The 253,420-nt window shown below is 42.4% G+C and overlaps 1 protein-coding gene and 1 non-coding gene across 5 annotated transcripts; one reads left to right on the top strand and one right to left on the bottom strand.

Moving 5' to 3' along the window:
* Nucleotides 1-64,636: 64,636 nt before the first annotated feature.
* On the bottom strand, nucleotides 64,637-248,225 carry PARN (poly(A)-specific ribonuclease). 4 transcript variants are annotated; one of them, XM_060172943.1, is made up of 25 exons: nucleotides 248,058-248,205; nucleotides 247,553-247,630; nucleotides 245,384-245,427; nucleotides 244,863-244,942; nucleotides 243,459-243,526; nucleotides 243,279-243,360; nucleotides 237,987-238,047; nucleotides 233,262-233,427; nucleotides 232,057-232,122; nucleotides 231,049-231,087; nucleotides 227,238-227,280; nucleotides 223,535-223,615; nucleotides 221,203-221,259; nucleotides 220,146-220,223; nucleotides 215,435-215,478; nucleotides 208,275-208,317; nucleotides 207,022-207,097; nucleotides 203,401-203,511; nucleotides 203,043-203,112; nucleotides 180,140-180,195; nucleotides 178,260-178,346; nucleotides 175,738-175,812; nucleotides 105,257-105,446; nucleotides 76,475-76,668; nucleotides 64,637-65,564 (listed from the first exon to the last, which is right to left on the bottom strand). In XM_060172943.1, the coding sequence occupies exons 5-25, from the start codon at nucleotides 243,518-243,520 to the stop codon at nucleotides 65,521-65,523; spliced, it is 1,725 nt and encodes a 574-aa protein (XP_060028926.1). In that variant the 5' UTR covers nucleotides 243,521-243,526; nucleotides 244,863-244,942; nucleotides 245,384-245,427; nucleotides 247,553-247,630; nucleotides 248,058-248,205; the 3' UTR covers nucleotides 64,637-65,520. The 4 variants fall into 4 exon arrangements, with proteins under 4 accessions (XP_060028926.1, XP_060028925.1, XP_016046530.1 ...); XM_060172942.1 differs by having other exon boundaries at nucleotides 245,388-245,427; XM_016191044.2 differs by lacking the exon at nucleotides 245,384-245,427 and having other exon boundaries at nucleotides 248,058-248,222.
* LOC132533218 (U6 spliceosomal RNA) lies at nucleotides 117,885-117,992 on the top strand. Its single transcript, XR_009545124.1, has one exon. It is a non-coding gene; the product is annotated as a U6 spliceosomal RNA (small nuclear RNA).
* Nucleotides 248,226-253,420: the final 5,195 nt, after the last annotated feature.

The following is a 253,420-nucleotide window of genomic DNA, read 5'->3' as shown; positions in this document are numbered from 1 at the left end:
GGACCTAGTGGGGGTTGAACTGTTATGTGAAAACTGGGAAAACTGGGAAATGTTATGTATGTACAAACAATTGTATTTTACTGTCAATGGTAAATCATTAATCCCCCAATAAAGAAAAAAAATTTTTTTTAAGTATGCTGCTAGCAAACTCTAAGACTTGTGAGAACTATGGTGGTTCTCTGGGAGGTAGGAGGGTGGCTACAGAGAACTCTGGTGGTGGGTGTGGTGTGGAACCAGACACTGTGATCTTAATATGCTGTGACCCACTATTAATCACAGATAAAAGATGGAGGGATTAAAAGATAAAAATAAAAGCATGCTGCTGAGTTGTGTGTTGAACGATGAGCGACTGAGCCCAGGGGTGCCCAGAATCTCTCCTGCCTCCTCTGGAAGCTTCCAAGAGTCCTGTCAGCCACAGCAGTGAGCAACCCCTCAGCCCCTGGAGAGAACCCAGGCGTGTGCACTACCAGGTGAGCTATCTCCTGCTGCCACACCCCATCAACCACTGTCACCACCCTTGTACCTCCTGCTGTTCTGTACCCCCAGAGCTGGGACTCTAGGTGGAGGGCTGGTAGGTTTTGAACTGAGCCCCAGAGGCTCTTCCACATAAACTGCTTCTCCCAGTCACCGGGATACCCCTTGCCATCCAGTCTCCTGGTGACTCTCCTGAAAGCAACTTCCTCTTGGCCACCCCAAACCTCTCCAGACCACCACCTTAGCACCCCATCTATCCTGTATGCAAGCACCAAGCCCCTATCCCACCCTGGGCTGCTCTACCTGTCCCTGCATCTTTGTCTTTTCACTGACAGCCGCCCTCCCACACACACTCCCAGAGGCCGTCCCTGTCATTTTGCACCCTGTCAGTACAGTGACCTCTAGGCTTGTCCCTTTGCCACACCATGTGGTCTGTGCTGACTGTCCCCCAGGGGACTCTGAGCCCCAAGAGCACAGGGACTTGCCTGGCCTTTTCACTCGCTGTCCCTGAGCTTGGCACAGAGCCTGGCACGCATCTGCTCGCCATTTGCTGTAACCCACAGATGGCTAGAGTAGGCCTGGGGCTCTGGTCAGCGGGTCAGTGACAACACTCCCCCCACCAAGCACATCGAAGAGTGGGGTGCCTCTCTGCCCAGCCCCAGCACTAAGAGGACAGCTGAGCCCTGAGAAGAGCTGCACCACAGGGGAGGGACACAAGGAACCAAGGACATGTGGGCTCACGGGACACTGGGCGCCTCAGAGAGGTCAAGCATAGCCTCTGCCCAGGCCAGCTTCTCCAGGGTCACTGCCCACACCCACATGTAGCGCTCCAGCCCAGCAGAGAGATGGTAGGAGGACGGTGTGGGAAGGCTTAGCAGTGGTGCACCTGGTTGAGCACATACATCGCTGAGTGCAAGGACTCAGGTTTGAGCCCCTGCTGCTCACCTGCAGGGGTAACGCTTCATGAGTTGTGATGCAGGTCTGTAGGTGTCTCTCTTTTTATTTCCCTCCCCTCCTGTCTCAATTTCTCTCTGTCCTATCAAATAGAAGGAAAAAAAGGAGGGGGGCCCAGGAGCAGTGGATTTGTAGTGCCAGCACTGAGCCCCAGTGATAACCCGGGTGGCAATAAAAGAGTAATGAGAGTGAGTGAGAGACAGAGAGAGATCTGATTTCTGCCTTCTCAGGCCTCACACCAGTGATCCATTCACACATGATCCCTCAGTCATTCATCCACCCCTCCCCCCCCCGTCAACCCACCCACTCAACTACCATCATCTACTTCATCCCCACCCAGCACCTTCCTGTCCATCTATCTGTCCATCCATCCATCAGCCAGTCTATTTTTAAAAAATGTTTTATTTGGGAGTCAGGCAATAACACAGCGGGTTAAGCGCACGTGGCGCAAAGCACAAGGACCGGCATAAGGATCCCAATTCTAGCCCCCGGCTCCCCACCTGCAGGGGAGTCGCTTCACAGGCGGTGAAGCAGGTCTGCAGGTGTCTATCTTTCTCTCACCCTCTCTGTCTTCCCCACCCTCTCCATTTCTCTCTGTCCTATCCAACAACAATGACATCAATAACAACAACAACAATAATAACTACAACAATAAAAAAACCAAGGGCAACAAAAGGGAAAATAAATTTTTTAAATGTTTTATTTAATTTACTTTAATGAAAGAGAAAGATACAGAGAAACACACAGAGAGACCAGAGCACTAATCAGCTCTGGCTTATGGTACTTGGAATTGAACCTGGAACCTCAGAGCCTCAGAGCCTCAGGCATGAAAGTTTTTTTTTTTCCTCCTCCAGGGTTATTGCTGGGGCTCAGTGGCTGCAGTACAAATCCACTACTCCTAAAGGCTCTTTTTTCCCTTTGTTGCCTTTGTTTTATTGTTGTTGTTATTGCTGTCATTGTTGGGTAGGACAGAGAGAAATTGAGAGAGGAGGGGGAAGAGAGGGAGAGAAAGATAAGACACCTGCAGACCTGCTTCACTGCTTGGGAAGCGATCCCCCTGCAGGTGGGAAGCCAGGGACTTGAACCAGGATCCTTAGGCCGGTCCTTGAGCTTTGTGCCATGTGCGCTTAACCCATTGCGTTACCGCCCACTCCCCTGAAAGTCTTTTGTAAAAGCACTACGCTGTCTCCCCAGCCCTCAGTGTGTATATATATCATCATCATCACTGGGGCTTCAACTTTTTTCAGATAGTCACAGATAAGATGAAAGACACCACAGCACCAAAGCTTCCTCTAGTGCACTGGGCACCTGTCTTGAACCGTGGTCATGAGCATAGCAAAGTAGGCATACTATCCAGGTGAGCTATTTGCCTGGCCCACTCAACATCTCTTGAGCATCTACTATAAGTCAGATATTTTGGGAATCAAAGGGGTACAGTGATCTGCCTTCCCAGGTGGGGTAGATTTAATCGTAGAATCTCAACCAGTGCATACTAAACTCTACAGACTTAGAAGATTTTGCAGAGACTGGGAGTATGGATCGACCAGTTAACGTCCATGTTCAGTGGGGAAGCAATTACAGAAGCCAGACCTTCCACCTTCTGCAACCCACAACGAACCCTGAGTCCATACTCCCAGAGGGATAGAGAATGGGAAAGCTATCAGGGGAAGGGATGGGATATGGAGATTGGGTGGTGGGAACTGTGTGGAGTTGTACCCCTCCTATCCTATGGTTTTCTTAATGTCTCCTTTCCTAAATAAAAAATTTTTAAAAAAGAAGAAGATTTTGCAGAGACCTTGAGATGTGAAGAGTCTCTGAACGATCCAGGCAGACCCGGTTAAATCACAAGTCCTGCTAGGAGAGAGATGAGACATCGGGTGCATTGGCTCGACCTTCTCGTGGTGCATCCCGTGAGTACCCATTCATTGGGGAAACTGACGATCCTTCCTAGCCGACTGAATCCACATGGATCCCAGTCACTTTCAAAGCCATTTAACTGACTACGGAAGAAGGGCAAACGCTAGAAGAAGAAGAAGAAGAAGGAGAAGGAGGAGGAGGAGGAGAAGGAGGAGGAGGAGGAGGAGGAGGAGGAGAAGGAGGAGAAGGAGAAGGAGAAGAAGAAGAAGAAGAAGAAGAAGAAGAAGAAGAAGAAGAAGAAGAAGAAGAAGAAGAAGAAGAAGAAGAAGAAGAAGAAGAAGTAGTCAGAAAGAGAAGCTGTAACAGTGAAGCAGCAGGTAGAGAGGAAGGAAAGTACTCCACTGCTGACTCTGAGGCTACAGGAAGGGGACACAAGCCAAAGCACGCAAGCAACTCCTGGAAAAGGGAGAGAAAAGGACTCTTCCAAGAGCTTCTAGAGGAAATGCAAACTCAAGGCCACAGTTAGCTTCCAGACCTCCAGGACTCCCAATAATAGTATGTGCTGTCTTCAGCACCTAATGTGTTAGAGTAAACCTGGAAAACCAGTGTAGTGCTAATGTGTCTGTTTGTCTCAAATAAAAATGAAATCAGCCTAGGAGTGGTGAAATTGTATATACTTAAGGACCCGGTGCTTAAAAAAAAAAAAGTCCAAAACGGTGGCAGCAAAGTATTAGACAATGTGGGAGCCCCTCACAAGCCTGTGGGTATAGTGACTATACAGATTATATAGCTAAAAAGTTAGCCCTGGTTGAAGCAAAGACCCAGCTCATTGCAATGGTGACATCTGGCCCAGAAGTGAAAGGATGCCAGTCTCAGTATGTGATAGAGAATGGCTTCCAGTGTGTGTGTGTGTGTGTGTGTGTGTGTGTGTGTGTGTGTGTGTGTGTGTGTGTGTGTGTGTGTGTGTGTTTGGGGGCGGGTGTCAGGGGAGCCCTTTGGGGGAGCACTGCTGTGGGTCAAAGGAAAGGGCAGTGGGTAAGTTTCTGGGTTGGGCACAGCAGCAAGGAGGAAAGAAAGGCTTTGCTCCAAGTTCTTTCCCCAGAGACATCTGGTCCCTCTGTGAGGACATGTCTCCTTTCTCCTCTAAGACTCAGTGGGAGCCTCCCTCTCCAGGACTCTGCTCCTTCATTTCCAAGCTCAATTCAGCAATTCTTCTCCTGATATTTTAATTCGAGCCCAGAGTCACAAACATGCACTTACTACTGAATAATATCCTCAGCCTCCCCCCCCCACCAAGAGTGAAGTAAAAACCAAACTACCACTCCACCATTCACAGAGTTGTTCACTTGTTTTGTCCTTGGGGTTCTCATGTGGTACTGGGGACTGAATTCAGGGCCTCACACATGCAGGGCAGGCACTCCACTGCCGAGCTGCCGCCTCCCCAGCCCCCTCTTCCTGGATTAATGGTAGAATGTATATTTTACAGTTGTTCTTGAAAATAATTGACAGGGATGAGGAGACAGCATAATCACTCTGCAAAAAGTCATTTCATGTTTGAGGCTCTGAGGTCTTGGGTCCAATATCTGGCACCATCATAGGCCAAAGCTAAGTAGTGCTCTGGCAAAACAAATACTGACAAGTCTTTCTATAAATTCAGTTACATCAGTGAACTCTGCAGGACTGCTCAGTTGCTGAGAATAGGACTCACAAGTAAAGCTGCAGAGCAAATGCTTTCTGTTCCCATCCATTTGAGTGCTCATAAACTTTTCATTGGGGACATTTTCTGGACTTACAAAAGAGCTGCACAGATAACACAGAGCTCCTGGCCCAGAGGATGGTAGAGCCAGGGATATTCTGACCACTCTGAGCAGCTGAGGTTGGTAGAGCTGATAACTTCATCTGCCCTCCCCCTGGCTTCATGTAGACTCCCCCCACTTTCCCACGGGGGGGGGGGCTTCTTTCTCATTCCAAGACACCTGGGCACTATGAGAATCCAGACCCCACACCCAGTACTCCACTGTACTCAGTCTCACTGAATTCTCACAAACACCACTGGCCCCACTCTGCAAATGGGGAAACTGAGGCCCCGCTGAGCTTCAAGCAGCACCAGCCTTCCTGTCCCTTGAAAATGTGGTTTCTAGGGAGTTGGGAGGTAGCGCAGTGGGTTAAACGCACGTGGCACAAAGCGTAAGGACCAGAGGAAGGATCCTGGTTCGAGCTCAGCTCCCCACCTGCAAGGGAGTCGCTTCACAGGCAGTGAAGCAGGTCTGCAGGTGTCTATCTTTCTCTCTCCCTCTCTGTCTTCCCCTCCTCTCTCCACTTCTCTCTGTCCTATCTAACAATGATGACATCAATAACAACAACAATAATAACAACAAAGGGCAACAAAAGGGAAAGTAAATAAATATACAAAAATTAAAAAAAAAAAAAAAAGAAAATGTGGTTTCTGTCTCACCATCCCAAATCCCACTCCATGTGAGCCTGACATGCTGTCTGCTCTACTCCAGGACTTTCCAAAGACCAGCCTGGCCAGGCAGGAGGGCTCAGTGTGCTTGGGGCCAGCATTAGCTTGGGATGCTCACCAAAGAGCTTTCAAACATCTGCTGACCCTGGCCGCACCAAGCACAGGTAGCTTTAGGCCAATTAACATAGGGAAATGGGTCCCCCCATCCAAGGTAAATGAGGCAGTGAGATTTGACTTCCAAAAACCCTCCCAGTGAGCCCAACATTCTAGGATGAATATATGATCTGCTTTGCTTTCTTTCCTTTTCTTCTTCCTCTTCCTTTTCCATATGGTTGTATTTCTTCCACAAGATGTAGACAGAGTGAGAGAGAAGCCAGACCACTACTCTGGTACATGCAGCTCCACAGACTGAACTAGAATCCTTAGACCTGCAAGTCCTGGGCTCTGCCAGTTGAGTTTTCTCCCTGGCCTGTCATGTGTGGCTTTGGGGACTGAGCTTAGGGTTGGGTCTCTAATCTGTGCAATACTGCTGAAAAATCTCAGGTCTAACTTTTCCATTATTTATTTAAAGAGACAGGAGAAAGGAAGACACACAGAGAGAAAACACAGCACTGCTCCACCATTCGTGGAGCTGGGACTCAAAGCCAGCCCTCGAGCATGGCAAAGGTATGCACTCTCCCCACTGAGTGTTTCCTGGCTCCACCATCTGCTTGTCAATCCTCTGGAGATCTCCTTTTCCTTCTTTTTAAGCAGGCTGCCCCTGCCCCTGTCTTCAAGAGGCAGGATACTTTTTGGACCTCTGTGGCTTGGACCTCTAAAGTACTAACTGGGGGCAATCAAACGCAGCCCACCGCCTGTTAGTTTGTATGTGTTAAAAAGAAAATGTATATATATGTATAATAACAGTCCACATGAGATTGTCCCTATATATATATATATATATATATATATATAATAACAGTCCACATGAAATTGTCCATATATATATATATATAATAACAGTCCACATGAGATTGTCCCTATATATATATATATATATATAAAATAATAGTCCACATGAGATTGTCCATATATATATATATATATATATATATATATATATATATATATATAATAACAGTCCACATGAGATTGTCCCTATATATATATATAATAACAGTCCACATGAGATTGTCCCTATATATATATATAATAACAGTCCACATGAGATTGTCCCTATATATATATATATATTAACAGTCCACATGAGATTGTCCCTATATATATGTATAATAACAGTCCACATGAGATTGTCCCTATATATATATATATATATAAAATAACAGTCCACATGAGATTTTCCATATATATATATATATATATATATATAAAATAACAGTCCACATGAGACTGTCCCTAACACTCATTCAAGTCATGCGCAGTGCTATTAACTGTACCCCCGTTGGACAGCAGATCTCAAGAACTTCATCTTGTATGACTGACATGCTACACCCGGAACAGGCTGTTCTTTTTCTTGGCTGCTGTGAAGGGTTCTACAAGGAACCCAGGATGCAGAGAGCTCATTTTCATCAGATATGGGCCCAGAAGTGGAATTGCTGAGTAGTTCTATTTTCTCTCTCCTTTTCTCTCTCTCTCTCCCTCCCTCTTCCTTTCTGTGCACATATGTGTGTGTGTGTGTGTGTGTGTGTGTGTAGCTGGGATCTTGTAAAAATGTGATTGCACTGTTCCCTGGATACGTTTTCACTCAGATGGAGAGATCATAGCACTAGAGCTTCCTCTGTTGCCACAGTATCCCCCATGTGGTGCTGGGGCTCAAACCTGGGCCATGCGGATGGCAAGGCACATGCCCTACCCAGTTCCCTCTCCGACTCTAGTTTTGAGGAAACTCCCTACAGTTTTCCATAGTGGCTACACTGATTTATGTTCCCACCAACAGTGAAAGGGATCTGCTTTCTCCATGCTCTTGTCAAACATTTGTTTGCTTATATACATATTGAAGCCACTCCCAACAGTAACATCTCCTGGATCTGATTTCTATTTCACTGATGACTGCTGAGGTGGTGCATGTACTGGCCATTTGTAATTCTTCTCTGGAAAAAATGTCTACTTGAGCCATCTGTCCATTTTATTTTTTAATTTAAAAATTTTTTTTAAATTATTTATTTCCCCTTTTGTTGCCCTTGTTGGTTTTTTATTGTTGTTGTTGTAGTTATTATTATTGTTATTGATGTCATTGTTGTTAGATAGGACAGAGAAAAATGGAGAGAGGAGGGGAAGACAGAGAGGGGGAGAGAAAGACACCTGCAGACCTGCTTCACATCCTGTGAAGCGACTCCCCTGCAGGTGGGGAGCTGGGGCTCGAACCCAGATCCTTACACCAGTCCTTGCACTTCACGCCACGTGACTCCTTCCATTTTATTTTTTTTAATCAGGTGTCTTTGGGAGCCAGGCGGCAGCACACCTGGTTAAGCACACATACTACCACGTGCAAGGACCTGGGTTTGAGCCCCCACTCTGCACCTGCAAGAGGTCCGCTTCATGAGTGGCGAAGTAGGTATGCACCTGTCTTTCTCTCTTTCTCCTAGTCCGCTCTCAATTTCTTTCTGCCTTAATAAAGCAGGGAAAGAAGAAAAAAAAAAGGGGGGGGGAGATGAGGTGTTTGCTACTGGGCTGCTGAATTGTAGATTTTCATATATGTCAGTTAGTGACCCCTTACCAGACATGTGGTTTGCAAATGTTCCTCCCTTTCTGTAAGTTGCCCTTCCACTCTGTTTCTTCTGCTTTGCTGTGCTGTTTTTGTAAATAAAGTTTTATTGACACAGAGCAGTGCCCATTGACTGATGTCTGTCTATGGCTGCTTTTGATTTACATGGGGCCGCACTGGGGTCTTGCGACAGAAACTGTAAGGTCTGCAGAGCTTAAACTACTATCTGACACTTCATGGGAAGTCTGCCAAGGCCTGTCCTGTCCTCAGGAGCCACTGGGAATTGGGGGCAGGGAACATACTAGAAGAAATAAGGCAAGGATCACTCTGAGTAGGAAGAATGGGAGAAAGGGGACACCCACTGGTTTCTTAGTGACACATCACCATCACGAGAGAGGACAGGTATGATGGCCACAGAGTCCTATCCCGAACACCCCCAGGTCACCTACTCACGGAGGAGTGGAGGGAGGGAGGGGAGACAGAAAGAGAGACTCCAAACTGCTCCAACAACATGGAGGCCTACAGAGGAATTAGATGAAGTGGCCCAGGAGGTCCTGCACTGGTAGAGAATAGGACTTGAGGTTCCCAGTTCAATTCCTATACCAGAGTGGTGACTCTAGTTCTCTTTCTGGCCATTTAGTTCCCCATGTTAATGAGTCTCTCTCATTTTAAAGAATTTAAATGAAGTGCTACAAAACTCCAATTCCAACATACTCATGTCTTATACACCCACGATTGTCCTTCTGATTCTTTCTTTCTTTCTTTTTTTTTTTTTTTGCCTCCAGGGTTATCTTTGGTGCACAGTGCCTGCAATACAGATCCACTGCTCCTGACGGCCATCTTTTTTTATCTGTTGTTGTTTTTGCCGTTGCTGCTCTAGTTGTTGGACAGAACAGAAAGAAAATGAGAGAGGAGGAGAAGACAGAGAGGGGAAGAGAAAGATAGACACCTGCAGACCTGCTTCACTGCCTGTGAAACAAGCCCCCTACAGGAGGGGAGCCGGGGGCTCAAACAAGCATTGGTCATTGTGCTTTGCACTGTGTGCGCTTAAGCTGGTACGCTACCACCTGGTCCTCTATCCTCTTAATTCTTTTAAAAAAATATTTATTTACTTATTCTCTTTTGTTGCCCTTGTTTTTTTTTTTTTTTTTTTTTTTTTTTTGCTGTTGTTATTGATGTCGTCGTTGTTAGATAGGACAGAGAGAAAGAGAAGATAGAGGGGGAGAGAAAGACACCTGCAGACCTGCTTCACCACTTGTGAAGTGACTCCCCTACAGGTGGGGAGCCAGGGGCTTGAACCAGGATCCTTATGCTGGTCCTTGTGCTTTGTGCCACCTGTGCTTAACCCACTGTGCTACCACCTGACTTCCTATCCTCCTAATTCTAACGAGTAGTCACACAACAGAAGGCATGCCAATTTGCATTTCAGAAGTGTCTGCGCAGGGGAAAGGCAGGCACACAACTGAGCCCACAGATTCTCTGGTCTCTGCTCCCTCCAAAGCAACTCCATTTCTTCTCATCTCATCCTCACAAGGAGGCAGCAGAAGTTGCCATGATTCCCTAATGAATGGTCCCCAGTTCCTTCAGTGAAACCAGACCCCAAGCTATGCTGGGTACAGGCTTCCAGAGGAAGCCTGCAAGGGACAGGAATGGAGGAGGACCCACTGTCTCTTCATGCACAGCTCAGCTCCCATTGGACAGTGCCCCTGAGGCAGAGGACAGAGACAGGAGAAAGGGCTCACACCAGTAGTGTGTCCAAACCACTGTGTTTTCTGGAAGGCCACTAGCCACAACTCTTTTTTTTTTTTCTTCCCTGCCACCAAGGTAATCACTGGGTCTCTGTGCTTGTATCACTCAACCATTTCCCATGGCTATTTCCTTCCTTCTTTCTTTCTTTCTTTCTTTTTTTTTTTTTGATAGAGGGTAAGAGACAGAGGAAGAGAGAGACAGAGAAGAGAGACATTTATAACACTGCTCCACTGCTTTACTGCCTGTAAGGCTTCTTCCCTACAGGTGGGGGATGAAGGCTTGGACTCAGGCCCTTACACATGGCTATGTGTGCTCTACTGGGTATACTGCCACCTGACCCTCCCCACTCACTACCACCACCACTGATTATTATTATTACTACTACCGTTTTAAATAGAGACAAAAAGGCAGAAAGGCAGAGATAGAAAGAAACCACAGCACCAAAGCTCCCTTCAGAACTGTGGGGGCTGGGCTTGAACTTGGGCCCAAGTCACTCTGTTGAGTGTCTATGCATGTCAGTCTCTGGGCAATCTCCCTATGGCCTAAAGCGGGAACTGTCATTACCCCCAATTCACCCACAGAGGAAGGGAAACAGAAAGGTTGTATTAATTTGCCCAAGGTCACACAGTTATGAGGAGCTGAAGTGAGACTCTGAAACTCAAGGCAAAGCTGCAGTTTCAAGCATACTGTGTGGGTCCTGGGGGTTTAGGTTGTTTCCAACCTTTCCCTCCGCAAACAGCACTGCAAAGAACAACCTTGTGCTCCAGTAATGTCCTGCTAAGTCCCCATTTATCTGTAGGATTACTGCTCGGCAGCCGTCCAGCTGGGGCAGAGGGTTTCTGCGCTGTAATTTGGATAGATAATTGCCAAAGGAAACCAGGTTCCAAACCTGGCACAGCTTGGATTCTAAAGCCCTGGGGCTCCAGAAACCAGGTGAAGCCCCGCCTCCTGAGTGGGCGGGGCCTATGGGTGGAAAGAAAACACTCCCCCCCCCCTCCGCCCACATCTCCTCCACCTGCTGCCTGTAAATCTTCCTGTGGTACCTACTTAACATGACAGCACATGGCCTTAACCCACACGATGAAATAACACACAACCACAACAGGTGAGGGAGACTGCGGGTGTGGGGGGTAGGGGCTAGAGGGTAGAGACGGGAAGAACATCAAGATTTGTTAAATGAGGGGGCCGGGTGGTAGCACAAGGAGCAGGGACTGGCGTAGGGATCCGGGTTTGAGCCTCTGGCTCCCCACCTGCGGGGGGTGTGGGGGGGGTTGCTTCACAGGTTGTGAAGCTGGTCTGCAGGTGTCTATCTTTCTCTCCCCCTCTCTGTCTTCCCCTCCTCTCTCCATTTCTCTCTGTCCTATCCAACAACAATGACGACAATAACAACAACAATAAACAACAAGGGCAACAAAAGGGAAAAAAGATGGCCTCCAGGAGCAGTGGATTCGTAGTGCAGGCACTGAGCCCCAATGATAACCCTGGAGGCCAAAAAAAAAATTGTTAAATGAGGGGCCAGGTGGTGGTGCACCGGGGTAAGCACAAATAGTACAAAGCACAAGGATCCCGGTTCGAGCCCCCAGCTCCCCAGCTCCATACCTGGAGGGAGGTTGCTTCAGAAGCAGTGAAGCAGGTCTGCAGGTGTCTTTATCTCCCCCTCCTCCCATCTTCCTCTCCTCTCTTGATTTCTCTCTGTCCTATCCAACAACAACAAAGAAAGGTGGAAAAAATGGCCACCAGGAGCAGTGGTTCATAGTACAGGCACTGAGCCCCAACAATAACCCTGGAGGCCAAAAACAAAAAAAAAAAGTTAAATGAGAGCAAAATGTGCTGAGGCAGGGCAGACCCCACCACCCCTGCCTCCTGCCTCCTGCCTGGCACTGAGCAAGATCTCACTGTCTACACTTTCCCCCCAAGCTGAACCACTCATCTAGGATGCTCAGATGCCTGCCTCATGCTCTGGGCACTTACTAATCAGGCAGGCATTGCTGGTCGCCTACTTCTGAGCAGAGGGCTTCCTTCATGTGCAGTTTTCCCAGTTAAGTCACTTCTATTATTACCCCTTTCCTCTAGAAGGGGACACAGGTGACAGCCTAGCCATGCACTCTGCAAAAAGTCTGTTGGGATGGTGGTGACCACAGATGATTAGCAGGACATTGGAAGAGCGGGAGAAGGGGCAGCCCACGAAGTCAGCTTTGGTCCACCCTGCTGTTAACCCTGTCTTGTTCAAGGCACAGATAGCAGCCCTAGGGCAGCAGCAGGAGCAGATTCTCCAGCCAGAGTCAGCAGTGGCTCTGCTCTCATCTTAGGTTCATTGTGTCAAGTGTGTGTGTATCCAACCTGCAGTCTGAAAGTGAGGTTTTCTCTCTGCCATGTGGGGGACATGCCCAGGGCCTCAGCAGATAGCCTATTAGTAGAGTTGGCTTAGTAAACTGGAGCTCAACATGCCCAAAAACTATGGAGTAAGCTGCAGCATTTCTTCTTTCAGCTGTTTTAAACACATATATAAATAACAATAATAATAACACATATATAAATTGTATTGTGATCTTTTAAAAGCCAAGTTACAACTACATTGTGTGTAACTTACCACCAAATACACTTTAAGTCTCCCTCCACCCCCTAAAAAAGAATAGGGATGAAATCCTGACTGACACCTATAGATGTGATCTTATTTGGAAGTTGGGTCTTTATTGATATGACCGAAGCAATCTGGAGTCTTGCAGGGTTAGAGAAAGTCAGTGGTGACTGGGCTTCTCAGAGGATGGGGAAGATGGAGGAGAGACCAGAAAAATGCAGCTGTAAGCCCAGAATACTAAGAACCTGACGACAGATGCAGCAACACATCCTCACCACCCACCCTCAGCCCTGCTGACACCCTAGTTTCACACTTATGGCACCCTGAGCTCAGGAACAATCCATTTCACTCATTTTAAGTCACCCAGTTCCTGGCAATCTGTTGAGGCAGTGTGAGATGAACGATAACCTGTGTGCACTTTAATTGTTTTTCTGGTTACGAAAGTCACTTGACTTCACCCCTCACCTGGACACCTGTGCCAGTTCCCAGAGTGACCTGGGAAGGTCACCTTAAAACGCAGTGACTGGGGATCGGGCAGTAGCGCAGCAGGTTAAGCCCACGTGGCGCAAAGCACAAGGACCAGCGTAAGGATCTCCTCCTGCAGGGGAGTCGCTTCACAGGTGGTGGAATAAGTCTGCAGGTGTCTCTCTTTCTCTCCCCATCTTCTCTTCCTCTCTCCATTTCTCTCTGTCCTATCTAATAACAATGGCAACAATAACAATAATAACAACAACAAGAGCAACAAGGACAACAAAAATGGGGGAAAAATAGCCTCCAGGAGCAGTGGATTCACAGTGCCCGCACCGCGTCCCAGCAATAACCCCGGAGGCGAAAAGCAAAGCAAAACAAAACAAAACAAAACACAGTGACCATTGCAAGCATGTTGGGTAGTGTCATCCCAAAAGTACTATTGGCACCTCCCCTACTCTCAGGATTCCTGTGGTCTGTCTCCCACAACCTCTAGCTCCTTCTCAGACCTCGTTCTCTGTCCACCCCGCTCTTTCCATGAGGCCACGGGGCCTTAGCACATGTGATTCCCTTGGCCATGTCGACCCAGATATCTGTCCTGCAGTCCTCAGATCCAATCTGTCCTTGCCTCATGCCCTGGTGTCCAGTGAGCTCAGGGTCTCACCTGGTATTTGAGGAAAGGGCATACAGGCAACTGCCAATGATCTGACTCTGCTTCCTAAGTTTCATCCACCAGGGTTCACAGGGCACTAGGGGGTCCTATTTGATGTCTCCACCCCTCACCCCTCCTCACTGCTCACAGTCCCCACTGTAATATCACCCCAGCCATTCGCTCTCCATGCTTAGCCGAGTACCCTCCCTGAGTAAATTCCCTTCTGAAGTATCCTATTTCCACCAGGCTATTTTTATATTTATGTTTATAAGAGAGAGCATCACTCTGGCATGCGCAATGATGGGGATCAAACTCAGGACCTCACAGGCACAAGTCCTGCTCTCTACCCACCAGGCTACCTCTCAGGCAGCCAGCGTCAACTAAATCCAGTGTCTCAAGTCCCCCCACATAAGACCACCTTGGTCCAGTCTCAAGTAAGATCTTACTCACCAGCCTCTGCTCAGCCCCACCTCATGCCAGCTCACCTCCTCCCCCTGTACCCAACAGGCTGGGGGCCAAGAAGCCTCAGTGCTGTCTCCCCTGCAACCCCTGTCCCCTTTCTGCTTTGAGTTTGCCCTGGCTTAATGCTCCCTTCAACCTTCAGAACTCCCACTGAACAGCCACCTCCTTTAGGAAGCCTTCTCTCTTCTCCTCCTTCCAGGTTGCATTTGCTCTGAGGTCAGCATGGTGCTTGACTGATCTGTGGAGCTCCAAAGAAGGAGATAAGGGGCATACAATGAGCATTTCTGAGAAACCACCTGCTAAGGACAAGGCCTGGAGAACAGAGTCAGGTTTCACTCACTCACCCAGGCTCTAATGACTGCCAGAAGCCTCCAAGCTGCCAGTTCCCACTGTCCCTGTGTCCAGCCTCTGCCCACCACAGGCAGCACTCTGCCCAGAGCCCTCAGGCCCATCTTCAAAGTAACTCAGTCTCTCTGAACCCACCACCGTCTCAAACTAGCTGCTGCAACCACCCAAGATCCAGGTCCCATCTATATCCCCAAAGTTTAGGAAGTTACTTCTCCCCTGCTCGGAGGCCCCCCTGCATGCCTAGGCCCAGGCCAGGGTTCCTCCTAGGCTTAAGGCCGGGCATGCTCATCCCCTCCCCCATCACACTGGCACTGACAAGACCAGGCAGCCATGGATGGGGAGGGCCACCCAGGGCAAGTCTGTGCCTGCTGTGAGCAAGGCCCCACCAAGGAGGAGAGCCAGCCCCAGCCCACATCTGCTCATCTGCTGCCCTGAGTCTCCTGGAGGAGGCTGTGCCCGCAGGGCCTGGCACCTCATCCACACCCAATAAACACATGTTGGATCATTGCTTGCTGAATGGATGGATGACTAGATGGGTAAATGAGTGGGTGGATGGATGGACGTTTATGGACGGAAGGACAGATGAATAGGGAAGTACATAAATGGACAGACAGATGGGTGCAAGAATGAATGGATGGGTAGACTGCATACACAGACAGATGGGTGGATATATGCATAGGTGGAGTAAATGGATGAATGGATAGGCGGATGGATGGATGGATGGATGGATGGATGGATGGATGGATGGATGGATAAATTGATGGGACATTCACTTTACAATGTGTGAGGACTCAAGATCAAGCCTCCATGAGAGAACCATGCATGAGGAACTTCACAAGTGGTGGAGTGGTGCTGTGGTGTCTCTCCTCTTCATCTCTCTATCCCTCTCCCTCTCTGTTTCTGAGATTGAAAGGGATAAAGGGGAGGGGAGCCTACTGGAAGTGACAGAATCTGGCAGGCACAAAGCTCCCATTGCAAAGAAGAACAAAGGATGTGTGGATGGATGACCGAATAGATGGAAGTGGTTGAATGGATGGCTGGTTGCTTATATGAATGAAGGGATGGAGTTAGTGTCTGAGTAGTGCACCGAGTTAAGCACACATAGTGAGGCACAAGGACACACACAAGGATCCCCATTCAAGCCCCCGGCTCCCCACCTGCAGGGGGGGAAGCTTCACAAGTGGCAAAGAAGGTCTGCAGGTGTCTATCTTTCTCTCCCTCTCTGTCAATTTCTCTTTTTCCTATCCAACAACAACAGCAGCAGTAACAGCAACAATGGATAAAAGATGGCCGCCAGGAGCAGTGGATTCATAGTGCAGCACTGAGCCCCAGCAATAACTCTGGAGGCAAAAAAAAGTCTCTGAGTAGAGTAGGGGGCACTATGCAGTCTCCAAGTACAAGGCAGGGCATAACCACCTCAGCACCCAGCAGAAAAAGTGCTATAGAGGTGACAGTGGCTAGTCAGAGCACCTGGAGAAGGTGGAGTGTGGCTGCACTCGGGCTGGGTGTCTCAGAGGAGCCTCCCATGGGCCTCTTCCTCCTAGTCTGGCAGGGTGGGTTCTGGGTACCCATCCCTACAGTGCCCCCAAGGCCACAGCCCACTCCACCTTATCATTATGGCCTATTCAATCTTACAGCTGACTCATCCCCCCACTCCCTCCGTGCATTATAGATGCTGGGGGCAGACACCACACCTGCTCCCCACTGTCCCCAGAGGCTCTGAAAATGTCACTGAACCAGAGCTAAGTGCCCCCAGGAGGGTGCTTTGCTCCCCACTCCACCCCCCCACTGCCCCCACCGCACAGACTCTGATTTGATCTGAAATCAGCTTACTCAATTCAGCTTTGCAAAGCGAAACCAGAGCATCGATAACCCCAGTGCTTGGGTGTGACCAGGCGGGGCAGAAAAGCTCCAGGCTCTGCAGTGCATTGAGGCCTCCAAAGACCTGTCCCAGGAGTCAGCTCAGCCACCACAGGCTTCTTGGCTAAATGGACATAGGGGCCCAGAACTAAAGCCACTTGTCCAGGGTGACACCTTGTGCTGGGGTCCCCACGCCGAGGCCTTTGCAGGTTAAGAACTTGCTAATGAGATGTAAGGAGGCTCAGAGAGCCCAAGTAACACAGAGTGAAGGCAAGAACAGCCAGCTGGGCAAAGGGGCAGGCCTGGAACCTGGGGCAGGGAGAGACCTCATCTAAGATCCCCTTCTGTGTGACCTGGACCCCCCAAGAGCCTCTGGCCAGGCAGATGGGCATCCCAGGCCATGTATGCCTATCTCAGAGTCCAGGCTACCCTTCTCTTGGGCAAGAAGACCAGCCATCTTCAGCAGAGTTGGCAGAAAGCCCTCTTGAGTCAGTCAGAAGACAAGTATGAGTGTCAACATGCCCATCATGGGAAGCCAGCGTCAAGCACCAGCCAGTGCCCCTGAACTGAGGTTTGGTGGTGACACTAAGGAATCCACTGTTTCTAGTGGCCATTTGTCCCCCCCCCCCCCCCCCGCTTCAATTTACTGATAGGACAGAGAAAAATTAAGAGGGGAGGGAGAGGTAAAGAGGTAGACAGAAAAACAGGCACCAGCAGCCTTGCTTCACTGATTATGAACTGTCCCCTCGGCAGGTGGGAGCAAAGGGGGTTCGAACTAGGGTCCTAGCACCTAGTAATGTGTGTTCTCAACTGGGTGAGCAACTGCACAGCCCCTTCATTTCTCTTTTTTAATGTAGCATCAGGAAATGAATGAACCAGGGCCCCTTGCTTGTGGAGAGAGGAGGGAGAGTCACCACAGCACTACTCTACCACCCATGGCACTCTTCTGGAGTGCCAGGGCTTGAACCCAGGGCCTTATGCATCACAGGGCACCAAGTGAGCTACCTACCAGCCCCAAGCTCTTGTCCGTCTCATAAACACTAAACATGAACTGAGACTCTAGGACCATCTCACTCCTGGGTGGAAATCTTCCACCAGAGATGTGAAGGCTTAAATGCACACAAGAAGCTGTAGCAGCTTTACTCCTAGGAGCCTGGGACAGGAAACAGTCCCAAGGAGCCTCCAGAAGCAAATGGTTAAGCAGACTGTGGTACATCCATTCAGGGGACTCAGCCGCAAAACCCGGCACAGCTTGGGGTCACTGTACCCCGTGAAGGAGGCTGTACGTGAACTTAACAGATCAGAGAGGGAGACACAGTTACTGCAAGGGGTCAGGGTGGGGGTGTGTGTGACTACAGTCATGTCACCCAGTGACATTTCAGTGAAGGCTTGTGCAGTCTCCCACCCCTGCCCGCACACTCCCTGACATCTGCACCATGATAAAAGCACCGATCACACTCTCTGAAGGTGACCTCTGACTGTATGGGGACATCACAGTGGTGACAGGTTCATCCTCTGCTTCACTGCAGTGGGAAGGCCCATCTGCACACATTCTACCAGGATTCACTCAGGGCTCTCGCTTGTTTGTTTGTCTGCTGTTATTGTTTTCACTGGGGATCAGCAGCTGCATGATTATACTGTTCCCTGGGAACTTTTATTTTATTTTATTTTATTGCTTCTAGGGTTATCACTGGGGCTCGGTGCCTACACTATGAATCCACTGCTCCTGGTGGCCACTTTTTCCATTTTTGTGGCTGTTGTTGGATAGGAAAGAGAAAAATTGAGCAGGGGAGGGAAAGACACACACCTATAGGCCTGCTTCACTGCTTGTGAAGTGACACCCCTGCAGGTGGGGAGCCCGGGTTTCAAACCTGGATCCTTGTGTGGGTCCTTGCACTTCATACTATGTGCACTTAATCCAGTGTGTTACTGCCCCGTCCCTTTTATTTTTTAAATAGAGGGTGGCGGAGGTTGGGAGAGAAATAGGGAAAGGGAGATAGAAAGAGGAGAGACGGTTAAGTGCAAGTGGCACAAAACGCAAGGACCAGCCTAAGGATCCTGGTTCGAGTCCCCGGTTCCCCACCTGCAGGGGAGTTGCTTCACAGGCGGTGAAGCAGGTCTACAGTTGTCTATCATTCTTTCTCCCTCTCTTCTTCCTCTCCTCTCTCCATTTCTCTCTGTCCTATCCAACAATGACAACAACAATAATAATAACTACAACAATAAAACAACAAGGGCAACAAAAGGGAATAAATAAATAAGTAAAAAAAAAAAAAGTCAAGTAAAGAAAGAGGAGAGACACTGCAGCATTGTTCCACTGCTTGTGAAGACATCCCTGTGTAGGTGCTCCCCACATGGTGTTCAGGGGTTCAAACCTGGGTCCTCATGCATGGTCAAGTGTGTGCTCTACTGAGTGAGCTATTCCCAGCCTTATTTGTTCTTTTCTTTTCTTTCCATTCTTTCTTTTTCTTTCTTTCTTATGAGAGCAGAAGACCACTCCATCATCTATGATGCTCCATACGTTTTCATCTTTCTTCTTGCTATGCAGCACCAGGAATCGAACCCAGGGTCACACAAACTCTGAGGATGCGCGTGACAGCTGGGCCACCTCCCAGCCCAGCTTTTGGACTTTGTAGATAAGCATGTGAGGCAAGTGGGTAGGAGGACATGGCAGTGGAGGGTAGAGAACCACTATCTTTGCAATTTCCAGTGACTCTGACTTCAGACTTTAGTTTTTAATTTTAATTGGTTTTGCTTGTTTTTTTTTTTTACCAGGTCAGCTCTGGCTTTTGGTGGTGCTGGGGAGTGAACCTGGGACCCTTAGTGATTCAGGAGTGAAAGTCTTTCTGCATAACCATTATGCTGTCCCCCCAGCCCATTTATTTTCTTTATTTTTTTCAAGCATGTGTGACTTGGTCTCTGCAGTCTGCTTTCAGATATCCTGCCCCCCACCCCAGAGGGGCAAACAGCAGAAGTGGGGAGCCCACTAGGTGATAAGACAGGAAATGTAAAAGACAGTGGGGAGGGATGCCCTCATCATGGGATGAGCTTCCTTGGTGGAGTGCTGAGTGGACATGCTGGAGAGGATGGGCGTACCCCAGACCCAGACAGGCACTGAGGACACTGACTCACCCACTCTCAGCCCGGGGATCTCCCAGACATCTGTATGTGTGTACATGTGCATTACAGAAAACAAATAGGGCCTTACCACTGCGTGGGAACCGGCTGTGCCAGGGTGCACGTTTGTCAGGCTACCTGCGGGGCGGGGCCAGAGGCTTCTAGGCCTGTTTCCAGGATTGTCTGAACTCCTGGAGAGAACTTTCTGGAAACTGGGGTAGACTCCCAAGAAGAGGTAGGAGCTACAGCACCATCTGCCAGGAAGCCCTAGAGTCTGGGAACTGGGTGTGGGACACACTCCTTAGGGGAGGGGAGCATAGCACGGTGTGAGGTGGGGGAGTGACCCCTCAGTGGAGTGGAGTGTCAGGTGGGCCAGTCCACCTGCTCGCTCTTTGATGGCACTATCCCAGGGTGTGTGTGTGTCCAGGGTTTCACTGCTACCAGTCACGTTTTTTCAGAGAAAGGAGAGAGAAGGAGAGAGGGAGGGAGGGAGGGAGAGAGATAGAGAGAGAGAAGAGAGAATCCAAATTTTCTCCAGTGCAGTGGAGACCAGGCCCAAACATGGGTCGTGATCATGGCAAAGCAGGCACACTATCCAGGTGAGCTATCTATAAAACCTGATTTTATTTGTGGTCTGGGAGGTGGCACAGTGGATAAAGCATTGGATTCTCAAGCATAAGGTTCTGAGTTCAATCCCCGGCAGCACATGTATGATGTATGATGTCTGGTTCTTTCTCTCCTCCTAACTTTCTCTAAATAAATAAATTCTGAAAAAAAAAAGAACTGAATTTATTTTATTTTATTGCCACCAGAGTTACTGCTGAGGCTTGATACCTGCAGAGTGAGTCTAGCACCCCCAGCAGCCTTCCTCCTCACCTTTTCCCCCTTTCTATCGGGATAGAGCCTAAGAAACTGAGAGGGAATAGGGAGACAGAGAAAAGGAGATGCCTGCATCCCTGCTTCACTGTTTGTGAAACTTCCCCCCCTGCAGGAGGGGGGTCAGGAGCTTAAGCCTCAGTCCTTGACATAGTGACCTCTGAGCTCTGCCAAGGTGCCTAGTCACCACACCTCACGCCGAGCACCCCATGATGCTAGACACTTTGATACAGCGCACGGCACTTGCATTTGCCAGATGAGAAACTCCAGCACAGAAAGGTTATGTAACTTGCCCCAAGTCACACAGCCTATGAGGAGCTGTGATACAAACCTGCAGTTCAGATACAAACTCTGCACTCCGACCATGTGCAGGACTCTGAACTCAAACCTGGAGACCGCATGAGGGCACCATGGACAGCCTGGGGGAGCCCCACGGGTGGTGCAGCTTTGCTGTGGTGTGTCTCCTCTCTGTTTCACTCTCCCTTTCTCCTTCCTCCCGAAAACAGAAGAATGAGAACATTGTTCCTGGGGTGAGGCTGCTTAGCTGTAGTACCTAGCACTGCATTCATAACCAAACAACAAGCCCGCCAGCCAGACACTGAGTTCCAGGCCCACAGCTAGTGGTACGGTGGTGGTGGTGCATGTTAAAGGCACGTTCATCACAGAAGCACTCAGGAAGGGAACTCCCCCAGCAGACCTGCCACAGACTGGCCCAGGCTGGAAGGATGGAGACCAACAGGGCCAGCTGGGCCAGTCCTCACCAGAAGGGCCCCCAAAGATGCGGTCAAGGGGGCTGCTCCCTGCCTGACCCACCATCGCGCCCAGCCTCCCAGCCTCCCTACCTCACCTCTCCCCAGGGAGCAAGGAGTGGATGACATCTCACTCATCTTGAGGCTACTGAGCCTCAGTTTCCCCTATGAACAATGGGGCTGGTCAAACCTACACTCTGGAGCCTGGAGCCTGGAGCCTGGAGCCCAATTTCCTAGACAGCCTCCACTCTCTCCCTTCCTAAAACTCTTCTTCCTCATACAGGACGAGGCAAAAGCCACGTCTCACAAGAGCCACAGGGCTCTGCCCCGGAGAGAGATCAGCTGGAAGTGACCCTAAGTGCCCACTGTAGGCCTGGCACTTGAGGGACCCTACACAGTGCTGGGCTGAGCTCCACCTGTGATCCTTCCCTGTTCAACACCCACAGGCTACACTGCTTTTGTCTGCACAGAGCTACCCCTTGCTTCCCACCACACCCCCAGCCCCCACAGCTCAGGGTGCTGAGTCACTGAGTCGGTGCCTGGGGTCAGCACAAGGGCCGCCCCACCACCCACACATCCGGGAATGAGGCTCCCAAGGGCAAGGGGTGTCCTGGGTGGGGTGGAAAGCTTTCAATTACCTCTGATGACACCCTCCCTGAGCCTTTTATGAGAAGCCTGATCCAGACTTGAAGAGGCTCCTTGTGGGATGAAAGGAACAAGAAGGAACGGAGTGGGGTGGCAGCCTGGGGGAAAGAGACGTGGTCATGGGGTGTCATCAGGAGAGACGCCGTAAGACCAGACTGGGCCGAGAGCTGATGTGCACCCTCCTTCCAGCCCATACCCACTGCTGTGGTCAAGCCATGCACCCGGGGGTGGGGTGACTGAAAAGCCCGGACTTCTGGCTCACCCCAACCCCTCTGAGTCCCCACTCCACCTGCTGCATCCTGTGTTACTCCAGCTGTCTCCAGTGGGTCTGTGCTCTGGCTGTCCTCAGGGGGCCTGGGAGTCAAGGAGGGTAGCGTAGGCAAGAGGGAGTGGTGGTGACTGCAGCCAGTGAGTGGCTCCCAACACCGGGCACTTGTCCCTCAGCCGACATGGGCATGTGGGGCTAGCAAGTCAGGGCTTTAAAATGTTGGCTTGTTTGTTTTATGAGAGAAATCAAAGCACAGCTGCATCATTTTTTTCTTCTTAATGGTGCTATACATTTATTTTTCTTTGCTGCTTTTCATGCCTCTATGCTGTACCAGGAATGAAACCCGTGGCTCAAGCATCATGCAAGGCAGGCCCTCCACCACTTAACCACCTTCCAGGTCCCAGTGACAAACTACATTTGGAGTGCTGGGGATTGAACCCAGGCCATCACACATGTGAGCCCCATCCTCAGCAACCCCCTACAGGTGTTTCCTTTGCTCAAGCAAGTCGACATGTTACATATGTGTTGGGGGGGAGTGCTGTGGCCTTGCACATATGTGGTTCACAGGTATCAAAACCATCGTACATATCACTCTGATGCCAAGAACCACTGCACATTTTGAAAGTATGGGAGCCCCATTCTATCCAACTTCTGAGAAGGGGGTTCTTGGTATCTCCATCTTCAACTCCCCAGACCTAGGAGAACTCAGGCTTAAAAAAAAAAGGAAAAGGAAGAGCCAGGTGGTAACACACCTGGTAGCATGCACCCATTACTATGCACAAGACCTGGGTTCAAGCCCCAAGGTGGCGGAGCGGTGCTATAGATTGTCTCATGTCTCTGCCCCCGCTACCCCCCACTCAATCTCTATCAAAGGAAAATGAAAAATTCATAAATAAATGGCCACTGGGAATGGTGGGGTCATACAGGCATCATGCCCTGGTGCTAAATACATAAATAAGTAATAGTGGGGAGTTCTGGCACAATGCTTAGACCCCAGAGAATGGCTGGCTGCTGTGAAGCCTAAAAGGGTTCACTGCTTGGTGCCACAGAAAGCCAAATGTAGTCACATGAAGGGAAAAGATTCCTGAGGGTCTGGGAGACAGAACAGAGATTATACAAAAGGCTTTCATGCCTGAGGCTCCAAGGTCCCAGGTTCATTTCCCATCACCACCGTAAACCAGGGGCTAGGGAGATAGCTTAATGGATATGCAAAAAGACTATCATGCCTGGGGCAAAGGAACTCTGCTGCACCACTGGTGGGAATGCAAACTAGTAAGCCCTTTCTGGAAGACCGTATAGATAGTCCTTAAATAAAAATGGAATTACCTTATGATGCAGCAATATCACTCTTAGCCATTTATCCAATGGATACTCAAACACTAATTAGAAAGGACATATGTACCCCTATGTTCATAGCTGCATTATTCACAATTGCCAGAGTGGAAGCAGCCTACATGCCCATGAACAGATAAGTAGCTAATGATATATATATTCCATGGAATATTACTCTGCAATAAAAAAGATGATATTGTGTTCTTTAGGACAAAATGGATAGAAGTGAAGGTGGTTATGTTTAATGAAATAAGTAAAGAGATGAAAGACAACTACCAGATGGTTTTATTCATACATAGAATCTCGAGATCTGATACACATGAAATTGGGGGAAAAAAAACAACAGAAACCAGTAAACTGTTTCTAAGACTTGTGAGAATTCTGGTGGTTATCTCTGGGAGATGGGAGGGAAGGGACCCAGAACTTTAGTGGTGGGTGTGGTGTGGAACTATACACTGTGATCTTACAATCTTGAAACATATTATTAGTAATTTTTTAAAAATTTAAAAAGACTAGGACTCAGGTGATAGTGCAGCGGGTTAAGCGCAGGTGGCACAAAGCACAAGAAACAGCATAAGGATCCCGGTTTGAGCACCTGGCTCCCCACCTGCAGGTGAGTCACTTCACAAGCAGTGAAGTAGGTCTGCAGGTATCTCTCTTTCTCTCCCCCTCCTCTCTCCATTTCTCTCTGTCCTATCCAATGACATATAACACATAACTCAGCTGGCCCAAGCTGAGTAGAGACTCCCATGGGGAGGCTGGCAGGAGGCTGAGGGCCTGGCAGAGACCCAGGTTTGACATATAACAATGACATCAATAATAACTAGAACAAGGGCAACAAAAATGAATAAAAAAGTAAATATTAAAAAAATTAAAAGACTATCATGCCTGAGGCACCAAAGGTCTCAGGTTCAATCCCAGACACCACCAGAACTCAGAGCTGAGCAGGGCTCTGATAGAACACAGACCAAACCAAAACAAACAAACAAAAAACTCACATACACCTTAAACTAGAGTTGAGCAGTGCTCTAGTAAGAATATATATATATATATATATATATATATATATATATATATATATATATATATATATATCTTTCTGTTGTTGGAACACGCGATGGAGGCTGGGAGCAATCCTCAAATCAGCCTGTCGGTGCTTCTCCCTTAACTCAGGAAACCTACACGCAGGTGGAAGGGGAGAGGCTGGAAAACCAAGAGGTGGGTTCCCAGCAAGCTGCCTCTTAGACCAGACTGCCCCAGATTGTGGTGGTGCTTTTGTGAATTTCTTCCAGATCAAAGCTTGTGACAGGTATTAGCTCTTCACTACTTTGAAGGGCAACACACCACAGCCCCGCTCCACCATCCATGAAGCTCCCCTGGTGCTGTCCATGGGGCACCCAGGTGGTGCTGGGGCTCAAGTCTAGGGTCTCGCAGATGGGAACGTGGTTAGGTGCATGCTCTACCAGTTCAGTCATTGTGAAGCAAGCTAGGGACCTCCCCACCCAGGAGTGTGACTATATTCAGCTGCCCCAAGCTGAGTAGAGACTCCCATGGGGAGGCTGGCAGGAGGCCGAGGGCCTAGCAGAGACCCAGGTTTGAGTAATCAGCCCTGGGGATGCAGCCTGACTTGAAAGGCATGAACCCACAGGGGGCCAACTGAGGCAAAAGGCACAGGGTAGGGGGGAGGCTGATAAGGGGAAGAAAGCCTCAGACCTCCACCACAGGTCCTCTGCAAAGGGGAACCCTATGCCTTGAAATGCCAATGGGCAGAGTAGCTCTGGCAGAGCAGGCTGGCAGCAGCAAACAGACCCTGGGTATCCACAGCCAGGGCTCAGATCCCAGCCAAGATACACTGTAGTGGTTGTCTCATCACTTCTCAATGTCTAGAATTTCCTGTCCCAGAGATGGCCTGAATCACAACAGTGCCCACCCTAGTCAGTGGGTAAAAGCCATGGATGTGGAGCTGTCTGGAGTGCTATCATCTTTCTTTTAGTCATTATTTATTTATTTTTGTCATCATTGAGGCTTCCTTGCTCTAGGTCAACTTTTTCAGATAAAGACAGAGACAGAAAGAAAGACACCACAGTACCAAAGCTTCCTGAGTATAGTGGGGGTCTGGCTCACACTGGGTTGTGTAGACGACTAAGCAAGCACACTCTCCAAGTGAGCTATCGTGCTGGCCCCATCAACCTATCCCTCTCCCCACCCACTTCCTTCCCTTTCCTTCCCTTCCTTCCCCCTCCCTTCCCCTCTGGATATAGGAGCTGGCTGAGAAAGTAGGGGGGGAGGGGGGAGTAGGGAGGAGCTAAGGTGCCTGAATAAGGCTTTAGATTGGATGGGGGGGGGGTTCTTTTTATTCAATATGTCTAAAGAGAGTAGAGAGACACCACAGCACTGCACCACTGTCTATGGTGCTCCCCTATGATGCTGGGCACAAACTTGGGGCTTTGCATATGCTAAGACATGCTCTACTGAATGAACCATCTCCAGGTGTATTTTTCCCCCTCTGGGGTTATTGCTGGGGTTCAGTGCCTGCACTACAAATCCACTTCTCCTGGAGGCTATTTTTTCCTTTTTATTGCCCTTGTTGTTTTATTGTTGTAGTTATTACTGTTATTGATGTAATTGTTGTTGGATAGGACAGAGAGAAATGGAGAGAGGAGGGGAAGACCGAGAGGGGGAGAGAAAGATAGACACCTGCTGACCTGCTTCACTGCTTGTGAAGCAACAACCCCCCCCCCCACAGGTGGGGAGCTGGGGGCTCAAACCAGGATTCTTGTGCCTGTCCTTGTGCTTTGCGCAAAGTATACTTAACTCACTGCCCACTATGCTACCAGCCAACCCCCATAGGTCCTTTTTTATATGTGGTGTAAGGGACTGAATCTGGGGCTTTACATGTGCAAATCTTGTGCTCTACCCACTAAGCCACCTCCCCAGCCACTGTCTTTTTTTTTTAGTGCAGTGCCAGAGAATGAACCAAGGGGTTCATACTACTGGGTTGTTGGAGAAGTCAGACATATTTCTTCTGTGCAAAATTGCATCATGGCTTTTCTGACAACTCAATATGTTTATGATACCAATGAGTGGACTTCTCAGCACTGTTTTTTGTTTTTGTTTTTTAATTTTGTCCATAGAGAGAAAGAAAAAGACACCACAACACTGCTTCACCATTCATGATGCTCCTCCTGCCTCCTGCTGTTGCCATGTGGCTCCAGGACTCAAGCACTGGGCCCCATGCATAGTGAAGCATGTGCTCTACCAGCTGAGCTATTTTAAAATCCTCACAGGGGAGTGAGTGCAGAGCACATGATGTGGACCCCCTGGGTGAAATGGTCCAGCAGCTGTGAGATGGCCCCCAACACCTTAACAGAGTGACCCTGGGAGCAGCTGGCCCACCCTGGGTCTGCACCCATAAGAATGGAAAGGGTGTCCACAGGAAAAGCGTCCAAAGAAGTACATGGCAGACCAGGTTTCTACAAACAAGAAAGCAGAAGAGCACTAGGCCGCATGAGGCATTTTACCAGAAGGAGCCCTGCTCTGACAGGCTACAGTACAGCTGAGCCTGGAAGACACACAGACCCAAAGGCCACCACCTAGTCGGAGAACATGCACATTTCTCCAAGTAGTAAAACCCAGAGATGGGAGCGGGAGGGGCAGCAGGAGGGGTGGGGAGCTGTGGACAGGTACCAAGGGGCCTTTACATAAACTGCAGACTGGCTGTGGAACAGTGAAGCAGTGAAGCCCTGGCAAAAACAGGGCTCGGACGTGGTTGTAGTGGCTGTGAGTAGGCAGAAAATTGACCATTTTGGCAGCAGCAAAGCCCCACTCATGCCTGATTCCTCTGCTCCCCAGCTGATTTCATTCATGAGACACAGCAGCCACACTCCACTGCTCATGGAGTTTCCCCTGGGGCTGTCCAGGGAGACCCCGTGTGGTACTGGAGCTTGAACTTGGGTCCTTGGTAAGATGTGTGCTTTATTGGGTGACTTAGTTCCCAGCCCCTTGATTGCCTTAAATGGCAGGTGAGGGAACAGGTGCCGAGCAGTAGCACACCAGGTTCAGCACACATAGTGCAGAACACAAGGACCTATGCAAGGATCCAGGTTCAAGCTCCCTGCACCCCACCTGCAGGGGGGTTGCCTCACAGGTCTGCTGGTGTCTCTCTTTCTCTCCCTAACTTCCCCTCCCCTCTCAATTTCTCTCTGTCCTATCCAAAAAAATTGAAAAAATGGCCACAAGAGAGAAAAAAAAAAAGCCGAGGTGACTGGCATATGAATTTATCTGAATACAACTGTTCCTAAAAAAAAAAGAAAAGAAAAGAATTTAGAGTCGGGCGGTAGCGCAGCAGGTTAAGCGCACATGGTGCAAAGCACAAGAACCAGCATAGGGATCCTGGTTCGAGCCCCCGGCTCCCCACCTGCAGGCAAGTTGCTTCACAAGCGGTGAAGCAGGTCTGCAGGTGTCTCTCTTTCTCTCCCCCTCTCTGTCTTCCCCTCCTCTCTCCATTTCTCTCTGTCCTATCCAACAACAACATCAACAACAATGACATCAGTAACAACAACAATAATAACTACAATAAGGGCAACAAAAGGAATAAATAAATATTACCAAAAAAATCCTTTAAAAAAGGAAAGAATGCTGGTGGCCAGGGTGGGGGCTTACTGGTAGAGAACATAGTTTGCATGCATAGGTTCTGGGCTTGATCCCTGATAGCACATTAAAAATAAGACCAAAGCAAACAGAACACTCTAAATAGGGGAGCAGTGCTCTGGTCTTTCTCTCTCTCAATATGTAAATTAAAAAAATGTTTTTCTTTCTGGTGCCAAGTCTTGCACAGTTATGATCCCATTACTTCCAAACCAAGTCACCCTCCCTCTTTCTGTTCCTCCCTCCTCCCCTTCCTCCCTTGCTCCCTTCCTTCCTTCCTTCCTTCCTTCCTTCCTTCCTTCCTTCCTTCCTTCCGTCTAGCTTCACTGGGGCTTCACTGTGCCAAGCTGATACCCCCTCCCACCGAGAGAGAGACAGAGACAGAGACAGAGATAAAGAGACCGAGACCAGAGCACCAAAGCTTCCATCAGTGGGAATGAAGCTGGGCATGAACTGGGTCATGGATGTGACAAAGTGTGTGCTCTATCCAATGTGCTCTCTTGCTGACCCTCCAGAACAACAATATATATATTTGGTTGTTTCCCGGGCTTCAACAATTCAGGCTGACTTTTTCAGATGGAAGGAGACAGAGACAGAGAGAAAACAGAGCACCAAAATCTCTCTCAGTGAGATAGGGACCAGATTCAAGCCTGAATTGCATGTGTGTATGGCAAAGCAGACGCTATACCAGGCGAGCTATTTTGCCAGCCTTTATATATTAAAAAAAAACACTGTAATTTGATTTATTTGTTTTGGATAGAGACAGAGAGAAAGTGAGAGGGAAGGGGGAGACAGAGGTGGAGAGAAAAAGAGAGACACCTTGCAGCACTGCTTCACCACTCACAAAGCTTCCCCCTGCAGGTGGGGACCAGGAGTTTAAACCGAATCTTTGTACATGGTAACATGTACTCAACCAGGTGCACCACCACCTGGCCCACCTCACTTTTTTTTAAATATAAATTTTGAGGCTGGGGAGATGGCATAATGGTTATGCAAAAGACTTTTATGCCTGAGGCTCTGAACTCCCAGGTTCAATCCCCAGTGCCTCTGTAAGCCAGAGCTGAGCAGTGCCCTGGTCTTTCTCTGTGTGTCTTCCTCTCTGTGTCTATCTCATTAAAACAAAATAAAAATACTTAAAAAAATAATAAAATATAAATTCCAGATACAGACAGACAAAAAGTGAGAGAGACAGAGAGAGGGGATCAACTGTAGCACTGTTCCATTATTTGTGGATTTTCCCCTGGGGCTGCCATGTGTGGCTGAGATTTGAAGTCTGGGGTCCTCACTCAAGGACTATCAGATGAGCTAACTCCCAGTCCCTATAAAACAAATTTTTAATAGTAATAATAAAAGGGGCCAGGTGGTGGTGCACCTAATTGAGAGCATACGTTATCATGCGCCTCTTGCTCCCACCCGCAGGGGGAGGCTTCATGAGTGACAAAGTAGGTCTGCAGGGGTCTCTCTTTTCTTCTCCTTCTATCTCCTCTTCCCTCGCAATTTCTCTCTATCCTATCAAGTTAAAAAGCAATTAAGAAGTAAATATTTTAAAATAATAATAAAAAAAATAAAATCTGGGTGGAGAGATAGTACAGTAGTAACAACACATCAGACATGTATGCCTGAGGTTTCAAAGGCCCTGGGTTCAGTCCCCGGCACCACCATATGCCAGAGCTGAGCAGTGCTCTGTTGTCTGCCTCACTGAAAAGAAATGTGTTTTACAAATATTTTGAGCCTGGAAGGTGGCACAGTCATCAAGAGCAGAGCTTTCAAGTCGAAGTTCCTATGTTACCCCAGCACTTTCTGTGCCGGAGTTCTGCGGGTTCTCTTCTCATTACAAATCAGTAAATCTAGTTGGTCTGAGAGTTGTGGTTTAGTGTTAAGCAAAAAATAAATAAATAAAAGAAAAAGAAAAAAGAAGAAAGAAAAGAAAAAACAATCAGTACATCTTATTGCTGTTTTTGCCAGGGCTTCACTGCTCCAAGATAACTTTTTCAGACAGAGACAGAGAAGCAGAGAGATAGAGAGAAAGTGGAAAGAGACCACAGCACTGAGGCTTCCCTCCAGTGGCAGGGGTCAGGCTTGAACCTGGGCTGCACACAGGGCGAAGCAGATGCACTATCCAGGTGAGCTATTTTGATTGCCCAGTAAATCTTTTTTTCAACCATAAAGTAACTAGAATAATGTGCTGGCTTGTAGGGACTCTGCCTTTGAGCTCACATCTCCTTAGTCATTGGCAGTGGCTTTGCCCTTTGTCCTGGCAGGGGCTCTGGGGTGCCTGGGGTCAGAGTGGGGGGGAGGCATGTCCTGAGGGAACCTACAGAAGTCACCCACCCAGAGAACATGTGCTATGGTTCCTTCCAAAGGTTGGGGAGGGCCCACTGGGCATCGGAGGGCCTAAGAGTCAAGGGAGGCAGAGTCCCTTCTCTGCATTGACTGGCTGTGGCCCCAGTAACTGATCTGCAGACTGTTCAAGACATGTACTTGGCACTCTCCTAGTATTTTTTTAAATTTATTTTTTATTTTATTTATTTATTTATTTCCTTTTGTTGCCCTTGTTGTTTTATTGTTGTAGTCGTTGTTGGATAGGACAGAGAGAAATGGAGAGAGGAGGGGAAGACGGAGAGGGGGAGAGAAAGATAAGACACCTACAGACCTGCTTCACCGCCTGTGAAGGGACTCCCTTGCAGATGGGGAGCCGGGGGCTTGAACCGGGATCCTTACAATGGTCCTTGTGTTTTGCGCCATGTGTGCTTAATCCACTGTGCTACCGCCCGACTCCCTTATTTAATTTTTTAAAAATACTTATTTGCTTTTGTTGCCCTGGTTGTTTTATTATAGTTATTATTGTTATTGATGTTGTTGTTGGGTATTTTAAATTTTTTATTAATGTTTCTGTGAGTGGGGAGGAGAGAAAGGAAGTGAGAGAGGAAGAGAGAGGGCGAGAAGGAGGGAAGGGGGAAGGAAGGGTGGAAGAGACCATAGCAGCGTTCTGATATATGCAGTACTGGTGATTGAACCCAGGGCCTAAAGGTGTGCAAGGCATAAGCTCTATTGTTGAGTTGCTTACCTGGTCAGAGTTGAGAGGCTGAGTGGACAGTGATTCCCATGAGCTTCAGGAAGGGGCGTGGGCCTCACCCTGATTCACAGATGAGGGAGCTGAGGCTCAGTGCTGTGTGCCCACATGGAGTCAGACTGGGCGCCGCCTCTCTCTTCTCTCCTGCTGGATTCATGGGGTGATGGGGCAGAAGAGGGACCTTGGGGGCAGAGAAGCCTACAGGGGCTCTAGTCTGTCACAGTTTTCTACCCCCTTTAAAAAAATTTTTTTTTTGTCGGCTTCTACATAAATGAAAAAGGCAGACAGGACTGGGCGTGGCAGTGGTCAGCTTCATTCGACAAATTCTGGCCTTCCCCTGCCCTACTCGCAGTGCTCAGCCGTGGAAAGGTATGTATATATTGCAGTCAGAACATGGTTTCACAGAAAGCTTTCCAACAGCTATTACCAGCAAAACTAGCAAGCTACCTGGGAAGAGACTCCCTGGGGTGCCACTGGACGGAGGGTAAGAGAATGAGGGGATCCTGGGGGCAGACTAGGGGAGGCATTCTGAATGGAGAACTGGAGATGACAATCAGTAACCACCCCCCACTACCCCACCCCCGCCAAACCCAGCCCACTTCCCCTTTCTATAAATAAAGTTTTATTGGCAAGTGGTCACACACATTCATTTACATATCCTGTTGGCCCTGCTTTCCTGCAATGGCAGCAAAGACTGAGAGGGTCTGGCTCTCTGTGGAGAAAGCACTGTAGAGAGGTTGCAGGAGACTAAGGCTTAGCTCTGTGTCTGCCCTGGGCAGCTTGACAGCACTTCCACTTCTGCTAAGGAGGCATTTCCAAGCACTTCTTCAGAAACTTTGTCTTCCAGACAAGGCTGAGGAATCAACCCTTCTTGGAACAATGAAGAACAAGGAGGGGACCCAGCCTGGTGGCCTTCCTGTCCCCTGGTGTGGCTGAGCCCCTGCCCTGCCCTACACGGCCTGGAGCTGCCCCACTAGGGCTGTGACTCATGCAGGCCTGACTCACCCTCTAAAAATACAAATGGTCTCATCCTGGCAGCCACCGCTTTGATGGCCCTCACACCCCACAGGTCTTCTCCCGCTGAACTCTGAGACCTTTGCAGGGAAGGACTGGGGTTACTCACAGCCCCGGGTTCCCAGGGTTCAGCATGGACACTCATTTGCTGTGTGACCCTGGGCAGATGGCTCAGCCTCTCTGAGCATTCCATTTCCTCATCAATGAAAGAACAGGTAGCACTTCTGGTGCTTTGTGCTCCTGTGTGGGGGGGGAGGGGAGGTGGGGTGTGCATCTGCCCACTGACCCCTGGATGAGGATTTTCTCTGCTGAAATCATTAAACATCATCTGGACATCCAAGCAGTAAGGAACCCGAGCTGAATCCTGCTCTCAGAGCCAAGCTTCAGGGAGCTCTGGTTACAGAAAACAAGTGCAAACCAAGGCTCAGCCAGAGGCTGAACGTGGAACTAATTTGGGAGGTTGCAAGGAAAGCTGAGCCTGACCTGGAGCCCAGGAGGCAGAGCTGCTCCAGTCAGGCCACCGACCAGGGGGCCCTGGGCCTCCCTGAGTTCTCTAGCTCCTGTTTCTGGAGGGGCCACGAAGGGGAGCCTCACTGGGGTGGCTGGAGATTCAGAGCCTGGACCTCATGCAGGATTGGAGCAACTTCAATCTGGCCACTTTCCCACTTCATGCTGTGTGCTGGGGCCTGTGACTGCACCTCTCTGGTGAACCTCAGCCACCCCATCTGTGAACTGTGGGAACCAGGCACCTCCCTCATAGGGTTAGAGGCTCAGCATGGGGCCTGGCGCCAAGGAACCTGAGCGGGGGGGGGGGGGGGGGGGGGGGGGGGGGGAGAGCCAGGGGCTTGTAGTCCCTTCCCCCTTCTGTATTCATTCAACAAACACTGAGCCCAAAGAGAAGGTTCAGCAGGGAACAAGAGAGACCCAGTCCTGTATTTCCCCCACCTCCTCCAATAAACCAGCTAGTGAGGTACACATGCTTGTAACTGTCCTGTGAATGGGAATAACAGGCTGCGGGGGGGGGGGGGGAGTTAAGGGGTCAGTGATCTACCTGGGGGGGTGGACATTCAAAAGTCATCTTGAGCACTGGAGAAGGCAGAAGGAGGGATGAGGTCAGGTAGCTCCAGAACAAGGATACAGCACTGCAGAGACCAGGAAGAGCCTGGGAAGAGGGGGCATGCAAAGGGGCTGGGGGTCCCCAAGGCCAGACCCCAAGAGTCTATGCCAGTTGCCCTGAGGAGGAGGCAGAGGGCTGGCTCAGGGGCCCCACACATCCAGGGCAGATGCAGGGTCTCCAGGCTTCCTCTGGAAAGTAGAGCTCTGTAGTGGCCACCAACCATCCCAGAGCCTCCAGAGACCAAAGGACAGTGGTTATTCGGGCAGAAGAGTCCACTTAGGACAGGAGATGGACACAACCATGAGGAGCCTGACAGGAACAGGCACAGGAAAGCCAGGAACACCCCAGCAAACCCACTTGCAGGGATGAACCTGGAGGGACATGTGCACCAGAGGACAGATATGTGAAAGGACAATGACACAGGCCTTGTCACAGTGCTGTGACCTTCCAGGCCTGTCACCAAGTGAAGTTATACGTGGTCTGATGACATGGCACACCAGAGTAAGCGACTCCACAGAGACAGAGATCAGGTCGGCGGCTATCAAGAGCAGCTATCATTGCTTTGTGGATACAAGGTCTCTTTGGGGGGTGACAGGAATGTTCTGGATCTAGACAGAGGTGATGGCTGCATGTTATGAATGGACTCAATCTCACTGGGCTTTTCCATTTCAAATGGTTCGTTTTGTTTTGTGAAGCTTCACCTTAGAAAACGAAGGAAGCAACATGTCACAGAACTTCATCTCTCTTAGGGAAAGATAGAAACAGGCTGGGGGTAAGGATCCATTCACTCCCACTGACACATGAAAACAAAAACCAAGGGCAAAATATGTCCTGGAACCTCACCTCTCCAGGGCCCTACCCCACTAGAGAAAGACAGAAACAGGGTAGGGGGTATGGAGCCACCTGCCAAGACCCAAGCCCAGTGGAGAAGCAATTACAGAAGCCAGAACTCCCACCTTCTGCACTCCAGAAAGAATTCTGATCCATATTCTCAGAGGGGGAAGTGTCAGGGGACTCTAAACTCCAGTTCCACTAGGACCCGGAACTTGTGTGACAAGGAATCTTAGCTTTTACAACATCACTGAGAGGGAAGAGATTCTAGAGAACACCTGAGAAAGTCAGGTGCTATTTATCACAAAGGAAAAACTATGGGATTCACTCATAAGTAGAAAATAGAGGACTGAAACACATAAATTGAAAAAAATATATAGTCAATCCATAACTGTGTTCTTGGGAGAAACATGGTGATTTCCATGGGGAGGGGGGGATGAAGGTCACAGAACTTTAGTGAAAGTGGTGTAGAATTATACCCCTATTGTCTTATAATCTTTTAAATCACTAATAACTTATTAATTATAAAAAGAAGATTAATTATAAAAGAAGAATGAAAAGAAAGAATGCTATAGTGTAGAAGGACCTGGGTTCAAGTCCCTGGTCCCCATCTGCATGGGGGTAGCTTCACAAGTGGTGAAACAGTGCTGCAGGTGTCTATTTATCTATCTCCTCCTTTCCTCTCAACCTCTGCCTCTATCCAAAATAAATGTTATTTATTTATTCATTCCCTTTTATTGTCCTTGTTTTATTGCTGTAGTTATTATTGATGTTGTTGTTGTCGTTGTTGGATAGGACAGAGAGAAATGGAGAGAGGAGGGGAACACAGAGAGGGAGAGAGAAAGATAAGACACCTGCAGACCTGCTTCACTGCTTGTGAAACGACTACCTTGCAGGTGGGGAGCCGGGGGCTTGAACCAGAATCCTTCCGTCAGTCCTTGCTTTGCAGTCCTTGCGCTTAACCTGCGGCGCTACCACCCGACTCCCATAAATAAATATTTTAAGATAAAAAAGAAAGGGTGCAAGTCTGGCAAAACAGCTCCCCTGGACAGTGTGTCCACTTTGCCATATGTGAGACCCATTTCCCACCACACGGAGGAGAAGGTTCGGTGCTGTGGTATCTGTCCTTCTCTGCCTCTCTCCTAGCTGAATTAGTTGTACTAGAGCAGTAAAATTGCTGTGATGACAAAAATTAAATTAAACAGATAAAAGAAATGTATGTGGCCAAAAGACAGCCCACATGTGAGTTCAACACAGCAAGGCCTTGAGTTCAAATCTGGGCACCACATAGGAGCACCATGGATCCAGAGAAGGTCCACAGATGGTGATGCAATGCTATAGTATCCTTCCCTCTCTAGTTCTCTCCCTGTATCTCTGAAATAAAATTTAAAAAGAACAAAAAGTTCAGAGGATAGTAAACGTGTGCATGTTCTATGCCACAACACCATGCAAAAAATAAATAAAGGGGGGGGGGGTTCGGGAGGTAGCACAGCGGGTTAAGTGCATGTGGACCGGCGTTCAAGCCTCCGGCTCCCCACCTGCAGGGGAGTCGCTTCACGGGCGGTGAATCAGATCTGCAGGTGTCTGTCTTTCTCTCCCCTTCTCTGTCTTCCCCTCCTCTCTCCATTTCTCTCTGTCCTATCCAACAATGAATGACATAGTAATAATAACAACAACAAGGCTACAACAACAAGGGCAACAGAAGGGGGAGAAAATGGCCTCCAGGAGCGGTGGATTCATGGTGCAGGCACTGAGCCCCAGCAATAACCCTGGAGACTAAATAAATAAATAAATAAATAAATAAATAAATAAATGGTGCTCAGTTAAAACACTGAGGAGGAGGGACTGGGTGGTGGTGCACCTGATTGAGTGCACATGTTACAGAGCTCAAGGATCTGGGTTCAAGCCCCCAGTCCCCACCTGCATGGAGAAGCTTCACCAGCAGTGAAGTAGTGCTATAGGTGCCTCTCCTCCATCTCCCTTTTCCCTCTCATTTTCTTACTGTTCTATCAATAAACAGATATTTTAAAATATTAAAAATAAACAAGCAAACAAACAAAAAAACACAGACTCGCTGAGGGGCCCAAGTGTGCCTGGAGGGTAGAAGGGCAGGGTTTGCAGGAAGAGAGTGAAAGGAGCCTCCCTCCCCCCAGACTGGAGGTTTGCAGCCTGACCCCTGGACCTGGCTATCTCCTTATACTCCAGGCTCACCCACCAGCTTCAGGCTGGCCCAGGGAAACAGCCACTCCAAGATCAGCAGCAAGCATGCAAACCTGTTCTTGATTAGTTTACAGGTGAATAGGATCCAGTGTCTGGGATTTGTTTAAAATCCTGCAGGGAAAAAAGATAGGAGCAGGGAAGGGTGAGGAAACGAGCCCTGGTGTACCCCATGGGATAAATACAGTATTCAGAAAGACTCTCTCTCTCTCTCTCTCTCTCTCTCACTTTTTCTCTCTGTCGCTGGGATTTCACTGTTTTAGGTTGCCATTTTCAGACAGAGAAAGGGAGAGACTACAACACCAAAGCTTCATCCAGTGCTATGGTGGGGGTCAGAGGGGTTAACCTGGGTTGTGCACATGGCAAGGCAGGCACCCTCCCAGGTGAGTTATCTTGCCAGTTCTTCTTTTCCTATTTGCAAAATTCAGTCCAGAGAAATGAAGCCCTAGTAACAACAAAAACAGGGGGCATGGAGGGTGATGGTGGTACTTGAGGGAGAACAGAAAAGTGAAATATATACGTGTGTGTATGTGTATATAGATTTAAATTTATGTATTAATGAGAGAGACGGGGGGGAGAGAGAGAGATGAAGAGTGAGAGAGAACCAGAGCATCACTCGGGCATATGTGTCACTGGGGACTGAACTCAGGCTCTCATGCTTGCAAGTCCAGTGTTCCACCTCCCAGGCAGCCCCAGAAGTATTTTAAAAGACAAAAGCAAGAAGACTGTGGTGGCCCTCATTCTTTGCCAGACACCTTCTCATGCTTGCAGCTCCCATGTCAGTCCTGCCTCAGGGAGACCAGACTCGCCCAGTGGCTGCCACCCTCTCAGAGCCTGGTGTCCTCACAGAGACGGGACATACCTGCACATGGCAGGTACACAGGAAAGTTGTCGCTGACTCTCCCGATCTAAGGCCCTGTCAATTCTGAGGGGGATTCTTCAGAAACCAGCATGTCCTGAGGTCACGGGTCCAATAAACAGAATGTGTGTCAGGTCCCGTGCTGTGTGACACTGAACCCAAAAGGTGCCTTTGAGGAAGCCCCTCCAGAGACAGACCCCAAAGGCCTGGCTCAGAGCAAAGTCTGCCAGGACCACCCTGGAGAGAGGCTGACTTGGAACGGGGCCACAGAAGGCAAGCAGGGCCTGTGCACGGGAAGATCCTGGAGTTGGGGGCCTGGGCCCCTCCCTGACCCCACAGCCCCTTCCACCTCATCTGTGCTCTGGCCCCAGAGGGAGAAAAGCCCCTCAGAAGGGCTGCAGCAGTCTCAGGGGTAGGCTGGGAGAGGATGACTGTGCTCAGATCGCAGGCCCCAAGGAAACACTGGCTGCCGACTCCTGGAAGCCAGGTTGTGGCACCCTTTCACAAGCTCAGAATCAGAAGCCCTGGGGGCAGCCTGCCTCACATGGAGGTCCCACTCCATGCTCCCCAACCGCACCCCCAACATACCTGCCTTCTTCCCATTGAGCGCCTGGGAGAGGCATCTAGATGTAGGGGTGCTCAGAGGGGAGTAATGGAAGTCTGGAGGTCTACAGCTTCACCAAGGTCACAAGAAATTTTTCCCGTTCTGTTCCAGCAGAACCAGTCCTTGGTCGCTGGCTCCATTCAACCAAGGTCAACAGCAACTATGACAACAATACTTGGAGCCACTTCACCTCTGTCACCCCATATCAGCTCCACAAGGCCGAGTGAGCCAGCATTCAACAACAAAGACACTGAGAATAATAATAGCAATGGCGGCTGCGGCCGTGACCACCACCACAACAACAAAAATGAGACTAACTGTTTTACTTACGATTCTGGAGCGTGAGGTCTAAGGGACCAGGTAGGGCTGTGCTCCTTTGGGGGGTTTCTTGCAGCTCCTAGAGGTCGCCAGCATCCTCCGAGGGAACTGCTCCTCCCTCCTCTCCTGCCGGCTCTATAAGAGAGACCACGGGGCTCATAGGGACAGGCCAGGTGTTCGCCCTTATCTCCAGATCCCTCCACACAGGCACAAAAATGCCCCTTTGGCTGTGTACACTGGTCTAGTCACAGGTTGTAGGGATTGGGGCGAGGCCTCCACGGGCCCACGTGTTAGCCACTGCCGCAGGTGCTAGCTGACCAGTTATTCCCACGTGCCAGGCCCCTGCACCTTGTGTTTGCACGCTGCCTTTCAGAGCAGCACAGCTCACATTTTGGGGTCCCCAGACACCCTCAGGGGGCCTGGACAGTGGGGTGGCTATGCCCCATAAAACTTTACTTGTGGAGGCTTGAATTTGAAACTGGGTTTCACATGTTTTGAGATTTTATTATTGATTAATTAATTAATTTACAAAAATACTGTTCATCTCTTGCTTATGGTCATGTGGGGGATTGAACCAGAGACCAAAGAGCCTCAGGCCCGAGAGTGAGAGTCTTTTGCATAACCATTAAGTTATCTCCCACACCCTACTCATCTTCTCTTGATTATATTTTCGATCATTTTTTAAAAAAGCAATACCAACACATACAAATCCCAGTGGCTAAGGTGGTTCAGAGTCACAGCACAGGATTTGCATGCACGAAACCCTGGGTTCAAGCCCCAGCACTGTATGTGCTGGAGCAGACTGGTGCTCTGGACTTTTTCTCTCATGAAATAGATAGCCCCCCCTTTTTTTTGCCTCCAGGGTTATCGCTGGGGGTTGGTGCCTGCACTACGAATCCACTGCTCCTGGAGGCCATTTTTTCACTTTTGTTGCCCTTGTTGTTATTTTTGTTAGAAAAGACAGAGAAATGGAGAGAGGAGGGGAAGACAGAGAGAGGGAGAGAAAGACAGACACCTGCAGACCTGCTTCCCCGCTTGTGAAGCGACTCCTCTGCAGTTGGGGAGCCGGGGGCTCGAACAGGGATCCTTATGGCCGCTCCTTGCGCTTCGTGCCATGTGCGCTTAACCCGCTGTGTTGCCACCCAGCCCCCAATAAACCCCTTTTAAAAAATAACTAAAACCAAATTAAAATGCAACTAGGGTTGAGAGTTAGCTCAGCAGGAGCAGCGCCATTTTGGACAGCACAGGGGAGCACCACAGATGGTGGAGTGGTACTATGGTGTTTCTCTCTCTCCTCCTCCATCTTTGTCTTCTTAGTTGTTTTTATTAATGTTTTTGTTTGTTGGAGAGATTACAAAGAGAAGACCTGTGGGAATGGGGAGGTGTGTCTGGTTAAGCATACATACTATCATGTGGAAGGACCCAGGTTCGAGCCCATGCTCCCCACCTGCAGGATGGGATGCTTCACAAGTGGTGAAGCAGGTCTTTCTCTCTCCCTCTCCATCTCCCCAACCCTTTCAATTTCTCTCTGTCCTGTCAGATAAAACAAGAAAGGGGGGGGGGGGAAATGGCTGCCAGCAGCAGTAGATTAAGCCCAAGCAGTAACCCTGGTGGCCATAAAATAAGCAAAAAAAAAAAAAAAAAAAAGTCACTTAAAGGAAGGGGAAGATAAAGAGGGAGGAAGAGAGACATCTGTAGCACTGCTTCACTGCTCAAGAAGCTTTCCCCCTGCAGGTGGGGACCAGGGGCTTGAACCTGGGTCCTTGCACATTAGGACATGTATACAACTGGGTATACCATTGCCTGGCCCCTCACCTTTATCTTTCTCTGAGTGTAAGAATAGGGACTAGAAGCATTGGCTCAAGGAGGCTGGTCAGTGATTTCAAGCATGCACAGGAGAGGGTAGATAGCATAATGGTCATGCAAACAGACTCTCATTCCTGAGGCTCCAGAGTTCCCAGGTTCAATCCCCTAATCCTCTGCACCACCATAAGTCAGAGCTGAACAGTGCTCTGGTGTTAAAAAAAAAAAAAAAAGTAAGTAAATCCTCCAGCATGCACAGGGCTCTCAGCTCACTCCTCAGCACTATGTAAATAAGTGGAGCTGGGAGATAGCTCATCTTGTAGAGCACACACTTTACCATAAACTAGGACACAGGGTCAAGCCCCCAGCATGACATGGGAGCACCATACAAAAGGGAAGCTTGTGAGTGGTGAAAATGGTGCTATGGTGTCTCTATTTTTCTCTGTCACTCTCTCTGTACGTCTCTTATCCTCTATCTAAAAAAGGGGAAAGAAAAAATGTCAGTCCAGGGACCAGGTGGTGGTGCACCTGGTTGAGTGCACATGTTACAGTGTGCAAGGACCTAGGTTCGAGCCCCCAGTCCCCACCTGCAGGGGGAAAGCTTTGCAAGTGGTGAAGCAGGGTTGCAGGTGTCTCTCTGTCTCTCACTCTCTCTATCCCTCCCTTCCCTCTTGATTTCTGACTGTCTCTATCCAATAAATAAATTTTTTTTTAAGTCAGTCCAGAGTGATGGAACAGTGCAGGAGAAAAGCTCTAGCAAAAACTTGGCAGTAAAGAAATAACTCAAAATCCAAGGGGCCAGGGTGTATCTGGCTGAGTACACATAGTATAATACGCAAGGATCTAGGTTCAAGCCCCTGGTCCCTACCTGGAATAAACAGCAGACTCAATAGCAAAGTCACCTCCTGCCCAAGCTCCAAGCACTGAGCCTGAGTTCTGTCCATTTTACAGAGGGGAGACTGAGGCCTGAGAAGTCAAGTATGCACACAGACCTGAGGGGGCAGCCCCAGGACTTGGCTTTCTGGCCACTTTCTGCCATCCAGCCTTTTTGCTGGGCTTTTAGCAGAAGAGCTCCCAGCTCCACCTTCTCAACCTCACCCACCACTGGTCCTTTGGCAAACTTGGGAACACTTCAAAATGTGGACAGTGAGGGGGTCGGGCGGTGGCGCAGTGGGTTAAGTGCATGTGGCGCAAAGCGCAGGGACCGGCGTAAGGATCCCGGTTCGAGCTCCCGGCTCCCCACCTGCAGGGGAGTCACTTCACAGGCGGTGAAGCAGGTCTCCAGGTGTCTATCTTTCTCTCCCCTTCTCTGTCTTCCCCTCCTCTCTCCATTTCTCTCTGTCCTATCCAACAACGAATTGTGTCAACAAGGGCAATAATAATAACCACAACGAAGCTACAACAAGGGAAACAAAAGGGGGAAAAAATGGCCTCCAGGAGCGGTGGATTCATGGTGCAGGCACCGAGCCCAGCAATAACCCTGGAGGAGGAAAAAAAAAATGTGGACAGTGAGACTGTTGAATGAGAAAAAATGGTGGGAACTTTGCCCCAAGTTTTATTGAGTGACTGTACCAGGAACCAGGATGAAACCCAGGACCTCATACATGGAAGCCTGCACTCTGCTACACTCCCAGTCATTTGCCCAAAGTTCATTTTTCTTTCATTTTTTAAATTTTCTGATAGAGACAGAGATAAATAGAGGGGAAGAAAAAAAGAGGGGAAGAGAGAGACACCTGCAGCACTGTTCCACCATTTGTAAAGCTTCTCCCCTGCAGGTAGGGACTGGAGGCTTGAACCCAGATCCTTGAACATGGTAATGTGTGTACTCTACCACCCAACCCCTATGTCAACACTTCAAACTACAGCAAGTTGTCAGTAAACATCAACATCACCAGCAGGCTCTTGGAAACTTGACTTTCAGCTAAACTACCTTTAATGAAACCAGTTTGATCACAGGCTAAAAGGCAGAAACAAGACTTAAGGGGCCAGGCAGTGGTGCACCTGGGTGAACACATGCTAATGCATGTGCTAATGCAGTGTACAAGGACCCCAGTTCAAGGCGCTGGTCCCTACCTTCAGGAGGGAAACTTCATTATTGGTGAAACAGTGCTACAGATATCTCTCTCTGACCCCACTGTATCTCCCCCTTCCATCTCAATTTCTCTATCTCTATCCAAAATGAGTGAGTAAATGAATGAGTGGATGGATGAATGAATGAATAACGAGAGTTAAATCCCTAAGATATATTTCTGATCATAAAACCATCTCCAGAAGCTGTGGAGGTGGCTCAGTGAGTGGAGCACAGAACTTGCATGTGTAAGGTCCTGGGTTCATTCCCCTATACTGTGTATGCCAGAGCTTAGCAGTGTTCTGGTCCTCTCTCATAAGGAAGTAAATATTGGGGCCAGGCAGTGGCATACCTGGTTAAGCACATACAATACAGTGTGCAAGGACCTGGGTTCAAGCCCCTGGTCCCCACTTGCAAGTTTAAAGCTTCATGAGTGGTCAAACTGTGCTGCAAATGTCTCTCTGTCTCCTTCCCTCTCTATCTTCCACACCCCTCTTAATTTCTTTCTGTCACTATATATTCAATAACAATAAAAGTAATAAGAAAAAAGAAGGTAAATATATATATATATTTAAACATCAAACATTTCAATAAAAGCCTACTTTTAATATGCATTGGTCATTTGTATTTGTATTCATTCATTTGTTCATTCATTCATTTATTTCCAACCCACTTACTCCAGTTCAGGGTTGTGGGTGGCCAGTGTCATCTTAGCAGCTCAGAGCAGGATGTGCCCTGGACAGGATACCCTTCCAGGGTAGGCCACATGCAAAGTGCCAGGGTCCTTCCCAGCTGCTGCTGAAGGAGGCACTAAGAGACCCAGCGCTAGTGAGGGGATGGGGTAGGGGACAGTCCACCTGACTAGCTCAGAAACAAGGGGCTCTGGGATGTAGGACATCCAGAGCTCACTCCAGATAGTCTCAGGCACACAAGAGACTAGTTGGTCCCCTGAGCCACAGTTGCCCAAGGTCACCATCTGGGCAGAGCCCTGTCTGGGCTCTCAGTCTACTGTGAGCATGCAGCAATGGGGAGGGCTCCGAGGAGGACTGTGCTGGTCACTATGTCCCCTGGCAGATGAGACACTGGGCCTCATACTGGGGAGAGGCCTTCCCTTTGAAGTGGCCCCAACTGTAAACAGAATATGGCCTTCTCTTCTCAAGTCTTTTATCAGCTGAGAATGTCTTCTTTTCCTGGCATGAGGCCAGTTTCCCATCCCAAGGCCAGTGGGATGGAGCCAGAACTATGTTAGCCCTGGAAGGCCCTGGATTGATTCCACTCCTAGGGCTGCTGTTACAAAGTAGCACAGACTGGGTGGCTTAAAACAACAAGAAATGGGGGGGGGGGCTGGCAGCGGATGGTGGCAGACCCAGTTAAGCACACATAGTACCAAGCACAAGGACCTGGGTTCAAGCCCTTGCTCCCCACCTGCAGTGGGGATGCTTCATGAGTAGTGAAGCGGTTCTGCAGTTCTTTCTCCCTCTCTGTTTCCCCTTTCCTGTCCTATCAAATAAAATTAACAAAACAAAACAAAACCAAAAATGAATACTATCCCAACTTTGGAGGCTCCCAGGCCAAGATCAAGGTGCTGGGAAGGTTGTGCTCCCTCTTCCTTGCTCTTACAGCTTCTGGTGGTTTGTAGGCATTTCTTGGCTTATGGCCACATCATTCCCAACCTGACCACCTCCAACATGTGGAGAGTCTCTGTGTGTGTGTGTCATCGTCCAAATGCCCTTCTACTGAAGATACTACTGGGTTTACAGAAAGGAAGAAAATGAATGCAGTAAGATCTCCAGTCTGGGCAAAAAAAAAATAGAGCCAGAAGGCTGTTGTGGGTGAGGTTCCAGTTAAGTCCAAGAGTACCTGGAATGTCCAAATCTGCCCACATGTGCCAGCTGCTGAGATAAAAGCATCTGGGGAGCCCCGGCATCCTTCCCCCTCATCCCAGCAACAGGGTGCAGAATTTCCTCTGAAGACTTGCCACTCCCCTCTCTGGACTCACAAAGCTTGTAGAAGTGATGTCCTTTCTGGTTCAAGATGGTGATGGGTCCCTGGTTCAGTCCTAGCCAATCAAAGCAGTGCAATCCACTTTGATTCAGCAAGTGGTCCAGGACTGAGTAAGTGACCCAATCGACACTGATAACCAAGCTGGGATTTTGTAGCCACTAAGCCTTGAGCAGCCATATGACCACCATGAGAAGAGAACTTACATTTGAATGAAACTACCAACAAAAACTGGATTCAAGAGACATGGAGGGAGTCAGGCTGTAGCACAGCGGGTTAAGCGCAGGTGGCGCAAAGCACAAGGACCGGCATAAGGATCCCGGTTCGAACCCCGGCTCCCCACCTGCAGGGGAGTCGCTTCACAGGCGGTGAAGCAGGTCTGCAGGTGTCTATCTTTCTCTCCTCCTCTCTGTCTTCCCCTCCTCTCTCCGTTTCTCTCTGTCCTATCCAATGACAACAATAATAATAACTACAACAATAAAACAACAAGGGCAACAAAAGGGAATAAATATTAAAAAAAAAAAAAAAAAGAGAGAGAAACATGGAAAGGGATTCCTGACACTACATTTGAGTACTTGGCTCCAGCTATTTCTGAAAAGACAGCTGAATCATATATTTCAATATCTTGGGTCAACCTGTACTTTTTATTGTTAAGCCACTTTGAGCTGCTTTTCTGCCAGAGACAACTAGAGAAGAACCAACATGTGGCATGAGAGCACATGAACCTCCTTACTGACATGGGAACTGAGTTATCATGTGATTGAGTAGGTTTCCCTTAGGCCATCCTTCTGACATTGCAGTGGGCCTGGGTTAGACCCCAAAAGCTTGGCTTCTGCTTCATGGAAGGTAAGGGATAACTCATGTCAAGGGACAAGCCCCTTGGAGCATGTCAATGCTCAAGCATATCTAGGAAGGTGAGGATCAAGAAAAGAAACTCAACAAGGCTGACTTCAGCTGGATAGATGGACGGGGGCTGGGGTGGTGGGGAGGGTTGAGATCAGTCATCCAAGACAGGGAGGGTTCTGGGTCTTGGCAGAGCCCCCTGCAAGAGGGAGTAGTTAGCCTTCAATACTGGGAACAGAGCTATTTCTGGTTGCGGGTAAAGGTGCTGGTCCCCAAGGCTGAGTCACAAGCAGTGGAGCTGCCATCCTTCAGGCTTCTTCTGGTGCTTGAAGTCTGAGCACAGTGAACACTGGTATCAGAGGGCCTTTCCCTGCATGTTCTGACCCTGTCTGCTGCTGAGTCTTTCTCCCAAATGCAAGGAATGAGGGCGGGGAGTTCCAGTACCACAGGGATAGACGCTCACAGCACACCACATTCCATCACATGGAAATAAATAAAAGGGAATAAACGATGGTGACATCTGGTTCATACCATCCATACTATGCCATCTATAGATTCAATGTAACCCCTTTCACAATTCCGAGGGTATTTTTCATAGTAATAGAAGAAACAATCCTAAAATTATATGGAGCAAAAAACAAGCAACCAAACAAAAAATGCTGAAGTAATCTTGAGAAAAAAAAATCTGATAAAAGCATCACACTCCCTGATTTCAAGTTATACCATAAAGTTTAAGGAATCCAAAATAACATGGTCTAGCACTGAAAACTCACCTAAGAACCCAAGAGATGTTACTGTGGTGGAGCACAGCCATTCCATGAGCACAGCCCTGGGTCTGATCCCCTGAACCCCTAAGTGCATTATGGATAGTACCAAGGACATTTTATTTTAACAACAAATGGCGCCCACGTGGACCTGACCTGCGCATCTCTCAGATAAGTAAAGACAATTTGGCTACCTATGCACTATGGCCTTCTCTTCTGCTTGTGAAGAGATCTCCAAAGGCCTCTGCTCTTTCTTCACGAGACTGTTTTGCTGTTTCTGGAACATTTATCTCTGGACCACTCTGTGTGCTGTGAGCGTCTATCCCTGTGGTACTGGAACTCCCCGCCCTCATTCCTTGCATTTGGGAGAAAGACTCAGCAGCAGACAGGGTCAGAACATGCAGGGAAAGGCCCTCTGATACCATTTGTGAAGCTAGCCCCTTGCAGGTGGGGAGCTGGGGGCTTAAACCCAGATCGTTGAGCTGGTCCTTATGCTTTGCTCTATGCACGCTTAACCCAGTGTGCTACTGCCTGCTCCCAGCACTTAAAAAAAAAAAAAAAAACTTTAAATGGGAAGATGAACATTTTTCCAGAGAAGACACATTGGGACAATACATGAAAAGATATCCAGCTTCATCAATCATCAAGGAACTGCAAAGCAAAGCCATCTTTGATATTTTTTTTTTTGTTACCCTGTTGAAATACTATATTATCTTGTTCAGCTAATTGTGTTCTTAGTTCAGCTATTTCAGCTTTCAGCTCTCTAATAACCTTGAGATAATTAGTATTTTTCTTCTAGAGTCTCATTTGTTGCTTCTACATTTCTTTTTTTTTTTTTTACATGTGTGCTCCACCGGGTGTGCATCTATTTCTTTTTTTTTTTTATTTAAGAAAGGATTAATTAACAATAAAGATATAGAATAGAGAATAGATATAGATAGAGATAGAGAATATATATAGATAGAGATAGAGAATAGGAAAGCTATCAGGGGAGGGGGTGGGATATGGAGATTGGGTGGTGGGAATTGTGTGGAGTTGTACCCCTCCTACCCTATGGTTTTGTTAATTAATCCCATCTTTGATATTTTTATTACACCTATTAGACTGCTATTTATAAAAAAATAACCAAGGGGCACCAGGTGGTGGCTTATCTGTTAAAGCATACATGTTACCTTGTATGAGGACCCTTCATTAGTGGTTGAGCAGTGCTGATAATGTTTCTCATTCTGTCTCCCCCTCTTCATCTCTCATTCTCTATTTTTTTTAAAGCGGCAATTGGGAATGGTGGAGTCTTATAGGCACTGAGCCCCAATGAAAACCTTGGTGTAGAAAAAAAAAAAAAGACAAGGCAGTTGGGGACATGGAGAAAAGAGAGCTCTCAGGCACTTCTAGTAAGGATATAAATTGGTGCAGTCACTGTGAATAGTACAGAAGTGACCTCCAAGAATTAAAATAAGAGGGGGCCAGGAGATAGCTTACATGGCACATACTTTTACCATGCACAAGGACCAGAGTGCAAGCCCCCTGTCCTAACCCTAACACCACACATCAGCAGCTTCACAGGGGAAAGCTTCATGAGCAGAGGAACACTGCAGTGGTGTCTCTCCTTCTCTGTAGCTCTCCCCTTTCCTATCTGTGTCTCACCTACCATTAAAAAAAAAAAAACTAGTAAAGCCATGGGCCCCTTGGAATATACCTAAAATAGACCTACTAGCCTTTTCCAAAACAGAGACCCCAAATCTCATCTGCTATATTCTTGCCTTTGGGTTCATGATTAGTTAACAATTTGTTCTGCTTGATAGCTTAATTCTTTTTTAGCCACCAGGTTCCAGATGATACCATGATGCCAACCTGACTTTCCTAGGCAGACGACCCAACCAATGTGTCCTAGAGCAATGCCTCCCCATAGCCCTGCCCCACCAGGGGAAGAGAGAGACAGGCTGGGAGTATGGATCAACCTGCCAACACCCATGTTCAGTGGGGAAGCAATTACAGAACCAGACTTTTCCACCTTCTGCATCCCATAATGACCTTGGGTCCATACTCCCAGAGGGATAAAGAATAGGAAAGCTATCAAGGGAGGGGGTGGGATAGGGAGTTCTGGTGGTGGGAATTATCCCACCTCTTATCCTGTGGTTCTGTCAATATTTCCATTTTATAAATAAAAATAAAGAAAAAGAAAAGGAATATCTGCCAAAAGTAGAAGAATCATGCAAGCTCCAGCAAAACCCCTGGTGATAAAACTAACTAAAATAAAATGTAGAGCTGTCATATGTTCAGAATCCCTCTTCTGGGCATTTTATCCAAAGGAAATGAAATTAATGTCTCATAGGGAGGTCTTCACTCCCACATTCACTGCAGCATTATGCACAACAGCTAAAATTTAGAAATGGGCCAGGCAGTGGCGCACCTGGTGAAGCACACACACTACAGTGAGCGAGGACCCAGGTTCAAGCCCCTGGCCCCCACCTGCAGGGGAAAACTTCAAAAGTGGGGAAGCAGGGCTGCTGGTCTCTCTCCCTCTTCCCCTCTCTATCTCCTCCTCCCTCCTCAATTTCTCTCTATCCCTATTCAATAATAAATAAAGTAAAATTAAAAAAATTTTAAAACAAAGATGTAGAAATGACCTGAATGTCTGTCAGCAGGTGAGTGGATGAAGCAGATGGGATACAGAGGCCTATGTATAGAAATACACAATGACATTATTCAGCCATGAGAAAACAGGAAATCCTGTCTTTCTGGGCAACACGGATGTCCCCCAAGGGCATTATGCTGAGTGAAATGAGTCAGAACAGAAAAAGGCAAAGTAATACTACATGATATCACTTATTTGTGGAATATAAAATAAAGGAGAACTTTATTTTATATAAACAGAGAGTGTGTGGTGTTGCCAGGGGCTGGGGTGTGGAGGAAATGAAGTGATATGGGTCAAAGGGTACAAACTTCCATCGAGAAGATGAGTAAGTTCTAGGGATCCAACACACAGCATGGTGATTTTAGTTAATAACGCTGCTTAACAATAATAATACAACGCTATATATAATAATAACACTGCTAATACTACACAATATGTTCCACTGTGCTATATTTTACAGTGTATTATATACTTGGGAGCTGCTGAGACAACAGATCTTAAATGTTCTCAGCAGGAGAATGAAGTGGTAACTATGGGACGTGATGCAGGTGGTGGCTAACTCTGGTGGAGATCATTTTGTCATACAGAAGTGTTTCATATCATTATCGCTCTGTAGACCTCAAGCTTACACGATGTGCTACGTCAATGACATTTCAACGAAGCTGGAGGTTTTTATCTATTTATGTGACGCTGGGCCTGTACATACTCACCATATCACCACCGAATAGCCTTTTCCAGCCAATTTTCTCATTCTCTTATTTTTTAGAGTGGGAGAAAGACAGGAGAGACATCACAGCACCACCACCCAGGGAGCTCCCCCTTGCTATCCATGGTGCTCCCATGTGGTGCCAGGGTTTAAACACAGGGCTCCATACACAGCAAGGCCTATGCCCTACTGGGTGATTTATTTCCTAGCCCCTGGACATTTTTTAAATTAAAAGCAAACTTGGGAAGAAAAAAAAAAACATTGAGGTAGGTGGTATGCACCTAGTTGAGCACACATGTTATAGTGCATAGGGAACCAGATTCAAGCCCTTGACCCCACCTGCAGGGGGAAAGCTTCTTGATGGTAAAGCAGTGTTACAGGTGTCTCTTTTTCTCCCTCCCTCTATATCTCCACCTTATCTCTTCATTTCTCTCTATATCTACCCAATCAATAAATAAATAAATAAATAAATAAAATATTTTAAAAACTCAAGTCCTTAAGGATTGTGAGCTTTTAAAAAAAATACACATGTTGGGCCACAGGCAGTCATGCATCTGGTTGAACACACTCAACCGTGTGAGAGCGGAAGCTTCACGGGTGGTGAAACAGGGCTGCAGGCATCTGTTTTTCTCCCTTCCTTTCTTCCTCCCTCTTCCCTCTCAATTTCTGTCTCTAACCAAAGTTAATGAATTAAAAAAATATAAAAATCATGCTTGTGGAATGGTACTAGTTGGTTCACTAGTGTGTAAGGAGGAAATCCCACTAGGAAGGCAGCACGTTTCTCCCTGCCCAGCCTCTGGACACTCCTGTGGGCCTGTTCTCATCCAGGAGTCTGCACCAAACACACAGGGCTTAGAAAAGGGTCCCAGGGGAGTCGGGCGGTAGCGCAGCGGGTTAAGTGCAGGTGGCGCAAAGCGCAAGGACCGGCATAAGGATCCCGGTTTGAGTCCCCAGCTCCCTGCCTGCAGGAGAGTCGCTTCACAAGTGGTGAAGCAGGTCTGCAGGTGTCTGTCTTTCTCTCCCCCTCTATCTTCCCCTCCTCCCTCTATTTCTCTCTGTCCTATCCAACAACGGCGACATCAATAATAATAATAACTACAACAATAAAACAACAAGGGCAACAAAAGGGAATAAATAAATAAATATTTTTTAAAAAGAAAAGAAAAGAAGAGAAAAAAAAAGAAAAGAAGAGAAAAGAAAAGAAAAGAAAAGGGTCCCAGATGCACAACATGGCAGCTCAGATGCTGCCCTTCATGTAACTGCCAGCTTTTCATGCTGTATTTTACAAACTTCAGGACACATGACAGCATGTCTTCCTGGGAATAAAAAAAAAAAATCATTAAAAAGTCTGAAAAGAGAGCGGGGGTGAGAGAGAAGAGAGTTCATTGGTTAGAGCACATGCTTTAGCATGTACAAGGACTTAGGTTCAGGTCTCGGCCATCACATGCCTGGGGAAGGTTTCACAAATAATGGAACAATGCTGTGTTGTCTCTCTTCTGTCTGTCTCACTTCTTAATAAATAAATATGCCACTGGGAGCAGTGGAATCACGCAGATGTAAAGCCCAGCAGTAACCCTAGTAGCAAAGAAAAAAATTAAAATGGTAATATGATATTTTTTTAAATAAATATGGGGCCAGGCAGTAGCATACTGACTGAGTGTACATGTTAAAGTGCTTAAGGATCAGGCTCCAAGCTCCCAGTCTCCCCTGCAGGGGGAAGAAGCTTCACAAGCAATGAAACAGTGCTGTGGGTGTCTCTCTGTCTTTCTGTGTCTCTCCCTCTCTATCTCCCCCTCCCCTCTCAATTTATCTGTCTTTATCCAATAAATAAACAAATAAATAAATAGGGAGTTGGGCAGTTGTGCAGTGGGTTAAGTACAGGTGGTACAAAGCACAAGGACCTGCACAGGGATCCTGGTTCAAGCCCCCGGCTTCCCACATGCAGGGGGGTTGCTTCACAAGCGGTGAAGCAGGTCTGCAGGTGTCTGTCTTTCTCTCTCCCTCTCTGACTTTCCCTCCTCTCTTGATTTCTCTCTGTAAAAATAAATAAATAAATAAATCACAAAATTAAAAAAAGTCAATACATTTTCTTCCAAACATATATATTTTGCCTCCAGGGTTATTGCTGGGGCTCAGTGCCTGCACCATGCACCACTGCTCCTGGAGGCTATTTTTCCCCCTTTTGTTGCCTTTGTTGTTGTAGCCTTGCCGTGGTTATTATTGTTATTGTTGATGTCATTCATTGTTAGATAGGAGAGAGAGAAATGGAGAGAAAAGGGAAAGACAGAGAGGGGGAGAGAAAGACAGACACCTGCAGATCTGTTTCACTGCCTGTGAAGTGACTCCCCTGCAGGTGGGGAGCCGGGGGCTCGAACCAGGATCCTTACGCCGTTCCTTACGCTTGGCGCCACATGCGCTTAACACACTGCGCTACGGCCCGACCCTCTTCTTCCAAATATTTAAGGAGGAAGCAGTAAATCTGGCTTGAAGAATTCCAGAAACATGCCTTTTGGGGTCACTGACTTGAGGACTAAACATTCCACTCTTGCAACTCCTCACTTCTTGCATGCCATTGCTTGTAAGTACCCCCATGCAGCAGCCACACCCATCTCCTGTTGGCATCTTCTCTGAAAAAAACCTCTTCAGGGGTGCAGGCAATGCCTCCAGCTTCACACAGGGAGTGGGTGAACCAACCCACAAAGCAGGGGTCGCCCACTCTGAACTCCTATACTTGGATCCTCCCTTCCCAATTCAGCCCAGACAGCTGACCCCTCTGAGTCCTGCTACCTTCTGGGTAAGGGTGACTCACATTTAGAAACCAAGAGAGTAGAGAACAGTCATGGAGGGTGGGGATAGGTAGTATAATTATGCAGTTATGCAGATAATCTCATGCTTGAGGCTCCAAGATGCCCAGTTCAATCCCCTGCACCACCACAAATGAGAGCTGAGCAGTGCGCTGGAAAGGGGCAGGGGTGGGGTGGGGTGGGGTGGGGAGAATAATAATGGCTGCTTGGAAACATATGATTACTGCCTAGATCTAAAGACTAGCATGCACCATGATGGGTGAGGGAACTCAGCTGAGTGGGGGAACCACCCCCAAAGGAGTCCTGGTGTGCACCCCACTGACACACTCTGTCCAGAAACCTCTGTGCATGGAGCATCAGTCCCTGGGTTACCAAGTCACCTCCTGAGGTCTGCTCACCACCAGCTAGATTCTTGTGCTAAGGCCATATCCATCCTCCCCCATCCTGTTTCCTGTGGATGACACAGTCTGAAAGAGGCCCATTGTTAGAGAACAGCCACCTTGCTCTTTCAAGCTAATGAGATTGCTAATAGAAGGCAACAGTACCATTGTTGATCCAATTCTCTGAAGGAAGGCTGGACAACATACTCTACCACCTGAGGAAGATAGATCCTAAAATTGGGGTAGCCTGGAACGCCCCGCCTCATGACCACAGAATGCAAGCTCAGATCTACAGGGATGCAGAGGTCACATAGGTATCTAAGCTGAATATGGGCCCCAGATCAAATCAATGGGGTTTACAGTCAACAATATTTATACACCTTTCCCATATTTGGGAGCTACTCTTTTCCCTGATCCAGCTTTCTAGTCCTTTTTCCAGCCATGACATCATCTCCCCAGACAATAACTTGGGTCCACCTACATATCAGATGTCAGGTTCAGGAAAAAAAAAAAAAAAAAAAACCTAGTATAGTCATGGGCCCTTTGGAATATAACTAAAAAAGGCCTACTAACTATAAAACAGAGACTCCCAAATCTTCATCTGCAATATTCCAGCCTTTAGGTTCAAAATTAGTCAACAATTTGTTTAGCTTTATATGTTAACTCTTCTTTCAGCCACCAGGTTCCAGATGCTACCATGATGCCAACCGGACTTCCCTGGGCAGATGACCCCACCCACAAATGTGTCTTGGAGCTCTGCTTCCTCAGAGCCCCGCCCCACTAGGGAAAGGGAGAGACAGGTTGGGAGTATGGATCGACCTGCCAACACTCATGTTCAGTGGGGAAGCAGTTACAGAAGCCAGACCTTCCACTTTCTGCATCCCACGATGACCTTGAGTCCATACTCCCAGAGGGATAAAGAATAGGAAAGCTATCAGGGGAGGGGACAGGATACAGAGTTCTGGTGGTGGGAATTGTGTGGAGTTGTACCCCTCTTATTCTATGATTTTTGTCAGTGTTTCCTTTTTATAAATAAAAATTAAAAGAGAGAGAAAAACATACATAAATAAAAAGAAAGGGGGGAATATGGCAATAGTAGCAGAAAGTGGCACAGAGAAACAGTCACCCAAGCACCTTCCCTGACTCTGGTGCTCAGCTAAACAGCTATCCCATGACTCATCGCAAAGCCTCAAGTCAGACGCATACCTCTGCTCTCCCTAAATGCTTAATCAACATTCTTTATAGGTATCAGATATCAGTATTCTCCTTAGCATTTTCCTCCTTGTTCTTGGCAACTTTAGAGTGACCAGGAGTTGGAAATATAACACACCATCAGAGGACTCGCACATGTGACTCTATGGTGATGTCAAGAGCCCATGTGAAGCTGAAGAGGGAGCTTATTGGATAGGGGTGTTCCTTGCCATGGGCACAACCCAGGTTCAAGTCTTAGTACCCCACAGGAACACTATGGGAAGCTCCGGTGAAAAGGTGGGGAGCAGTGAACTTGAGCATGTGTGAGGCAGGTGTCAGCCTTTCCAAAAACAGAGTCCATTGATAGTCACAGTCAGTTGTCACTGTTCCCTCAGTGCTGCAGAAACAGCAGGGCAACACTTAAGAGCAGCCACCAACATGCAGTACTCCAACATGCAGATGACAGCAGCAGAGTTAGGACCAGTCACGCCACAGTCCCCCAGCAGGCTGTCCATGTGCAGCCTTCCCAATGCCCTGGTGGAGCCACTGTGTCTGCAATCACTCTCAAGGTCTAGTCACACTCTCCTGCTGCACATGACACCCTGCTTTCCTCTGTGAGTAAGAGATGCCACAGCACCCTCCACCATCCTTAGGGCCCCATCCCTTTTCATCCTGGGTGCCGTCTATGGTGTTCCCACGCAGTGCCTGGGATCGAATCCAGGGCCTCACACATGCAAGACCCAATGCTGGCCACCTCCCTGGGCCTCACACATGCAAGACCCAATGCTGGCCACCTCCCTGGCCATGTATTCTGTGTCACCACACCCATTTGGAGGTGATGGGGAGAAAAAAAACGCAATGAGGTCCTGCCAGACACAGGAAAAGACTGAGGCCTGTTCCATTTCCAGGCTTTGCCTCCGGTCTGACCTTTCACCTTGTTTATGACAGTAGAGTCCTGACTATGTTCGAGGGCTTTTAAATTTTATTTTTTTCTTTATTATAATCATTTTGCTATGAGAGAGCAAGATCAAAGTATCGCTCTGCCATTTTTTATGATGCTCTATTTATTCCTGGCTCTCCTGTCATGCAGTGCCTGTGACTGAACAAGGCACTGTGCTAGGCAAGGCATGTGCCCTATAGCTGAGTCATTTCCCTGGCCCTCCAAGGGTTCACTTAAAAATGTTTAAATTTTTTTTTGAAAGTTCACTAAAATGCTCAACTTTCTTTCCTCTACCGGCATGGGGGCAGAGAGATGGGGCAGAGCTTTCGAATGCTGTCTTGCTCAAGCCCTCTTATTCTGCAGAGAGACAGTTGCTTCCAGAATTGAGCCATTTCTTGACACATTGGGCTATTTTTTGCAGTGGAACTGGCTGCCCCATGCCAAGGTTCCTTGCCACAAATAGAATTTCTGGAAGGCCAACTGGTTTCCTCTGGGCTTTCAGACACTTCTTCACATTTCACTTGGCTTCCCTTCCCTAGCCCCAGAAGGGAGCCTCTTCTGTTTCACTGTGAATGCAGGTCCCTCTGAGGCTCAGGGGAGAGGGATGGTGGGGGGTTGCTTTCTTGAGCTGTGGCCCCCAGCCAACCCAGTCAACAATCTCTGAAACTAAGCTGTGAAGCACCAGGGACCAGGGGAGGCCTGATACTCTTGTGAGTCTCAAACCATATGAAGGCTCACCTCTTAGCAAGTTGGTAAAATTGACCAGTCTCCAGTGCCCACCTGCAGTATTCCTGTCCCCTCTAACTCCCCTTCAAATTTCTCTGTCCAAGCATCATTTGAAGTCATTCTTTTTCATACCTTTTTTTTTTTTTGAGAGAATGGTGAGACAGAGAGAGGAGAGGAGAGAGGAGAGAGCCCCACAGCACTACTCCACGACTCATAGAGCTTTCACAGTGCTCCCATATGATTCTGGGAGCAAACCTAGGGCCTCATGCATTTGTTGGATGAGTTATCTCCCACCCACCCACACCCCCAACCTATTATTTTAGACAGGACTCTAGGACTCATCAAACCCCATGTTTTGGTCATGTGATCACACCTGGAACCTTTAGCTACAAGGGGGAGCCTGGAATCCAGATGCTCTAGGACTCTTTCTATATTGTACACTTACAATGCATGCAATATAATGATTCCATTGTTACTTTTTTTTTTCCTCCAGGGTTATTGCTGGGCTTGGTGCCTGCACCATGAATCCACCGCTCCTAGAGGCCATTTTTCCCCCTTTTGTTGCCCTTGTTGTTGTAGCCTCATTGTGGTTATCATTATTGCCATTGTTGATGTTCGTTGTTGGATAGGACAGAGAGAAATGGAGAGAGGAGGGGAAGACAGAGAGGGGGAAGAGAAAGATAGACACCTGCAGACCTGCTTCACCGCCTGTGAAGCGACTCCCCTGCAGGTGGGGATCCGGGGGCTCGAACCAGGATCCTTACACCAGTCCCTGTGCTTTGCGCCACATGCGCTTAACCCACTGCGCCACCGCCCAACCCCCATTGTTACTTATTAAACCATTTGAAATTAACTGAAACAGGGGAGAGGTGGGGAGAAAGGAAAGATCAACCCACTAACCTGCTGGGGACTGTTCACCAGGTAAGAGCTACGTATGCCTAGACCAACTCTGGTGTGTCAGGGTCCGAACAGGAAATGCAGGGCAAAGTCACTTCTTTGGGCTATTAAGACAGAGCTGCAGAAGGTTCTAGAACAAACCAATAAAGCCCATCATTTGAAAGTATGTAATTATATAAGTATTACATAAGTATCCCAAACGTCTCTTAGTGTGGTTGTATAGAGCCCCATTTAGGCAGATGAACTGGGTTCAGGACTCAGTTCTGCCACTTACTGTGTGAGCCTTGGGGTGTTTCTAAAATGCTGCAAGTCTCTCAGTATGAATAAAAGTGCTGGTCAGAACTGTAGCCCTAGCAGAAGAAGAGAACATTTTCCACTTGGAGCAATTATCCAAACTAAGATATTCTTAGTGTGAACTCAAGGTGCATGTGGCATTTACTTTGAGTTAGCTCCAGCCACCCCAGCTCTGCTCTATAAACACGTGTGCCTTTCCCTTGCCCTGGACCTGCCTTTTTCCCGAGAGCAGCTGCCTCCACACCTGAACAGGCACTAGATTCACCTGCAGGGTTTGCTTCCAGACTCCCAACTCCACCCCTGGAGTTTCTGACTCAGTAGGACTTGGGTGAGGCTCCAGAACTGGCATTTCTAGTAGGTTTTCTTGGTGATGCCGCCCAGCTGGGAACAGGGAGTTTCAAAGAGTTGGGCATGTCTCTTCACCTCTGTGGCCTCCGTGTCAATGAATGACTAGCTGGTGTGCAAGGTGGGGGTTTTGGACAACGTGATTCAGGATTTACAGTTCCTTAGCAGGAGCACTCAGTGGGAAACATTCTGGCAGTGTACACAAAGCATTTTCATATGCTTTCTGCTCCCTGCTGCTGTAATCCCACTTCTGGAAGGCTCACCCTTCAGAAGCAGTCTAAGAAGTGGACAAAGCTGTCAGATGGGAGGGTGCTAAATACATGTGGGACTCTCTTATTCTGAGAGTGGGAGGCAGAGAGTGCCAAGAGGCACTGACTCCTGCTCTATGGAGGGCACACGAGAGACTCAGATTGAAAAGGGCCTTGCACTGCCACCGTTCCACATGACATTTTTCTTTTTAAAAATATATTTCATTCACAACAACAATAAAACAAGGGCAACAAAAGGGAATAAATAAATAAAATAAATATTTAAAAAAAAATTTAAAATATATATATTTCATTCATTGGTTATTTATTGGATAGAGACAGAGAGAAATCAAGAGGGTGAGACAGAGAGGGAGGGAGGGACACCTGCAGCACTGCTTTGTTATTCCTGAAGCTTTCCCCTTACAAGTGGCAACTGGGGGCTTGAACCCAAGTCCTCTGTGCTTTGTAACATGTGTGTTCAACCAGGCATGCCACCGCCTAATCCTCCATGTGACATCTTTCACAGGGACATTGGGCAGCCTTTAAATCTTGGTTAAGCAAGTGGGTATTAGAGTCAGATCTCTGGGGGCTTTCATGTCATCCCTGACACCGATCATGATCAGGAAAATTACTGAACCTGCCTGGGTACTTCATTTAGATTTCAAGTGCAGACAGGTGTAGTTATGTTCGTTTGTTCTATCTATCTATCTATCTATCTATCTATCATCTATCTCCAGAATATGAACACTGGACCTAGGACATGGGTGATACTGCTAAGCAATTTCCCTGCTCCAATTGTTTACTCATCTTTCAGAGAGAGAGAGAGAGCAGACTGGACTGCAACATTGCTCCACCATTCAGGAAACTCCCTTGGTGCTATTCACAGTAAACAAATGTGGTGCTAAGATTTGAACCTAGGGCCTCATAGCACTACAAAGTATGCACTCTACCAGGTGTGCTTCTAGTTCCCCTATGTTTTTTTAAAAGGGTTCAGTCCCCTGCACCACTATAAGCAACAGCTGAGCAGTGCTCTGGAAAATAAATAAACTACTAAAAAACAGTGTTTAGAATAGAGTACATTTTTGACATACATTTCCTCTTACTATTACAGAAAAAAAGTGGAAAAGAAAATGGATGTTTAAAAAGCCAGAGTTGGGGTTGGTGGTGCACCTGGTTGAGCACATGTTACAGTGCACACAGACCTGGGGTTGAGTCCCTGGTCTCCACCTGTAGGGGAGAAAGCTTTGCAAGCAGTGAAGCAGTGTTGCAGGTGTCTCTCTGTCTCTCTCCCTATTTTCCCCTTCCCTCTTGATTTCTGACTGTCTCTATCCAATAAATAAATAAAGACAATTTAAAAAAGTCAGAGTTAATTACTTAAGGGAGACTTCACTTCAAAGTGTAACATTATACAAGAAACTTATAGGGGAACTTGAAACCTTGAAAGACATTTGCTCTCCTAAAACATGTTGATAGACAGAAATATTTAGCTGTGAACCAATTCCAATGTGTGCACTTGCTTTTGAAAGCAATAGAATGCATAGCCGACAAGAATAATGGTTTTCCCCCTTTGCATCATTCATTGTATTCTCACATTTCTAACATTCCTAAAATGTTTCAGTGTCTGTAATTCAGTGTCTGTAATAATTCTCAGCTATAGATTCAATTTATTTTTAAAGTGACAAACTGTAAAAAATGCATGCAGCCAACCAATCCTTAAAATGCAATGTTTGTAGAACTTCCAAAATCATGTATTTGGAGTGCACTTTTTGCAAGTAAAAACAAAAAAAGGACATTCTAGAGATTAAGGGTTATGTGTCTTCAACAGGTTTCCTCACATCTAACTGAACAGTAGTAGAGAAAGCTCACCTGAGGTGTTTTTTTTCCCTTTCCCCCTTTTTTTTTTTTTGTTGTTGTTAATCTCCAGAAGCTGTGACCCATGACGAGGGTTAGCCATGATCTAGTTTGGTTGGCAAGGAAACTGAAATGTACTAGTGTCCTGGTGAACAGAGAAGCAAAGGTCTGAGCTCAGAAGCTGGGAGTCACCTTGTCCAGAAACTGTGCAGAGCACGATGCCACTCATGTGTGGGTTCCACACCCCTGTTATTCATGGAAACACTCTTAAGAAGCTGGAGCGAGGATGAGAAAATGGAAAAGAAAGACAATGAGGGCTCTGAGGCCTCACAGGTGGGTGTGCCTATCACACTACCCATCAGGATATGCCAAGAGCTTGCTGAATCAAACATACGCTGGAAGTTGAGGTCGACTGGACAATGTGAAGTGATGGGGCTCATAAAAAAGACACCCCTTCAGCTCCATCACTCAAGTGAGACCTTTCCTTTCATAGTATTCTCTAATTCCATTCCAGGTGGTCCACCCCCAATAAAGTCCCCAAACCTAGATATAGACCAGGTACCCTGAGATGGAACATATGTTCACATGTGCCCATAAACTAGGGGAAAATATATACCTGAAAGCAGAAGTACACAAGAACCTGCAGGGAATACCCCCCAACACTTCATCTGCACTATTCCAGCCTTTAGGTCCATGACTGGTCAACAATTTGTTTGGCTTTGTATGTTAACTCTCTTTGCAGCCACCAGGTTCCAGATGCTACCATGATGCCAACCAGACTTCCCTGGACAGACAACCCACCAATGTGCCTTGGAGCTCTGCCTCCCCAGAGTCCTTCCCCACTAGGGAAAGAGAGAGACAGGCTGAGAATATGGACTGAACTGTCAACGCCCATGTTCAGCGAGGAAGCAATTGCAGAAGCCAGACCTTTCACCTTCCGCAACTCACAATGACCCTGGGTCCATACTCCCAGAGGGATAGAGAATGGGAAAGCTATCAGGGATATCAGGGTGGGATATGGAGATCGGGTGGTGGGAATTGTGTGAAACTCTACCCCTCTTATCTTATGGTTTTGTTAATGTCTCCTTTCTTAAATAAAAAAAAAAAATAAAAAAGAGGAAAAAAAAGACACCCACAGGACCCTCCCCACCACTCCAAAACTTAGGTCCACTCTCCAGATGGGGTAAAAGCTCAAGCATCTGAGCCACCATCACTTCATCAGGGCAACTTGCAGGCACACTCGTCAGAAATGCTGTTTAATTTTTGCCTTGCTTCACAAAGGATTATATGTAGGGGGAAAATAATTTTTCAGTTAAATGAACTTGACTGGATACCCAGGTTCTGGATGTTGAAAATAAGAGGTTGGGCCAATTGGACCACAGTCCCATAGGGGAGATGTGGAAAGAGCAGTCCCTTCCTCATGATCAGCTTGAAAGCAGCAGAGACACAATGCATTCTATGAGTCTATGTGCTTCTGAGAGGCTGACAGTAAAGATTTCACCATGTGGGCTTGGAGGACCTGTAGGGGTAACTGGAAGGAGGGTTTCTATCCCCCATGCGTCCAGGTCTGGAAGGAACAAGTGTTCCATGTAGAAACAAGTTTGCTAGCTATTCTCAGAAATACGTAACCAGGGACTAGGTGGTGGCATATTCAGTTTAGCATACATGTTACCATGCACACATGGTTAAGGGCTTAGGTTCAAGCCCCTGGTCTCTACCTGAAGAGGGGAAGCTTCATGAGTGGTGAAGCAATACTGCAAGTGTCTCTCTTTCTCCCTCCCTCTCAGTTTCTATTTTATCAAGGAAAAGAAAGGAAGGGAGGGAGGGAGGGAGGGAGGGAGGGAGGGAGGAAGGAAGGAAGGAAGGAAGGAAGGAAGGAAGGGAGGGAGGGAGGAGCGAGCCGCCCAGAGTGGTGAATTTGTCATGCAGGCACCATGTCCCAGTGATAACCATGACGGGGGGAGGGGAAAAGAGGAGGAAGAAATAGAGGAAGAGGAAACAGAAAAAGAAATTAGAAGAGGAGGAAGGCAGGCCATCCCACCCATATTTCCGTGGGTCAGTTACATGAGCTGGGTATGGCGCAAGAGGCTTCCCTGCACACATGCTCATGATTTACATACCCAGGAGACAGGTACTCTGACTTCAAGTTTTCTAATAGTTCCCTATGTTCACAGCTTTTTTTCTTTCTTTTCCTTTTCTTTTAATGGAGAAATTTGGTGACCAAGAAAATGGCACAGTGGCTTAAAAGAAAACAGGGCTTAAGCCATTGCACTACCACCTGGCCCTCCACCTGAAAACAGGGCTTAAAAGCATGAGACCCTGAGTTCTTTTTTTTTTTTTTTAAAGAATTTATTTATTCATGAGAAAGAACTCTGGTACATGTGCTGCCAGAGATTGAACTCAGGACCTCATGCTTGAGAGTCTCATGCCTTAGCCACTGCGCCACCTCCCGAGACCCTGAGTTCTATCCTCGGCATCTAATGTGTCAGACTGATGTTCTGGTTCTCTCTCATGTAATAAATAAGCAAATCATTTTTTCCCCTTTAAATTAAGTATGGAGATTTTAATTTTTTTTATGAAGTACATATTAAATTCCCTCCTTCCTTCCACAAAAAGAATACTTTTTTTTTCTTTATTGGGAGGATATTTTACAGTAAAATACAGTAGTTTGTATATGTGGAAGAATACTTTTTTTGTTGTTGTCGGCATTTTTTTTTTTGCCTCCAGGGTTATTGCTGGAGCTTGGTGCCTACACCACGAATCCACTGCTCCTAGAGGCTATTTTCCCGCCTTTTGTTGCCCTTGTTGTGGTTATTATTGTTATTGTTGATGTCGTTCGTTGTTGGATAGGACAGAGAGAAATGGAGAGAGGAGAGGAAGACAGAGAAGGAGAGAGAAAGACAGACACCTGCAGACCTGCCTGTGAAGTGACTCCCCTGCAGGTGGGGAGCCAGGGGCTCCAACCGGGGGGATCTTTACTCTGGTCCTTGCACCTAACCTGCTGGGCTACCGCCCAACCCCCGAGGCTATTTTTTCCTCTTTTGTTTCTCTCCCCCCCTTTCATCGTTGTTGGGGTTATTATTGTTATCAGTGTTGTTGTTGTTGGATAGGACACAGAGAAATGGAGAGAGGAGGGGAAGACAGAGGGGAAAGATAGATACCTTCAGAGCCCGGCCTTGCTTTTTAAATGGTATTATCTTGTATATTTGTGTTATTTCATTTTTTTTCAAGGTATTTTTCACACCAGGGAGCAAGAGAGAGAAAAGTGCCAAAAGAGACTGAGAGAATGGGTGCTGTTCAGGCATGTGAAGTAGGGACAGAAGCCAAGTTCTCTCTTGTGCAAGCCAGGGGCTTTAGCACCTCCCTAGCTAGCAAAATATTTCATTTTATTAATTTGAAAGACTTTTTATCTATCTCACTTGAGTGTGTGTTTCACATGAGATAGAGAAGCCAGAACACCACACTGGGGGCCTTGGGTTCACAAACCCTGAGCTCTACCAGCTGAGCTGCTCTCCAGCAGCTAAAGTATTTTAATTTTGAAAGATTCTCTCAACATACGTTCTCATCAGGTTCAGCTGCGCCAAGTGCTGTCTTGAATCAGGCTCCCCACATGACTAGAAAACACAGGCAGCTGAGACAGAAGCAGGCAGGTGGTTGGAGACAGCTGATCTGCTGTTGGCAGAGTCCAGGCCGGCTGGAGGCCGGGGGACAGCTCACCACCAGCAAACACACTCACTAGCTGCCAGGGATTCTATTTCCCTGCCTTGATACCCACTTACTCCAGAATTCATTTTGGGGGACAAATATTTCTACTGGGGGACAAATATTTCTACTGAAGTAATGAAACTTAAGGCATGAGATTTAAAAAAAAATCACTTAGAATGAACGCACTATTTTTTTTTTAAATACTCAATGGTTTCCCAAGTTGGCAGAGTGACCTGAGCAGTAACCAAAGGTCACAGCATTTTCCTTTCCAGATTAAGGATTTTTCGCAATATTGCCCAACTGAGGACTGGGTTCCTCTCTGTGCTGCTAAGGCCACTCTTATTACTAGGTCCACAGTTTTGAGCAAGGCACCAAAGCAACCTATTAGAAAGGACTCACAAATGGTGCTGGATTAAATGGATATGCACATGGAATGAAGCAAGCTGGGGAGACAGCACAGTGGCAACACACATGACTTCCATGCATGAGGTCCCAGGATCAACTCCCAGAGGCAATAGAGCTGAGCAGTGCTCTGACCTAAACAAACAAAACATGCCAAAGGGCCCTCAACCCATGTCATTGCATCCTCCCCCACCCCCCCAGAAAATCAAAGCAAGATAGATGGCAGGCATAACTGTGAGCACTGTAAAGCTGCTAGAAGAAACATGAAAATATATTTAAAACTTGGCAGGCCTCTTCAAAAATAGCATTGAAAGAGGAAAAAAAAAAAAAAAAAGACGAGACAGACTTCATCCAATTTTATCTTCTCATTTAATCCTTGCAACACCCTACAAGGTTGGGCATTATCCTGATCCTGTGATGAAGAACAGGCTCACAAAGGGCAGATAATGAGTGAGAATACACAGTAGCCTCTGAATTATACACTCAAGTCCAGGTTCTTTCTGGAAAGCACTCCTACCTTAAGTTCCTCTCTGGACCACAAACGAAGAGTGACTTTTGTATTTTTGTAAAACTTTCTGAGGAAGGAACCAGGGATTCAGTGCACAAGATTTTCTTACATCAGGACAAGAGGTCTTCTCTCTCTCCCTCTAGAGATGCCCCCACAAAGGTGAGACACCACACATTCTGTGGCTAATTAAGTTCATCAAGCCTTTGGCTGGCTTCCTTCTTATTCATTAAGCTAGTTTCAGGGACCACCTGCTTCTACCTATACTTTTGACTTGCTCTTACCTGAGTTCCATCCCTGGAGCCTCCTGTAAGTTTTAAAGACTGGGCAGAGTTCAGCATCTCTCTGTAAACTCCTCCCTATTGATCTTGACCTGTATAACAACTTGCTTTTGTTTGTTCCCTACATGTTTCCCTGCCTGGCAGTGACAGCTTTATAAGGGGTGGTTATAGAAGGGCTCCTTCTAGTCAGGTCTCATATATGCAAAACCACCGATGAGTAGCCTTCCCAAGACAATTTTTTCATTAATTTTTAGAGATGCAACAGTACCACTTCATCATGGTGCTCTTCTGTGGGGTCTGGGATCAAATCCAGGGCCTGATGCATGGGAAGGTGTCTCATCTCCTGGCACCAAATGTAATGGTGTCTGTGTGTCTCTGTGTGTTTGTGTGTGTATTCACCCCCTTCCAGGGTTTAAGTCCATAATTCCATCACTCTTTGGACTTTTTTCCTCCATCCCTTTATTTATTTTTTAATATTTTGTTTATTTATTATTGGATAGACAGAGAGAAATCAGGAGGGAAGAGGGAAATAGACAGAGACACACCTACAGCACTGCTTCACCACTTGTGAAGCTTTCCTCCTGCAGGTGGGGACCAGGGTCTTGAACCTGGGTCCCTTGCACACTGTAACATGTACACTCAATCAGGTTCACCACCATTCGGCCCCCCATCCTCTTGTTCCAGAGAAAAGGTGATAAATAAAAAGGGTTAGAGCAGAGACAGACCACCTCAGTTTTACCAGTCATGAAGCTTCTCTTCTGCACGATGCTCTTGTAAAGTGGCTGGAGGCTCTTGGCCCTTGTGCATGGTAAAATGTGTGCTATCAGGTAAGCTATATCCTGGCCAGGAATGAAGTTTATAGAAACAAATACCCATGGACAGAATGAATATTCCATTCATTTAAGGGGTGTTGAGGGTAAAAGAAAAGAGAAGACAAATATCCTAGGAAAATTTTTTAATTTTCATCTTTTGGAAATACACTTTTTATTTAGTTCCATGATACAAAAATGTTAAATATCTAACAATGATGAATAGGGAGCAGACCTGCTGAAGTAGACCCATAGATTCTGTTGCTGGGGTGAGCTGTCCCCACAGAGAAGGGTTGGCAGAGGTCTGGATCTGTCACGATGTCACACACATATGGACATTCATGTGCACACACCACCTAATGTCTGGCTGGTCACCCAAAAAGGAGATGATGGTCAGGCTAAGACAGGGAAAGGTGATCACAGCACTGCACATGAAAACAAATTAGCTCCTATCCTTGCACACTTTGCTAAGAGGAATCATATATTGGGGGGAAAAACAGCTCCAAATCAATATGCCCCAAAGGCCTAGGCATATGGTAAGCTCTTTCACGGGTTGACATCAGTAGCCATTTTCCTGTTGGATGAACAAGCTGAGAGTAGTTGAGGCAGACACTGAGGTGGGAAGCAGGCTGGCACCGTCCATTTGTCTGCTGGGGAGATTGTAATCACGTACAGAGACTGCCCCAAATCTGAGTTCTTGCAGATGGATGAAAACCTCTTCAAGGAGCATAGTTCAACCCCAAATTCATGCTCAAGACACTCCATCAGGTGGGGTCTCTGACTGAACTAGTTCATGACAGGAAAGGCTTCACACGAGCAAGAGACAATAAACTAACAGTTCACATTCATCACGACAGCCTACAACTGTGCTAGGTTCCAGTGGGCACTTGACAATAAAAGGGAGAAAAAGAAACAGACACAAAAATAAAAACTGGTGTTTCCCCGCCTCCCCACCCCCCAGGAGACAGACTCAGTTTTAAGCCCCCCCACCACACTTTGTTAAATTAAATACAGTATGGCTTCCAAATGTGTCAGCTGGCTCCTTCTTGGTGACAGCACCAGCAATCCATTTCCTTGGGTCTTGGTTACCACGTGTCAGGAACTTCAAAGAGGTTGGCAGAGATACTTCCTGATGAGAAAGGACAAAACAAGATGAATAGGAGCATGGACTTGGGGAGAACAGATGGGCCAGCAAGGAGTTGGCTGACTGCAAGACAGAAGGAGCAAGGGCACATCCACAAGCAGAAATGGCCCCAGGCAGGGCCTGTCTATGGAGAGCAGTGCCTTGAACCTGAGGTGAAGCCACTGAGGCAGCACTAAAAGAGTTAACAAAACCCCACACAGAAATGGGGCTTGGCTCCTTGCTTATTATAGTTCCAGGGAACTGGCTTTCCCTGTGCTGTGGAGAGAAGCTAACTGGTGGGAGTACAGAGACCCTGGAAAGGGGCAAAAACAAGCTTGCAGACTTCTTCCAGTTTCACATCAGCCAGGGTCCTCTTGATGGACTGATGGGTGTCTTCATTCTGAGCAGTTTCATCCCTAAGTGAGAAGTCCTTCGTTCACGATAGGATCTGGGTCTGCAGTGGCAAAGCTATGTTAAGGCCTGACTGCCGGTGTCTAGGTGAATTCAGCAGGGCAAAGTGTGTCCACAAGGGAAAGTGTGATGGCCAGGGCTACTGTAGCAGCAGGGTTTTCCACTATTCAAGGTGGGAAGCAGGTAGGCAGGAAAAGCCTGCAGAGTCAATTCCAGCTGCCAGCACCGAGATTCCAAAAGCGGAGAGAAAATGCCAATGATGCCTTAGATGGAGAGGACTTCCAGAAAAGGAGGGGGTGCACTGTCCCCTCCCCCAACTAGGAAACCATGCTGAGAGAGACTACTGTCAGTAACAGGCCTGCCAAGAGGGAAGTTGTTTGAAATACACAAAATAACATGAGGATTTAGGCTAGTATGAGAGTCCCCTCCAATTCTGATAATTTACTAAGATGAAATCAAAAGAGAAAGAGATAAGAAAGTCAGGAGAAGAATAATTTTTAAAGCTTTCTGTCCCAGGTCTTCTGGCTGGATTGAACACACATATCTTGAGACTCTTTGTTTGAAGCTGATCTTCTCATTTAATTAATTTTTGAAAGAGAATACAGAGCACAGTTCAGCTCTGGCACAGGTGGTACCTGGGACTGAACTTGGATCTCTGGGGTTTCTAGCAAGCTGAGCTCTTTCTCTCCATCCCTTCAAACTGTTAATAAGACTGCAAGACTTCCCTGAGAGGTGAAGATGGGCAGCAGATGGTTGTTGTAAAACATCTACAGAATTCAGTTAGGAAGGAATAATGACTGGAAACACTCCTTCCCGAAAGCAACAGCACTGCAGGCTGCCCATGCTAAGACATAAGGAGTGTGACTTCAGAGTCACACGGCACAGAACTGTGGGAAGGAAATCAACATCCACAGGGACGTTTTTATCATTCCTGTATTACAGAAGCACAACAGCAATTGACTAGCCAATCTCTAGGTAAAAATGCACACAGTCAAATCTATGTACGTGTGTGTGTGTGTGTGTGTGTGTGTGTGTGTGTTGGGGGGAGAAACTGATGAAAAGTGAAAAAGATATGAAGCTAAAAGATATGTCACAGCCACATTCGTGAGGGCATCTGCTATTAGCTGGATAGGAGTGTGTGAACTCAAGGGCATGCCATATGCACAGGAAGTGACTCAGTGGGTATGAGAAACAACAGGAAGAAGTACACACTTTGGAGTAAGCTAATCTGGTCTGACCATTTACCAGATGGATGACCCTGAACAACTCTTACTGCACTACCTATAAAATAAACTGAGGGGGGTCAGGCGGCAGCACAGCGGGTTAAGCGCACATGGTGCGAAGCGCAATGACCGGCGTGAGGATGCCGGTTTGAGCCCCCGGCTCCCCACCTGCAGGGGAGTTGCTTCACAGGCAGTGAAGCTGGTCTGCAGGTGTCTATCTTTCTCTCCTCCTCTCTGTCTTCTCCTCTTCTCTCCATTTCTCTCTGTCCTATCCAATAACGAACAACATCAACAATAACAATAACCACCACGACTAGGCTACAACAAGGGCAACAAAAGGGGGGGAAATGGCCTCCAGGAGCAGTAGATTCATGGTGCAGGCACTGAGCCCCAGCAATAACCCTGGAGGCTAAATAAATAAATAATAAATTGAAAGCAACTTTATACCACCAAAGGACATCTATGATTTAGCAAAGTTCTGGCACAGGTCAAGTCTTCCATGCACAGCAGACCCATTCCCCTTATTGATATGGTGGTCAAAAAACAAACATTATTTTCCAGGAAGCCAATGGCCTATAATCGAAGATGCCTGTTTTCACACCTACAATGTGCAGTTATTGACCCAGAATGCTATGGACAGAGGAACCGGAACTTCAGGAACTAGCAAAGGCAAACTCAGGCCAGAGGAAAGTTGGGGGTCACCACTGAAGCTCTTTGGTATGTTCTAGAAAGGGAGCGATGTGGATTGGCGAAGGATCAATCTCAAAAGAGGCAATGAGCTGTGGCCAGTTTGCCTGGGAATTCCTTTTAACAATTCTGTTTCATTAGAGTGTAAAGCATTATTCAGGAATACTTTTTTCTTTTTTTAATAAAACACACCTAAGAATACTACCTCTTGTTATAATGGACCTTAATTCCTACCCTGCATCATATATAATCAATTCCAAATGGATTGCATACCTACATGTAGAGCTTAAAACCTAAAATCTCTAGAAGAAGACAGAAAAAGCCTTGCCAGTCCTGGGTCAGACCAAGATTTCTCAGGTATGACACTAAAGGCATAATCCACTGATAAAATGGGTTTCATTAAAATTTAAAATTTTCTACTACTAGAAAGAGACACTACAAGAGAAAGAAAAGTAGAGCCTAGAAGAATATAGTTGTAAAACACTCAAAAGAGACACAGAAAGAATTCTCAAAACTCACTAAAAAAAAAAAAAAAAAAAGCCCAATTGGGGGAGGGGAACAGATATTTCATCAAAAAGAGGTTTGGATGACCAAAAAAACCCACCAGATACTTAACACTGTTTGTCATTTGGGAAACTCAAACCAAAGTCATAGTAATGTAACATTCATTACAGAATACCAGTCACTAGAATGGCTAAAAATGGGCAAAACCAAAGGGGAAAGTGAGCTGAGCTACTTGGAGTGTCGGACCCTGCTGGTGGGAATGCAATATGATGAAGCCACTTTGGACCAGCACTTGCACTTTTAGGTATTTACCCCCATTCCCCAAATAAAACTGTAGCTCATAATAACTGTGGACAAATGTTTATAGTGGCTTCTTAGTTGCTAAAAATTAAGTGGCCTTCAACAGGCAAATGGATAAACACTGATGTATCCATAGTTAAAACTAGGAGTTTTTTTTTTTAATAAGAAAAAAGGACGATAATTTGCATATAGTGAATACCAACACTGCATAAAAATCGAAATCAGCATAGAGCAGAATAAGCTATGGATGCATGGAACAACATGGATAAATCTCAGCTGCGTCATGCTAAATGAAAACCACTAAATGGAAGGCTCAGGACACCTGCTGAATGACCCCATTATATGATCCTCTAGAAAAAACAAAGCCAGGGGCCAGGCAGTGGTGTACCTGGCTAAGCACTCATATTACAGCGTTCGAGAGTTCGGGTTCAAGCCTCTGGTCCCTACCTGCAGGGGAAAAGCTCCACAAGTGGTGAAGCAGGTGAGGTTTTTCTCCCTCTCTACCTCTCCAACCCCTCTCAATTTCTCTGTCTCTACCCAATAATAAAAATATTTTTAAAAAAATTTAAAAAGATCAAATTAAAAGAAGAGAAAAAGAAAGAAAATGCAAAGTCACAATGATAAAAAGCAGACCCGCAATTGCCAGGATCTAAGACTGGAACTGATGATAGGACATGAGGAATCTTCTGGAATGATATCTTGACCGCAGCGGTGGCTGCATGACTTACACACTTATTAAAACTCATTAAATCTAATTATATCAACAAGAGAGGGCTTTGGTGGCAAGGAGATGCTATCTTTTTAATAAATATTATTTATTCCCTTTTGTTGCCTTGTGTTTTTTTTTTTATTGTTGTAGTAATTATTGTTGTCATTGTTGTTGGATAGGACAGAGAGAAATGGAGAGAGATGGGGAAGACAGAGACGGGGAGTGAAAGGTAGACACCTGCAGACCTGCTTCACCACTTGTGAAGCGACTCCTCTGCAGGTGGAGCCAGGGGCTCAAACCGGGATCCTTACGCTGGCCCTTGTGCTTTGCGCCACCTGTGCTTAACCCGCTGCACTACCGCCCGACTCCCAGGAAATGATATCTTAACAAAGCAGACACTGCAAAAGACATTGGAAAAAAGTTGCTTAAAAAAAAAAAATCTAGCAGCTGGGGAAATAGCTCAACTGAGAGAGCACTAACCTTTCATGCCTGACATTCTTAATTCGATCACCAAATGTACCACAGTGCTCTGGCTTTTGTCTCTCTTTCTGTCATAATGTAACATATTTTTTAAATTCAATACAACTTTAACATAAAACATTATGCTGATATAATTAAAAGAATGTAAATATTAGTCCTTTTTTTCTTGTCTTTTTTTGGGGTTTGGTGTCTGCATGACCAATCTACTGCTCCCAGAGGATTTTTTTTTTTTTCCTTTTAATTTGATATGACTGAGAGAAATTGAGAAGGATGGGGAAAACCGGGAGGGATAAAGACACCTGCAGACCTGCTTCACCACTTGGGAAGCTTCCCTCCCTCCTGCAGATGGGAGGCAGGAATTTGAACCCAGGTCCTTTTACTTGGTAACATGTGTACTCAAGTGGGTGCACCACCACCTGGCCCCTAAGTAATAGTCTTTAACAAGGGGGAAAAAAAAGGATAAAAAGTTGCATGAAGACCATGATGACCATGTGTAAAAATGATGGGCAGAAGAAGAACAACTGCTTACAGTATAAAGCATGACAATACAGGGCTTGATTTTCTTCGTTTTACAGATCTTCAAAATGAGCACCATTTTTTTTTTTATTAACAACGAAAGAAATTAAAAAGAAGTACAAAAGGTGATTGTTTCTGCTTATTTATTCTCTCAACTAGCTAGGGTGATGATCCTTTGGGTGCCTTGCAAAGGGTTTATATGGCAGGCAGAGCTCCCCCTGGGTGGTTAATGGGGCACCAGGAGAATGAGGAGGAATGGTGCCACAGTTAGTGCAATGAGCGCCTTCTCCGAGCACAGTGCACTTGTCAAGGTTTCACTGGCTCTAAACCACAGCTTAATCGAGTAATTAAACAGCTGCCTGGGAGGTCTCGAGACTGCACTAGCCTGCTGGCTCAGGTGACCAACAGCAGCAACTGAGGATCTTAAATAGAACGAATCTTAAATGGCACGAAGTGAACTACAGCTTTTAGTAGATCCTAAATTTTTGTACTGTGACCCAGGGTTTAAGCTTGAAAAAGCTGGCAGATTAGTCAAGACTCCAATAAAACTCACAGGTCTTGGCAAACATTTAAAGGTCGCAAGTGCTGTGTTTTAAATGTAAAACAGACAAAGTCTCCAGACAATTTCTGTATTACATGACAGGAAATCAGCAAGAGCAGTCAATGTGTCCTCTTTTGACATTCCTCTGCGGATGCTGTCTAGCAGGGAGCAGAGGACCCTTCAGCTATTGGACCATCCGTCAGTGTTTTGACAATAGCCAGATTGGTTAGTGTCAGACCACTCTGTTGGTTCTGCACTATTTCTGGAGAAGTGAGGGACAAGGCTGGGGCTGGGGTTTATCTGGGCCCCTGGAAGACTACTCGCTTGCTCAGCAAAAACAAATGTGTTATGGAGACCCTATTCATTAAACACTGTCTGGGGAGCATTTCTTTTTTGGTTTTTTTTTCATCTTCTTTGAAGATTTATTTATTATTTTTTATTAGTGACTTATATTGATTTACAAAGTTACAAGATAACAGGGCTACAGTTCCACACTGCTCCCATCACTAGAATTCTATGTCCCTGCTCCCTCCCTTGGAAACTGCAGGGGTTCTCCCAAGGTCACAGATATAGGTTGACTATTATTTCTATAGCTATCTGTCTATCCATATATATATTTGCCCATTTTTTTTCTATGGTGCTACCGTCTTTTCCTTTCTAAGTTATATCTACAATCTATCACTCCTTTGAATGTCTTTCCTTTGTTCATTTTCTCTCTCTGCACCTTGATGGAGTTGGGTTCCAGTGCCTTCTAGTCATCTTTCTGGGGAGCATTTCTTGGAGATAGTCCCAGTCAGAATAAATGACATGCAGAATTGTTTGTTTTTGTGTACCAAATGAGACTGTACCTTGAATCCCCCAGAGGTTAAGCAGATAGCATGTCAACCTACATGAATCTTAATGAATATAAAAGGAGGGGACTTCCATTACAAACTTGCTGCATGAAACTAGGGTAGAAACAATAACCCATGGGGCGGGGCGGGGCAATTCACTAAGTACATAATATGCATAGAAGATAGAAGCTCCAAAGCAGAATGGTCTCTTGGATTTCTACTATAAAACTTCATAATTTGAAAGAGGTCAGTGATTGTTTCCGATTTAGAACAACTTCCAGAAATACTCACCTTGGTGAAGAACCCTCTGGAGTTTGGCTAAATTTCACTGTCGAGTGGTGTAGGGTGGCTGAGCTCTGGTCAGACAGAAAACCCCCTCTCCCTTATACCTATATTTGATTTTGCAAATTTGTAACTGAGTCTTGGTGTTCTTCTTCCTCTTTTTTTTTTTTTTTTTAAGATTTCATTTATTATTAATGAGAAAGATAGGAAAGAAAGAACCAGGCATCACTATGGTACATGTGTTGCTGGGGATTGAACTCAGGACCTCATGCTTGAGAGTCCAGTGCTTTATTCACTGTGCCACCTCCCAGACCACTCTTGGTCTTCTTTATAAAAAGACTATTTTTAAATTTTTTTAAAATTATCTTTATTTACTTATTTGAATAGAGACAGCCAGAAATCAAGAGGGAAGGGGGTGATAGGGAGAGAGATAGAAAGACACCTGCAGCCCTGTTTTACCACTTATGAAACTTTCCCCCTGCAAGTGGGGGTGGGGGGCTAGAACCCAGGTCCTTGTGCATTGTAGCATATGTGCTCAACCAGGTGCACCACTACCCGTCCCCAAAAAGAAAGATTCTATCCCTCACTATTTTTTAAGTCAAACATTGTTAGAGAGAGAGAGAGAGAGAGAGAGAGAGAGAGAATGAACATTAGCATATTGCTCTAGCACATGCAATGCTGGGGGGGATTGAACTCAGGACCTTATGTCTAAGAGTCCAATGCTTTATCCACTATGCCACCTACTGGGTGGCAGTCCTTACTGTATTTATTTATTAATTATTTTTAAATATAGAGACAGAGAAGGAAAGAGAGCGAGAGAGAGAGAGAGAACACAGCACAGAATCTTCTTTCAATGCAATGAGGGCTGGGCTTGACTGTGGGTCATACACATGACAATGCAACACACTATTCAAATGAGCTATCTTTTTGGTCCTCTCACTGAATTTTTAACAAGGTAAAAAAGAACACCTCTGATATAAGAATATAAATTCAATAAACAGTAATTTAGGTTACTCTTGTCTGGAAAGTGATCTCAAGTGTAGCTGAGATAACAAAATATATTAATGATGAAAAATGAAACTATTTTAGGAAACATTTACTGAGCATCAGTTGCTACAGTACATGATATTCCATGGTCCTCCTTGTTACTTCCTCCTTGAAAATAGAACATTCCCTACAGAATTTTGAGAGAACAGTCTGAAACTACTCTTGCCAACACCCTAACTGGTCTTCTTAGCTCTGGGTACACGATGAACCTTTACGAGCCTAATACGGTCCCTTCACAGGGGCTGAACTTGGTTTTCTTTTTAAAGATTTATTTCATTTATCTCATATGAGATAGAGTTCCACAAGTTAGTCCATGTGGCATATGTGGAGGCACTAGGGATCAAATTGGGAGTGCAAGTCCTCTGAGCTCTATCAGTTGAGCTATTTCATGATGCTGAACTTGATGTTTTCACTTACTGCAGGACTTTATTAAAGTAACTGAGTGATCAAAGCTGGGTGACACAACACTGACTTCTTGACCTAAACCCTGCTGGTCCTATTAGGACTAAACATGTAATCCCTGCAGAAAAGGATCCATTGAGCTTGCAACCTTGCACTGTGGGGAGCACTCGCAGAGAGGATGGTGCGCCAGAAGAAAACTCAGTCTCTCTCAAGTGACCTGATTCAATTAAAAGCTGTCAAGATATTTCTCTCTTTCTCTCTCTTTTTGGCAGGGCTGACAAGGAAGCATAAAATCTATAATTTTTTTTAGCTCAAATTTTATGGAGGTGACAGTTTCACTGTCAATGGGCGGGGAAAATGATTTTAATGAAGATATTATAAATTCAAAACCCCAAATAACTCATAGAAAGTTTTCACTTAAAATGACGAAAGTTATAAAGGGAACTAATCTGTTAATGTAGCTTATTAATAGGCATTTTAATATCTTTTAAAATTATGCTTTAAAATAAAATCATGCTTATAGAAAGCAAAAAAACCCACTAAAATCATATCCCTGAAAAATAATAGATAAGTAGAAAAATTCAAGAGAATGAGATAGGAAGGAAAGGAATATATCCCCTCACCGCCCCCAACATGCTCAGTGCTGTCTCTAAAAGTCGTGCTAATATTTAGTATTTGTTGATCAGGTATGGTTATTGTAGTGTTAACAAGGTATCGGAGATGAAGACAGGGCTGGGAGATGGCTCAATGGGTACAGCATATGCCTCATCAAGCATGGGGCCCTATGTTTGAGACCCAACACCATATGGGCGCTCCACAGGGGCCAAAAGGAGTTTCCATAGTGAAGAGGTACTGCAATGTCTTTTCCTCTCTCTTTCTTTCTCTCTCTAGGTGTACAGAATTAAAAACAAAAAAAATCAAACTGGGGAGATTGCTCCATGGTGTTCTACATAAACTAGGCTCTTGGTTCATTCCCCAGACTGCATCAAAAAAAGAAAATAAGAAGGAAAAAAAGAGGAAGGGGGAGATGAAGACAAATAAAATACAGATTAAAAATTCCTCCACTATGACAGTAATAATAATAATAATAATAACAACAACAACAAAAGTAACAAAATGGGGAAAAGGGCCTCCAGGAGCAGTGGTGCAGGCATCAAGCCCCAGCAATAACCCTGGAGGCAAAAAAAAAAAAAAAAAAAAAAAAAAAAATCCTCCACTACTTAATTTAGGGAAAAGAAGGGAGACTAAAAGAGACATCAGATTCAAGGAGATAGCTAAACTGTTTAAGTTTCAACCCTTTTCCAAGCAACTGGGAACATGGCAGACATCATTCAGACAGAGTGTGCCTACTAAGAGCAGTTGACCTTCTTTCAAATTAAAAATAAGGTCCTGCTTAGAGGAACTGGCAAGGAGAAGCTCCCAAGATACTATAAGAACATTAGTCTTGGCTTCAGGACATCCAAGGAGGCTACTGGGGACACCTACAATGACAAGAAATACGCTTTGAGCAGTAAAACCTTCTTTTGAAGACAGATGCTGTCTAGTGTGGTGAACAAAATGAAAATGCAGAGGACTAATGTCAACCACTGGGACTGTTTCCAATAAACCAGAAGTGCAGCTGCTTTGAGAAGTGCCAAAAACCATGTCCATTCACCTATCCCCCTGCTTCAGGGGTGTCCAGTTCAGTGACATGGCCACAGTGGGCAAACAGCCAGCCTGTGGGCAAGCCCACGCATTTCAATGAAGTCAAGGTGGAAAAGGCTGCCAGCAACGAGCAGCAGTTCCAGAAGTTCTGAGACTAGGCACCAGTCCTCTCACCCAAACTAAATTAAAGCTATTTTCCACTGGGGGTGGGGGGGGGGGTACAAGTTTAGAACCAGAAAAGGTTTTCAGTTAAAGTTAAGTTTCAAGTACATCTTCGTTGCTTCTTTGATTTCATTAATGTCAAAAAGACTCAGAAAATTTTCTATTATCAGATCAAGCCACAGGTTTTTTTTTTTTTAAGGAGTCAATTAAAACACAATGAATTCTTAGTTTAGGTATGAATAATTCCCACTGCTTTTCTACCTTGCTTTGATTTGATTGTTGGTTCTGGCAACCAGGGAAACTGTCTGGATGTGAGATAAGTAAAATAAAAAATCATCTGAAGTACAGAGTACTCAAATTGTGTTTCAAAGCACCAGCTTTCTGGGGCTGGGATATAGAACACTTGGTAGGACATGCACCTTGCCATGTGCATAGTTGAGGTTTGAGACCCAGCACCACGTGGTAGCATGACAGCACTGAGGGAAGCTCCAGTGGTATTTTAATCCCTCTCGGCATTAAAGAAATTTTTTTTTTTAAGTGTGACCTGGGAACAGTGGAGTCAAACATGCTTCAAACATTTGTTCTGCAAAGAGAATTTAAAAAATTATAATAATCTTTTAGGCTTCTAACCATACTCTCTCTCTCTCTCTCTCTTTTTTCCTCCCCAGCTCTAAGAAGTGAGTCCCAGAGAAAGAGGTTGGGAGGCTGGGGTTCTACTATAGTATTCAGCACATAGTAGGTTCTCAGCATGCATTCATTTGCGATTTCCTCTGTTCCTTATATAATTCTGCCTGTGAGGGAAACTCACACTACCTGAGTTTTGCTGGGAACAGTGAAATCTGCGACTGAAAATATCACGTGTAGGAGTAGGCATCTGTGCCAATTGAAATGCACATTTGAAATGCTGGCTACAGTAAGCATATCAGCAATACCTCTACACCACGGGTGGGGGGGGGGCAGAGGCAAAATGGAGTAACCATCTTCAACTCCATCAAACTTTACTCCATCAAGAACCACAACTTTTCTGGGATTCTGCAAATCAAATCAAATGATCCTAGTAACATCTGGTTCCATGAAAGACTCCACAGGCTTTGCTTAGAATCTCTTTCCAAATAGGAGTTTCTAGAGTATTGATGGGAACATAATACCAGTCTTTATTAAGAGCCAATACAAACCTGCTGGAGAAAGGTCCTTCTTCATTCTTTTTAGATTCTTGGCCTTCTTCCTTCCCTCTGAGAGGGATTCTGCATAAGAGTCAGTCTGCTCAAGTTCTGTTTCAGAAATCTCTCCCGATATGCTGCTCTCCAAGCCAGTTTCTGCTGAACGGGGACTCAGGTTTCTCTTTCCTCCTGTGCTGGTAGGTGTGAGACTGAAATGCAAACAGTGGAACAACATGAAAGGTGTTAGGAATAACACAAGACCAGCCTATACAAATATTTTAATACTCTTAATTCTATTAACACTTATCTAGCAAAAAAAAAACAAAAAAAACAGGCAGCTGCCTGTCTTAGACACTTAAAGGCTTTATTATGAACCTAAGTTTGAAAATTTATCCAGCTAGTTCAGGAGAAAGTTATAAATTATGCTTGTGTAAGCAGAGTTGTTCTTACAGCACACAAGATAAAAATTTAAAGGAAAATTCACAGTACCCATTTTGGTAGGGCGACTATATATAACAGAAGAGTGGGGGTGGGGGTAGATAGCATAATGGTTACGCAAAGAGACTGTCGTGACTGAGGCTCCGAAGTCCCAGGTTCAATCCCCTGCACCACCATAAACCAGAGCTGAGCAGTGCTCTGGTTTAAAAAAAAAAAAAAAAAAAGTGGAACAGAACAGCAAAGCCACAATAACTAGATAATGGTCCTGATTACATTAAAACAAAAGATAGCATTGTCTCTATGACTGTCTAATGGATGCAGAGCAGAAAGATCCTTAAGTTTGTCTGTGATCACTATTCCTGCTTTTAAATACACTTAGAGGGTACATGCCATAAAGTAAATAAATAAAATAAAATTATACAAAATTCCTTTCTATTTCCAAAAGGTGACTTAGTAAATCTATAATTAAAACCTGGCTTTGTTTTTAAAGCTTTATAGGGTCTGACATGTTGAATTAAATCAGATTACATGTCCTGGTTTTCCATAAGAAAATATGTTCCTTGAAATATAACTTGATAAAAACAGAGACCACATAGCCAGTGTGAGGCCTACCTACTCTAAACGGGTCTGGTAGGATTTTGTTTTATTATAGCCCCCAAGTTATGAAAAGCATTAAAAAAATCATTCTATTTAAGGAAGGTCATTCTAAAAAGGGAGAGATGGAACAGAGGGATGGGGGGGGGGGAGAATTTGAACATACTCCTATTTAAATCTTCCCTAGGAAGCAAAGTACTTTAAAATGTTACACATAAAAAACCCGGCTACCCAACAATTCAAATTCCTTCCAGTTTCTTCTGTGCTCTCCTGTGTCTTCTCTGTACTTGACACCCGCTCACCCATGTGAAGAGAGGGAATAAACTCCTTCCCTGATGGTGCTGAGAAAGTAAACAGAGTTGAGAGCACACAGCCTCTTAAGGCTGTTGGTCTTCCAGTGAGTCTATTATATGCAGCACTCTCTTTTATTGACAGTATATGGAGAGAAAAAAACAGAATACTCATGATAATTTTGGGGGTGGTGTTATAATATATGCACTTAAGCAGGCATGCCACCATATGGCTCCTTGGGGGTGGTGTTATTAAAAATTCATGTTAAAGTTTACTGTTTAGAAACTGGCGATATCAGGCTGGGAAGACAGTGCAGTGGTGCACACAACAGACTTTCATGTCTAAGTCTTAGAGGTACCAGATTCAATCCCTACCACCAACATAAACCAGAGCTGAGAAGTGATCTCACAGAAAAGGAAGAAGGATGGAAGGAAGAAATGAATGAGAGAGGGAAGAAAGGGAGGAATAGGAGAAGAAAAAGAAAAAGCTACTTTCACAAAACCTGAACACTTTAGAAAGAATAAGAAAGCAGCAAGATTATGAAAGTTGTGACACACAGCCCATGGAATACTATTCAGCTGTTTAAAATGATGAGATCAACTCCTTTACTTCATTTTGGATGGAACTTGAATCATGCTATATGAGATCAGTAGAAGGAGAAAGATGATTGATTACTAGATGATATTACTTATAGGTAGAAAGTAAGAAACAAGGACGGAAAGGCAACACACAGGTAAAGCTTGGACTGTACATGGCCAATAGCAGCAAGGCCAAGAGACCAGGTGGGGCACTGAGTAGGTGCTGGGGACCCAATGCCCAGTGGTGGAGAATTGGTGGTAAGATTCAGGTACACATACAGCTATCAAGAACAATGAACCCACCTTCTCTGACCCATCTGGGACAGAGCTAGAAGGAATTATGTTAAGTGAGCTAAGTCAGAAAGATAAAGATGAGTATGGGATGAACCCACTCATCAACAGAAGTTGAGAAAGAAGATCTGAAAGGGAAACTAAAAGCAGGATCTGACTAAATTGAAAGTAGGGCACCAAAGTAAAAACCCTGTGGTGAGGGGTAGACATGCAGCTTCCTGGGCCGGTGGGGGGTGGGAGTGGGTGGGTGGGATGGGACACAGTCTTTTGGTGGTGGGAATGGTTATTTATATACACTCCTAGTAAAGTGTAGCCATATAAATCACTAGTTAATTAATATGAGAGGGGGAAAATTAATTGTATGTCTTGAAGTTTTAAAAACACAGACTGAGTCTTTTTAATATATAGGCTGTGTATTCGATATGCAGACTCTCTCAAAAGCCTAGACCAAGTAGATCAGAAGAAACCAATGGCACAGCTATAGACAAGATACTGGGTACTGTACAGCAAACCCTAACAAAAGGACTTTTCAAAGTTAACCCAATTACCAAATAATGTGATGATAACATTAACTATCCATTGGCTTTTTGAACCCTAAGACAGCAGGAACCTCACATCTCCACTATAGAGCCTATATTTCCCCCAGTCCTGGAACCTTAGGATAGGGCCCACTTTCCCGCATGCCTCTCCCAATCCATATCAAATAATATTGCATCAGCCGATCGCAACCTTATCAACGCAACGATTGCCACCTCAACATGCTTCAGCTCAGACTGTGTCCACAGACTTCACGTGTGGAATGACAACCCTTCAGCTTCATTACTCGGGTGAGACCTTTCCTTTCATAGTATTCCCTAATTACATCCCAGGTGGTTCACTTTCTAACAAAGTCCCAAAACCTAGATATACACCAGGTTCTGTGAGAGAGAGCATATGTTCACACGTATCCATAAACTAGTGCAAAATATATGCCTGAAAGCAGAAGTACACTAGAGTTTGCAGTGAGTACCCTCCAACACATCCTCTCCACTATTCCAACCTCTGGGTCCATGACTGCTCAACAATTTGTTTGGCTTTGTATGTTAACTCTCTTTTCAGCCACCAGGTTCCAGATGTCATCAGGATGTCGGCCAGGCTTCCCTGGACTGAAGACCCCACCAATGTGTCCTGGAGCTCTACTTCCCCAGAGACACACCCTACTAGGGAAACAGAGAGGCAGACTGGGAGTATGGACCAACCAGTCAACGTCCATGTTCAGTGGGGAAGCAATTACAGAAGCCAGACCTTCCACCTTCTGCAACCCACAACAACCCTGGGTCCATGCTCCCAGAGGGATAGAGAATGGGAAAGCTATCAGGGGAGGGGATGGGATATGGAGATTGGGTGGTGGGAATTGTGTGGAGTTGTATCCCTCCTACCCTATGGTTTTGTTAATTTATACTTTCTTAAATAAAAAATAAATTTAATAAATAAAAAAATAAATAAATAAATAAAAGATTCAGGTACACAGACACCTATCAGTGAAGGATGGGAAACTGCACCTATGTGATAACTGTTCTGTAATTATTTCCCTAATAGAATGTTAATATAGGAAAGTGACATGGACATTACAAAAGAGGAAGAGATCTCAAAGTCCTTTTGTGTTGTAAGTCCCAGAACCTAGGAGTCTCTGGCACTTAGACATTTAAGGAAAATTCAGCTGGAACTATCACCATTTGAAATATTTGAAATATTTCAAGAAATACAAAGTCTAGAAATAACCCAAAGCACAAAGAAATCAAGTGCATGACAAGAGTGGTACCTCACATTACTGGGACAAAGATGGACTTGAAGCAGACATGCTAGCTCATCTTGTACAGCACTCAGCTTGCTGTGTGTGACACAGCACTGTGAACAGCACCAGGGGAACTCTATAAATGACAGTGTACTATGGTGCCCCTCCCTTCCTTTCTCTCAAAGAAATAAAATAATTAAAAGAAAACTGGGTTAGGGAGGGAACTCAGTAGTGGCATTGCATATTCCTGAGGCCACGGCTCTGACCCTATAACACACTATCTAAATGTAAATTATTAAATTATATGGTATTAGAAAAGAACATGGGTGAATTCTTCTAAAACTTAAAGTATAAAAAAAGAACTTCTTACTCTGATGCACAATCCAAATGCAGTGAAAAATTTATACTGCTGACCTCATAAAAGTAACTGTCTTTTGCAAGGGAATAAACAACATGAGCAAAGTCAAAAGACAAATAAACCAAGAGAAAATAATCTGTAACATGTATCACAGAAAAAGAGCTAATGTCCCTAATATAGGAATAACTCAAAACTGGAGAGTAGAAAAGAACAAGAATCCTATAGAAAAATGGACAGAGGGGCCAGGCAGTGGTGAATCCAGTAGAGCAAGGACCTGAATTCAAGCTCCCACTACCCACCTGCACCTCTCTATCTCCCCCTTCTCCTCTCAGTCTTTCTCTGTCCTAGCAAATAAAATCGAAAGGGAGGAAGAAAAAAAAAAAAAGAAAAAGAAAAAATGAAAATGGCCACTGGGAGCAGTGGTTCATAGTATTGGCACCAAGCCCCAGCAATAACCCTGAAAGAGAAAGAGAGAGAGAGAGAAGAAGGAGGAGGAGGAGGAGGAAGAGGAGGAGGAGGAGGAGGGGGAGAAGAAGAAGAAGAAGAAAAAGAAGAAGAAGAAGAGGAGGAAGAAGAAGAAGAGGAAGAAGAAGAAGAAGAAGAAGAAGAAGAAGAAGAAGAAGAAGAAGTAGTAGTAGTAGTAGTAGAAGGGAAAGAAGAAGAAGAAGTAGTAGTAGTAGTAGAAGGGAAAGAAGAAGAATGAAGGGAGGGAGGAAATGGGGTAGAGGATAAACAAACAACTTACTACTGTATCATCATCATCATCATCATCCTCCTCCAGGGCTATCAATGGGGCTCGGTGCCAGCACTACGAATCCACTGCTCCTGGAGGCTATTTTTCCCATTTTGTTGCTCTTGTTGTGGTTGTTATTGTTGTTACAGCTATTGTTGTTGTTGGATAGGACAGAGAGAAATCGAGAGAAGGGAAGACAGAGAGGAGGAGAGAAAAGATAGACACCGTCAGACCTGCTTCACTGCTTGTGAAGCAAACCCCCTGCAGGTGGGGAGCTGGGGGCTCAAACCGGGACTATTACTACTACTATATGCACGCGCACGCACACGCACGAGCCATGAAAAGAAATGTCCTATTTCACCCATGAGATTCACAAAAATATCTCAAAGCTTGATGAAATGTTCTGTTGGTGAGACTGGGAGAATTATACACTGGTGATGAGAATGCAAAATGGTATGACCCTTATGGAAAGGAAGAGACAATTCCAAACAAATCTACATATGTATTTGCTGTCTGAGCCAACAATACCATTCAGAGGAATTTGAAAGTTAAACTTACAACAAAGTAAAATTACTTAAGTACAAGGCTACTAACTGCAGCTTCGTTTGTAGTTGTTTAACACTGCAAAGTACCTGGGTGTCTAAATACAGAAAATCAGTTAAATAAACCGTGGTACACGTGATCAACAAAACACTAAGTAGTTAGAAGTAAGAAGCTCTCACAGAACTGATTTTCAGTGGTGAGTGGGAAAAACAAATAACAACTATGAACTTGATATTCCTAAATTGAATTGGACACAGGGGAGGATCCCAATCTCGTCAACCTTCTTCCAAAGTACAGATATTATCTACATAAACCCCAAAATGTCTCTTGCTCTTTGCCACAAACCTGAATTGAAACTGCTTGGCATAGCATCCAGGACCCTTTGTTATCTGGGTTCCAAACTGCTTTTCTAGCCTTATCTTCCATTAAGTATGAGTTACAAAGACAATATATGTTTGCCTTAATGAATTCCATCACACACACTCCCAATTATCCATCCTCCCATAAAGAGGGCTTATCGGCCCAAGTAAACTCTCCATTTCCTGTTTCAATGTTGCTGTTGGTGCCAAGACTTTACTGCACATCTCCTCCTGCTCAAGCATCTCTGTTCTCCAAGAATGTTCCCCACTCTCTGTGTTTATTAGTTCCTTCCCAGCTTTTTCTGCTAGTCTGTCTCAAGGGAACTTTAAGTCATCCAGCCATGTTATTTATAATAGACAAAGATGGGGAACAGTGCAGGTGCCATCAGCAGGAGAATGGATAAGCAGACTGCTAATGCACGCAATGAGATACAACTTGGCAACAGAGCAATGAAGAACTAGAGACACAAGTGAGAGCATGGGTGGATCTCAAAACAGTCGACCTGTATAAAACTGTCACATAAAGGAGTATTTCACAAGTCATTTATAGGAAATTTTAGAATAGTATGGGAGAATATTTTAGAAAACAAAGGGGAAAATTGAGGATGCTGTGGGTGGAGGAACACAGGCAGGAATGACTGAGGGACAGGAAGGAATTTTCTGGGGGTGATGTTAATGCTAGCTATCTTTACAGGAGCATGCTTTGTCAAATGCTCAGTGGACAGTCTGTAAACACAGGAACCGACCGCTTAACCTTAACATTAATTGCAAATGATGATGTAGTAGGCAATTGATGGACACATTATTTTTATCGTAGTTATAGGCTACTGGATTATTTTTTATTTATAAGGTCTATGAATGCTCTGGGGGTCAGTGGTGGTGCACCAGGTTAAGTGCACATAGTACGAAGTTCAAGAGCCCTTGAAATGACCCCAGTTCTCCATCTGCAAGGGGGATGCTTCACAAGTGAAGCAGGTCTGTAGGTGCATATCTCTCGCTCTCTATCTTCCCTTCCCCTCTCAATTTCTGTCCTATCCAATAAAACGAATACACACACACACACACACACACACACACACACACACACACACACACACACTAGGAGCAGTGGATTCGTAGCGTCAGTGTGGAGACCCAACAATAACCTTAGAGGAAAAAAAAAAGAAAAGAAAAAAGAAATCTGTAATGCTCCTCTCTACAAACATCTGAGAGTCTACCTTACAGCAAGAACTAGGCCAAAACCTTGTCTCAGGTAGATCTTATTTTGTATTCCTTCCTGTTTTCTTACACACACACACACACACACACACACTTTCCCTAACACAATAGCCACTCCCGTGTAGTGCCAGCACTCAAAGTTGAGCCATATGTACGGCAAGACACACATCCTAGCCGGTGAACTATCTCTCAGTCACCCCATAATTTTCAAATTTACAAAGTACTTCCTAAACTTTTTTTTCAAATGTCCATTTCATAATTAATTTACAACATGCTTCTTAGTTCCTAATGTCTAGCTTCTGCTTTCAATTAAGAATCCTTTGTTTCCTACAAGTACTTATTATTGTACATTCTGTCTGAGAAATACTCTCAGGTATGTGTGAGATTAACACACTTCATCTGATCATAGATATAAAGGTTATTATTTCTGGGCTCTGTTTCAGCTCATCAGTGGACTTGTCTGTCTTTATGCCAGAATCACACTGTCACAAATTACATTATTTCAAAGTCATGTTTAAAAAAAAAACAAAACTCTGTTATAGACCTTTGTTAGTAGAAAATATTAGAAGTAGGGGCCAGGCAGTGGCACATCTGGTTGAGCACACAGACCACAGTGTTCAAGGACCTGGGCTCAAGCCCCTGGTCTTCACCCGCAGGGGAAAAGCTTCGCAAGTTGTGAGGCAAGGCTGTAGGTATCTCTCTCTTTCCCTCTTTATCTCCCCTTTCTCTCTCAATTTCTGTCACTATCCAACAATAAATAACAAAATAAAAGAAAATAATAAGAATAAAATATTAGCTCCAAATAGATGCCCAGTAAGTAGCATTTAACATTTAAAAGGTGAGGCAGAGGGAGTCGGGCTGTAGTGCAGCGGGCTAAGCGCAGGTGGCGCAAAGCACAAGGACCGGCATAAGGATCCCGGTTCGAACCCCGGCTCCCCACCTGCAGGGGAGTCGCTTCACAGGCGGTGAAGCAGGTCTGCAGGTGTCTATGTTTCTCTCCTCCTCTCTGTCTTCCCTTCCCTCTCTCCATTTCTCCGTCCTATCCAACAACAACAACAATAATAATAACTACAACAATAAAACAACAATGGCAACAAAAGGGAATAAATACATAAAATAAATATAAAAAAAAGATTTTAAAAAAAAAAAGGTGAGGCAGAAGGTAGGTAGCATAAAGGTTACGCAAACAGAGTCTTATGCCTGAGACTCTAAAGTCCCAGGTTCAATCCCTCACAACACCATATGCCAGAGGTGACTAGTGCTCTGGTAAAAAAAAAAAAAAATTTAAAAGGTGTCATAAATGTAATACTTTACTTAACTTTAATACATTAAGTAATCTTTTTTTAAATTATTATATTTTATTTATTAGCTAGAGACAACCAGAAACTGAGAGAGAAGGGGTGATAAAGACAGAGAGACACCTGCAGCCCTGCACTCATGAAGCTTTCCCCCTGCAGGTGGGGACCAGGCTTGAGCCTGAATCCTTGCACACTGTGATGTGTGTGCTTAACCAGGTGCGCCACCACCTGGCCCCACATAAAGTAATCTTAAAAGTGATTAAAAATCACACAAGCAGTAATTGCTAATATTTACCTTGTACAAACATTCCTGCTGTAGAAGAACTGCATGTCATGTTCATATTGGTAAAGACTGTTTAGTGTGTTCAAAGCAAAGCTAGTTTTCATAAAAGCAACAATCTCATATAAACAAAAAGAAGTTTCTTCTCTTAGGGATGAAAATATTTTGTCTGCTTGAGGGTTTTTTTTTTCTGTTAAAACTGATTTTCTGGGGAGTTGGGCAGTAGCACAACGGGTTAAGCTCACGTGGCAATAAGCACAAGGACCTGCATAAGGATCCAGGTTTGAGTCCCCGGCTCCCCACCTGCAGGGGAGTCACTTCACAGGCTGGTGAAGCAGGTCTGCAGGTGTCTCTCTTTCTCTCCCCCTCTGTTGTCCCCTCCTCTCTCCATTTCTCTCTGTCCTTTCCAGCAATGACAACATCAATAACAACAACAATAACTACAACAATAAAACAACAAGGGCCACAAAAGGGAACAAATAAATATTTTTTAAAAAAAACTGATTTTTCTGATCTTAATTCAGATTTTGGATTTACATCTTGGCTTTGCATTTCTCCTGTAAAAGTATTTAATGATAAGTGAAGCCTAGAGCAACACTGCTGGGTTCTATTAAAATAACATGACATTCAGATATACTAGAAAGACTAACAGAAACTACTACTATAAGAAATATGTTTCAAGAAGCTAACTGAAGAACTTCTTTTAAAACTTACCTCTTTGAAAAAGACTAGCAGGAATTTCAATTTAAAATTTTTTATACTTATCTACTTTCCCTTTTGTTGCCCTTGTTTTGTATTGTTGTTGTAGTTATTATTGTTGTTGTTAATGATGGTGTCATTGTTGGCTAGTACAGAGAGAAATGGAGAGAGATGGGAAAGACAGAGAGAGGGAGAGAAAAATAGACACTTGCAGACCTGTTTCACCACTTGTGAAGTGACCCCCCAGCAGGTAGAGAGCTGGGGGCTCGAACCAGGATCCTTACGCTGGTCCTTGAGCTTCGCACTATGTGCACTTAACCTGCTGTGCTACTGCCCAACTCCCTCAGGAATTTCACAAAGTGTTACTAATGTAAGCAAACTTGTTAATGTATTTTCATTTATATGTCTGACTCACTGTAGCAGCAGATGGGGCAACACACACACACACAACATGGCAACGGCAGTGGATGGATTGTGAACCCTTCTCTCCTACATGCTCCTATCCTGCTTTTAAAAATGTTGACCTAAACCCTGGGCACTTTCGACTTCACATCGTGGACTCCTTTGAACTAGCAAAGTCTATGTGGATGGTTAAATTTCAATCCCCAGAGTTTTGGTTGTTGTTGTTGCTTTCCTCCCCTTTATTCTGATTTCCAAGCTGATTTCTTCCCTGTGATTTGGAATAGCATATAAATGTCTCTAACCACATCAGCAAGGAATTCACGCAAGGAGACAGGATTGTGTTAAAACTGCCATGAAATGCATGGTTTTATCTCCACAGTCTCTATTCTGTTTCATTACTTATAGGTTTTCCTTGAGCAAGAACCAGTCTTTATCTCTGTAGCTTTTTACTGAATCTTAAAGACAGTTGGGGGAGGGAGGGTCTCTTTTGCTTAAAATAAATAACAGCTTTGTGGTCCCTGAGGTCAAACTGGAGTTTCACCTATGCATGTCTTAAGTTCTACCACTGAGCCACCTGTTCAAGCTGCAATCTGTCCTTTTCAGGGCTGCTCACTTTAAAGAATGTTTTCTCTATGTTGAAACTAACATGAGGCACACCTGGTTGAGTGCACACATTACCATGTGCAAGGGACCTGGGTTCAGCTTCATAAGTGAATCAGAGCTAGGTGTCTCTCCCTCTCTAGCTCACCCTTCCCTCTCAATTTCTCTGTCCTATCAAATTAAAAAACAATTTTGTTAAAAAAAAAAAAAAAAACTAACATGTATTCCACAGAAAAGAAACCTAACCATCAGAATAAGTGATTCTCCCTTCAAGTCATGCAGCTACACAGGCAAACCTGAGATGAGACTGCCCGCTACATGAGTGTCTACACTAACAATCCTCCCCCCCCCCCCCCCGTTTGCTGAGTTCTTCCTACCTTACAGGCCTCAAATATGTAAGGGTCCTTCAAAAAAGCTTCCCATGACCTATCTCTCCCCTGGAACCCAAGCAGTTCCAGACCCTGTAGCGCTCACCCTCTGCCTTGTTCTGTTTGCCTCTGACTGCTCTTCTCTGCCTGTTTGTGCCTATTGCTTTGTTTATTCTCTCTGCCACTCATATTTGAGATCCTAGAGAGCAGGCTCCCACAGGCTGCTGACCAAAGTACTCTCAGCACTGGGCACGGAACTACAGAGGAAATCTCTACAGTCAGTCAAGGTTTGTTGAATAAATGAAAATCAGTGGGTGCTCCCCACACAAACAGCAGTAAGGCAAGTGACAGGCACACAACTGTTTATTACCGAGATTTACATTTTAGTAAGACAGTCAACTTCCACAGTCTGTCTGGGGCAAGGCATATGCTACTAAACGCTGCTAAGGAAAGAAGGAATGTCCCTCTGCATAAACCACCTCAGCAGCAAAAAAAAAAAAAAAAAAAAAAGAGAAATCTGGAGAAGTGGGAGTTAGAAAAGGCATTTTTATTATTTTCAAAACTCTCACACTGAATTCAAATTCCATGAGCATGACTGTTTCTGTTCTTTGGTTATGACTGGGGGGGAGGGGAAGAAAGTTGGACAGCCTATGCTCAGTTCAGAAAGCAATCCTCTGGAGGCTGCTGATCAGCTAGGACTTTTATTTCTAATATAGAATTAAAGCTTGAAAAGCAAAGCTACTATTAAATAAGGCATGAATGTGAGATAGCCACTCTGGAATAAAAGGCATCTGTGCAGTGAGAGTATGAGGGTAACAAGGGGGCAGAAACAGAGAAAGCAAGTATATAAATGCGCTGTGGGTGTTCGTGCTTAGTCCCAGATTAAAAGTTTATTTGCAAATATGAGACTAGCACAGTCAGGAAAATGGCTCAGCAGGAGAGTGCAAAGTAAATAAATAAATGAGATTGGCCAAAATGAGAAAAAACTTGGTTCCAGTTTACAAGTGATCAGTAGTATCAGTTAGAAATACTTTTTAGAAGAACCTAATTCAAATATATTTAGCAAAAACCCTACTATTAAGAACAGGAGACCAAGTAGAGTTCAGATTTCACCATGATGGGGGCCTGGATTCGTCACCACATGGGAGCACCTGCATGAAGGGAGAGCAGTGCTGTGGCATTTCTACTTTCAGTCTCTCTCTACACTCTACCTTGAGGAAGGAAGGAAGGAAGGAAGGAAGGAAGGAAGGAAGGAAGGAAGGAAGGAAGGAAGGAAGGAAGGAAGGGAGGATAGGGGTGGAGGAAGGAAGGAAGGCAGGAAGGAAGGAAGGCAGGAAGGAAGGAAGGCAGAGAAGGAAGATGGGGTGGAGGAAGGAAGGGAAGGAAAGTCTTCTAGGAGTAGAGGAATCATGTAGGTGCAAAGCTTCAATGATAAACCCAGTAACAAAAAGGGGGGGGTCTTGAACTTAACATATAATGAATTAGAGCTAATTTTCAGGGCAGGGGTACATAGAACAATGGCTATGCAAAGAGACTCTCATGCCTGAGGTTCTGAAGTCCCAGGTTCAATTCCCAGCACCACCATTACCCAGAGCTAAGCAGTGCTCTGGTAAGGGAGAGACAGAGAGACACAGAGAGAGACAGAGAAAGACAGAGAGAGAGAAGAGAGGAGAGGAGAGAAGAGAAGAGTAAAGGGAAGAGAAGAGAAGAGAAGAGAAAGGAAGGGAAGGGAAGGGAAGGGAAGGGAAGGGAAGGGAAGGGAAGGGAAGGGAAGGGAAGGGAAGGGAAGGGAAGGGAAGGGAAGGGAAGGGAAGGGAAGGGAAGGGAAGGGAAGGGAAGGGAAGGGAAGGGAAGGGAAGGGAAGGGAAGGGAAGGGAAGGGAAGGGAAGGGAAGGGAAGGGAAGGGAAGGGAAGGGAAGGGAAGAGAAGAGAAGAGAAGAGAAGAGAAGAGAAGAGAAGAGAAGAGAAGAGAAGAGAAGAGAAAAATTTTCAGGGACTAGGACAAAGCTAAGTTATACTAAAATTCACTTTTGACTCTGACAAAAGGATTTGCTGACCAAATCAGTAATTTAACCAAAGTCACAGGAGGGAAAATGAGAAATGAGAATCCTCCTACACCAAAAGTCCAACTAGTTCAGAAAAGAAACATATGAAAAAATTTCCAGAAAGTTAAATTAAACATGACCAAGTGAACACACATTATTTATCTGTAGAGAGATATAAATAACTTCACAGGGGTGCAGAGAACAGAGAGGCAACTTCAGAAGATGACTGTCCCCTCACTCTGGAACACTCTCTTTGGAGATAACAGAGAAAAGAGGGCCAAAGAACTTTGCACAGAGGAGAAAACAAAAATCAAAGTGTTGTATAAAAGACCGATTCACCGCTCGTCTGGCAGAGCCCTGCAAAGCCTCAGCAAATAACAGGCAGCAGATTGCTGCAAGGAGTAGGTGATAAGGACTCAGGCTGTGTTGGCAGAGGGGAAGGCTGTGCTGGGATCCCGCCCCCAGCCCTTGGAAGCCAGAAGACTAGCACTATCTCAGACCTTCTGGTACTGAACAGGAGGGATGGGACACAGTCTTTTGGTGGTGGGAATGGTGTTTATGTACACTGGTATTAACTTGTAGTTATATAAATCACTATTTAATTAATATGAGAGGGGTAAAAATTGACTGAATGTCTCAAACTTTTTAATGCACAGACCATAGGCCTAGTCATTGAAATGTTGACTCTCTTAAAAGCTTAGACCAGAGAGAACAGAAGCAACTGGTGGCAGTCCTCTATAAGATACAGGTATATACAAATAATGTCAAGGTGGGTGATGGGGATGGGACACAGTCTTTTGGTGGTGGGAGCGGTGTTTATGTACAATCCTATTAAAGTGTAAACATTATATAAACCACTATTTTATTAATATGAGAGGCGAAAAACTGATGATATGTCTAGAACTTCTTAAAACACAGACTGAAAAAAAATAAATTATGGTGATGTTGTATATGATACAACAAATCCTAACAAAGGGATTTTCATATCAAATTGATGGGGTTTACAGTCAACAATATTTATACACCTTTCCCATATTTGGGAGCTACTCTCTTCCCTGATGCAGCTTCCTGGTCCTTTTTCCAGCCATGATATTATCTTCCCAAACAATAACTTAGTTCCATCTGCATGTCAGATGTCAGGCTTGGGGGGTGGGGAGGTGGGGAAACAGTATTGCCATGGGCTCTTTAGAATATAACTAAAAAAGGCCTACTAACTATCTACAAAATGGAGAGCCCCCAGCTAGCTCTTCATATGAACTTTTCCAGCCTTTAGATTCATGATTAGTCAATAATTTTTTTTTGGCTCTATATGTCAACTCTCTTTTCAGCTACCAGGTTCCAGAGGCTACCATGATGCCAACCGGACTTCCCTGGGCAGACAATCCCACCAACGTGTCCTGGAGCCCTACTTCCCCAGGACCCCACCCCACTAGGAAAAGAGAGAGTAGGCTGGGGGTATGGATCGACCTGTCAACGCCCATGTTCAGCGGGGAAGCAATTACAGAAGCCAGACCTTCCACCTTCTGCATCCCACAATGACCTTGGGTCCATACTCCCAGAGCGTTAAAGAATAGGAAAGTTATCAAAGGAGGGGATGGGATACTGAGTTCTGGTGGTAGAAATCGTGTGGAGTTGTACCCCTCTTATCCTATGGTTTATCAGTGTTTCCTTTTTATAAGTAAATTAAAATTTAAAAAAATATGCTATATAAAAAAAAAAGAAAACTACAGTGGCAGGGTGGTGGTGCATCTGTTTGAGCACATGTTATCATGCACAAAGACCTAGGTTCAATCCCCCAACCCCCACCTACAGGGGGAAAGATTTATGAGTGGTGAAGCAGTGCTGCAGGTGTCTCATTCTCCCTATCACTCCTCTTGATTTCTATCAAATAAATAATAAAATATTTAAAAATAGTAAGTTAAAAAATTAAATTGGGGAGTCAAGTAGTAGCGCAGTGGGTTAAGTGCGCGTGGTGCAAAGCGCAAGGACCAGCCAAGGATCCTGGTTCGAGTCCCCAGCTCCCCACCTACAGGGGAGTTGCTTCACAGGTATTGAAGCAGGTCTGCAGGTGTCTTTCTCTCCTCCTCTCTGTCTTCCCCTCCTCTATTTCTCTCTGTCCTATCCAACAACAATGACATCAATAACAACATCAACAATAACTATAAAAATAAAACAACAAGGGCAACAAAAGGGAATAAATAAATATTTTAAGAAAAATTAAATTGCATTTTGAATTGCCCATAACTTTTAAAATCTATGAACAGGGGGCCAGGCAGTGATGCATGTAGTACAAAGCATAAGGACCCGCACGAGGGTCCTGGTTCAAGCCCCCTGGCTCCTCACCTGTGTGTGTGTGGGGGGTGTCACTTCACAAGCAGTGAAGCAGGTCTGCAGGTGTCTTTCTCTCCCCTTCTGTCTTCCCCCCCTCAATTTCTCTCTGTCCTATCCAGCAACAACAATAGAAATAAGATGGCCTCCAGGAACAGTGGATTTGTAGTGTAGCCACCGAGCCCCAGCAATAACCTTGGAGGCAATAAAATAAAATCTATGTACTTATATGTATTTTTTAATGCACTCTGGGTAATAAACTCAAAGTCTCATGCATATATGGTACTTCTGAGTAGCCTCCCAGGTCCAATTTTTCTTCTTCCTGGGGAGGGAGGGGTAAAAAAATTAACGTGAGAGAAACAGAGAAAGAGGAAGGGCCCCACAGCACCACTCCACCATTCCTGGAGCCTCTACCCACCCCTGCTGTCCACAGCACTACCATGTGACACAGGGACTCAAACCTGAGACTTCTCACATGGTAAGAAGTGTGCTCCACTAAGTAAGCTATCTCCTTGCCCCTTAAATATGTGTAGTGGTGGAAACTATTCCTAACACAAAATTTATCACCTTAACCATTTTTAAGTATACAGTTCAGTAGTGTTAGTTGTTTATATTATTACACACCCAATCACCAATCTCCACAATTCATCTTGAAAAAACTAAACTGTACACCAAATTACATAACCCCCTTCTCAAGGGGGCCGGGTGGTGGCACACCTGGTGGTGCACATGTTACATAACCCCCTTCTCCATGGAGCACCCTCCTTTCTACTTTCTTAAAATAAAAATCGTGGGAGTCAGGCGGTAGCGCAGCGGGTTAAGTGCGCGTGGTGCAAAGCACAAGGACCAGAGTGAGGATCCTGGTTCGAGCCCCTGGCTCCCCACCTGCAGGGGAGTCACTTCACAGGTGGTGAAGCAGGTCTGCAGGTGTCTGTCTTTCTCTCCCCCTCTGTCTTCCCCTCCTCTCTCCATTTCTCTCTGTCCTAGCCAACAACAATGACATCAATAATAATTACAAAAATAAAACAACAAAGGCAACAAAAGGGGATAAATAAATATTTTTTTAAAAAATCGTGTGTATACTACACACAGGGAAGACTGAGCTTCACATGGCATAAGAAACTAAGGCAAGCCAAGGCACCACTCTGATACCTGAGTGCTAGATACTAGGGAGTAAACCAGGTACCTCCGGCATGCAAGCCCAATGTTCTCCATTTGCTGAACCATTTTCCCTGGCTATTCCATTCTATTTTCTGTCTCTAGACAGCTGACTACTCTAGAGACCTAGTAAACTGGAACTATACTGAATTTGTCTTTTCATGTTAGTTTCTTTCATTTAACATAATGCCCTCAAGGTTTATTCATGTTGTAGCATGTATAAGAACTTTCTAAAGTTGAATGGTATTCCACTGTCTCTACTACATGGTGTTTATTCAAGTAACCCGCATCTCTTTACACTATTCTCAGGGATCCTGCTGAAATACTGCTTCTATAAGAAAGCAAAAATGTACTATACAGCAAACCCTAACAAAAGGACTTTTCAAAGTTAACCCAATTACCAAATAATGTGATGATAACTATCCATTGGCTTTTTGAACCCTAAGACAGCAGGAACCTCACATCTCCACTATAGAGCCTATATTTCCCCCAGTCCTGGAACCTTAGGATAGGGCCCACTTTCCCGCATGCCTTTCCCAACCCATATCAAATAATATTGCATCTGCCAATCGCAACCTAATCAACACAACGATTGCCACCTCAACATGCTTCAGCTCAGACTGTGTCCAGAGACTTCACGTATGGAACGACAACCCTCCAGTTTCATTACTCGGGTGAGACCTTTCCTTTCATAGTATTCTCTTTTTTTCTTTCTTTATTGGGGAATTAATGTTTTACATTCAACAGTAAATACAATAGTTTGTACATGCATAACATTCCCCAGTTTCTCATTTAACAATACAACCCCCACTATGTCATTTATCATCCTTCATGGACCTGTATTCTCCCCACCCACCCACCCCAGAGTCTCTTACTTTGGTGCGATATGCCAATTCCATTTCAGGTTCTACTTGTGTTTTCTTTTCTGATCTTGTTTTTCAACTTCTGCCTGAGAGTGAGATCATCCCATATTCATCCTTCTGTTTCTGACTTATTTCACTCAACATGATGTTTTCAAGGTCCATCCAAGATCGGCTGAAAACGGTGAAGTCACCATTTTTTACAGCTGAGTAGTATTCCATTGTGTATATATACCACAACTTGCTCAGCCACTCATCTGTTGTTGGACACCTGGGTTGCTTCCAGGTTTTAGCTATTACAAATTGTGCTGCCAAGAACATATGTGTACACAGATCTTTTTGGATGGATATGTTGGGTTCCTGAGGATATATCCCCAGGAGAGGAATTGCAGGGTCATAGGGTAGGTCCATTTCTAGCCTTCTGAGAGTTCTCCAGACTGTTCTCCACAGAGGTTGGACCAATTGACATTCCCACCAGCAGTGCAGGAGGGTTCCTTTGACCCCACACCCTCTCCAGCATTTGCTGCTGTTACCTTTTCTGATGTATGACATTCTCACAGGAGTGAAGTGATATCTCATTGTTGTCTTGATTTGCATTTCTCTGACAATCAGAGACTTGGAGCATTTTTCATGTGTTTCTCGGCCTTTTGGATCTCTTCTGTGGTGAATATTCTGTCCATGTCCTCCCCCCATTTTTGGATGGGGTTATTTGTTATCTTGTTGTTGAGTCTGGCAAGCTCTTTATATATGTTGGCTATTAAACTCTTATCTGATGTATGGCATGTAAAGATCTTCTCCCATTCTGTGAGGGGTCTCTTGATTTGGGTAGTGGTTTCTTTTGCTGTGAAGAAACTTTTTAATTTGATGTAGTCCCATAGGTTTATACTTGCCTTAGTCTTCTTTGTAATTGGATTCGTTTCATTGAAAATGTCTTTAAAATTTATGCGGAAAAGAGTTCTGCCAATATTTTCCTCTAAGTATCTGATAGTTTGTGGTCTAACATCCAAGTCCTTGATACACTTGGAATTTACTTTTGTATTTGGTGAAATACAGTGATTCAGTTTCATTCTTCTGCATGTTTCCAACACCATTTGTTGAAGAGACTCTGCTTTCCCCATGTAATAGTCTGGGCCCCTTTGTCAAAGATTAGATGTCCATAGGTGTGGGGCCATAGTATTCTCTAATTACATCCCAGGTGGTTCACTTTCTAACAAAGTCCCAAAACCTAGATATAGACCAGGTTCTGTGAGAGAGAGCATATGTTCACACGTATCCATAAACTAGTGCAAAATATACACCTGAAAGCAGAAGTACACTAGAGTTTGCAGTGACCCCCCCTAACACTTCCTCTCCACTATTCCAACCTTTGGGTCCATGACTGCTCAACAATTTGTTTGGCTTTGTATGTTAACTCTCTTTTCAGCCACCAGGTGCCAGATGCCATTAGGATGTCGGCCAGGCTTCCCTGGACTGAAGACCCCACCAATATGTCCTGGAGCTCCACTTCCTCAGAGTCCCACCCTACTAGGGAAAGAGAGAGGCAGACTGAGAGTATGGACCGACCAGTCAAAGTCCATGTTCAGCGGGGAAGCAATTACAGAAGCCAGACCTTCCATCTTCTGCAACCCACAACGACCCTGGGTCCATGCTCCCAGAGGGATAGAGAATGGGAAAGCTATCAGGGGAGGGGATGGGATATGAAGATTGGGTGGTGGGAATTGTGTGGAGTTGTACCCCTCCTACCCTATTTTTTTTTGTTGTTAATTTATCCTTTCTTATAAAAAATAAAAATTAAAAAAAAAAAGAAAGAAAGCAAAAATGTCCCAATCTCCTGGTCCAGGAGAATGCCAGAATGAGATGGCACTTTTCTACATGCCTACTGGTCCAGGTGGGAGGAATAGAAGGGAAATTGTTAAGAGCTGCTACTACAACTTGATTTAAAAGCACCTGGGGTGGGGGTCGGGTGGTGGTGCACTGAGTTAAGCACACATAGTGTGAAGCACAAGGATCCCAGTTCAAGCTCCCAGCTCCCTACGTGGGGGGGGGGGGGGAGATTTCATAAGTAGTGAAACAGATCTGTAGGTGTCTTTCTCTCCCCCTCAGTTTTCATCTTTCCTATCTAATAGCAACTGCAACAACAAAAATAACAATAACAGCATCAACAATGGAAAAAAAAGATGACCACCAGGAGCAGTGGATTCATAGTGCAGGCACCGAGCCCCATCAATAAGCCTGGAGGCAAAAAAAGGTTTTTTGTTTTAGGGACGCATCATGGTAAAACCAATTTACCTGGTTAATTATCCTATTTTATTAGTAACTACATACTTCAGAGTTCTTCATTTTACATTAAATGGACTCTAGTGTTAATACTAGAGTTTGTGCTGGGTTTTGTTGTTGTTGTTGTTTGTTTTAACCAGAACACTGCTCAGCTCTGGCTTATGGTGGTGCAGGGGATTGAACCTGGGACTTTAGAGCCTCAGGCATGAGAGTTCTTTGCATAACCATTATGCTAGCTACCCCCATCTTAATATTAGAGTTTGTTTGAATTTCTTCAAACATTTCCTTCAGGACAGACTAAGCCTCTCCTTCAGTTGTTCAAATGTGAAGGTAGAACAGGGCAAGTCTCTACTAACTTTCTAGTATGAAATTAATATACCCTTAGAAGATAATCAAACCTAGCCAAAAAGTGGAGGAGAGGTGGTGGCTCTGCAGTAAGGCTTCTATCTACCCTGCATGCTCTCAAGTTTGGAGCAAGCCAAACTAGAAGAGCCAGCCTTCTTCTGCTATAAGACAACTAATAAAGCTACTTAGGTACTCTCAGTCTTCCAGGAGGATTAAAAAAAGAGATTATTTCCTCCAAATGGCCTTCTATAAACTGAACATGGTTTCTACTGTTCTTTTCCACCAGCTACTGTTCTAGGCTGTACAGCCAGAAAATCCCCCCTTCCTTTTACAGCTGTTGTTTTTCTTCTAGACTCTGGCTAGTCCACTTAAAAGTTGTTGACCAATCACTCCATCAAAGGTTGGATTCTAAGCAGATGACAGATACTGAGCATACCAGAGAGATGACACTTTAATATTTTTACAGACTTGTATATTGCAAGGACATTTCTGTCTCCCCCCCTTCATGAATGACTTCATGAATGCAACACTCCCTCAGAATTTTTCATTTATAGAGAAAGACAGAAAAACAAAGACACCACAGCACTAGAACTTGTTTCAATGTCATGGTGCTCTCATGTGGATCTGGGACTTGAACCTAGACCAAGGTATGCACCTAACTAGCTGAGCTATCACTATGTTCCTTAAATCTTAAAATAATAATAATAGTTTTACACTAATAATCCATGGACTAGACATTTAAAACTCTCCCTCCAAAGGAAAATTCAAAGGTCTGGAGGGTGGTGAAATAGCACAGAGGTAGAATACAGGAATTGCATGTAAAACTCAAGCATTTTAACACTAGGGCTTGTTTGTTTATTTATTTGTTTATTTATTGCTTCCAGGGTTATCACTGGGGCTTGGTGCCTGCACTATGAATTCACTGCTCCTGGAGGCCATTTTTCCCCATTTTTGTTGCCCTCGTTGTTATTGTTGTTGTCATTGCTGTTGTTGTTGGATAGGACAGAGAGAAATGGAGGGAGGAGGGGAAGACAGAGAGGGGGGGAGAAAGACAGACACCTGCAGACCTGCTTCACCAGGTTTGGGGGCTCGAATTGGGATCCTTACGCCGGTCCTTGTGCTTTACGCCATGTGCATTTAACTCGCTGCACTACCACCCAGCCCCCACACAAGTTATCTTTAACACAAGTTATCTTTTTCTAATATTTTATTTATTTAGTATAAAGACAGAGAGAAATTGAGAGGAGAAAGATAACCTACAGCACTGCTTCATAATTACCCAAATCTGCTACTGTAATTCAAAGCAGACATAGGCAATGTGTAAATTCCATAGGCATGGCTGTGTTCCGGTGAAACTTTATAAAAACATGTGGCAGAATCTGGTCTTGAGCTAGTTTGCCAACCACCAACACTGGAACAATGACTAGTAAAATAACACAGCAGGTGGAAGCAAGAAGTTAATAGAAAAGATTAAATAGAATGCTAAATAACAGTAAATACTAAATGATACAAAATTTGGGGCGAGGGGAAGATGGGCAGGGGTAGATAACATAAAGGTTATGCCAAAAGAATCTCATGCCTGAAGCTCCAAAGTCCCAGATTCAATCCCCCCAAGCCACTATATCCCAGAGCCAAGCAGTGTTCTGGTAAAATAAGCAAACAAACAAATAAACCCACAAACAAGAGTGACACAGAACTAAAAGGATAACCAGGAAACAAATACCAAGATGAGAGACAGAAGATCTGTCTCGTACCTGAAATTAAATATAAAAGACCATGTTTCTTAGAGTGAACTTTTTTTAAATGCAAGCTGACAATAAAAGGCTAAACAAAAATATACTATGCCAACATGAAGCATGAGAAACAGAGGTGGCTATATTAATGATAGAAAAATAAATATTGAGAAAAGATGGTTACCAAAAATAAAAGAGGCATATTTCATAATGACAGAAGAGGCATAAGATAAAAGTAGCGATAAAAAAATACTTCAAGTGGAGGGTAGAGAGCATAATGGTTAAACAGAGACTCTCATGCCTGAGGTTCCAAAAGTCCCAGGTTCAATCCATCGCACCACCATAAGCCAAAGATGAACAGTGTAAAAAAATATATATATATATAATATTAAAAAATACTTCAAAATACAGGGGGGAAGATATAATTAAATAGGGATAATAAGCAAGTTGACAGCTAAATTTGGTGATTTCACCAAAACTTATTTTATTGGGGTGTAGGGAGACACAAGAGTTTCATTCAGTCTGGTACATGTACTGTCAGGGATCAAACTCAATACCTCATATTTCTAAGTTCAGAATTCTACCACTGTGCCATTTTCTAGGCTGCCATACTTGGTGATTTCAATGCTCCTCTCAATAGTTGAAAGAACAAATAGGCAAGTAGACAAAAACATAAAAAATCTGCAAGGGTGTGAGCTTTGAATAACACACTTAACCGGTATAGCCTAAACTATTATTCATGGAACATTACACTCATTCTTTTAATAAAAGTATGTAAGGGAGGGGACATTCATAGTCACCAATAGACCATGACCTGGCCATAAAACAACTCTCAGTAATTATCAAATTAGTTCTAAATAACTCATGGGATATTAGAAACTCACTAACTCGTAACTCATCAATAACTCATTAGAATCTCATTGCTCAAGAGACATTAGGAAAAACTGTAATAAGACTGTGGCAAAAAGGCATAGGATACAGCTAACCAGAATCTAAAGGAAAGTTTAAATATTTAAATGCTTTTTCTAGGAAAGAAAAAAAAGTTATAAAATCAGTGAATTATGCCCACAAGCTGAAGAGAATGCACAAGGGATAACAAATTCAAAATAAGCAGTAAAAATAAAAACAGTATAAATAGATGAAAAATAAGAAAACAACAGAAGGGAAAAAAATGAAATACAATGTGACCATACCAGGTATTCTTAAAAGGACATGCCTTTAGATCCTACAGATATTAAAATTATAATAATGGAATATTTGGGCCTATTAACTTTGTGTTAATGATTTGGACAACTTCAAACAGAATACTGATCAAAGAACACAGTTTACTAAAACTATAGAAGTCAAAGAAAACATAAACAAGCAAAGCTAAGTAGCCCCATATCTATTAAGGCAATTGAATCATAATAAAAAATATTTCCATAAAAAATTTATGCCCAGATTTCATCACTAGTATACCAAAAAATCAAGGAAAAAACATATGCATCATTTCAGAAAGGGACAACAACAACAAAAAAGGAGCCTCCTACCTAGTTTTATGAGGTAAACAAAAATCCAATACCAAAATTTGACAAAGATACCAAATAAATGAAAAGTACAATGTAATATTCCTCCATGAACAGAGGAATAACAATACTTAGGAAATGTTAGCAAACCAAATCAGCATATAAAAAGAATGATATATCATGATCAAGCAGGATTTCTCTTAGGAATGCAAATCTGATTAAGCATCCAAAAATCAATGCAATTTACAGTAGTTTAAAAGATACAGGGTATGTGAGGGGAAAGCATCTGAAAATTTTTAATGTTTATCAGTGACACAATCTCTTAGAAAACTAGAAATGGAAGGGGACTTCTTCAACCTGGTAATAGGCTTTTATGGACAATATAAAGACTAAATTGTATAGGCTAGGGAGACAGCATAATGATTATATATATATATATATATATATATATATATATATATATATATAACTATCATGCCTGAGGCTCTGAAATCCCAGGTTCAATCCTCAGCACCACTATAAGCCAGAGTTGAGCAGTGCTGGTCTATCTCTCTCTCCCACACATACACACAATCTTTTTGGCAGATCATACAATAAGGCAGGAAACAGCCTGCCTTCCCTGGGTAGATGACCTCACCAATGTGTCCTGGAACCCCACTTCCCCAAAGCCCTACCCCACTATGGAATGGTAGAGTTCAGCCTTGGGAGTATGGATCGACCTGTCAACCTCCCATGTCCAGTGGAGAAGCAATTACAGAAGCCAGACCTCCTGCCTTCTGTATTGCATAAAGATCTTTGGTCTATACTCCCAGAGGGATAAAGAATGGGGAAGCTTCCAGTGGAGGGGATGAAATGTGGCACACTGGTAGTGGGAGTTGTATTAATTGTGCTTCTCTTATCCCACAATTTTGTCTATCAGTATCAAATCAATAATAATAATAATAATAATATTATTAATGATAATGATGAGAGAGAAGCTGAAAAGTAAGAAAACAAAGCAAAACTTGGACTGGGTTTGGTTTATTACACCAAAGTAAAAGACTCCGGGGTGGGGGGTTGGGGGTTCAGGTCCTGGAACATGATGGCAGAGGAGGACCTACAGGGGGGTGAATTGTTATGGGGAAAACTGAGAAATGTTACACATGTACAAACTACTGGGTTTTTTTAGTGTTGACTGTAAACCATTAATCCCCCCATAAAGAAAAAAAATATTAAGGCAGGAAAAAAAAGAGGAATGAAACTTAGAAAAAAAGAAAGCCCCTGGTAGTAACATGATCACATTTATAAACTATTAAAAAAAAAATCAATGAGACCAGAGAAACAGAACACTGGCTAGGATGCCTGCTATGAAGGGTACATGAACCACATTTAAGCCTCAGTACACGAAGGGACTTTATGGTCTCTCTCTCTCTCTCTCCATCTCCCTCCCCATTTCTCTCCCCCTCCTTCTTCCTCAATGAATGAAAAGTCAGTTGAGTCTACGGCCATATCACCCTGAACACGCCCGATCTCGTCTGAAATGTCAGTTGGAGCATGCATAAGGCCCCAGTACCACACACACACAAAAAAAGTTAATAAATAAGAGAATGCCTAGGAGGTGGCATAGTGGCTAGAGTGCTAAATATGTAAGCACAAGATCTCAAGTCCCCAGCGTCCCATAAGCCAGAGTGATGCTCTGGTTCTCTCTCCCACTCTAGCCCCATACCCCCCTCATCTCTTCTCTCTTTGGCTCCTAAATAAATATTTAAAAAATTTTAAATGTGAATGTTAAAAGGTTACAGGATATAACGTCAATATGAAACACTTTTATGTCTATAAAAGTAGCAAACAATTTTATAATTAATAAGCTTAAGAAATAATTTCATCTATAACAACATATAACATATATTATTTAGGAAGAAAATTAACATATAGGACCATCACAGCAGAGTGAAGAAATAGGTAATATGATAATAAATTATAAATTATAATAAATAATAAATAATAAAAATTAGAAAATTTTTTGTGTGAAATACACAGGATCTAGTATAGCCAAAACTATCTGAAAAAGAAAAAAGCAATGCTGAAAGATTTATACATGCAACCTGATTTTAAGGCTTACTATAAAGTTACAGAAATAAGGAAGTACAGTATTGGCAAAAGAAAAGACATAAAAATGAGTTGAAAAGATCATAAATAGGCCTATAAATACAGTTTATTTTTTGACAAAAGTGCCAAGTCAATCCAGTGAAAAATGAAAGTCTTTTGAACAAGTGGACAACCATATGGAAAAAGCTGAGTTGGATCCTATCTCATTCCATATGAAATTAATTTGAAAGGGATTGCGACCTAAATGTAAAAGTCAAAATAATAATATTCTAGGGGGGGGAGGGGAAAGAACATCACTGAAACCTTAGTGTAAACAAAGTGTTTTTATTATGGAAAATATCCACTATTGTTCAAAGAAAAGGAATTATAAAGTTGTTTGTCAAAATTAAAAATATTTACCACCTAACAACATCACTAATAATAGACTGGCAATAGATAGGCAGTTCCAGACTAGGAAAAAAGGTATCATATCTATAGCACATTTATCTGACAAGCGGTGTACATATAAAAGAACTAGTAATTAACAAGAAAAAGACAACCCAGTTATAAAATGGGCAAGACGGATAGTGTGCTGCTTTGTCATGTGCACAAGCCAGGTTAGAGCCTGCCCTCACTAAACTGAAGGAAGATTCAGTGCTGTGGTCTCGACCTCTACCTCTCTCCCTCTCACCCTCTTGTTTTTCCTCCCTCCCTCCCTCTCGCTTCTATCTAGGAGGATGAGGAGAAGTAGAAACATGAATGCCCAACAAACACCCTAAGGGGTGGGTGGTAGGGCGGTAAGTTGGAAACATCACCCCTCACCAGAGAAGTCAAATTAAAACCACTGTGCATATCATACTATCCTCTAGATGGCTAAAGTGACAAAGGGTGACAGCATCAAGTGGGAACAACTGAAACTTTCATACTAGTGGAGTATAAAATAGCATATATCCAGTTTGGAGAACTCTCATATTGCTCTTATCAAGTTCAGCACACACCCTAGCCTAAGGGCCAACAATTCTAGTCTTACATATTTGCCGAGGGTTAATGGAGTATATGCCTATACGCCTATAAACTTTTACTTTTTTTTTAACAGAAACAGAGCAGTTTCATTTTGTAATAGTCTTAACTAAATGCACACTAACAAGAGAACAAGTATATGTTCTATAGCTATCAATATTTACACTACTGATAATGCTGCATAATAAAACATTTCCAGCTACTGATACCAACACTATCAAGTATGGATTTCAAAGGGATTAGTCGCCATTTTTTACAGTAATCAGATATCAGAGACATGTCTTTCGTGAGTGTTTCCTTGAGGATGTCGAACTTGGATGCCTGAGTTGCACAGCAGATGTCATTGGCGTAGATGAACTTCCTTGAAGAAGTTTCTGGAAGGTAATTGATGTAAATATTAAATAGCATAGGAGCCAGAACAGAGCCCTGGGGGAGGCCACTTGAGACAAGTCTCCATCTGCTAGACATGTCTTTGATATCTGATTACTGTAAAAAATGGCGACTAATCCCTAGCACTGCAAAACCGGTATCATCTGTTTTCCATCTACACCATGCCTCGGCCTCGCGTGAGCTTAATGTGCAGCTTGGCGATACGAGAATCCAGCATAAAGCCCAGCCAGTCTATCTTGGCGTTACTCTCAATCGCACCCTGTCATTTCACGAACATCTCATAAAAACTGCGGCAAAGGTGGGTGCGAGGAATCACATCATTGCAAGACTGGCCAGCTCCTCATGGGGCGCGAGCGCTTCCACACTACGATCATCATCTCAGGCATTATGCTATTCCACTGCAGAATACTGTGCCCCAGTATGGTTCCCATAGCCCCCATGTCCACTTGGTCGATTCCAAATTATATTCCTTCATGAGGATAATTTCTGGAACCATCCATTCCACCCTGGTTCCATGGCTGCCAGTTCTTAGCAACATTGCCCCGCCAGATATTCGTCGGGATGCGGCATCATCTAAGTTCATTTCCCACATCTACGCTCGACCGGACCTGCCAATATACGCGGATATCTTCGCCCACCCTGTCCAACGCTTGACGTCTCATCATACAATCTGGTCCCCTACGCCTACACTGAACTTCTCTGTTCCAGACTCTTGGAAACAGAGTTGGCAGTCAGCTGAGGTAAAGAACAAACACCTCATCACAGACCCCTGCAAGCGTCAACCCGGCTTTGACCTAGCACGTTATGATTGGGCCCTCCTCAATCGCTATCGAACAGGCCATGGCCGGTGTGCCACTATGTTCCATCGCTGGGGAGCCAGAGACGACCCGAACTGCCCCTGCGGCTACAGACAGACTATGACCCACATAGTCAACGACTGCCACCTCTCCAGATTCAAAGGAGGTCTCGAAACTTTACATCAGGCTCAACCTGACACTGTTGACTGGCTACAGAAGAAGGGCAAACGCTAGAAGTAGAAGAAGATGGATTTCAAAAACATTTATTGTAAGAGAAATCAAACACAATGTTTCCAGTTTTTATAAGTTTCAAAATAATAAGTAATCCATAGTGACATTCAAAATAGCTGTGTAGTGCAGTGGGAGTTTGGAGTTGCCTATAAAACAGAAAGGAACTTTTAGGGGAAAGAAAACTTTCATATCTTGCTTTGAGTGATGATTAAATGTAAAAATTCTTTGAGCTAAGCATCTGATATTGGTACATCTTATTTCATATTCATTATACCTCACTTTTAAAAAAACCTCTATTTTTTTTTTTTAATGTGGAGGGTAATCCAAAATAGTTAACAGTGAGTGCTTCTGGGTAGTGGAGTTATGGCTAATTTTTTTTTGCTAATTTATATTTTTCTAAACTTTGCAATTTTTTATAGTAAACTCTTTTTCTTCTTTCCTATAGTCATGTTTTGTAATTTCACAAAGAAACTGAAGTGTTACCAGTATTTATCTTCTGAAGGCAGGGCTATAATATGGGAGTGGGACATATGTCAACTTATAGAATGGGACCTATATTTGGGTACTGGCACCATATAGGAGCACTACAGGTGGCTTGGGGATGGGGAATGGCTTCCATAAATGATGGAGTGGTGCTATGATTCCTCTCCTTTCTTTCTCCTGTCTTTAAATGAAAAAATGAAGAAAAAAAAAAAGACAGCTTATGAAACACTCATCAGTATTACACAGACACAAAGCACTGAGATCATACCATGGTATAAAACAAACAACAAAAAAAGAGGGGTATGCCAAGTTATCTCTCCCCAGCAAGCAAGTGGCTTCAGGGTCCTACATCAGACCCAAAAGATGTTCTGCTCAGGAAGAGGCAAAATCATAAACTGAGAAGAGGAAAGGATCAGATACAAGACAGTAGTCCTAACTCTGGTTCTCTTAGTGAGGTAGTGGGCAAATCACAGTTTCTGTTTCTTCTCCCCAGGACCAAGCTGCATCCTGTCTGCCTCAGGGGAGCTTGTGAGTGTTAACCAGAAGAGCTGGGCTCTATATGGCAAAGAAGGAATGAACATAGTACATGAAAAGTGAGAAAAGTCTCTCTCAAGTCAGATGTATTCAGTATAGTTGGATAAAAAGCAACAGTTATAGCGATAGAAGGCTAGAAAGAAGAAAAGTTATTGCTAGAAAAGTTCTGCTCTTTTAAATCAATAACCAAGAAGTCTTACCTGTTGGCACAGTAGTAGTGGCTCTGCAGAGCATAGGATATGCACTGAGTGTTTAGTCGCTTCCTCTCAACCTCCTTCCAACCATCTTCTGTCCACTTCCTCTTGACCTGCTTATCCTCATGCTTCTTTCCCATATATTCAGCATATGTCTGGATCCGATAGCTTTCTGCATATTTGCTGGTATTCACAGCTATGAGAAAAAATAAAAAAAAAAATCCTTACAAAAAAGTCTAGCCTCGACCCAGACATATTGCTTTTGAAAGGTGACCTGAAGGAATCCAAGGTTTAGATCTGAGTTCTAACCCTGGACCTGCCACTTAGAAAGACAGGAAGCCTTAGGATATACCAAAGATTCTAAGTTTGAGCTTCCTCTCATATGGTAGGAAAAAAGAGTCACTGCTTCTCACCCAGTGTCCCCTAAGTGTGAAAAGGCTCTGCAATATGTAAGGACTGCAATGGTGGAAGTAGAATACTAGGTTCAGTTCACATAGTGTGGAGCGCAAGGACTAGTGCAATGATCCCAGTTCGAGCCCCTCACTCCCCACCTGCAGGAGGGTCACTTTGCAAGTGGTGAAGTGGGTCTGCAGATGTCTATCTTTCTCTCCCCATCTCTATTTTTCTCTCCTCTCCCAAGTTCTCTCTGTCCTATCCAACAACAGCAGCAACACAACAACAATGGAAAAAAAAATTAGCTACCAGGAGCAGTGGACTCATAGTACAGGCACTGAGCCCCAGTGATAACACTGGAGGCAAAAACAAAAAAATGTAGGTAACATTACTGACTGAAAATCATTCTATTTCAGAGTGAGAAGAGGGGAAAAAACAAAACTATGAAGTTAAAACTGTAGACTTTCACTTTTTTTAACTGAAGTGGCAGTAATGGAAACAATGACACCAATAGTGTTAATCACTGTGTCAAATACCGAAGCTCTCAATATGCCTGTGCCCAGTGCTATACACACGATATTTAGTCATCATCACACACTTGCAAGGGAGGAACTGTTCTTGCTAATGTAAGACTAGATGCACAGAGCTTGAGCGAATGCAAAGGCCACACTGAGGATGAGAAGCCAAGCTGGGCGGCAAAACCAAGCTACTTTGACCCCACTGTCAGGGTCTTCCTGCTGCTCTGTACCTTGCTTTGGACTCTGCAATTCAAGATGTCCCCATGAAACTTGAGATATGCCTCTTCCTCTTGGCTTTTTTGAAGACTGCTAATTCCCTGTAATGTGCCTCTGGCTGGGAGAGATTGAAAGCTGGAGCTTATTCCCTTCTTGGTGCTAACTCCTGGCTAAGGCCAGCTCAGTTTTGTCATTACCCCCTGGACTACTCCAGTTTTGCTGTAATCCCTGCTTCCTCTTCCTTAGACGGTGATAGTATGGAGCTGTAACCCTATTCAAGACCTGTTGGTAGAGGGACATCCACTTTCTGATTCTGACTTTATGCTTTTTAAGCAGAAACTGTCCCAGGCCACTCTCCCTGCCAATAGTTGTCCTCGCAGACAGTGAGACACAGTACAGCAAGTTTGGTTCCAGAGCAGCAGCAAAAACAGCACGATGACGCAAATGGAATCTGTCTCCCCAACTGTAGCAAAGTTCCCAGTTCTCAAGAAATCTACTGTGAATGAACGCAGAGCAGAAGGCAGCAAGTGGTAAGGACATGCTGCCTGGGAGTACATGGGGACTGAACAAGGGACTCAAGTATGTCAGGGACAGACCTCAAATTAAAGACAACTGTCTGAGCAGCAGATGCTCCACATTATCTGGCAACCGGAGCTTTCAATCTGGTTCTATCTCACATTAGCTTTTTACTCCAAGTGAACCAGATTTACCTAGGTGTATCTGTATGACAGCGTTTTATAGAATGCCATACCCTGACTGCTCAGTCATCTAAAGAGCAAAACAAAAGAGAAGAAAGAAAGAAAGAAAGAAAGAAAGAAAGAAAGAAAGAAAGAAAGAACAAACTTGTGTAAGAGACACACCATTTTCACTATAAAAAAACTTACTAACAAAAACACTGCTTTTCAAATATAATTCTAGAGTTAAAGATAACGCAAAAATGGAGGGGACATTCTTTTTTTTTTTTTTTATGAAAGCTAGTGTGATACTTCATGCTAGGCATTCATGCTTGAGAATCAAAGTTTTTCTCCATTGTGCCACCCCTTGAGCCAGAGGGACCCTTAAAAAAAATAATTAAAATTGGGGACAAGTTTCTGACTAAAAGCCTTATTTCTTGGGAAAGTTACTTTTCCTGCTTTTAATATGCTGCATTTCTAACTTTTTTGACTCAGTTATCTAACTACTCAACAATCATCATCATCCATACAAGTAATTTTTCACTGAGTTCCTGTCCCTGGAACTATGGTAGGTATCTGGCAAAGTACAAACCACCAATCTCCACCTTCTTCAGCTCATGCTGTTACATGCAGGCTTTATTCAGAGTTGATTTCCCCAGTAATCAGGAAACTATATACTGAGAGGCTGATACAGCCATGTGATAGATAATGAGACCCACAAGATTTGCCACCACTGTTGCTGGTAAATGAGCATCTCCTGGATTTTCCTTTTTGAATTTCATTCTTCTATCAGGCAGGTTTATTTACAAGTGTGCACCAAAGGGAAGACATCTGCAATAATTCCTCTCTCAAATTTACCTCGGACTATACCTAGAGGAGGCTTGAGTCAATAGTCCCGATGAAAGCAAAGGTAATAAGAAAATCATAAAAGAGCTGAGATGCTCTATTTAATAGTGTCCAGCTGTTTCTGAATAATTGAGTGTTCAGTCCCATGAACAAATGTTACAAATAACTCCCTTGCCACCCGACTGTGGGGGGATTTATCTGACCACATCTGGAATTAGAATCTCTTGAAGGGGAAAACAAATAACAATCTACTTTTCACTGCTGGCCTTCACATGGTAATCATTTACCAGCATTCCTTCAAGTCCTAGCAGCTCTGCAGCTCTCAGCCTTTAATCTAGAAGCCAAGCTCTGGCTCTGAGCGCCCCCCCCTTCCCCGCCCCCTCTAGTGGATGAATCAGCAAAATGAATTGGCTGTCAGCTGCGTTCTCCAGTCATTCCAGCTCGCCTGTCAGAAGCAGCATGTAGCAGGCTGCTGGGTAACACTAACCTTTTCCAAATTTGTCAAGGAAATGATTCAGGGCCATCTTTTGGCTGCACGGCTTTGTGAAAGGCACTGGGGGAACAGGCACGTGGCGGACCCTCCCTGTTGCTGTGGAAGTGAGAGCAGCTCTCCTCCCTTAAAGAGTCTCATCCACACACAGCTCTCCTGTGCCTGCTCTGCTCTCTCCTGACACTGTGTGCATTACCACATTTAATCTTCACGACAGTCCATGAGGAAAGGGTGTTCTGTCATCTTACAGACAGAGAGTGGTGCATCCAGAAAGCTAAACAGTCTGCAACAAAGCTGGGATGGAACCCAGACATGACTGTTTCTTAACATAAGGTTGCTATGTATCTAATAAAAGTCTTCCTTTACTGGGGGTTTTTAAAGGAAGAATTAAAATGTTTAGATATTCTTCTAAAGATGAAGAACTAGGCTGGAGAGACAAGTCACTGTGTAGGGCACCTGTCTTGTCAATATGAACAGTCCAGGTTGGAGTCCTGACACCATATGATAGGTGACAAGGCACTGGGGGAAGTGGCAGTGCTTTGGTGTCTGAATGAAAAAGCGGCCCAGGGCACTGGCCCCGACTGCAGGAAGTAAAAAAAATAAAAAGATAAATAAATCATGAGCCAGGCAGTGGTGCACCAGGTTAAGGGCACATAGTACAAAGCACAAGGACCCGTGCAAGGATGCTAGTTTGAGCCCCCGCTCCCCACCTGCAGCAGAGGGGTCACTTCGCAAGCAGTGAAGCATGTGTCTCTCTGTCTCTCTCCCCTCTCAATTTCTCTCTGCCCTGTCCAATAAAAATGGAAAAAATAGCCACCAGGAGCAGTGGATTCGTAGTACAGGCACCCAGCCCCTAGCATTAACATTGGAGGCAAAAATTAAATAAATTAATCAATAGATAAATAGTAGGGACTTCTCATTACTATCAAGAAATTTCTCTTAGCTGTAGGATTCTTTCTAATGAGTTTATAGATCCAATGAAACTCTAATAAAATGTTCAATACTTTACTAAGTCATTAAAAACATACAATGGGGGGGAATCTTAACAGAAAAGTTGGCAAGTGGGCAAGGCATGGTATATAAAGGTGTCACAGTGTGAACCGGACACCTAGAGCTGATGCAACACTATTTCAAACAAAAACAAAAGCTAGAGCAGAGGTAGCCAGGGGCTGTGGGGAGAAATCAGCTACAAAGAGGCAAAGGAATTGGAGTTGACCTTGATTGTGGTAGTGGTTATGTGTCTGTGCATTTGTTGAAATAAGAACTGAACAACAAAGAGGTCCATTTTATTGTATAATACATTATCCCTCAAGTATTCTGTGGAATTTGAAAAGCTGATCTGAACATTTTAATGCAAGGACAAATGGTCCAACAGTTGTCACTATGTGTCTGAATAAGAAAAAGGAAGATAGCCAAGCCTTGCTAGCCAAAAAAAAAAAAAAAAAAGAATAGTTAACTGTAAAGTTACAGTTAAGATGGTAGGTGTAGTAATACGATAGAGATACCAACAAACTGACGAATAGCATGAAAGCTTCACGACAGAAGTTAGCATTTGTGAAACTCTTATTTTTGAGAAAGACAGCACAACAATTAGCAATGGGAAAATTAGAAAAAAATATTTATCCATAGGGGAGAAAAATGAAGTCAGAGTCTTACTCATACCATGCAGAAAAATCAACTCCAGATGGATAAAGAACTTAAGTATCAAAAGCCAACTTTGAAAACTTGAAAATATAAGTATCTTTCTGAGCTTGCAGGAGAAAATAATTTATGAAGATTCAACAAAAAAAATGTGAAGTATAAATATGATAAGCTTGGCTACAATGGTATTACAGTTCTTGTCTTTCATGAGACATGTTAAAGACAGTGAAGACAATCTGCAAACTGGGAAAAGATCATCGTAACACACATTAACTGATGAAGGGTCAGCATCAGAACACTGGTAGGAACCTACAAGTCAGTATGAACCACCCATAGGAAAAAGAGCAAAACTTGCCTCGATTTTCCTTAGCTGAAGTCCCAAATGGGACTAGCCCTCTATTCCCAAACATGATTTTAAAATTTCATTTATTTTATATGTATATATACATATTATTATTAATTTAACATTAATTTACAAAATTATGAGATAACAGGGGTATAATTCCACACTGTTCCCACCAACAGAGTTCTGTGTCCCCATTCCTTCCATTGGAAACTGCAGTAGATCTTTCCAAGTTCATAGATATGGGTTGACTATTATTTCTATAACTATCTATATTTACATATATTTGTCCATTTTTTCTCTATGGTCCTGCCTTCATTTCCTTTCTAAGTCACACCTATAACTATTGCTACTTCCAAACATCCTTTCTTTTTCCCTCTTCCCTCTCTATGTCCTTATAGAATTGGAGTTCAGAGCCCTCTGGTCATCTTCCACTAACGTTTTCCCCCCTCTTGCAGGGGTAGATAGCATAATGATTATGCAAAGAGACTCTCATGCCTAAGGCTCAAAGTCCCGGTTCAACCCCCTGCACCACCATAAACTAGAGATGAGCAGGTTAAAAAAAAGGGGGGGTCAGGCAGTAGCACAGTGGGTTAAGTGCACGTGACTCGAAGTGCCACGACCGGCTTAAGGATCCTGGTTTGAGCCCCCAGTTCCCCACCTGCAGGGGAGTCACTTCACAGGTAGTGAAGAAGGTCTGCAGGTGTCTATCCTTCTCTCCTCTTCCTCTCTCTATTTCCCTCTGTCCTACCCAACAATGATGACATCAATAACAGCAACAATAATAACTACAACAGTAATGGCAACAAAAAGGGGGGGGAAAGCAAGCAAACAAACAAACAAAAAAACACCAAACAAACAAAAAAAGTACATTTCTCCCACTCTGGGAGTATGGATCAAAATCCTTTTTGGGATGCAGAAGGTGGGAGTTCTGGCTTCTGTAATTGCTTCTCTGCTGGACATGGGTATTAGTAGTCTGATCCATACCCCCAGCCCCAAATATCATTTTCTTAATTTTTAAAATAAGTTTTTCTTAAAGCTGGAAGGTGGCTCAGCAGGTAAAGCTTATGACTTACTTATGTGAGGCTCGGGGTTCAATCCATGGCAGCACCTATGAACAAGCTATGCTTTGGTGTTTCTATCTCTCCTCCCTTCATGAAATCAATCTTTCTCTCATTTTTTAAATGTTTACTCTTTCAAAAAACAAAAATGGAGAGAAGACATGAAAGCCATGCATGGTTGTTTCATAAAAAATAAAACATCCCATCTCAGGGGAGTCGCTTCACAGGCAGTGAGGCAGGTCTGCAGGTGTCTATCTTTCCCTCCCCCTCTGTCTTCCCCTCCTCTCTCCGTTTCTCTCTGTCCTATCCAACAACGATGACATCAATAACAACAATAATAACTACAACAATAAAACAACAAGGGCAACAAAAGGAAAAAAAATAATAAAACATAACAATCATATTAAGAGATGCTCTACCTCAAGCAAAGGCAAATTGTGAGCAGAGTAAGATGTGACTTTGGACCCACTTTGTTGTCAAAGAATAAAAAGACTGATAATATCAATTACTAGGAATATATGAAACAAATAATTGTTTGTCCCCACTGGTACAATCACTCTGAAAAAACAATTTAGTATTTACATTTAAAGTTGATAGTTCACACATTTATGACCCAACAATTACACTCCTAGATATCTATAAACATATGAGCATGAAGAGTAGCTATAAGAACTTTGTGAGATCTATGGTGGATTATTGATTGGGGGTAGGGAGCACACTGAACTTGGCTGGTGGGTGCAATGTGGAACAATACCACTGTTAGAATCTTGTAAACCACTATTAACTCACTAGCAAAAAATTTAAGAAATGGAAAAAAAAACATTTTAAAAAAGAGAGATAACTATAAGACACCCTCCAAAGGCACTGTTCATAAAAGTCAATAAAGAAGAGAGAAATTGGACCAGGTGGTGGCTCATCTGGTAGAATGTTTCCATTACAAGGACACAGGTTCATGCCCTGATCCCCACCTGTAGAGGCGAAGCTTCACAAGTAGTACAGCAGTATCTCTTCTCCTCTTTCTGTTCCCTTTCTCCTATCTTTCGAACTTTTATTTAAAAAAAAAAAAAAAAAAAAAAAAAAAGGCCACTGGCAATGGTTGAGTCACTGTGCAGGCACTAAGCCCCAGCAATAATCCTGGTGGCAGGTGGTGTGTGGTGTGTGTGGGGTGTGTGTGTGTGTGTGTGTGTGTGTGTGTGTGTGTGTGTGTGTGTGTGTGTGTGTGTGTGTCACACGGGGGGGGGATGGGGGAGATAAGCAGGGAAGGAAGGAAGGAAGGAAGGAAGGAAGGAAGGGAGGAAAAATAAAGGTGGGTGAGTGAAGCAATCCCATCTCCACCAACAAGTAAATGGATAAGCTGTGATCTATTCATACAACTGAATACAGCATATCAAGACAAAGATGAACTATGGCTATATACAATGGCATGGATGAGTCTTAAAACAGCTGTGGTTAATGAAAAAGACATGTTCCTGAAGTGGATCTATGGTATGACAGCCTTTTCATAGGGTTCCAAAAGAATAATATATTCAGAGGTGCAACTATGGTGTAACATGGTGACGGGAGATGGGAGGAGGGAAAGAAAGGGGGGAAAAATTATCTTTCTGCACAATTTTTAGGAGTGGTTGCCCCTGGCAGGGGATCAAACCAATTTATTACAGTAACTGTTGGGGTGGGCTAGGGGAACATTAAGGAACTTCCAAATCAGCTACACCTCATTAATTTTGCATTTGCAATGGCTATTCTTGGTCAACATCAAGTTCTTAATTGCTAAAAAAAAATTACCTATACTTAATTTATTACTCTAATACAGCAGTTACAAGTCAGAAAAATCATTTTAGAGACAATATATATTATATATAGTTATTTACTTACTCTGCCAAGCACAGAAAATCCTCTTATCCTGACTTTAGAGATAAGGAAACTGAGGTTTGGATGAAGTGGCTAGTCCAAGGTCCCAAAGATTACACTGGGCTGGGCTCCAACCTAAAGTCTGCATTATTTTCATGACACCACATGCCCTGGAAAGGCCCCAGATCATGTCATTTAGAGCTAACAAAGGCATATACATCTGTCTGCAAGAGATTTACAATCTGTCCATGAATCCATACAATAGCTTTGTGTACATAGCAGAAAGAATCTCGGTGTGATAACATGGAATACTAGCATGCCACCAGAAGTAGCATATCTATAGTGTGGCCTCTGCCAGCTTTGAGGGCCCAAACCTGTGTATGTGTCTGAATGTTCAACACTGCCTAACTCTGACACCCTTGAAAAGATGGCCTCTCCTTACTCCTCCCTGGGGAACCTGCTGTCAGTCTGGGATTTCACTCTTCACTAGAATGACACCAAAGGTTGCTCTATGTTTGCTTGCTTATTTAAATAAAAACATACTGGCAACAAAAGTTTTTCTCATATTCCATGTAATTTTTATTAGGATCACAACAGACTACTGCTCTACTTTCACCAGAGCATAGAGGGCTTTATCTTAGATGGTATGGGCCAGCAAATATTAAAATCTTCAAAGAAAAAGACCCTGAAACAAAAACACCCAATTCTAATGATCACTATGAACATTTTCTTCTGCTCAAAAACAAAATCTTCATATATTTTCTCTCAACCCACCAGAAACAAGGAAGATAATAAGGTGTAAGAGATTGTGATCATGTCCCTGGGAGATGACTTCACCAATGTGTCCCAGGACCTCCCCTCTCCAGAGCCCTACCCCACTAGGGAAAGATAGAAACAGTCTGCAGGTATGGATGAACTACCAACATCCGTGACCAGCAAGGAAGCAACTACAGAAGCCACCCTCTACACCCCAAAGAGAATTCTGAACCATACTCTCAGAGGGGAAGATGACCAGAAGGCTCTGAATCCCAATTCCACCAGGGCCATTTGTCACCAGGAATCTTGTTTTTATACCATCACTGAAAGGGAGGCAAATCTGAAAAACACCAGAGGAAGCCAGATACTGTTTCACTAGAGGGGGAAAAAAAGAAGGATGTTCAGAAGTAGTAATATGTATAAGTGTGACTTAGAAAGGAAGTGAAAGCAAGACTGTAGGGGAAAGAAATGGGGAGGGGGAGAGAAAAAAAAGGTAATAGATAGTGACAGATACGAAATCAACCCATATCTGTGACCTTGAGAGAACCTCTGCAGTTTCCAATGGCAAGAACGGGAATACAGAACTCTAGTGGTGGGAATTACAGCCCTATTATCTTATAATCTTAGAAATCAAGACTGAATCACGAGGGGGGCAGTTTAATTAGGTATGAGGGGAAGGTTGTGGGGGAGTTTAGTGGGTGGAATACATGCCACTGATGGTGGAGCAGTGCCGTGGTTCATTCGTCCCCTCTCTGAAAACATGAAATAACAAAGTAGGTCGGGGACAGCACAGGGGTATCACACATAAGCAAATCCCTGAATTAATTCTCAAACACCATCTGAACAGGAGAAAGAGAGTTAATGATGAACAGAAACATCTGAAAAACAGCTACTTCCAGAGTACCCAAACAACCAAGAACACAGAGCCCTCTGCCCTTTGGCTGACAGCCCATCCTTTCTGACTGACATGATCTCTTCTCTAACGCCCTAAGTCTCCAAGATAAAGTCTGAATTTGCTAGTGCTTCATGTAGGAGCCTGAATAACCATCTCCCTCAACCTCTACTCTTTCCCACCTTTCCCCTCTACTCCCACTAGAGGAGAGAGACCAAACATTCTTCATCCCCACTGCACCTGATTCCACCAGGGCTCTACTTCAGGGTTATGAAAATAAAGGAGGGAGGTGATAGAGCTCTAACAGTGGAAGGCAACCTGCTTCTGCTCAAAAGAAAAAAGCTAGAACCAAAATATGTATGTACACAATTTTCAGACAAAAGTTCCCTGTTGAAGTCTGACACTATGGACTCAGAAGCCTGGAAAGCTGTCTAACTTCATCTTGTGATCTCCACTATGTCTTTACCACTAAAGTCTTTTGTTAGTTTCAGTCAAAACTGTGTGTTTGCTCACTCACAAATTGGTCACTTGATGTTTCAATTCTGCCTGAGTCTCAATCCCACTCCAACCCACCCCCAATAGTTTTTGTACTGTCTACACATTCTCAACCTACCAATCTAATAAAAGTCCTGGGTGTCTTTTCCATGAGGAAGTAGTTCCTGTGCCTTAGGCATGATCAGTGCCCCACTGGATAGGCCAAAGAACTCCTTTTCTGAAGCCCAGCACACATGTGAGGGGTTTCTACACTGGCTTTATTTTCCAGTTATGAATACACTGTGTCTCTGATTCACCCCCACAGCCCCAGTTGCCCAGTCTTCAAAGAGGGTGTGTTTGTTTCCAAATAAATGGATAGATGAATAAATGAACAAATAGAGTTAAATACATCAGTGTCTGTATTCATAAACATAGATGGATGAATAAATGAACAGGCAAGACTCAGTACATTTGCTCATAAAGCTGTTAGCAGCTCTCTTGATATATAGTTAAGTATTCAGTAAATGGTTGCTTTATTTCTCATTGGCTTTTCAGCTAAGAACCAATGGCAGAAAGAGGAAGAAAAGAAACACCATCAGGCTGGTTAGTAGAATCAATGTTTCTTAGTGACATCACTCATTAAATGCTAAAGCAGTTTGTACAGATCTTGTAAACTTAGAACTGAAATAGCATTCTCTTACCTGTCAACTGAAATAGCATTTTTTTCTCTCTCTTTTTCCTAAACTTAGTATCACTTTATGGAGAAAACGCTGATTTACAGGATTACTGTCATAGGGGTATAGTCCCACATTTTCCCAAGAGAGGAAATCTCACTAATCCCTCTGCTGTTCCCCATGGATGGCCCTTGTCAGGTTATTTTCACTTAGATTCTTGATTGTCAGGTGTCCCTACTGATCTATTTCTCTCATCTTACTCAGAATCATGGGCGTCCCCAGGTGGGAGAATATCTCTTCCCTTCTTCACTAGTGCCAAGTGCAGTTTTTGTCACCAGTGTTTGTTGAACGTGAAGCTTCCTTCTCTGTCTCTTCCCCTCTATCTCTCCCACCCCTCTCAATTTCTCTCTCTATATATATATCCAATAATAAATAAAAAGGTAAATAATTAGAAAAGAAAAACCATGATTTCACTTTGATGAAGTTGTTTTCACAAAACACATGGTGGCCCAGGAGGTCATACAGTGGTACAACACAGAAATTGTAAATGTAAGGTCCCAAGTTCAAAGCCTGGCACATGTGCCACAGTGATGCTCTAATTCTGTGTTACTAATAAATCACCACCAGCTCCTCTCAAGGGAACATGGTGACTTTATCTTCACAGACATAAAAACAGAGACTGAGAGGTTGAGTAACCTAACAAGAGCCACTACAGCTCACTAGCAGAGCTGAATCTGAATTCTTATCTCCGACTCTAGTGCCACACTTTTCATGACCTCCTAATTTACAAAACCTCAAAGTTATCAACAACACAGCTGTTCCACACCATCCCAAGCCAAGCCAAAAAAAAAAAAAAAAGGTTTTCCTAACAGTTCCTCAAAAGCTTGGGTTCAGGTCCTGAGCATGATGGTAGAGGAGGAACTAGGGGTTTTTATTGAGTATTTTGCAGACAACTGAGAATTTTTACACATATATGATCATCTATTTTTATTTACTGTTGACTGTAAATCACTAATCCCCTGAACAACAACAACAAAAAAGTTGGAGTTATAATGTACAGAAGGAAGAAGAAATTTATGGTGGAGTCAAACTGGAACAGAGTTCTAAAAATGTTTAAAATTGAGAGTTACTTTGTAGAAAACCTTAAAAAAAAAAGAGATGAAACACAACTTAAAAAAAGAGTTGGAACCAACTTCATACATAACAATCTTGATGAACTTGACAGACAGCTGAAAGACCTAAGCAATTTACAACATTCTTCACACTTCAAGGAAGAAAATTAAGATTGATGTCTCAACTATACAAGAATAATTTAAAATAAAATCAAAAGATCTTAGGTCTTGTGAAATAGCAGCTCTGAAATGGCAGTTACAAAGTGCTAAGATCACTGCATAAATCTTACTGTAGGGAAGACTAAATAACATCTTTTATTTACACCATTTTATACCAATTTCTTTAAAGTCTGCTTATACACATATGAGGGAAAGATCAAAGTCATATTTATTGGGATATTACCACATACAAGGTACTGTACTGACACTAATCCAAACACATTCATCTGTATGCTACTGTAACCTAATATTTTTTAGACTTTTATTTTCATTCATTTTTCATTAACAAGATAGAGAACCAGAACACCACTCTGGCATAAGCAATTCTGGGGATAAAACTCTAGAACTGATACACACAAGTCCTGTGCTCTATCACTGAGTGATCTCCCCAGCCACTTGATATATTAATGTTAACCCATTTGCTTTCATCTTAAATTCTACTTCTAAAAAAGTCCTACTATGAATATAAAAACAAAAGTGCTTGCTTCAGCAGCACATACATTAAAATTGGAATGATACAGGGAAGATTAGCATGACCCCTGCACAAGGATGGCAACGCCAATTCGTGAAGCTTTCCACAAATTTTTAAACAAATAAACTGGAGGTCGGGCGGTGGCGCAGTGGGTTAAGCGCATGTTAAGCGCATGTTAAGCACAGGGACTGGCATAAGGATCCTGGTTTGAGCCCCCGGATCCCCACCTGCAGGGGAGTCGCTTCACAGGCGGTGAAGCAGGTCTGCAGGTGTCTTTCTCTCCCCCCCTCTGTCTTCCCCTCCTCTCTCCATTTCTCTCTGTCTATCCAACAATGAACAACATCAACAATGGCAATAATAATAACCACAATGAGGCTACAACAACAAGGGCAACAAAAGGGGGGGGGGGAAATGGCCTCCAGGAGCGGTGGATTCATGGTGCAGGCACCGAGCCCAGCAATAACCCTGGAGGAAAAAAAATGAATAAATAAAATAAAATAAACTGGGGTTCAGGCTGGTGAAGTCAACTACCGGGTTCTACAGAACTAAGTAGAGGTGAGTAGCCAGAGTTAACCTCTTCCCAGTGAAACTTCACCTACATGATGCCTTTCATGGGACAATGGCTGCCTACTGTGTACAAAAGGCTTCAGAATGCAACAGTATCACCAAACAATGCCTGCCTGTACTGTAAGCAATCTGCTCACTATTGTCTATTCTGCTTTTTTCTCCCCTCTTTATTTATACTGGTGTCAACCAGCATTGATTTCCTGACCCACTAAAGGGCTCTGACCCCAAGTTAGAAACACACCACAGCTCAATGACATTCACCATTCAAAGCAGCCTTTCTAGGTGACAATGAAGTTTTGTGTTCAAAAAGGTTAATCAACAAAAGAACTTCTAGGACACAACCTATTCACCAACTGGAGCCTTCGTGTAACTGAAGTGCTGGCTGGAGGGAGAGCTGGGGCCCCAGGCAGATTTAAGAAGGGTTGTTTACCTGGATGAGCTGCCACTAATGAAATTTCGGATGCCAGAAATAAAAGATACACCACACACACAACCAAGACAACTACTTACTTTGCAGCTGCTTTTGCTATTATGAAGCTGTACACCTGCCACAATATGTGTGCTACATGATCTCCCCACCCACAGCCATACATGCTAAATCAGACAGAAATAGCATGTTTTTAAGATCCAAAGAATTTTCAACAGTGGAAAATTTCAAATCTATTTACAAGCCTACCAGATCTAAGAAATGCTGTGCTACAATATGTACACTTTCATTCAATGTTTCTATGAAGACGGTTTGATGGGCTTTCATTCAATAAAGGAATTTACTTACACCTCATGACTCAGCTTATTGCTAACCAAGGGGAACCCAGGAGTGTAGAAAGGGAACAGGGGAAAGAGAGAATGACAGGCTTTTATCAGCTCTGCAGGACTGAGCTCTCTCACCTGCAAGGTGAGTCATTCATTACCCCCAGAAGGGGAGTCACCAAAAATTCAGTCACCAAAAAAGACCTCTCCCTACTTGAGAAAGGGGAGCTAGAAGTCCATATAAACAGCACAAGGGACAACAGTGGACCCCCGGAACCACTCAGTCCCTCCATGACAGCCGTGATGTCGCTTCACTGAACAAGAGCCCTCTTCCACGTCCTGTCTTCTGTCTCCTCCCTGCTCTCCACCCCTGCAGTCAGGTTGGGAACATCCTAAAAATCTACATCAAATGACTCTGGCATCCTCAGTGTCTCCAGGACACACCACCTCAGATCTGTCATCACCAAAAGGTCTTGAAAAACTGCCAGCAGGACCTGATTTCACACTCAGGCCAGCAATTTTGATGAGGCCTTCGCTGGTGCTGCGCCCACACATTGTGCAGAGTGCAGCAATAAGATGAATGAGATCTGCTCCTCAGACTACAGCTCGCCTTGGAACAGTGTAAAGTGTTTATAATCACTGGCAAGGTTTGGTCAGAAAAGAAGCATGCAGCAAGAAGCACACTGCTTCAAAGGGGTAGTAAACAGTGACAGAGTGAGTTTTATTTTTCCACATCAATTTTGCTCTTTTCCTTTACTGAGACAATGTGCCCAATGACTAATTTACTTCAATGGTGCATTCCACCTGTAAACTGCACCCTAAAGGCCCCAAGAGGGAAGCACAAAATAAAAAGTAAAATATTTTTACTTTGAAACCTCATCTTGGCAGTTAAAACACTCATTCTACACCCGTGTTATTCTTCTCCTTTTCTCCCCTCTTCCCACTTCCCCTTTGCTTTCCTGCTTTGCAGAGCCATGGCCTCACACATGCACAATTTCACTGCTCCCAGGCTGACATACTCAGTCAGAGACAGAGGGAGAGACATCACAGCACAGGAGGTTCCCCATGCAATGTAAGGGCTCAAACCTGGGTCATGCATGTGGCAAAGCATGCACCCTACCAAGTAAGCCATCTCTCAGGTTCTCATTTTTCCATTCATTAGAGGGAGAGGAGAGACAGACCAAGATAAGAGACACCAAAGCACCACTCTACCATCCCAGGAGCTGCCCCCCCTCCTCCTGGTACTGTCCGTGGTGCTGCCAGGACTCGAATCTCTGCCCTTGAGAATGGGAAGGAGAGTGTTTTGCTTGATGAACTATCTCCAGGTCCTGTTTTTCTACTTTTAAATGACTAAATCACTTCCCTGTATGTCTAATGATTTTAAGAAAACTGTTCTACCTCTTTATTTTCATCTTCTGAAAGACTGATAAAAACATCTGTGGGGAGTCAGGCAGTAGTGCAGCGGGTTAAGCGTAGGTGGTGCAAAACACAAGGACCAACATAAGGATCCTGGTTCAAGCCCCCGGCTCCCCACCTGTTGGGGAGTCACTTCACAAGCGTTGAAGCAGGTCTGCAGGTGTCTATTTTTTTCTCCCCCTCTCTGTCTTCCCCTCCTCTCTCCATTTCTCTCTGTCCTGTCCAACAATGATGACAACAATAATAACTACAACAACAAAATAAGGGCAACAAAAGGGAATAAATAAATAAAATATTTAAAAAATCATCTGTGGTCTGACTTAGAGGGAACATAAAGATCCAGATATGAGAGCACAGCTTAAGCATATTCTGCAACATTTCTCACATTCAGTGACATTTCCTTGAGTCAAACACATGCAAGCACAAAAGTTCAAGAAGGAATGGAGGTGGGGGGGGCATGCCCAATAGGAGTCAGAAAGAGTCAAGAGTGAGCATTTCCTCCTACTGGGGAGAAAGTGCTTTTAGAAGGTGACCATTCTCCAAATTCAGAAGTAACAAGTTCTTTGTCATTCCTACACATTGAAAGGACCTCTGAAATTCTTTGCCAGATATATTTTTTAAATTTTTATGTATTTATTATTGGATAGAGACAGAGAGAAATTGAGAGGAGAGAGGGAGACAGAGAGGGAGAGAGACAAAGACAACTGCAGCCCTATTTTACCACTCGTGAAGCTTTCCCCCTGCAGGTGGGGACCAGGGTCCTGAACCAGGGTCCTTACACACTTTAATATGAGCACCTGACCGGGTCAGCCACTGCCTGGTCCCAGGAAAGTATTTTTTAAAGGGTCATAGCTTTGTTCAGTTTTAAGTTATTAATATATCTTTTTAGTGTATTTTATCTATTTATTACTCATTGGATCGACACAGAGAAATTGGGAGGGAAGGAGAAGACAGAGAGAAAAAGAACAGCACTGCCTCACTGCTCATGAAGCTTTCCTCCTGCAGTTGTGGACCAGAGGCTTGAACCCAGGTTTTTCCTTGTACATTGTAACGTGTACTCAACTGGGTGTGCCACAGCCCGGACCCCAAGTTGAGTTGTTACTATTTTTCTGATCATTCATTTCCTATGTCCTAATGAGAAATTAATGTAGAACTCTTGTCTATATAAAGACCAATGCAAAATTAAATTGAAAAAGAGAGCCAATTAAGTCTTACATTTAAATGTAATTTCAATGCCAAAATAGTCAACACAAATTAGGAAACTGAAGAACTATTCTGAAAGGCATTTATCGATAAAGCAGCATACACAACGCTTACTGGTTGATAACAGCACATTTGTGGATTTTTTTTTAAAAAAAAATACTCCCTACATTTATTCTTTTTCTAAAAAACACTGCCATCCTTCAAATTTAATACTGAAGTTGCCCCATCAAACACCTTTAAGACTCAATTTAAAAGCATGCAGTACAGTTTCTAGCCTCATAAATGTTTGCTTGGTGTGTGAATTTTGTGATTTTAATGAAGAAAACTCTGAGTATCTGATAACTTTCCTGAAGCCTAGGTGTAAAGCTCCACAAATCACATTTTCCAGAATTTACAATGCTGATGCCGTCTGCCAGGTTAGGGCAGCAGCTAGAGACCATCATCAAGATGAGGATGAGGTGGACTAGCTTCTTAGTACAGCTTAGACTTGCTCTCTCCAAACCAAATCAGCAGCGAGGAGACCAACGGCTGCTCAGTAACACTGTCCAGAGGTCTGAATCTCAATGAAATAATCTACTTTATAAATCTGTCACAAATACCCCTCAGGACTTGATGGAGAGTCAAACTGCCCAGTTTCTTCTGTCTTTAAGTGAGACTGAAATGAGTCAGAAGAGATGGCTAATGTTAAGATGCAGACAAAGGCAGAACAAATAAAGAAAGTCACTTTGCACAGCCAGGTTTATCTCCACTCTGAGTGGTCAGCCAAGAGCTGATGGAGGGCTTTTGTGTGAAGTAGAAGGAAACAAGTCCCACCAACTCAAAAGATGCCAGGCAATATACCACCTCTTATTACAGCAGGAGCAGGGAGAATGTTCAGGGGCTGTAACACCTCCTCCAAGCCACTACTAGCCTCCCCTACTGCAGTCTCTCTACCCTCCAAAGTGCTCTGGGGGCATGATGGCATCAGGAAGCAGCTGCCCAGTCAGACAAGATGTAAAAGACATATCAACAAGACACATTCTTACACCAACCAAGTCAGGCCAGAGTATAGTAACAAGATCACTCCTGTTGTCAAAAGATATACAATGACCCTGTAATGAAAACCAGACCATCAAGGGCCAGGTGGTGGTGCACTTGGTAGAACGCATGTTGCCACACTCAAGGACCTGGGTTCAAGTCCTGGGTTCCCACCTTCAGGTGGAGAAACTTCAAAAGAAATGAAGCAGAGCTGTGTCAATTTTTCTCTGTGTGTCTCTGTCTCTCTCTATGTCCCTCTCCCCTCTCAATTTCTCTCTGTCCTATAAATATAATAAAAATAAAATTAAAATAATTAAGTCAATTAAAAAAATAAAATAAAGCCAGACCATCACCATGCCATACGTAATCGCATGGGTTCACACTCAGGAACTCACTACTGCAAGTCAGTTGCTCTGCCCACTATAGCACCTGCCAGGTCCCTTATTTGTATTATTAATTTTCATATTTTAAAACTGCTTCATGATTTAAAAAGAGTTAAGCAGACAATTGAATAGAGTGAGGTAGTTGAGACGAGAATGTGCTGTGGGATGGGCCAGTTCTACTGCTGGACAGTCAGTTGATCCCTCTGGTCAGCATCTTATTTCTGAGTGAAAGTACTTCCCATAGTTTATTGCAGAGAAAACACCCAGTCTATGGAGCTACATTTGGTGTTTACATGAGAGGTGGGGAAAGTTGAGGTGAAAACAGCTTTTGGTTGAAATTACCCTCAAAGTTCCCTGTGGAGGTGCCACACTCAAGTGTCCCCTCCAGGGTCAAAAGTGCACTTCTCTTGCTCTGAGCACACATATGTGCAGGCACATGGTTTCTGATCAGACAGAATGTGAGGCCTGCCATTCACATGAGAGGAGCAGGTGCATCTCCCCTGTTTCATCACTTGCAGGCATATTTCTGAGTGGAGTGACAAGCAAAACCAGCCTCACAAGCAAAAACTGAATTCTCCCCCCAAACAAACACTGGTGAATGCACACAAGCTAAAATTTTATCATGCACAATACAGCTCCTGTCTTTGTGCCTGTCATCTCATTACAGGCACCCCAAGCTCACCCTTTGAAGACACAGAGGGTTTTTAGTCATGTTGTATCACTAGTAGTGCTTCCCCAGGAAAGCATAACAACAGCTACTTTTTCTGCTTCCAAATACACCCATGCCAGCAATTCTTGCAAGTCACTGAACAGCCACATCTGAACTTCTGCAGCATGGATTTTACTGGTGATCAGGAAGGAAAAGATAAATAATTGATCGAGTCATTTAACACATTTTAATATTAAAATAAAATGGATACATAATGGAGTAGAATTTTTCAAATTTGTGAGAATCGTTTAAATAAAACATGAGACTTACAGAAAAATTCCAACTCTTAATCCTCCCTTCCCTCCCCAACCCCATGTCCTTGAGTATTCCTGTCTGCTCTTTTTTGGTGTGAGGGGTACTGAGTGGAAATTGAAGAATAACCTCTCTTCACATAAAGGCCCATAGTAGTAAACATCAGCTCAAACAATGGGCAAGTCTCTTTTCTGGTAGCATTAGGACATCACATAGGAGAAGAAACCTTTTCCTTGCTAGGTGGTGAATGTGATGTCCACACTGCATTTACACTGGACCATTTATATTCTAGACTCACAAGTGACATTCATAGAGCTGCTGAGAGTTCTTTGTGGTTTGGCAAAATCCAGGAAAAGGCTGGGCTGGCTGGTATGAGGAAGGGTAGTAAAATATCTTTTTTTTTTTAAGCAAAGGTGACAGCAATATATGTATGAACCAGAAGACATGAGTACAGTCTAAGCTGAGGGGGCATGGATTCACGTTTCCAAAAAGTCTGTCTAGAAGGGGTTAAAACCAGCTGGGGCCCTAATCTGGGAGTCCTGAGATTCCCAAACAGACATGTTGAGCCTAGACCTCGAATAAATTCTCTTCTCTCCATTGTTATCGGTCATTTCTATCAGGAACAACAAAATAGACCCCTTTGTAGGTCCCTATAGGACCTTGCCTTCATTGGATCAACAACAGTAGAGAATGTTCCATCCTCCGAAGGGAGGCTGGACAACATACTCTATGCTACATCTGAGGAAGATGGGTCAATATTGGGGCAGCTTGGAATGTTCCTACTCATGACCACAGAATGTGAGCTCAGATCTACAGGGATGCAGAGGTCACATGGGCTTCTAAGCTGAATATGGACCCTAGAACACATCAAATCGACGGGGTTGACAGTCAACAATATTTATACACCTTTCCCATATTTGGGAGCTACTCTCTTCCCTGATCCAGCTTTCTAGTCCTTCTGCCAGCCATGACATCATCTCCCCAGACAATAATTAGGATCCACCTGCATATCAAATTTCAGACTCAGGCCAAAAAAAAAAAAAAATAGTATAGCCACAGGCCCTTTGGAATATAATTAAAATATGCCTATTAGCTACCTACAAAGAGAGGAACCCCCCCCCACACACACACACACACACCTCAACTCTTCATCTGCACTATTCCAGCCTTTAGGTCCATGACTGGTCAACAATTTGTTTGGCTTTGTATGTTAACTCTCTTTGCAGCCACCAGGTTCCAGATGCTACCATGATGCCAACCAGACTTCCCTGGACAGACAACCCCACCAATGTGCCTTGGAGCTCCGCCTCCCCAGAGCCCTTCCCCACTAGGGAAAGAGAGAGACAGGCTGGGAATATGGACTGACCCGTCAACGCCCATGTTCAGTGGGGAAGCAATTACAGAAGCCAGACCTTCAACCTTCTGCACCCCACAATGACCTTGGGTCCATACTCCCAGAAGGTTAAAGAATAGGAAAGCTATCATGGGAGGGGATGGGATACGGAGTTCTGGTGGTGGGAATTGTTTGAAATTGTACCCCTTTATCCTATGGTGTAGTCAGTATTTCCTTTTCATAAATAAAAAATTAAGTAAAAAAAGAAGGGCTAAAACTATTTTTCCTTCCCCTATAGCTATGACTACACTGGGAAGATGGGATGCTGGCCTTCATTCACCTGACAATATCTCTGGGTGAAGTGGTCACCTGGACAGTCTCATCTATCAAAACTGTCTGGGCTAGGGACTGGGGAGCTCTGAGCAGCAGGCTGGTCTGCACCAGAATCTGGGAGCATTTCCTGAGTCTATACTGCACATAGTACACACTGCCAAGGTGTACAATGCACGGGGCAGAGGCTCCGAATCTGTTCAATGACTTGCCCAAAGTTAACAACTAGGACAAGAAGAGGAAATGATACCAACCCCAAGCATTTCGTTCATTTTACTCCCTGAGGAGACTGATGTCAAGGAAAACTACCATGCACTGGCCACTCAATGCTCTACTTACTGTTTTCCCAGGCAGGGAACACAGGGCGGTGGTGGCAAATCTTCCTGTGTGCCTTCTTATGCAGACAGGTCCACTGGCTGTCAGTGAATGCTCTGTCTACAGGAAGGGCTTAGTAAAACTCATACCCCTTTGATTTGGTAATTTCTTTTAGGAAACCATTCTATAAAATAAGCTAGAAGGAAAACTGTTAATACACAAAGATGTCTGGAGATTAAAAAGCATATATGTGTCTATACATTTTGAAAATCAGCAGCCTATACAGACCTAAATGTTCAACAGTAGGGAAACAGCTAAAGACTGATAATTATACCATTCATTTCCATTAAAGATAAAGCTTTGGGGGCTGGGCGGTGGTATATGCACAGTAGAGCACACACACATCACTATGTATGAGGACCTGGTTCAAGCACCTACTTCCCACCTGCAAGGGGGAAGCTTCACTAGCTAGCAAAGGTGAAGCAGTGATATATATATATCTTTTGTCTCTATCAGAAAAGAAAGAAGAAAAAAATGGCCACTGGGAGCACTGGAGTCATCATGTAGGCACTAAGCTGTAGCAATAACCCTTGTGGCAAATAATAATAATCTGCCTGATTTGTTTTAAAAAAAGTAACTTGAATTCCTGTCTCGCCAGTTTCATTACTGACTCGATCAACAAATACTTAATAACCACCACCTATGTCAGCTACTACTATAGGCACTGAGAATCTTTGCCCTCCTGGATGGTAGTTATATGGGTGTGTTCATTTACAGACAACTCACTGATGTCATGTACACACCAGGCTAAGAACCCAGGCCACACCACACTAAAGGATGCTTCACTGCTGTGTTTTTCTCTCTGTCTCCAGTCTCTGTCTTCCTATCTGAAAAAGTTAGCCTGACGTGGTAAAGCCCCAGTGTTGATTTTTTGGGGGAAGGTGGGATTGAAAAAGAAACAAATTATCAAATAACAGTACAGTTAGGATACATGTACTTTTTCTAAGTCCCGGTTTAAAGCTTTCCTTAGAGAAGTCTACCTTCATAAGAGTTTAAATTTCAGCAGAACACAGATTACAAACACAAAAAGTAAAAGAAAACAGACAGGCAGGCATAGATATAAGAAGAAAAAGAAAAGTAGGGATAGAAGTGACAAGAATAGTCTGACTGACAGAGTTGCCAAAATATTTTCCATACAATATTCGGAGCATAATCACTATAAGCAACATTTGTGGAAATTCTATTTAATAAAGTAGCATTTGAACAAAGCTTATTACTAATGAAGACAACACTTAATGCTTCTAAATAGAACATTAAAGACTGAAATTATCAAAGAATAAGGTAATATTTGTTATCATAAATATATATAAAGCCTTAGAGGGTAGAAAGATCATCTATATTTGGGATGAGTACAGGCATATCAAGTTGAGTACACATGGTACCGTGCACAAGGACCTGGGTTCAAGCCCGTGGCTCCCACCTATAGGAAGGGGAAACTTCATGAGCCGTAAGGCAGTGCTACAGGTGTCTCTCCTTCTCTTTCCCTTCTTATCTCACTGCCCCCCAATTTCTCTGTGTCCTATCAAGTAAAGAAGGGGGGGAAAATGGCTGCCAGGGGTAGTGGATTTGTTTTGCAGGCACCAAGCCCCAGCAATAACCCTGTTGACAATGAAAATAAATAAAATACATGATACAACAAATTGGGAAAAATACTTGCTAAATGCAAAGTACAGAAGTAATCTCTTCTGAATTTCAGATTCTTCCTTAAAATGAGGAAGACAGCTGTATTTCACACAGATTTTATAAAGATTTCAGGACAGGGTCTACTGTCTAATTAATAGCTCATTAAATGTTAGAAATGAGTAACAACTACAATAAAAGTGTACTCAGAAAGCAGTAAGGAGGGGCCGGGCAGGTGGCACACTTGCTTAAATGCACGCTAGTATGTGCAAGAACTTGGGTTCAAGCCCCTGGTTCCCGTCTGCAGGGGAAAAGCTTCAGGGGTAGTGTGGTAGCACACCTGGTTGTATGCACATGTTACAATGTGCAAGGACCCGGGCTTGAGCCCCTGGTCCCAACCTAAAGGGGAGAAGCTTTGTGAGTGTTGAAGCAGTGCTGCAGGAGTCTCTCTGTCACCTCCATCTCTGCTCGCCCCCCCCCCCACTTCCCTCTTGATTTCTGTCTGTCTCTATCCAATTAATAAAGTTATTTTTTTCCTCCAGGGTTATCCCTGGGCTCATTACCTGCACTATGAATCCACTGCTCCAGGAGGCCATCTTTTTTCTTTTTTTTATATTTATTTATTTATTCCCTTTTGTTGCCCTTGTTTTATTGTTGTAGTTATTATTGTCATCATTGTTGGATAGGACAGAGAGAAATGGAGAGAGGAGGGGAGACACAGAGGAGGAGAGAAAGATAGACACCTGCAGACCTGCTTCACCGCCTGTGAAATGACTCCCCTTCAGCCAGGGGTTCGAACCGAGATCCTTATGCCAGTCCTTGTGCTTTGCGCCACCTGGGCTTAACCCACTGCACTACAGCCCGACTCCTGGCCATCTTTTTTCAATTGTTGTTGTTGGATAGGACAGAGAGAAACTGAGAGAGGAGGGGAAGGCAAAGAAGGAGAGGAAGACAGACACCTGCTTCACCACTTGTGAAGTGACTCCCTGCAGGTAGGCAGCTAGAGACTCAAACCAAGATCCTTGCACTAGTTCTTACACTTTAAGTCATGTGTTCTTAACCTGCTGCACTAGTGCCTGTCTCCAAATAAAGATAATTTTAAAAGAAAAAGGCTTCATGAGTGGTGAAGCATCACTACTGCAGGTGTTTTTGCCTGTCTCTTCTATCTCCTTCTTTCCTCTCAATTTATTTATGGTCTATCAAAATAAATAAACACAATAAAGTTTAAATAAATCAGAAGACTGCTCACCAGCAGAGAGTGTGCTTTACCATGCAAATGAACTGGGTTCCAGATCCAGCACCATAGAGCAGTGCCCCAGCACAGAAGTTTCAGTACTGTAGTTTTTTTCTTTTTTTTAATGATTTTTAAAAATGTTTTAATTATCTTTATTTATTTACTTGATAGAGACAGTCAAATTGAGAAGGAAGGGGGAAGGGAGAGAAGAAGAGAGACAGACACCTGCAGCACTGCTTCACCAACTGTGAAGCTTTCCCTCTGCAGGTGGGGACCAGGGGCTTGAACCTGGGTCCTTGTACATTGTAACTGCTACGATCAATTAGGTGTGCCACCACCCGGCCCCTGTGGTTTGCTATCTCACTGGGATTTAAAAAAAAAAAAAAAAAAAGAGTAAATCAGCCTAGAAATGGTAAAAGTGCTTATGTGTGAGGTTCTAGTGTCATATAAAAAAGGGGTGTGTGTGAAAGTGGGAGTCAAGTAAAGTGCCGGAAAACAACTCACCTGCACAGAGTTCTACGCGAGCCCAGCCCCACAGCATTAAAGGGAGATAGTTCTGTGGTATGACTCTCCCCCCTCCCCATTAGCCTTTTTCTGGCTATATTTTAAAGTTAGCCCAGAGAGGAAAAGCCAAAAAGAAAAGAAAAAAGCACACAATTCACAAAATAAGGAAAAATCGAATCTTTCAAAGTAATTCTAGTACTCTCTTTGATAACAAAAACTGAAATCTGAATGATAATTTTTGCACAAGTACTGCCCATAGAGTAATTATTACTACAAAAGGGAAAGAGCTACAGTGGACAAATCTGAGGTCACCAGTGAACTAAATCATCAAACAAAACTCAGTACAAAATGAAACAAACTGCCATCATATGTCTTTTGTTAGGAGTGACGGTGGAGAAGAATACCTCATCTGCATCCTGCATCGGACTCCTGCCAAAAGTGCTTACTCTAATTTGATCAGGAAACAAACAAATCCAAAGTGAAGGACACTATAAAACAAGTGGTCTGAATGCTTTAAAACATGTCAGTGTGTTTACCAAAAAAATAAATAAATAAATAAATACGGGGAGGCAATTACAGAAGCCAGACCTCCCACCTTCTGCACCTCATAATGACCCTTGGTCCATACTCCCAGAGGGTTAAAGAACAGAAAAGCTATCAGGGGAGGGGAATGGGATATGGAGTTCTGGTGGTGGGAACTGTGTGGAATTGTACCCTTTATTCTATGTGTTTTTTTGTCAGTGTTTCCTTTTTATAAACAAAAATTAAAAGAATAATAAATTAAATAAAAGGTGGGGGAGTCTGGAGAATTATTTTAGATTAAAGGAGACTAAACACAATATGATTTTGATTGAATCTTGAATCAGAAATTAAAAAATGGACAGGTGTGGAACAGGAGGTGGCGCAGTCGATGAAACATTGGACTCCTGGGCATGAGGTCCTGAGTTCAATCCCCAGCAGCATATGTACCAGAGTGATGCTCCTTTTCTCTCTCCTCCTATCTTTCTCATGAATAAATAAATAAAATCTTCTTTAAAAATGGACTGGGGAGATAGCATATGAGTAATGAAAAAAATGTCATGCCTGAGGTCCAAGATTTAATGCACAGCAGCACCATAAACCAGAGCGAAGCAGTACTTAAGGAAACAAAAACTATGAGACATTTGAGAACAGCTTCAACATCAGGTCACGTCAAGGTAACAAATCTTCTTTAATAAAAAACACTAAGACATGCATGCATGTTCATATCCGTATACACTGTGAATGTATGCATGTGAAGAGCAGGGGATATAAAAATTATTGACAACTTATCATTGGCTTAATTTTTTCTCAGAATAAAATGGTAGAAAAATAACAATTAGTAAACAAAATGCATGAAGTCCCACTGCAAAAAAAAAAAAAAAAAAAGAGAGAGATTCTCAGTAACCAGACATGTTGATAAGAATGGCTTTGAAAAGATAAATAACCTAATTTCAAATCAATTATGGGGCAGGGGAGATAGCATAATGGTTATGCAACAAAGGACTTTCATGCCTGAGGCACCAATGATCCCAGGTTCAATTCCCAACACCACTAAAAGCCAGAACTAAGCAGTGTTCTGGTTTAAAATAATAAATAAATCATCATCATCATCATCGTCAAGTTAATCATGCCTGACAGAACCTTTAGTGCAATCTGATAACATCTGAGAAACTCTGACTTTTAGATCTCAGGCTCTTAACATGTTATAAAGTGAAATTCTAAAACTTAACAAAATTTCGTCTGAATTTCCTTATTTCACTTAAAATTCTTGTGTCCAAAAAGGATTGATATACATACATATATATGTATATAATTAAATATGAAAAATAACTTATAATTCCATATAAGAGCACTGTTGAGTGAATTATAAGATTCACTTAATGGTTTATTTAATTAATTCAGCCAGCAAAATGTTTTCAGAGTACAAAGAACTTAAGAAATTTTCTTAGAACTATAGTATGATTTATCCATAGAAAATAAAGAAACAAAATATGAAAGCAAACATGCCAGAATATCTCAATTACCAAATTTAGTTCTGGGTAATTTTAATTTATTCTGTGTGTGGGGGGGGGGAGATCTACATGCACAATTATTTGTGATTCTCTCAAAAATTCTATGTTGAGAATGTATTTGGATTATTTTTTTTAATATTTATTTTATTTATTTATTGCCTTTTGTTGCCCTTGTTGTTTTATTGTTGTAGTTATTATTGTTGTTGTCATTGTTGGATAGGACAGAGAGAAATGGAGAGAGGAGGAGAGAAAGATAGACACCCGAAGACCTGCTTCACCGCCTGTGAAGCGACTTCCCTGCAGGTGGGGAGCCGGGGTTCGAACCAGGATCCTTATGCCGGTCCTTGTGCTTTGCGCCACCTGCGCTTAACCCGCTGCGCTACAGCCCGACTCCCTGGATTATTTTTTTAAATAATTATTTATTTATTCCCTTTTGTTGCCCTTGTTGTTTTATTGCTGTAGTTATTGATGTCCTTGTTGTCGGATAGGACAGAGAAATGGAGAGAGATGGGGAAGACAGAGAGGAGGAAAGAAGACCTGCTTCACCACTTGTGAAGCGACTCCCCTGCAGGTGGGGGAGCCAGGGGCTAAAACCAGGATCCTTAAGCCGGTCCTTGAGCTTCGTGCCATGTGCACTTAACCCGCTACGCTAACGCCCAACTCCCATATTTGGTTCATTTTTAAAAATACAATACATATATATATATATATATATATATATATATATATATGTATATATATACATACATATATATATATATATGCTATTCTTGAATTCAGAACACAGTGGAGTTTTTTGTTATAGTTGCTATTACGAAATTAAATGATCTGACAGCTGAGTAAAGAGGACACAGGCTAACAGTTCCACAGAGCCGTACTCTGTGATAACTAGATTTGTAGTTAAAAAAAAAAAAAGATAAGAAAAATAAAAAACTTTTTAACTGATTTGACCTTAGTACAGCAGAATTTTTGAAAATTATAGAGGAACGTTATGAGTTATGAATATGTTTACACATATTACTAAGTTGAAATGGTATACGCAAAAAGATTGATTCAATATCAACAAAGACTAAATTTTTCTTTGCAAAGGAGCAGTCTCAATATTTTATTTAATTAATTTGGTGTTTGGCTGCAGCTAAACCTCAAAAATCCTAGTCTAGGCTAAACTAAATTTCCACAATTCATTTCATTTATGACTATAGGCTTAAAAAGAACAGAGTATTTATAAACAACCAGACCACCATATATCAAAACTCTCTAAAACTCTTCAAGAATGGCGTTAAAATATCTTCAATCTTTGATATCAATAAATTTCAATGGCCTGAATTCACCTATTAAAAGACACAGAGTAGGAAGATGGATCAGAAAGCACAACCCAACAATATGTTGTCTACAGGAAACTCACCTAACTCAACAAGACAAACACAGACTTAAAGTGAAAGGATGGAAAACTATCATACAAGCCAATGGCCCACAAAAAAGGGCAAGAACAGCTATTCTCATATCTGACATGATAGACTTTAAAATAGATAAGATTAAAAAAGATAGGAATGGACACTAAATGCTCAGAGGATCAGTCAATCAAGAGGACTTAACAATTATTAATATCTATGCACCCAATGAGAAGCCATCTAAATACATCAAACTTCTACTGAAAGAGATAAAGCAATATATTAACAGTAACACAATCATAGTAGGAGACTTCAACACCCCACTATCTCAACTTGACAGATCATCCAGGAAGAAAATCAGTAAAGACATAAGGGAGCTAAATGAAGAGATAGATAAACTAGAACTATTGGACATTTTCAGAGTCATTCATCCCAAGAAACTGCAATACACATTGTACTCAAATCCACATGGGTCATTCTCAAGGATAGACCACAAAGACAGCATCAGCCAATTCAAGAGCATTGAAATCATCCCAAGCATCTTCTCAGACCACAGTGGAATTAAACTAACACTTAACAAGCAACAAAAGATTAGTAACAGTGCCAAAATGTGGAAGCTCAACAGTACACTTCTTAACAACTTCTGGGTCAAAGAGGAAATCAAGGAAGAAATCAAAATGTTTCGAGACTTCAATGAAAATGAAGACACAGCTATCAAAATATATGGGACACAGCTAAAGCAGTCCTAAGAGGGAAGTTCAGAGCTATACAAGCACAGATTAGGAAACAAGAAAAGGCACAAATAAACAGCCTGGTTGCACATCTTAAAGACCTAGAAGAAGAACAACAAAGGAATCCTAAAGCAACCAGAAGGACAGAAATTACTAAAGTTAGGGCAGAAATAAATAACATTGAGAATAGGAAAACCATACAAAAGATCAATGAAAGTAAATGTTGGTTCTTCGAAAGAGTAAACAAAATCGACAAACCTTTAGCCAGACTCACAAAACAAAAAAGGGAGAAGACCCAAATAAATCGGATAGTAAATGAAAGAGGAGAAATCACAACATACACTGCAGAAATTCAACATATCATGCGAGGCTTCTATGAACAACTATATGCCACCAAGCTAGAGAACCTGGAAGAAATGAATGATTTCCTAGATACCTACCAACTTCCAAAACTAAGTAAAGAGGAAGTGGCTAACATGAACAGGCCCATCACAGCTAATGAAATTGAAACAGTTATCAAAAATCTTCTCAAAAATAAAAGTCCTGGACCAGATGGTTTTACAAATGAATTCTACAAAACTTTCAAAGAAGAACTAATACCTCTACTTTTAAAAGTCTTCCAGAAGATTGAAGACCCTGGAATACTCCCTGCCAGCTTCTATGAAGCCAACATCACCCTGATACCAAAAGCAGACAGGGACACAACCAAAAAAGAAAACTACAGACCACTATCTCTGATGAACATAGATGTGAAAATATTGAACAAAATTCTAGCCAACCGGATACAGCAGTATATCAAAAAGATTGTCCATCATGACCAAGTGGGGTTTATCCCAGGCATGCAAGGTTGGTTTAATATACGTAAATCAATCAATGTGATCCACCACATCAACAAAAGCAACACCCAAAACCACATGGTCATATCAATAGATGCAGAGAAAGCCTTTGACAAAATACAACATCCCTTTATGATCAAAACACTACAAAAAATGGGAATAGATGGAAAATTCCTGAAGATAGTGGAGTCTATATATAGCAAACCTACAGCCAACATCATACTCAATGGTGAAAAACTGGAAGCATTTCCCCTCAGATCAGGTACTAGACAGGGATACCCACTATCACCATTACTATTCAACATAGTGTTGGAAGTTCTTGCCATAGCAATCAGGCAGGAGCAAGGAATTAAAGGCATACAGATTGGAAGAGAAGAAGTCAAACTCTCCTTATTTGCAGATGACATGATAGTATACATGGAAAAACCTAAGGAATCCAGCAAGAAGCTTTTGGAAATCATCAGGCAATACAGTAATGTGTCAGGCTATAAAATTAACATTCAAAAGTCAGTGGCATTCCTCTATGCAAACACTAAGTTAGAAGAAATTGAAATCCAGAAATCAGTTCCTTTTTCTATAGCAACAAAAACAATAAAATATCTAGGAATAAACCTAACCAAAGAAGTGAAAGACTTGTATACTGAAAATTATGAGTCACTACTCAAAGAAATTGAAAAAGACACAAAGAAGTGGAAAGATATTCCATGTTCATGGGTTGGAAGAATTAACATCATCAAAATGAATATATTACCCAGAGCCATCTACAAATTTAATGCTATCCCCATCAAGATCCCAAGCACATTTTTTAGGAGAATAGAAAAAATGCTACAAATGTTTATCTGGAACCAGAAAAGACCTAGAATTGCCAAAACAATCTTGAGAAAAAAAAACATAACCGGAGGCATCACACTCCCAGATCTCAAACTGTATTATAGGGCCACTGTCATCAAAACTGCTTGGTACTGGAACATGAACAGACACACTGACCAGTGGAATAGAATTGAGAGCCCAGAAATGAGGCCCCACACGTATGGACATCTAATCTTTGACAAAGGGACCCAGACTATTACATGGGGAAAGCAGAGTCTCTTCAACAAATGGTGTTGGAAACAATGGGTTGAAACATGCAGAAGAATGAAACTGAATCACTGTATTTCACCAAATACAAAAGTAAATTCCAAGTGGATCAAGGACTTGGATGTTAGACCAGAAACTATCAGATACTTAGAGGAAAATAGTGGAAGAACTTTTTTCCGCATAAATTTTAAAGACATTTTCAATGAAACGAATCCAATTACAAGGAAGACTAAGGCAAGTATAAACCTATGAGACTACATCAAATTAAAAAGCTTCTTCACAGCAAAAGAAACCACTACCCAAACCAAGAGACCCCTCACAGAATGGGAGAAGATCTTTACATGCCATACATCAGATAAGAGTTTAATAACCAACATATATAAAGAGCTTGCCAGACTCAACAACAAGACAACAAATAACCCCATCCAAAAATGGGGGGAGGACATGGACAGAATATTCACCACAGAAGAGACCCAAAAGGCCGAGAAACACATGAAAAAATGCTCCAAGTCTCTGATTGTCAGAGAAATGCAAATCAAGACAACAATGAGATATCACTTCACTCCTGTGAGAATGTCACACATCAGAAAAGATAACAGCAGCAAATGCTGGAGAGGGTGTGGGGTCAAAGGAACCCTCCTGCACTGCTGGTGGGAATGTCAATTGGTCCAACCTCTGTGGAGAACAGTCTGGAGAACTCTCAGAAGGCTAGAAATAGACCTACCCTATGACCCTACAATTCCCCTCCTGGGGATATATCCTAAGGAACCCAACACATCCATCCAAAAAGATCTGTGTACACATATGTTCTTGGCAGCACAATTTGTAATAGCCAAAACCTGGAAGCAACCCAGGTGTCCAACAACAGATGAGTGGCTGAGCAAGTTGTGGTCTATATACACAATGGAATACTACTCAGCTGTAAAAAATGGTGACTTCACCATTTTCAGCCGATCTTGGATGGACCTTGAAAAAATCATGTTGAGTGAAATAAGTCAGAAACAGAAGGATGAATATAGGATGATCTCACTCTCAGGTCGAAGTTGAAAAACAAGATTAGAAAAGAAAACACAAGTCGAACCTAAAATGGAATTGGAGTATTACACCAAAGTAAAAGACACTGGGGTGGGTGGGTTGGTGGGGAGAATACAGGTCCATGAAAGATGATGAAAAAAAAAAAAAAAGAAAGATGATGAAAGACATAGTGGGGGTTGTATTGTTAAATGGGAATCTGAGGAATGTTATGCATGTACAAACTATTGTATTAACTGTTGAATGTAAAGCATTAATTCCCCAATAAAGAAATAAATTATTTAAAAAAAAAAAGAACAGAGTATCATACATGTACGAGTAGAAATCCCTATAAAATTTCTGAATGTAGACAAATCAACATCTTAAGACAACAATTTCCAACAGCTGGTAGGTTTTTTCAATTATGTTCTTGGGTGTAAACTGTCCTGAAAACAATAAAATTATTCTGAAAAACCAAAAGGGAAAACATTTTAAAGGTACAATTTTCAAAAAAAAAAAAATCTATTTATTATTCTGAGAAATAAAATAAATGACATTGGGGCTTAACCTACTTCACCTGACCTCTCCAGAAAGCAATGCCCATGTAGAAAGCAACTCTCTTACAAGATTAAAGTAGATGAGATTTATAGCAAACTGCCTGTCTGAAAAACTGCCAAAGAAAAGATGTAAACAATGTGTCAACCTTTTTGTGGACCTTGCTGATCAGCTCCTGGTGTGTCATCCAGACAAGGACACCACCCCACATAGGGGGTGTTCTGATTGCCAGCCTGCATCTGGGGGATGTCATCACTAAATACCCAACAGGGGATGCTACTAAACTGGGGGTGATACTCAGCTGTAAAAAATGGTGACTTCACGGTTTTCAGCCGATCTTGGATGGACCTTGAAAAAATTATGTTGAGTGAAATAAGTCAGAAACAGAAGGATGAATATGGGATGATCTCACTCTTAAGCAGAAGTTGAATAACAAGATCAGAAAAGAAAACACAAGTAGAACCTGAAATGGAATTGGCGTATCGCACCAAAGTAAAAGACTCTGGGTGGGGAAAATACAGGTCCAAGAAGGATTCAGAGGACCTAGTGGGGGTTGTATTGTTATATGGGAAACTGGGGAATGTTATGCATGCACAAACCAATGTACTTACTGTTGAATGTAAAACATTAATTCCTCAATTAAAAAATAAATAAATAAATAAAATTAAAAAAACGGGGGGTGAAAAGAAAGGGGGGAAATGTTTTATTCAATCAATATGATTCACATGATTAGTACATTTTTTCTTCAATTATAAACAACAGATTATTTTATTTTATCACTAGAACACTGCTCAGTTCTGCTTTATGGTGGGGAGGACTGAAACTGGGACTTTGAAGCCTCAGGCATGAGAGTCTCTTTACATAATCATTATGCTATCTTCCCGCCCCAATAACAGATTATTTTAAAATGTTGCCAGGGTCGAGAAACAACTTACCTGGTAATGTCCACACTGTATACCATGTCTGACTAACTGGGTGTAGCCCCTGGTCACCACATGGGAGCACCAAGCACAAGGCATGGGGAAGTCCCGTGAATAGTGGAGTGGTGCTATGGTGCCTCTCTTCCATCTCTCTGTGTGGAACTGAAGATTTTTTTAAGTCTCCCATGAGCAGAGGAGTTGTGCAGATGCAAGAGGCTAGCACTAGTAAAAATAAATAAAATTTTGCTGCAAATGTTAAAGATCCATTTTCATGTGAATGGACACCTAGAGGATAAAAATTTGTAACTCTAAACCTCACTTGACAAGTCAGAGAGCTATCACATGGGTATCAAATTACAAAGTCATATCACCATTACTATTTAAAGTCCACAAATACAAGGCTCTGATATCATCTCATAGTGAGTAACTAATACTCAAATGTTACCAATGTTCAGAATACCAGCAGACAGCACCTGACTTTCAGGCATAATAAGGTCCTAAGTTTGATTCCCAGAACATCATGTGCCGTAATGGTCCTCTCATCATCCTTCAGCCGCAAGGACCGGCTGAAGGATCCCAGTTCAAGCCCCCGGCTTCCCACCTGCAAGGGAGTCGCTTCACAAGCTGTGAAGCAGGTCTGCAAGTGTCTATCTTTCTCTCGCCCTCTCTGTCTTCCTCTCCTCTCTCCATTTCTCTCTGTCCTATCAAACAATGGCAACATCACAACAACAACAATAATAATAACTACTACAACAAGGGCAACAAAAGGGAAAAATAAATAATAATAAAAAATTTGGGGGGTTTGACTTCTGGAGGCGGAGCTACAAGCAGCAACAGATCACTTTCTCTCCTCTCCTCTCCCAGATCAACTAGGAATACCAAAGGAGACCACCCGGGACCGAAACAAGACAGGACTAGAATGACCACAGGAACCCAGTAAATCACCGGTGAGTACAAACACGTGTGGCTGGTGACAGAGAGGTTAGAGAAGCATATGGAGAGATAAGGTGACTGCTAACAGTCCAGCAGTTTATCAGTTGAGACACCACCTCCAGTCTGCTCCACCAACAAGGGGAGAGCTGAAGGGAGGAGAGGACTCCCCAGAGACTCACCAAGTGCAACTCTGAGTCTCTATTGCTACTGCCCTCAGAATCTGGAGCAGCGAAAGGGAGGGACACCAGGGGACAGAGATCTAACCAGGAAACTCAGGAGAAGACCTATACCTTGGTGGCATAGCTGAGGGGCTGTGAAAGTCTCTTTGCATAACCACTGGATGATCTCTGCCACACCCTGCTTTATCTCTTGGTCAGGAGTCAGTGATTAAGCTAAACAGCCTATTGATAGTTTAAAAGCCCTCAGGCTCCCATAGCCGAAAGGGAAGAAAAAAAAAGAGGCTTTTACACCACTGAGCTCCAACTCAGGGATTAAAATACTATTGAAACAACTGTTAACTTCCACCACTGTGAACCCCTTTATTAACTTACTTAGACACAAGTCAATCCATGCAATATTGATCAGTAATTTGAAAAGTACTGATAAAGGGAACTCATAACATAATACATAAAATGGTTAAAACAACAAGAAAAAATATTGGAGAATCGAACCAGGACAAGAGTCCAGCTAAAAGTCCTCCAGAGGGTGAAACACAAAATAACGAGTCCAACATCCAAACATTAGCTAAGGAAATAATAACAGGAGTGAGTAAAGAATCTGAAAAAAATGTAATCAGAAATACAGGAACAACAAATGAGACTATGGAAGAAAATACTAATTATCTCATGGTTATCAGAGAGCTGAAAGCTGAAATCACTGAGCTAAGAACGCAACTAGCTGAATAAGCTAAAACAGTATCAGAACAGGGCAACAAAATAGATGAACTCCAGAAAACAGTAGAGGGCAGAGAGAATAGAATCAATGGGCTGAAGACAGAATTAGCAAGAACGAGGATGAATTAGAGACAACTAAAAAAGAAGTAAGAGATCTCAAAAAGAGATTAAGAGATGCTGAAAACAACAACAGAGTCCTATGGGATGACTTCAAAAGAAACAATATACGCATTATTGGCATACCAGAGGAAGAAAGAGAAGGAGAGGAAGAAAGCATTCTCCAGGCCGTAATAGCTGAAAACTTCTCTAGTCTAGACAACATCAAAGACATAAAGATTCAAGAAGCCCAGAGGGTCCCAAACAGAATTAACACAGACCTAAAGACACCAAGACATAGCATACTTAGAATGGAAAGGAATAAGGATAAAGAAAGGATCCTGAAGGCTGCAAGAGAAAAACAAAGAGTCACCTACAAAGGAAAACCCATAAGATTAGCAGCAGACTTCTCCATACAAACACTACAGGCCAGAAGAGAATGGCAAGATATCTATCGAGTGCTCAATGAGAAAGGCTTTCAACCAAGAATGCTATATCCTGCTAGACTGTCATTCAGACTAGATGGAGGCATCAAAACCTTCTCAGACAAGCAACAGTTGAAGGAATCAACTATCACCAAGACTGCCCTGAAAGAAGTTCTGAAAGGTCTCCTATAAACAATCAGACCACCACAAATAGGACATATATCAAAACACTCTAAAACTCTACAAGAATGGCGTTAAAATATCTTCAATCTTTGATATCAGTAAATGTCAATGGCCTGAATTCACCTATTAAAAGACACAGAGTAGGAAGATGGATCAGAAAGCACAACCCAACAATATGCTGTCTACAGGAAACCCACATAACTCAACAAGACAAACACAAACTTAAAGTGAAAGGATGGAAAACTATCATACAAGCCAATGGCCCACAAAAGGGCAGGAACAGTTATTCTCATATCTGACACGATAGACTTTAAAATAGATAAGATTAAAAAGATAGGAGTGGACACTACTTAATGCTCAGAGGATCAGTCAATCAAGAGGACTTAACAATTATTAACATCTATGCACCCAATGAGAAGCCATCTAAATATATCAAACTTCTACTGAAAGAGCTACAGCAATATATTAACAGTAACACAAACAGTAAAGACATAAGGGAGCTAAATGAAGAGATAGATAAACTAGAACTATTGGACATTTTCAGAGTCATTCATCCCAAGAAACTGCAATACACATTGTACTCAAATCCACATGGGTCATTCTCAAGGATAGACCATATATTAGGCCACAAAGACAGCATCAGCCAATTAAAGAGCATTGAAATCATCCCAAGCATCTTCTTAGACCACAGTGGAATTTAACACTTAACAAGCAACAAAAGATTAGTAACAGTCCCAAAATGTGGAAGCTCAACAGTACACTTCTTAACAACTTCTGGGTCAAAGAGGAAATCAAGGAAGAAATCAAAATGTTTCGAGAATTCAATGAAAATTCAAAAAGAAACAAGCTATCAAAATATTTATGACTCAGCTAAAGCAGTACTAAGAGGGAAGTTCATAGCTATACAAGCACACATTAGGAAACAAGAAAAAGCACAAATAAACAGCCTGATTGCACATCTTAAAGACCTAGAAGAACAACAACAAAAGAACCCTAAAGCAACCAGAAGGGCAGAAATCACTAAAGTTAGGGCAGAAATAAATAACACTGAGAATAAGAAAACCATACAAAAGATCAACGAAAGTAAATGTTGGTTCTTCGAAAGAGTAAACAAAATCGACAAGCCTTTAGCCAGACTCACAAAACAAAAAAGGGAGAAGACCCAAATAAATCGGATAGTAAATGAAAGAGGAGATATCACAACAGACACTGCAGAAATTCAACATACCATGCAAGGCTTCTATGAACAACTATATGCCACCAAGCTAGAGAACCTGGAAGAAACAGACGATTTCATGGATACCTACCAACTTCCAAAACTAAGTAAAGAGGAAGTGGTTAACATGAACAGGCCCATCACAGCTAATGAAATTGAAACAGTTATCAAAAATCTCCCCAAAAATAAAAGTCCTGGACCAGATGGTTTTACAAATGAATTCTACAAAACCTTCCAAGAAGAAGTAAGTCTTCCAGAAGATTGAAGACCCTGGAATACTCCCTGCCAGCTTCTATGAAGCCAACATCACCCTGATACCAAAAGCAGACAGGGACACAACCAAAAAAGAAAACTACAGACCACTATCTCTGATGAACATAGATGTGAAAATATTGAACAAAATTCTAGCCAACCGGATACAGCAGTATATCAAAAAGATTGTCCATCATGACCAAGTGGGGTTTATCCCAGGCATGCAAGGTTGGTTTAATATACGTAAATCAATCAATGTGATCCACCACATCAACAAAAGCAACACCCAAAACCACATGGTCATATCAATAGATGCAGAGAAAGCCTTTGACAAAATACAACATCCCTTTATGATCAAAACACTACAAAAAATGGGAATAGATGGAAAATTCCTGAAGATAGTGGAGTCTATATATAGCAAACCTACAGCCAACATCATACTCAATGGTGAAAAACTGGAAGCATTTCCCCTCAGATCAGGTACTAGACAGGGATACCCACTATCACCATTACTATTCAACATAGTGTTGGAAGTTCTTGCCATAGCAATCAGGCAGGAGCAAGGAATTAAAGGCATACAGATTGGAAGAGAAGAAGTCAAACTCTCCTTATTTGCAGATGACATGATAGTATACATGGAAAAACCTAAGGAATCCAGCAAGAAGCTTTTGGAAATCATCAGGCAATACAGTAAGGTGTCAGGCTATAAAATTAATGTTCAAAAGTCAGTGGCATTCCTCTATGCAAACACTAAGTTAGAAGATACTGAAATTCAGAAATCAATTCCTTTTACTATAGCAACAGAAACAATAAAATATCTAGGAGTAAATCTAACCAAAGAAGTGAAAGACTTGTATACTGAAAATTATGAGTCACTACTCAAAGAAATTGAAAAAGACACAAAGAAGTGGAAAGATATTCCATGTTCATGGGTGGGAAGAATTAACATCATCAAAATGAATATATTACCCAGAGCCATCTACAAATTTAATGCTGTCCCCATCAAGATCCCAAGTACATTTTTTAGGAGAATAGAACAAAAGCTACAAATGTTTATCTGGAACCAGAAAAGACCTAGAATTGCCAGAACAATCTTGAGAAAAAAGAACAGAACCAGAGGCATCACACTCCCAGATTTCAAACTGTATTGTAGGGCCACTGTCATCAAAACTGCTTGGTACTGGAACATGAATAGACACACTGACCAGTGGAATAGAATTGAGAGCCCAGAAATGAGGCCCCACACGTATGGACATCTAATCTTTGACAAAGGTGCCCAGACTATTAAATGGGGAAAGCAGAGTCTCTTCAACAAATGGTGTTGGAAACAATGGGTTGAAACATGCAGAAGAATGAAACTGAATCACTGTATTTCACCAAATACAAAAGTAAATTCCAAGTGGATCAAGGACTTGGATGTTAGACCACAAACTATCAAATACTTAGAGGAAAATATTGGCAGAACTCTTTTCCACATAAATTTTAAAGACATTTTCAATGAAACGAATCCAATTACAAAGAAGACTAAGGCAAGTATAAACCTATGGGACTACATCAAATTAAAAAGCTTCTTCACCATAGGTGTGGGGATTTATTTCTGGGCTTTCAATTCTGTTCCACTGATCTGTGCCTATTTTTGTTCCAGTACCATGCTGTTTTGATGATGATGGCTTTATAATATAGTTTAAGGTCTGGGAGTGTGATGCCTCAATTTCTGTTTCTTTTCCTCAAGATGGTTTTGGCAATTCTAGGTGTTTTCAGGTTCCAGATAAATGATTGTAGTGTTTGTTCTAATCTCTTAAAGAAACTTGGTGGAACTTTGATGGGTATTGCATTAAATTTGTATATGGCTCTGGGGAGAATATTCAATTTGATGATATTTATTCTTCCAATCCATGAGCATGGGATATCTTTCCATTTCTTGGTATCAGTTTCTATTTCCTTGAGTAGCGACTCATAGTTTTCAGCATACAAGTCTTTCACTTCTTTGGTCAACTTTATTCCTAGGTATTTGATTGATTTTGCTGAAACAGTAAATGGGAGTGATTTCTGGATGTCTTCTTCAGATTTAGTGTTTGCATAAAGAAATGCCACTGATTTTTGTACATTGATTTTGTAGCCTGATACCTTGCTATATTGCCTAATAACTTCCAGTAATTTTCTGCTGGATTCTTTACGTTTTTCTATGTATACTATCATATCATCTGCAAATAGTGAGAGCTTGACTTCTTCCCTTCCAGTCAATGCCCATGTTCAGTGGGGAAGCAATTACAGAAGCCAGACCTTCTACCTTCTGCAACCCACAATGACCCTGGGTCCATGCTCCCAGAGGGATGGAGAATGGGAAAGCTATCAGGGGAGGGGGTGGGATATGGAGACTGGGTGGTGGGAATTGTGTGGAGTTGTACCCCTCCTACCCTATGGTTTTGTTAATTAATCCTTTCTTAAATAAAAAAAATTTTTTTAAAAAAGCTTCTTCACAGCAAAAGAAACCACTACCCAAACCAAGAGACCCCTCACAGAATGGGAGAAGATCTTTACATGCCATACATCAGGTAAGAGTTTAATAACCAACATATATAAAGAGCTTGCCAGACTCAACAACAAGACAACAAATAACCCCATCCAAAAATGGGGGGAGGACATGGACAGAATATTCACCACAGAAGAGACCCAAAAGGCCGAGAAACACATGAAAAAATGCTCCAAGTCTCTGATTGTCAGAGAAATGCAAATCAAGACAACAATGAGATATCACTTCACTCCTGTGAGAATGTCACACATCAGAAAAGATAACAGCAGCAAATGCTGGAGAGGGTGTGGGGTCAAAGGAACCCTCCTGCACTGCTGGTGGGAATGTCAATTGGTCCAACCTCTGTGGAGAACAGTCTGGAGAACTCTCAGAAGGCTAGAAATGGACCTACCCTATGACCCTGCAATTCCTCTCCTGGGGATATATCCTCAGGAACCCAACATATCCATCCAAAAAGATCTGTGTACACATATGTACTTGGCAGCACAATTTGTAATAGCTAAAACCTGGAAGCAACCCAGGTGTCCAACAACAGATGAGTGGCTGAGCAAGTTGTGGTCTATATACACAATGGAATACTACTCAGCTGTAAAAATTGGTGACTTCACCGTTTTCAGCCGATCTTGGATGGACCTTGAAAAATTCATGTTATGTGAAATAAGTCAGAAACAGAAGGATGAATATGGGATGATCTCACTCTCAGGCAGAAGTTGAAAAACAAGATCAGAAGAGAAAACACAAGTAGAACCTGAAATGTAATTGGCATATCACACCAAAGTAAAAGACTCTGGGGTGGGTGAGTGGGGAGAATACAGGTCCATAAAGGATAATAAACGACATAGTGGGGGTTGTATTGTTAAATGGGAAACTGGAGAATGTTATACATGTACAAACTATTGTATTTACTGTTGAATGTAAAACATTAATTCCCCAATAAAAAATTTTTTTAAAAAAATTTAAGTATCTCTGCAGAATCACAAATTATGACAGGCTTTCTAACAATTTAGTTCTGAATGCACAAGGGAAGAAGATTAATCTGCATGATTTGAAGAGAAAGAAAAAGGAGAGGAGAAATTAAAGGAAAAAGGAGAGACTCTTGTCTTAAGTTTAAAAAAAAAAAAAGGCTTATTTAAACCATACAAGGAAACTTCAGCCTTCAGTTTCTTATCATTTTATCTTTTCCAAGACCACACACCAGGTCACTGTGTTTTATGCCCAGATTTCTAATAACTAACAACCTCAGAAGCACAGAACAGACATCCAGCTACCCCTATTCTGTGGCAGAGTGTTCTGACTTAGCTGTGCAGACAATGTTTATCATCTAGCCAAACCCTGCTGTTATGCTTACCCAGGAAGACAGACAGAGAAAAGAAGAAATCTACAGAGACAGCAAAAATGTAAAAAAAAATAACTGAATTACAGAGAAAAGAAAATATTCACCAATGTCAAAAGTTCTGCATGCCACCCACTCACGAGTCTGCTCAATAAAGGTAGCTGAATCATTTCCTTTGAAAGAAAGAGGCCCAAGAGTATATAAAAATCAGATCACAAGTTCTTACTCTTCTGTTATTTCCAAACTATATAAGGATTTTCCTTAAACTGTACAGTTTTCTATTAAAAAAAAAAAAATCACTGCTCATCAAAACCCTAAAGTACACAACTTACTCATCTTCATGAGTTGGCGTGGAGTGATAAATCCAAGGGCCCTTTATCTTTTAAAGGTCAAAGATGAAACAGCCTGGTCTACTCTTGGGACAGCATCTATACACTGCACCCCTAACACCCTGCTCAGAAATGAATGCTATTGGTCACAAAGGAAAGGAAAAGGAAGTCTAGACAGATGAACACAAATCAATCCCACTGCTGAGATAACCCCAAACCACATCCTATTTGATGGCTTGTTTAAAAGAAAATTACTCAGGAAGTATTCAAGCAGCAAATTCCAACACTAGTCAGAGAAACTGGATAATAAACACTATCATACATATCATAAGCTTGAATCAATGTGCTGAAATCATAACAAAAATATGAAACTGAGAGCTCTTTGGCCGTCTGCTGCCTGAACATTGCATATTTAAATTAAGGTCCGTGTAGCTAGAGGGCTAATAAAATGCACCTAAAAAATAATTCTGGGGAGTCGGGTGGTAGTGCAGCGGGTTAAGTGTACGTGGCACAAAGCGCAGGGACTGGCATAAGGATCCTGATTTGAGCCCCCAAATCCCCACCTGCAGAGGAGTTGTTTCACAAGCGGTGAAGCAGGTCTGCAGGTGTCTATCTTTCTCTCCCCTCTCTGCCTTCCCCTCCTCTCTCAATTTCTCTCTGTCCTATCGAACAACAACATCAATAACAACAATAATAACTACAACAATAAAAAATAAGGGCAACAAAAGGAAATAAATTTTTTAAAAATTTCAAAAAAATAATAATTCTGTAGAATTTTAAGAGATCTAAAAATAAGTGACTTTCTTTCCTTCTTCTGGAAGGCATAGATCACAAAACCCAGGAAGACAAATTATTTTATCTTTCATTCTGTAGTAAGTGCCATTTACAGTCTAGCTTATCTTGTGGTAAAGTAGCATGATTCTTCATTGCTCCTGGGAAGACAGAGACAATGAAGCTACTGCAACAGAATCTCTCACTGCAAGGAGGAAGCTCACTAACGGAGAGAGCTGGAAAGTATACTGTTTTGGTTCTATTTTACACAGGCAGAAACCTGGACTCAGAAAGCCTGGATAAGTAACTTGTCGAGATCACAAAGTTTATATTAACTAGGTCTAGAAATCAAAGCAAAGCCTGTGAACTCCAAGAAGACCTGCTCTATCCTTCCTGTCACACTTTTTGTTCTCTGTACATATCTATAAACCATGATCTTTCCAGGAGAAATCAGCAATGTATCTTACATATCTCAAAGGTGTCTTATATTTATTTTTCTCATTGCTAGAACTTCACCACTCCAGGCCAACTTTCTCAAATATACAGAGATAGGGATAGAGAGGAGGAGGAAAGATACCACAGTCCTGAAGTTTCCTCCAATGTAGTAGAGGCCATTCCATTTTCAGTCTCAGAACTAAAGTAAATGTTTCTCATCTAAGAGGACTTACTATCTAGCTAGGGTGGTATTTCAGGGGGTAGAGTGCAGGACCTGCATGCCTAAGGTCCCAAGTTGAATTCCTGGCAGAGAATATGCTGAAGTGATGCTCTGGTTCTCTTGCTAAGTAAATAAATAGTAATTTTTAGAACCTCAGTAAATGAAGTGTAATATTAGAAACAAACAAATTCAGTACCATAACCCTGACAATATGTCATACATACATGTACAATTCAATAATTAATAACTTTAATTTTAATTCCCCAATAAAGAAATAAATAATAAAAATTAAAATAAATAGATAAATAACTTTAATTTTATAAAAGGCATCTCAAAATAACTGAGGTAATGTAGACATTTCAACCATCACAATGGGTGGCCCTTATATGAATGTGACTTGAATGGAAAAATAAAAACTCAGAAAACCTAGTAAGATAACTGGACATTTTTAACAGTAAATATTTGGTATTAAGATACTAGGAACTATTTCTGACAGTGATAATAATATTGTGACTATATTTGCATAAAGAATGTCTTTGGGAGAAAGATATTAAAATATTTACCCATGAATGTGATATGCTATCTAGAATATACTTCAAAATAAAACAGAAAAGGGAGAAATAAAACAGAGCTGATCACTTTAGTGGTTGAATGGGGGGGGGAGCACCCAGAGGAATTCATCATATTCTTCTGTCTGTTTTGTACGTCTTTCAAACTTTCCACAATAAAAAATTCAACCAAACCAACAATGGACTACAGCAGCCCACCTCCTCACTCCCCTCACAAGCCTCCAAAGTTTTCCATGAGCCACCACAGTATTTGCCTCTTGTGACCATGCCACAGTGGTCAGCATTCTGTGTTCTCATCTAGTTTTCCAATAGCTTAACAAAGGTTAAAAAAAAAAAAAGTTGTCAGAAAAATCATTATTTTCACTTTCACTGCTTTTCAACTCTATCAAGAGCTGCTTGCTGGAACAAAACACTTTGGCAAGCCATAATATTCCCTTTTCTTTTCATATGACTGAAGTACAACAGAGTATGTGACATACAGTAGATAATATATATAGCCCCCCCCCCCCTTTAAGATGAGGCTTCAGTGTCAGCTAAGCCATCTCCATCAGAACCTGGCTTCCTTGGAACCTCACAATGATGGGGGTTAGGAGTTCAAGAAAAAAAAAGCAGAGTAAACATTTCCTCTGAAAGTAAACCAGGGTTACTTAAAATTTATTGACCTGCAGTCCCCTCCCCACCCCCATCCTCCCACCTGGCAAGAAGTGTGATAAAATCAAGACAGAGTCACACAGCAGTAAGAGTACAAGGAAGCACTGAACATCAATTCATAACAACAGAGAATTGTTGCTGTTTTCCATTTGGAATTATTTGTTTGCAGAAGGGCTAAGCCAAAGATAAAAGCAGCCTAACAGGTTAAAAAAAAAAAAAAAAAAAAAGGAAACCACCAACCGTAAAAAAGATCATCATACACACCATATTAAGACACAGACAGAACTGGGGTACAGGTAAGGAAGTGAAATGCTCAGCACCCACTAAAGGGGTCTGTCCTACAAGAAACACAAAGACTAGAGAAAGGAAAATTAACATTTTTTTCTTTCAAAAAAAAAAAAAAACAGAGCTTAAAGGAAATAAAAATAAATCCTCAGGTGTCAGAAATAAACTTAAAGCTGTTCTCCCAGTAAGAGCTGAGCTGGGGAAGCCAGGGAGGTAGTACAGTTATAATGTGCTGGGCCTGGATGTGTGAGGTCCCAGGTTTAACCCCTAGCATTGAATATGCCAGAGCAAAGCTCTGGTTCTCTGTCATTAAATAAGAGTGGTTCAGACAGCCCTACAGCATATGACCAGGTACAGACCCCAACATTTAGAGGCCACACAGAGACCCAGCCATGGGGTCAGGTCTTTGTGGGGCAGGAAGCTGGAAAAAAAAAACTTCTCCATGAAGCATGCACATGGAAGAGGACTAGGAACTCACCAACTTGGTCTGTCCCTGCCTAAGAGTTGTGGGTAGGAAGAAAGTCTGTAAGAGAAATCACACTGCAAGTTGACTCCACAAGTGGGGTTAAGAAAGAAAAAGCATATTAAGTAGTGAAGATGAATTAACCAAATTCGTCATTTATAAGAGGTTGTGTGATTGAAGTAAAGCACATTAGCATTTGCAGACTCTTCATAACTAAAACAACTCAGAAAGGCCGAATGTAAGAGGATGGAAAACATATTGGGGGCATATACTAACCAAAAAACTTGGTATAATTACGTTATATCAGACAAAACTGAGTTCAGAGCAAGACAAAACAATCAGTAATTAAATCAATCGCATTAAACTATCCAAAGAAAAGGCTAACAGAATTATAAGGGGGAAAATTCAGCAATTTTAAAACCACGTCAGGTTTTTTTTTTTTAATCCTAATAAACTTTGAGTGAGCAAACAAAAATTACTTGTAAACAAAAAATTGCCATATATTTATATTTAACAAGCTTGATCTGGACATATGGAAACAAATACTTCACAATTAGACAATGTGCTTTGTTTTCAAATATACTTGAAGCATTTATAAAAACAGACTAGGTCATAAAACAAGACTCAACAAATACCATTGACTATCTTAACCACATCCTCTAATATGATGCCATAAAATGGAAACTAGTGAGGATCAAAGATCAAATTAGAATAATCTCTAATTTCTGTCACATTTCTTTCTCTTTTTTTAAAGATTTATTTTTATCAAGAAGAAAGTTAAAAAGGGAGAGGGACTCTACATCCGTCTAGATCTAAGCTCACATTCTGTGGTCATGAGTAGGAACATTCCATGCTGCACCAGTATAGACCCATCTTCCTCAGGTGTAGAATAGAGTATGTTGTCCATCCTCCCTTCGGAGGATGAAACATTCTCTACCATTGTTGATCCAAGTTGAGGGCAAGGTCCTATGAGGGCCCACAAAGGGGTCTATTTTGTTGTTCCCGATAGGAATGACCAATAACAATGGAGAGAGGGATTTATTCGAGTTCCAGGCCCAACAAGTCTGTCTGGGAATCTCAGGACTCCCTGATTAGCTGGTGGAATGGCCTGATAGTGACTAAAGAGTCATAGTTAAAAGTACGCCAGTCTCTTGTCCTTATTCAGCTTTTTCAGTCCTTGCTTTGCTAAGGTTAGCTTTGGAGTGAGTAAGAGAACTGTAATAGGAAATAGGTGAGGAGGGTATCTAAGTCTACCTAAGTGGACACTATTTCATTATGAACTTGATACTGACTCACTACAGACTATTATGTATTTTTGCTTTCAGGTATATATTTTTCTCTAATTTATGGATAAATGTGAACATAAGCTGTATCTTACGGGACCTGGCCTATATCTAGGTGTCGTATGCTTTACATTGGTTTGTTCTAGCCCTCCCCCGCCAAGAGAATTGGATCAGTCCAGTTAATTTCGCGGCCCGCTTGGCCCCGCCCCAAGGAACCCCGAGAGAGGGTTCCTGAGTCTGAGAGTTGCTGAGTTTCAGAGTTCCAGGGTTCCTGAGTTCGAGAGTGGCAGAGTAAGAGAGTGCTTGTGCCGCCGCAAAGAGACAGCAGAGTTCTGTTTGGTGATTAGTTTGTCTTAGTTTATGAATGGTTGTTCCTGAATAAAGAAATACAGCTTCCCTGCCCAGCCGTTGTCTCCGCGTCTCTGTTACCCGCCCGTGAAGCTAGCCCAGCCAGCTGGAGCCTAAGAATTTTAACAACATCTAGGTTTTGGGATTTTGTTAGGAAGTGAACCTCCTGGAATAGAATTAGAGAATACCATGAAAGGAAAGGTCTTACCCAAGTGATGAGGGTGACAGGTTAGCATTCCATGCCTGACGTTTCTGTACACAGTCTGAGGTGAAGCATGTTGAGATGGTACTCGTTGCATTGATAAGGTTGGCTCCTATACACATAGGCTCCTAAGCTAATTATGGGCCCCAGATCACATCAAATTGAGGGGGTTTACAGTCAACAATATTTATACCCCTTTCCCATACTAGGGAGCTACTCTCTTCCCTGATCCAGCTTTCTGGTCCTTCTGCCAGCCATGACATCATCTCCCCAGACAATAATTAGGATCCACCTGCATATCAGATTTCAGGCTCAGGCCAAAAAAAAAAAAAAAAAAGTATAGCTACAGGCCCTTTGAAATATAACTAAAATATGCCTACTAGCTATCTACAAAAAGAAGGACCCCCCCATCCCCAACACTTCATCTGCACTATTCCAGCCTTTAGGCCCATGATTATTCAACAATTTGTTTGGCTTTGTATGTTAACTCTCTTTTCAGCTACCAGGTTCCAGATGCTAACAGGATGTGACCAGACTTCCTTGAAAGACAAACAACCAATGTGCCTTGGAGCTCCGCCTCCCCAGAGCCCTTCCCCACTAGGGAAAGAGAGAGACAGGCTGGGAGTATGGATCCACCTGTCAACGCCCATGTTCAGCGGGGAAGCAATTACAGAAGCCAGACCTTCAACCTTCTGCATCCCACAATGACCCTGGGTCCATACTCCCAGAAGGTTAAAGAATAGGAAAGCTATCATGGGAGGGGGTGGGATATGGAGTTCTGGTGGTGGGAATTGTGCAAAGCTGTACCCCTCTTATCCTATGGTTTTGTCAGTGTTTCCTCTTTATAAATAAAAAATTTAAAAAAGAAAAGAAAAGAAAAAAAGGGAGAGGGAGAGAGGAAGGGGAGGATAGAGGAAAGAGGGAGGGAGGACACACATGCTCAAGCACAGCAATCATCAATTCAGCTCTGGTACAGCTGATGGGATTGAACACAGCTCTGGGATTGAACCTGGGACATCGGGGGCCCCATTTCTCCAAGCACAGACAAACTATTCAGTTTAAGCTTCCCACAAACTTAAAATTAATTCTGCATATATGTATAGAGTGAACTCAGGGGGGCCAAGTGGTGGCACAACTGATTTAACACATTACAGTGTACAAAGACCCAGGTTCAAGCCCGATCCCACCTGCAAGAGGAAAGCTTCATGAGTGGTAAAGCAGGGCTGCAGATTGCTCTCTGTCTCTAGCCCTCTCTATCTTCCCCATCCCCTCTCAATTTCTCTCCATCTCTATCCAATAATAAATAAATTAAAATTAAAAGAGAGTGAACTGATACAGGAAGGGCTATCTGTATACATACATGTATCTGTATAGAACATGGAATGATGATGAAATTTACTATCAAAAAAAGCAGCTGGATGCATGAGAAGGCTAGGAAAATAAAGGGCACAGTCATTCAGGGGAGTAGGGAAGTCCAAAACAAAGTAACTGATTCCAACCTTTGAGCTTGATGTAAAATCCTTTTCCTTAGTCTAGGACATTTAAAATACCTCCTCTGCTGTTGTTTTCCCAAGGCAAACACCTAGTTATGAGCTGTTTTGCTTTTCCTTATCAGTAAGCTCTCAAAGAAGAGCTCGGGCCTGAAGGCAAACCAGTACATTAACATGCCCTTGGCCCATCACAGGCAGTTTAGATAATCAAGATTCATTACCATGTACACTTTCCTGTCCAAACATGAATTATGAAAAAAGATCTTTAGTCCTGGAGGCATCTGTTTACTGCTGCTGCTAAACTGCTGCATTAAGAATATTCAATTTATCAAGATAAGAAGACAAAGATCAAGCTCTAACATAATCACTTTTCAAAATGCTTTCAAGCATTTAAAAGAGGGAAGGGTTAGAAGGGGAAAAGTCTTCACTCAAATTAGAAATCTAACAAAAATTTAGGCTTTAAATTTACTTAAACTAACTTGCTGAAAACATGTTGTCTCCACTTATGTATCATTTCCCAAATATTATTCAGTTAAAATGTCTCTGAAACATTAGAATTGAGTATCAACTGCTTGTAAAAAAAAAAAAACTCAAAATAGAGACATGGATGTATATCATTCAGAGCCTGTCCCATGATTATGCTGTGTAACTTTCCTTATTCAGTCCTTCAAATGAAACTCTTATTTCATCTGTACATAAAAATGTATTCCACCTTAAATATATCCCAAAATAGAATATGAAATGGAGAAAAGAGAAGGTCTAATTTCATGAGGAAAAAAATAATTTTAAAAAATGACATATTTGAAAAACAGTTCTAGCTAAGTATTCCAGAATACTATTACTACTGGTAAAATAAATAACAGTAAAGATGAATGTCTTGGACTGGGAAAACACACAGAGGCTGCACACTGGACTTGTACATCTCAGGCCCTAGAAGTACCCAAAGTCAATCTCCCAGTACACCATATGCCAGAGATGAGGTAGGTGGGTGGGTAAATATATAGATAAATCTTTAAGAAACATGAAAGTCTTAAATGAAGAATTGCCTTGTTTGTTTGCCTGAAGTTAGCCAGAATCGTGCAAATAATCTCACTACTGAATTTCAATTTGAAGACCTCTGATCTCTGAGAATAAAGTCCAGATTACATTCCTATGCCACTCTTACTTAAAAGTGACTCTCTACAGACAAGGAAGTAAAGCACCAAATGATAAAGACTGTTTTCTGCCAAGAAACTAAACACAGAATCCCCTCCAACCTGAAAGATAAGGCCGAGTCTAGAAATCACAGGCAGCCTGTTCTGATATTGTTTGAGAATCATCAGTTTCAGCATATAACAAGGCTACAGTCCCTTCAAAGGGACAAGCCTCTAAGCCTGCAAGGTCAGGCACACCCTTGTCTGACTGAGAAAGGGCGCAAATGCCCTGTCTGAATAGAAGTCAGTGTGGTTATGTCTAAGGACCAAGCGTCCTGGGCATGAGAAGAGGCAGCAGTAGGCCCATTGTGCCACCTGGCAGGCCCAGGCCTGTCCATCTAGGCAAGTCCGCCATAGTGTCCACATTCTCTCTTCATTACTACCCACCTGCAAAGAGGCCCTGCATACCAAATGATAGGTCAGAGCTGCTCAGTAAGCCAAGGATTCGATTAGCTCAACAGATCTAAAACCAACACTTCCCTTAAGTGTAGACTCCATTTAGAAGAAGGCAGAGGAGGTAGAGGAGGAAAAGGAGAAAGAGGTGGAGAAGGGAAGAAGCAGTATATGTCAAATGTGAAAAGAAAGCCTACAAAATGTGGAATATGGACCCCAGATCACATCAATAGGGTTTATAGTTAACAATATTTATATACTTTCCCCATATTTATGAGCTAATCTCTTCCCTGATCCAGCATTCTAGTGCTTTTTCCAACTATGACACCATCTACCTGCATATTAGCTGTCAGGCTCAGGCAAAAACTAGTAGTCATGGGCCCCTTGGAATATACCTAAAATAGGCCCACAAGCTTTTTCCAAAACAGAGACCCCAAAACCTCACCTGAAATATTCTTGCCTTAAGGTTCATAAGTAGTCAACAATTTGTTCTGCTTTATATCTTAACTATTTTTTAAATATTTTATTTATTTATTCCCCTTTTGTTGCCCTTGTTTCATTGTTGTAGTTATTATTGTTGTTGTTGATGTTGTTGTCATTGGATAGGACAGAGAGAAATGGAGAGAGGAGGGGAAGACAGAGAGAGGGAGAGAAAGACAGACACCTGCAGAACTGCTTCACTGCCTGTGAAGCGATTCCCCTGCAGGTGGGGAGCCAGGGGCTTGAACTGCGATCCTTACACCAGTCCTTGTGCTTTGCGCCATGTACGCTTAACCCACTGTGCTACCGCCTGACTCCCCATATCTTAACTATTTTTCAGCCACGAGGTTCCAGATGATAACATGATGCCAACCTGACTTCCCTAGGCAGATGGCCCTACCATGTGTCCTGGAGTCCCACCTACCCAGAGCCCTGCCCCAGTAGGGAAAGAGAAAGGCTGGGAGTATGGATTGACCTGCCAATGCCCATGTTCAGCAGAGAAGCAATTACAGAAGCCAGACCTTCCACCTTTTGCACCCCATAATGATCCTGGGTCCATATTCCCAGAGGGAAAAAGAATGGGAAAGCTATCAAGGGAGAGGATTGGATAGAGTTCTGGGAGTGGGAACTGTGTGTATACCTCCTATCCTATAGTCTTGTCAATATTTCCATTTTATAAATAAAAAGGAAAGAAGGGAGGAAGGAAGGAAGGGAGGAAGAAAGGAAGGAAGGAAGGAAGGAAGGAAGGATGGATGGAATCCTACATCATGAGAGTGTCCTCACTTCTATTTCAACCAAATTTGCTCTGGGTTACTTTTTCTAAGCACCTGACAAAAGAATGAAGTGGATCTTCTACTGCTTTTTCACTTTTTTTTTTTTTTAAAACCAGAGCACTACTCAGCTCTGGCTTATAGTGAAAAATTGGTGCAGGGGTTTGAATCAGGGACTTTGGAGCCTCAGGCAAGACAGTATCTTTGCATAACCATTAAGCTACCTACCCCTAACCATTCCCTCTCCTTTCTAAAGGGGTCACAATGTAAGTTAAAATGTGGCTGAAATGAAGAGGTGGGCAGTAGGCCCTAATTTTCTCCAGGCTCAACACAAGAGAAAAGGTAAAATGAAAATCCACAGAGTGGCTTTATCTGTAGGAGTTCAGGTATCAAGAGGGAGAAGAAATGAAGACAGTTATCACCTTCAGTTAAAGTCAAATTTAATAGATTTAGCAGTTATAGGCACAGAACAGATGTCCAATACACACCAAAATTTAGCTAGCCCCCATCCTTTAGCTATATAGCCATAATAAAAAGACCAAAGGCACAATAACCAAAGGGTAAGGCTTCTCCTCATCTCACTGGATAAAGACCCTCTGTCTCCATACACCTAGCTGCCTAGCACCTGTGGTCACTGTTCCAGTTAGTGTGGATTCACTTGGTGGGACTGGCAAGAGATTTTGTCTACTAAGAGTTCCCTGGGAAAAGCCAAACAACTTTCTTAAAGTCCTGTCATAGGTACCTTTCCTTGGAAAGAAAAAGTCAGTAGCATCAAAACTGCTATCCCTAAGAGTCTGTCTTCCATGAAGGAAAATAAAGCCTAGAAAGCCTCCACTGCACCACTGCTTATAGGGAAAAGTCAGGGTTAGGTTCCTACAAGCCTTTGTTACACTTTCGTTAATCGATTCCTATGCTTCTGACTAAAGATGCCATGTCTAATATATGTTGCTGAGTTACTAATTTGTTAATATTTAAATATTTAATTTATTTATTTAATGAGAGAGACACACAGAGAAAGAAACAGAGAGAGACCGAAGCTGTGGTTGATGGTGGTGTTAAGAAATGAACCTGGAACCTCAGAGCCTCATGATGAAAGCCTTCAGGGATGAAAGTCTTTTGCAAAGCCATTATCCTGTCTCCCTAGCTCACTGAGTCACTACTTTTTTTGCTTTATTTTTTTGTTTTTGTTTGTTTGGTTGGTTGGTTTTGTTTTTCTTTTTTTTTTTTTTGCCTCAGGCACAGTGCCTGCACTATGAATTCACTGCTCTTGGAAGTTTTTTTTTTTCCTTTTGTTGTCCTTGTTGTTTATTATTGTTGTTGTCATTGCTATCGTTGTTGGATAGGACAAGAGAGAAATCGAGAGAGGAGGGGAAAACAGAGAGGGGAAGAGAAAGACACCTGCAGATCTGCTTCACCACCTGTGAAGCGACCCCCTGCAGGAGGGAAACCAGGGGCTCAAACCGAGAACCATAAGCAGGTCCACTGTGCTTTGTGCCATGTGTGCTTAACCTGCTATGCTACCGCCTGGCCCCAGAGTCACTAGTTTTAAACTCATGAATAACAGCACTAAACTTATGCCCCATGAAACTTATGCATGTACTTTCTCCAAAAGGCACGTCACTGCTGGCACTTTGGGAATACCAAATAGCACTTTGACACTCTGGGTGGAGCTCATTTTCCATCAGCAAAATCACCAACATAAAGCACTAAAAATGTGGCTCTGTGCAGAGTGTGCAAAGGGAACTTGATTATAGTAGGAGAGTTTTAACAGGAAGACAGGGTATCACCTTGTTCATCCTCTACTGGAGAGCGTGTGTCAGGGAACTCAAATTCATGTCCCTCTGTGCAGGCTGCTGAAGAGCCACAAGCACCCCATGAGCACTGACACTGAGGTTACAAAAAATGTTAATGAGTAGGTGAGTTCACAAACACAGAATCTGTACATAATGAGGACTGGCAGTACTCTTCAGGCTGTGCCCAAACTCGTCTGAGAATAAATCTGCAGAGCTACCTTCCAACAATCTCAAAAACTTCCTCTGTGTCTGGAGAAGCCTCAGACTATCTACCCCAAAGCTAACCTGGATAACAGAAAGCTGCTCCAGCACCTAGGGAAGTGGGATCCCGAGCACATTCTGAGGAAGATCCGTAAGTGAGTCCAGGAGAGATCAGCTAGAATGGTGACAGAGCTTTAGGAAACCATGGGGAAGAAAAGAACTGACTACTGAAAATGACTTTGCAACAATCTGGTCTTCTGTTCAATAAACATAGAGGGGAGAAGAGTTTAACAGGAGGTCACTGACAGCAACACACTAGGCCATACCTAAGAATGTGCTACCATTCTGCAAGCTGAGTATACAAACACCCAGAGCTATATACTCAACGTCTCCAAGAAAAAGGCATACTTTTTAAAAAAATATTTATTTATTTATTCCCTTTTGTTGCCCTTGTTGTTTTATTGTTGTGGTCATTATTATTGTTGTTGTTGGATAGGACAGAGAGAAATGGAGAGAGGAGGGGAAGACAGAGAGGGGCAGAGAGAGATGGACACCTGCAGACCTGCTTCACCACTTGTGAAGCGACTCCCCTGCAGGTGGGGAGCCAGAGGCTCAAACCGGGGTCCTTATGCCAGTCCTTGCACTTTGTGCCACCTGTGCTTAACCCACTGAACTACTGCCAGACTCCCAGGCATACTTTTTTTAAATAATAAAATTAATTTGGTGGGGTTGGGGAGATAGCTCGATTTACTAAAGCATCAACTTGTATGCTGCAGGCCCTAGAGCCCTATGCCAACGCCGAGCAGTGTTCTGGTCCCTATCTCTTTATTTTCTCTCTCACTCATAATAGACAAGTAAAGCCTTGAAAAAAATTCTGCATGATAATATTGTATTAATTTCTAGATTTCATAGTATGGGTTGAAAAAGGGAAGAAGTGAAGGTTCTGAGCAGCTGCAGAACCTTCACTACCTCAACTGAGTCCCCAAACCTGAGGGTTCAGACAGGTTAGTCAAATACCCAAGATTACTCAACAAAATCTGCCCCATGTCTATTATACCATCTGGATTTCTTCGTCTAAGTGATTAAAATAAATTGACAGATTGCTTAAGTCTTTTGACTAGTTGAGTAATCAATTAATCACTGAATTGTTCATATTATTCCTTAGAAACTTAATCCATGAGTTTTCCTCTATATCCTCAAATCTTTTCCAAAAAGAGAAGAGAAAAAATATTTCCTCTCTTCTAAAACTCTACTCATAAATCTTTAAAGCAAATGATGGAAGACTGCTCACAGGTCAAACAACAACTAACAGATGTCTTCATCCTGACTCCTACAAGTCTGTCTCTTGACCAACGTCAAGTGCAGAAGTGGTCCTGAGTAAACACCTCTCCAAGGCTGCCTAAGACTGCAATATTGAGCCCACAAATGTTCCCTATTGCCTATTTTCTGCCACTCTGCACTACAGAAACCACATGCCAATCTGTCCATGTCACTTAGCATGAACAAGCATTTAGATAACTTGGAAAGGTGGATTGGTCGCTAGCCCAACAGCACCATCTTCTGGTTGGTGGGGTGGAATTAAAATGTCACCTCTAGAGTTAAAAGCACTTGACAGTTTGATAACCCAGAAGGGTGGCAAAATAGAAAATCCTGCTTCTGCAAAAGCTAAACAATGTCAGAAGTATACACTCGAGCAATCCAACTATGGAAGTGGTAAAAGTATTCTTGGATGATCACTCAGATGTTCACTCCACTTTAGGAAACACTACAGCCAGGCCTAGCCTCTCTGCTCTCCCATACTGCAGAGTTGATCATGCCACAGGAAAAAAAAAAATTCCTTATCATGTCATCAGTCACATGACTGATAAGGAAAGGCTCTCTGATGCTCCTATACAGAGCTGAAATTTGATGTAGGCAATGGCCTGGGAGATAGGGCAGTGGATAAAGTGTTTGAATCTCAGTCATCATGTCCCAAGTTCAATCCCCAGTGCTACATATTCCAGACTGATGCTTGGGTTTCCCCCCCACCCCCCACCCCTTCCTCCCCAGCTGCTCTCTCACTAACAAATCTTAAAAAAAAAAGAATGAGGCAGCAATCAAGGCCCTTAGAAGTTTGCAGTTCATAGTCCTATCTCCAGCTAGTACTGCTAGGGAGCATTAGATGCCCCAGTGATGTCTAACAAGTGAAGGGACAGATGGTGGAGCTAGTCATGATTCAGCATTGCCTCTACTCTCCCCCAAAGTACAAGACTTCTTCGTAGATTGGGCTATAGATAGATCTTGGGTCTGAGGTTCTACTGTCTGCCCTTCCTTACAAAAATACACATCAGGGACTGGGCAGGTGGTACACCTGATTGAGCACACACATTACCATGTGCAAGGACCCAGGTTCAAGCCCCCAGCTCCCACCTGCAAGGGGGAAGCCTCACAAATGGTGAAGCAGGTCTGCAGGTGTCTGTCTCTCTCCCTCTCAAACCCCTTTCCCCTCTCGATTTCTCTCTGTTCTGTCCTAATAAAACAGGAAAGGAAAAAAAAAAAGAAGGGAAAATGGCTGCCAGAAGTGATGGACTTGCAGTGCAGGCACTGAGGTGCAGAGATAGTGGCAAATATATGTGTATATATGTATATGTATATATATACACACACACATATTTAAGTTACATACCAGTTAGCATTAAAAATATTGTGAAAATATTGATCTGAACAGAGTCAAACCACTGTAATGAAACACCAACCAAAATATTACTAGTATTCATGTCTAGATGTGAGACCACAGTTGAATCTTCCTTCTGTTTTCAAATATCTTTCACACTTTGATTTGTCTCTTAAGCTGGGGAAGTGAGAGCATTACAAAGGCCAAATTTTGCAAAGTGACATTAAAATTAAATTTGAAAGGTTTTCTGAATATTCTAAGACTGTATCACAAAACTAACATTCTTAGATCCAGAGAACATTATTGGCCCCTAAAACACAAATTTCAAACTCAATGCTTTAGACAAGAAGTGATTTAGCAGAACATGAAGATTCATTCTCTAGAGCATAAACACTACATTTCTCTTGATTAGATTCTAAGTGCCACAGGATTCATTTTCTCGTTCTTGCTTTAAACTGGTAATTATATTAAGAGCTCAAGAAGCCTTATCTGGCAGTCAGGAAGCTTTTTGCCCATATACTCATACCAGCTAATACCTTAAAGAATACTAAGTACTGAGAGTCCAAGTAATTGTCATGCCCTTATATAAATCTGCCTGTTACAGATTTCATATCAGAGAAGTACAGGACTGCTAATGCTAAATCACAGGCGCACATGGGGAACAGGAACAAAAAATTGTTTTAAAAATATTATTTAAAAAATTTAGTGCTTTCTCGTGGATTAAGTGATGAGGGAGGGCCAACTGTTCTGACAAGTTTTCAAACCCAGAAGATAACTACACAGAAAAAAACATACAGATATTCACTCTTCTTACAAGTAATGATTTCTCTTTTTCTAAATTGAAGTACTTGTCAACAAGTCATTGTTATAAAAATCTTGCCTATATGTATAAAAAGAAAAATTGTTTTCAGGACCAGTGTTTATAGTATAAAAATCATGTATCATACATTCAATGAAATATCACTGTGCAATTAAAAAATATGATATTGTATTTTTGGGAACAAAAAGGGGAACTAGATGAAATTATGCATAGTAAAGTAAATACGGTAAAGAAAAAAAAACTACCAGGTAGTCTCATTTATTTGTAGGCTACAAATAACTGAAATATACAAACTTGCCCCCAAAAGGCAAAGCCAAACTGTGTCCAAGACTTTGTGAGGACTATAGGAATCATTTGGAGTGTAAGGAACACAGTACTTAGATGGTGGATGTGGTGTGGAACTATATTCCTAGAATTTTATAGTCCTGTGAGCCATTATTAAATCACTAATAAAAAATAATTATAAATATTATTTTCAAAAGTTATATTATAGTTGAATCAACTACCTACTGCTTGCTATGTTTATAATTTAAGATAATAAACGTAAATCAATGCTGCATGGAGTTTAAGATTAGGGAAATTAACATGCACGGGGAAAATTCAATTTTTGGTTTTTTTCTTGCATATTTTATATTATATGCTTTGGTAAGTATAAATACAAAGAAGTAGAGGAGCCAACTATGAAAAGCATCAGAAAGAGAAACAAAGATGACAACTAATCTGTGTTTTGCCCATTAGTGTAAATATTAATTGAAACGAACTGAACCTAGGTCACTTTGAATCTGCTAAAGGAAGGAAATAGCAGGTTTCTATATGCATCAACATGAGATTTTCTTAAAAGTGTTATTAAACAAAGAGAAAGACAAACTTAGCAGGAAGCTTGGCATTAAAAGCAAATACAACAAGAGCAACAAATAAAAAGCAAGGTAAGGGCATTCCACCACTAGAATGGAGGAATAAGCTTCTAACAAATCAATTTTTCAGCTGACACTACTATCAACTCTGGGAAAAAGTGCAAATACCAAGTATCTGGGGACTCCGGAACACAACTAGAAATATGCAAACTTTGGAGGAAACAAACTGGCTCAGAACAAGTGGGGAAAAGGGACAAACTATTGTATGTAGGTAAAGGCATCCAAAAGTCTGAATACCCTTTTCTAGTAGGAGAAACTAGGGTCAGTAGAGTGAAGAAAGAATCCTAATGAAAGGCATCCACTCAATCGGGGACGGGGGTGCATGACTTGGTCGAGGTGGTTAGCTGACCCTGGACTAAACATATGACAGAGAATGAGATCTGAGCCAATACCCACAAGCATGAAAGGGTCTGTAGTTTCAGTTTACTTATTTTAATTGCCTGCTAGAACTAACATGGAAATGCCAACACACTCCTGAGAAATATAAGCGAATCTGGAATCTCCATAAGAGAATATCCACAATGCTCAGGAAAATTTCCAAATAACTCAACACTAAAGATCTTGCCAGGAAAAACATACTCAGTCTCAAAGGGAAGGTACCAACACCTATGTGACACATGCTGAAATTATTAGACAATTAAACAAGCTACTCTAAGACAGGAAATTTTTTTAATATTTATTTTCCTTTTTTTTGTCCTTGTTTTTTTATAGTTGTTGTAGTTATTATTGTTGCTGCCAATGATGTTGTCATTCTTAGATAGGACAGAGAAATGGAGAGAGGAGGGGAAGACAGAGGGGGAGAGAAAGACAGACACCTGCAGACCTGCTGCACCACTTGTGAAGTGACTCCCCTACAGGTAGGGAGCTGGATGAACCAGGATCCTTACACCGGTCCTTGTGGTTAAGCCACGTGCGCTTAAATGCTACACTACCGCCCAACTCCCGAAAGACAGGAAATCTTAACAAAGAAATGGAAAAGATGAAAGGAAACTGAATATAAACACAGAATTAAAAATACAACAGTGTCGACAAGAAAGCTCACGTGCATAGTGTACCTATTTTGCCATGTGTGTAAACAGTATCTAAAAAAAGAAAGGAAAGAAAGGGAGGGAGGGAGGAAGAGAGAGAAAAAAGGGAAAAATTCATTCAATAGGATTAATAGCTACTTAAAAAAAATTGACCGAGTCAGTGAGTTTGTTTAAGAGAAATATTCAATCTGAAGGGACACAGAGTAGTAAAAAAAAAAAAAAAAAAAAGTACCAGAAACCAATGAAATAACATCAAAACTTAGTCCAAGAAAGAGAATATAGAACAGAAGAAATGTGAATAATAACTAAAGTTTTCCAAAATATGATTTTAAAAAAGGCACCAGGGCTTCACTCTGGCTATGTAATGCCAAGATCAAACTTGGGACCTCATGCCGGTAAGCCCATCACTTGAGTCACTCCGCCTCGCAAGCTGCGTAATTTATAGGTTTCACGAAGCTCAGTCAACCCCAGCAATATAGTTAAAAACTCTGTACCTCATATTTAAGGGTTGAAAAAACTATGGTAAAGAGAAAATCATGAAAGCACTCAGAGGAAAACAAGGTATAGTGTAACATGACTACAAACTTTCCATCAGAAACCATGGTGCCACAAGACAGCAACTTTAAAATGGTTAAAGAAAACCCAGTATCCAACTAAAACATCTTGCAAGACTAAAGACATTTCAGATAAAGGAAAACTCGAGAATGAATACCAACAACTGTAAGAAAAACTACAGGAAGTTCTTCAGACTAAAGTGAAATGATGTACCAAGATACTTTCAGCTTCAGGAATGAATAAAAATAAGTGTAACTGTAAATAGCAGGGTAAATAAAAAGAATCTATGGTCTTAATTCCTTAAAATACATGACTATCAAAACCAAAATTAAAGCATGACTTTTTTTTATTTATTGGGGGATTTATAGTTTACAGTCAACAGTAAAATACAGTAGTTGGTACATGAGGAACATTTCTCAGTTTTCCATAATACTCTAACCCCGCCACCCCACCTAGGTCCTCCTCCACCATCATGTTCAGGACCTTATCACTCCCTCCCCATCCCTCATGCTCCAGTCCTTTACTTTGGTGCAATACAACAAAAATCACAACTCTATATGGGATTTACAATGACTGCAGTGAATACAGGTGGAATGCATATGACCACTACTGCATGAAAGACAACAGAAAGGGAAGCAAATGGAGCTACATAAATGTAATTCACATGTCACATAAGTGGAGTGCTATGGCACTGTGGGAAGCTTCGGTGCTGTGGTGTCTCTCCCTCTCTCTAGCTAAAAAAGTTGGCCCGGAGCAGTGAAACCCCTGTGGTGACAAAAACAAATAAACAATAAATAAATGTAAGGACTGAAATATGGAAACAAAACAGAATTATTTCAGAAATTACTTATAAGGAATCTAGGAAAATTCTAAGAACTTGTAAATTAAACAATACAGTTCTACATAATCTAGGGTAAAAGGAGAAACTGGGGAAAATGTTCATATTGATCAAGAAAATACTGCATGTAATTTGTGTGATATACCTACAGCCATGCTTACAGAATAACTTATAGCTTTAAATGCCATATTAAAATTTTTTTTTCAAAGGTCAAAGTTAATGATTAAGAGAGAATCTTAGTTACTAGGCTGTCAGAAAAGTCATGATGCATTTTTTGCATAGAAAAACATGTTTTCCAACAACCCAATGTACACACTGATCTAGCTGGGTATAATATGGTCTTACGCACCCACAAAGGACTTGAAAAGTTCCAGGTGAAAGTGAAAATTGGGGTACCCTGTGCACTACTTGGAATATTAAATGCTGGCAAAAGTTTACTAGCTGGAAGTGTTTAAACACAGCAACTGGCCAATCATTCGCTGGCTAGCAAACTTAAGTGACTGAGTGGTAACTTCCAGGAACTAAGGTTTAAATATTCCTTAAGAATTTTTAAAAATTCATAAGGTTCTACTTTCAGGAGCTAAAAAAAAGAGAGAGAGAGAGGGAGAGAAAGAGAGCACAGTAAAGTCAAAGAAAGTAAAGGAGAGGAGAAAGGGGTGGGGAGGAAGTGGAGGGAGGAGAGAAAATAGGAAGAAAGAAAATAGGCGGAACAATAGGAAGAACAAGAGGAAAAAAAGAAAAATGAGAAGAAAAAATAGAAATTAACAAAACAGACAATAATATGGAAAGACAAATTAAGCCAAAGCTGGGTTCTTTGAAAAGATCACTTAAACTAGAAACACTTAGCCAAAGGATAAATAAGAAGCAAAGATACCCAGTATTACAAATGAAGACTAGATATAACTATAGACTCTGCAAACATTAAAAAGATTATCAAAAACCACAATGTATAGTTATAAATACTGCTGAATAATCACCTCAAAGAGTCATATTCTTAAGTCTAATGTTTATCACTCAGCAAAATCAAAAGCTGTGCTTTTAAAAGTATGATTCAATATAAGCATAGCTAGACTTTGGACTGAAGTGACACCAAGTATTACCCCAGTCCAACAAATCATTCTGAACAAGTCCCTACAGCAGTATATCAGGGATTATATCACTACCTGAATCTGGGATGGATATGCAAAAATAATTGTTAAATATTTCTACCTCTCTAAAGTGCTTTTATCAATTTTTACTTGTTAAAATATACTGTAGTATCTACAGTGTTCCAAACTCTAGCTCTCAAACAAAAATATTTTTCTCAAGATATTTCTAAAAATAAAATCACAAGCAGACAATGTCATAAAATGTATTTAAGGAAAAGTAAAACAGTATCTAAATGGTGAGATTAAGACTAGAAAATTCTACTAGATTTGAAATACTATTGAGCTCTTTCCCCTATTATAGAAAAACTATACTAGAAACAGGAAAAGTTTTACTGAGTTTCTCAGACACTACCATTTTTCTTTTAAGAGAGAGAGAGGGAGGGGAGGGGAGGGGAGGAAGAGAGGGATGGGAAAGGGAGGGGGAGGGGAGAGAGGGAGGGGGAAAGGGAAGGGGAAAGGGAAGGGAGGGCAGAGGGGAAGGGAGGGCAGAGGGGAGGGGAGGAGAGGGGAGAGGAGGGATAAGGGAGCGATAAGGAGGGGAGGGCAGAGAGGAGGGGAAGAGTAGGGTGGGGAGGACAGAGGGGAGGGGAGGGGAGGGCAGAGGGGAGGGGAGGAGGGGGAGAAGAGGGATACAGGGATACGGGAGCAGTAAGGAGGGGAGGGTGGAGGGGAGGGCAGAGGGGAAGGGAGAGGGGGAGGAGGAGGGGAGGGAGAGGGGGAGGGAGAGGGGAGGGAGGAGGAGGGAGAGGGGGAGGAGAGGGGGAAAGGGGAGAGAGGGGGAGGGGAGGGAGGGGGGAGAGGGGGAGGGGAGGGAGAGGGGGAAAGGGGGAGAGGGGGAGGGGAGGGAGAGGGGGGAAAGGGGGAGAGGGGGAGGGGAGGGAGAGGGGGAGAGGGGGAAAGGGGGAGGGAGAGGGGGAAAGGGGAAAGAGGGAGGGACAGGGGGAGAAAGGGGAGGGGGAGGGGGAGGGGGAGGGGGAGGGGGAGGGGGAGAGGGAGAGGGAGAGGGAGAGGGAGAGGGAGAGGGAGAGGGAGAGGGAGAGGGAGAGGGAGAGGGAGAGGCAACTCTGGCACACAGGATACCAGGAATCAAACTCAAGACCTCATGCTTTAGATTCTAACTATCCCCTACACCACCTCCTGGGTCCTCAAGGTGATTTCTTACTCAACTACTTGGAGAAAAAAATCCCAATTGATGAGGCTAGGGTATCTTGTCCATGGCATCAAATCCTGTACTGGCCACTGTAGCTTGTAGGATATCAACTATCTCAACACTGACAGTTACCAGGGATCCTTTACCTTCATGGCAACAGCAACAGCAGCAAGTAAAAAGCAACAGGAGTCAAACCAAATGGCCATAGTAGGAGTTTTATTAGTATCATAAAAGTTACTAGCGGGAGTTGGGCAGTAGCACAGCGGGTTAAGCGCACAGGGCGCCAAGCACAAGGACTGGCTTAAGGATCCCGGTTCAAGCCCCTGGCTCCCCACCTGCAGGGGAGTGGATTCACAGGCAGTGAAGCAGGTCTGCAGGTGTCTATCTTTCTCTCCTCCCTCTGTCTTCCCCTCTTCTCTCCATTTCTCTCTGTCCTAACAATGACTACATCAACAACAGTAACTACAACAATAAAACAAGGGCAACAAAAGGGAATAAATACATAAATATTTTTTAAAAGAGTTACTAGCAAAAGAGATCTTTCATATACAAGATGCTGAATCTGCCTTGAAAAAAATCTTGATTGGCAGTTGGGTGGTAGCGCAGTGGGTTAAGCGCAGGTGGCACAAAGCACAAGGACCTGCGTAAGGATCCTGGTTCAAGCCCCCAGCTACCCACCTGCAGGGAGTCACTTCACAAGCGGTGAAGCAGGTCTGCAGGTGTCTATCTTTCTCTCCACCTCTCAGTCTTCCCCTCCTCTCTCCATTTCTCTCTGTCCTAGCCAACAATGATGACATCAATAACAATAATAACAACAATAAAACAAGGGCAACAAAAGAGAATAAATTAATTAATTTTAAAACATCTTGATGATACTTAGTTTTATTAAAAGGAAAAAACAGGTGTCAATTAAAAAGCAACTCCTTAAACATGAATCGAAAATAGTTTGTAACAGAGCCAAAGAAGCCATTACAAACTGCTATATAAATAGGCATTTAATGATTGATCTAACAGACCCTCTGTTTCCGCTCAAATGAGTAAGTAATTTGTTTAAGGTAATAGGATTTGCAGCGTATTAGCTGTCCTGGGTCTCATCATTAAAATTACCACTATGAAGACATATTTTAGAGTGTCCTTTAATGAAACATTTGTATAAATCATGGTCAGAGGCATTAGAGGTATCCAAAATGTACAAAAGGCATTTATAAATATATAATGTTTGAATATCATGTACTCCGCTCAATAAAAATAAAAACATATATTTAGTAAGGTCAGGGACTACTCTAATCACTGAAAAACACATAGTAAACTAGAGCAGGGCCCCTACTCGAAAAGTGGGTATGGCCTACAAACAAGGGTTACTGCTGGGGCTGGCACCAGGAATCCACTGCTCCTGGCAGCAATCCTTTCCATTGTTGTTGTTGCTGTTATGGTTGCTATTATTGCTGCTATCGTTGTTGCTGCTGCTGCTGTTGTTGGACAGGACAGAGAAATCAAGAGAGGAAAGGAAGACAGAGGGGGAGAGAGAGACAGACACCTGCAGACCTGCTTCACTGCGTGTGAAGCGACCCCCTTGTAGGTGGGGAGCCGGAGGCTTAAAGCAGGATTCCCGCACCGGCCCTTGTGCTTCGCACAAATTCTTACTGTAACCAGAGATACCAAGCCTGAGAAATCAGCCTTGCAACTCTTCAAATCTGGTGATATCTTTCCTAACACATGGGACCACCTACATCCACATCATCTAACTAAATAACAGATACCAGATATACACTAGGGTTTAGGATACTGGGTACAGGTGTACATGTATCAAAATTAGCAAGGGGCAATTATATAACTCAAAATTAAAGTGCTCACTAATAGCTGAAATGCCTAAATTCTCTAATTGATTTGACTTAGACCAAATTAGCTGGGCAATCTAGCAGGAAGACCCAAGGAAGACAGATCCCAAAAACCTAATTCTGGTTGGGTTCAACAAGTGACACTCAATGCTTAACCTGGAGAAAAGTCTATAGTCACGAGATAAAGGACTACAAAAGTTGGATAAGGGCAAGAGAGACCTACTAACTTTTTCCAAAATGGAGACCTCAAATCTCACCTGCTATATTCACGCCTTCAGGTTCTTGATTATTAACCAATTTGTTCTTCTTACGCTTTTTCAGACAGCAAGTTACAGATGCTACCATGCTGCCAACCTGACTTCCCGGGGCAGAGAACCTCACCAATGTACCCTGGAACCCCATCTCTCTGGAGCCCTGCCCCACTAAGAAAAGATAGAAACAGGCTAGGAGTACAGATCGATCTGCCAACGCCCATGTCCAGCAGAGAAGCAATTATAGTCTACTTTCTGCACCCCATAATGAACCTGGGTCCATACTCCCAGAGGGATAAAGAATAGGAAAGCTTCCAGTGGATGGGGATGGTATATGGAACCCTGGTGGTGAGAAATGTGTGGAATTTTGCCCTTCTTATCCTGTGGTTCTGTTAATATTTTCTATTTATTATTTTATAAATAAATTTAATTAAAAAATAGTAATGACCACCTCATCATCTGAGGCCCTACCTTGGACTACCCAGAGATATAATGGGCCTAGATCTCTAATAGATCCCTCTCTCCCCACCACCACTGGTCACTTACATCAGGAATGTGATCATAAGCCCTCTTGTGGGCCCTCCCATGACCTTGCCCTCATCATAAAGCAGTGATGGTAGGGACTGCCCTACTCTCTGAAGGGAGGCAGGGTCATCCTACTCTGTCACTCAAGGAAGACTAGACCTGAAATGAGTGCAGCCTGCAATGTTCCCAGATGTGACCATGAACTGTGAGCTCAGACCCATAGGGACTCAGAGGTTACACAGGCTCTGGTGCTAAATATGTATCTGCCCTGGGTCAGGTGGATGGAAGTAAATAGTAAATTTTATCCACAGAATTTTTTTTCAAGAATGGAAGCTACTCACTGCCCTAATCCAGCTTTCTAGCCCTTTTCTCTACTCTTAACACCATTTTCTCAGACAATATTTTTATCCAACTTCAGATTAGCTATCAAACTCAAGCAAAACTACCATAATTGTGTGCCCCCAGGAACATGCCTAAGATCGACTTTCTAGCTTTCTTCTACCCTAAGATCCCTAATCTCAACTGGTCTATTCCTACTTTTTGGTTCCTGTTCATTAACTATTTTGTCTCACTTTATGTCCTGCCACCTTCCAGACACCAAGTTGCAGATGTTACCATGATTCCATCCTGACTTCTCTGGGCAGATGACCTCACCAATATGTCCTGGAACCTTGCCTCTCCAGAGCTCTGGCCTACTGGGGAAGGACTGAAACAGGCTGGGGGAATGGATCGAACTGCCAAAACCCATGTCCAGCAGAGAAGCAATTACAGAAGCCAGAACTCCTACCTTCTGCGCATGCGCGCACGCGCACACACACACACACACACACACACACACACACACACACACACACACACCCCAAAGAAAGCATTGATCTAGACTCCCAGCAGGTGAGAAGTGATAGGAGGAAGAAGGTAAGAGGACTTTAAGCTCCAGCTCCATCAATTCCCAGAGAGAGGAGGAGAAGCGAGACATATGGAGGTAATAATGTTGTCATGAGTGGCTTAGAGGGGAAGAGAGGAATGGATCAGAAAGAAAAATGGGGCAATTGTGTATAAATGTAGACAGATAGTTGTAGAGATGATGGTTGGCCCATGTCTACAACCTTAGGGGAACTGTGGTGGCTTTCAGCGGGATAACTGAAGATTCAGAACCCTTGGTGGGAATGGAGTAGGTTTATACCCCTGTTGACATGTAATTTTGTAAATCAATATTAAATCACTGAAATATGACTAGGCTCCAGAAAGAAAGAATAGCTGAGTAAAAGCTAACACCTAACCAAGAAGACTGCAGTCACAGGCACAGAGCATGTACATGGCCAGGTATTTATGTGAAGAGCTGTCTTTTCTGTAAGAACACCATACACATAAAAAGAAATTGTGCTTCTGTTTTCTAAATACTAATTTTTCTTCAGATTTTAAAATACTTTGCCTACACATCTCATGTGGAAAATTAGATTTTACTAGTATAAATTAAAAGATGATAGTTGGGCCAGAGGAAAAAACTGACCAGGTAGGACATGTGTCTTGCCATACATATGGCTCAGTTCTAGCCCTGGCACCACATGGGAGTGTCATGGCACCAAAAGAAGCTCTAGTACTGTGGTGTCTCTGCCTCATCCCCTTGCTCTACTTGAATGAATGAAAAAGCAGCCCCGGAGCAGTTAAGTTACACATGTTCAAGGCTCCAAAGCCATCAAAAAGGAACCACCACCAAAAAAATGAGCTACTACTCTTTCAATCAAAAAGGGGGAAAATTGGCAATTACCTCTTGCTCTAATCCATGCTCTAGCCATTCACACGCATCTAATAACTTGTGCCCCATGTGTGCAGGCTCTAGAGAAGGACTCAACAAGCAAACAAGGATTCAATATCACCCTCAGGGATCAACATATATGGGTAAACAATCCAACTGGAGTCCTTCAGTGGCTACATAATCATGAAATATAGCTCCCTGTTCTCAAGAGATGACTGAGCTTAAAAACTACTCTATGAAAAACATTTTAGTGACAAGGGAGTAAGCACCATTAGACATCAAATATAATATAAGAGGAACATTATCAAAAACTTTGATACCCCTTACACAGAAATAAGGAATTCCTTTGGCGTACTGCACCAAATTAAAAGACTTGGGGGTGGGGAAAGAAAACAGGTCCAAGAAGGATGACAGAGGTCCTAGAGGGGGTTGTATTGTTATATGGAAAACTTAGAAATGGTATGCATGTACAAACTTTTGTATTTACTGTTGAATGTAAAACATTAATTCCCCCAAAGAAATTAAAATTTAAAAAAAAGAAAGAAGGAATTCCTCTTATATTTTCAAGTAAATACTGCTAAATAATGTTTGACAGGTTTCAAAACACTTTGACATACTCTCATTTTTACTGTTTACTGCAAGGAAGGGTAATCAGCCACTTATCAAGCACTGTCCATGGAGTGCTAGGCTCTTTTCTGGGAACTTATTACCTATGATCTCATTTCACAAAGTCACTATCCCTCTCTTTTAACTCTAAACAAAAAGCCTATAGCTTAGAGTCTACACAACTTATCTATTGACACATGGCTGACAAGTGGAGGAGCGAAATCCTGTGTCAGTCTGACTTCAAAGCCTGCGTCACCTTCCATCCCACCACCCACCTTCATTGTCACCTGAATGTAACCAGCAAAAACACTGAAGTGTGACAATGAGTAGAGTTGGGGGATTCTAGCACAGTGTCCTAAAGTCTCACTAAGGTATTCTTATCAAGATTCATGTCCCCCACTTGAAGCTATCTTTAGTTCCTAATAACTCAGCCATTTTGGATTCTATCTAAACTGTCTTCATAAGGGTAAGGGTTGCAGAAATAGATCTAGGCAAATAATTAAGAAGCCTTATTGCATTCAATATTATTCCTGACTTCATGTGCTCCAAAAGCCCATTTCATACTGAAATCTATTATTAAGTAACCATAATAAAAGTAGAAAGTCACGCCAAGTTTATTATACTCCTAATCTCATGTAATGTTTGTGATAAACTGAAGAAGTGCACATTATCACCCTACTTTACAGAGATAAACAGAAGCTTATTAAGGTTAAATAACTTGCCCATGGCCATCCAACTATAAGGAGTGATTCAGTAGGATTCCTGAGCTTAAACTTTTTTTTTATCTTTTTATTTTTTTAATTTTTACTTATAAGATGGAAATATTGGCAAGACTACAGAATAAGTGGGGTACATTTCCACATACATTCCCACCCCCAAAGCTCTATATCCAATCCCCTCCCTTGATAGCTTTTTTTTTTTTTTGTCTCCAGGGTTATTGCTGGATTTGGTGCCTGCACTATGAATCCACTGCTCCTGGAGGCTATTTTTTCCCTTTTATTGCCCTTGTTGTTTATCTTTGTTGTTGTTATTATTATTATTGTTATTACTGTCATTGTTAGTGGATAGGACAGAGAGAAATCGAGAGAGGATAAGAAGACAGAGAGGGAGAGAGAAAGATAGACATCTGCAGACCTGCTTCACTACCTATGCAGCAAAACTCCTGCAGGTGGGGAGCCAGGGGTTCAAACCAGCTGTTCTATGAGCTTTGCACCATGTGTGCTAACCGCTGCGCTACCGCCTGGCCTCCAGCTTCCCTATTCTTTATTCCTCTGGGAGTATGGACCCAGGATCTTTGTGGGGTGCAGAAGATAGAAGGTCTGGCTTCTGTAATTGTTTCTCTGCTGAACATAAGCATTGAACCTTAACTTTTAACCACTACAACATAGGTTATAGTCTTTCAAATAATGACATCACTAAAAAAAATTTTTAAAGCTCTGGTCTGAATTTGTACAGTTGTACAAATTTTCACCACTAATCCCCCCAATAAAAGAAAGGAAAAAAAGGCAGGACCACAGAAAAAAAGGCATAAAAATATAGAGACAAACAATTATAGAAATAATAGTCAATCAATCCATTGTGACCGTATGAGAACTACTCCAGTTTCTATTGGAGGAAATGACATCACAGAACTCTGGTAGTGGGAAGGGTGTGAAAATGTACCAAAAAGGGGGCCAGGCGGTAGCACAGTGGGTTAAGCGCACATGGTGCAAAGTATGGACTGGCTTAAGGATCCCAGTTCAAGCCTCCAGCTCCCCACCTGCAGGGGGGTTGCTTCACAAGTGATGAAGCAGGTCTGCAGGTGTCTATCTTTCTCTCCTCCTTTCTGTCCTCCCCTCCTCTCTCGATTTTTCTTGGTCCCATCCAAGAACATTGACAATAACAGCAGCAGCGATAAACAACAAGGGCAATAAAAGGGAAAAAATAGCTTCCAGGAGCTGTGGTAGTGCAGGCACCAAGATTCCAGGATTCGTAGTGCAGGCACCAAGCCCCAGTGATAACCCAGGAGAAAAAAAAGGGGGAAGAAAAAAAAAAAAAAATATATATATATATGTGTGTGTGTGTGTGTGTATATATAAAACCAAAAAAAGTTTTTCATATATAATTATGCATACATTCTCACTACTAAAATTATAGGCTTAGTATGTGGTACATTGTTAAGTAAAAAGAAAAATGTAATTAGACATATAACTAAAGAAATCCACAGGGGAGTCGGGCAGTGGCACAGTGGGTTAAGCGCATGTGGAGCAAAGCGCAAGGACCGGCACAAGGATCCCTGTTCAAGCCCCCAGCTCCTCACCTGCAGGGGAGTTGCTTCACAAGCAGTGAAGCAGGTCTGCAGGTGTCTTTCTCTCTCCCTCTCTGTCTTCCCCTCCTCTCTCCATTCTCTCTGTTCTATCCAACAATAACAACAATAATAACTACAACAATAAAACAACAAAGGGAATAAAAAAAAAGAGAAAGAAATCCACAGTTTTTACAATTTAAGCACGAGTACCTGAAATATTTTTGAATAAGTAGCTTAACAATACATATTTCTTCAAGAATTTTTATCATAAGAAAATAAAAACTAGGGGATCGGGCGGTAGTGTAGCAGGTTAAGCACATGTGGTGCAAAGCACAAGGACCGGTGTTCGGATCCCAGTTCGAGCCCCAGCTCCCCACCTGCAAGGAAGTCACTTCACAGGTGGTGAAACAGGTCTTTCTCTACCCCTGTCTCCCCTCCTCTCTCCGTTTCCCTCTGTCCTATCCAACAATGACATCAACAAAAATAATAATAACCACAACAAGGCTAAAACAACAAGGGCAACAAAAGGGGAAAAAATGGCCTCCAGGAGCAGTGGATTCAAGGTGCAGGCACTGAGCCACAGCAATAACCCTGGAGGCAAAAAAAAAAAAAAGAAAGAAAAGAAAAACTAAACAACAAGGGCAACAAAAGGGAAAATAAATAATAAAAACAATGTAAAAGTAAAACTACTTAGGGTTCAATAAGAGATGTGATGCTACATCTTTTTATAAATTTATTTAAAAGTGAATAAAATAGGGGCCGGGTGGTGGCGCACCTGATTGAAAGCACATGTCACAGTGCTCAAAGACCCAGGTTACAGCCCCCGGTCCCCAGCTGCAGGGGGAAGCTTTGTGAGTGGTGAAGCAGGGCTGCAGGTGTCTCTGTCTCTCTCCCTCTCTCCTCCTTCCTTCTCCATTTCTGACTGTATCTAGTCACTAAATAAAGACAATTAAAAAAAAATTTTTAAGTGAATAAAATAGCTTTCAGTCTGTTTGGTAAACAAGTACTTGAGATACATACAATGGAATAATCATAAATTTTATAAATAAATGGAAGAAGTAAAGAGATGCAGATAATACTTTTTGGTGCCCTCATCCCTTTTGATTAGCTACTTTTTCTTATTCTCAAAGTAAGTAAGTCCACAACTCACTTATGAAGCAAAATGGAAAAGGAACAGAATGGACATATACAAAAAAATAGGTAGTGTACCTAAATAACCCATACATTTATTTTATTTTCTCATTTATGTATAATATTTATGGATTTTTTTTTTATTTTATAAACAAGATCAAAACAAACCCAGCAGAATGCTGTCTCAAGTGACTGGACCGACTGCATTTAGAGAGGAAAGGGTCTACGGCCATACCACCCTGAACATGCCCCATCTCGTCTAATCTCGGAAGCTAAGCAAGGTCAGGCCTAATTAGTACTTGGATGGGAGAGGGGAGAGGAAGGAGACAGATTCTACTTTAATACACAAAACGTATGTCCCAAAGACTTACCAATTTTTACTTGATCAGGCTGGCTGAGAGAAACAAATGCTGATGTGTCATCAATCCAGGAGATCTGAATGTTGCCTATAGTAATGAATTAAAAGTAATGTTAATGTTTTACTATTTAAATAACTTTCAGACTTAATTTCTATATATGACATATTTTAGTATCACATGCTAATGCTTTTGCTTTGTTGTATTTTTTTTCAATTCCAATATCACTTTATTAAGGAAATGTTGATTTACAGGATTTTTTTGTTATTGTTGTTACAGTCTTCCTTTTATTTATTTTTTTCAGATTAAATCCTAGGACTTTTCATCTTTCAGCCAAGTCTCATCTCATGGTTGGAGATTTATAAGATCACTAATGGAAGCCACGGAAATAGCACCGTGGCTAAGTAAAAGATTCCCCTGAAGCTCTGAGATCCCAGGTTTAATCCCTAGTGCCACCATATACCATAACTGAGCAGAGTTCTGGTAAAATAAAGATCACTAACAAAATTTAGAGACCACATAAAGTTCTAAAACAGAACTACTTATTTTAAGAAACACAAAGATCAATGGGGGCTGGCCATAATGCATGGGGTTAAGTACACATGGTGCGAAGCACAAGGACTGTCGTTAAGGATCCCAGTTAAAAGTCCCCAGTTTCCCACCTGCAGGGGGTCGCTTCGCAAGCGGTGAAGCAGATCTGCAGGTGTCTCTTTCTCTCCCCCTCTCTGTCTTCCCCATCTCTCTCCATTTCTCTCTGTCCTATCCAACAACAATAACTACAACAATGATAAACAAGGGTAACAAAAGGAAAAAAATAGCCTCCAGGAGCAGTGGATTCGTAGTGCAGACATCTAGCCCCTGCAGTAACTCTGGAGGCAAAAAAAAAAAGACACTAAGTTCAAAATCTAAGATTGGGAAACATAATAAATTAATGTATGAAAAATGTAATGTCAGTCTTAATGCTGATCTAAACGAAAGGAGATAAGATAGTTCAGTAAGAGATCATAGGCTTTGCATGCACAAGTTCTCATTAAAATGAATAAATCTACTGAGAACATTTTATTTAGTCAATCAAATTTAAGTTTAGGGATCAGAATTTAATAATACAGGGCCAGGCAGTGACGCACCTTGTTAAGCGCACACACTACAGTGCACAAGGACCCATCCAGGCTCAAACTCCTGGTCCCCACCTGCAGCTGGAAAGCTTCACAAATGGTGAATCAAGGCTGCAGGTATCTCTGTCTCTCTTCCTCCCTATCTCCCCCTCCCTTCTCGATTTCCGTCTGTATCCAATAGTAAATAAACACTTTTTAAAAGAATTTAATAATACAAAATGAGAAACACCACCAAAAACTTTCAAAAAAATGAGTCCTAAAATTCAACTACATTTCTTTATCTATACTTCAATTAAAAGCAGGATTAGAATACACAAGTCATTTGGCTACCAGCAAAGAGCATACTTACTTTTCTAAAAATTAAGTGCATAAACTTTTTCACTTAGAAAAATATAAATTGTAAAAAATATAGCAAAGCAGAGATGCCTGGCAGTGATGCACTGGTTAAACGCACATATTATCATGCACAAGCACTTGGGTTCAAGCCCCCACTCCCCACCTGCAGAGGAGGGAGGAGGCTTCATGAGCAGTGAAGCATGTCTGTAGGTGTCTCTCTCTCTCTATCTATCTATCTCCCCCTCCTCTCTCAATTTCTCTCTGTCTTATCTAATCAAAATTGAAAAAAATTAAAAATAGCTACTGAACCCCAGGCCCTGGTGGTAATTAAGTAAATAAATAAATACAACAGGAAAAAAAAATAAGAGAAAAATAAAAGTCTTTCCTAAAATATTAATTGGTAAAAATAAATTAAACGTGGGAGTTGGGTGGTAGTGCATTACTGAAGACTTATAATCAGAATGGTCTTCAATTTGACCTAATTGCCTGACCCAGTAAAAAGGAAATAGAACTATCTCACACATAAATATATCTATCGTGCTCCTCTCAACCATCTGTGTTCATGTATTTAGACTATTCAATGTCAAATAATGACAAAGAAGCCTGTCCTTATGAAACAGACATTCTCTCTGACTTTAATCTTGAAAATTATTTATCCTTGACTAGATTTATTTTTCAGGGTCAGCAAGAGAGCAGACATAGTAATTATATCACTTCCCATGGATTAACAGCACTTTATGGGGTGCTATTAAAAGTTCTTCAGATTGTGGGCCTGGAGGTAATACAGTGGATATTGGACTCATAAGCACAGGGTACTGAGTTTGGACCCAGCACTACAGAGTGATCTTTGGTTCTCTCTCTAGCTCACTAATAAACAAACATTTTTCTTAATGTTCTTCAAATCATAGTAGTGTAAAGATAGCAGTATACTAAGCCCTGAAATATTCTACAAATGAGATTAAAACCTTGCATACTAATATTCTTTTATACCTAAGCTGAAGCTATCTTTATATATAAACCATTTATATATCACCTAGACCCAAAGAGTAACAAAATCCTAAAAGTTTATTTATACTTCTTACTCACCAAAGGCACTGAAAAGCTGGTAAAGGTCACTGGTTTTCCATTCTTTGGGGAATGTCACATGAAGAACATGATCACGTTTAGGTTGCACTACAAGACAAATTTTTGATGAAAAGGCTGATCACTGAAAAGTGAACAGTACATAACTAGTCCCAGGTTAATTTGAGGAACTGTTATGAATGCCTTGTGTTTATCTAACAACTTCTAGAAGCATTCTTAGGATTCACAGAATTCTGTCATCTTAGCCTAAACTAAGGCAAATGCTAGAAGAAGAAGAAGCCTAAACCAAAGGCTCTGATACTTCACAGAACCCACAATTTGAACCCTAGTAGTTCTATACAGAAACATCTTTCTCCAAAAGTTCCTATGAAAATTATCTAAAAGAAATAAAAAATAATTAAGTAAAAAAAAAAAAAGACTGTTCTGTTCAACGAACATTTCAGTAACTAAGTCTTTTCTTTTAAGCTAGTTGCCCACGTGCTTATTTACTTCACAAGAAAAAAAATAATAAACTATCCAAATTAAATGAACTAATTAAGCAGTACTGAAATACTGAATCTTCTGTTCTAGTCCACTACTTGGTCCCTTAGTGCAACTCTGAACGAGAAATCGAACAATTCTAACCACTCTTGGTGATAAATGATAATGATGTTTAGTTTGTAGAATCAGTGAGAATGACAGATTAGCATGTTAGTTTAATATGGAGTGCAACAATATCCTCTAACTATGATTGTAAGGATTATCAGCCTAAGGACAATTGGCCCACTTATGCTCCCTCTAATGTGTATTAAAACATGGAAAAGGCACTAGACAAGAAAAGTGGTGTGGTGTGGATAAGCAGAAGCAACAGCAACCATCCCCCAAAGAGATTAGCCTTCTGAGGTTTTCAGTGAGAAAAAAATTCATCATACTAAGCTAATATATGCAAGTAATTGGAAAATAAACAACTTACTGAGTTACTGAAAATAGCTAGCACATTTTGAAATCTATTACTTATGCTTTATAGGAAATTATTAATTTGAAGTTTTGAGAGAAAACGATATAATGAAAAAATAACACATTTTTTTTAACAGGAAGCAGGCTGATTTTTTTTCATATTTTATTTATTTTAATTAGAAAGAGTAAAATCAGAGCACCGGTCAGGGCTGGGGAGATATCATAATGGTTATGCAAAATGACTTTCATGCCTGAGGCTCTGAACTCCCAGCTTCAATCCCCAGCACCACCATAAGCCAGAGCTGAGCAGTGTTCTGAGAAGGAAAAAAAAAAAAAATATATATATATATATATATATATATATATACATATATAATCATCTCACTCTCAGGCAGAGAAAACACAAGTAGAAACTGAACTGGAATTGGCGTATTGCACCAAAGTAAAAGACTCTGGGGGGGGGGGGGGAATACACATCCAAAAAGAATGACAGGACCTAGTGGGGGTTGTATTGTTATATGGAAAACTGGGAAATGTTATGCATGTACAAACTACTGTATTTACTGTCGAATCAAAACATTAATTTCCCAATAAAGAAATTAAAAAAAAAAAAAGTCCCCTGACAGAGCACTGGTCAGCTCTGGTTTATGATGGTGCTGAGGGCTGACAAGGAAGCTTTCTGTATAACCATCATGCTATCTCCCCAAAGACAATTTTTTTTAAACTCAATTTATGCCTTAACTGGAAAGTGTACGTGAAGAGATGAGCTAATCAAGACCCAAGGGGACTGTTAACTTGAACATACTATTCATATCAACCACAAAAATCACTGCCAATTTTTAAGTGAACAGTAATATTCTTTCTTCAGTAATATTTTTCCTGCTGTTCCTTCCAGACCACACACTTAAATGTGCAGATGCAATGAGAAAATAAAAAAATTAACTTACAGTCTGGTCCTTCCAAGTTTAGGTAGGGAATATCCATAACTCTCATAAGAAATAATCTACAAAATGAAAAGAAAAACAAGTACTGAATTAATTGAATATACATCAATGTATTTATTATATTTCTTAGTAGGCACTTCTTGATTACATTACTCTTTCTAAACTCATTTTAAAAGCTCTCAGGGGTTGGGGAGCTAGCAATATTGGTTATGCAAAAATACTTTCATGCCTGAGGCTCTAAGATCCAAAGTTCAATCCCTGACATCACGATAAATCAGAGCTGTGTTAGGCAGAGCACTGGTAAAGAAAGAAAGAAAGAAAGAAAGAAAGAAAGAAAGAAAGAAAGAAAGAAAGAAAGAAAGAAAGAAAGAAAGAAAGATAGATCACCCAAAAGATCTTAAGGTTTACATCAGAGATTTTTATCTAAGGCTAAATATCGTGATACATAGGAAAACAACCATACACTTGTAACACTTCCCAGGGGCTTAATAGCTTCTCAATAAATGAAAAGAATGAAATTACTAACCAAATAGTCAAAAGGAGGTCCTCTGCAGAGCTGCCTTACTAGTTTAGAGAAACAGAGTATCTACCAGACTGCTAGCCACCTTGCTATTTTTAAAGTTGCTTCAACAAGTTGTAAAGGTGACCCTGATGATTATTGTTCTGTGAGCTGAGAAAATTGTTTTGTTTCATTTAGCTGAAATACAAAGGCACTGCCTGGATGAATACTCATCTTATTGGGTGAGCTGCAGTGACTAAATTTGCTACATAGTGGCTAGTATTCTGCATTACGAAATAAGTGACTGCCTCAAAAGCTCATGTCATTACTGTCGTTTAAAACATACTGAAAGCACAATACAAAAAAATCCTCATTGAAGACAACAGACTGATAGAAATCACTGCTGTCACCTTATGTATAACTTCCAAAATGAATGCACAGACACTTAAAAGGAGCACTTAAATTACTCCCCACAATGCCATTTGAATTTTTTTTCTCTCGCAATGTTACTGACAAAATAGTAGGCATTTGCTTGTTTGTCATTTATTTTAACGAGGCTTTTTCCTAAGATAATGATACATTCTGTGTTTCTGATAGAGACTACATTGTATAGAAAATTACAAAAGCAATCCAAGTGCCCTACAAGTAATTAGTTTGGCTTCACTTACCTGCAATTAAAATGCATTATTACCAGACATCCAAAAGCCAAGCAGGGCATCATGTACTTTACAAATGGAACCAAGAGCAAGAATAACACTGTTCTTCTAGTGCCAGAAAAAGCAAAGTCATGGTATTCTATGGTTTACAAACTTGTTGCCTGGCCTACAATTTAATAAACCAAATCCAATGGCAAGGAAACCAAACTTATTTTTAGTTCACTAACTTAGACTCAAGTGTACTATTCTGGTCTGCTAGCTATTTATTTTACCAATTTTAACCAGATTTACTACCTGCCCGCAATGATGGAAGACAAAATAATATATAAAAGTATCCAGGACACTGGAGGTTCTAAATAGCAGCTGCTATTGTTACTATAAACCAGAACCAGGAAAATTATCCTTGACTTAGATAATTCAGTAATTTTTTTGTTTCATTTTGGAGAATTTAGTAAATTTATAAAAAAAAAAAAAAAAAGAAAGAAAGGAAGAAAGAAAGAAAAGTCCCCAAATTCTAAAAAATAAAATAAAAACCTTTTTATTTAAAAGCTGGTGGAGGTACCAAGAAAGTGGTTTACTGGCAGACCACAGGCTTTGAACCATGAGCCCTGAGTTCCACTTAACAAGAAATAACAACAAACATCATTTGGAAGGGTGGTACCCTGGTCATTCTCTCAGTCTTTCTCTCTCCCTCTCTTACCCTCATAAAAAAATAAAACAAATTGGAGTAGGGCACCAAAGTAAAAATCTCTGGGTGGAGAGTGAGGATGTAGATGTTCAGCTTCACTGGTGGGGGGGGGGGGCACACAGACCTTTGGTGGTGTTAATATACACTCCTATTAACTTACAGTCTCATAAATCATTATTTAATTAATATGAGAAAGGAAAAATGGATCGAATATCTCAAACTTTTTGATGCACAGACCACAGCTCTGATTAAATGTTCCTTCAATCTAAGCACTTAAAACTTCAAATTGAGTAGGGCACCAAGGTAAAAACACTGGTTTGAGGGTAAGGGCGGATGTTCGGCTTCATGGGGGTGGGGTGGGAGAGACACAATGAGTACCACCTCAGCATGCTTCATGTCAGACTGTGTCCAGAGACGTCAGGCATGGAATGTCAACCCACCACTCTCATTACTCAGGTGAGACCTTTCCTTTCATAGGATTCTCTAATTCCATTCCAGGTGGTTCACTTCCTAACAAGTCTCAAAACCTAGATATAGACCAGGTCCCGTGAGATAGAGCATATGTTCACATGTATCCATAAATTAGGGCAAAATATATACCTGAAAACAAAAGTACACAACAGTCTGCAGTGAGTCAGTATAAAGTTCATAATGAAATAGTGTCTACTTAGACTTAGATACCTTCCTCACCTACTTCCTATTACAGTTCTCTCACTCCATGATAAACTTATGATAAGGTTAGCTTTGGAGTGAGTGAGAGAACTGTAATCAAAGCAAGGACTGCAAAAGCTGAATAAGGGCTGGTATACTTTAACGATGACTCTTTAGTCACTATCAGGCCACGCCATCAACTGGGGCCCCATTTGGGGAGTCCTGAGATTCCCAAACAGACATGATGGGGCTAGACCTTGAATAAATCCCTCTCCATTGTTACGGGTCATCTCTATCAGATGATACCGGCTCCCCACCTGTGGAGAAGTTACTTCAAAGGTGGTGAAGCAGGTCTGCAGGTGTCTTTCTCTCCCCCTCTCTGTCTTCCCCTCCTCTTTCCATTTCTCTCTGTCCTATCCAACAATGACAACAATAACAACAATAGTAACTAAAACAATAAAACAAGGGCAACAAAAGGGAATAAATATTTTTAAAAAGAAATCAAAAAAAGAAAGAAAATAAGTGGGGGTGAAACAACATAAAAATTATGCAAAAGACTCCCAAGCCTGAGGCTCTGACAGGAGGTGGCACAGTGAAGCCCTGATGAAAATGTGGTTTCCCATGTGAGCATGTGAGAAATGTATGTATACACACACACACACACACACACACACACACACACACACACACAAATGCAGAAACTCTGGAGACTAAAAATTCCAGGAAAAGAAAAAGGAAAGAGGATAGACAAGGTGTGTTAACTGCTATTAATGATGGTTCACTAATCTCCTGGGTAACTGACTCCTGCCAGCTTCTCCAAAGAAATATCAAGTTTTAATGATTTCTTTACATGAATGATTTGGCTTAGAAAAACACCATACAGTTAAAACAAATTCCCAAGGACTTCAAAATCCAGGAGCAGTAATATAAGGTTCCTACCACTCTCTCACACCAGGAGGTCAATAGGAAGTGAGCTACCACATTCTCTGTCAATAGGCCAGGCAGTGGCACACCTGGTTAAGTGCATACATTACAGTGCACAAGGGCACAGGTTCAAGCCCCTGGTTGCCAACTGCAAAGGGAAGTTTCACAAGTGTTGAAACAGTGATGCAGTTGTCTCTCTGTCTCTTTTCCGTCTCTATTTTCTCCCCCCCCTTAATTTCTCTCTAACAATACACACACACACATATATATATAATTTTTTAAAATTCTGTCAGAAAGAAACTGGGGGAAATTATGCTCACAGCTATGGTCCTCATTTAAAAAAAAAAAAAAAAACTACTCTCTTGGCAATCACTAGCAAAAGTACACCTATTACTATGAACTGGCTACAAATGAATACCTCTAGGATCACAAATCCAACCTCAGTTATGGCAGCAACTGAGAGAGAAAAACATGACACACAGAATGAGACACCTTAAACCTTATCAAAATGCCCTGACCCAACAAGTTTCAGACACAAGCTGGCAGCCACAGGACACATGAGGCTGTTTTAAGAAGCAAACTAATGTGAGCTGGGGAGACAGCATAATGGTTATACAAAATGCCTTTCATGCCTGAGGCACCAAAGGTCCCAGGTTCAATCCCCAGCACACCCACCAGCCAGAGCTGAGTAGGGCTCGGGGAAACTAAATAATTTTTTTTTTAAAGCATACTAAAAGATCAAAGGTTTTTCTCTGATGACATAATAGTTTGCCTTGGACTAAGGCTTATCTCAACTATTCCCTAGTTAGCCAGTGCATTAGAAAAGTGTTGCAAAATAATGCCAGTGTTAACCCATCTTGTGCATCTGGGTCAAAAAAATAGTAAAAAGGGCAAAAGTGATATTTGAAAAATGCCTTCTTGAAGATGATTCAGGAATATTCTGCACAGAAGGTTCAACTCTCTGGAAACTAAAAAGATTATTAAAGTTCTCTAAGAGTCTAAGAAATCAGTAAGTCTATTCAGAAAGGAAAGAGGATATATATAGTTTTCCTCCCTTAATCACCAAGCTTTTTTAGATAGAAAGAGACAGAGACAGAGGGAGTGAGAGACATGACATGTGGATATGACAAGAACAGGAACTTTCCCAGGTGAGCTCTCCTACCAGAAAATATTTTAATATTACCCCCACAGCATAGCTTTCTATGGAGAAACCAAGAAAATCAATCAGAGCCGAGCAGTGACGGCACTTTTAAGAAGCAACTTGCAAAATAACGATCATGCCCAATGCAGTGAGGTGGAAGTGTATCCAGACAAGAGGCCCAACCACAAAGGCTAAGTTATGATCAGACCACAGCTTATTCACCTGATAAACCACAGAAGGTAATCTGCAGAATGCTGACCACATGTTTTAAGGTCTTTTGGAAAAAAAAAAGTCTTTATTTTGAAAGTGAAAAAAACCACAGCACTAAGGATTACTTCAGTGTAGTGGAGGTAGGGCTCAAACTGAGGACATTCACAGGCAAAGCAGCAAACTATTTCAGTGAGCTATTTCACCAGCCTCCTTTACTGCATTTTTAAAGTTACAAAATAGACAAACAGTACAGCTTCAATCAGTAAAAAGGTTATATGGATTTCATTTAGTAAATGACAGAAAATATACTCAAAGGAAATCCACTAAAATAACAGTTTTTTTTTTTTTTTGCTTTTTGGCTGAAGAATGATTTTCTTTTACTTATACATGTCTTTATGATAAAAGACATGTAGGAAAGAAGACAGAGCTCTGCTCGTGTCTGGCATAAGATAGAAGTGGCCCTTGAACTTACAGCCTCTGGGGCTTGCAGCATGCAAGTTGGTGCTCTAACAGGCTGAGCTATCTCCCCAAATGGGAAAAAGGATTTTAATTGGTAAACTTATTGAATATTTCGTATCTCAAATTAGCAATAACAATAACAACAATAATGTTTTTGTGCATAACATTTTACACATGGGCATTACAATCACTGAGTTAAGTAAGCCTCAGGAGGTTCATCTTTTTTTTTTCCAATTTTACCATGAGAGAGAGAGGAAAAGAGGGCAGGGATAGACATCATAATGGTTATGCACAGAAGCAACTGGTGGCACAGCTATATACAAGATACTGGGTATTATACAGCAAACCCTAATAAAGGGACTTTTCAAAGTTAACCCAATTAGCAAATAATGTGATGATAACAATAACTATCCACTGTCTTCTTGAACCCTAAGATAGCACGAACCTCACATTTCCACTATAGAGCCTATATTTCCCCGAGTCCTGGAGGGTGGGGCCCACTTTCCTACATGCTTCTCCCAATTCATATCAAATAACATCGCATCCGCCGATAGCAACCTAATCAACACAACTAGTGCCACCTCAACATGCTTCACCTCAGACTGTGTCCAGAGACTTCAGGTGTGGAATGACAACCCTTTAGCTTCATTACTCAGGTGAGAACTTTCCTTTCATAATATTCTCTAATTCTATCCCAGGTGGTTCACTTCCTAACAAAGTCCCAAAACCTAGATATAGACCAGGTTCCGTGAGATAAGAACATATGTTCATCCATAAACTAGGGCAAAATATATAGCTGAAAGCAGAAGTACACTAAAGTCTGCAGTAAGTACCCCCCAATACTTCATCTCCACTATTTCAACCTGTGGGTCCATGACTGTTCAACAATTTGTTTGGCTTTGTATGTTAACTCTCTTTTCAGCCACCAAGTTCCAGATGCCATCATGATGCCGACCAGGCTTCCCTGGACAGACGACTCCACCAATGTGTCCTGGAGCTCTGCTTCCCCAGAGACCCACCCTATTAGGGAAAGAGAGAGGCAGACTGGGAGTATGGATCGACCAGTCAACACCCATGTTCAGCGGGGAAGCGAATGCAGAAGCCAGACCTTCCACCTACTGCAACCCACAATGACCCTGGGTCCATACTCCCAGAGGGATAGAGAATGGGAAAGCTATCAGGGGAGGGGATGGGATATGGAGATCAGGTGGCGGAATTGTGTGGAGTACAATGTACCCCTCCTATCCTACGGTTTTGTTGATGTCTACTTTCTTGAATTAAAAAAAAAAAATGGTTATGCAAAGAGACTCTCATGCCTGAGGCTCCAAAGTCCCAGGTTCAACCCCTATCCCTACCCTCACCACCACCATAACACCATAAGCCAGAGCTGAGTGCTCTGTTTAAAAAAAAAAAAAAAGTGAGTTGGGTACTGCCTGGCCCTCCAGATATTATTTCATTTTAAAAAAGACTGACTGATTGATGAGAGAGAGGAAGGGAATCAGCGCATCACTCTAGCATATGCAATGCTTGGGAGTCCAAGGCTTTCTTTATCTACTGCGCCACCTTCCAGATCCAAATATTATTTCTTTAAAAGAGCAAAGTTTCACCCTAAGACAGCAGGAACCTCACATTTCCACTATAAAGCCTATATTTCCCCCAGTCCTGGAACCTCAGGATGGGGCGCACTTTCCTGCATGCTTCTCTCATTTCATATCAAATAATATTGCATCCGCTGATCGCAACCTAATCAACACGAGTGCCACCTCAGCATGTTTCACTTCATACTGTGTCTAGAGACTTCAGGTGTGGAAAGACAACCTTTCAACTTCATTACTCGGGTGAGAACTTTCCTTTCATAGTATTCTCTAATTCCACTCCAGGTAGTTCACTTCCTAACAAAGTCCCAAAACTTAGATATAGACCAGGTCCCTTGAGATATGTTCACATGTATCCATAAACTTGGGGAAAATATATACCTGAAAGCAAAAGCACACAACAGTCTACAGTGAGTACCCCTCAACACTTCATCTGCACTATTCAAGCCTTTAGGTCCATAACTGTTCAACAACTTGTTTGGCTTTGTATGTTAACTCTCTTTTTAGCCAAAAGGTTCCAGATGCCAGCATGATGCCAACCAGACTTCCCTGGACAGAGGACCCCCACCAATGTGTCCAGGAGCTCCACTCCCCCAGAGACCCACCCTACTAAGGAAAGAGAGAGGCAGAGTGGGAGTATGGATCGACCAGTCAATGCCCATATTCAGCGGGGAGGCAATTACAGAAGCCAGATTTTCCACCTTCTGCAACCCACAATGACCTTGGGTCCATATTCCCAGAGGGATAGAGAATGGGAAAGCTATCAGGGGAGGGGGTGGCATATAGAGATCTGGCAGTGTGGAGTTGTATCCCTCCTAACCTACGGTTTCGTTAATGTCTCCTTTTTTAAATAAATTTTTTAAGAAAATTTCGGGCAGGGGTAGATAGCATAATGGTTATGCAAAGAGACTCTCAGGCCTGAGGCTCCAAAGTCCCAGGTTCAATCCCCTGCACCACCATAAGCCAGAGCTGAGCAGTGCTGTGGTTTAAAAAAAAAAAGTTTCAGGGGTTGGGAGATAGTTCACCCAGCAGAACGCACAACTTATCACACATAAAGATCCAGGTCTGGGGCCAGGCAGTGGTGCACCTGGTTAAATGCACACACTACAGTGCACAAGGATCCAGATTCAAGCCTCTGGTACCCACCTGCAAGGGGAAAGCTTCAAGAATAGTGAAGCAGGGCTGCAGGTGTCTCTCTCTCTCCTCCTCTCAGTCTCCACTCCCCTCAATTTCTCTCTATCTCTAACCAATAATAAATTAAATAATATTAAAATTTTAAAAATAATATAAAATTTAAAAAGATCCAGGTTCAAACACCCCAGCCACTTGCACCATGCACAGGTGAAGTTTCCCGAAGAAGTCTAGTGTCTCTCACCCTCCCTGTCTCTAACGCTCTATCTGGAAAAGAGAGTCCACCAGAGTGGTGGAATCCCAAAAGCACAAAAAGCTTTGGCAGCAAAACAAAAAAGAATAAAGTTCCTGATTAAAACAGCAATATGGGGAGTAGGGTGGTAGTGCAGCAGGTTAAGCGCATGTGGTGCAAAGCGCAAGGACCTGCATAAGGATCCTAGTTCGAGCCCCCAGCTCCCCACCTGCAGGGGAGTTGCTTCACAGGCAGTGAAGCAGGTCTGCAAGTGTCTATCTTTCTCTCACCCTCTCTGTCTTCCCCTCCTCGCTCCACTGCTCTCTGTCCTATCCAACAATGACGACATCAGTAACAACAATAATAATAACTATAACAACAATAAAAAACAAGGGCAACAAAAGGGAAAATAAATAAATAAATAAATATAAAAAATTTAAAACAAAACAAAAAAAAAAAACAGCAATATGTGTTAAAGTGCATATGACCTATTTGATTCTCTGGTATCCAGAAGACAGTGAGGAAAGGGTCTGTCAAACAAGGAAGAATAACCAAGTTTTCTCAAGTTTAGGGGCTGTGTGAGCCACCCTAAGTGAAGAGACAAGACTCAGACCTAAAACTTCTCACCACTGACCGTGTCGCCTTTGTTCTGCTGGGCATCCTTCTCACATTTGGCTTTTAGCCTATACTGCTTCCAAAGCCTGAAGCCCCAGCAGAAGCATCTAAGGATAAGTCAGGATTTTAGTTCAAAATCACCCACCACCATTCCCTCCTCCCACCCCTAAGACTCTGGAGTATATAAGTGAAACAAGAGCTAGAAATTTCCTTTCTTTTCTTTTCTTTTTTTTTCAGGGGTGAGGGGAGAATAATGCTCCATAGATTGATTAAATTATAGCTATGTTCAATGGGGCAAAGGCCAGAAATAAGAAACAAGGTCTCAAAAGGAGAAAACTCAAGCCCCCAAACTCATCATCCCTCCTCCTGGGAACTCAGAATTTCATTCAATGAGCAAGATTTTGCAATTATTCAGCTATTTTCATCAATATTAAACTTTCCTCTCTACCAGGCTTTAGAGCTCAAGAAGATTCCCAAGTAAAATGGGAGTCCTCTCATACCACTGAAGACCGGCACACAAAATGGTAAGTAGTATCTAATCTCAACACAATTTGAGCAGTGAGTTAATTTGTAGATCACCCCAAGTCCCAAGCCTTCCAAAAGGAAATTGAAACCTTACTGACTGCCAGCTCTCCTGCACTTGCAGACAGTTCTGGCATTTCCTGCAGGGCACAGCAGTAAAAGCACTTCACAAGAACCTTATAAGCAAGGGCTCATCATTACACGTATTTATATACTATGAAAAAATAATTTTGTCATCGGTATAGCAAGCATGCAAACACCTCTTGAAAAATAAGCTCATTTATTTCACTCACTAAAGCTCCTGTGTAAAATCACAGGGGAACCACTGGCTAGAAGAGAGTGTCTGTAACACCCACTATTTTAATTTCTCAGGTGAGGGGAATGCAATATCCAATTTAGTTCCTTGATATTTTGACAGAGCATTATACCCAACATTTGTTCTGAAGCCAAGCAATGGCCTTGCTTTTTTTTAATATTTATTTATTTATTCTTTTGTTGCCCTTGTTTTATTGTTGTAATTACTGATGCTGTCGTCGTTGGATAGGACAGAGAGAAATGGAGAGAGGAGGGGAAGACAGAGAGGGGGGAGAAAAAAATAGACACCTGCAGACCTGCTTCACCACTTGTGAAGTGAAGCCCCTGAAGATGGGGAGCCAGGGGCTTGAATTGGGATCCTTATGCCGGTCCTTGTGGCAATGGCCTTTCTTAAACAGAGATACAACACTAGAAATAAGGACAAAAACACTAGTGAACAGCACTTATCTGAACAGTCTCCATCAAATGAACCATATCAAGTTACATCAAATAAAAATTTTAAACTAAGAATTACACAAAGGCAATGTCTGCAGAGCTTGTAAAATAATATAAAATGTCAGAGGAGGGCAGGGATAGATAGCATAATGTTATGCAAAGAGACTGTCATGCCTGAGGCTCCTAAATTCCAGGTTCAATCCCTTGCACCACCATAAGCCAGAGCTGAGCAGTGCTCTGGTAAAATAAATAAATAATAAATAAATAAATAAATAAAAATTTTGAAAAATGTCAGAGGAAACTGCTCTCACACAATCCAACACTCAGTCATTATCTTCTAGAACTGCTCAAGCCAAACACTGAGAGAAAGAGAAAAAGGTCTGGAGTTCAATTTCTGGCACCACACATACAGGAGTGATGCTCTGGTTCTACCTGCCCACCTGAGGAAGGGAGGAGGTGGGGGGAGGAGAAGGGAAGGAAGGAATCAATCAGTCAATCTTGAGCTAGCAAGACAGCTCACCTGGGAGGGTGCCTGCTTTGTCATTAATACAACCTAGGTTTGAGTCTGGCCCCCACCACATTGGGGGGAGCTCTGGTGCTAAAGTGTCTGCTTTTCCCTTTCCCTCTATCACTTTATCTGTCTCTATCTGGAAAAAAAAAAAAAGTTGGCCCAGAATAGTGAGCTTTAGTGACAACAAATAAAGAAATTAATTTCTTTTTTAAATGCTAGCATACTCTTGAGAAGATGTGTAACTGGCTGTAGAATATCCTATCTTAGGTACTACATGCCATGAAGAAATCATCCTTGGTTAAAGACAGGGTTATCTTTGGCATTCATTTCTGGATCACTGAACAGGTAGCTTTAGCTTTCGTATGGGGATGTCAGGAACTGGGAGGTGACTGTTGGTGCTGGAGAGTATGTTCTCCATGCATGAGGTTCTGGGTATAACCCTTGGCCCTCTCTAAGAACAGCAAGAACACCAAGGGCAATTATGGGTAGAACTCCCTGGATGATGGAATAGTGCTTTCATGTCTTTGCTTCCTCACTCAACCTCAAGCCTTTCCAAAATCTGTGCCAGGGAGGTAGCTAGATGGAATCATACACAAGAAAGAGTCCTTGATCCACTCCCTAACACTGTATAAAATTAATAAAATAAGTATTATCAGGGGCAGGCATTGGCGCATCTGGTTAAACACTCACATTACATTACAGTGTGCAAGGACCCAGGTTCAAGCTTCCGGTTCCCACCTACAAGGGGAAAGCTTCAAAGTGGTGAAGCAGGGCTGCAGGTGTCTCTCTATCTCTTTCCTTCTCTATCTCCTCCACCCCTCTCAATTTCTCCCTGTCCAAATCCAATAATAAATAAAAATATAAAAAAGAAAAATAAATAAAACAAATAAAACAAAAAAGTATTATCTACCTCTGAGGGTTGCTGTCAGAATGTGGTCAATGCAGGTGGCATATTCTGAAGAGTAGAAGGTATTCAATGAAGAAGCTATTTGGTAACTGGGCTGAATTTCTTGGCATATACTATTAACCCTTTAATCATATAAATTAAGTGCTAAAACATTAATCCCCCAATAAAGGGGAAAAAAATAAAATTAAGGAGTCGGGCAGCAGAACAGTGGTTTAAGCACAGGTAGTGCAAATCTCTAGGACCGGCGTAAGGATCCCTGTTCAAGCCCCCGGCTCCCCACCTGCAGGGGAGTCGCTTCACAAGCAGTGAAGCAGGTCTGCAAGGGTTATCGTTCTCTCCTCTCTCTGTCTTCCCCTCCTCTCTCCATTTCTCTCTGTCCTATCCAACACCAACAACTACTACAACAATAAAACAAGGGTAACAAAAGAGAATAAATATTTTTTAAAAAACTAAATTAAATTAAAAAAAACAAAAGAAGAAAAAAAAATCATATAAATTAAGTGCTAAATAGTCTTGGGGGTGCGGAGAGAACTATTGCTTACTTTCTCCTAGTTGAGGACAAAGCAAGCTAAGTAATACCTGAAGATGCAGACCCTTTTTTTTTTTTTTTGCCTCCAGGGTTATTGCTGCCTGCACCACAAATCCACTGCTCCTGGAGGCATTTTTTTTTACTTATTTTTTTATTGTTGTAGTTATTATTGTTGATGTCATCATTGTTAGGACAGAGAGAAATGGAGAGAAGAGGGGAAGACAGAGAGGGAGGAGAGAAAGATAGACACCTGCAGACCTGCTTCACTGCCTATGAAGCGACTCCCCTGCAGGTGGGAGCTGGGGGCTCGAACCAGGATCCTTAGCCGGTCCTTGGACTTTGCGCCACGTGCACTTAACTCGCTGTGCTACCACCCGACCCCCAGATGCAGACTTTTGTGCTAATATTCCTACAATGAGCTAAATGGAGCTCTCAAGAAAAAAAAAAAATCCACATTCTAACACCTAGAGCCATTGGGTATCGCCCTATTTGGAAACAGGCCTTGCCAGAGGTAATTAATAATAGGCCAAGGTTTGTGAGATGAGGTCAGTATCTTAGACGAGTCTCAGTTAGTACATACAGTGCTAGTGCCACCACCAAGTGTTTTCATAAGAGACGACACACACAAAGAAGAGGCAGCAATGAGGCAGTGGAGGCAGACACTGGGGAGAGGTGTCTACAGCTAGGCAATACCAGTAGTCACCAGCTTCCCCACAGCCTCTGGAAGCACAGCCCTATTGACCATCTGATGTCAAGCTTCTAGCCTCTGCAACTGTGAAAGAATACATTCCCACTGTTTGAAGCCACCAAGCTTGAGTGATTTGTTTTATCTGCCACAGGAAGCTACTCTAATACCCTACTAGAAGGGAGGCAAGTTGTTTAAATATATACCCAGGAGTTGATTGATTTTTCTTTGCCCTCAACAAATCACTTGCTTATTATAATGATAAACAAGCTCCTAAGCCAGAGAAAATTGTACTTTACAGCAGCCCAAGCGAAAGTGAGGCTAGAAGAGTTTGGCACGTAAATAGCCCCTGCGGTGCCTGTGTGGCTAGTGCGCCAAGGGAGTGTTTATGGGGAGGGTGCCCTTCAAGTTTCTTTCAAAAGCAGCTTTTCATAAAGCCACAGAGAATGCTTACTTCAGAGGTATAAATTGGGTAAATTAGGGGCTAGGGTTAGATAGTTCAGTGGTAAAGGACACACTTTATCATGTGTGAAGCACTGGGATCAATACCCAGCACCACATGGGAGCACCATGGATGTCACTTGGAGAGCACCACAGATGGTATTAATAAATAAATAAATAAATAAATAAATATATATATATATATATATATATATATATATATACACATACATATATATATATTTTTTTTTTCAGAGCATGGGTCTCTAGCTCACATATATGATTTCATAACTCCTGGACTGACTTTTTCATTTTAGAGAGTAGACAGAAGGAAGGTAGGGGAGATAGCATAATGGTTATGCAAACCTACTCTCATGCCTGAGGCTCCCAGCCAGGTCCCAGGTTCAATTCCTCACACCAACATAAGCCAGAGCTAGCAGTGCTCTGGCAAAAAAAAAAAAAAAGAGAGAGAGAGAGAAGACATAAAGAGAGGGAAAGATACCATCACAACAGTGCTTCCTTCAGGGCCATATGGTGCTTGGATTCACATATGGTGCTTGGATTCAAACCTGGGCCATGTAAAATGGTAGGACACACACATCCTACCCAGTGAGTTATTTTTCTGACTCAGGATACAGCAATTTTAAATACGGGATTGGGGAGGCCACACAATAATATCATGCAGGTGAAAAGCCCTTTGTTCATTTCCTGGCACCATACTGAAAAGATAAAAAGAAATTAAATAGAACAATTACCAACCTGAAGCAAGTACTCCTTTTCCTAAAGAATTTACAGAGACAAACATTCTCTTTTTCTCTAAAAATGTAAAATGAAAATTGGACCAAAGTACAAGATCAGCAGTACCACACATATACCAGACCCTGAGTTCAATGCACAGCACCACATTAAAGATACATAGATAAAAAGAAACCAGAGGGAGCCAGGTGGTAGCACACTGGGTTAAGTGCACATAGTGCAAACTGCAAGGACAGGTGCAAGGATCCCAGTCCGAGACCCTAGCTCCCCACCTACAGGGGGGTCACTTCACAAGTGGTGAAACAGGTATGCAGATATCTATCTTTCTCTCCCAGTCTACTACTCATCTCTCAATTTCTTTCTGTCCTATCCAACAACAGCAGCAGCAGCAGCAATAGTAACAGCAACGATGGAAAAAAGATGGCCGCCAGGAGCAATGGATATGTAGTGCAGGCACTGAGCCGCAGCAAAAATCCTGGAAATCCAGCAAATAATATAAAAAATTAACCAGAATAAATGTTTAGGAACTATTTATGCTGTGAGCAGTGAGCTGTCTGTGCACATGCACACAGAATGTGGTGAAACTATATTCCTAAACTCTTACTGTCAACTAAAGTTAAAGGGGGTAAAAAGGGAAGAGATTAGGAGCAATTAAGACAAAATATGATTATAGGTACATGATTCTTTCGCTATCATTGTCTCTGTTTTCCTGTACATTCCTATAATAAAATGAAACAAAGCAGTAATATTTGAAAATAAAATATTTTAGAGAAAATTTGTCTAAACTCATTTAACTTTTACCTTACAAAAATCAGTGTACTGTGGTCCGGGAGGTGGCGCAGTGGATAAAGCATCGGACTCTCAAGCATGAGATCCTGAGTTCAATCCCCAGCAGCACATGTACCAGAGTGATGTCTGGTTCTTTCTCTCTCCTCCTATGTTTCTCATTAATAAATAAATAAAATCTTTAAAAAAAAAGTCATTGTACTGACAAATGTCCAGGGCTGTCAAACTAAGACTTTTTTTTGTTGACGGGGAGCAAAGGAAGAAAACTTTTCTTTCTTTCTTTCTTCCTTCCTTCCTCTCTTTCTTTCTTTTTGTGATGCCAGGGCCTCATATATGCATTATTTTACTGCTCCAGGACATTTTTCAGTCAGAGAGAAAGAGAGATTCTCCAACGGCACAAGTGTGTCATAGTATTTTTCTATGTAGTATGGGGACTTGTGCCTGGAACACACACACAGCAAAGCATGTGCCCTCCCTGGTGACGCAGAACCATTACTCCTGTACTCAAGCACCAGTAACATAAGATTAAAGGACAATTACAACTACAACCACGTTCTTGGGAAAGCCAACCAGTCAGGCAGGAAGGCTTCCACAATCAGTACTACTACACTGATTCCACCCTGCCTATCTCAAGCTTTTCCGGCATCACAAGGGGCTTCTGGTACGAGAACTGCCCAGCACAACTGCACTAAGAGTCTGCTTCTCTCTCCTGCTCACAAATGACAGCTACAGCAGCTGCAGGAGTGCTACCAACATACATGGCATGTATGATCTTCTACTTGTCCCGAGTCTGACCTCAGAGCAAGGCCTTTTCAATTAAGATACAAAGGCAATTATGAAGTCCTTTCATAATAAGACTCCTTCGTTGCAGTTCTATTTCAAAAAGTTTTTATTGGCATCATGAATTTCTGCCTCTTTCTTCCTGTCAACAGAGAGAGAGGATGCCCCCCAAGGTTACGCAGCTGAGAATACACAGTCCACTTTGTGTACTGGCCCCTAATGGCAGAAAGGAGACATTCACGTTATTTTCTTAGAGGTTCACTAAGGTGAAAGTTACAGTAACAGTTACACTCTGTGTTCCACACTATATGCCACACACTATGCTGTGGAAGCTACTACGTAAGTTCAGGGCAATCCAACAAGATGGCCTTTTTTTTTTTATTCCCTTTTGTTGCCCTTACTGTTTTATTGTTGTAGTTATTATTGTTGTCATTGTTGTTGGATAGGACAGAGAGAAATGGAGAGAGATGGGGGAAGACAGGGGAGAGAGAAAGATAGACCCGCTTGTGAAGCAACTCCCCTGCAAGTGGGGAGCCAGGGCTGGAACCAGGATCCTTAATGCCGGTCCTTGGGCTTTGCGCCACCTGCGCTTAGCCTGCTGTGCTACAGCCCGACTCCCCAAGATGGTCAATTTGATCTCCACCTCACAGGTGTAGAAACTCAGCACAGTCCAGGTGGGGTGGTGTTGTATGCTTTACATTGGGTAGTTCTCCCCCGCCAAGAGAATTGGATCAGTCCAGTTAGTTTCGCGGGCCCGCTTGGCCCCGCCCCTATGAACCCCGCCTGAGTTAGAGAGTTCCACAGTTGGAGAGTTGAAGAGCACCAGAGTTCGAGAGTTCGGGAGTTAGAGGGTTCCAGAGTTGCAGAGTAAGACAGAGTGCTTGCGCCGCCACAAAGAGACAGCAGAGTTCTGTTTGGTGATTAGTTTGGTTTAGTTTATGAATCGTTGTTCCTGAATAAAGAAATACAGCTTCCCTGCCCAGCCGTTGTCTCCGCGTCTCTGTTACCCGCCCAGCAAGAGCCTCCGAAATTTTAACAACAAAACCTGACCTGCGCATCTCTCAGATAAGTAAAGACAATTTGGCTACCTATGCACTATGGCCTTCTCTTCTGCTTGTAAAGAGATCTCCAAAGGCCTCTGCTCTTTCTTCACGAGACTGTTTTGCTGTTTCTGGAACATTTATCTCTTGACCACTCTGTGGTTTCCACTCGCTCGGGCGAACTCAGAACAGCCAGCAGGAATAGCCAGCGGGCGGGAGGCGAGGCGCGGAGCTGCTGTTTCCACCTGGTTAAACAGCCAGCCAGCCGGCTGCGCCCAGACAACCCCGCGCACCGCGCCCACAGCCCCGCAGCCCCGCAGCCCACAGGAGGCTGACGCCAGCACAGAGGAGCCCGATGCCAGCACGCAGGAGCCCGATGCCAACACGCTGGAGCCCGATGCCACCACGCAGGAGCCTGCTGCCAACACGCTGGAGCCTGATGCCAACACGCTGGAGCCCGATGCCACCACGCAGGAGCCCGATGCCAACACACAGGAGCCCGATGCCACCACGCAAGAGCCCAATGCCAGCACGCAGGCCAGCCCACAGGAGCCGGCTCTCCACCGCATGGAGCAGGGCACTGGACGTGTGATCCCTCCACGCTGCTCAGCCACTGCAAGCAGGGCAGCAGACATGGCAGGGCCATGGGGCAGGGCCGCGGCGGCCTATCATGGCCGCCACCCCTGGGCACCTCAGCCCACGCCTTTTACAATGCTGGCCTGCCTGCCCTCTTTCTATAAATTCTGGAACGATCCCGGACCTCCCAGACCCCCAGGCTCCCTGCCAAAACTGGGCACACGAGATCTCCAGCTGCCGGTCCGGTCTGAAGGCAGACAAGCTGGAGTACGCAGAGATTTGTGCAGAGATCGCAACCTGCAATTCCTAGAAGTGAAGCTGCCCGAAAAGCCACCTCCGGATGGTGAATCCCCCCCCCCCCACAACTAAGACAGTACAGATTTAAATTCGTGTTTAAAATGACATGTCTTCATAATAAAGGTTTCTCTCCTTGTGTATTAATGACCATGTTTATGTGTATGTTTAAAGTTTGGTAAACAATAACTTTAAGGTTAAAAAACAGTAACTTTAAGGCTAAATTCTTACTAGTCAAAGTTAAATGAAAAAGGTTTTCAACGTAATTCTCATAAAGATAAAATTAACTTACATTTAAAGTCTGAGGTAAAAATTAGTTAACAATCAATATATTTTAACTAAGTTGGTCTAAACAAAAGGTTAAATAGACTTGTTGATGTGTAAAACTCTCCATTACCTTCTCTATTAGAAATGGTAGATCGCACAATGGCTATGCTAATTATTCTCATGCCTGAGGTTTCCTTTCCTGACTCCATCTTGAATGGGTGTAACAAAAGGTTAAAAGACGTTGTTGCTATGTTACTTGCTTACATGTTTCTCCATGTTTGTGCCAGTTTCTTTTTAAAAATGCCTCTATGATATATGTTTCTGTTCACCCCACACCCTTGATACTGTAGTCATTTAGTTAAAAAGAAAAGGGAGAATTGTTGTATGCTTTACATTGGTTTGTTCTAGCCCTCCCCCGTCAAGAGAATTGGATCAGTCCAGTTAGTTTCGTGGGCTGCTTGGCCCCGCCCCTAGGAACCCCGACAGAGTTCGAGAGTTCCAGAGTTGGAGAGTTGCAGAGAGAGAGTGCTTGCGCCGCCACAAAGAGACAGCAGAGTTCTGTTTGGTGATTAGTTTGGTTTAGTTTATGAATCGTTGTTCCTGAATAAAGAAATACAGCTTCCCTGCCCAGCCGTTGTCTCCGCGCCTCTGTTACCCGCCCGTGAAGCCAGCCCGGCCAGCTGGAGCCTACGAATTTTAACAACAGGGTGGTGTGAACCAAGCTCTCCCACCTCAAGGCCTCTCTCTGCTGTTTGCCGTCTTGAAAGCTGACTTCAGCAGAGGTAGCTGTACTGCCACATATCTTAAGGTTTATACCCAGGGAAGCAAGCTCAACACAAGACAGCAATACAAAGAGAAAAGGAAAATGCTCAGGTTGCTTACAAAATATCAATAATTTTAATAAATCAACAATATCACTGGAGTAATGAGTTGCTCAAAATGAAACAGTTTATGAAAAGGACAAATTTATAAACAGAAAAGTAGATATGAGGTTATCAGGGGTTGAGTGTGGTCTTAGTAGAAGAAAATGTGCACTCTACCAGGTAAGCTATCTCTCAGTAAGTGAACTGTTGTTGTTCTGTTTGTTTGTTTTAGATAAACACAGAGAAGGCACAGAAGCAGAGAGAGAAAGAGAAAGAGACCACAGCATTGAAGATTCTTTCAGTGCACTGGGGACCAGGCTCTAATTTGGGTCACACATGTGACAAAGCAGCACACTAGCCAAGCTAAGCTATTTCATCAGCCCCTCAGTAGGTGAATTTCTATCTCAAAAAGGAACAGCTCCAGCAAATCCTTTACTTAATATTATTTCTTCATTCTATCCTCTCAGTAAAAAGCTACAACTGAGAATGATACATAGCACAAACATTGAAAAATAACCATGGCAAATAAAAAAATAAAAAAATAAAGCAGAAAGAGATACCACATGCAAACCTTCTCCCTAAGCACCATTTAGTTCCAAGTAGGTTTTCCCCCTCCCCAACCCCTTTTTCTGACCAAGACTCACAACTGAATACAAAGCCCTACTATAAGACAAAAGGTACAATTACATGGTGTCTTCTATGAAAACAACCCTCCACTGGAAGCACATCCTCAAAGTACAAATGTCCTCACAGCAGTGACAGCACAGGCAAGCTGAGGACTGTGATGTGCCAGGCACTGTGCATTTCGCCTTCATAATAACATTTCATCTTCACAACACCCCTAAAATGGACACCCAGGTCTTCCACATACACATGAGCCAAGCTAAGGCAGCACAAAAGGTAAGTAACTTGCTCAGGATTACACAGGTATTGGGCGGGGTGTGTGTGTGTGTGTGTGTGTGTGTGTGTGTGTGTGTGTGTGTTAGATAGCATAACAATTATGTAAAGATACTCTCATGCCTGAGGCTCCAAAGTCCCAGATTCAATCCCCTGCACTACCATAAACCAGAGCTGAGCAGTGCTCTGGTTAAAAAAGGAAGGAAGGAAGGAAGGAAGGAAGGAAGGAAGGAAGGAAGGAAGGGAAAGAGAGAGAGAGAGAGAGAGAGAGAGAGAGAGAAAGAAAGAAAGAAAGAAAAAGAAAGACTCTGAACTCCAGCTCCATCAGCACCCAGAGAAGGGGGGGGGGGGAGGAGAGGGACATATGGAGGTAGTAATGTTGTCATGAGTGGCTTGGAGGGGAAACTAAAGATTCAGGGCCCCGGTGGTGGGAATGGAGTGGATTTATACCCCTGTTAACATGTAATTTTGTAAATCAATATTAAATCACTAATAAAATTTTTAAAAGTAAGGTAGAAGAAAGGAAGAAAAAAAGAAAGGAAGGAAGGAAGAAAGAAAGGAAGAAAGAAAGAAAGAAAGAGAGAGAAGGAAAGAGAAAGAAAGAAGGAAAGGAAAAAAGAAAGAGGATTTTACACAGGTATCAAGGGGCTGGGATTCAAATCCAGGTACCTGATCCCCAGCAGCAACACTGTGCTACACTACAAGATATCCCAAAGCAAAGCAATTCTGCTGAAGAAATTTATCAGATGACTTTAAAATGTAAATGCAAACAGAAACATGGAGTGTTCTAACACTTGAGGCTGTGCCTTAGCAATAGTACAAACTGTCTAATTCTTGCTTATGCTTAGAAATTGGAAGTCCCATTAGGGACAGAGTGGGGGAAAATTACTTTAACAATTACAGCAATGGACCTAGTTAATACCTGGCCTGAAGAGTTTCTTAGTAAAGACAGTGTGCCTGCTTTGTCATGTGTACAGTCCAACAATAAAACAAGGGCAACAAAAAGGAAATAAATAAATATTTTAAAAAATTAATCTAGGGAGTTGGGCGGTAGCGCAGTGGGTTAAGCACACATGGCACGAAGTGCAAGGACATAAGGATCCTGGTTCGAACCCCGGCTCCCCACCTGCAGGAGAGTCGCTTCACAAGCAGTGAAGCAGGTCTGCAGGTGTTTTTCGCTCCCCCTGTCTTCCCCTCCTCCATTTCTCTCTGTCCTATCAAACAACAACAACATCAATAACAATAACTACAACAATAAAAACAACAAGGGCAACAAAAGGGAATAAATATTCTTTTAAAACTAATCTAAGAAACAGCCTTCAGGGGAGTCGGGCTGTAGCTCAGCGGGTTAAGTGCAGGTGGCACAAAGCACAAGGACTGGCATAAGGATCCCGGTTCAAGCCTTGCTCCCCACCTACAGGGGAGTCACTTCACAGGCGGTGAAGCAAGTCTGCAGGTGTCTATCTTTCTCTCCCCCTCTGTCTTCCCCTCCTCTCTCCATTTCTCTCTGTCCTATCCAACAACGACGACATCAATAACTACAACAATAAAACAACAAGGGCAACAAAAGGGAATAAATAAATAAATATAAAATTAAATTAAAAATTTTTTTAAAAAAAAGAAACAGCCTTCAAAGAATATACTAACACAAAAAGAGATGGAAAAGCAACAACTTTTCCCACTTTCTTTTATTTCTGTTTACAGATACATAAAGATATATAGAGACCTGAGTACTGCTCAACTCTGGCTTATAGTGATGCTGGGACCTCAAAGCCTCAGGCATGAAAGTCTTTTGCATAACCATTATGCTGTCTTCTCAACCCAATTTTCCCACTTTGTAAATAGGTCAACAACTAATGACCAAGCTATTTATATTAATACTTGACCAAGCTATTCCAATAATGAATAAAATATTCTCATCTTACAGGTGGAAAAAAGCACAGCAAAAAATCAAATTCAACAAAAATTTTCACAGTAGTATCAGAGGAGAAACCCTGAATCCTCAACTATTTTTGGTATTTATGTTTCAGAGAGGAAAAAAAGAAATCTAAATGGACTCATGTCCCAATTTAAAATGAAGCTTTGTATTTACTTAGCAATTTTTCTTTTGGGCCACCAGGGGATTTGCTGAGACTTCACACCTACATAGTTCCACCACTCCTAGTGGTACTCTTTCTTTTCTTAGAGGATCAGAAACAGGAGAATAAGAGCAAAGGACAGACACCACGGCACTGTTCGCTGCTTATGAAGCTTTCTCTTTGCATAGTGCTCCCATGTGGTGGCTAGGGGCTTGAACCCAGGTCTCATACAAGACAAAGTATTCACTGTAGTCTGCGAGCCACTTCCTGGCCCCCTAATTCCCATCTCATTTGAATAATAGTCAAGCACAGTATTAGCAACAACAAATTGAACCAAGTATCTGTCTTGGCCAACTTTCTCCTTCAAGCTAATTTAATAATATTCTTCATGTTATAAATAAAGTAAAAGAAAATAATAATAATTTTGTTCTTCATGTTGGTCACACAGATCATGAATAGACTTGATACAGCCTTTATTTAGTCAGGTTTGTATCCATCACCTGATTTTATGAAGAATTAATTTTAGTGAAGAAGCAAGATGATTGCTTTAAATATTTAACCCATTGTATTACCCGCCTACCTCCCAAGCTTTCCTATTCTTTATCCCACTGCAGTCTCTTATTTAGCTATCTGCTGCAAATAATCAAATTGAAAAGAATTGTCTGCATTCTGTGGATTAGTATGGCTACCTTGTTTTTGGCACAAATGTTGTGGAATCTGAACAGGATCCCTCTCTCAATTTCTCTCTGTTCTATCCAACAACGACGATCTCAATAACAACAACAATAATAATAACTACAACAATAAAAAAAACAAGGACAACTAAAGGGAAAATAAATAAAAATTTTTTTAAAGATTTGCTACTTTCAGCAATATTTTATTTTCTGTTTTCTTTTTTAAAATATTTATTTTCCCTTTTGTTGCCCTTGTTGTTTTATTGTTGTAGTTATTATTGTTGTTATTGATGCCATTGTTGTTGGATAGGACAGAGAGAAATGGAGAGAGGAGGACAGACAGAGAGGGGGAGAGAAAGACAGATTCTTGCAGACCTGCTTCACTATCTGTGAAGCGACTCCCCTGCAGGTGGGGAGCCGGGGGCTCGAATCGGGATCCTCATGCTGGTCCTTGTGCTTTGCGCCACGTGCGCTTAACCCGCTGCGCTACTGCCCGACTCCCACTTGTTTTCTTTTTTAAAACCAATTTATTTAATATATTATCCAAAAAAAAAGTTATTTTCTACTTTCAAAAACATGTGAGTCACTAGAAATGAGAAATACTTTGTTTCAGGTGATTTAAAAACATAAAAAAGAAATATTTTCTCTTGAAATGTACTACACCTTCCCAGCATCCATAATTGACAACACTGGTACTGAGTCCTTCCACTGAAAGACAACTTTGTGTCTAGAACCCTCTGATTACTTACTTGTTAAAAAAAGGTTCAATGAGTTTTGATCTGGCAGACACATGATTTTGGGGAGGGCTAAGAAAAGAACCTAGTGAAGAAAAGATGTAGAGTGTTATACACAGCCAAGAAGACCAACCCTGAAAGTTCAGACAGAAACACACCTAAGTCACCCACATAAGGATACTTCAGCAAGGATAAGGGGCACTCATGGGGCAAAGTACACACCCCACGTATCAATGGTTCCTCCTGTGTATTCTGTCCTTCATGTCCCAATTTCCTCCAACTCTGACCTCCAAACACACCCACTTCTAACTGAATGAGTACATCCCAGGGAAATGGTGGCAGGTAAAAATCTGAGAACATGTAGTGAGAGTACCCAAGAAGTTTGCCATGGAGATGAAACACAATCCTGTGATATAAGCATCATAGCCGGCTTCGTGGAGCTGTTCAGAAGCTGTGTCATAACTTGGAAAACCTTCTGCACTTTCTGAAAAGAAAAGAAAAAGAAAGAGTAGCAAACACATTGCTGTACTAAATGCAGAGTACATTAACATGTGCTACAGAAATATCCTAAATTACCAGGAGAAGAAAGCTAGCTATCTCTTAGTAAGCTAAATACTGTTACCACAGAGATACAATGGAACTCTCAGGATAATGAATACTATCAAAATCTGAATTGTTGCTCCATTACTTTTTTTGGGAAAACAAAAAGATTTATTTATTAATGAGAAAGATAGGAGGAGAGAAAGAACCAGACATCACTCTGGTACATGTGCTGCCAGCGACTGAACTCGGGACCTCATGCTTGAGAGTCCAATGCTTTATCTACTGTGCCACCTCCCAGGCCATGCTCCATTACTTTTTTTGTTATGTGATCTCTGGCAAGTCTCTTCACCTCTAGTGGGCCTCCATTTTTGTAAAATAGAATTGAAACAAAATTTCCCTCCTTAGATTTTGTGAGAATCAAGTTAGCCAATATAAGTGAAATTCTCACAAAGTCTATAGTGCATAGTAAAAGTAATTGTAATCAGGAGCCTGATAGTGGTGCACCTAGTAAAGTGCACACATTACAGTGTGCTAGGGCTGGAGTTCCAGCCCCTGGGCCTCAACTGCATGAAGATAGCTTCACAAGTGGTGAAGAAGGGCTGCAGATGTATCTCTATCTCTTTCCCTTTCTATCTCCCACACCCTTCTCAATTTGTCTCTATCCAATAGCAAATAAATAAAATATTTTTTAAAAAAGTAATTGTTATCTATCAACACTTCAGGTAACCTTCTCAAAAGCCGGACTCCAATCAATATTGGCGGTTAAATTCACTATTATCCTCTAATATGCTTCCAAGCTCCAAAAATAGATCAGAACTTGTTGTAATGCTGCCCTTGAAACATGGGGTTACTTCCTAAGAAAGATCATTTTACAAACACCAATTTATACAGATGCTAAGAAGTAACAGCTAAGTAAAATGACCTGCTTTCAACCAAATTCTCTATCAGATACCAGAGTATTATATGGAAATGATAGAAAAAAGAAACTGCAATTCATAAATAATAATCATTTCCTAGAATCATTCTGGAATGCAATTCTTCTTCTTCTAGCGTTTGCCCTTCTTCCGTAGCCAGTCAACAGCATCAGGTTGAGCCTGATGTCAAGTTTCGAGACCTCCTTTGAATCTGGAGAGGTGGCAGTCGTTGACTATGTGGGTCATAGTCTGTCTGTAGCCGCAGGGGCAGTTCGGGTCGTCTCTGGCTCCCCAGCGATGAAAATGATTATCAGGAAGGTTATTTCAGAATCAAAATCATAAATAAAAAGGCCGTGATGGGGGAGTCGGATAAAAAGGCCGTGATGGGGGAGTCGGGCTGTAGCGCAGCGGGTTAAGCGCAGGTGGCGCAAAGCACAAGGACCGGCATAAGGATCCCGGTTCGAACCCCGGCTCCCCACCTGCAGGGGAGTCGCTTCACAGGCGGTGAGGCAGGTCTGCAGGTATCTATCTTTCTCTCCCTGTCTCTGTCTTCCCCTCCTCTCTCCGTTTCTCTCTGTCCTATCCAACAGCAACGACAATAATAACTACAACAATAAAAAAAAAAAAAAAAGGCCATGATGGGGTCCGGGTGGTGGCACACCTGGTTGAGTGCACATTACAAAACACAAGGACCCAGGTTTGAGCCACCTTCCCCACCTGAAGGAGGCAAAATTTCATGATTAGTGAAACAGTGCTGTAAGTGTCTCTCTGTCTCTCTCCCTCTCTATTACCCTTTCCCTCTCGAGTTCTGGCTGTCCTATCCAATTAATAAAGATAATACCAAAAAAATTATAATTATAATAAAAAAAATTTTAAAGGCCATGATTGGGGTCAGGTGGTGGCACAACAGGTTGAGTGCACATTACAATGTGCAAGGACCCAAGTTCAAGCCCCTGATCTCTACCTGCAGGGGGGAAAGCTTTGCAAGTGGTGAAGCAGGTCTGCTGTTATCTCTCTTCCTATCTCCCCCTACCCTTTCAATTTCTGACTGTATCTATCCAATAAGTAAAGATAATTTAAAAAAAATTTTTTTAAGGCCATGATTGCTTTTACTTCATTATACTCCTCTTTAAGTAAACTTTTTTTAAAAAAAAAAATCATCTTCAGGGCTTCATCATTCCAAGATGACATTTTCACTTAGAAATAGAGGGAAAGAAAAAAGAATGAAAAAGACCACAGCACTGAAGCTACCTCAATACAATGGGAGCCAGACTCAAACCTGGGCCTTGCACATGGCAAAGCAGCATAACTCCAAAGTGAGCTATTTCCCAGCCCTAAGCAAGAATTGTTTAGCCTATCAAATATTAGACATAAAGCTTTAAAAAAAAATGTCTTTTAACTGAGAACTTAGTGGTCAACTAAGTAATATCTTCTACTCTGCCACCAGCTAAAATATCAATTTCCAAAATCAATCTTCTCATTATATCATTATAAAAAAACTACACACACACACACACACACAAAAAAAAGTTTTCTTCTCCCCCCTTCATAATTCCTTTTTTTTTTTAACATCCAGAAAGGGAAGCAACTAACTGTAATCTTGGCTGTTTTAGTGCCTTCCACTATCAATTTCTCAGCCATTGGTACTATTATCTACGTCATCAGAAGTTTGCTAACAACAGCTAATGGAATGCCAACTACAGCCTCAGCAACACAATCAAGCTAACAGGGACTGAGGAAGTAGCACCTAGGAGATTCACCTAATATCTGGGTATGGGCCATTAAGGCGGTAAAACATCTCCACCCCCAAAATAAATCCTTCCCTACTTCTAGTTCTCTCACTGGTGCATTTCTTCTTCTACACCACCTCATGAAGCAGAAGAGTCCTCATCTGCAAACCCAGTTATTAGGCTTTTCTGAGAAAGCATATTTTCATTCTACCCCAGGCAATTAATGACATCATTTCTTTTTCTCTGCTTAAATAATGAACCATAGTAAAGAGGACACAGGCTTAAGGATTATTCCAAGTGTTAGCAACTAAAATCCCTTAATTGCTAAACTTATCAATGAATCAACTTTATTAACATAAAATAAATAAATAAATAACATAAAATAGTTGTAGGGCTAGGAGCTGGGAGATTGCTTATGTAGTTGCATATATATTTTATCATGCACTGTTCAAGCCCTGGAACCTAATGGGAGCATCATGCATGACAGGTGCTGTGGTATTTCTCCTTGTCTTTCTATATCTTAAATGTAAAAAGATAAATAAAGAGTTCATTATGAGCAGTGGAATTAAGAGGGGACAAAGCCCAGGCACACAAAAAGGAAAGGCAAGAGGGAACAGAAAGACAGATGTAGGATTAGAAGAGCATGTCTATTCAAAAAACAGTAATTCAACACAGGGACTGTGTACGTTAACAATGATCTATAAAAGTGAAGTGTCAGTTCTAGGGCAATGTTGCCTTTCTTCTACAATACACATCAATAATCATCACTAACAGTTTATTGATTTGCAGATCATGTAATATGCTTACCAACTTTAGGAGGACTGAAAGGCATCTCTTTCAACCGCTTTTCTAATTCTGCAAGGGATGTATTGTTAATGAGATCCTGCAAGCCAATAAGTAGAGAATTAGAAGCCTTCATCTCCTAACTAAAATAAGATTTCTTTGACTATCAGGACAAACAAAAATCTCATACTGCCCCTTGCATTTTTTTTTTGTTATTTATTTATTACCTTTTGTTGCCCTTGTTTTATTATTGTTGTTGTTATTGATGTCGTCATTATTGAATAGGACAGAGAGAAATGGAGAGAGGAGGGGAAGACAGAGGGGGGAGAGAAAGATAGACACCTGCAGACCTGCTTCACTGCCTGTGAAGCAACTCCCCTGTAGGTGGGGAGCCAGGGGGTCGAATCAGGATCCTTACTCCGGTCCTTGTACTTAGTGCCAAATGCGCTTAACCTGCTGCACAACTGCCTGATTCCCCCCACCCCCTTGCGTTTTTTTAAAGGAACACAAGTATCACATTTTGGCTAGGGTGAAAAGTAGGAAAGGATGAGTTTCATCACAGAAAGCACATGTATAGAAAAGATTTTTACATCTCTGTAAAAACCAACATCTGACCCTTGGTCAGAAAGGTCTACTGTTCTAGCAATCATCTCACTCAGGTATATAAGGTCACTTCACTTCACAAACAGTAAGTGGCTATACCTTTACCTAACTTCCTTGATTAGAAAGTATGCCCAAGGGGCCAGGCAGGGGCGCACTTGGTTAAGCACTTACATTACAGTGCACAAGGACCAGGATTCAAACTTGTGGGGAGAAACTTCATGAGTGGTGAAGCAGGGCTGCAGGTGTCTCTCTGTCTCTCTCCCTCTCTGTCACCCCCTTCGCTCTCAATTTCTGGCTGTCTCTAGTCAATAAATAAATGTTTTTTTTAATATTTTATTATCTATATTTTTAAAAAACAGTATGCCCAAAATATGTAAGGGTGTCTGCATGTGATCTATTTAAAATCTGCATGTGATCTATTTAAAAACATGTTTAAATTTATATACTTAATATTAAAAACTTACATTCAAAAAGAAGAAAAAATTCACCTGCTAAACATCTGCTATTCATATTTTAATTTATTTCTATTTCTTTGTCCTCTTTCTTTCATTCTTTTTTTGGATGTAATTGAAAATGCCATTTAAGATATCCCAATTACCAAATTCTTAGTAGTATATCAGGAAACTTTAAAAAGATAACTAACTTATCAGTAACAGGTCAAAATTTTAAAATACCTTAAAAGGTTGTGTGCTGGCCATCAATTTAGTATCCAAGAGTCTAAAAACAAAAGAATTTTTCACAAGGTAAATGAAATGTAGATCAATATTCAAAATGTATTAATTCAAATGAGTTGTCTTAAAAATTGACAAATGAACTGTCTTACAAATGAACAGGAAAATTAAATATATGAGTCACTTTGAACCTAGCTCAGGCAACCCTGCTGAGTTAGACTGGGGACCCGGTTCCATCTACAAAGGAAGTCACTGGGTAGCTGTGAGGGAGCCCACACTCAACAAAACTCATAGCATCAGTTATACTTTTTTTTCTTCTTGCCTCCAGGATTATCACTATCGCTCAGTGCCTGCACTACAAATCCACTGCTCCTGGTGGCCATCTTTCTTCCATTGTTGTTATTGTGCTGTTGCTGCTGCTGTTGAGTATGACAGAGAGAAATTGAAGGGAGGAGAAGACAGAGAGGGAAAGAGAAAGATAGACACCTGCAGACTTGCTTCACTACTTACAATGCAACTCCCCTGCAGATGGGGAGTTGGGGGCTTGAACTGGTCCTTGCACTTCACACTATGTGCACTTAACCTGGTGCATTACAGCCCAGCCCAGCCCAGTTATACTTCTGTTTGTACACTGAGAAGGTATGGCTTCTGTTCATCTCATGGGTGAGACCAATATCCTCATGTTTTCACATGGCTCAGATATTACAAATCTAACATTCCCCAAGCTAGTAACAGTCTCTACCATAAACCAAACCTGCTTGATATAACCTTGTAAAGAACCAAAGTTTAGGGAGCCAGGTAGTATTACACGTGGTTAAGGGTTCACATTACAGTGCACAAGGACCCTAGTCCCCACCTGCAGGAGGTGGTGAAGCAGGGCTGCAGATGTATATCTGTCTCTCTCCTTCTCTACTTCCCCTGTCCCTCTCAATTTCTGTCTCTATCAAAGTTATACTGTATATAATTGGCAAAGAGATAGACTGACAAAATATACATATATATCAACTAAAGGAGAATTATTATCCTAATGACAATCATTTTTTTTTTTAATTTCTTCATTGCGGAATTAATGGTTTACAGTCAACAGGACCAAAGTCTTTTACTTTGGTGCAACACACCAATATGACAATCTTTATTATAATCATCAAATAAGTGAATGCAGTAGGGGCCAGGCAGTGAGTGTGCAAGGACCCAGGCTCAAGCCCTGGTTCCCACCTGCAGGGGGAAAGCTTCATGAGTGGTGAAGCAGGGCTGCCAAGTATCTCTGTCTCTTTATCTCCCCCTCCCTTCTGTTTCTGTCTCTATCTAATATATATATATATATAATTTTAAAAAGTAAATGAACTAAAACTTAAGGTTAACTTACAGCCCACTAAAATCCTAGGCATATTTCCTCCCCAGCTTGAGGCCAGACCCCATAAACCTAATACCAGTTTGGATACAACAAATGACACTTAACACTAACAGCTGGAAGAAAGTCTAAGCTCATCAGATAAAGAAAGGACTACAAAAGGTGGAAAAAGGCAAGAGACTAGCTCACTTAACGACATTTTTGGTCACTACCGGGTCACCCCATCACCTGGAACCCTACTCCGGATCTGGAGTCCTACTCTTAGATTCCCACAGATACATAGATCTCTTACAGATAGATCCCTCTCTCTACCATCACTGGTCACTTCCATCAAGAATGTCATCATGGGCCCTTTTGTGACCCTCTCCAGGATCTTGCCCTCACTGTGGACTAGCAATGTTAAGGACTGCCCCACTCCTTGAAGGTAAGATGAGTCAGCCTACTCTGCCACTTGAAAAAGACTTGAACTGAGATGAGTGCAGCCTAGAATATTCCCAGCTGTGAGGAGAGACTGGAAGCTCAGACTTACTGGGATTCGGAGGTTATATAGGCTCCTGTGCTAGATGTGAATGGATGTGGGCACTGGGTCAGATCGATGTGGTAAACAGCTAATTGTATTTATATATAGTTTCTTCTTCAAGTTTGAGCGCTACTCTCTGCCCTAATCCAGCTTTCAAATTCTATTCTCCACTCTGACACCATTTTCCCAGACAATATTTTTTAAGTCCACCTGCATGTTAGCTATCAAGTTCAAACAAAAATTACTAAAGTCATGGGCCTCTAGGAACTACCTAAAATAGACTTCTTAACTTGTTCCCACCCAAAATCCCTATTCTCATTTGCTCTATTCATACTTTTTGGTTCCTGTTTATTAAACATTTTGTCCTGCTTTTTATCTTACTGCCTTTTAGCCAGCAAGTTGCAGATGCTACTATGATTCCATCCTGAACTCCATGCACAGACAATATCACCAATGTGTCCCAGAACTTTACCTCCAAAAGCCTCCAGAGCCCTCCACACCACTAGAGAAAGATACAAACAGGCTGGGGGTATGAATCAACATGCCAACATTCATGTCTAGCAGAGAAGCAATTACAGAAGCCAGAACTCCCACCTTCTGCACCCCAAAAAGAATTTTAGTCTATACTTTCAGAGGGAGATAAATGTTAGGGGGAGGTGACAAGAAGGGTCTGAACCCCAATTTCATAAGGACCCTGAAAGAGAAAAGGAAAAAATGGACATTCAGAAGTAGTAATAGACATGATTTAGAAAAAAAAGAAGGCAGGACTATAGAAAAAAAATGGCCTATATATATATATATATATATACACACACACATATATATATAGAGAGAGGGGGGGGAGGCAGAGATAGATATAGATATATAGTTATAGAAATAATAGTCAACACATATCTGTAATCTTGGGAGAAGTACTGCAGTCTCCAATGGAGAGAATAGAGTCTGGTGGTAGAAAAGGTGTGGAATAATACCCATTGTCTTACAATTTTTTAATGAATTTTTCCTTTATTTTTTAATTATTTCTATTTATTTATTGGATAGAGACAACCATAAATTTAGAAGGGAGGGGAAAAAAGAGAGGGAGAGAGTCAGAGAGACACCTCTGAGCAGTGTTTCACCATTCAGAAGCTTTCCCACTGCAAGTGGGAACAAGGGGCTTGAATCTAGATCCTTGTGCATTTTTTTTCCTTGTGCATTTTAATGTGTATGCTTAACCAGGTGAGCCACTGTCTGGCGCCAAAAATTTTACACATGTACCAATATCTGTATTTACTGTAAACCCTAAACTATTAATCCCCCAATAAAAAATTAAAAAATAAAGTTTGCACTAGATAGTTTTATGTTACTATCATTTCTTACTATTCCAGTTCAGAGGTCAGAAATGCTTAAAAGAGAGTGAAACTAATATGAAATTGCCATTCATTTTCATATAAGTGTGAACACTGTATGTAAGCAGGACAGCAATAGCCTGGCTGAAAGTGCAGCTGCCCTGCTAGCAGGTGTGAGCCTCTCCAGACAGATCCTCTAGCACAAATCCTTGCTGTGGAGGCTCCATGAGACCCATCAGACATATGACACAAAGAAATAACTTGTGATATTTACTGTGGAGCACACTAAGATATTAGAACACTAACTTAACAGTTGAGAGAGGAGGGCCAGGCAGTGGTGCACCCAATTAAGCAAACATGTTACCATGCGCAAGGACTGTCCCCTACCTTCAGTGGAAGACACTTCACAAGCAATGAAACTAGCCTCCAGATGTCTCGCTCTTACCCTACCTATACCTCCCCTCTCAATTTCTCTCAGTCCTGGCCACCAGGACTGATGAATTTGTAGTGCAGGCACTGAGCCCTAGCAATAACCCTGGAGAGACACACAAAAAAAAGAATTGAGAGAGAAAAATCTCTGACTAGATAGATAGTTCTTGACTGACTACAGAATAGTTTCCAACCAGAAAAGACCTAGAATTGCCAAAACAATCTTGAGAAAAAAGAACAGAACCGGAGGCATCTCACTCCCAGATTTCAAACTGTATTGTAGGGCCACTGTCATCAAAACTGCTTGGTACAGGAACATGAACAGACACACTGACCAGTGGAATAGAATTGAGAGCCCAGAAATGAGGCCCCACACTTACGGACATCTAATCTTTGACAAAGGGGCCCAGACGATTACATGGGGAAAGCAGAGTCTCTTCAACAAATGGTGTTGGAAACAATGGGTTGAAACATGCAGAAAAAATGAAACTGAATCACTGTATTTCACCAAATACAAAAGTAAATTCCAAGTGGATCAAGGACTTGGATGTTAGACCACAAACTATCAAATACTTAGAGGAAAATATTGGCAGAACTCTTTTCTGCATAAATTTTAAAGACATTTTCAATGAAACGAATCCAATTACAAGGAAAACTAAGGCAAGTATAAACCTATGAGACTACATCAAATTAAAAAGCTCCTTCACAGCACAAGAAACCACTAGCCAAACCAAGAGACCCCTCAAAGAATGGGAGAAGATTTTTACATGCCATACATCAGACAAGAGTTTAATAGCCAACATATATAAAGAGCTTGCCAAACTCAACAACAAGACAACAAATAACCCCATCCAAAAATGGGGGGAGGACTTGGACAGAATATTCACCACAGAAGAGATCCAAAAGGCCGAGAAACACATGAAAAAATGCTCCAAGTCTCTGATTGTCAGAGAAATGCAAATCAAGACAACAATGAGATATCACTTCACTCCTGTGAGAATGTCATACATCAGAAAAGGTAACAGCAGCAAATGCTGGAGAGGGTGTGGGGTCAAAGGAACCCTCCTACACTGCTGGTGGGAATGTCAATTGATCCAACCTCTGTGGAGAACAGTCTGGAGAACTCTCAGAAGGCTAGAAATGGACCTACCCTGTGACCCTACAATTCCTCTCCTGGGGATATATCCTCAGGAACCCAACACATCGATCCAAAAAGATCTGTGTACACATATGTTCTTGGCAGCACAATTTGTAATAGCCAAAACCTGGAAGCAACCCAGGTGTCCAACAACAGATGAGTGGCTGAGCAAGTTGTGGTATATATACACAATGGAATACTACTCAGCTGTAAAAAATGGTGACTTCACCGTTTTCAGCTGATCTTGGCTGGACCTTGAAAACATCATGTTGAGTGAAATAAGTCAGAACAGAAGGATGAATATGGGATGATCTCACTCTCAGGCAGAAGTTGAAAAACAAGATCAGAAAAGAAAACACAAGTAGAACCTGAAATGGAATTGGCATATTGCACCAAAGTAAAAGACTCTGGGGTGGGTGGGTGGGGAGAATACAGGTCCATGAAGGATGACAAATGACATAGTGGGGGTTGTATTGTTAAATGGGAAACTGGGGAATGTTATGCATGTACAAACTACTGTATTTACTGTTGAATGTAAAACATTAATTCCCCAATAAAGAAATAAATTTAAAAAATATATATATATATATTGAAAAAAAAAAAAAGAATAGTTTCAACAGGACACTTGAATAGTGACAAGGTATAGTCAATGTAAGACAGGAGCCACTTCAAGAAAATGCTGCCACAGCTGAAAAGAAAGATTATCCAGTTGGGGCAACAGGCCTTGTCTTGTGTGTGGTTCACGTATAAGCCTTAGGACCACGTGGGGCTACCACAGCACCAGGAAAAATTCTTTTTTTTTAATTTTATTTATTTATTTATTTTTATTTTATTTATTTATTCCCTTTTGTTGCCCTTGTTGTTTTATTGTTGTAGTTATTATTGTTGTTGCCGTTGTTGGATAGGACAGAGAGAAATGGAGAGAGGAGGGGAAGACAGAGAGGAGGAGAGAAAGACACCTGCAGACCTGCTTCACCACCTGTGAAGCGACTCCCCTGCAGGTGGGGAGCCGGGGTTCGAACCAGGATCCTTATGCCGGTCCTTGTGCTTTGTGCCACCTGCACTTAACCTGCTGCGCTACAGCTCGACTCCCACCAGGGAAAATTCTAATACTGTGGTCTCCCATCTCTTCACAGGAGCAGTAATATCACATATGTGCAAAGCTTAGGCACCATTAAAAAAAAAAAAAATTAAGAGGGAGTCGGGCGGTAGCGCAGTGGGTTATGTGAACGTGGTTCAAAGCACAAAGACCAGCATAAGGATCCTGGTTCGAGGCCCCAGCTCCCCACCTGCAGGGGAGTCGCTTCACAGGTGGTGAAGCAGGTCTGCAGGTGTCTATCTTTCTCTCCTCCTCTGTCTTCCCCTCCTCTCTCCATTTCTCTCTGCCTATCTAACAATGACATCAATAACAACAACAACAATGACAAACAACAAGGGCAACAAAAGGGAAAATAAAGAAAATATATTTTTTTAAAAATTTAAGAAAAAAGAAAATGTGTGGTCCGGGAGGTGGTGCAGTGACAAAGCTCTGGACTCTCAAGTCCCAAGTTAGATCCCCGGCAGCACATGTGCCAGAGTGATGTCTGGTTCTTTCTCTCCTCTCCTATCTTTCTGATAAATAAATAAAATCTTTAAAAAAAAAAGAAGTAAAGGAAGGAAGGAAGGGAGGGAGGGAGGGAGGGAGGGAGGGAGAAAGGTAGGTCACCAGCAAACCATGGAAAGAAAAATTGTTAACCTACTTTCATTCTTGGTTCAAAAAAAAATTTTTTTTTTGCCTCCAGGGTTATTACAAGGGGTTGGTGCCAGCAGGAGGCCATTTTTTCCATTTTAGATGAAACAGAAATTGAAAGGGGAAAGGGAGTTAGAGAGGGAGAGAGAAAGACACCTGCAGATCTGTTTTACCACTTGTAAAGCGACCTCCCCCACCCCCCAAGTGAAGAGCCAGGGGCTCAAACAAGGATCTTAGCACAGGTCCTCGTGTTTTGTACTATGTGTGTTTAACCAGCCCCCAATTTTTATTTATTTTTTAAATGTTTTTATTTTCATAAGAGAAATACAGAGAGAGAGAGACACCAGAGGATTATTCAGCTTTAGCATATGATGGTGCAGGATATTGAGCCTGGGGCATTGGGGGGACTCAGACATGAAAGTTTGATGTGCTAACACTGCACAACACAAAGCCAATCACTAGTTATAACAGCAAGGCATCCCAAAATTGGAACTAAACAAGCCAGAGCTAAACAGTGCTCTCTCTAGTAAAAAAGAAAAATATTTCATGATTCACATAAGCTAAACTGTAATTGAAATGTAAAGTTTTAATAAATTATTATGTACCAATATGTATTTATGAGTTGTGACAAGTGTTTTATGAGAAACAAATCCTCAAAAACAGCTTACCTAGGGAAAACACATGTTGTCATTTCCTTAAACTCATTTAAGTCCTAAAAAATAAAGAAAAGACTTATTACAATTTTATTAATACATTCATAGTATTAGCAAGATCCAGAAATATTTCAAGTTTCATAGCTCTCTTCTCAAATTGTGATAATCGTACAGGCCTTTCAATTAAACCCATTCCTAGTTAATTATCTCTTATAAATAATCACCAGGAGGTGGCGCAGTGGATAAGGCAATGGACTCACAAGCATGAGGTCCTGAGTTCAATCCCTGGCAGCAAATGTACCAGAGTGATGTCTGGTTCTTTCTCTTACTCCTATCATTTCTCATGAATCAATCAATAAATTTTTTTTTAATCACAATTTCCACACTAACTGGCAATCTTACGACCTCATATGACTATATTATGATACAAAACCTCTGCACAGAGGCCCAGAAGGTGATACAAGATATAAAGTATTGGGCTCACAAATCTGGGATCCTAAGTTTGAGCCATATCATTACATGTACCTGGTTCTCTCTTTCCTCCTCCCCATTCTCTCAAATAAATAAATTTAAAAATTTTTAGATAATAAAATCTCTGCAAAAGCAAAGTTGAGCGCTTTGTGACTGAAATAGGAGAGGTGTAAGGTTTCTATTTTATATAGAAAATGATTAGCAGTAGTTACACAAATTCATCACAACAGTGAGACTAGCAGAGTTATTTAAATACAGTGGCTTATGCAGGAAATGGATAGACCATAAACTAGTTTATAGCTTTAATGAAACACCTTGGAAATGGTTAAAATTACATTAGAACACTGACTCTCCAATACACACATGACTTCTGCTTCAACTACTCAGAAAATTGCTAGTGTTACCTAATGGCAAATATCTATAGATAATTCAGACTGTATTTAATTAGTTTGAGATATTTACCAGCTTTTCAATGGGTAACATTTAAATCAATGCACAATACATGAACAAGTGGTTTCAATGATAAGTCAAACAAAAAAATGTAATAGTGACTGTATGCAATCTTTCAACACCATTTATGGAGCTTTACAAGCAAGAAAAATTGGAATGGTGGCTGCTTCTAAGGTCAGCACATAGCAGGCTTTTATACTAATACCTTCTTTAGGGCCATGATAAAGTACCAGGAAGTCTCCTCTTAAAGGTGGATCCAAAATATGATTGGGGGAAAGGGCAGGACAATAGGGCATGCTTGAGTTCACTGCTCCAGGAAGGTTTGATTGGGGGGACTGTTTTGTGTTTTCACTATTTTTATTTCAGATAGGTAGAGAAAAGAATAGAGAAACAGAGAGAGATAGAGAGACAGCTCAGCACCAGAGGTCCCCCTGGTGCAGTGGCACTCACATGTACCACATGGGTTCGAATCCACGCTATGCACATGGCAAGGCACATGCTCTACTCGGTATTTCTCAGACCCCCATATACAATTCTTGGTTGTACTTTAAATGCAAATTTTGAACTGGGGAGATAGCACAATGGTTCTGCAAAAGTCTTTCATGTCTGAGGCTCTAAGGTCATAGATTCAGTCCCCAGCACCATCATAAACCAGAGTTAAGCAGTGTGCTAGTATGTATCTATCTGCGTAAGTTTGAAATGAGGTTACAAAATGAATAAATAGGGTCATTTGTATAATAGTGATTATAAAGTAGTATAGACAGATGTCAAATTATGCTATAGGCCTAAAATTCACGTTATAAATCAATGCCTTTTTAATAAAAAGATGTATAAGAGAGACACAGAGAAGTTATTACTTTAGTTGACCAACAAGCAGAGCATTATTCAGCTCTGGCTTATGGTGGTACAGGGATTGAACCTGGGACTATGGAGACTCAGGCAGGAGAATCTGTTTGCACAACCATTATGCTATCTACCCCTCATCACTGCTCTTTAAGACAACTAAAATCACTCTTTGGGACTCAAAGACTTTAGATTTGTGAGGATAAACCTAAAAAACTAACAGATATCATAATAGTTATGCAAATAGACTCTCATGCCTTAGGCTCCAAAGTCCCAGGTTCAACCCCCTGCACCACTATAAGCCAGATATGAGCAGTGCTCTGTTTAAAAAAAAAAAAAAAGTTTGGGACAGGGTGGTAGCATACATGGATGAGCGTACTTGTTACAGTGCCAATTACCCAGGTTCAAGTGCCTGGTCCCCATCTGCAGGGAGGCAGCTTCGAGTGTGGTGAAGCAGTACTGCAGGTGTCTCTCTCTGTCTCTCATCCTCTCTATATTCCCCTTCCCTCTCAATTTCTGGCTATCTCCATCTAATAAATAAATAAAGATAATTTAAAAGAGGTGGGGGGGAGACAGAGCAGCAACAGTCTCTACATTGTTAAAATACAAAAGGGGGTCGGGCAGTAGTGCAGTGTTAAGGACCAGCGTAAGGATCTCAGTTCAAGCCCCCAACTCCCCACCTACAGAGGGGTCTCTTCACAAGTGGTGAAGCAGGTCTGCAGGTGTCTAACTTTCTCTCCCCCTCTGTCTTCCCTTCCTCTCTCTGTCCTATCTAACAATGATGACAGCAATAACAACAACAACAATAACCACAACAAGGGCAACAAAAGGGGGGGAAAAGCCTCCAGGAGCAGTGGATTCATGGTGCAGGCACCAAGCCCCAGCAATAACCATGGAGGCAAAAAAAAAAAAATACAAGGAGAGTCACTATATTCATGACTGGCTTACATCAAACATTTCCACAGTAAATACCAAGATGCTGATGGCATATAAGAAATGTGAAGTAACTGGGAGTCGGGTGGTAGTGCAGCGGGTTAAGGGCACGTGGCGCAAAGCACAAGGAGCGGCATGAGGATCCCGGTTCGAGCCCCAAGCTCCCCACCTGCAGGGGAGTCGCTTCACAGGCGGTGAAGCAGGTCTGCAGGTGTCTATCTTCCCCTGCTCTCTCCATTTCTCTGTCCTATCCAACAAAGACATCAACAATAACTACAACAATAAAAAAAGGCAACAAAAAGGAAATAAATAAATATTAAAAAAGAAAGAAAAAAAGAAATGATCTAATGATCTGCAGATGTTAAATGAGACAGATCACTAAAATAGGCATCTTCCAAATCAAAATTAATAAAAGATTGATCTGGTGGCAGCTTAAAGCAGGTTTGGAAAGCAGACCATCACCTATTTTTTTCTAAATATAGTTTGGAAAAAACTATATTTAAATATAGTTTTATATATTTATAATTTTATTTTTAATGTTTTATAATAATTTTATATATTTATAAATATATTTTTATAAATATACTTTGAACAAAACTAAACCCACTTGTATGGCAATCTTTTTTTTTTTTTTTGATAGGACAGAGAGAAATTGAGAAAGGAGGGAAGACAGAGAGGGAGAGAGAAAGACAGACACCTGCAGACCTACTTCACCACTTGTGAAATGTCCCCCCCACGCCCTCTGCAGGTAGGGAGCCCGGGGGTCCTTGTGCTTCAGACTATGTGTGCTTAACCCGGTGCACCACTGCCCGGACCCCTATTGTAATCTTCATCAGCATCATCTTCTGCTTTTTTCCTGCCTAGCCAAAGCACTGCTCAGCTCTGGCTTATGACGGTGTGAGACTGAGCCCAGGGCCTCAGAGCCGCAAGCATGAAAGTCTGTTGTGCAATCAATAGTACTTTACAAATTCCAGTGACAGCACTGAGAACTGTGACTGTACTTCCTGGCATGGCCAAAGCATTTTAAAATCTGGCCCTTCACAGAAAAAAGTCTGGTTTAAGGAAGGCTAAGGAGACAGAAAGTCCTGCCTGGAGTGTGCTAAACTCGAGAGTAATAAGGCTACTTACAGTCAACATGAAAAGAATCCAGATGTGAAAGTAGCAAGAAGTCAGGGCTTTATAAATAACAAGATCAAGAGTCAAAATGTTAAAAACGCACTGGTGATTGGTTATCACTTATAGATCTAGACCCTGGAATCAGGAGAGAGAACTGGTTTGGTAATAAAAAAGAAAAAGGTAGTGTAAATTATATACTTTGAGACAAAGAAACAACTATCTACCCTGAAGGTAGTAAAAACTTGTAAAATCAGAATGAACTATGTATGCAAACCTGAGGATAGATCATCACTGTAGATGACGGGGAAGTGGGTAGGGTCACTAAAAGACATACACAGAGAATAAAGGAGAGTGAGGAGAAAGCCCCAGGGGTGATGAGACAAGGCCATGATGTATGCAAACTCAAGAACCACAACTGTGGCCAAAGAACATTTGCCCAGCACTCATAAGCAAATTAGTAGCATGAGGACAAAACAATGTTTGGCCTTGCTAGTGATGGCAGACAAGCGAAGACACCTTAAAATGGATTGCATATGCCCATCTTTCAAAGTATACACAGCAGTCTCCCTCAATCCTACACTCTCTTCACGAATATGTTACATTCAAGGAAAGAGCACCCATACAGAGAACATTTTCTCAGCAATAAAGAATCATGGTTTTATTTTGTTTTGTCTTGTTTTGCCTCCAGGATTATCACTGGGACTCAGTACCTGCACTATGAATCCACTACTCCTGGAGGCCATTTTCTCCATTTTTTATTGGATAGGACAGAGAGAAATTGAGAGAGGAGGCAGAAATAGAGAGGGGGAGAGAAAGACACCTGCAGAACTGCTTCACCACTTATGAAGTGATCCCCCCTTGCAGGTAGGGAAAAATCATGGATTTTTCTTATACAGGTTGACAACTCACTTACCGTAGGCAGAGGGCAGTAGAACTGATGAATTGTGTGCATGACATCCAAAAGCATATTGTGTCCAATAACAAGTTTCCCCTAAAGAAAGTCAAGGTGGAGGTCGGGGCGGGGGTGGTAAGGGAAGGCCATTAAATACAAATTTATAATAAGATTCAAGACTGAAGTTTATAATTCAGATCCCATGAGGATTTCGTACTAAACTTTAAGTAAAAAAAACTGTGGGGGGGGGTTGTGGCTCAGTGGAAGAACACATGCATTTTGGTGTTAACTAGGCATTTCACTTTAAATATCATATTCAGAAACAAGAGCTAATGGGAGTCAGGCGGTGGTGCAACAGGTTAAGCACACCTGGCGCAAAGCGAAAGGACCGGCATAAGGATCCCAGTTCGAGGCCCTAGCTTCCCACCTGCAGCGGAGTCGCTTTACAAGCGGTGAAGCAGGTCTGCAGGTGTCTATCTTTCTCTCCCGCTCTGTCTTCCCCTCCTCTCTCCATTTCTCTCTGTCCTATCCAACAACAATGACATCAATAAACAAAACAATGTTAAACAACAAGGGCAGCAAAAGGGAAAATAAATATTAAACAAAAAGAAAGAAATAAAAGCTTAAAAAAGAAATGGGGGGACTGGGTGATGGTGCACCCAGCTTAAATACAAATATTACCATGTACAAGTTCCCAGGTTTGAAGCCCCACACCCCACTCCCCACCTGCAGGGGGGATGCTTCACAAGCAGTGAAGCAGGTCAGTAGGTGTCTATCTTTCGATCTCCCTTTCCCCTCTCAATTTCCCTCTGTCCTATCAAATAAAATAGAAAGGTGGGGAAAAAAAAAAAAAGGAAAAAAATGCCCACCAGGAACAGTGGAGTCGCAGTGCAGGCACAAGCCCCAGTGATAACCCTGGTGAGGGAAAAAAAAGAAAAAGAACTGAGTGGGAACACAGAACTTTGGCGGTGGGTGTGATGTGGAACTATATTCTGTGATCCTATAATCTTGTAACCCACTAGTCACAAAAAATAAAATAAATTTTAAAAATAGTAAAAAGAAAGGTATAGTCACTTACTGAATTAGCAATGGCATGAATAACTCTAGAGAATCCCACTGCATCATTCAGCTCCTCCTATTAGAAAAAAAGAGAGGAAACTATTCACACACAATTGTATAATGGTGATCATAATGTAGTACAGACAGATTTATATGAGCTAAAACATAACAACAACAACAAAACAAAAAAAAGGCATGGAAACTATATACAACCAGACAGCTTTATTTTTATGTTTTGTACTATCACAAAAACAAACAAAAAAATGCACTGAAAAGATCTATTTACATCTCATTTGTCCTGTTTTAGAAAACAGAATAAGCAAGTGGTAAATTATTCAGTAGTTATAAAAATAATCACATCTAGGGTTTACCCACATTTTTACATCATTTGTTGAAATTTCCAAGTCTGCCACGATGTCTTAGTGCAAATTTGAAGCCCAGGAGGTAATGGATAGAGTACTGGACTCAAGTCATGAGTTCTTGATTTCAGGCCCTGAAACCACATGTGCCAGAGAGAAGCCCTGGTTCTCTCCTCTCATTAATAAATAATAATAATAAAATTAATTTTAATGGAAACTTTTTAATGCTGCCACCTGCTGGTCAAACTAAATACTGCACTAAGTTTCAACGAAACCCATGCCACAGTAAGCAAATCAAACCTGCAAATCATTCCTAAATTTTAATGTCAAAATAGATATTTATACAGTTTTACACCACAGCAATCCAGCATTCATCCCACTCAGTTTCTTCTCTCTCATTTTCATCCCAACACTTTTCAAATAGGTTCAATTTCTCTCCAGTCTTGAATTCTTTAGCTATTTCCTTTCCATCAAACTGCCCCTTCTTATTCCCTCACAGCTAAATTATATAAACACTTCTCCACTTGGTAACTTTAACTCCCAGGTACTTAACTGCAGTCCTCTGTCTCACTTCACCCACACTGAAAGTGCTCAATTCTTTAAAAATGACCTCCAGTGAGTCAGGCAGTAGCGCAGCGGGTTAAGCGCACATGACACAAAGCGCAAGCACCGGCTTAAGGATCCCGGTCTGAGCCCCCAGCTCCCCACCTGTAGAGGAGTCGCTTCACAGGCAGTGAAGCAAGTCTGCAGGTGTCCATCTTTCTCTCCCCCTCTCTCCATTTCACTCTGTCCTATCCAACAACTACAGCAATAACAACAATGACAATAAACAACAAGGACAACAAATAAATAAATCTCCGAAGCTAACAAGTATTAGTAAAGATGTGGAGAAATTAGAATGTTTGTGTACCATATATGAAAATGTAAAGTTATATAGTCATTACAGAAAACAGTAGTGGCAGTTTCCAAAAAAAAAAAAAAAAAGCAAGGTAATTCTATAGCCTACTGGTTTCCCTGCTTCTAACCTTACTCTGATACAATCTCTACATAGCAACCAGTATAACAATCCAACAATGGAAATATGGCTATATCACCATAACCTGCCTAATCATGTCCTAAATTTTGTTTTGAAAAAAAAACCAGTGGGCAGGGGTAGATAGCATAATGGCTATGCAAAAGAGACTCTCATGCCTGAGGCTCCAAAGTCCCAGGTTCAACCTCCCACACCACCATAAGCCAGAGCTGAGCAGTGCTCTGGTAAAAACTAAAACTAAAAATTAAATTAAATAAACCAGACCCAGGAGAGAGTTCACCTATGTGTGAGGTTCTAGGTAGAATCCCAGCACCACACTACAGCACTGTGGCACCAGAGGCGCTCCATACATAGTGGAACAGTACTGTGGTATTTCTCCTCTATGTCCCTTCCCCTCTAAAATAATGAAACAATAACCTGGAAAAGTCACTCAGAAGTGGTATGATGCATGTGTGGGGAACTGGTGCCCCATAAAAAACAAAAGCAACTGTACCAAATTAGATTGACTATGATTATTTAATGAGCACTGGAGCTCAATGACACCAATCTGAGTGATAAGCAAGAAAACTTTGCTGAAGTATGCATTCTGTAAGTCAAGACTAGTCATCAAGAATGTCTAACTTCTGAGAAATAGCTAATACTCAGTCTAAACATTCCCTTATTCTTTCCTAGAAGTTTTCACTAATTTTTTTTTTCCTAGCAGACATAGAAATGTAGAGAGAGAGTAAAAGAGACCAACGGTGTTGTCCCACTGCGTGTGAAGCTTTCCCCTGGCAGGTGGGGATGGTGGGCTTAAACTTAGGTCATCGACATTTACACTTTAGCAGGTGCACGACTACCCAGTCCTTTAATTCTCTTACATCAGTAATCTACTTATCAAATTCAGCATATAACCTAGAAACTCATAGAAAGGAATAGATCAATGCCTGTGTTGCTACTTCTTACCAAAAGAAAATTACCTGTGCTTTAGCATGCTTCTGTTGCTCTCGTCTTTTGCGTTCTTCTTCATCTACTTTACTGATTACTAAATATCGTTCTTTCTAAAAGACAAAGCAGATGTACAGTTTCTAGACACGATTTGACTTCCAAATTTCAGATTCAACTACTCTTAGAAGCTGTCATTTTTACTACTCTCAGGTCTTTATGGGCTAAACACATTCTAAGTAATTTGAAATGCAACCAAAGTTACTATGAAATGTCCAAGAATAGAGTGCATCATGGGACTGCGAAGAAACTGGCTCAACAGTACAACATAAGACTTACATGCATGAGGCCAAGTTTGATCTATGACACCACATGAGACTATCAAAACTAAAATAAGTTGGACTCACAGATGGTGAAGTGGTGCTGTGCCCTTATTCTCTTCCTTTCTCGCTTTTTCTTTATATATATATATATATATATATATATATATATATGTATATGTATATGTATATGTATATGTATATGTATATATTTATTTATTTATTCCCTTTTGTTGCCCTTGTTTTTTTATTGTTGTTACTGATGTTGTTGTTGTTGGATAGGATAGAGAGAAATGGAGAGAGGAGGGGAAGACAGAGAGTGGGAGGGAAAGATAGACACCTGCAGACCTGCTTCACTGCCTGTGAAGCGACTCCCCTGCAGGTTGGAGAGCTAGGGGCTCGAACCGAGATCCTTACACTGGTCCTTCGTGCCATGTGCGCTTAACTGGCTGTGCTACTACCCAACTCCCCTCTCTCGCTTTTTCATACAAACATGAAATTATTAAATTGGGCCAGGGAGGTGGTTCAGTGGCAGTGTGTTACATTTTGCATGCATGCGGTCATGGGCTCAATTCCCAGCACTGCATACTTAAAAAAAAAGTTGATACAGCAGGAAGTGATGCAGTAGATAAAGTGTTAGACCCTTAAGCATGAGGTCCTGAGCTCAAACCCTGGCAACACATATGCCTCTCTCTCACTAATAAATATCTTTTTAAAGGAAGAGGGGAGGTTGGGTGGTAGTGCTCCAGTAGAATGCACACTTTATCATGCACACGAACCCAGGTACAAGCCTCCAGTCCCCACCTACAGTAGGGAAGTCTCAAAAGCAGTAGAGCAGTGCTACTAGTGTCTTTTTCCGCCCCTTCCACATCCACCACTGATTTCTGTCTCTATAGAAAGAAAAAAAGAGGGAGTCGGGCAGTAGCACAGCGGGTTAAGCACATGTGGCACAAAGCGCAAGGACCGGCATAAGGATCCCAGTTCGAGCCCCCGGTTCCTCACCTGCAGGGGAGTCACTTCACAGGCGGTGAAGCAGGTCTGCAGGTGTCTGTCTATCTCTGCCCCCAACCTCCCACCCCCCCCCCGTCTTCCCCTCCTCTCTCCATTTCTCTCTGTCCTATCAAACAACAACAACATCAATAATCACTACAACAATAAAATAACGGGCAACAAAAGGGAATAAATATTTTTTAAAAAGAAACGAAAACACAAGTAGAACCTGAAATGTAATTGGCATATCTCACCAAAGTAAAAGACTCTGGGGTGGGTGGGTGAGGAGAATACAGGTCTATGAAGGATGATAAATGACATAGTGGGGGTTGTATTATTAAATGGGAAACTGGGGAATGTTATGCACGTACAAACTATTGTATTTACTGTTGAATGTAAAACATTAATTCCCCAATAAAGAAATAAATTTTAAAATATATATATTTAAAAAAAAAAAAGAAAAAGAAAAAGCCACCAATAATGGTGAAGTTATTGTCTAGGCACCTAACCCCAGTAAAGACTCTAGGTGTAATCATTATGCTGTCTCCCCAGCCTACTCTGGCTTATAGTGATGAAAGTCTTCTGCATAATCACTATGCCATTTCCCCTGTCACAGAGTAAAACACTCTCCATGACAATTACTAAGAAGTTGCACTGAATCAATTTCTAAATAATTGGTTTTAGATAAAATTTCTATATAATATTTCACTAAGGTAAGAAAAAAATTCCTGGGAGTTGGGAAGTAGCGCAGTGGGTAAAGCACAGGTGGCGCAAAGCACAAGGACTGGAGTAAGGATCCCGGTTCCAGGCCCCGGCTCCCCACCTGAAAGGGAGTTTCTTTACAACTGGTGAAGCAGGTCTGAAAGTGTCTATCTTTCTCTCCCCCCTCTGTTTTCCCCTCCTCTCTCCATTTCTCTCTGTCCTATCCAACAACGACAACATCAATAACAACAATAATAACCACAATAATAAAACAAGGGCAACAAAAACAGAATAAATATTAGAAAAATAATAATAATAAAGAAAAAATTTCCTGTAGTCTAAGAGGTGGCGCAGTGGATAAGGCTTTGGACTCTCATGCATGAGGTCCCAAGTTCAATCTCCAGCAGCATATGTACCAGAGTGATGTCTGGTTCTTTCTCTCTCTCCTATCATTTCTCATGAATAAATAAGTAAAATATTTTTTAAAAAGAAAAAGAAAAAAATTCCTATGGGTGTGGTAAAATCTTGTGATATACTATTCTTCTAGCGTTTGCCCTTCTTGCGTAGCCAGTCAACAGCGTCAGGTTGAGCCTGATGTAAAGTTTCGAGACCTCCTTTGAATCTGGAGAGGTGGCATATACTAGTAATAAGAAATAAAATAAGAAATAAGAAATAAGGTGATATACTATTAATAAGAAATAAAAATGTGGGCGGGGTAGATAGCATAGTGGTTATGCAAAGAGACTGTCATGCCTGAGGCTCCAAAGTCCCAGGTTCAATCCCCCACACCACCATAAGCCAGAGCTGAGCAGTGCTCTGGTGTTAAAAAAATATATAATAGGGAGTTGGGCGGTAGCACAGCCGGTTAAGCGCAGGTGGCGCAAAGCGCAAGGACCGGCGTAAGGATCCCAGTTCAAGCCCCCAGCTCCCCACCTGCAGGGGAGTCACTTCACAAGCGGTAAAGCAGGTCTGCAGGTGTCTATCTTTCTCTCCCCCAGTCTTCCCCCCCCCTCCATTTCTCTCTGTCCTATCCAACAACCACAACATCAATAACAACAACAACTACAACAATAAAACAACAAGGGCAACAAGAGGGAATAAATAAAAAATTTTTAAAAAATAAAATAAAAATAAATAAAAATGTTTAAGAAAAAGAAAAGAAACTGTTGGGAGTCCCGCAGTATTGCAGCAGGTTAAGTGCACCTGGCGCGAAGTGCAAAGACCAGCATAAGGATCCCTGTTCAAGTCCCCAGCAGGGGGTCCCTTCACAGGGAGTGAAGCAGGTCTGCTACTCTTCCCCTCCTCTCTCCATTTCTCTCTGTCCTATCCAACAATGACGACATCAACAACAATAGCTTCAACAACAATAAAAACGACAAGGGCAACAAAAAGGAAATAAATATTTTTTTAAAAAATTTAAACCTGTAGTACAAGGATATAATTATCAGAATCATCCCCTCAATCATCTGAGGCTTAAAGTGTAAAACGAGGGCTAGAGAGATAACATAGTGGTTATACAAAAAGACTTTGATGCCCAAAGGTAGAAAGCCCAGGTTCTATCCACAGCACCACCAAAAGCCAGAGGTGGTGTGTGGGGAGAGTTTCCCAAGGTCACCTATTGTAGTAAACAGAGCTAAGGAGTAAGTTCTCTTTTTACAAGACATAAATTCTGATTTTCAACATACTGATGTGTCTGTGTTGTGTGTTAGCTGTGGATAATTGTTACCTTTTCAGTTTCTAAAGTCTCAACATGAATGCCTTTGGGATACCTAAAAAAAAAAAAAAGAAAAGAAAAAAAGAAAAGAAAGAAAATATAATTATCAGTAGATGGCACAATGACACCTAAAATCTTGAGTATTTTAAAAGTACTGGCATAGCTATAAAGCTATCAAATGTTTTATTAAATATGAAGCTTCACTATAATGACCACTTTTCAGTAAATCTGTCCCATGCTATTTTAGCTACTAAATGTTTTTGTTTTGTTTGTTTTCTTGTTTTTGCCTCTAGGGTTATCGCTGGGGCTCAGTGCCTGCACTATGAATCCACTGCTCCTGGAGGCTATTTTTTTCCTTTTGTTGCCCTTGTTGTTTATCACTGTTATTATTACTGTCATTATTGTTGGATAAGACAAAGAAAACATGAGAGGAGGGGGGGAGAGAAGGACAGACACCTATAGACCTGCTTCACTACCTGTGAAGCAACCCCCCTGCAGGTGGGGAACCAGGACTCAAACCAGGATCTTCATGCCTCAGTCCTTGCGCTTCGTACCTGTGCACTTAACCCACTGTACTACTGCCCAGCCCCCTACTAAATGTTTTATCATTGCTATAAAACACAGGAACATATTTGATTTCTAATTAATATTTTAAGACTTAATCCATTTTCTGAAAAGTCTTGCATCATATAATACAATTGACTCATTACGACACACTACCTTGCTTCTGAATATAATAATATCTATTTACTGAGAATGTGAAAATATTTACAGAAGAGGTTTGAGATAAGTAACTCTGTATAGGCTGATATGGTAATTTGCATTAGCCGAGAATGAGATGGCTCAAGAACATCCCTGTATCAACAATGGCTCTTTATTTGTCTTACTCAAAAAGAATTCATAGTATACTTTATTTTTTGCCTCCAGGGTTATTGCTGGGGCTCAGTGCCTGCACTCAAATCCACTGCTCCTGGAGGCCATTTTTCCTTTTGTTGCCCTTGTTGTTTAATGTTGTTATTATTGTTGTTGTTGTTGTTGGACAGGACAGAGAGAAATCAAGAGAGGAAGGGAAGACAGAGAGGAGAGAGAGACACCTGCAGACCTGTTTGACCCGTTTGTGAAGTTATCCCCCTGCAAGTAGGGAGCCGGGGGCTCAAACCAGGATCCTGTGCCGGTCCTTGCACTTTGCACCATGTGCACTTAACCCACTGCACTACCAATGGAAACGTTACTAGAAAAAAAAAATTATACACAGAGGGTCGGGTGGTAGTGCAGCAGGTTAAGCACGCATTGCACAAGGACCAGGAGAAGGATTCTGGTTGAGCCCCCAGCTCCCCACCTACAGGGGAATCACCACATAAGCGGTGAGGCAGGTCTGCAGGTGTCTAGCTTTCTCTCCCGTCTTCCCCTCCTCTCTGTTTCTCTCTATCCTATCCAACAACAACATCAATGGCAACAATAACAATAACAGCAACAATAAGAACAACAAGGGCAACAAAATGGGAAAAAGTGGTCTCCAGGAGCAGTGGATTCATAGTGTAGGCACTAAGCCCAGCAGTAACTCTGGAGGCAAAAAAAATTTTTTTAATTAAAAAATAAAAACATACACAAAATTTGTTTATTCAGGGATATACAGACTTCTTGAAACCCATTCATAATCCACCTCAAATTAAGAACTCCTGCTTTAGGGCAGGAGAGATAGCATAATGACTGTGCAAAATGATTTTCATGCCTGAGTTCTCTCTGTAGCTCTCATTAAAATAAAAACAAAAGTTTTTTTGTTTTCTTTTTTTAATATTTATTTATTCCATTTTGTTGTCCTTGTTTTATTGCTATAGTTATTATTGTTATTGATGTCATCATTGTTAGATAGGAGAGACAAATGGAGAGAAGAGGGGAAGACAGAGAGGGGGAGGGAAAGATAGACACCTGCAGACGTGTTGCTTCACCACTTGTGAAGCAACTCCCCTGCAGGTGGGGAGCCAGGGGCTTGAACCGGGATCCTTACACCAGTCCCTGCACTTTGTGCCACCTGCGCTTAACTGCACTACCTCTCGATTCCCAAAAATTTGTTTGTTTAAGTATCTTAAAAGAGAGAGAAAATCACTTTAGAAAAAGCATTCATCTGAGTAACTGGCTCTAAAGCAAAATCCATTTTTAATGAGAATTTTTCTTTCTTTTATTTGAAAGGACAGAGAGAAATTGAGAGGAAGGGGAAGCAAAAAAGAGAAACACCTGCAGCACTTCTTCAACCTTCATGAAGCTTCCCTATTGCAGATGGGCATTGGGGACTTGAACCCGGGTCCCTCCATATAGTAATGTGCATTAAAAGTGAAATTTTTATCATGTCTTCTAATCTTATATCTTTTAAGAACAATACAGAGGCTTGGCAGTGGTGCATCCAGTTAAGCACAAACATTACCTTATGCAAGGATCTGGGTTCGAGCCACCACTCCCCATCTACAGGGGAAAGCTTTACAAGCAGTGAGGAGAAGTAAGTCTATAAGTGTCTCTCTTCTCTCTCCCTCTTTGTTTTTGGTTTTGGTTTTTTGTTTTGTTTTGTTTTTCCTGTCTCCAGGGTTTTCGCTGGGGCTTAGTGCCAGCACTACGAATCCAGTGCTACTGGTGGCCATTTTTTCCATTTTATTAGAGACTTCCTCTCTATCTCCCCCTCTTCTCTCAATTTCTCCCTGTTCTATTAAATAAAAAAAAATAGAAAAAAGATGTGGTCCGGGAGGTGGCGCAGTGGATAAGGCACTGGACTCTCAAGCATGAGGTCCTGAGTTCAATCCCTGGCAACACATGTACCAGAGTGATGTCTGGTTCCTTCTCTCTCTCCTATCATTTCTCATGAATAAATAAAATAAAATCTTTTTTAAAAAAATAGAAAAGAAAAAAACAATATACTACATATTCAAAGCTTAATGAGTGGTGGGGGTACACCCAGTTGTGTGCACACATTATAAAAACCTTTTTTAATGTTTTTTTTTTTTATTGGATAGAGACAGAGAGAAATTGAGAGGGATGGGGTAGAGAGAAAAGAGACAGTAAGACACCTGCAGCCCTGGTTCATCACTTGTAACGCTGTCCCTCTGCAGGTGGGGACTAGAGGCCTGAATCTGGGTCCTTTTGCACAATAATGTGTGTGCTTAACCAGGTGCACCACCACCTGGCCCCACATTATCAAAACTTAATGAGTAAGTAAAGTCAAGTAATAAAAGAAATAACAGAAGGTGTTTTTTTTTTTTTAATTTTATTATTGGATAGAGACAGAGAAATCGAGAAGGGGGGAGATAGAGAGGGAGAGAAATAAAGAGATACCTGCAGCTCTGCTTTACCACTTGTGAAGATTTCCCCCTACAGGTGGGGGGGACCAGGGGCTTGAACCTAGGTCCTTGCATACTACAGTGTGTGTGCTTAACCAAGTGTGCCACCACCTGGCCCCTAGCAGAAGGTTTTAAAGCATCTACTGGGCAGGGGTAGATAGCATAATGGTTATGCAAAGAGACTCTCAGGCCTGAGGCTCCAAAGTCCCAGGTTCAATCCCCTGCACCATCATAAACTAGAGCTGAGCAGTGTTCTGGTAAAAAAAAAAAAAAGCATCTACTTAGAATAGCAAAAAAAAATATATATATATATAGTGAATATTCAAGTTAAAGTAGGGGAAAATGACAACAAAATTAAGCCCTGCAGAAGAATTTGGCATAGACATAAAACAAAGAACTGTAAAACTTTTAAAAAGAATATGAGAGCAAAGAGTTTATATTCAGTTTATAAATCCTGGGTGCCTCCCATAGCTCTCACATTTTAAAAAAACACTTACTTCCAGTTCAAAGTCTGATAAATAAGCTTTCTCTGGAACCTATAGAAATAAAAGAAGTATTAATTTTGACTCATTAAAATAAAACCCTAACTGAGAAAGCTCTAATTTGGAAAGACATTTTTAAAGGAGGTTTAACTGGAACTGCCAGGTAACATGCAAACAAAAATAGCTAGACAGTTGAGCCAGGAGAACCTTAATACTTGCCTTCATCAAAATCTCCTTGAATATTTTTATATGGCTTTTATAGAAGTACTTGTCTAACCACAGTATTACTTTCTATAGTTATATAAAAGTTTAAAGTAGACAATGCATTAGAATACTTTAGTGAAACAAGTCACAATTAAAAAGAAAAAACGGGGGTACATAACATAATGGTTATGCAAACAGACTTTCATGCCTGAGATTCCAAAGTCCCAGGTTCAATCCCCCGCACCACCATAAGCCAGAGCTGAACAGTGCTCTGGTTAAAAAAAAAATTTAAAAAGAAAAAATAGGTATTTAAGTTGCTGACTCTTTGAAACACTGATTTTTGCTGCAGAAATATATTAAAAGAATAGAAGTACCCTGACAGTGTACTTTTCACATCCAAAGCCTTCCTGTATTAACTAGGCTTCAAGGCTAAAATTACTCCGCTCTTAAGCATATGTGGAGTTAAAATTGCAAAACAGTGGTCTGGGAGGTGACACAGTGGATAAAGCATTCAATTCTCAACCATGAGGTCTTGAGTTCAATATCCGGCAGGACATGTGCCAGAGTGGTGTCTGGTTCTTTCTCTCTCTGCCTATCTTTCTCATGAATAAATAAACTCTTAAAAAAAAAATTGCAAAACAATTTTTTCCCTTCCAAGATATGACAACGTAATCATTCAACTTCTTAAAATGACCAGCATAGTACTGTGTTAATAGTAAAGTTAGTGCTCAAACCTTGGAAACATACATATAATAAAAAAAATACTTAAGAAGGTGTTTGAAAAAAAAAGAGTATGTAAAATTGTTCAGGGTGACTAACCCAGTACATGGTTCTAAATCCAAATTCTTGTTTTCTTCACTTTGTAATAAATCTTCTATTTTCTCTCTGAGGAATTAGAATAAAGACAAGATCATCAATAACTCTTAAGGAAAAGTCATCAAACTCAAAAGTAATCTACACATAAGAACAGCCAGGACTGTATAATTTTACCAAGACAAGTTTTATCTTCTTAGTCAAAATGGCCTAATGAAAACTACTTTATTTTAACCTATCTCCCCCCTCCCAGCATGAAGGAATGATCTCAGGGTTATACATATGCATGGTACCATAGCTGAGCATCGTTTCCAGCCAAAAATAATTTTAGGAGAAGTGAAAGACAGAGGAAGTAGAGAGGCCAATACCATAGAACCAGCTTCCCCTGGTGCCATCCATAATGCACATATGTGATGATGGGGCTTAAACCCAGGGCTTCATAAATAGTAAGAGACACAGACTCTAGGCTAGCAAGACAGTTCACCTGACATGGTAGCTGTTTCATTATGAGAGAGCCTGATTCAAATTCCCAGTACACTACAAAGGAGTATTATGGAGCACAGTGCTGAAATGCACCCCGCCAACCCCCCACCCCCATCTCACCTACTTAGAAAAATCAAAAACCAGAGTGGCAAAGCCCTGAGAAAGATCAGAAGTAAATAAACAAACATGCACACATGGGCTATCTCCTGGTCCCTATTTTGGCACAGTTTGTTGTTGTTTTTGTTGCTAATTAATGACAACGTCTCAGGAATTTATAATACAAGTGATTTATTTATTTATTTATTTATTTATTTATTTATACTTTACTAGTAAAGCAGTTATACTAATGATTAAGCAAACCATTCACTCCTACAATGGTATAATGGCTTGTCAGAAACACCACTGTAAAAAATAAAACATACAAATATGTTACAAATATCTGGATGAGCCTGTTTAAGTCCTCTCCCTTCAGGGAAGCTGCAGAGGCTCTCAGGTTCATACAAAGTGTTACCCACTTGCTGAGGTCATCTCTTTCCCAATGACATGTCTAGCCCCATACACAGAAATCTACTTTCAATTTTCTACTGCTATACACATAGACAGTCCAAGCTGAATTCTGCCACTCACACTTTTGTGTGACCTGTGTGTGAAGCAAAAGCTTGAGAGATAAATTCAATACCAGACCTGGCATTACTCAATGCACATCTGGTTTCAGTACAGGAACTTACACCACTTGGTCAATAAACTTCTTCTGATCTCCAGGAATGGTCACAGGACATTTTGAAGTGTTGGGAGAAACATATGAGAGAGATCCTGAACCATTGGATTGTAAACGTTTTTCATCATATTGCTCTCTTAGCTGTCTTTCTTCTTCCTGATTTAAATATGGAATTCCTAAAGATAATGTCAAAAAGAATGTATTAGCACAAGTAACTGTGTAGCAAAACTTTTTTAACAAAACAATGACCTTAAAATATTCAAGACATGTGGTCCAGGAGGTGTCACAATGCATAAGGCATTGGATTCTCAACCATGAGGTCCCAAGTCCGATCCCTGGCAGCACATGTACCAGAGTGATGGCTGGTTTTTTCTCTCCTCCTATCTTTATCATGAATAAATAAATAAATAAGTTCTGAAAAAAAATTTTTTTTAATATTCAGGACTTGCCATAACGAACTGTATCTCAAAAAACCAACAGAGAAAGCAAATGACTTGAAACTGTGTCTGTCATTCATTTGCTTCATCCATTTTTATTTCAACAACACGTATTTGGCACTTAGACCATCTAGTCACCAACACACCAAACACTATGGATCTAGCAGTGAACAAAGTGATGCATCCTACTCTGTAACAAAGGGAAGGAATTCAGACAGGATGGGCATAGATCACTGTGAGGGAAGACCCAAAAGACGAGAATGATTCAGACATGCAAAAATCTAGAGGAACAGTATTTCAGGAAGGAGGATGTGTATGCCTACAGAATAGAAATGGCTTGGATTGTTCAAAAACAGCAAAGAAGCAGGTGTAGTCAGAAATGATGTTAGGCTGGCAAGAGGATGAATCATCTATATAACAGGACGTCACTGTATTCAGAAAGCAATAGGGTATCACTAGATTTTAAGCAAAAGAATTACATCATTTGCTTCCTGTTGTTTTAAAGATTTAACTAATGGGGAGTCAGGCGATAGCACAGCAGGTTAACCACATGTGGCACAAAGCACAAGGACTGGAATGAGGATCCCGGTTCAAGCCCCCGGCTCCCCACCTGCAGGGGAGTCGCTTCACAGGCAGTGAAGCAGGTCTGCAGGTGTCTATCTTTCTCACCCTCTCTCTGTCTTCCCCTCCTCTCTCCATTTCTCTGTCATATCCAACAACAACTACATCAATAACAACAATAATAACTATAGCAATAAAACAACAAGGGTAACAAAAGGGAATAAGCAAATATTAAAAAAAAAATTTTAACTAATGAAAAAGAGAAAGATCAAGACCAGAGAACTGTTCTGGCCATAAATGGTACCAAGGACCTAACCTGGAGCCTCAGGCTTGCAAAGCAAGAATTCTATTGCTGCTTTATTTCCCTGGCCACCTGTCACATTCCTGCTAAAAATAAATGTGTGCCTGGCGAAGCAACACAACTGGCAGAGCACTGGACTTGTGTGCCTCAGGTTCCTAGTTCAATCTCCAGCAGCACATGCATCTGAGTGGTACTCTGATTTGTCTCTCACCCTCTTTCTGTCTCACTTGTAATGCTTTCATAGGTAACACAAATAAATAATAAGCTTTAAAAATAAATGGATACATTTGGATGTGCTTGAGAAAGCATTAAATAAGTTCAAATTAGAGCCATGGAGATATAACAGTGGAGGGGCCAGGTGGTGACACACCTGGTTAAACACTGACATTACAGTGCATAAGGACCCAGGTTCGAGCCCCACCTGCAGGGGGAAAATTTCACAAGTGGTAAAGCAGAGCTGCAGGTATCTATCTACCCCTCCCCTTTCAATTGCTCTGTCTCTATCCAATAATAAATGAAATATATACATATATATATATAGAGAGAGAGAGACAGAGACAGAGAGATCCCAGTAGAGAAGCACAGGACTTGCATACATGAGCTCCAGGTTCAATCCCCAGCACCACAGAAACTCCAGTTGAACAGCACTCAGGTTTTTGTCATAATAAATAAACACGACAGGCTGTTTCCTAGAAATCTGACCATGAACTTAAAGTGACAAAATAGCTCTGGTGGGGAGTTGGGTGGTAGCACAGCAGGTTAAGCGCAGATGGCGCAAAGCACAAGGATCTGTGCAAGGATCCCAGTTCAAACCCCCAGCTCCCCACCTGTAGGGGAGTCACTTCACAAGTGAAGCAGGTCTGCAGGTGTTTATCTTTCTCTCCCCCTCTATTTTTCCCTCCTCTCTCCATTTCTCTCTGTCCTATCCAACAACAAAAACAACAATAATGACTACAACAATAAAACAACAAGGGCAACAAAAGGGAATAAATAAATAAATACTTAAAAAATAGCTTTGGTGAATCATGGCTTTTCAAACAATATTAAGATGCTCAGAAACAAAAGATAGTGAATCCACCAAAGAGAAGACATCGGTAAGGAAGGGCAAGGGAGAGAGACAGTGATGCAAGAGAAGAAAGGATACTGATGAACCATGTGGATAAGGAGTAAAGAGGACAGGAGCAAGTAAGATAACTGACACAGAAAAAGGACTGGAGATTTTTTTTTTTTATTTTCCCTTTTTGTTGCCCTTGTTGTTTTTCATTGTTGTTGTAGTTATTATTGTTATTGATGATGATGTCGTCGTTACTGGATAGGACAGAGAGAAATGGAGAGAGGAGGGGAAGACAGAGAGGGGGAGAGAAAGATAGACACCTGCAGACCTGCTTCACCGCCTATGAAGTGACTCCTCTGCAGGTGGGGAGCCGGGGGCTCAAACATGGATCCTTATACCGGTCCTTGTGCTTTGCGCCATGTGCACTTAACCCGCTGTGCTACCACCAGACTCCCAGATTTTTTTTTTAATTGGGGAATTAATAGTTTACAGCCAACAGTAAAGTACAAGTTTGTACATGTATAACATTTCCCAATTTTCCACATAACAATTCAACCCCCCCTAGGTCCTCCTCTGCCATCATGTTCCAAGACCTGAGCCCTCCCCCCACCCAATCTTTGACTTTGGTCCACTAGGACAAGAGACTGATGTACTGCTAACAGGAGTAAGTAACTAAGCTGGACAAGAGTTCATGATCTCAAAGTGAAATGTGAAACTGGGTGTGATGATGTGTACTAAAGGAAGCTTCCGTGTTGTGCCTCTCTTCTTTCTCTATCTCTATCAAAACAGGACAAAAAAGAAAATGGTGGGAGTGAAAAGAAAGACACAAAGCTAAAGCTGTTGTGGTCAATGCCATGTCCATGAGATCAGCAGAAAAGAGGGATGGGAGAGCTGGAGGATACTGCCTCAAAAAGAACCACAGCTCCTGCAGAAAAGGAAATCCAAGTTGTCTCAAAGAAGCAAACTGGCGGGAGTCGGGCGGCAGTGCAGCGGGTTAAGAACACATGGCGCAAAGCGCAATGGCCAGTATAAGGATCCCGGTTCAAGCCCCCGGCTCCCCACCTGCAGGAGGTCGCTTCGAAAGCAGCGAAGCCGGTCTGCAGGTGTCTGTCTTTCTCTCCTCCTCTCTGTCTTCCCCTCCTCTCTCCACTTCTCTCTGTCCTATCCAACAATGACAGCAATAACAACAACAATGATAAACAACAAAGGCAACAAAAGGGAAATAAATAAATACATATTTTTAAAAATTTTTAAAAAAAGAAAGTGTTCTGGTGAGGGCAGGGGAGATAGCATAATGGTTGTGCTAAGAGACTCTCATGACTGAAGCTCCAAAGTCACAAATTCTATCCCTCACACCATCAGCCAGAGCTGAATAGTAGTCTGGGAAAAAAAAAGGAAAAGTACAATAAAAAGATTTGTAGGAGCCAGGTGGCAGCCCACCTGGTTCAGTGTACATAATACCATGCAGAAGAATCCTGCTCCCCCATCTGCAGGGGAAATGCTTCATAAGCAGCAAAGCACGTCTGCACGTGTCTTTGTCTCTCCCTCTCTTACTCTCCCTCCCCTCTCAATTTCCCTCTATCTCTCTATCCTATCAAATAAAGTAGAAAAAATGTTATGCATGTACAAACTATTGTATTTACTGTTGAATGTCAAACATTAATTCCCCAATAAAGAAATTTTTTAAAAATTATTTATTTTAATGAGAGAATGTGTGTGTGTGTGTATATATATATATATATATATATATATATATATATATATATAGAGAGAGAGAGAGAGAGAGAGAGAGAGAGAGAGAGAGAGAAAGGGAAAGATGGGGGGGAATGCATGCAGAGAGAGACCAGAGCACTGCTTAGCTCTGGCTGATCGTGGTGCTAGGGACTAAACCTGGGACCTTAGAGCCTCAAGCATGAGAATCTTTTGCAGTATTGTCTCCCCAGCCCTGTAAATCTTTTTTTAAAAACACTATTTTCTAAAGATTTTCTTTTATACTTTATTTATTTATTTTCCCTTTTTTTACCCTTGTTTTTTTTTATTTTTTTATTGTTGTTGTCATTGTTGGATAGGACAGAGAGAAATGAAGAGAGGAGGGGAAGACAGAGAGGGGGAGAGAAAGATAGACACCTGCAGACCTGCTTCACCGCCTGTAAAGCGACTCCCCTGCAGGAGGGGGGCCAGGGGCTCGAACTAGGATCCTTACGCAGGTCCTTGCGCTTTGTACCACCTGCGCTACCGCCCAGCTCCCCTGTAAATCTTTAATACTGCACAAGGTATACTAGAACTCTGAGTCTCTGTCTCAGATAACAAGCACAGAAAAAAAATCATTCTTAACCAAATCCACATCTACAAACTCAAAAAATAAATTACATATAATCTTACCATTGCGAAAAACTTTATTAAAGTCAAATCCTTGGCTTGCCAGAAAGTCAATGCTTGAGCTCTGAAATAAAAGTAAACATTCTGGTGATTTTCAGTGACAAGTATGTGGAAGTAAAGCAGACAAGTAACTCAGGCAAAGGCAACAACAAACACCCAGGCATCAAACAACATTCCACAGGTCAGAAGACAAAAGGATTTCCACTCCCCACGGCCGCCAAATAATCCACTTATTTACCTCAACTATCTGGGTTCTTCTCCTTTGCAGCATATAAAACAAATATTCTTTGTTTCACATACTTAAGAAAATTCCTCACAGTGAGCAGACATCCTCCCAACTGGCAGAAAACTAATTACATAACTAAGAGATTGAAATAAAAAAACCTTTTCTCTTTTTTTTGGTCATTATCAGGTTTCACTGTTCTAGGATAACCTTTTTGGATAGAGAAAAAGAAGAGTCAGAAAAAGAGAAAGAAACCACAGCACTTACATTTCCTCCAACGTAGTAGGGGTCAGGCTTGAAATTGTGTCCAGCATATGACAAAGCAGCACACTATCCAAGTGCCATATGTTTTTTTAAATATTTATGTTAATAAAAGAGAGAAACGGGAAGGAGGGGGAGAGGAAGGGCAATGAGGACAGACACCAGAGCACTGCTCAGCTGTGGCTTATGGTGGCAGTGGAGATTGAATCTGGGACGTAAAGAGTCTCAAGGCATGAAAGTCTTTTGCAATGGTCAGGTGGTGACCCACCTAGTTGAATGCACACATTATAGTACACAAGGACCCAGCTGCAGGGGGGAAGCTTCACAGCTATAAAATAGTGCTGCAGTCCCTCTCTGTTTTCCTCTCCTCCTCTCCCTTCCCTGTCAATTTCTGTCTCTACTCAAAATAAATAAAATATTTTTTTAAAAAATTGTAAATAAAGTATTTTTGCATAACTATTATGTTCTCTCCTCAGTCTCTAAGTGAGATATATAATTTGGGCTGCCTTTTTTTTTTTTTTTTTTTACCTCCAGGGTTATTGCTGGGGCTCAGTGCCTGCACCACGAATCCACTGCTCCTGGAGGCCATTTTTTTCCCTTTTGTTACCCTGATTGTTTTGGGTTTTTTTATCATTGTTATTATTATTGTTGCTATTGATGTCATTGTTGTTGGATAGGACAGAGAGAAATGGAGAGAGAAGGGGAAGACAGAGAGGGGGAAAGATAGACACCTGCAGACCTGCTTCACCACCTATGAAGCGACTCCCCTGCAGGTGGGGAGCCGGGGGCTCAAACCAGGATCCTTACACCAGTCCTTGCGCTTTGCGCCATGTGTGCTTAACCCGCTGAGCTACCGCCTGACCCCCCCCCTTTATTTTTTTAAATAAGCTCTTGTGTTTGAATTCTCTATACTCGATGTATGGGTGAAACCATCTAGCATGAGATTTTTTTTTTAATTTTTTTAAATTTTTTATTTATTTATTAGAGACAGTCGGAAATCGAGAGGGAAGGGAGGGATAGAGAAGGTGAAGACAGAGAGACACCTGCAACATTGCTTCACCACTTGCAAAGCTTTCCCCCTGCAGGTGGGGACTGGGGGCTCGAACCTAGGTCCTTGCACACTGTAACATGTGTGCTCAACCAGGTGTGCCACCACCCGGCCCCTCCAGCATGAGATATTTTTAAATGCATTCATTTTATCTCATTGCAGGTTCAAGTCTCGGGTAGTTCATGAGGCAAATTCTAGACATCAGCAACCACCTTAGATTCTGAAAATTCAAAATCATAACTATATGTTCTTTACATGCAAGATGATAAAAGTAAAATTCCCAGTAACGAGACTGATTAGCAGCTGGGGGTGAGGGGAGTGACATACTGGATGGGGGGTTGGACTCTCAAGCATGAGGTCCTAAGTTCAAGCCCTGGCATCACATGTGTCAGAGTGATGCCCTGGTTCTCTAAGTAAATATTTGTTGGTGGGGGAAACACCATAAGATTTATCAAACAAACATTTTTTTTTAATTTATTTCTTTATTGGGGAATTAATGTTTTACATTCAACAGTAAATACAATAGTTTGTACATGCATAACATTCCCCAGTTTCCCATTTAACAATACAACCCCCACTATGTCATTTATCATCCTTCATGGACCTGTATTCTCCCCACCCACCCACCCCAGAGTCTTTTACTTTGGTGCAATACGCCAATTCCATTTCAGGTTCTACTTGTGTTTTCTTTTCTGATCTTGTTTCAAACAAACATTTAACAGCATGGAAATTTGGACAGTGGATAGATGTTGGTTTTTCATGGTTGAGACTGAGTTTGATAGCTGGCATCACATATGCCAAAGTTATGTTCTGGTTCACGCTCTCATTACTAAATAAATATGTTCTAAAATTTTTTTAAGTTGGAGGAAGCCAAAATACAGATGTAAATTTGCTTAAGGACTGGTGCAAGGATGGCTGTTCCTGCCTCACTTCACAAGCAGTGAAGCAGGTCTGCAGATGTCTTTCTCTCTTCCTCTCTTATCTTCCCCTACCTTCTCAGTTTCTGGCTGTCTCTACCCAACAAATAAAGACAATTTAAAAAATTAGAAAAATAGGGAGTCGGGCTGTAGCGCAGTGGGTTAAGCGCAGGTGGTGCAAAGCACAAGGACCGGCATAAGGATCCCGGTTTGAACCCCGGCTCCCCACCTGCAGGGGAGTCGCTTCACAGGCGGTGAAGCAGGTCTGCAGGTGTCTATCTTTCTCTCCTCCTCTCTGTCTTCCCCTCCTCTCTCCATTTCTCTCTGTCCTATCCAACAACGACAACAACAATAATAACTACAACAATAAAACAACAAGGGCAACAAAAGGGAATAAATAAATAAAATAAATATTTAAAAAAAAAGAAAAAAATTAGAAAAATAAATAAAATAAAAACTTTTTTTTTAAAAATGAGTGGAAGGGACCACTCAGCAGTATCATACATGTGTATGGCTCTCAGTACTTTCTTTGGCACCACATAAAAGAAAAGAAAAATCAATTCCTCACAAATTCCCAGACTGAGGCTACTTTTCTTTAAGTTCAAACAGACAAATACTACTTAAGTACCCTATACTACAGTGACTGGTAAAGAGCTGTTAACCTATTGCTGAGCAAAAGAAACACCAATTCTGGCTTATTTATTTAAATAAACAGATTAGTATACCTTCAGTCATATTAATACTCCATTCTAGTTGGTGTATTGCACCAAAGTAAAAGATTGGGGGGGGGGGTGGTCCTGGAACATGATGGCAGCGGATCTGGTAGGGGTTATACTGTTATGTAGAAAACTGGAAAATATTATGCATGTACAAACTATTGTATTTACCGTCAACTACAAAACATTAATCCCCAATAAATAAATTTTTCTTTTTTTTGAAGTTTTATTTATTTTATTATCTTTATTTAATGGATAGAGACAGTCAGAAATTGAAAGGAGAGGGGCTGCTAGAGAGGGAGAGAGAGAGACAACCTGCAGCACTGCTTCACCACTCATGAAACTTTACCCCTGCAAGTGGAGACCGGGGGCTCAAACCTGGATCCTTGGGCACTGTAATATGTGTGCTCAACTAGGTGCTCTACCACCTGGCACCCCTAAAGAAATTTTTTTTAAAATGAATAATAATAATATTACTCCATTCTACTTCTTTATATCCTGTCGTTATTTTTATTTTATTTTTTGCCTCCAGGGTTATTGCTAGGGGTTGGTGCCTGCACCATGGATCCACTGCTCCTAGAGGCTATTTTTTTCCCTTTTGTTGTTGTTGTTATTGCTGTCATTGTTGCTGGACAGGACAGAAAGAAATGGAAAGAGGAGGGGAAGACAGAGGGGGGAGAGAAAGATAGACACCGGCAGACCTGCTTCACCGCCTGTGAGTGACTCTCCTGCAGGTGGGGAGCCAGTCCTTGAGCTTCGCACCAAATGCGTTTAACCCACTGTGCCACCGCCCAGTCACCTATCTTGCCTTATTATAGAAGGAATTTGGGAGAGTTGGGCGGTAGCGCAACAGGTTAAGTGCAGGTGGCTCAAAGCACAAGGACCAGCATAAGGATCCCGGTTCAAGTCCCCGGCTCCCCATTTGCAGGGGAATCACTTCACAGGCAGTGAAGCAGGTCTGCCAGTGTCTATCTTTCTCTCCCCCCTCTGTCTTCCCCTCCTCTCTCCATTTCTCTCTGTCCTATCCAACAACAATGACATCAATAACAAGTACAACAATAAAAAAAAAAAAGAATTTGGCATGTCTCTGTTACATAGCAATCTATCCTCCAGGCTTTCTTAGTTTGTTTTTTTTTTTTTAATTGGATAGAGACAGGCAGAAATTGAGAGGGAAGAGGGTGATAGACAGACAGAGAGGCACCTGCAGATCTGCTTCACCACTCACAGAGCTTTCTCCCTGCAGATGTGGACTGAGGACTTGAACCCGGGTCCTTGTGCATTACAACATATGCGTTCAACCAGGTGTGCTACCACCCGCCCCTCCCCTCCAGGCTTTTTTAACTGAATTTCCACTTAGATGAAGGAGAAGTAAGGATGGCAAGATTTTAATGAAATAATGTCACTGGGAGAGAAGCTATGGCATAAGATTATAAGGGAGAAAAAAATGAAGACTCATCTTTTCTCTTATATGCATACACTAAACATTTATTCACATCTTCCTCACCCATTTCCAAGATTATCAGCTACCAAAATCTAAAAGGTGGTAGTGTAAGGGAGAGCTTTCCTGTAGCTTTCTTGGCTAATAAACTCAACTCTCTCTAACTTAAAAGGAAATCATTCTTTTTCTAACTCCTCTTCCTAAATATTAAGTTTAGGAAAAGGACCCAAGCCACTCTGGTCCGTCTTCTGGAACAGGATACATATATACTCTGCTCTTCAAACAAATACAGTTCTAGCCATGCAGTTGGATACAAGGAGAACAGGGTGGATGAGAAGCCTGCAGGTCCTGGTCTCTAGATTCATCTGGAACAAAACACTACAAATCCCAAATAGAGCTACATTATGAAGTCATGTTCTTAAATTCAGGTTTACTAACAACAAAGCTCATGTTGATATCCATCTGCCTGTCTTGCAGTTTATTCTTTAATTTACCCTCAAGTAATGGGTGAGAGAGTCAGGTAGCAATGTCATTAACTTATAACCTTAGATGGAAGGCTGAGGAGGGGAAATGATCTGCTTCAAGCCCAAAGTGAATGACAGAACCAATTTCTAAAAGAGAACACTGATACCTCATCAGAATATAGTCTCACCATCAGTTCACAAAAGAAAAAGTTTAATTACACTACTAACCTGACAAACAAATTTGACATCTGGTGAGGATCTGCTGAAGGGTTTCGGGAAAACATAGAAGTTAAATGATTTTGTTATATACCTGGGGGAAAATAAGAGATTTAGGGAGTTACATTATGCCACAACAAAATAATTCCCAGTGTTTGTTTTTTTTTTGTTTTTGTTTTTTTTTAAACCTACTTTGAGTCTGTGTGGTCATATTTAAAAGTGCAAAGGCCATACTGAAACAGCAAAAAGTCCATGGAATGCTGGAAAAGGGAAATAAAACATCTGTCAAATAAGGGTGTCATTTCAAGGTGAGCAATAGTTTTCTCAAATCACATGACTTCTGAAGACTTGACTTTAGCAGAATATTTCTAATTGGAATACATTAAAAATTATGGGTCTTCACCTTAATAGGGAAAGAGAGAGGCAGACTTGGAGTATGGAATCAACCAGTCAACGCCCATGTCAAGCAGGGAAGCAATTACAGAAACCAGACCTTCCACCTTCTGCAACTCACAATGACCTTGGGTCCTTACTCCCAAAAGGATAAAAAATGGGAAAGCTATCAGGGGAGGGGATGGGATATGGAGATTGGGTGGTGGGAATTGTGTACCTCTCCTAACCTATGGTTTTGTTAACGTCTTTCTTAAATAAATTAATTAATTTAACAAAAAATTATGGGTCTTGTATGGAATACAATATAGACTATGGGTCTGAAGCATTATTAATTCATAGGCATATCTTTTCTTGTGCCTCTAGGTTTATTACTGGGGCTTGGTACCTGACTATGAATCCTCTGTTCCTGTAGCCTCTTTTTTTTATTTTAATTTTTTTAGATAGGATAAAGAGAAAATGAGAAGAAAGGGGAAGATAGGGAGAAAGACACCTGCAAACCTGTTTCACTGCTTGCTTAGCAACACCCCTGCAGGTGGGAAATTGAGGGCTCCAACTGGGATCCTGCATGGGTCCTTGCACTTCTTACTATGTGCACTTAACCCAGTATGCTCCTGTTGGTCCCCAATTTATAGGTATTTCTTTTTCCCCTTTTGTTGCTGCAGTTATTATTGTTGTTGTTATTGATGTAGTTGTTGGACAGGACAGAGAAATGGAGAGAGGAGGGGAAGACAGAGAAGGGGAGAGAAAGATAAGACACCTGCAGACCTGCTTCACCACCTGTGAAGTGACTTCCCTGCATGTGGGGAGCCAGGGGCTTGAATTGGGATCCTTACGCGTGTCCCTAGGCTTTGCACCACATGCGCTTAACCCGCTGCACTACCGCCCGACTCCCTATAGGTATTTCTTAACATGTTTCCAATTAAATATCTACTAACCAGCCACAGTATATTAAATGTACTTCCAAATAATTCAAATAACCATATTACACTATCAAGCAAGTTAGCACTGAAAACACTAAACCTTCCCCAAATGTTTTCAAGCAAACAATTATTTCTGCTGTTGTTTTAAATATCAATTCATAAGCTAAGGTTGAGACATTAACACTTAAGTTTAATGATTCTGCTTATTGCTAACTCAACATAAGGAAATGGCATCTGGGAATGCCAGCACCAGGGAAAAAGATTTTCCAGCACATCTAATTACCTTTTTAAGCTTCTGGTACCTTTCTTCTGGAGTATCAAAACCATTTGTTAATGCGCTGACTGAAGGACCATCACTGATTCCTAGATTCAAAAGTATTTAACTTATTAATAAATGATGATATAAAAAAATCAATCAAAATTTAATCACACTGTAAATCATAGTCCTATGAATCAAGATATTTCATAAAGATCTAGAAAGAGTGAGTATATATGTCTGTGTAGCTGGAGTTTTGAACATACAATTTCAATGTTCCAGGCTGCTTTTTCATTCAGATAGAGACAGAAACCATATGGTGCTGGGGTTTGAACGTGGGCAATGTTCATGGTAAAGCACACATACTACCTGATGACCTATCTTTACTATCATACTAGCATTTCTGAAAAAGAAAGAATGAGTGAGAGAAGATATGCAGTGTCAGGAGTTAAAATATGAAGGCTGAGACTTGCAAGTCCTATGCTTTACCTCATAGTTGTCTCCCTGTACCAAGAGTGAAGACTAATGACAGTGTTCTTCATACTTACTTACTTAAACAAGCATTTACTTTCCCTGGTCATCATGGTGAACTCTAAAATAGCAAATGTAAAGAATGTTTCAGTTGGAAAATGGGCAGTTCTAATGTTTACAATAATTTCCAGGGATTGGGATGATAGGTAAATAGTAGACAGCATGCCCTGCATGTGTGAGGCCCTTGGTAGGTCCAATCCCCAGCACTACATAAAATGGTGTGTGTGTGTATGTGTGTGTGTGTCCAGTTAAAAATTTCCAAAATGGGGGGTTGGGTGGTAGCGCAGAGGGTTAAGCACACATGGAACAAAGTGCAAGGACTGGCATGAGGATGCCGGTTGGGCCCCCCTACCTGCAGGAGAGTCGCTTCACAGGCGGTGAAGCAAGTCTGAAGGTGTCTATCTTTCTCTCCCCCTCTATCTTCCCCTCCTCTTTCCATTTCTCTCTGTCCTATCCAACAACGACGACATCAACAACAATAATAACTACAACAATAAAAACAAGGGCAACAAAAAGGAAATAAATAAATATTTTAAAATCTTTTTAAAAAATTTCCAAAATGGCAATGGTTTAATAATCTCCTTGACAGTACCTATGTATACAATGTTTCATAAACATTTTAATAAGATTTATATTTTTAAATCTAGTATGTAATAAAAAAAAAAAAAGTGTGTTTTAGTGTCAAAAATCATCTCCAGGACAGGAGTAGATAGCATAATTCTTTTGCAAAGAGACTTTCAAGCCTGAGGCTTCAAAGTGACAGGTTCAATCCCCCATACCACCATATGCCAGAGCTGAGTACAGGTAAAAATAGATAAATAAATAATGCTTGAATGATGCTCCAAGACTGAATAAATTTTACTGCTTTAAAAAGGATTGGTACAGAATCAGAAATCAAAGAGTCCTGAAATACATTGTTAGAGTACTAGTTTGGGTCAACAGTCTGAAATGGTATCTATATGGCAAAAATATTTTCAAGGTCAAGAGAAAATTATCTCTTATAAACTCTCATCTTCCCAGGGACTGGCACTAACTAGAAATGTGAATTAAAGCCAAGAATTGTATTTATCATACGCATAGATTGCTTTAAAAAGAACTGACAAGTTTTTCAAACATGCAAACTAAGGAATCAAAAAAAGGCTATCTATACCAAAGGGGATCAACGACTCATACTGACACTAACAATTTTTAAAAATCAGGTGCTGTGGGTCAGTAGGTGGTGCATTGGTTATACAGCTGAATTTTCAATCACGAAGTCCAGAGTACAAGCACCAGTATCACATATGCCAGAGTGATACACTGGTTTTCTCTTCCTCTCTCCTCCTCCCCTCACTACTCTTTAAAGTAAATAAAATAAAGTGGTCCGCGAGGTGGTGCAAAGCATTGGACTTTCAAGCATGAGGTCCTGAGTTCGGTCCCTGGTAGCACATGTGCCAGAGTGATGTCTGGTTCTTTCTCTCTCTCTCCTGCTATCTTTCTCATTAATAAATAAATAAAATCTTTGAAAAAAAAAAGTTAATAAAATAAAAATCAGGACCTGGGCCGGTGACTCAGTTAACAGAGCACATGCTTTGAGGCATGAAGTTGCAACTGTAAGTGTTGGTAGACACAATGAACACTTGCACTTCCATTAATGCTAAAGGAATATCCTCATTTATCTGCAAAAGTGTCTCCCTAAAGTGAAGAGTGCAGCTTTGTATGAGTCTAAGAGTTGCCCAGTGTAGTCAAAGGTAGACACACAAATAGTTAATGAGCACCTGAGGGAAGGGGACAGGGAGGTGGAGAAGGGCAGGGGCCGGGTATTACTCAGTAAGTGCCAAGTTTCCCTTTCTGAAGATGAAAAAGTTGTGGACATGGTGGGTATGGTGTGACAATAAGATGTGTATTTACTTTAAATGATCAACTTCAAGTTAAGTCTATTTGACCACACAAAAGCTTAACCCTCAAACTTTCTGCTGCGTTTAGGGCAAACCTTGACACCAGAGGAAAATGTCTACTTCAGTGGCTCAGAACTGAACGATCAGAAACCCACACACAGCACCCTTCGGTGCTTTGAAAACGTTTGACAGGGAGGAGTGGCCAGCACTAGCCTCTCACACAGGGGGCGCAGCCAGCAGCCTGGCGGGCAGGGCCTGGGGGGGGGGGGGGCAGGAGCAGCCCATCTGGAGCTGGCAAGCAAGGGGTACCTGAAAACTCCCCATCGATGGCGAAGAAGTCTGCCTCCTCTATGGCCTGGTACACTTTGTGGAGATTACTCTTAAAATCTGTGGAGAAACCGAGAAGAAGCTTAGAACCAGCAGACGGATTTCTTGCACGAGGTTCCTTAAGGAGAGAGGGAAGGAGGGCCACGGGGCTCCTGAGGCCTCGGCCTAGGGGCCGGCAAGACCCGAAGGATTGCACGGAGTGGGGGGAGAGGTGCGGGGTGGGGGGGAGATAATGTCCAAAGGGAGCGACGCCTAATTAAAGGGTCAAGAAGTTCCGAGGATGGACAGGCCACAGGGGTCAAGGTCCTTAGAGGGCGCACGGGGCGGCCGGAGCCAGGCCACAGGGGCGAACAGGCTGAGGCAGGGAAAGACCCCTGCGGGACTGCCTCAGACCCAGGCCCCGCCAAGCTGACGGGCGGAGGTCTGGGCCTAACAGGCCTGGTGAGAGTGGTCTCAGGGAGCCCCGAGGGGCACGGTGGACACGCACTGCTTCGGATTATCTCCATTGCGCAGCGCGGGGAGGGGGGCCCGACCCCGCCTGAGCCCGCCTCGAATGTTCCTCTCGTAGAGTTCCACGGCGCCAGAGACTGGAGCGAAGGCAGCAGCTACGGAACCCGTGGCGGTGACTTCCGGAAACAGCGCGCGCCACGGCGCGTCACGTGTGCCTGCGTCAGCAGAAGGGGCGTGTCCAGATTTGGTCCCCGCCCAGTCCGTCCTGGGAGAGGGAGGGCGTGGCCATCGTGGTCTCTAAGGTGTGGCCTGTTGCGAACGTCCTTTTTCTTTTTTAGGAGAGCTCCGCTGACTACCATTCTGTCAAGGAGCAAGTATTCCCTGGGTTCTTATGTGCCAGGACCCTGGGAAAGGATGGGGATAGAGTGATGACTAGAAGAGACAAGCCTTGGGTAGATAGCATAATGGTTATGCAAATAGACTCTCATGCCTGAGGCGCTCCAAAGTCTCATGTTCAGTCCCCCGCACCACCATAAGCCAGAGCTGAGCAGTGCTCTGATTAAAAAAAAGAAAAAGAAAAGACAAGTTTCTTGTCTCCTTTGGAGCTTCACCTGGAGGAGAGACGAGAAGACTTCAAGTTAACATTTGGGAACCTCAAAACCACTATGAAGAGCCAGAGCAGGTTGGCTAAAGAGATAGGGAAAGCAGACTTGAAATATCTACCTGCTGTACTAAAAATATTTTGTATAGGGGGAGTCGGTAGCGCAGCGGGTTAAGGGCACGTGGTACAAAGTTCAAGGACCTGCGTAAGGATCCCAGTTGGAGCCCCCGGCTCCCCACCTGAAGGGGAGTCGCTTCACAGGCGGTGAAGCAGGTCTGCAGGTGTCTTGTCTTTCTCTCCCCCTCAGTCTTCCCCTCCTCTCTCCATTTCTCTCCTATCCAACAACATCAATAACAATAACAACAACAACAATAAAACAAGGGCAACAAAAGAGAATAAATAAACATTAAAGGGAGTCGGGCAGTAGCGCAGCGGCTTGGGTGCACGTGGCACAAGGACCGGCATAAGGATCCCAGTTCAAGCCTTCGGCTCCCCACCTGCAGGGGAGTTGATTCACAAGCGGTGAAGCAGGTCTGCAGGTGTCTTTCTCTCCTCCTCTCTGTCTTCCCCTCCTCTCTCCATTTCTCTCTGTCCTATACAACAACAATGACAGTAATGACAACAACAATAATAACAATGACAAACAACAAGGGCAACTAAGGGGAATAAATAAATAAAATATTAAAAAATAATATTAAAAAATATTGTTAAAATATTTATATAAATATTATGCTGTCATTCTAAATTAAGATTTACTGTTTATTACTATTATTATTATTGGCTAGAGACAGAGAGAAATTAATTGGGGAGAGGGAGAGACAGAGGAAGAGAGACCCCTGCAGCTCTGCTTCAACACTCCTGAAGCTTTCCCTCTGCAGATGGGGACCAGGGGCTTCAACCTGGGTCCTTGTGCATTGTAATGCATGTGCTTAACCAGGTGTGCCACCGCCTGACCCCCAAAATTGGTTGATTGACTGATATAGGGAGGGCAAGGAATAGAGAATCAAATCATCACTCTGGCACATGCAATGCCAGAGATTGAATTTGGGTATCATGCCTTATCTACTGAGCCAAATTTCTCCTCGGTCACAAGAATAATTTTCTTTTTTTAAATTCCGATCTTGGATGGACCTTAAAAAATTCATGTTAAGTGAAATAAGTCACAGAAGGATGAATATGGGATGATCTCACTCTCAGGCAGAAGTTGAAAAACAAGATCAGAAGAGAAAACACAAGTAGAACCTGAACTGGAATTGGCATGTTGCACCAAAGTAAAAGACTCCGGGGTGGGTGGAAGGGGAGAATACAGGTCCAAGAAGGATAACAGAGGACCTAGTGGGGGTTGTATTGTTATATAGAAAACTGGGAAATGTTATGCATGTACAAATTACTGTATTTACTGTCGAATGTAAACCATTAATTCCCTAATAAAGAAATTTTAACAAAGAATAAGTATATGTGTAGGTGTGATTTAGAAAGGGAAAGAAGGCAGGACCATAGGAAAAAAATGGGCAAATATATAAATATAGATAGTTATAGAAATAATAATCAATAGTCAGGAGATCAAGTGTGCGCACTAGGCAGTCTGTGTAGTCAGGTGACCTAAGCACAGGATCAGCTCAAGTGTGCATTAGCCAGGTTGTGTTGCTAGAGGACAGAAAAATAGTCTATATTGTTCTTTTTTTAATATTTATTTATTCCCTTTTGTTGCCCTTGTTTTTTTTTGTTGTTGTTGTTGTTGTTGTTGCCCTTGTTTTATTGTTGTGGTTATTCATGTCGTTGTTGTTGGATAGGATAGAGAGAAATAGAAAGAGGAGGGGAAGACAGAGAGGGGGAGAGAAAGATAGACACCTGCAGACCTGCTTCACCACCTGTGAAGCTACTTCCCTGTAGGTGGGGAGCCCGGGGCTCAAACCGGGATCCTTACGCTGGTCCTTGTGCTTTGCAACACCTGCGCTTAACCCGCTGCACTACCGCCCAACTCTCAAATGGTAACTTAATTTTTTTATAATATTTATTTATTCCCTTTTATTGCCCTTGTTGTTTTATGTTGTAGTTATTACTGTTGTCTTCGTTGTTGGATAGGACAGAGAAATGGAGAGAGGAGGGGAAGACAGAGAGGGGGAAGAGAAAGACACCTACAGACCAGCCTCACCTCACCGCTTGTGAAGCAACGCCCCTGCAGGTGGGGAGCTGAGGGCTCGAACCGGATCCCTACACTGCTCCTTGCGCCTCATGCCATGTGCACTTAACTTGCTGTGCGACTGCCCTGGCCCCACCATGAACTTTTTTTTACCTTTTTTCTTTACTGGAACACTGTTCAGCTCTGGCTTATGGTGGTGCAGAGGACTGGACCTGGGACTTTGGAACCTCAGGCTTGAGAGTCTTTTTGCACAACCATATGCTATAACCCCGCCCTCAATAAACTTTTATAAGTAGGGAAAAAAATAATAGTCAACCCATAATCTGCAGTCTTGGGAGAACTACTGCCATTTCCAATGGAGGGAATGAGGACACAGTTCTGGTGATGGGAACAATGCAGAATTATCTGTTTTATCTTTGTATATGAATATTAAATGACTTACAAAAGTTTCAAGGAGTCGGGCAGGAGCACAGCTGGTTAAGCGCACGTGACACAAAGCACAAGGACCGGCATAAGGATCCTGGTTTGAGCCCCTGCTTCCCACCTGCAGGGGAGTTGCTTCGCAAGCCTTGAAGCAGGTCTGCAGGTGTCTTTCTCTCTGCCTCTCTGTCTTCCCCTCCTCTCTCCATTTCTCTCTGTCCTATCCAACAACGAAGACAACAATAACAACAAAAATAACAACTACAACTACAATAAAAAAAACCAGGGCAACAAAAGGAAAAATAAATTTAAAAATATAAAAAAGCGGACAGAGGTAGATAGCATAATGGTTATGCTAACAGACTCTCATGCCTGAGGCTCCAAAGTTCCAGGTTCAATCCCCTGTACCACCATAAGCCAGAGCTGAGTGCTCTGGTAAAAAAAAAAATTTTTTTTAATTGAAAAAGTTATATAAAAAAATCTTTAAAAATTTTCAGTAGAAAATAATAATTACAGGGAGGGGGTAGATAACATAATGGTTATGCAGAGACTCTTATGTCTGAGATTCCAAAAGTTCCAGGTTCAATCTATTGCACCATAAGCCAGAGCTTAGTAGTGTTCTGGTTAAAAAAAAAACTATACAAAATATAATAATAATTATTATTGCAAATATGTGTACTAGGTCTAAAGGACATCCATTAATTCCAGGTTTAATCCCTTTATTTCCTCATGTTTTTAGGGCCTTTGAAGACTTTTAAGCAAGTTAACATTTCACTACTCTCTCCAGCCCCTCCCCAACCCCACTTACATGTCTCTTCTCACGTGGTTCATACACACTCAAACCTAAAATTGCAAATCGTTATTCAGCCTTTCTTTTTTTTTTTTTAATGATTTCTTATATATTTTTACTTATTTATTATTGGATATAGAGAAATTGAGAGGGGACATATATATATATATATGTATATATATATATATAGAGAGAGAGAGAGAGACAGAGAGAGAGAGAGAGCTAGCACCTGCAGCCCTGCTTCACCACTTGTGAAATTTTTCCCCTGCAGGTGGGGACAAGGGGCTTGAACCTGGGTCTTTATGCACTGTAATATGATCACTTAACCAGGTGCGCCACTGCCTAGCCCCTATTCAACCTTTCTTTGTGTACTGTTATGGTATAAAAAACAAACTCCATCAGAATTTGGGGCCCAGATCTTATTGTGTGAACTAATTCTGGGTCAGTGCTAATAAACTCTGTTTTCTGCACCCCAGTTTCACTGATTCCGCTTACAAGCAAGATAATAGTCCTGGTGATGAAGGTTGCACAACAATGTGAATTTACTTGATACCATTGAAGGGTACACTGAGTTCACATACTCCCTACACTAATATAGGCCACCGCCAATCTTTCTACTCTTTGCAAGTCTGTTGGGTAAGTGAGAAAAATCATCCCAAATGATCAGTGTCATATAAGTTTCCAAACCAAGGTACTTAAAAGCATACCAACAGCATGAATCCAATAAACTAAGATGCTGGGAAGAAGAAATGTGGTGATAAGCTCTTTTGATTTCACCTCTTAATATTGTAATGGGGAAGTCGGGCGGTAGCGCTGCAAGATTAAGTGCTGGTGGTGCAAAGCACAAGAACCTGCTTAAGGATCCGGGTTCCAGCTCTCCACTCCCCACAGGCAGCGGAGTCACTTTACAAGCGGCAAAACAAGGTCTGCAGGTGTCTATCTTTCTCACCCCTTCTCTGTCTTCCCCTCCTCTATCCATTTCTCTCTGTCCTAACAACGACGACATCAACAATACCTATAACAATAAAACAACAAGGGCAACAAAAGGGAATAAATAAATATTAAAAAATATATTGGAATGGTACTTTAGTCCTGTAATTCCCTGCGTAAAACTTGATATAATAATCAGAAAATATATATATATATGAAAGAGACCTCAGCACCAAGCTTCCTCCAATGTGGTAGGACCAGGTGGAACCTGGGTTGCGCACATGGCAAGGCAGCACATCATCCAAACGAGCTATTTCACCGGTTCTAAAATATCTTCTTCTCCTTTTTTAATCTTTATTTATTAGATAGAAACAGCCAGAAATCGAGAGGAAAGGGTTGACAAGGTGAGAGACAGTGAGACACCTGCATCCCTACTCTATCACTTGCAAAGCTTTCCCCCTGCAGGTGGGGACGAGGCCTGAAACTACGTCCCTGGGCACTGTAACATGTGCACTC

Source organism: Erinaceus europaeus, chromosome 15, assembly GCF_950295315.1.
Source record: "Erinaceus europaeus chromosome 15, mEriEur2.1, whole genome shotgun sequence".
Classification (NCBI taxonomy): domain Eukaryota; kingdom Metazoa; phylum Chordata; class Mammalia; order Eulipotyphla; family Erinaceidae; genus Erinaceus; species Erinaceus europaeus.
The sequence above is the reverse complement of the archived record's forward strand: the minus strand, read 5'-3'. Positions and strand labels throughout refer to the sequence as shown.

What these genes read in the sequence shown, in the direction of transcription:
- PARN (XM_016191044.2), bottom strand. An exon ending in GGTACCAGAAGCTTAAAAAG is followed by an intron (nt 243,527 to 244,862) that starts GTAATTAGATGT and finishes TCCCTTTTCCAG; the next exon opens with CATTCCATGGACTTTTTGCT. An exon ending in AAACTTGGAAGGACCAGACT is followed by an intron (nt 178,347 to 180,139) that starts GTAAGTTAATTT and finishes TTTGTCTTGTAG; the next exon opens with TGCAACCTAAACGTGATCAT.